The sequence below is a fragment of the Acipenser ruthenus genome, chromosome 47 (genome assembly GCF_902713425.1).
Source record: "Acipenser ruthenus chromosome 47, fAciRut3.2 maternal haplotype, whole genome shotgun sequence".
Classification (NCBI taxonomy): Eukaryota; Metazoa; Chordata; class Actinopteri; order Acipenseriformes; family Acipenseridae; genus Acipenser; species Acipenser ruthenus.
Genome location: NC_081235.1, coordinates 6,643,611 through 6,927,412, shown reverse-complemented (window position 1 = coordinate 6,927,412; position 283,802 = coordinate 6,643,611). Strand labels below are relative to the sequence as shown.

Sequence of the window (283,802 nt, the reverse complement as noted above, 5' to 3'; positions counted from 1 at the left end):
ACCAAGTTTTTTTTTTTTTTGTACAAAAACTGCCTATCCTCATTCTTTCACTATGCTACACTACACTTGGCTTTGCTTTTATTTTTCCAACAGCACAAACATACTGCTACAAAGGCACCTGGAAGTCTGCAAAACTTGATATCATGATCACTGTCATCATCGTAACTGTTTTATATAGTGTGATTAATGAGTGGGACAAAGGGCTGTACAATCCAATCGTTACCAGGTAACTACAAAAAAACATTAATCTAAAGCTTTAAACTGATTGTCTGCCTGAGTTGAAAAAACTCTGTTTCCCTGCAATGTGAGTTTTTGATGGATGTTGTTGGTTCTTTCCCAGCATGCCTTGCGGCTAAGGTCGCAAAAATCAAGGGCAGCTTGGGGTGGCGACAAATGCGGGTCGATTAAATTAACATGGAAACACAGTATCAGGGGCAGCAGGGTTGAGTGGTGCATGGAAACAAGGAACAAGAATGCACACAGGACATCATCCGTTAAAGAGAAAAGAGAGACCAGGATGACAAATCTGTCTGCGTGGCTCACACTGACATGATAACAAGTTCCTTACTCTTGAAACAGCCCATTCAATTGCATCAGACCGCAACCATACCTCTGTCAGCCATTCATTATATTCAGAGCCTGTGATGACAAGCTCACATTATTCTTCTTTAACATTACTGGAAATCCACGGTACGGAATTCTACTACAAAACACATGTGACTCAGAGATAAGACTCCTTATCTTGTTGGTGAATAGTGCCCTTTAATGCAGTTTGTATTGGACGGCTCTCCAGTTAAACTTTATAACATCTGACGCCCTGTCGCTCAATCTGCTGGCTTGTAAAGCTATGCAGAACAATACAATGTGGCTTTTATATTTGAAACAGCTCCAGGCCATTCAAACACTGTTCCGCTGAACACCTATACAAATATTTTAGAGCCTGCAGTGCTTCCATCATCCAAGAAGCCATCAGTTGCTTAGGGGCTGTACAGTGAGTGGGATATGATAAATGTCAATATTTGGAATTGTTTACCAGCACATATATTTGATTACATGGCATGGTCAACTGAACACTGTGGGAAATGCTAACAGAATTCAGCGCTTAACCAACTGAGTGGAGCCACATGTATCCTCAAACAGTCCTGTTTACATTGTTTGGGATGTCCGTATCTGTGTATCTCCTCATTCTCAAGTAACACCAAACCGTTTAGGGGAGAAATCCATTTAAACTGTTTATACGAGGAGGGTTAATAAGTGATTAGGGGTAGCATGTTACAGTATGTGTCTCTAATTATCGTGTATTTACATAGTAGTTCATAAATAGATGTGTACTTGCACATAATTCCAATGTTATTATGCATAGTTACAATGTAATTAATGCCTACTTTTTTGTATTATATAACCCTAACCCTAACCCCACTAACCCTAACCCTAACCCTAACCTCACTAACCTTAACTCTAACCCTAACCCTAACCCTTTTCTCATACAATGGCGTGCTTACATATGTCGTGCAAAAAGATGTACGCGTTAAGTACATTGTAACTATGCATAATAACATTGAAATCATGTGTAAGTGCACATGTATTTACTGTGTAACTACTCTGTAAATACACAGTAATTAGAGACAATGGAAAGTGTTAGTGCATTAGGTTTGAATTCAGATTCACAAGTGAAATAGTTTGGATTGTCTCAATTTAGCCCTTAATGGAAACTTTGTCACATCAGTTCAGAGAAAGTGCCATTCACTTGGCACTTGGGTGTATTTTAATGATCTAAATATTGCAGGGTATAAATATGTATTATATGTATCCCTGTTAATAAGTGGGGGAAATGCTAACAGGATTAATAAAGAGTATTAGAAGTATTGAAAGATCTGCCACTGTTCAGATCATTAAAATAACTCCACAGTCTTAGAAAAGAGAGACCAATGGCAATAGGGATTGATATATACATGAATCTGGCTATAGCACTTCTTTTCACATCTCATTTGACTATTAAATTCATGTAGAATTTTAAAAAGCTGTATCAGTTGAACACAAAAGATGATTTGGAAAGAACGAGGGGCTTGCGTTTCCCTTCCCATTGTCTTTTACACCTGCGCTGTTGAGCTCAGAAAAAAAACAGGTTGATCAGTCTTCTCTGGAAAAGAAGTGTTTGCTTTCTGCTGTGTGCTTGTGCTTTTAGTTTTTCTTTTATCAATCTCTAGAACCTGCAGTCTCATTCAAGCACATTATACCACTCTTGGGAATGTTAGCTTTTCATAATCCCTGCTTCTAAACTGGTTTATAAAAACAATAAATAGCAAACAAACACAGCTTTTAAATATCCAGTACAATGCCTCTCCATTTCCCACGGTGGATCAGATTGTGGTAGAGAGGCGAGAAAGGATTGGTCTGTCTAACGCTAGACTAATACTGTACTACATGCTCCTGTATAAGGTAGTTCAATAGGTCTGTGCACTCCCCTCTTAGCCAGTATATTACAGGCTTGGCACAATTTTTAAAAACATTTTTGCGTAAATAAAAGAGAACTAGCGTTGTACAAAACAAGCGAGAGAAGTTAAAAAGTTAAAAGCCGTTTCCTATCCGTTTTAATGGTAGTGTTTTAGGTAATATTGTATTATTCTGTGATGTTAACAGAATCCTTGTTTAACAGGGTGGAGGCTGGGCGGCGACCCTGCGTACCGCAAGCGAGCATCTAAACCATAATGTGAAAGAGCCTGGCTCGTTTGCATTCGTGGTTTGAGAGCTTTTAACCTCAATCTCATTTCACCGACAGAATCCGTAACGGCAGTGTATCACACAACACGCACACGACCCTGTATCCTGTCGGTGAGATGATGTAAAGTTTGCATATGAAACATGACTGCGGTGGAGACACACCTGGCATCAAGCATGGGTCTCATCTTCAGATTGCTCCAGCCTCTTTTACGGGAGAATGAGCACAAGCAGTTAATGCATGTACGAAATGTGGTTACATAGTCAGGACCACCACATGCTGTCAAAATGCAAGGCTCCATTCAGGTAGGTAGGATTCTCACACTTCTTCAGAGAGACAGGCCGGCTTCTGCAGTTCTGTCTCTTTCAGTGGCCATTATGCTGCTCTGAATGGGCTTTGCAGCTCCGGTCTGTGGGGAACAATGGCAAGCACAGCAGTGGCACAATGCAGTCAGCACCTGAGAATGGAGACCTAATGCCTGTATAGAATGAAAGGACAGTTAAGCATTGCTCCAGGATAAAATAAATGACGTTAGCTGAGATTAATTAGCACACAATTCGCTTACCTGGCACAGGTAATTGCAGTTCGTCTATTAGTAGCTTGCATGAACAAAACATTTTCTTAATTATTCTAGTTTTTTTTTTTCATGCAATATTAAACGGTCCATTGTCAAACACCAGATGCAGATCTCTGTAACCCTACCTGTGCAGCTAAGCACCAATAATCATGTTGTGTGTACAAAAGCATACACAGGACACATATACTAAACCAGGTGTGTCCAATCCTGGTCCTGGAGAGCCGGTGTCCCTCCTGGTTTTTGTTCCAACTGTGTCCTAAATTACTTAATTGGACCAATTATGAACAATTATTGTTATAATTAAATAATTTAGGACACAGTTGGAACAAAAACCAGGAGGGAAACCTAACTTTCCTTAAAAAAAACAAACAGGTAAAACACATATGGGACCCCCCTGGTGTACGTGGTATAAGCTGTTCTTTGCATATGCAATATCTTGTATAAACTGCACACAATTGTAAGGTATCTGTGACTTCCTGTGGGGTAACAATGTAGGAAACGATTGCAATGACTAGCTGGCTATACTGTGTCAGCAGTAGTTTGATTTGCCAAATGTTTTGGTTATAGTCAATAGAATTGCTTAAAACACAATAATTACAATAATGGCTAGCTGCCTGAGACACAGTATTTTGACTCAGCAGTGAATGAAGTAAACAGTTTGGAAAGTCTGCATTGAAGACACTGGTATAACTTTTTGTCTTTCCTAGAGTTTTTTTTTTTTTTTAATTTCAACCTTGGTGGGCTTTGGTAATACAGCCTTTTAAAACGTCAGGTGTGGAGACACGTCTATAATTATGCGCTTAATACTGTATCGAGTTACTGTCCCGGTTCAGTGTGTTTAAAGTGTGTCCAATTTGAGGGGGGAATTGAATTCCAGTGGCTATTGAGTAAAAAAAAAAAAAAAAAAAAAAAAGGATTAAGAGCATGCCTAAAAACCAGAGAAAGAGACCTGGCTAAAGAAAGGTGCATTCTTCATCAATAAACTAAGAAATGACAGCTATGTGAAGGGTTAGGGTTAGGGCTTTATCAAGGCTTCTGATTCATTTTGTTGAGTCTAGCACTGTTCAGTATTATTATTATAGTCTCTGAAGTTTTCCAATGCTGTCTTGTAATAGGGTATGCTAGTGGCACAGTCCACTGCTGTTCTCCTGTATAGCTCTCAAATATGTTGGGATGCTTCTGAAAATGGGTTGGTGCTGCAAGTCATGAGTTTATGGTGGAAGTTTGCTGATTGACTTTCTACACTGGGGAGTGAAATAGTGGCATTGTAAGCTACCCCACAATGAAGCCTGTGACCAAAACTAGGTTTAAATCCAGGCTGAAGGCAAGACATTCTGTTATATTCCTTTAAAAAAGGATTTCATAAACCCCAAAAAAATCTTTGTAAACATATTGCCCAAGAATTACCTTAACATAACACAATGCTAAAATAATACAGATTACATGGTTAGCCTCTGTGGTCTGTAATGTCATTAGAACCCTGGCCAGATAATGGTTTTGGCCAGGGTTCTAATGGTCTGGTGTTATTTATACTATGCTAAAAAAAAAAACAACAACAACAACAACAAATATTGTTTGCTTTTACAGAACGTGTCATTTTATAAGGAAAATGTTATAATATGAGGTGATCTTGAGAAGTATTGCTTCGACAGCAGTTATTTAAAAAGGAACTAGCTGGTTGAATGGCTATAGATTTAACCACAGGTCCTCTGTAATGAACACCTTGGAGACCTTGTAACCTGAGTCATTGACTCTGCTTTGCAACTTACCCAAGTCTTAAAAAACCATGCTGCAAAGTGCATGCATTCAAACTCACTTTCTCTTACAGCGTTTATATTAGCATGAATACGTAGATTCCCCTCTAGCCTTCAAATGTCTACACTGTCCAAATACCTTCTTGTGCATCTCTGACTTTACCAGGGCACCCATTACACAGCTTAGCCTGTGTATGTGTGCCAGGGGAAGGCAGTATTGGCTTTGCTGATCTATTCCAAGCAGATCCCTCAATCAAGATGATAAATCATTAGAGAACTGGTAGAATGCATTGGGAAATCCAGTGTTGCACGACCCCTTGCAGTATTGCACCATGCTCTCCTAAACACCAGCTTTGAGGAATGTGTCCACAGAATGGATTCTGGTTACTGGCTAAATGCTTTTCATCAACAGCATTTCATATTTTCTGCTGATGAATATAAAAGCTGCATGCCGTTACTTTATATATACAGTATCCTTGCTGTTGCTGCCTCCTGTGTGTAATATATTATAAGAAATCTGTAAGTTCAGGTGAGTCAAAATTATATTTCCATAGGTAGGTTAAGGTGAGGGTTACGGTAGGTTTTGTGGATGATGGTTAGGGTTAGGGTTAAGGGTAAGCTAAGGTTAGGGTTAGGGTTAATATTAGTGTTGGTTTGGGGTTTGGGGTAGGGGTAGGGTTTAGCAGTAGGGTTTGGGATAGAGTGGAAGGGGAGTAGATGTTATAAGCTGTTACTGTCAAACATGTCATGACTTCCCCCCGACAGTACGATGAGCAGAGCAGTTCATAAACTTGGAACCTGATGATTTTGTTGTCTTTATTTACAGCTGCTCTCAGTTGTCCCTCTTTTTCACTTCCTGTCTGAAAGGCGGAGTGGCACCACACTGCGGATTGTTTTTATACCAGACTGTTGTCAATAATTATCATAAACCCCCGTTTTAGCTGGATGTGTATATTTGTTGTTCACTTCAAACAGTTTATCTTCTGTTGGTGGTCTCAAGGACTCCTGACAGAGAGAGAGAGCAAACGTTTGAATAAACCAGTTATTAAAGAAAAAAAAACCACACACACATTAAATGATGTTTATAACATGTGTTGTAAAGTATGCAGTGAAATACACTTATTTCTATCAGTTGGTTTACACTGACGCTATAAGCTACTGAATTTACTAAATACAGAAGGAATTCATTTATTTACACAACAAACTGGCCACAGATTTAAATAGGGAAGCTATTATGTCTAAAAGTTAAGTAGGCCAACAGTATTGGATCCACTCATTCACCGACAAAAGGCATTGACCAGAACATTTGTATACTTCTTGAATTCTGGTTTATTATATAAGTTAATATGTACAGTTGATCCTGTCTCTAGGCAACCATTGCCAGGGCCAGCTGTACATATTAACATATTCTAAATCATACTTTAATTCAAATGCTGTTACCCATATGCTTTTTTGGTAACACTTTATATTAAGGTGCTGCTTATTAATGTTCTATAAATATATAATGTATGCTTAATAACTATGTTATAGAGTGTTAGTAAAGCATTGTATATATGATTTATAACCATGCAATAGCCATAGACGGAATTACGTTTAAACAATTATGCCGCAATCCTTAAATTCTAGGTGATGCATAGCTTTTGGCCACAGCTGTATATGCACATATCAAGGGTTCTATCATGGTTAAATAAATACATTTGAATAGCTTTGAGAATCTGGCCTACACTGTGAAACCTGTAAGAGTGTTTGAAGACTGTTGGGATCTGGTTTAAGACGACTTGAGGGATCGCATCCCTTCTTGGTTAAAGTTTCAGACTCCCTGCTGGTCTTTTGCGTCGTGGAATCCGTTATGCAAAAATGTCTTTAATGACCGTCTCATGTTTCAGTGTTTCTCATTGACCTTTCAAGCTCAGCATTTACCCGCACTGTCAACACATTAAAGCCTATATCCCTGGCCACAATGCCTGGCACCTTCAAGTCTGTGACGAAGTTTCTAAAGTGAATCTGCTGCACTAAGGCTAGTGTGGCTGAATACATGGAATCAGGTAGCATGCTTAGATCCACCTAATTATATATGCTCCTGCTCTGTAAAGTCAGAGTAAATCAGGACAGCTATGTAGGAAATGCATTCGTGTTCACGTCTGTCAAATGAAAAATTTAATAAAACAAAATAAAATGCAAATGGGGCAGACAAAGTCAGCAGTTGTGGGTTTTAAGATATCTTTCTTAATCCTTGCAGTAAATAGTAAACAGTGATTTAGCAGTGTCAGGGTGAATCTAATCTGCATATTTAGTCCCATTAAAAAGGTTAATACTCCATAATTAAAGTCCAATTATAGATTGATTTAGTTTTACTCTGTATTTAAATATATATGGAGAGAGAGAGAGAGAGAGAGAGAGAGAGAGAGAGAGAGAGAGAGAGTTTTCCCTCATGTAAGAATCTGTTAGTAGGAAGCATCTACTTCCTCTAGTATCTCTTAAATAGAATAAAGCTAAAATTTACCAAATTGTATTACGTATAGTATTGTACCGATATGTTTTAATGCTGCACAGTGGTGGACATTTTTAATATGATACAAAGCCGGTATATAATTCAGAAAAAAAAAACTAGCTATGAAGATTTATTTGTCAAAAGTATTTAGACACCTAATTTTGGGGGTCTGAAACTCAGCTGCTGAGCCACAGAAGTAGACTCCACAGCGTGTCGCTTCTTTATTATTATTATTTTAGTTTCTTAGTCTGTCTCGTTCCAGGACTAGCAATAGTTAGAATAACGGACAGCTGGGAACACCATCATTCTGAGACAATCTGCCTCGTCAGGTGCAGTCTGACACTCTAAGTGGGGGACTGGTAGTCGTCTAGTTGATAAGGGCAATTATGCGTTTCTGTAAATCTTTTTAAGACAGTATTGACAGGGAAGCCAAGTGTTTTTACTGACCTTAAAAATAAAAGTCGTACTTTTTTTCTTTTTACTGTGTAATAAATGAAACAACAGGATGGTGTATTTAAACTGTCAACCCAGGTGCAAAACAAAAATGTAAAATAAACACATTGACATGAAAAAGGATCTAATATAATCCATAAAATGTGTACAAATAAAGAGTCCATATTCTGGACACTGAGAAAGTAATAAAATGTTACATGCAAGCATTCCAAAGACCGATCTTAGATGAATATGTTTCTGGCTCCTGTTGTCTACAGCACAGAGGTACAAGGTACAAGGTAAATGTTTTATTTTATTAGATTCTCAGACTGCTTGCTCAACACGCATGCTGTTTTTTTTTATATGTTTTCGTGTTTGTCTGTTTCTATGACAGCTTGGGAGACACAGATCTTAACCACGTATGCCCCATTTCTGTATCAATGATACAATGCCTAGCCACACCTCCTTATAATTATTATTCTTTTAAATCCAGCCTCTCAAGCCAGAATTTTTTCATATGCAGTACATTATGTGTTTTGTACCAGAAACCGAATCTAGTTCAATAAAGTAGCTTTTCTCATTTTAAAAACATTACATACAGGGTTAAGAATGGCTTGTTGGATTGATTCAGAAATGTGTGTATGGCTTCACAGCGGTAGGGGAAATGAAACAGACACACTTACAGATTTTATACCAAACCGTTACCCTTAAAACACCCCCAGTACTGGCTGGTTGTTAATACGTCTGAATATTTGCTTGCGGATACTGGTGTGATTTCCAGTGAAAGTTTATTAGCTTCTGTATGTCACTGGTGAGCTGAGCAGTCTATTTTCCCAGATCGGCACTCAAGCTCTAAGGTGATGCATCACTGATGAACCACAGCGCTACACCAACCCCACCGGGATCTCGACGGCTCCTCTTTCATCATTGCTCATGTCTTGTTTTTGTCAGCTTCACAACAGATACAAATCTGGGTCCGGTGACTGGAAGGTGACCTGTAAAAGTCTGCTGGATCACTTGAGTGTGTCTCCAGTGCTGAAGAAGAGGGAACAGTCCACAATCAGGGCAGGGGGCTCGGGGTTACAGGTTCAGGCCTTATCAATAGCATCAGGTCACCTGCTATCCATCACAATGGCTGACCATCAAAGTACTGAGGAGAAGGTTTTAAAAACAACTCTGTGACGGACGGTCCAGGCCACAAAATGTTAATATCCATTTACACCTGGCAAATTGAAGCCTTTATATACCCTTTAGAAAGATTATATAACTTCACGTGACACCCTGAAATCTTATCTGAAACTTGGTCACTACTGAGGTCGATGACCTCTGTGAACCATGAGGTGCTGCCATGCACACAGTGGTGACTCTGTCTGTGCAAATTCACCAGCACTTTAAAAAGCAAGGATGTCAGTGCCGTCAAATAATAATCTCTATAGAGTTCAGATGGCAATGACAGGGCAATGATTTTGATGTACTGTAGTCTATTACACACCTTATATATCAGATATATTCCTTGCTAAAAAAACAACATCTTTTAGTTTTTGTTTTATGTGCATTACAAAACTAAACAAACTGCTGGTACTGCAAGGTGTTGTTATTGTGCCATTATAGTAATGATAGATTGGATAGTATGTGTACTAGAAAATAGGTATATATTTACAGTATGAACATGTAGCAGAGGGAATTAGAGTACCGGTATTTAGTGCCTCAGATTGTAAATTGTGGGTTAACTGGCTATTTTAAAGTCTTATTTACATTCTTTAAGGGGTATACAGTTTTGGATAAGGCTGTATGCTCCTGCCAATGTGTGTATGTTTTGATAGCTCTCATTCTCAGCACAGTACAAAACTGCAAATCTGCATTAGAAATGACTGGACTTAAATGCATGAGTATGTATGGAACAGTCCCATTCAGGCAAGGTGAGGAATGCCACTGGGTTTCCAATTCGTCTGGATTTTAAAAAGCAGTGTGATTAGCAAAAGTAATAACTATGTGTCTATGATAGGTGCATGCACTTTACACTTACAGAGTGGAGGTGGCAGGGATCAGCATACTGACTCTTTACACTATCAGAGTGGAGGCGGCAGGGATCAGCATACTGACTCTTTACACTTACAGAGTGGAGGTGGCAGGGATAGGCATACTGACTCTTTACACTATCAGAGTGGAGGTGGCAGGGATCAGCATACTGACTCTTTACACTTACAGAGTGGAGATGGCAGGGATCAGCATACTGACTCTTTACACTTACAGAGTGGAGATGGCAGGGATCAGCATACTGACTCTTTACTCCTGGAGCAAAGGCCTGATTAGCTGAAGGAATTATCCTCAAGGCATTGGAAAGCCAGAGTTTGGTGTTACTTCAATATATATATATATATATATATATATATATATATATATATATATATATATATATATATATATACTGTATATATCTATATCGATATTTAGGGTTTAGAAACATCATTGTTTATCCTTGATCAGGCACAACTAACATTCATCCACGTGATTATATGCCACCTGTTTTTATTCATTATATTCCTACACTACAAAGTTTCTAAGTAGTTGTTAGACATGGATCCTTTATTGCTGTTTATTGTGGGGGAGACCTGGCGATTGAAGTCCTCTTGGGTTTGAGCCTGTGTGACTTCGTGTCTTATCACCTCCATCTATTAATTCATCCTCTCCGCATCGCTAAATACCTTTTACTGCAACGAGCGAACAAAGGTTAAACTATGACTGGGACTTTAATCCTGAGATGCAGATAAAGTTGGATGAAAACATCCCCAGGCAGAAACTCAGAGTGAGTTCATTAAAGAGACTGCCAGCTTTCTCACCAGCCAGATAGAAACAGGGATTCTAGGGGCACTTAGTGGTTGTTTTTTATTATTTAGGTGGTAATCGTCCTGACTTCCCTGATTATCCATGTAACGTATTTACATTGTGCCAGTCAGACAGGCACTACTTCATTAAAGGGCGTAAGGATCCCTTATTATTCTTATCGGTACTTGAGTTGCGCCCATGGATATTTCATCAGTGTAATGTATTGAGAAACCGTGCAGTAAAGAGCTTGATACACTAACGTTTCAGAGTGTTGTGTTTATTGTCGTAAATGATTCATTCATGACAATCCAGAACTGCAAAACGTTCCCGAATTTAAAGTTAAGGAGCTAAGTCCAGTAGACCTGATTGAGTGTACTAAAGAAGACACTAGTCAAAAGTTTTTGTCTACTTGACTTATTTTCTTACAATTTCCTGAGTGCCTACAGTACATATTCACTGAGGATTAGTTTAAGGACAGCTACTGTTACCATACACAAAAAAAAACTGTAATGACCCTACTTGTATCCCAAAACATGTCAGGAGCATCCCAGCTTTAATTACAGGCCATTTTTTATTTGGATTTCTTGGAGTCGCCTATACACAATTAAAGTGTGCTTGCAGTATGTCATTCTACGTATAATCTAAGGAAAAATACACGTGACATGCACTTTTGCATTTTGCATTTGAGATTATAGTCTTCTAAAAATGATGGTACCTGAGTTTTTAATAAATGCTTTTGTAACCTTTTTTTTTTCAGTGTGAAAATGAATAATTAGGTTGTGGTGTGAAAAATTGGAGCGGCCTGTTTTTGGTACAGCGTTTTTAAATCTAAATCATCAGATAATTTCAGCTCCTGAAGCTGTTAAAGCAGAAGATTAAAGACTTTTTGTTTTTTTAAAAGCATGCGTTCTAAGATAAGTGGTGATATTTGTGAAAAGCGTAATATCTGTTTTCTCATATTCAGATGTAGAAATACTACAAGAAACTTATTCAATGACAAAAGAGTCTTCCATTCAAACAATATACAAAAGACTACTGTATTGCTAAATATCATATTGTGTGCATATACAATATCGTTGCAATTATACCTATTCTATCAATGCTGCATTATATATGAACTAACAAATCTCTGGAGCCAGGCTAATGCTGAGCACAGTCTGCCTCCTGGGGGACTTGATATTGACTCGATAGTTAACATCAATTTATGATGCATCCCGTTCACATTGAAACCTAATGTTAACATGAATCCTTCTCGTTTCATTATTCATGTATTTATTTAATTTATTGTCCTGATCATATCGCTAACATCGCACGCCTGCTTCTTTGCAATCCCATTATTATCATTACTGGGTGCTACCTCCGGGATCAGTTTCCCAAATATCCCAACATTGCTGGCCATCGCTGCAAGATCAAATGTCCATTCTTTATTATTTTATTATTAAAAAAGAACAAAGTTCAAAACACGGCAGCGTTTTGACCACTTGAAACCTGGATGAAGGCCGCCTGGACGAAATGCAGCTTCGTTTTTCTTTAATTTATTCAAAATTGTAATTTTAATGTAAGATCCGTTCCCTTTTCACAGCCTAGGAGTCAGGTCAGCTAGGTTGTGTTACATTCACTTTGTGGGACTGGTATCTGCCTGAAGCAGAGGCTTGGTAAACCGAGACCGCAATGTAAATAAAATACCAGTATTTCTCGATTGTGAAGGTGAATGAAATATGATTCCTGCTTGAGGGCACTGGAACCTGGGAATGAGGGCATCCTGAAATGCACCTGCCTCTCTCTCTCTCTCTCTCTCTCTCTCTCTCTCTCTCTCTCTCTGTTGTATTTGTCTTGGCAGCTGCGTGTTTGTGCGAGTGCCGTGCGGAGGAGTATCGGATTGCTATTGCAAGGAGGTTTGATTTATCGTGACACCTCAGTTTGCAAGAACGTCACAACAGAGCCCAGCAGAGCCAGCTTTGTGAGATGATTTATCATCAGTGTTTTAACCCTTTAACATACCAAGCGCTGGCACTAAACTCTGAATGAGACGGTACCGTGTAGTAAAGGGTTTTTTGAAGTTTGCAAAGATTCCTCCATCTGTAAGTCTCTGTGTCTATAATGAATACAACTTTGCATTGTAAAAGCTTGTGGCTCCAGTTGAGCTAACCGAGCAGCTCCAAATAATAGCTTGGTCTTCACATCCCCCTCCCCTTTAGAAACACATTACAGTCAGTTATATTCTTTTATCTAAATGTGTATAAATAGCCCCTTCACTCACTGCGTGTATAATTGTACTATGTTGTTCAGTTTCCTAGCTATGCTAAACTTTAATACTTTAATGAATATGCATGTTCTGTCAAAGTCTTCTCTTGCACACTATTCATTTATTTGACTTATTTTAGTTTTTCATACTAATATTATAAACAAATAATTCAGTGGCCTCCAGTCTTCAATATCAAGCGGGCCATTTATATACCTGAATCCTGTGAGTCTCAAAAGATTCTCCCCAACTGCCTGTGTACATCATTCCAGGTAGGATGGTACTAAGCATTAAGCAAATGTACATACAGTACAGCCAGCCTGCTTACTTGCATATACTCCTGCTGTGCTACATCTAGTTCCAACAACACAGCCTGGGGCTACAAACCCATCACAGGTACAACAGTCATGTCAGGCTAAACAAACAGATTAGCTGGACCCAAGAGCCTCAATTATGTTCTTTACTCTGCATTCTCTGTGAATGTGGTTGTAAGCAGGCAGACGTGGGCTCTGAGTGCGGATGAAGTCAGAGGCAGGGCTTCATGCCACTGGCTCCTCTGGAAGAGCTGAGAGCAGCTCTGATGATCCCAATCAGTGCCCCTCATGTGCATCACAAAAGACTGCTCAAGGGTTAATTTAATGTCAGTCTGAAATCTTAATATTCTGGGCTCCAGAGACTCTCCCTGTTGAAAGACTGTTACCCCTTTTCCACTGGCACATCCAAGCCGTGAGGGCCCCCCAGTTTTTCCACTGGCTGTTTGTCAAGCCGAGCAAGAATTAAAGTGTGAAACTGTGGCCTCACAGCACTTCTGAATCTGGCTCGGAGCCGAGCCAGGGCCAGGGACAGGGTTAATGATTTTCGTTGCGTCAGTCAGTACGCATCAGGGAAGACAAGTTCTATTCAATAACAATACTACTTTTTATTATTTGTTATTGTAACTATCCTTTTAGTGTATTGCACAAAAATGCAGTTCAATACTGTGCAACATTAAATATATATATATATATAAAATGACTCACCAAAGAGCATAACGGCAAAACAAACTAAATCATTGCAAACCCTTTTGAACTTCCCTTACCCACCCAAGCATGGGAACAGGACGTCTTGTGAAACAAGCTAATGCTTTTCACACAAACACCTGGGCATCCAGAGACCCAGAGGACATGTGGCCTTGTCTGGCCTTCTGTGTTTTACCTGCTAATAACATCACGAAATACAAGGAAACATTTAGCTGATGCTGCGGGAAAAAAAAAAAAAAAGATTCCTTAATGACTTCTGTTGACTCTGGCCATGTGTGATGTAAAAGAAAAAGATATTGAAGGTAGACAAAGAAAAATCTTATTGTAAATGCGCAGGCTAAGACAATAACCACGAGAGAGAGAGAGAGAGAGAGAGAGAGAGAGAGAGAGAGAGAGAGAGAGAGAGAGAGAGATCTCACAACTTAAACTGCTGCTTTCCCACAGCCTGATACTTGGAAACATGCAGTCAAAATATTTGGTTTGGAGGCTCAGATCCTCATAGTTTAGGTCCAAACTAAATCACTCACGGGAAGGCCAAAGCTTCTCGTCTGCCGACACAATGCATGCGTTAGTCTAGCACAGCTCTTTTATTCTCACACGCCACTGGAAAACAAAACAAAAGAACATGTTAGGTTTATTTCATGGATTTCCCGGCTCATGAAAGGAGCTGGCCTGGAGTCCTCTCTATACCCATAAAGCAGGGTTAGCCGTGTGAGCTGCCTGACGATGCATATTATTATACTGTACATATTGATATACTCCATACATTACGTTTTATTATTGAAATGAGAGAAGACACTGAAAAAAGGCTTCTAGTCGAAACGTTTAGTATTTCCGTATGATTGAGTTGTGAGTATCAGATAACGCTTTGTAACAAGTCTCACTGAACGTTCTTTTGTAGTGGTCCTGTATTTCAAAGATGTTGCTAAATCTTCCAGAAGCAGAATTGCCTATAGATTTAAGATGGATTATTGAAGTAATCTTTAAGAGAATGTACAAAGACGAGTCTTAAATGATTTTAGACTGGTGGAGCACAGAGTCTGTCATTTTCAGAGGGTCAGTATTAGTTTACGGGACCTTTGAGATGGAAAGCACTTGTTTCTTTTCAGAACAATAAGAAACTAAGTCAAGCAGATCACGGTTTCGGGTAGTGCCTTCTTCAGAGTCCACTTAACTACAGTATGCAGTACCCCTCACTATCTGAAACATCCTAAATGCATATCCCCTTCAGTCACGGTGTGTATAATTGTCCCATGTTAAGTTTTCTATGTATCTGTTTTATAATGCATAATGTTTTTTTTGTTTTTTGTTTTTTTTCAGTTATGGCAGGGCGACTTCTCAAATAAAAGTTCACACAAACTGTTTTAATATTTCTTAAAATGTTATTAAAAATGAGTGACCGAAGGGGATATATTCTGCATTTATTTTACAAAGAGGGATATTTGTTATCTTACTAGTTACTTTGTAGTTTTTATTGCAAATAATTTTTTTTTAACAGCTTTGTAAACAGAGCCCTCTAATATCGCCAAGGACACTTCAAAGCAATGAAGTTGTATCTGGTGATTATCGGCTCCCCTCTCTGTAATTATGAGTGGGAGCTACTGCAGGTAAATACTCCCCCATCAGACTCCTTTGAGATCTGATCATCAGGATTCAGTTCAGGCCGAAGAATGAGCTTCCATTAAAGCCTTGGGTTTCTGGGTCACAGATAAAGATCAAATCTAAAAAGCGATCTACACTAATACCTGCAGGTTAGTGTTTCAAAGAGAGTTTACCTTAGGATGAGCATTCTTTGAGAAAAATGGATTCAAACATGTATCCTTCTTTATAAACTATTAGACTAGTTATTTTAGGTGTTTGTTCATATTTCTGATTCTAACCCTTTTTTAAATTTCCTTTAAAATAATGCAGTTTGTGGTTTAATGTATGCTTTATGTGAATTTGACGCAATGTAAAGGCACTCCTTCATAAAGGCAACCTGACACTGCAGAATCCCTTTGAACACACACATAAGAAACATGTAACTATTCAAAACACGTTGTCATGATTCAAAATTCTACATTGTGTTTGATTCAAACAAAGCATCGTCTCTCAAAGTATACAGTGTAATCAGCACAGCTGAGCAAAACCAAACTGTAAAGCAATATAGTTTTAGGTAGACAAAGAGGCTGAAACACTACCCATATATATTATGGTCATTTTCTTGTAGCAACACTAATTTTGAACCACATATAATCTCAACACTGTCTCTCTGGATAGCTGTAGGTGGTAGAAATGTGTGCTCCTGTTCTAGTTTGTCAGGGTTTGTCAGGGTTTGTCCTAAAGGTTTAGGGAGAGGATGGGTGAGAATACTTGGCTTGGACACTTGGCATCTTACATGGATGTTCTCTGTTTAGTTTATTGAGCTGCTCAACCCTCACCTTTTTATAAAGCTTTTTAAATCATAGTTGGCTGACAGTTTTTTTTTTACTTCTATATATATGACTTATATATAACCTTTTTTTTTTCTTTACCATGTAATCAGATGTCGATCTTCAAATCTTAAGGCTGCACCCAATTCTAAAGCTGGTGCTAAAGGGCTACTTTTAGCATGGGCTGCTTCATCACACCTAACTGAAGTACGCGGTTGAAATTATACAAATTAAAATAGACAAATGTAACTTGCATTTATAAAGCAGTTTTAAATAGAGCTCTGTCCGAAAGTGCTTTCAGATTGGCACCTATCAGCCCTCGCTTTGGCATCCCGTTCGAAAGACGAAAGGCCTTCTGTTTTTATAGAGTTTCATGCAGGGGAAAGTACTCCCGACAGAGTCATATAGACATCATCATAAATGTTTCAGAAAAACCGCAGAGTGCTGTTTGTAGGTCCCAGTGCATAATGTTTCAGGTTATTTTATATGTATCTGCCGTCAAGAACACTTGATACTTCCTGGTGAACAATAGGGCAAAGCTGAAATCGAGGAGCTGGCAACGAGCTCCGCAGCTGGGTTGCGTGTCTTTAATTTTCCTTTAACCTCTCGCCCCTTACCGCTGGCTGTGGGGAGAAGAGGCTCTCTCTCAGCTGTTTCCACTTTTCGTGACGGCAGAGGAGAACTCTGGTGGGACTTACAGCTCTGTCAGTGCTGGAGGATTTATAACAGCAACAGAATAAAGAGAAAAAGGTGTTAAAATCTTGATGAATATCGGACTGACGGGTGATTAAGATGTAACTGGTTATCGTTGAGCCTAGTGGGAATTTAAAATTAAAACAGGATATCTGTTGCCTGGGGGGGGGGGAGTGGCGGAAAGGATGAAGCGCACTCTCTCTCTCTGTTTGTGTTGTGTGGGGTCGGTACAGAGATCAAATAAAACCATGCAAAGGTCACAGATGAGGTGTTTTCATGCAGAAAACCCCCTTCTGATGGTTTTTTTTTTTTATTATTATCTTTTGTTAGTTTGCGTTGTTCCAAAAACACCTGTTGTCCAAAAGGCTGTGAGCAGGTCACTGTTCTTATTATTTTACAGGATAGTCATGCAGCCAACTCATTGACGTGGCTTCCTTCACTACTACCCTGTAGAGCAATGCGCTGCCAGGTCAGTGAAAAGAATGCTGCTGCAGAGTGTTATACAGTCCCTGCTGGATAGAGCCTCTTATTGCAGGTGGCGAGGGCTGCATGATGGGTCTCTATGGGCAATCTAGAATCCAAGAAAGTTGGCTCCTCCGACCATAGGACTGTAATGATAAGGCATGACTTATTTCTTTCTACAGTCATGCCTGTTTTAGATTTTCCATGTAATCCTAAATCACATTGCACATCCCTTGGCTCTTTAACTTAAGGTGCATTTTCAACACAGCTTTATCCTGTCTCTAGACAGAGCCAGTATCTTCTTGTTCCGAGACTGTGGGTTTGCATTGCAAATGAGGCGAAATGCCAGTTTTGCATTGTTTTATGTCAGATTAGGGCTACAGACCTCAATGTGAACACACTGCCCTCACTCCACTCCCAAAACACTCCCAAACCAAATCACATTTAAAGCTTCAAATGTTGTTCTCTATTGTTCTTAGTTTGAACCCTGCCCCAAATACCAAAAATATGGGTTCAGCTGAGGACAAAGGAATGTATGACTTATGGAAAAGGAAACTGGTTCTGCACGAGTTGTCACACTGTGTCCCATTATCTTCAGTCAATCAGACAAAATCGGAAAAATACAAGGCAGATCTAAGTTGTTCATTATTGTCAATGAAGTAATTCTGCCAATTGGCATCATGGGTTTGATTATTATTTTAATTTGCTTCTGCTCGATCAACGCCATGGAAACATAAAAACAAAACAAGTCGTGACTCTTCCAGTTTCAGCATCGAAAAACCACTAAAGAAAAGAAACCCAGTCCAGTAAACAGCAGCTGGCAGGGTGCAGGTGCCCCAGCCCCTTTCAAGACATTCCAGCAAACACCAGCACTGGTCTGGGCTGCTAGTGGAGCTGGTGGTGGCACTGGTTTCAAACCACAATACTGGTGGAAGAGATGGGTATTCTGGGTCAAGAAAGAAAAGTAAATATATTATTAAATAAGAGTGTGATGGTATTTAATCAGGCTGCAAAACTTGTGTTCATCTTACTGGTGTTGTTTTGTTTTACTGTCTGTCTGTCTGTCTGTCTGTCTGTCTGTCTGTCTGTCTTTTTGGCAGTTCTCTGTATGAACCTCCAAACTAGGACGATTCAAGAAAAAAAAAAAAAAAACTTGACAGTAGCTACCCTAGTTCTAATTCCCACCTAATGATTTACAGAAAGACTGTTGGACAGAAAGACAGAGCCTGACAGTTGAACAAGCTGTTCATATGTAAGTGTGTGTGACATACATACGCAACATATATTGATTTATAGTATGTCTGCCTCCACTATTTCCCCAGATGAGGACATGCGTCCCTTTTGGGGAATAATAAGTGAAAGTTAAACATAATAGTGACAACCAGGAGAGAGAGAGAGAGAGAGAGAGAGAGAGAGGATGGTCAGGCTTGGCCTCTCTCCCTACAAATTCATTAGGATAAAAATTAGGCTGCAATTGATAGAAAATGTTAAGACACCGATTTTAAAGTGCAGGTTTGTTTATTTTGTAGTTTCTTTCGGCAATAGCAGCGGTCAACCATGTTGTGAACAATATACTGGCAGACTGGAATCTGTAAATAGATCACGTTGTGTTTTATTATATAAATGATGAGTAGAAATGTGTTCAGTATTTCTGTGTTTATTGTGCAGTAGCTGACCTAAATGACTCTTAAAGAGGTTTATTTGGGCACGTTAGCAATTAGGTAAATCTTCCCATTAGCAGTTGGTCTGATTACCTATTCAGTGTGTGAACGGTGCCCATTAGAAGCTGCACTGGCTGTGAGGGTCAGGAGACAGTCAAAGTGAATAGAAACAGCAGGGGGGCCATTCCTACAGCACAACTCTGGAGACAGAAAGTCTCACCTCGGACTACCTGAAAATGGATCACACAGTATCGGGTCATTTCAACCACCCCGCCCCCCCCCCCCCTACAAAACAAACTATATGCGTATCGTACCTGGGAAAAAAAACCAGAGCACAGAAACAGACTTGTCTTAATGGGGCGTTAGCACCTGATTGAACCAGATCCTTTAACATGCGTCGAATTAGCATGTGAGACACTAATTTGCTGAAAGATGTGTGATTATGAATATATATCAGAGGGATCAGAAAGACATTGAAACTTTGAAGGTGTTTCCAAGTATTAGTCATGTTTTAAGAAAGTGGTACATTTCTACTAATGAACAACCTGCCACACAGGGACCGTGTGTAAAGGTAAATACTAGTTACAGGGGAAAGGATATCAAAGCTAAATCAATGGCATAATGTATAGGGAAGCATGTAGTGAATTGTGGAGGGCTGTGGAGTAAGCAAAAGTGTCCTGGAAAATGACATAGCTCTGTGTCCTTTCAATACTCTTCAGCCAGTGTTATAAGCACCTATCCCCATGCCCAAGGCTATAGGCTTTATTATCTCCCATTCAAATTCAGTGGGGTACATGCAGTAGCTTGCACTGTACTGTACTGTACTGAGGCGTTTGTTTAATACGTAATTTATTTACATGTCAAACTAGCCACAAATATTGAATCAATCTTCAACCTTGATAAGCTTTTTAAATAATTGTATTTTTTATTTCCGTAAGCCAGCGTGAGCAATGAGTTCCAGATTCCAGTCTGCTTGTTTTTCTGCAGTCAGGAGAAGGCTGATAACTTTATAAGCAGTTACAGGTGATTATGAGATTAAGAGGCTAATAAGTACCTTGAGGATTAGCTATGTCCAAGAACTGTTGTTTGCACAGCGGAGGCAGTAATTAGTGTTAAGGTTATTGTTCCAGAGAATAACAGCGTCACACGCATACAGTGCCACCCCCGGGAGGAGATGAGGAGAGCGTTGTAAATGTTACATTTAGACCTAAATGAAAAGCATGACAGAGTTTAGGAAATAGAGGAAACGCTGTGTACTTTGAGAGACATTCAGCACAGTCATACTTTTCATACAGATTCTCCCAAACATAGATGTTCATGCTGTAATTTTTTTTAAAAGGCTTTGCGGAACAAACTCAACAACGCACACTTTTCAAATCACTGGGGCTCATCTGTTTGTGTTCTTGTAATTATAAGTCACATCCTTACTGAACTCTATTAGGAGCCGCTACACAGAGCTGAGAATGTAGAGCTCTCACTCGGAATGTCAGTGACAAAGCATTCTACCACAGCAGGTTCTATAAAAACACATTGAGTGCATTAATAATATGGGGGTACCATCTGTTTTTTTTATTTTATTTCGATTTTAACGACTTATAATGTTTGTAAGTGTTCGGTGGCCGCCTCTAATCAAGTTGAAAGGATATTTTCTCTTGCACTCTTTGTATTACACAGCGAAGAGTGTGCCAGAAATCCACTCATTTTGCAGTTACACTATGCATTTACCATGGTTTGCAATGCTTTAAAATGTGCTTTATCACACCTCTCTGGGCTTTACAATGCTTACCAATGCTTTATTGTACTTTGCTATGCTTTTACTAGGGTCAGCTTTCATTAGGGCTATTTCACTGTACACCTCTGTAAGAGCCATTTCACAGAACTGACCAAAAAAAGGAACACCTCACAATGAATGGAAACTTTATATGAGCACATAGGTAACAAAAACATCCAGTTTTGTTGTTCATAACGTCAGTTCCCCAGGTGCCGTACACCCTCCACAATAGACAGTAGAGTTGGAATGAGATTTTTTATTCATGTGACAGATGACAAAGGTGTCTTTCTCTTCCCAGGCAGAGTAATGTCAAAAATAATCACGTGAAATGAATACCCTTCTTGAAGCTCCTGGCCTTTTCCAACATGAGAGATGCAAGCGATGGGACGCTCTTGGTTCCTAAATGTTAAATATTTCAAACGTGAGCTGTCATCTTCTGTCTTTTTTTTCATGCAGTCGAAACGTCTCTGCACGCACTCATCAAACCCGACATGGTTTTTCCTCTTTCGTCTGCCAGCCGAGTGCTTGAATCCAGTCCAGACCGCGTGAAGGGCGTGTCTCCGCCATGTTGTGCATTTCATTCCCACTGAGTCAAAACCTTGGGGTGTAAAGCGTCACTACTGACACAGAACCTCAAGCCACCTTCGCAAGGCTTTTGCTCTAGTCTTATTGAAAAAAATAAGTATAAGTATTTCAAAAGCAGTGATAAATGTTAAATGTGTGGTAAGTAATGAATTTTCGAAAACAGTAGCGCACTCTCCTGGGCTATGGCATGTATTTCTGATGTGCGTAGGGGCGACAGTTATAAGCAATTTGGATTGTCTTTGTAAAAACTGTTTAGTGAGCTAAAGCTAGCCATTTTATTTATTTAAATGAAGCCATCTTTTAATTACAGCATATCAGAATATAACTGAATTAATAACTTAAATGAGACAAATACTGTGGACACCCTAACCCTAAGCAAAACTTTATTATGACATACTCCATAGTGGACTTAAACAACACTAATCATACATAGCTGCTAATGCTAAACAGGAATAGATTCCTTTCATTATAGAACAATGATATAAAGATGAATGCTCCCCGCCCTCCTATTCTAGTAAGTTTGAATGTTTGTTTTTTTTGGTTAGTTTTTATGTCTCTTTAAGGGGTCAGAGACAGAGCCGGTCAAATAATCTTACTGAGACGTGTGTTTATTAACATCTCAAGAACCCCCAATCTTACAACCAGTGGAGAGGACTGGATACCTGCCAAGCCTAAAGCACATTGAACATGGTTTTGAGATGAAAACTGGACTAGTGATTGGAGCCCCCTGAGATGACCAAACGCAATGCTCTTGTGAGTGACAAGGCATGCAGTCACAGTGCCCCCGAGCCTGCGTTAGTATATACACATCACTCTAAATGACACTTAACCCTTTAAGGTACAAGGGACATGTGTGTCCCACAAACAAAAAATGATGCTTTCTTATTTTTGCAATGAGGTTCAAGCTATGTGCCTGTGCCTGACTGACTCTGTCCACAAGAGAAGATGCTCTTCAAAGAAACCTGCCTCTTCAAGTTAATGATCTGACTGCAGTTCCATTTGGTAGCATCTTGGTTTATTCAAAACACTCGTAAATCTCTCAACCAAGACAGCAGCCAGGAGTCTCCAGCAATATCAGATCCCTTTTGGGGACGTTCCCGTCACCTGCACCAAAATGCATATTAAAAAACGCCCTTTATTTCTACCACCGAATAAAAAATAAATAAAACACCAAAATAATGGGTCTTCTTGTGGGGTCCCGAGCCCGGGTTACGAGTGTTGTTGTTTTGGGAATATAAAGGTGTCTGGTAAGACATGAATATTAAAAGCCTAAAGAATAACCTGGCAGCCGCGTTGAACCGAGAAACAAAAAAGAAGGAGGGTACGGAACACATCCCATACAATTAAACAGGAATTCACAGCAGCATTCTTTTCTTTAATTGTCAGTTCAAAAGTCGACAGACTATCAACCAAAACTGTACCAGACACTTTATTTTTTAATGCATGCTGCAAATCAACAAAGGGGTCCCGTATGAAACCCGAACCACATAAAAGAGGCCGAAGACAGTTTGCAATTTTCTATCAGGGTAGCTTTTTTTTAATTAAGTAGCACCAGATACAATAAGTTATCCAGAGTTGAAAGTCATTAGATTAGAAATGAATCGATAAAGGATTACTTTCGTTTGTTGTAGTCAGACTGGATTTCAAATGCTAAAAGGGTTCTTTTGACATTCAAAACACATGCCAGGGAAACCAAATACGAAAATGTGCATGCAGATCAGATATGACTGCGGGGTTCAGACCTTTACTGTGAACCCTACATCCCCACACTTAAAATCCCTGTTGTTCTTAGCTAGTATTATAAGCTGGATTTGGGTTTATTGCTGTTCTGTCTCAGTGTGTGCTTTCTTGCTTAAATTTTAAAGTAGAGATTTACATGCTGAAACAATGCCAGAGTGAAGACTGTGTGTATATGTTTGCGCTGTACAGGAGACAGGATTTTAACATACAGTAGCCAGGCTTTTTAAGTGGATATTTCTTGATCCAGCTATTCCTATTCAAATCAGTTCGTGGTTGCAGACATATCCAAGCAGTTTCAGATTGCTGTCCTTTTTTTTGTCTCTGTTTATTTCTCGTATTTAAGGAGATCGTTAGAAATCATTTCCCTGCTGTTCTTGTTTACTGCACCATCATTATAAGGCGATTTGAAGACGCTTTGGATTCTCAGATTATTACATTGTTTTTAGCAACCAGAATTGTCATTATCCGATGAGTTTTGCGAGCAGCATTTAGCGCCTGTCCATGCAAGGGAAGACAAGTGTTTGTAAGCAAACTGTTTGAGTGACTGAACATGGAATTGAATGTGGTCCAAACATCGCCCCTAGCTCACATAATGGCGCTACAACAAACTTACAGATCTGGCTCCAGCTTTGATAGCTGTTTTCATTACATAATATCAATGAGACGCTGTCTCTCTGAGATGCTTTGTAGTACCAACAAGAAAGTCTGAGCTTGGCATTCTAACTTGAAATCTCGTTATTACCCGAGACAGCAGTATTAGATCAAACATTTTTTTTATTTAAAGCGTTCGCCTGCAATGCTAATGCAATTCTCTCTAAATAAATCACATATTTTTCTTATAAAAGAAAAAACACACCTTTAACTTGTGATTTATATAAATATAGCCTCAAACACTCAATCATCATACATGCACTAATACTTAAAATCTATGAGAACTTTTTAGTTGTTTTATTTTAAGCAAAACAATACTGAAAAATAAAAGTATATTAAAAGAAAACCTAAAAGCATCGCTGTGTATATCAGGATTTTCTGCTTAAAGTTATGGAAGATGGTGACACAAGTTTAGGCTAAAGCCATTTCATCTATACATTCATGTCCTTGTCTTTATATTTCAGAACGGTACCTGAGAAATGGGCGAGTATGAGGTACACAGGGTTTTAAATATCAGGGTTTTCCTACAGAGAATTCTGTTTATAGAGATCTTATCAAACGATAAAACAGTCCAAACAAAGTATTTACACTGTATACATGCACTCACTAATGAGTGCCTATTGTCCATGTGGATTATTCCACTAACACAAAGGAGAACTTCTGTAAGACCTTACAGTATATCTGCTGTATGCAAGATCTTATCACAACACAATCAGACGTTAATAAGGATCTCACATAAAAGACATAATTACACCAACTGCTTGTGTGTGACTCTGAATGCATGCAAAGAAGTGATTAACACCCCCTGTGCTAAGACGTGGCCATTTTCACACGAGAATAAGCCCTGTTGTATTGTCAGCAATAGTGTGTGCATTTGTATCCATGAGTGAGAAGTTAATTGCCTTGCAGACGCCAGGGCCCAGCAGGATAACAGCTAGCAAGAGACGTCCATGTCTTACCTGAAACCTACCTGCGCACTGCTATTCAATGCAAGGCTAACCAGGAGAGACATCGCTGCTTAGACCACACTGCAGACTCTCAGCACTCCACACATAACGCAAGCAGGCAATCTCCTGTGGCCTGTTGTGTGGCCTCCATCAGGGGGTCTTTCAGTGCTAACAGGATTGTTTCGTGAGCTGTCATTCCTAATGATGTCTGAAAAGCCGCTCCGGAGCTCCGTTGAATGGCAGAGGGGAAGCCCTGCGGAGTACCTGTCTCAGGTGTTTGCTTAGGGAAAAGTAAACAGCGTTCCTGGGAACAGAATGCGTATCGGAGTTAATCAAAGTGCAGCACATTAGGGATTTGCATGACAATGGGTGTTAGTGTACACTCCAGCGGTTCCAGGGCCATCTGTCTTGGATAAATATTTGGATAGCTAGATGCTCAATGAAAGTTTAATGATGAATATTACGGTAAAAGCATTGCAAAGCGTAGTAAAGCACAGTGAAGTATTGTAATGTATTACAAACATTTAAGTAAAGGGCATATTAGCCCCTGTGTTGACAATTTTTTTTTATTCTTATAATATTTTTTAAAAAAAAACTGTTTATGTGAACTCTGTGGTGCAAGAACTTGCCCTGCCAATACTTTGAAAAAACAGATGCATTGTTAAGTATCATATATCACGCAGCCTGGGAAACGGGACAAAACATTGATTTAATTTTATTGTTTTTCTTAAAACTAAGCTCAAGTCATCCTTTTGTACAACACTGATTCAGTTACATTTCAGGGAGGAGAAGTACTTTATTAATAAAGACCCAGCTGAGTGCATTTATGCTGCCTGTCAAAAAAAATTATGAAACTAGCAAAGTCACAACACTTATGTCAGATAAACACTGCGACATGCAAGTGTCACCTAATTAGCTAATGCTGTGGGCAGGAGATCTTTCAAGTAGTGAGCGAAATTGTGAGCTGACTATCACACCTTACTGAGCATGTGTACTCTTCACTGTATAGAGCATGCAACAGCGCACCACAGGCTCTTCAATGGGATTGTCCTATGCTCTTAATACATACAAATAACACCCACCTGATTAGCTGTGCACACAAACAGACCCCTTTCGGATACCTGATATTAAAAGAACCTTTTAAAACAACCTGCGCTTCAAGATGGGTCAACAGTCAACAATGTCTACCACTTGTACAAATCTGACTTTGCCAAGCCCACAGCCCCTGTGCAAACTGCGTTATACTGTAACAATCTAATGCAGTTTGTTTACGCCAAATTTCAAAAGGGCTTCGACAGTGTACAGTATTTTAACCCACACAAGCCCACGCGTATTGCTTAAGCAATTGCAAGTCTCACTGTATGAATATTTCTGCAAAACATGCGGGTGCCTCTGTCTAGACGCCTCATTCCGCCCATTCCACTGTCTGTACCCACTGTCTGAAGGAGTTTGATCCCTTCACCTGGCTAGAGTGTAGCCCAGCCCCTAAACTCTGCAACCCCACTGCATCCTTCTCAGCTGTGCCAGAAAACCACCTGACACAAGAGCTTTAAAAGAAGCTCTCTTACTTAACAGCAATTACTCTGTACACACGCACACGCACACGCACACGCACACATATATAACCAATTACCTTTTTTATTTATTTATTGTATTTACATACTTTCATTAAACCGTATATACTAATATTATTATGGAAAACTAATACATACATCTTTCCAGCCCTTATAGAAATTGGCCGCAGTATTCTTTGCAGTTCTGCCATGCATTTTGTGTGATTTTATTATACATTAACCATCGTTTTAAATTGCTTTGCCATGTTTATTAAAATATATTTTCATTCCACATGCATTTTATTTAGTTTTTATTTAGTATTTAAAGTGTAACCTTTCAGAGCGATTACCAAGCACCCAGCGGCGAACTAAACAACCCCGTGGAAGTTTTTAACAAAGGTCTGGACTTGTTACAATGGCCAAAAGTTTGGCATCGCCCGATAGAATTAATAAAGTTTTTCCTCATAAAGTCGAATGAAACCTGCTGAATAATGTTCCGTTGACACCTTGAATTACACTTGTAGTTTTCCATATACTTGAAAGAACTGACAAAAATTGAACGACGTGACATTTCTAAATCTAACATGAGGCTTCCGGTAGACTTTTGCGATATCATGTTATAGTTTCTTTGATTACATGATGTTAAATAAAACATCTAAATGATCTCCATATATATTATTTTATTTATTTTTTAAATGATGTCTCAATCCTCAATATCTAGGTGATGCAACACTTTTGCCAGCAGTTGTACTATGTTGGTCCTTTCATGACTTTAGATGAACCGAACCCATACGCTCACACTGTTGCTGAAAGGTTATTACAAGCCTCTGTGAGGTCGCTTTATGCGTTAATTAATACTTTCAGCGGTGTTTAGTGTCCGTATTAAATAAATGGAGTCCCTTATGTTCTGATCGTGCCTGTCCATCTGTCACATGGTGAACACGATACCTGCTTTAAAAATGTTTTATCATACCTACAGCTATGCTCAAAAGTTGAGCATCACCTAGAATTTTAGGATTTAGACATAATTACAAAAAAAAACTATATGAACATACTTTAGATCTTTTACTTAACATCATGTAATCAAATAAATTACAAAATGATATTGCAAAAGTCTACCGGAAGCCATAATAGTAGTACAGTAGTATTTCGTAATGGATTTCGAAATGTCGCATTTTTCAATTTTGTGTCTGTTTTTTGTTAAGCACATGGAAAACTACAAAGCGGTATGTAACTCAATATGTTAACGTAACATTATTCAGCAGGTTTCATTCGACTTCATGAAGCAATATTTGTTCATTCTATAGGTGATGCAAAACTATTCGCTGGAGCTGTACACGCCTAGCTTCTTAGAGACATTTTCAGATTACTATTTTATATAGATCTTTTTTAACCTTTCACATGCGGTGGGAGTTTTACGAGATGATGACTCTCTGGGTCTGGATTCTCTGGCTGGTCTTCAACATAAAGCGGGAAAATCCGGTTTATCTTCCGGAAGTTGTGGGTTTCTGCTCATTCCTATCATACTTCTGTAGTGCATTCAGTAGTAATAAAAAATCTGATAAAACTCAATAAAAGAGATACAAATCCATCAGTACCCTGTCACCTAGCCATCCTGTTTATACCACAGACGCTAAGCAAATCAAACATTAACGTTGTGTGACGTGCATGCTAAGAGAAGCTTCCTGGTTGAGCAATATAGCAGGACTTCAATACCTAATTTGCATTATATGAAGGTCATCAGTTTGGGTGTCATTACTAAACATTATGTGTTTAATGGTTAGCCACATCTTCAGCATTGGAGAATTTGGAGAACTTTCTAGACACATTTTCAGTGTTCGCTTTTTTTAATGCATACACTCTTTGTCAAGTGTGGTTTATAAACAATTCTACATTTAGGCAGCAGTGTGGAGTAGTGGTTAGGGCTCTGGACCTTTGACCGGAGGGTTGTGGGTTCAATCCCAGGTGGCGGACGCTGCTGCTGTACCCTCAAGCAAGGTACTTTACCTAGATTGCTCCAGTAAAAACCCAACTGTATAAATGGGTAATTGTATGTAAAAATAATGTGATATCTTGTAACAATTGTAAGTCGCCCTGGATAAGGGCGTCTGCTAAGAAATAAATAATAATAATTTAAACATTGACTTTTGTTTCCTTGAGAAAGGTTTTTTTTGGGGGGGGCACAGTTTGATGTAAATGTGACAGCGAGGCTCGGAGGCGTTTTTAACACAACGTTCTGCTTTGTTTGTACTATCCCTAGTTTAAAAATATATGATATAAATACATATTTGGAGTCTGTCTGCGTAAAGCGATTCTATACAACCACATTCTTGTCAAGTGTGACACAGGCCCCCATGTTTATTGCCTAGGTTACCAAATTTATTGTCTCATTTATGACATCATCCTTTCTTCACGGGAAGGTGCAGCGGCTTATCTATTGCTATATTATCTATATTAACTACGTCATTTGCTTCCTCTGCCGCCTCCACCTGTGGGATGGACACCAGCAGCTAGAGGGCTGGTTAGCTTGCCTGGACTGGACCTGCACTGCCCTTCCCTTCCTCTCCGGTTCAGCATTACCTCACAGGGGTCCAGCCGCTCCACTCCATGTAATGCAACCCTAACACATGAAGCAATTGCTTCTCCACAATTTACCTTCAGACACAACTCTTTAATGATGCATTCCTTGTGACTGACACAGTGCCTTGTAAGCGGGCTGTAGGTATTTGACTGGAGGAATTGAGCTGATTATTCAAACCCTTTTCAAGTGTTTTTCGCTCGGGCAGGAGTGGATAATAAGCAGAATTATCTTAGTATCTCTGCTTTTGGTTTTATCTCGCCCTTTAGTAGTTAGTTTGCAACCGTTTAGATTGTTAAACACCGGAACATAAACAATCAAGCCTTACTCATTTCAGAGCCGTTTTGATTTGAGGAAAGAAACCACAATGCTTTGAGGGCAGGATTTGCAGCTGTGAATGACGTGGCTGAGTCGAGGGACAGGGGGCTGCATGGAGGGGCCCCCGCTCCCTGGGCTCAATGAGGTCCTTTGATGCAAGAAGCCAGAGTACCCTGATCGTTTACAATCGCTCCGCTGGGACTAAACCACAGTGGCTTAAGGGCCAGTTGCTCAAAAAGGAGCCAATTATAGCAAGCACAGAATGTTGTTTTTTTTTTAAAACAAAGTCCCACTACAGTCGACAATTAGGCAATTTTGTTTCTGTTTGTTTCTGTTTGTAAAAGCAATTTATAGCTTACTGTGCATCCAACTCCATTCCCTGTAATCACGCACCCACAATGCAACTCCCCCAGCAGTCGTAAGCCCCAACCTTAAAGGTGCAAAGCTAGAATATACATAAGAGATGATCAAACTAGTTTACACAATGCAGTGTCAATTAATTGTGATAGAATATAGAGCAGAACCCAGACAATAAGCAGATATCTGTATCCACGATCCAAGAATAACAGTGAATCATGTCAGCGATATTAAAAAAATGTCAGCGCTAGATTCTTTCTGTTGATCAACTGGCATTTGCTCGTTGATATACAGTTGGCACCAGTTTAGTTTACATGAGACTGGGCAAAAATAACATGGCTGTCAATCAACGCTATTCTTTATTTGTTTAGAAGAGCAATGGCATTTTTTAAGCCTTATTATAAGTACTCACATGAACTCATAATTTATGTTTATCATCAGTTTAGTAATGGAATAAACGTCACAGAAATAGTTGCGTAACCTTTCTTATTTTTGCAAAGAGGTGCACGAAACAGGGTTTGAAATGTACTGACAGTTTAGATGTGGTCATCCAAATGGTCAGTTTCCTCCTCATTTTACTCGAGTCTCTCTCAAATATATTTTAAGAAGAAACCGCTCAGTTCCTTGTGTACCTTAAGGAGGTAACTGGCATTTACACTGTGAATACTTGTGCGAAAGAAAATGTAGTTTCCTTTCTTTATCCAGATCCTTTATCCCTTTGTTCACATGAACGTGCTCGGATATGAATCCCAGCTCCGGGTGATGAGATCCCATGCCGACTACCGGAGAGTAAAGAATGTTTTTTAGCCGATGGGCTTTAAAGCTATAAACATATAAAATACTAGCATGCATTTAGATTTCTTGGCTTAAAAAGGGTGGCCTGCTTTTAAAGAGCCTGTTTTTGTTTTTAGCTGAGTTCTGGCAAAACATCCTAGCCACACAAATAAAGTTGAAAGAAATCTAGGTTTGGCTTCTGCAAGTGCGGTGTCAGTGAAATCTATGCAACATTACAATAAGTCCCATCTTCACTTTGAATATAAGATGTTGTCAAGCTCTGAAGACTAATTTAAGAGGCAAGCAGTGTGACCTTTAAGGCGGTATATTGTGGATCGCTGAATGATGGGAGGCTGGTGGGCAGAGATGAGGTACAAAGACCACCTATAGATGGACCACCAGTTTATGATGATCATTGTCAAATCTCTAAATATTTCCCCCTGTTAAATCATATATAAAGATTACTTTTATTTATTCTAGACAAAGCACAATTGGGGAGATTCGATCGAAGTCTTTAAAATAAGCTGACCCCAGCCAATACTTTAAGCACAGCACAGAAACCAGGACCAGAGGATTACAGTTTGAAATTAAGTGGAGACAGACTTAGGACAGAGGAAATGAGACACTTCTTTACACAGAGAGGGGCGATTGTATGGAATGGGTTACCTAGTCATGTTGTTAAACTGAACCAATGGGCACCTTTAAGACCTGACTTGGCAAAGAGATTAACCAGCTGCTGGGAAAACACAAACAAAGATGGTTGAGCAGCCTCCTTTTGTTTGTAAATTCTGCTTATCTTCTAATATCTCTTGAGCAATCGCGATCAGTGGGTTCCTTACGATGTTCAGCATTCTTTTGATCCATTCTGAAAGGAGTCAACAAGCGATGTATCTTGATAAGTGCATGTCAATGCCTGAGGCCCTCTATTGCCAAACCTTCCAACCACTAATTTACAAATGATACCAATTAAAGCACATTCTGTTCCGTTCAGCCCCCTAAAATAGATCCTACAGCCTTGGCTGGTTTTCCTGGCAGAGATGGCACAGGGGGAGAGCAGATTCTCGTGTGAGAACAACTTGCTGTCTGGCTTCGCACCGCCAGGCCGTTTACAGCAACGTGTTATTTATGAATAATAATAATAATAATCAATGTGAACGCGTGGGAGTGATGTGCATGCGATTGACAGGGAATTAAAGATCTGCTGCTAATCTGTAGCTCAGGAACAGAGTGTACTTATCTATGTGTTCTCGAATAATGACTGGGCCCTTTGACGGTGTGGGGATAGAAACACGCAATGACACGTGGTTTGTTTTTTTTAATCATTAAACTGTCTTGTATATTCTTGATATTATTTCAGGTGGGTGGATTCTTAGAAGACTGAAGTAATTGAACTGGTTGACAGTCAGGCTTGCTGTACACTGGGTTGCTTTGCTGTCATGCTAATGCTACGTTGTCTGTCACATATTGATGTCATTTCTAGATCACAGCTCTAGGTCAGACTTAAGAAAGTCAAGTGGATGGTGAGTTTCTTAAAAGATTATCTAATGCTGATTGATGCATATTTAAACGATGCACTCTATCATAAAATCACCTTCTAGTTGTGATTCTTATTTTAAACTTTTTTTTTTTAATTATAGTAGCCTACCACATAACATACACGTTTATCAAATACCTTTCTTTGTGGGATCTTTATTCTGAAGCCAAGGCCTTAAATCAGTTAACTAATAGATAAATTGATCTGCCGATGAAAACTGTGAAGTTGTGCGTCTATATGTGTGTATAATACTGGTAATCCACCAAACCTGTTTTTTTTTGCACTTCCCCTGGATTAAAATACAAAGCCATGTCACCTGCTACCTGCTGTAGCAGTGCAAGGGTGCTGTGTAATGCTCAGATACCCTTTTCACACTATCGTAATGCAAGATTGACGTGCGTTGAAACCATGTGGCTGCCCTTCAATTCATTCACATCAGCGTGTTCTGCATGTGTGTTTAAGTAGTTTAAATACTGCATTAGTACTGTAGCTGCAGTAATAGAGGAGAAGGCGTGTTTCCTCTGTGCCAGATGAAGAATGGATGGCAGTGGAAGTGAAACAGATTAATTTGCAGAATTAATGCTGGTGAGCACATTCATTTTCTCATGCTTTTTGGAACTAACTGGCCTATTAAGAGTTCTTAAGCAACCCAAGCTCGGATGAATAGTTCAGTGTTTCCATAATAGTGGAACGATTCCTGTGCGAGACGAATCTTGCCTAAGCTCTGCCCTTTGAACAGCTAAGTGCCCAGTTTTCAATTGCTGAACTCAAAAGCACGATGCGCTCATCGTGTGGTTACAGTGGCGGTGAGTTTGAAGTAATGTGTAGTGCAAGGAGTCTGTAATTAAATCCCTGAATCAAGTAGGTAATGATGATCTTATTTTTTTTTTCAACATATAAGTTCAGCTGCGCAGAATCGGCTGTGATTCTTTACCTAGCCACTGAGACAGAAGTCCTTTCTGGAGACTAAATAAAATCAAAGTGCAGAATGCCACTGAAAGTAACTGTACTGTGTGTTCCTATTAGCAGTGCGCAGAAAGCATACAGAAATAAATGAGATTGTTGGTTTGAGTTGCAGTGTCTTCAGAAATACCGACAGCGACTCTGATCACAACTGGCTGCATTGAAATAATGAAAAATGTCAATGCATCATCATCAAGACCATCAAGTAACACTGGGCCATCCTTTTACTCATTATCACATCCTGTGAGAAATCTGAGCTTTAACAGTAATGGAACATTTTTATACCTTGATAGTGCTATATATATATGTGTGTGTGTGTGTGTGTTTGTGTGTGTGCGTGTTTGTTTGATGAAAAGGAAGCATTTATTTGATGGTTTCTGACTTTTGAGGTAGCTTTTGAAATTATAGTTTTTAAATATTGGTCACACTTCAGTTCACAGATCCATGTTCTAACAGTTTTTTTTTCTTTTCATTTTACATATACTGTAATGTCCATTCCAATGCCTTAGTTGCATATATTATAACCCTGTTATCATTACTAGTAGATACTGTAGTACTTCAGTACTGTTTTTAAAATGTTTTTCTTTATACAGAACTTCAAAACGCTCATGGAGAACTTGTTTTTACCTTATATCATTCTTGATAACATGTTTACAGGTGTGTTAATATTTATTTGGAACATATCCTACAACAAAATTGTTACTATAGTATTTTCATTAAAAAAATACATCTTTTAAATGACTTGTTAACTTCAGAAACACAGTGTGTTTTTCCTTCTTCAAATTCCATTTCACTAGAAACAAGTTTGTTTCTATTGATTTACACCATAGTAAAAGCACAGCAAATTGGAGTACTATATGGCATATGCTAACATGTCTAAGAATGGCAAAACAAGCCATACTAAGTGCATGAGATTCATAATCTCAGTGCAAGTTTTATATGGGACCCCAGAAGTTAGTTAGTTGCTTTCTATCCATCTGTGCATTTTTCCAGAAGCTCCGTATCTGCCCTCTACGTAGTCATGTTGTGTTTCAGTTCATTTCCCCTCACCACAGTATTTGTGTTTTCTCTCCTGTTCTCTGAAGTCATTTTCCACTCTTTTTTTCCCCCATCGATGCCGCTGATGTTTACATGACAATGATCTGACCTCGATGTCTTTTTCCGTGGATCTGAAGGCTCAGAGTCTGCATGCAAAACTGATTCTCTTATTTTTAGACACCTTCAAGCTGTAGTTTACAAAACAGAAGCAGCACAATGAAAACAATAGGCTGTTATGCATTTACCATAGCATACCCTGGTTTGCCATGGTTTTGTTTTTTAGTATTCTTTACCTACCTCTCTAGGATTTACCAGATTTTTATTACCACATTTACCATGTTTACTTGGTAACACTTTAGTATATAAGTGATTATAAACAATAGCAAAAAACAATGGCAAAAGTGTATAGTAACGGTAATGCAAAAACAAAGCAGCCCCAAACAACTGGTGAGACAGACACATGAAGACAGACAGACAGACAGGCATTGAAAAAGACTATATCCGTTATAACTGATTATAAACAACAGCAAAATAAATGTATTGCAACACTGTATAATAATAGTCTTCTTATATCTAATCATGTTCTATACTTGCTCAAAGCATAACTAATGTCTATAGATGGTTTACAATCACTTATAACAGATGCCTAAACTAAAGTTACCATGCTTTCACTGTGCTTTACCATGCTTTCACTGTGCTTTATTGCATTATGCTATGCTCTAAGTATTTTACTAAACTTTATTAAGGGCTAATACTCTCTCCCTTACTCATGACTCTTTCAGCTCCAGTCTTTTTCTTAGGAATTTCGAATCTTGCCCTGTCCAGGCTTCATTGCGTTTGGAAAGCTGTTGCCAGCGTGTTAATTCGAACCAGGCCTTCTGAACTCAAAGCACCTGCGCTTCATCCTGCACTGGGTGCTGTCGCCTGCAGGATTGCCTTACACAGCCTAGCCAGTGGCATTGTGACCGACACCCCCACACCTGTGCTCTGGCTTAGAGTTGCCATGAATGAACCTTGTAGTCAGGGTGACAGGGCGTCTTTAGCTGATTGTGCACCAAAGCTCTGTAATGCCCTGCCTGCTGCTATGAGGGCTCATCAGGGGTGTGCTGGTATTCCTACTCCTACTCCTAATTGCTTTTAAGAAGTATTTATCGGCAGTTATTAAACAAATAGCAAATAGCATTAAATAAATCAGCGCATTAAAACTCAGAATGATGTCATTGAATCTACAGATGGCATTACACCATGTAGAGTCAATGAGAGTTGATATCATCCAGTCTCTTGACACTGCGGCTGACTCAATGGTACACAATAAACATGATGAAATCTTTCCCCGTGTCTAATGTCTTGTTACACCGTGTAGATACGTTTTGGCCAAATGATCTTCAGTAATGACACAGAGACATATTTATTGTAATGTTATGATTGTGTGCTTAGAAACAGGGATTGCACAAGCTCCAAAGAGATGAGCTATAGGCGGAAAGACTGATACCAGAGAGGGTTATATATGACATACCCAGGGGTTCATTTGTGCCGGATCGCCCCTGATCCCAGATCCGGTACCTTTTTGTCTGACAGGTGATAATTATACAGTTTTCAAATGGTGAACCGTATGAACAAGAAAAAAAAAAAAGCAAAACATTTCTCTCTATATATGTTCAATAAAAAGTGCTTTCCTGTTCCATGAACTTAATGACAGAAGTGTCCTAACGATAAGTTTTAGAACGCACCCTCTATATGAGTAAGAAAACTACCAGTTTTTTTTGTTATACCTCAAACGGCAAACCGCCAAAAAAAAACAGCCTTCTTCATCTCTCCTGTTTAGCAGATTAGTCAGCCCACCACTGATATTGTTCAGACCTGAACATTATGTTAAAACATACCTTTAATCTAACGTTACATTAGTTTGGCTCAAAACCGTTTTTTTTTACTCACTTTCTCTTAGCAAAACTGATACTACTGTACAGGATCTGTGTGGGTGACTCAGTCTGTTGTTACATGAAATGATAAAAGAGGCAATTAAAACACATGAAAGAACATTTCTTAAACAGTCGCAGTTTTACAGAGATGTTGTGGTTTTGTGCCAGCAGGTAGGGGCAGAATTGCAATACTCGCTGCCAACATGCTACTCTCCGCATAGCCAGGCTGCAGCATTACTGTACAGAGCTGGTTCAGCCCTTGAAGAGAGCTGGTGGAGACAGAACAAGGAGCTTGTCTATATGTTGGCCGAATGTCTTTTTTGCTTAATCTAATCTTGTTATTGGATTAGAGGGTTTTTTTGATAATACAGTACTTTATGAACATTATGAAATACTGGGGTGTGCTTAATTTGGTATTAGTCACTTTGTGGTATTGTTAACTAGTTCAGCCTGGGTGTATACATTTTAATATCCCAGTGGGATCAGATCAGGTGATATCAGACACGCTAGAGATTTCTTTGACAGAGTAAAGTACCAGGAAACTAAACGCAGCAACCGCAGATAGGGAGCAGCAGAAAAACTGTACATCTCGGTTTACTCAAAGCTTATCCACACTACCGTATATATATATATATATATATATATATATATATATACACACACACATACATTGACCAGCTTACTTTCTGGAAGAAATAATCAGAAAATTGCATATTGGTTTTGTCTGATCATAACATCTCAAAGCACAAAATAGGTCAAAATGAGTGCCTTCTTTTTCTTCAATGAAAAACACATGGGTCTTGGGTTTATTTTTACTTTCTTTTAAACAGTTATACAGAACAAACCACTTTGGGGTTGTTGTCAGAGGATAGTGGTCTTACGGCTGTACTGTAGGTTATGATTCACGGAAACCATTCTTTTTCCAGTTGTGGAAATCCTACCTTGCTTCGATGACTGAGCGAAATCGTTGAGATGCTTGTCAAGAAAGGCGCTATACAAATGTAAAATTATAAATACAGTGGTATCAGCTTGCATAGCATAGTAATGCTACAACCGAATCAAATGGTCTCATAATCCACCAAGCATTATAAATTGCATACAGCATGGTACTGAAGCCAAGCTGGTAGTGGTTTGAGAATGGGACAGATGCAACCAATTCTGCTGGCTTTCATGAGCGGCTGATCTTACACACATGCAATGCCTTTCAAAACCAAAGCCCTACAGAAATAGCAATGCCTTTTTAAAGGCATGGTTTTCTGCTATTTTCAAGAACTGATGTTTGCAATCTTTTAGCCACAATGGGTTTTAACATGTTCAGCAATTCGAAAGCGGTTTTTAAAAGACTTTCTTTTTTTTTGTTTTTCAAACTCTCTACTTTACCAAACACATGTGCTAAAACATTATTCAGCCATAAAGACATAGGAGAGTTTGGGATTCCTGGAATTATCAAATCAAATACTGGCACACGAAAAAAGTTTTTTGTTTTGATGTCGTAGTTTCCTGCAGTGTTGCCAATAAGTTTTACATAAGCACCCCGCTTATAACAATTTTGGGTGTTGCAATAATACTTTTTTTAGTTTCATTTACATTGAATGTGTAAATGATAAATGCTATGTGGTTAAACAATATCAATGTTTATTTAAAAGCCCCAGGTATTTCATACTGCAAACTATAGATAATGGAACGATCAACGGTGAAATTGAAGAAAACACCAGCAATTAATTTAGCTGCTAGTTCATTCAGGACAAAAAATGAGTTTAAATGATCGTTATTTCATTGTTATACTTGGCCTGCAATTAATCTCCGCTCTGTGTATAATGATAAGATTTCTTTTTCGTAACAATGGATCTGGTTCTGTGTGTGGGAGTATATGTGTGACTTGTGAGAAATTCCTTTTCTCTTATCAGTCCAGCTGAGATCTGATCTTGTTGCGTGCGGTATTGTCAGCACGCCACGCCATCAGATTTGAAATCTCGATTGCAAAACAAACTCCAGGAATAGGGCATTTTAATAATCGTTTAAAAACTGTAAGATAAGTCAATTTAATATGGGTGGACCACTGAAGTTGGGAAAGCAGAGCGAATGTGAAACCGAACTGTTTGACTTACAGTATTTATACAACGCTGCGTTGTCACTTTTCAGAAGCGATAACGTAAATAAACGGTGTGCATGGAAACCAAACAACTATTTGCACGTGTGTTTGAACAAAAAAACGTGTTTGAAAAAAAATGATACTTTCGGTGTTGATTTAGGTATTTGTTTTTATTTAGCGTGTTCAGAGACCCTCAAGACCCCACATGCACTACACTGCACATTGCAAAATACTTTTTGGATTTCAAAACTAGAATTGTTGATGTCCAGAATACATCAAAAATAGAATTCTTGATATCAAACACACAATTTTTTTATATATATATAAAAAAATTCAATGTTTGATATCAAAATTGGTATTACTTATAGCAACAAAACATTAGTGATCTCAGAAATTCAGGATTAAATTTTACAATGGCTTGCCATAGAAGGGCACAGTTTCAGACTCATTCGTAGAGAGCTTACTGAATAGACTGCCAGCACTGCCAGGAAGTGGTTTGAGTCAATCCGTACTTGAGTCTTTTTATTGATTCAGAAAACAAATCATAAACGGTCTTCACACCAAAGTGCATTTTGAGAAATACATATAAAACCAGGTATATATAAACTCGCTACTTAGGAAAATGTGTCATCCTTTTAATAAACCTTCTGGGTTGTATGTTCATACATCTCAGGGGTGGCCAATCCTCAATGGCATCTTAAAAGATCTAGGAGCAATGGCAATGCTTACGCTGTAGGGCAGATCAGTTCAGGGGTTTTGAATACACTGTTTATATCTGTTTTATCAAGACATTATCCAGTGATAGTTAATAGGCATTTTATACATGTTTGCCTTTACCCTGATAGCAGATTGCTCTGCCAAGACTGCCTGCCAGCTGATAAACGGATGGAGTGCCAGCGGGTGCTATAAATAAGCATGACTGCACAGAACTGTAAATAAGAGGGGTTGCTATTTATGCACAGGGGAAATAGGATGTCTGCTAGCCCTGTATCTTATGCACTCACATACATAGATCAGAAATATTTCACCCAGTTTCCTGTAAGAAGAAACCCCTAATAAATCATTTTCCACAATACAAATAACTTTCTGAGCTAAAAGCGCATGGCTACAGGGTGTGCAAAAAGGAAGTACATAGTTATGATTTGCCTTTCAGTTTTACATCGATCCAGTATATGTAAGGTTAAAATATCTGAATAAAGGTCACACTTACTTACACTCAGTCAAACTGTATTAGCACTGTACTGTAGAACTACTTGCCTAATTACAAAATAAGAATCAGTTGCTAATGTCTTTTGCAGTTATGCTGTTTGCACAGGTGGGTGTGTACTGTATTTGCAGCAAAATGACTGTGGGATTGTGCACTGACAATGTGTTTATTTTATAACGCAATAAACAGGGTGGTGGATGTGCAAAATGATGGGAAGACTTAACAAGAAGGCTTTGCATTGTGTCTGGCGATCATTTAAATTTGACAAAGTAGAGCATGAAACACCTCACAGGGTCAGCAGTTACAATAACTTTGGTTCCACTTAGACTAATTGCTTCCAGGTTTGCACACATAGGACCCTATTCATGGAAGAATGTTTTCTTTAAGCCTGTGCAGGTTCTTTAAATAGAATTGCGTATGCGTAAAACAGTTCTAAACTGTAGCTATATATATATATGTGTGTGTGTGTGATAGGATGGCAGAGGATACTGGCGTTCTCAAGACTCAGAGGCAGAGTATTTTAGACATGGGGGTTTATTTTTAATAAACCAAAACATAACTAAAACAAAGATTTAAACAAAACAGAAATATCTTAAACTAAACATACAAAACTCACAGTCATGAAAACAGCAAACACACAGCCCCAGCACTTCAGTGTTACTTCAGTGTTCTCCTCCCCCGTGTGCTGCAGCTTGGCCAGCTTTATATTGGCCAGCTGGGCCAATTAAACAATGATATAATCCCCCAATTTGGTGATTGGGATCATGTGTTTAATTGGCGGCCATTCCAGCTCTGGTCTGTAGCTCCACTCCAGAGCCAGAATGGTCGCCAATCACGTGACCCCTTCCATTAAAGGGGCAGGACAACTTTGCCCTGCCACAATATAGTTGCATGAAGGTTTAAATAGAAAGGAATAGTAGATTGTTACATCATTAACTATGTAGTAAATGACATCACAAGCACATTTAAATAGAAATAAGTGAGTGTAGCAACCATAGCATCAAAAGCGTATAAGTACCTCCACTGTTTGTTTTCCAACACACTTTCCCTTGACAAAAGTATATGTTAAACACACGAAAACGTTGGGAAGTTGGCTCTTTTGAGCCAAAAACTGTTGTACTAAATTAATGGCAAACTATACTCTGATCGACTGAAACGATATATATATCTTATACAAACTTAACACAGCTTTTAAGTTTGCAATGGTATTTACTGATGGACTCAGAAAATAACACACTTGTCCAAGGATGGTTCCCTCACTGTTGCTGGTTGATGATTAATCTTTTTGTGATTACTCTGCTCAAGCGGTGTGGACCTCAACCCAAGACATAGAGGTGAGATGCTAAGCTCATTAAACCCCAAACCATAAACTCCTCCACTGCCATGCAGTCAGTGCATGGATTCAACTCGGTTACACTGAATCTGACCTCTTCCTGGGCTTCTTTAAAATGCTCTTCTCTTATCTTCCAATTAAGCAGGAACAAAAGATCAAATGACACTGCGGCTGCAGTCTCTGAGACTTTTCAAGTTTCATACAGAACAGCAGCTAAAATGTTCAGCAACATTGCGGCCGCTGATCTGTGTGTTGAACATTGTGAGCAAATCTTTTTTTTGTGTGTCTCTAACATAACTTCCTATTCAGGTAACATTGTTACCCTTTGATAAGACCTTTTTAACAGCGTTGTGCCTCAGGGTATATACTCTAATTTCACGATTATATTTCTTAATTATTTGACATGCAATTATACATCGTTATGGTTTCATAATTATTGAAGATGCTGCTCTGTAATAATATCATTATTTTAAGATTCTCTGATTAAGACTTTTTGTAATGCTACAATCGTCCTGCTGTTTGCTTAACTACGTTTCAGTTTCTTTGAGAGTATGACTGACTGTTGACCCTCACGCTACAGTTTGAACTGCACTGGCCGATTCTAAATGACTAGTTTAATGGCTGGACGAGTTAAGATGTATTGTGGCTCCTGGTGTGATGATGTAATTATGAGGTAATAATCCTGACATCAGCATGAGACACATACTTAGCTGATGACTAGAGCTTGCTCTTTAGTTAAACGCTAAGACCTTGTGTGTGGTTCATGTCCAGCCTTTGCCTTTCCATTCAATTCAATGGGCTGAGATGCCAGTTCTTTACACTGACCAGATCAGTTTTTCTTAAGAGAATCTGAACGCACACCTATATCAGAATTTATTTCAAAATCTGCAAAGGGCTGTTTCCTGCAGTGTTCAGCCTCTCTGTGTCACAGTAATTTTGAGGATTAGGGAGTCTATATGGGACAGATAAGACTGAAATACTGCAGAGGATATTAATATCTTCCCAAGTCGAATGTTTTTGTTGATAACAAAACAGGGACTATAATCTGAGAGAGGTGCTAGCCTAAAGTTCCAGCTGGTGCAAAACTCGGAAAGAAAGACTAAGACAGCCATGTAGACCAATTAAAGTACAAAATGATTCCTGGTCAGTTAAGCCATACTATCTACTATCCAGCCAATCCGGACGCTGTATTTCCTGCACCAGAGCATTCCAGGCGTTTTACAGAACACTGTACAAAGCCAGACAGGTCCACACGCCACACCCGGCAAATTCCAACTTTGTATACGCCTAATGGCCATGTTATAATGTGCATGTGCAAAACAGGGGCGGAGCCTGGACTAGAACCAGCGACCCGCACAGCTCAAGCGAGCATCTCAACCGCTATGCAAAAAGAGCCAGGCTCATCTTTAGAGCTGTAGAGCTTTTAACCTCATCTCATCTCACCAACAGGGGGCAGAGTCCGTAACGGTAGAGTGCCACACAACACTGCCTGTTAATTGTGAGTTTAAATAGAGACGTCTTACTGCTGAGCAGTCGAATGTCCATCCACTCTTCAATGCTAAAGATATGCATTCAGTTGCTGTAGTCATAGCAGGATTTACAGGGTCTTATGACTATAGAAAATGAAGGTGTAAACTTCTGTTAACTAATAAAGGTTGGCACCCCTTTACCTCGCCAGTAACGTTGATCAGGGTTCATTTGCACCCTGAGGGCCGGACGTTGGGTACTCCGACTCAGGAGAAAGCTAATAGGCAGGTAAAATCATTTTAGCATGGAGAATTAAGCACAATGAAAACGGTTCTTGTTTTCGGAAGCGTCAAGAGCTACTAGTGTCAGAGGAGATCAAGATCAATGCTTCAGAATATATATATTTTCTGCTGTTAGCTGTCACAATAATATCTGACAAGAGTTTAGATTTGTGGAAATTTGTAATAAACACTCCCTCTAAGCCCATGCACACAGTGTTATGTTTCTCTTATAGAAACATACCTCATTTGGCATCATGGTTTCCACATTACCTGGTCTACCACATGGTATGAAATCCAACAGAGAATATTGGCTGTTGTTGACTCACGCTTATTGCACCCTGGGAAATAAACGACAAGAATTCATCTGATTTCAATGACTCGCGATTTCAACACTATTCATGTTCTCCGATCAGATTGCTGCTCATCTGTACTTAATTTGGGTAACGCTTCAGCAAATGGTTAATTGCATATGAACTAAATACTTATTTATGACACTGAAAATAAACCTTACCTACATTTCTAACAGGCAACACATGGCGCTGTTCTAACTGGAAGACTGCTGCTTACTTTTCAATCAAACCACCAACTTCTGACCCTGCACACATTTTTCAAAGCACAGTTAAATAATTGCCATGTCTTTACATTAAAACTGTACACGCTTTGAGATGTCATTAATCTTGTCAACGGTTCTGCCTAGTTGCCCGTTATAGTTTCACAGGACAGGGTCTGTTGAATGTCAGCTCCTGCATAGTTTAACCAGGTACAGTGGCAGTTACACAACACAGTATTCATACCTCGCTACTCAACCCTGCTTCAGGAAATCTGTCTTGAGTGCGTAAAAAGGGCCTCAGGCATAGTTTGTGCTCCGCAGAGCCTCTAATCTTTTAAGTTTTGTTGCACATACAGTAGTAGTAACCAAGACAACAGTTCTAAAAGTAGCATGTCTCTTGTTGTAAATACTTAGGTAAAGTTATGTGCAGCCCTGTCATATCAGGTCATCTTCACGCATGTTTTTAAAGGTGCACTGCTTGCGTCAGATATGTGTATGTTCATATTCAATACCCGTTCTGAAGTGTGAGACCGGCTTTTTGAAGGAAAAGCTGTATTCTTGTGATTCCATCAACTGACCATGTAGACTGTTTATCGCAGCGGTACAGTGTGAGGTATTATGTCCCCAAGTAAAGTACTATATGTATGTGAAAGTCATTTCTATTTTACAACTGGGAAATTAGTGATTGGCAATCCTTTTCATTGAGGGTAAAGCAGGTGTTTTTCATTTAGGTCCTTCTGAATAATAGATTTAATAGACATTCAACCATAATGAAGCTGTTCTGGGCAACAATACATCTGTTTTTTTGTTTTTTTTTAGTTTGTTTTGCCGACAATACAGGAATATTTACACAATTCGTGGCTTATGTAGGGCAGTTACTAACTTCCTCCATTGAAAAACCTTCTCCAACAAACTATTGCTGTCAACACACTGTTGAAAAACATATCCCACTGAAAACTATTTTGGTTCCTTTTCCATAACACTCTGTCGGTTAATGGGCAGTGAATTTATTTTACTGTCGCAGCATGTTTCGTTTCAAGTTCTGTTATGTTTCCAAACGCAGTCAAAATCTAAAAAAAAAAAAAAAAAAGAATGCTTTGTTCTGCTTTCCGAAGGTGATTCATTGTGTGTTTATCTTTCACATAACTAAGTGAAAGGATTCCCTCTGGCAGGTTCGATAGCCTTGTACCCACTAAGGAAAAGTGACCTGCTCTCAACGTCACCGCAGTGCAGAATTCCTTCTCACGCAAGGGCTTCCCTGAGAGTATGCAGGTTGCTAGGAGACGGCTGTAAGCCACCCAAACAAACAAGGAGGTTCCGTGCTCACCTGTTAGCATGTACACAGGTTGGCTTCTACGCATGAGATAAAGAGGCCGACCCAAAGACAGTCAGAGCTCAACTTACACAACTTACTTTCTAATCAGTCTTCAAATATTCCACCAAACATTCAGTTAATGCCCACATGTAGAGAAGTACAGAAATCATTTAATAATATATTAATTAAATACATATTAGGTACATCTAGATAAATGCATATTTTAATGTATGTGAATAGATATGGAGTTACATAAATCAGTTATTCACACATATATTGTTTCATATATATTTCTTTATATATTTATGCACCCTAAATGGTGTTGTAAAGTATATAACTGTGGCAGGATGGTGTAAATAGGGCTAAGCTCGGCAGGGATGGGGTTAAATCTGCCCCTGCCAACAATCACAGGTGTTGCCATTCCCCAATCAGGTAATTTAGTGCTAATTGGGGAATGGCCACCTGTATGTAGAGGGAGAAAATGCTTTGTTTGGTGGAGGGTTAGGTGTGTTAAACTGGTGAAGGCGAAAGCCCAGCCCAGCCCAGCCCAGCCCAGCCCAGCCCTTCTTGTTTAGTCTGAATCTTTATTTAGGCCCTCATGCTGTTTATTAGTTTGTTCCCATTTGTTTTGTGTATCTTTTGTGTAATAAACGTGTGCAACAGCACTTAAACTGTAGCTTCTGTCTCTAAGACCTGCCGATAACTCCTTGGGCCGTGACGCTATCCTGCCACAGGCCTTTTATTTTAATAAGACCAAAGGCACGAGCTAAAAGTTTGACATACTTTTTTTTACAACTGAGTGTTTCGAAGCTATGGATGAAGCAATGTTTCACCCAGAGAGGTAAAAAAAAAACTGTTAAAAAAAAAAAAAAAAAACATAGCAAATTGTGTTAAACTACAGTACATATAGACTGTAATCACAGAAAAAAACCTGTCAGATCAATTTGCATATTTACTGTGATTTGACATCCCACAGATTGCGGGGCTGCTCTTGGTATTGTCATCTCTCGGCAACAAACTTTTGGATTTCCTGTTGCGGAAATCTGAAACGCAGTTTCAAAGATAACATTTTTAAAAAAGCTTCAAGATATCAGGTTATTAACGTTCCACAAATAGAAACATTTAACAAGCTTGTAAAGAACCTGAAGTTTTAATCTGCTTTGACAGGAAATCCACAGGGGTCAAAGGTCACCAGCCGTCAAACATAATTTGTGTTTTGAAATGTTATAAATAACTCACAAAGGTTGTGGCCTGTAATTAGGCAGGTGCTTGAGATTTTTAAAAATCATTAAATTATAAGGAAAGGGAAAGTGATTGATTGATTTGTGGTTGAGGGTGTGCAGCGTTTACCTATCATGGGAAGATTGGTTTTTAATAGATGCGTGGGTATAGTATTTATTGTATGAATTCAACTTATTTTGACATTATCTTCCTAAGGAATTAGCATAGAGTTTTCAAGGGATTTAATTCTAATTTGCTTTTGGGTGATTCATTTATTCATCAGGTATTTTAAGTACTGTGCAGGACATTGTATTAATTAATATTTATTTAATTGCAAAACGTGAACAATTAGAGCCCTGCTTCGAGATCATTAATACAGGTAAGGGTAAATAACGACAGTGGAAGCTTTTTACGATTTTGGGGGGGGGGTGAAGTTTGGAGTAGCAGTTAGGGCTCTGGACTCTTGACCAGAGGGTCATGGGTTCAATCCCCAATGGGGTACACTGCTGTTGTACCCTTGAGCAAGGTACTTTACCTAGATTTCTCCAGTAAAAAACACAACTGTATAAATGGGTAATTGTATGTAAAAATAATGTGATATCTCATAACAATTGTAAGTCGCCCTGGATAAGGGCGTCTGCTAAGAAATAAATAAATACAGGAAACCTGTTCTTCACTGAAGTTCAGGTACCTCCTACATAAAAGTGAACATGATTTGTTTTTATCTACCTCTTTTAAAAAAAATTGTAAAACATGGAAAAGAATAAAAGTTTTTTATTTGTATTTTTTAATTAGAAGTTGAGTGAACGCTCGTGAAGGTGCGAAAATGTATAAGCGACAGTCGACTGCAGGTGTTAGTGCTGCATCCAGTTGTTTGATTTCTACAACTTGTCATTCAAACCGGAGACTAGTTGCTATTCCGGTTGGACTCTCTGTATTGCCGCTGACAGACAACATTCAGAGGGTGTGTACAGAACGGAGGTTTACTTTCATGAAGCAGAAAAAGAATGTCAAATACATAAAAGAATATTGTATTTATGTATTTTTCAGTTTAAAGGAAATCTCTGATCCATTTTTTTTTTATATAGACAGATAGACCTCTTACAGCCATAAAGAGACTCAGTGTTTGGGGGGGGGGGGCAAAACATATTTCTGCCCCCCCCCACCCCGTTTTCACTGGGGGGCGAGTGCCCCCCCCTCCCTCCCAGTGGTTCCCTCACCAGTGGATATAATTGAGGAAATAATACTCGGTGCAAATGTGAGTATACAAAGAATGTAGAGAGAGGCTGTAACCCATAAAAAACACACAATGAGTAAGATCCAGTAACCTAAATGCTACATGCAAATAACTTTAACAGTTGCGTGTAACCAGCTTTGACTCACCTCGGTGTTCTTTATTTCTTTTATGGTTTTCTTGTTCCTTGTAGAGTCAGTATAGACACACACTGTATAAAAACGCTTATTATCACTGCATTGAAATTCCCAGACGGAACACCATTGTGAGTCAATGGGGGAAAAGCTGCTGATAATTTCCCTTTGGTTGTTTTCTAGTTAATATCAGCTTTTCAATCTTACTGTACCACCTCACTTTGGGAAAAGGAAAGCATACGATTTCAGGGATGGAAATACGACTCCAGTTGCATAGCAGTTTCACCCATTCCAGGATTTACTGCAAGCCTGACTATCCCCAGTGTATCATAAGAACATTCTAGAACAAGAGCAGGCCATTCGGCACACCTACGCTCGCTCGCTATGGTGCCAGCGTCGTCCGTTATCACTGGTAACAAGCACGCGTGTCTTATTATACTCCCAGTAAAACCAGGAATGGATCAAACGTCTATGCAATGGGAGTCTTCCATCTATCCCTGGATTTACATGTAAGTAGGTTAAGTAAAGGGTGTCATGCAAGTAATTATACAATTATTATCAACCAAAGTAAAAAAACAGCAAGTAGTGTGAATCATCTTGGATGGAATTATGAACATATATACGAAATGAATCTTCCAGTGTCACTCATCTGCATGGAATTGGGCTAGTTATAGACTGTTTCAGGGAAGTGTGATTACTCTACGAGGGGAGCAAGCAAGGCTGCCCTCTACCTGCCTGCTGTCTGCACTGACAGGCACAGGCTGCATGCTGCAGCACATTGTAGCACCTGTAATGCAAACTGAACCACTGCTACCCTATCTCTAACTGGGGCAAGGTCAAGTCTGTATTTCTCAGAATGCTTCTTTACACAGCTGAATTTTTTTTTTTTTTTTTTTTTCAGATAACAAATTGGCTAACATTTGAGCTGAAAAGAATTTGATTTTGAAAAGGTTTGATGTATTTGTTAATGAAATAATGAATTTGTGTATTTGTTTTCAGAAGGAATATTGACTTTCTTTTTCATATATAGTATCATTAATTTTATTGTAGCTAATCCAAGTAGCAGTCAATGTAGCCTTTCCAAGGCAGCAACTGTATTACTGAATGCACATAGGATTTCTTGTTACAAAATAACATTATTTAGAAATGTCTTAGTTTAACCAGTTTAACTGCTGGTGAGCTGATGACCAGCTGCGGGTGGAACAGATATTTACTAACCTCTTACTGAGCACCCAGCATGTATATCAAATCCCAGTTTAAAACAATTAGATTACTTTTAAGATTTTTTTTGAACACCTCTCAACCAGTATGACCAGTTGAAAACCAGAAAAAAATAGAGCTGACCAGCACACACCGGCTCTGTCCGTCGCTAAGATTTCCATCAGGGTGTGAATACAGTAGGATCCCATTTAGTTGTGTTCCTGTTTAGACAGATGTAGCAATGAATTACAATGTTGTAATACATTAACCAAAGATCTGAGACTTCACGGATTGTAAAAGGCAGATTAAGGTTTTCTCAACAGCTTTTCTAGTATAATTACACAAGGTGTAAAATATACCCTGGAGAAAGTTAAGCAAGAAAAGGCATTTGGGACGAGGTATTTGTGGTTTTCAAGTCAACAGCACATTTCTAACATCCACAGACCAGCCTGCTCTTGTGTATCTGTATGGAATCCAATGTGATCAGAGCCAAGCAGCTCAGGTAATCCCAATACAGACATGGTCATTCTTCTCAAACTATTTAGTTTTGTGATCCTTAAATACTTTTAAGGAACTAGAGTTCTGATGATAGATGGAAAGTGCTAATTATGACCTGTCATTTTTGTACAGTATATCTTATAGTAATGGCATCTATACCCCATCTAGTAGACTCACACATTACCACATATATAGCTGGATACGAATAAGTATATACACCACAGCCACCTGCTGGACATTTAACATATTACAGTACAAACTAATGGACATCGCCAACAACCATGTGCTAAGACTTCACTTTACAAATGTCTGAGACGCCATCCTTTGCACTTGTACAGTACTTTCCACAAATAAAAGGACGTGTTCTAGCGAAACCATTTAAACTGGGGGTCGTTTCACAGTTCGTGCTTTACTGGGAACCAGATTAAAACATATAGGTCCTCGGAGACTTTTTTTTTTTTTTAATTCACCAAAGTTCACGCCATTCTCAGGTTTTATACACCGCAGTCCTGGCAGGCAAAGCTGAGCACAGATATTTGCAGTAAATGGAAGCTGTGTTTCATGGAATCGAGGGCAATTGAAACACAAATGAACAACAGAAGCTGAAGCTTCAACCAGCACTTCTATTGTTGCGGTAAGGATGGTGTAGTTTACATCTGTCCTGTGAGATTTGTTTTTTGTCATTCGAACCAGGTTCCTGTTTTCTCACCTTCCATTATGATGTTGTTCCTCTGTATGGAATCTTATTTAGGATATGCAGTAACAAGATGCAACACAACGCCCTAGTTCACTAAAACCGATACTAGCTGCTATTTTGTGGTTTTATTATTGGGTCGTTCCGTGTTAGATGGGTGAATGACCCCCACCTCACGCTCTCATATAACTTTAATGTTTAATGAAACTGTCCTCACCCCCTTCAACGCTTTCTTTCCTGTCATAAGCCAACCAGCTGCTTCCCTGTACTGACTGACATGCTTTCAGCCAGTAACACTGCAGAGATGAAATTACTTAAGAGGTGAGGCAGTAACACTTACTGAAAATACGGTGTAAAACCGAGAACTTTCTTTAACCTGAACATACACGACTGCTACAACATGGGTTTCTTTTGAAAGCTGCATAGTACTGAAGAAATGGACGTGCACAGCGCTGTTCAATGAAAAACCGCTTGCAAGTTACTTGTTACTCAGCTGTGCAATACAGCAAACTGTCAGCTCATTTGAGTGCCTTATAACCACCGTCACTGTTGCGGAACATGCTTTTAATCCTCCGTCTGTCAGACGTTTTAACTTGCAACCCACTCCTCTCAATACCACAGGCTAGGCATCAACTGAAAGGTACTGTCGTACTAATAGGCAGCTTTGTTAACACTCAACCTTGTGTGCAGGAGGGGGGGGGGGGGATTTTAAATAAGCTCAGCACTCAGTGAAGAGGTAGACGTTTACAATTACCAAACTGAAAAAACAAATCAATACTGTTTAGTTTTTTTTAACCAAACGTTGCTCCGGGACTTCTTGCAACCCTTTAATCAGTACGTGCTGGAGACAAAACTAACACTGCATTCCGAGTGAGCACAGGTCTCCTCTTTCAAAGCTGTGCCGGGGGGGATGTAATGACAGGTATTTTGCCACTTTCTCCCCTAATCCAGGCCTACTGAGGGAAGCCTGGAATTACTGTGTCTGGATGCCTGTCACTGTAACGCAAGGCCCCTGGTTGGTTGGGCTGACAGTAATAACAGACGGGTATGTCAGCTTGTTTATAGAGAGTGGGTTCAGCAAGCTCTATAAATTAGCAAGTGTTAATTAATGTCTCCTCAGGCCCTCGCCAGCCAGGTGATCAGCCTCTTTTTCTTTACTGGGCATCGTGTAATGGTAGATGCTGCCCGACTGGCGATCAACACCCTTTAATATAGTGGAATCCACTACACTGCACCAGAGGGGCTGAGTAAAAATGGTTTTAAATGGGAGTCCGTGCAACTAGTGCTGGAATACCTACACGGAACACACAGGGAACATATTAAACATCAGAAAAATGGAGAAGAATCCCTTTACATTGACCGTGGAAAGACCTGCTAAAAAAGAAATGCAGTGACTCACTTTCACATACAGAACATCATAGGCTTCAATAGGAGGGAATGTTTGCATGTAGCGTACCACCTTTATTTTCATTATTATTATTCTTTTCATTATGGGAATTCTTCAGCTTTTAAAAATATTGATTGTTATCGCCTCATCTCTTGGTCAACATTGACCTACTTACAGGTACTAGGAACCTTTGAACACCTACTGTATTCAGCCCTTCCTGTCATTTTACAGCTGTGTGAGCACTGGCTTATGCAGGAGGGATCAAGTCTAAGATTAGATAAGAACAGGGCAGAGTTATGGAACGGGAATGGCTGCGAGGGAATATTTAACTGCAAATAAACACACTGTAGGTGGACGGCTTTTGTTCTAGACCTGTAAAACAAACACCTGCTACGTGACTCACTTGCATTGCTATGGCTACTTTTCTGTGAGTTCCGGAACCCCCTCTCTTTATCCCCAGAGCAGGGTTAGCCCCATCAGTGGCAATGCAAACACGTTGCTCAGGAAAGCCTGGATGGGGGCTGGAGGTCAGCTTTTCATTTAGTATGTTTACATGCACTTGGTGTTCACGTTATTGCAGCATTCTGCATACTGTCTTCACACTACATGAAATATTGCATTCCTATAGAATTCCAAAGAGCATGGTATATACCGCAAAGGGCCCATGTAGTATAGCACTAATCTGGCTCAGATTTGGCTGATCATATCCAGAATATTCATTTTATATTGAGGGCTACTGACACCAAGCTCAGATTCAAAACCCAGAGCCCCAGTGAGGTGAAAAGCTTGCCCTAGCCTCCCTGAATCATTTACAAATGTATTTATTCACATTGCCAACATTAGTGAAAATATGAGACAAGCACAACAGCTCTGGTATAGACAACATACCGGATATGATCTATCTAGGACAGTATATTCACCTCAGCACCATAACAGAATGAAGTAATGGTCTACAGAAAAGAAAAAAAGCTCCATTGTTTCAATGCACGATCCTTGTGAACCTAATTAAATCACTGCAAGCACGGCGCACTGAAATAGAAGCCTTACCTAATTAGGGGACGCTTTCGGTAATGCTAAACAATAGCGCTTCTTTGTTGTGCTTTGTGTTAGACACTCAGGAACCTGTTAGAATCAGCAGACTTTTGTCCGAACCGAGTTTCATTCTCTTTGAATCACTTCCTGCCCACATTCCCAGATCATTTCCCAGAGTTTTAGCTTAATGCATGGGAAGTGATGTCACAAGCGCAAATGGCAACATACACACCACATAGGTTTAAAATAGAACTCAAGGACAGGCTGACTGCATGTGAGATCTGTGAATCCAAGACCCCTAAATGGAAAGCCTTGACTAAAATAGGGCAGCAGTGTGGAATAGTAGGGCAGCAGTGTGGAGTAGTGGTTAGGGCTCTGGACTCTTGACCGGAGGGTCGTGGGTTCAATCCCCGGTGGAGGACACTGCTGCTGTACCCTTGAGCAAGGTACTTTACCTAGATTGCTCCAGTAAAAACCCAACTGTATAAATGGGTAATTGTATGTAAAAATAATGTGATATCTTGTAACAATTGTAAGTCGCCCTGGATAAGGGCGTCTGCTAAGAAATAAATAATAATAATAATAATAATAATAAAATAATGCAGGATTAAAAAGTTATTTTATTTGAAAGAAACGTTTTTGTTTTTTTTTTAACCATTTTTCACAATCAACTTCAGTCAAAATGTGTATTTTATACATTAACATGTATCTATGCATTCACACTGCAACTGCAGATCACTTGATTAGCAGCTTGCTAAAAGAACTATGCATATGGAGCATTTAGCACAATCCGCTGCAGTAGCGTAACATTTAGGATGTGAAGACTAACATTAAATACTAAAAGGTTTTATTGAGGTCTATGCCTATTAGGTAGCAATTGGGCTGGCAGGAACTACATCAGAAGGAGAAAAACACAGATAACCAAAAGAACCAAGCTGTTCTAAATCTTGAGCTTTACAAACCAACACTGATCGCGCGACCAAGGCTGAACAAAAATAACCCTTCAGGCACACTGGTCTGACAGGGTAACATGAAAGAGGCAAGGCTGCACCTTTTTATTGACCTAATAACGGATTAACATTGTCGAACCGTAAACAGGGTGAATACTTTCAGATTTGTTTTTTCATCCCAAAAGAGATCAGAAAAACAACCAAAAAAAACACAACTGCAGTTACATACTTTGAACAGCTGTACAGCTTTTTAAATTATTTGTATATGACTTCAATTAAAGAACGTTAAGCTTTGTGCTATACTTCTAGGTTGAATACTAATTCATTGTACTTATCTTTCTTTGATTTCTGCAGCAAGAAACGGTTTAGGTTTTATATATAAATTTAAAATAATGTAACATTGTCAAAAACACTGTTGAACTGATGCTAATGCGGTTGCTAACGGTTACTTCAGTCTGAATCACGGGGAGATCGCACTTCTTCAGTGGTTTACAAATCAGTGAAATGTTAGTAATGATGATACAAAGGTCCAGGACACAAACACAATGCAGTCGACTTTAAAACCAGAGAAGACTGTGGAGGCTTCAGTTCCACAGGCCACAGACGGGTGCTTTTTCTAGCTGGTTCTGAGCTGGTAGTCTGCAAAGAAAAAAAAAAATTAAAATATTTATTTTAATATATACAAGCACAGTATTGAGAAATAATGAGTTGCCTGGTTTGACACTGGTAGTGGATTTAATTTATTGCTTAATTGTTGCTCAATTTCTTGATTTGTGGAAGAAACCAATAAATGGAAATGGAAAGCAAAGCCTCTGTTGATGCCAGCACTTCATGCAGCTGACTCAGCATGTCAACTCCACCTATTACAACACAACCAGGCTGCTGAGCTGAAGTTCATACTGGGTTTACATCACAGTATATTCCCATCCCTCTAGAATCCCACCACTACGGAACACTGCAAAAGGAACATTTAGATATTCCATCCCTCTAGAATCCCACCACTACGGAACATTTAGATATTCCATCCCTCTAGAATCCCACCACTACGGAACATTTAGATATTCCATCCCTCTAGAATCCCACCACTACGGAACATTTAGATATTCCATCCCTCTAGAATCCCACCACTACAGAACATTTAGATATTCCATCCCTCTAGAATCCCACCACTACGGAACACTGCAAAAGGAACATTTAGTATTCTGCATACCGCTAGCGCAATGTTTGACCGATCATATGCAGAATATTTCAATTCCACGAATTACAAAACACAACCAGGCCGCTGAACTGCAGCTGACGATTCAAACCTTCATGCGCGCTGCATAAACATTCCTTCATCACAGGTTTTCAGAAATTGAACAAGCAAGAAATATAATAAATCTGTATTTGCATGTGCCTGCAGAAATGAGGGTTAAATCAGGAGTAACCTTTGCTCCTATGTGGGCTGGATTGGAACCTGGCATTGGTTAAAACTAGTTTGGTGGTCTTAAAACAAGCCCAAGACTGTTTGTCCAGAAATTAATACACAGACCACTTCTACAGAGCCAAGTATGATCATGCTGGCCAGAAATGTTCATGCTGCACAGAACATATTGTTTTCTTATAATGTCTTTCTGGGGAAATCGCATTACTTTCAATGCATTTGCTTTCATAATAAGCTTACGCTCTGGCTTGCAATCCAAATTTCTGCAAGACTAATAGTGTGGGCTTGTCATGCTGTACATTGGAAGACCTTTTTTTTTCTGAATGTGCCCCGAGGTGTAGCTTCCTCTCTCCCTGCAAGGTTTTATGAACACAAACTAAATCAAGGTTTGTTAAAATACTAATACAAATAATATATTTGTGCCAATGTTCAAATAATGAAAATTCTACTAAATATTAAACCATTTGTTTGCATGGCTGGTTATTTCGTAATCCAAATGGTCCTTCCCTGCTAATCCAAGCAAACAAACAAACAAACACTACGGGTTAATAAAACTAAAACAGCATCTATAATGTCAATACCATATGGAAACCTCCGCTGTAACAGAACGGGACAATGGTCTGAAGTTCATGACCTTAACATACTTGCACTGCACTCCAAGGTAGATTATTTTTTAACCCTTTAACGGTAAAAGGGACACCCGTGTCCCACAAACACAAATGATGCTGCCTTTCTTCTTTTTGCAATGAGGTGCACGAAACAGGCATTCAAAATTTACAGGACAGGGTGGATCCGTCCTTTTCTTAAGACTGGATTACAAAACGAAATCCGTAGTAAAGATTAACTGAACATTCAAAAGGACACGCCAGCGAGGGAAACGGGGAGATAGCAGTCTCTAATATGAGCTCTTTAGCTTGAACAAGAGGCCCCTATGGACTACAGCAGAAACACAGCGGAGATAATGAAATAAACTGGAGCTTCAGTTTTAGAGTGCGGCCGTCCTACTGCAGAGACATCGGAGACGACATGTCATGAGATCTGAGCTGTCCACAAGAAAGTCTCTGTGGAGTACACAGAAACCACACTGCCAAGGAGTGGCATTGCTACCCAGCACTTAGACCCCACACTTTCCACATGCACCCCGGGCACTGAACAATGGAGACATCCATGTAATTGCAATGAAGATAAAAAAATAAATTATATATATATATATATATATATATAATCAGCAAATCTGACAATTATTTTCAAGTGGCCAAACAAACCTACACATTAAACAATATTACTACACATTAACAAGCCAAAGAAAGCCAACTAAAGTTGTTGTGTGTATATATATTATATATATACACACACACACACACACACACACACACGTACACACACATATACACACACATTCTGAATCCTGCCAGCGGCTCTCAATGCATAATTAGATGCCTGTTACATTGTTATTTTTAACACATCTTTCGCTTTTAAGAGTTTTTATTAAACCCAGCTTTTTGTAACCAGAACCACATAAAAAATGTGCTTACATTTTTTTGGGTGTATTTATATTTTATTAAAAAAATGCTGCTTCTGTAACTTGCAAGTCCAGATGTGGTTTCCAAGGTTTCAAAAATAACCCAAAGCATTACCCTAACACTTTCAATCGCATGGAGGGCAAATGACAAGCTTGTCCTGTTTGGATATGTATGTCCACACATTACTGAAGATGCCCTCTTAAATTCTGTTCAAAACCATAGTTTAACCATTTTTAAAAACAAGAAGAAGATCTAAGAAAAAAGACTCCCCAAGACCAGTAAACTGGCTTCTGGAATTACCCACATATAACAATATTAAATTCTGTATTGCAACAGGTTTACAAAGAGTTTTATAGCAGTTTCCCACATTTCAGGTGTTAATGCAAGCTTGATTAGCTGCAGTGAATAGGTAACAAGCTCAGGTGTGTCTTATTAAACTTACAGCAAAACCAGGAATGGATCAAACTGCTATGCAATTGCAGTCTTATTTCTATCCCTGCCTAGTACTGAATGGGTTGAACTTCTCAACCACAGAATTCCTCCAGTTACTGTACATCCCATTTTTTGGCCGCCAACTATTTTGACCTGCGTTTAGCTAGAACTCAGCTTGGCGACACAAAATACTTAGCAAAAGCCTTTAAATACAATGAGATATTTGTTTACCTTTTTATTTTTTCTTCCTTGATATATATTTTTAAGCATGTAATCCACAGAATGCATGTGGAAACAAGTGCCATTTACAAATCCCTTTAAAAACAGTGTGCTTTTTCTGCTTGCTGCTTTGTATTCATTGTAATTATTAGTATTACCAGGCTGGTGTTTTTCCGTGCGGGCAGCTGCCAGAAATCCTCCGAGCAGCTCTCTGGTAAACAGCATTCAGCTCTGAAGAGGCAGTGTTTCAGTTTGATCAATCTGCCTTCTCGAGAACAAAACGTACCTCCAAAAACATTGCTTTACTTTACCCCCAGCAGACCAACAGGTGGCTTTGAGCTCCAAAACATAGCTCTTTTAACCCCGTTGAAGATTTTTAACGGGTTTTAAAAGACTGCAAGTGTAACAGGGAGGAGGGCTGCATTGGTTTTTAGAGCTATAAAGTATCTATAAAGATTGAGGTTTAAACGTGCAGCATTTAATGTGCGGAAAACTGGATGTCTTGGTGTAGTTGCTACTGTCTGAACTGGTGATCAGTCGTATGTATGAACTACCAGTGACTAGCAGTGTATTGACGGCCATCTGAACTAAACACTCATACACTCCAGATTTGTTTTACATTTGTATTTTCAGTACAAGTGAGTGATAGAGGCCACCTTCCTTAAGGAGCCACAGAAGTTCAATCCATTCACTGACTGGCTCATTCTTTGTTTCACTGTGCTACCAAGCCTTCACCCCACATGAGAACTAATTATTAAAGTAAATCCCGATTCTTCCAAAGGTCGCTACCGCCTTGTTTATCTGCATTCCGGAGCCTCACCTGCCTTTAAAATGCTTTTTTTTTTTTTTGCCACAGGAATACCGAAGTGTTTTCAATGATGTGCATACTTGCGGTTTCCCTTTAGGCTAACATTAGTCATCTCAACCTGTCTGGAGGTTCAGAGGCACTTGCATGGCATAAACACGGGTTTGATCCACGTGAGAACATTTCTCTGCTGCACGATTAAAGGTGTTTTGTAGGGATGAGACATCACGGCCACATCAGGCTTAATTAACTCGTTCAACACCAAGTATCTTTAAAGATAATCCTAGGATTTCACTGAATAAAACTCCAAATATAAATAAACAGACATGCATGCTTACAAGAAATACTTACGATGGGTTTAGTGGTGTGGTAACTTTCATAAACCACAAGAGTGGTCTGCAGTTCTGAGTGGAAGTTATCTTTAAATTATAATAGACCTATACAGTGTTGAGAGTTCATTATAATTTAAATTAATTGAGTTACTTAATTGATCAGTTGATAGCCCAGTGTATGTTTTTCCTTGTGTAATGTTTTAATTTTCATATTGCTCAGATATATTGGTTGCACAACAAATCCACTCAACATATTTTACAATATTCGGGCTTGCATAACATTGCTTGAGATATTCCAGAAAATGATTAAAATTAAAACCATATTCCAGAATAAGTGAGATATTTGTATTTAATCTTTAGTAAAACAAAACAAAATCAGGTATACCATTTAAATAAATAAACTATCCACTACCTACAGTATGGACAGATCTTGTTTAGAACTGTATAACATGCTAGAACATGCAACTCAAATCTTATTTGTAGGACCTGACATTTATTTCTGCTTTCACGGACAGTGAAATATCCCACCCTGCTATCTTTACTTCAGAATGAGGAAGACCTTTTGTGTGATTAATGTTTTGCTTTAGCCGAGATTAAAAATACATTAAAAACTGCCTCAGAGAAGATTACACAATGATCCAATAGCCGTTCCATACTGGGAGAGACCACAGAATCAAACATGGCCAACAATAACTTTGCCTCCTGAAGTTTCCTTCCTTCTAATCAAGCTCAAGGTGCATTCTAATTGCCATCTAAAAGACCACCACCCAGGCCAGGGATCACAAATTAATATACTCACATTTCAATCAACGTCTGTACGAAGATGCAGGGATGAAAAAGAAAGAGACAGACGGCAAAGAACTTACTGAAAGCAGTAAGGAGGCCCATTGAGGCTTGTCCTTTGCTAACGCACCATTTGCCACATCCAATGGAATCCAACTCCCTAGCACAGCGCTCCGAGGCATTTTAGATGCTATTAATTCTGTTTTGAACTTATAAAAAGGAGTTTGAGCCATTTTAAGTATTTCATGGGCTTAAAATTGACACACCTGAACTTGTGACCTTAAAAGGTTTTTCTAAAGCTTTGACATAATGTGACATAATGATGAGCTAAAAACACCTGGAGCGGCTCAAACTACTAAATCAAAAGAAGTCATGTCTGGAGTGGAAGCTTCAGAGGGGGGATTGACAGTTAAGACAACACAAGACACAGCAAGGCAGTGTTGTGCCCAACGCCACTCAGCCAGAAGGATCTCGGTGCAAGACCACTGAATGCGTTTCCGTTGGTCCTGGGACACTTAAAAAAAAAAAAAAGAGACACATAGGAAAAATCCAATGTCTTTACCTCCATTCTGGGTGATGTATCGTACCCACGGCAAGGCCTGGTACCCACTCTTCTCAATGATCTTCAGATAACGAACCTGGCAAAACAAGAAGACAACAGCTTACTTCATCTGCTTACAACTAGCTTTAGTACCTTAGGAGATTAAAGCAGTTCACAGGTGACGTTGTGGATGTGTGTTAATTACTTGAGATTTGTACCAATAACCGTATAAATGTAAGTAAATTAAAAGTAATTCCTACTAATAAAGTCGTAGTCCACTTTTAGAGATTTTCAAGTCCTTCTTTATATGTTCAACAATGGTAGCAGGAGTCTAGAATAATATTTTAAAACAGAAATCTGAATACCGTAAAACTCAAACATAAGCTCTATCACAGACATCCACTATTGTATTTATTTTATTGCAAATCTTAGGGTACCCCCCCCCCGCACAAATGTTTTACACTCTGTCAATACATATTTGAGCTCATATTTTAGATAGGGTGCTAGCTATCCTAAGTGTCATGCAGTCTAAGACAAAACGTGCAAGATGCACTTTCTGCAGGCTTCTACTCAAAACCGCAGCTGGTACCCAGAAAAACCTGCACCATGAGAACTTTTCACATACTTACAATAAAAACAAGGCACTATAAGGAAGCGGTTAAGAAACGTGAGATATTAATACAAATAGGGGAAATAGTACCCACCGCTGCTGGGTAACATTTCACAGTTTCACAGTTTTCTAGGTTGCGAAACTATAAAACACTGGCATCGATACCTTACAGCGTATTGTGTAACCCAAATCGGACAGTTTTTCTTCTGTTATTTTAGCCAGCAAGCCATCACCATAAGTCTAAATAGTAAACAAATACCATGCACCAATTCTATTAGAATAGCTGATGCAATACACTGTATTAAACCCGTCATCGTTGCCCCTTTAAGACCTGATTGGGGCATATACCTTTAATAAATGTTACTTATTAAGCCCTTGCCCTTTAGATTCTTCTGGACTGGCTGGCACAGTTTGGCTCAGTCTGGGAGAGCGAGGGATTAGTGAAGCATTGCAATGATACTGCTCCCTGGCAAGGACCGCGGAGGAGTGGAAAATGACTGTTGTACTGTAACAAGCATTGTTAGGTTTAGATGCAACATGCATGTTGCACAAAACTGGAAAATATGCCAGACTGTGGGTCATTTGTAAGCAGTAACATAAGTGTTACCTGCAGTCCTGTGTGTGAAAGAGGAATGTTTACACTGGGGATCGCTGTACAGTCAGGCCTACCTTTGCATCTCCACCCACGAAAAAGACTCCTTACATGGTCCATCTTAAATGTGACACACAGAGCTACAGTAGAACGGCAAGATGAATTTTTCAAACCTCCTGTGAGATGGAGGGACACCGGCCCTCGAGGACCGAGCTGTGCACCACTGCTATAGAACGAACACATTTTGCTTCATAAAGTCGAATGAAACCTGCTGAATTATTTAACATATAGAATTACATACTGCTTTGTAGTTTTACCATATAATTAAAACGGAAAACTGACAAATTGAAAAAGTGTGATAGTTTGAGAATCTAACATGAAATACTGTACTACTATTATGGCTTCCGGTAGAGTTTTGTAGTTTTGTAGTTTCTTTGATTACATGATGTTAATAAAATATATATTTTATTAATGTCTCAATCCTAAAATTCTAGGTGATGCAAAACGTTTGGTCATAGCTAGAGACTTCGGGTAAACGTATGATAAAATACTGGAAACTGGTTAGCTCACATAACCATTGCAACCTTTTAATGAACTCTCCTGTTGCCATATTTCAAAATTCCTCCTTAAATGAAGAGTGGCAATCTGGTTGTGAGGGTGCAATGTGAAGAGCGACACCATCATGATCCTTCTCAGATACTGAATCATGCACTGTGCAGCTGCAACCTTTACATTAGGGTTTGTTTTGTTTTGTTTGCAAAAAGCAAGTTGGTAAAGATTTTTTGCCATGCATGATCAGTTACAAATGGATGGAAAGTAGAAGTTACAAGATACTTCATGCAAATAAGAACAGAACAGCGTGTAAACCACAAAGCATCCCCTGACCTCAAGGGCACACACAGTATCCTTGTTGCACAACATTTCTTACTCTTTTTGTGTGTGCGTTTCCCAGAATTACACATTTGTATTTGTTTTATTTATACTTGTGTGTGAGAGCGGCAGAGCGCGGCATCGTTTGAAATAACAGACGCACAAAACTCAAAAGATAAAAAAAGGAAAGTCTTCAACGTCTCTCTAAATGAAGCAGTAACTTGAATGCACTTTTTGCAGCTGGCATGCTGGTACAAAATGTAGTTTGAAAGGGACTGTCCTACAAGACCTTCAGAAAAGGGTACTGAAACTAGGCAGGACAACCTACTAACTCTTTCAGTACTGAGATCTTGACAGAAAGACCCATATACTGTGTTATACATATATAGATACCTACATACATACATACAAGTAACGTAACTAAATTAGTGTACAGTTCTGTTTCAAGTAGAGTTATCTTTCCTAGACTACTAGAGCATCTGGAGTTTTGTTTAATCTTTTAGAATTTATGTTTATTATATGAGAGTAGCTGCACTGTAGCAAACACTGCACTCGGCTTTCGCCAAGATAAAATTAGATAGTAGTGTTGGGGACCAATCAAGACGTAGCTTTGCTGTAATATATGAGCCTTCAGTGCTTTTCCTCCACCAGGTAACATGGATTTCCTATTGGCCCGGTGTTGATGGCTGAAGTGTAATGCTGGCTATTTGCCACCTCCTTGGCGCATCAGCACACACAACGGTAGCAACGCTGGCTCCAGGGATCAACCGAATCTAGGTTATGTCATTGCCGACCGTGACCGGGGGTTCCTAGAGGGCAGCGCACAATTGGCCGAGCGCCGCCCGGGTAGGGAGGGGTTAGGTCGGCAGGGCAATGCCGACAGATGGACACCATCAGTGCATACAAGTCTTTTTTAAATGATATGCCCTGCATATCAAGGGTGGGGCCTCCTTAAGATCACCACACACCATGTTGGCTTGTCCATACAGTAAAAACAGAACAGAAAGCATGTCTAGAGTTTTTTTTGTTATATATATATATATATATATATGTATATATTGAGCACAGTAGTTTATGGAGACACCTTAAACACTCCCTGCAAAGAAACGTATTTTAAAATAACAACTTGAGCTCCTTCAACAGTCTAGACATTCCTGCTAAAAGAAGCAGCCTTGCTTGAGAAGCTAATTTCATGTTCCAGCTGAAAGGACGGACAGCCAATCAATCATCTGCAGTCCCTCCTCTGCTGGCTCTCCCTTTATCTGGCATTGCCGGGCCACTCATTACTGACCAGAAAACCAGGATTTTCTATGTGGGTTAGCCGGCTTCAAGGCTGGCACGGTTCTTTAAAGATCTGAGTTCAGATCGCATGCAGACCAGCTTCAAAAAAAAAAAAAAAAAAAAGGCCGATTTAAATTTGGATGCCCGCCTGCTAAGTGAACCAGCCCTAGTAAGATGTCATCATTTAAAATCACTTTTTTTTTTTTTTGTGGTTGCAATTGATCTGATGCTGCAAATGTTTCTCTCAAATACGTTTAAGCCCCTCATGCTGTACTGGGAATACATTGCTTGCAAGTTTTAATATTCCCTATGTGAACCACTTCTGAATAGACAATAGATACTTATGGAGTGTATTAAGGAAATTTAACTAGGACCTGTGCTTTAGCCCATGTTTTGTCTGTTAAATGCTCACGTTATAGGTACAGGTAGGGGTACGAGTGCAGGTACGGGTACGGGCACAGGTACTTGAAGGAGTCAGTACACCACCAGGACAGTCGTGGATGGGTCGGATGTTGGACACGCCCTTGTGCAGCCCACGGCCACTTAAAAACACATCAGTGTTGCATTACAATCTGAATAGGACAGAACGAATTCAATACAGAACAAAGATTGTTTCCCCAACAGCAAGATGTGTAATGCATGTCCTTGTATGTGTTCATAGCAGATGTGTATATAAAAACACAAGAAAACCACTTACACCACACATACAAACATTACACAGAAGCAGTCCGTGGAAAACCCTGGTGTTTCAGTTTCCATGGGCTGTACAAATCTGTAGAGTCAAACTGACCAGGAAAAGTGAAAGTGACAAGAGAAGGGGGAGAGAAGACATGTGAAAGAAGCACTGGCAAGCATATGGAGAGCTACAGTTATCAGAACAAAAATGGAGCTGGGGCAGCTGGCTCATTTCTACCTCATGACGAACCGCACGTATTCCAATTAAATCATGTTAAATTACAAATATAACAAATAAAAACAGCTAAAAGTATAGCTCTCAATGTGAAATTGGAGTGGAAAGGGAGGTTATGCTCTGCACGTGTAGGTCTTTTTTTAAAGAAACAAGGAGGGAGAAAAATACACGTATATATTTAATATAAACGCGGCTGTAAAGAAATAACCATCGTCCTAAAAACGACCTCTAAAATTAAAAACCTACATTTGGAAGCTGCTAGTTTTTTCACTCAAATTGTATCTTTTGATTTTTTTTTTTTTTTGGAAGTGGCAACACAGCGTCTCGCAGAACGTCTAGACGGAATTAAAAATACTGTATACTGTATCAATCGGACAATCACACAGAAACAGATTTCACTCTTAATGTACAAATCTCTCTCGCTGTGGTTTGCATCTCTTTCATTAAAGCGCAGCATCACAGTTCGATCCTATAAAAAAAAAAAAAATACTGTATTTAAGTCGTGTGATGTTCCAACGCAGTTGGCTGGGGATGCAAGGCTCCGTCCTAAATGCAGTAATGATGCTCTACCGATAGTCTCTATTTAAACACTGCTTTCATCCTTTCATTAGAGCCAAGACGCTCCTGGACTGCAGCATAAGCATACTGAGGTGATCCTACACACACACACACACACTCTGCCACAACCAGCTGGCACAAACTACTGGCAGCAGTAAATAAGGGTCTGTGAAAAGCAGGAGTCCCTGGGTACAGCATGAACAAATCAAGATGGGGGGGGGGGGGGGGAGGGGGGGTGCATTTGTGTTGTAGATAAAACTCTAGGAAGCTAAGTCAGGCTCAGCCCTGTACTCAATGACTAACAGGCAGTGACAGTGCACAGAAACGCAAGAGGCGTTCGAGAGACGATGTTCTGCCGTCTATTAATCATAAGCGCTCAGTTTGAACCATTCAAGGTCTATGGATGATCTGAAGACAGTGCATGTGGCATGTGGTTTCTGACAAGCCTTCAAGCTGCCACAGGCATTTACTAATACCCAACACATGGCAACAAAGGTCCCTCACCCCCTAAAACACATGCTTTTTTATTATTTTAAAAATGAAGCTGGTCATCTCCTTGAATTCTGCTTCAATGGCCCTCCATACGAGTTACCATTATATCGAGTACAAATATTAGTTTTTTTTCTATAAAGACGGACTATAAGCACCCTTCTGGTTCATTTTAAAACTACTAATACGCCTAACGTTTCCTGTTGAAAAAGCAATCAAACAGTCGCCAGGATCAAGCGATCAAGGATCACTTTGTTATTTGTGCCCTCTTTATTTCTGCACAAAAGCAATCTCTGTTTACTGCATTGCACTGATGGCTAAAATGATCAGCCTTATTACATTTGATAGTACTTGCTGCACTGACACACTTTTAGCGTAGACATAAGAAGCACAATTCTCCGGATCACGTCAACTAAGCTGTGAAATCCCAATAATGGGTTAAGATGGAATATTGCAAAGACAAGATGACTTGAATCAGTCCCTGGAGGGCAGATGGAACCGCTGGATTTGGTGCAGTGCCCATCTGACCTCAAAAATAGTCTTCTGGCATCGAGCCACACGGAAGATGACCGCCGTGCAAGAGCGCAAATGGTCCATGGATTGCGTGGGTGGTTTTCCTAACCCCCAAATGTCACCATCATCCTCTGAAAAATGCTGATGCGTTTCCATACAGCCTTTTCCTAAATCGACCCTCAAATTATAATGATTGCTTTTCTCTTTTTTTTTTAAGAGGATTCGTTCTCGAGGCCCTGGGGGGTTAGGGAAGTGGGTTTTAACACATCTGTTTAAAAGGGTACAAATCCAAGCTTTTTAAAAAAGCATTTTCTTACATAAACAGCAGAGCAATCTCTAGCTGCCGATCTTTAGGTATTAATGGAAGTACCCATTCCCTCCCTTTCATGCATCTGCTCCCACAACGTTTCCAGTAAAGAACATGACTGTAAGGCTCTGGTATGTTCTGCAGTATTACCTGCACTAGTGCCACACAGCCCAACAGACGTAAAGCAACAGAAATTCTGATAAACACAAACTAGCTTTATGAGCCTGCTTTCAGGAAAATAAATAAAATGCAGTCTTCTGCAAAATACAGGACCTGATTACATGTATAAAAGAGAAAAATGGCCTGATGTGGCTTTCTACCCCTTTTCATAAGAAGTATAAACCCCTAAACTGCAGAGTAATTGTCCTGAGCAACTTCCCTTTATACCAACGCGATTGAGGCTGCAGGCTGTGTTTTACAACCCAAATATGCACCATAACATGCATTTAGTGGTACAGCATATGCTTTGATATATAGCATATCTAATTAAGACTCTGATTACGCGGGGCCGAGCTTTTCATCTATAATATAAATATGATGCTGCGGTGACGCTGCACAGCATTTGGTCAGAACAGAGCAGGTTCTCTGTAATAAGAAAAGGCCTGCATGTTTTAAAGCACTGGTAATGCTAACTGCAGCTCCAATATGTACAGTGAAGGCTATAAAGAAAGCCACAGAACCACTTGTACTTTTTAGCCCTGTACAGATTCTAGAAGGCTGATGAGAGGGGCTAGGCGCTGTTGCTACCACTGGCAGTGGTAGCTGAAATTCTGATCTGATATAAAAGCAAACCCAATTAAAATGATTTGCACCTTTAACATGGGGTGTTGGACCCATAGCTAGAAAAACTAATTCCAGGTTCCAGCACAGAGCTGCTGCTCAACACACAGATCCAATACTGGAACTTGAACCAGATACGTGTACATGGTACAGCTTTGATTGCATTGGACTGGCTTAACTAAAAGAACTTGCTGTCTGAAGTTGAAACAACAAGATCAGATTGCATTTCAAAACTGAAAGAATGCATCACTAATACATACTTGTGGTCGAATCCCCAGAGGTGGACGCTATAATTAATCATGTTTCTCTCTACTGTAATTACAGCTAATTTTACTCCAGGGCATTGCATAACTTTAATTTAATTTTATAAGTTCAGGGGAAGCACTGTTCCCATGATGAAGGTTTTGTTGAAATAAAAGGAAAAATTGATACAGGTAACTTTACACTAATCAGAAACAATTCACCACAGCCATGCAATGCAACGATACAGACTGCAAACAGAGATTCGGCAGACGTAGCCTGCTGGCAAGCTAATCTGAAGTACACCTAGCTATCGAAGGTTTAAAAACTGCAGCGCTACTGCGAACGGTAGCCTGTTTAAACGGTTACCTCTGAATTTCATCTTTTGTGCTTTCCGCCCTCTTACTGATACAGTGCAAGTGTTTAGTCCTGGCATCTGTTTCAAAAGCAGCTGACAAACCACATCAGGGCACTATTGTATTCCCATCTGAACCACACTTCGGAGCCTGGCAAATTCTGTACGCCTACCTGTCCACAGACAAGCGATGTGCCATTTTGAGGTTCACTAGCTCATTACCACTTCCCTCACTTCCTTAAAAGGGAAATAAAGATTTTGATTTATTTAAACTGCCTTTTAGATGTGTTTTTTTTTTACACGTTGTGACCTGCAAAGCTAACTTTATAAGTACATATTCAAGAGACAAAAACTGCCTTTAGCCAATGCGATGGTGTATTTTGTGTTTTACTGTATTTGAACAGCATAAAAGGCAAGGCTCTAGCACCACCAAGAGGCAAAAAATATATACAATTCAGGACTCAATTTTGTCTTTTTTATCTACCTTACTCAAACTGCTACAAGCGAATGACATTTTATGTACACCAGAGTTCACCGCATTGGTAGATTTCACTTCCTATTCTGGTTGTTGAAAAGTAGCATTGTAATTCATCAACCTATTAAAACAATCCATGTGTTTGTAGTTACTGGACAAAGTGTACAACTGTGAAGCACAGCAGCTTTCATTGAAATGCTGTTGCTTTTGTCAATGGCAGAACAGCGCCATCTTGTGGTCATACGTGTGCATTACCGCAACGAGAGGTCCACAGCAGTATTAATACTAACTTGGATTCCTGATGTTGTGAAATAGGGAATTTCAAACTTCACACTTATGGGCGGCTTTCCTTCTTTATCCTCAGCCTCCACGCTCGGCAAGCCAAAGTGGGCTCTCATCAGGTACTCCTTCCCTCCCTTTAAAGCCCAAATAAATACAGATTAGCATGGTGGAACAGGGCAATGCATTATATGCAAAAATGAACAGGGTTACTGCATAGGACAATAGCTGTGCTTCCACCAATAGACCCAAAGCAATGGCATCAGATGTGAACACACTTTACATTAAACACACTATTATTAAAAGACATTAGCAATCAACTATAACACATTGGTCGGCATGCATTGAAAAATAACACCACAGACGAACAGAGAGCAACCAATAAAAATAAAGAAATGTTCTAGTTCCAGGTAAAAGGATTTCATTGGAGGAGAGAGACTCTTTCTACATATCAAAGGCTGCCATCCATGTCTACGTCCTTACCGGGAATGATTTCACAGACCAGACTATCTCGCTGTTCTCGGGAATCCATTTCACGTTGCCCACTGTGGTTTTAAACTTGGGCGAGTCAGCGTCGGTTGGAACAGGAATGTGGATTTCAACGTTGTTGGCTGTGGATCTGCGTTTAAACTGACTTTTAGCCTGTTGTAAAAGAAGAAAGGCAGAAGCGGTGTGTTAGCATCTATAGCAAACTTTTTTTTCTTTTGTTTTGAGCCGACAGGGATTAAATGACATCATATTGTTATCTTAAAAAAATTAAAAAAAAGCTAGTTACAGAACTAAACTGAAGCTAAATCATTTTAGTTCCAGCACCCTCATAACAAATCTGTACATGAACCTCTGGCCCTGGCCCACAATGCATCTGGGTGTTTCGGTTATCATTGTAGCATCAGCCTGACAGACTTGTCCGAAGGGTTAATGAATCATCCGTGTAGTCATGGCTTAGCAGTTTAGTGCGTTTCCACCAGATCAGCTTCACTCTTTAGATCAATTTCTAAAGTCTTTTATTAGGCATGACAGAACAGGCATGGCGGCTCCCTGCAGCATCTGCAATGAGCTCTGTGCCTCCCAAACAGAGGAGTGCCCGGACAGAGCAGCATAATCACTCCATTGCACGATCAGGGGGAGGAAAAATCCAATCTCAACAAACGGGAAAATCACGACAGAGGCATAACGTAGCGCGCCGAGTGCAAACAGCACTGCTCACAAAATCACAGAACAGAAGAAAAGTTTGGGAACGAGAAAAGGCCATTTGGCCCATGGAGGCCCTGTGCATACCTTTCTCCCCTACTGATTTTAAAAACACAGTATGTAAGCATGCCTTTGCTATAAAGAAGAGAATGCACAACTCCCAACGTGAAAGGGTGTCTGCACTGCTTTGTTAGAGATCTGCAGGATTTCTGATCGCTCACCTTGATCATGTACTCGATGCGGCTGTGCGAGTGCTTCTCAATCACTGATTCAATCCAGATCAACGGCTTCACCTGCCAATGACAAAACGCTGCAATAAATATCCTGAACTCTGCTTGGAGGAGTAATGCTTTAAAATCTATTTAACTGTGTTAACATTACTGCGTGCCCCTCTGCTCTGTGTGCTACAAAGTGTTCGATGCTTCTCTTTTCTTATTACTGCATCTGCAAATATTTAAAATACAACACTGTACTCCAGGGATGGTAATGAGACTCCCATTGCATAGCGGTTTGATCCATTCCTGGTTTTACTATAGTTTAATAAAACACACGAGCTTATCTGAACACTGTGACTAATTGAGCTTGTATTAAAAGCCTGGAGTGGGTGAAACTGCTATGCAATAGGAGTCTTATTTCCATCCTAATAGATGAGCACAGTGAGAGGGTTACATTAACTCAGCAGCAGTGTGGAGTAGTGGTTAGAGCTCTGGACTCTTGACCGGAGGGTCGTGGGTTCAATCCCAGGTGGGGGACACTGCTGTTGTACCCTTGAGCAAGGTACTTTACCTACATTGCTCCAGTAAAAACCCAACTGTATAAATGGGTAATTGTATATAAAATAATGTAGTATCTGTATAATGTGAAATAATGTGTAATTTGATATCTTGTAACAATTGTAAGTCGCTCTGGATAAGGGCGTCTGCTAAGAAATAAATAATAATAATAATAATAACTCCACTATAAATCAGGAATCATTGGTATATCACTTTGCAATGACTTTACACCACGGCAAACAGAGACGCAGTCAGGGAGGTTCTTACATGGGTGTTGAGACGGTAGGACATGAGCTCAAACTCGCCATCTGGTGGAATGAATGAGATGGTGCGGTCGTTCTCAAAGCGAGACAGACGCACACACTGGTGGAACTTCACGTCTTCCAGCTCCACAGACTTGCTCTTTCCTCCTGATCACAGGGGCAGAAACAGAGGTTAGAAGAGTTATCAGAGACACGGCTAAATGGCAAAGGGATTCATGCAAAGTGCTCTCTGAAATCAGCCTATCCTAAAACTATTGTATTAGCCTAGATATTGCTCATTTTCATAATGAATATAGTTGGAATCTTCGCTAGAACTATAAAGCGTAACCATGCGGTTTATTGAAAGGTGAACTCACGGCCAGTATTGTCAAACAGGACTTTGTCGTTGAGTCCCAGCCTGAGCTCAGGCATGCCCGAGAGGAACACTCGCATTTTGATAGAGCCCACGATCTCACTGCGCAGCACATTCCCATTGGCACTGACCTGCAGCAAACAAGAGAAAAAAATAAAAACAGAGTTCCTATACCGGTCTGAAGTGTTGAAAAGAGCTGAACACTCAATCATGTGGTTCTACAGAAAACATAAGGGAGCTTATTTGATCACCCGATAGTATACTGTGCTGCAGGCACACCTGCATTTCACAGCACTGTGGGAATCCATCTGAAATGCATCAACTGCCTATCCGTAGCGACACTAAAAAGACGTGGATGATGCGATTCTGGTTTAACAAGCAGGATCATGCGGACACTGTACCGAATTCACCTGATATAGTTAATGCATTTAAATTCAAGACAGCTCAAGTTTAAACATGTTTCAGATTGACTTTACGTTTAGATCCAGCCAAGCAATAGTCACAATAAGCAATGCTCTCACAGTACTCCGTATGTAATTAGTTACCGTGAAGGTTAATCTTATTAAACATCCTCCCCCAGAAAGTACAAAGAAGGCCCATGACTAACTGGGTTTCTGAAAGCACTGCATACCAGGAGATTAACAGATTCGATCACGTCCAGGAACACCTCGTTTTTCCTGTATTTGATGCCCTCCGATCTCCAGGAAACGGCGTTGGTGACTGTGGCTGGAGGACGAGGGGCCCCTGTGTCCAGTTTGTGTCCCTCCTGGGTGATGTACCTGAAACACAAACGCACGTTCAACAAAATCAAATGAAAAAAAAAAAAAAAAAAAAAAACACAACACATTGCCCTGAATCCTATCACATCAAACTAAATCTTTAGACTTTACACAACCTACACTGGCAAATACAAGTTACTTACTCCTGAAGGATTTTACTGTCGGTCGTTTGAGGGTATCCAAAATCCATCAACTCGTCCATCAGCTCATAGACGATAACAAAATTATCCCGAATGCTCTCTTCCTCCAGCTCCTTGAAATACTCCGAGAACACCTGCAACAGAACGAGAAGTCCGGGTCAGAAATGTGATACAGAGCAATACTCCTGCAATAAGATGCTTCCACTGAGTTAACACTCAAACCTCAACAAACCTCCGTTCTGTCCGTTACCTCATGCGGTCCTTGGAGGTGAATGCTACTAACAAGAATCTGAGATGATGGGTTTCTCCCTACAGTATACAGAAGCAAGCTACTGAAGTGGATACGCACTGCAAATAAATGTGTTGTCCTTCATCAAACACAGATGCATGTCTGATTAAAGGCAGTGGAGTCTGTAATAAAAATGAAAGGGAATGCTGACCTGAGAGAAATAGTGAATAGTAATAAAGCTCACCGTGACAATCTTGTAGAGAAAGGAAAACACCAAGGACACACACGCGTTCTTCTTTGAGGTAGCAACAACTGATAAGCAACTTGTTAAGAGAATCAAAAGGAATCAGACAGGATATTTGATTTCAATGCAGGGAGCAGCAAACCATTAGGATTGGTGCAAGTCATTTAGTACTTAACAAACCCAATAAATAAAATATCCACTGTGGCTGTATATACTGGCCTCCTTGTCCCGCCCCACATCAGAACGAAAGCTTGACCTACCCTTAACATGTTAAGCAAAATCTTAAATGCAACATCCTGAACTGGCTGCTCAAGACAAGTGAAGTAAATCATATTTTCTACAGTTTGTGGTTGTTGTACGTTGTGGATTTTGTATGTTTTTATAGCTAAGATCCCACACGTATGAAGCATCGTGTTCAGGAAAGCAGCCTTAAAAGGATACGGTACAGATTGTTGTGTTTGATCCACATGAACCGGACCCCTCCATGCGCCAGAATAGGGGAAAGCGTTCCTTCTTCCTCCTTGTCCATTAAAATGGGCATGAAGTGCTCGATCTCCGACATGTCCACATCACCACGGTAATTGCGACAGATCAGGACCTGAAAAAAGAAAGCGTTGCACGGAAGCTCAGCCCGAATTAAGGGTGTCGAGACACGAAGTAAAAATGCACAGAAACGGAAGTGCTTGCTGTAAAATGCTAGAGGTATATATGAGGTCTGTACACTTTCTTGAAATACCGCCAGAGCTTAAACAATCACAGAATGGGCATTTGTTTTAGATCAGTGGTTTTCAACCCCGGTCCTCGAGGACCCCGTGTCTTCTGGTTTTCATTCCAACTGAGCTCTCAATCACTTAACTAAGAACTGAACTGATAATTAGCTTAATTAGACCTTTTGAATTGTTCTCAGTGTCTAAAAAGTTGCAGATTTCAAGTTATTTATAACTTATTTATAGTTAAGTTGAAATCTCCAATTGCTTAAGCGATGAAAACAATTAAAAAGGTCTAATCAAGCTAACTAGTAGTTCAATTAAGGGTTTAGTTAAGTAATTGAGAGCTCACTTGGAATGAAACGTAGGCTATTTGTGCCACGATATGTTGAGTGGTTTACTAATTAAAATGTAAAAAAATGTAAATTAAATTTAAACAAATGTTTTGTACCTAGTTACTGTTCAAACGCCTAAGACCCTAAATACTGTATTCAGCAAACTGCCTATTTGTCCTGTATAAGTCTGCACATATCTGATGTCCTGGGCTTGGGTTTGTATTGCCTGAACTGGTTACTGCACAAGAAAAGCTACTGCGTGCCACGTGGGACTGTGATCAGCTGACCCTCTGGTGCTCAGCCTTCTACTGCAGAAAGACCACAGGAGTCCAGTGTTACCACAGCAACCAAAACCACAAAGCACTTAGCTACTTTAGATGGCCATTAAAAAAAAACCAAATGATATATTGATCCAGATTATTCATGGACAATTAGGTTGTGACTTTCCCCATCACGGGACCTAAATACTGTTTAATTTACCAGATGTAGGCAACTGTTCTTTTGTAGGGTTCCCATTACAATGGGCTTTAAGACAATACAGTCTTTACAATAAGACTAATATAAAATGATCTCTAAACCTGGTGTAATTTCCAGGAAACTGATTGCTTAATAACTTAACTGATGCAAATAAGACTAGGTGCGGCTGTTTCCCCAGTCTGTAAACTCGCTCGTCCTGTCAGCAGCGTTTAACCTGGAGGCGCAGTAAACGCTCATCCGGTTCCACGTGTTTTTTCCACAGCATGAAATTATCCAGTTACAGGCACAGCAACAGTACGCTCATCTTTCAAGAACCAGTGCAGCTTTCTTAAAACCCACTGCTTCACCACTTTTTGGGTTTTCAATAAAACAGAAGAAATGGGCGTTTTATTGTGTCATTTTCGACTCAAGACTCTTTCACGGACTAATAGTACTATGTTTATTAAGGTATCTCAATATACTAACAAAACATTAAAATAATAAAATAAAATAAACTAACGTGTGTGTGTTTTAATGCGCTTTTGTTTACCGACAACCGCCGGGGCCCCGTTAACAGCTGTTTTCTTTTCTCAATGTACTGTTTCCTAAATTGATTCCTGTTGAGTTTTTGTTGTAGGTTAAAATTGACATGTTTTCAGTGTGTCGTACGTCCGTGTTATTTAATCATCCTAACCCGTTATTTAACTGCTGTCTGACCAATCACTGCATAACATATTTAATAAGATGACGTGCCCCATTTTTTTTTTTACAATGGGCAGTGGCAGGCTAATTAAAATAATACATGCAACTATCATACAATTATAAACTAACGAACCTTTTGCAGAGGATAACGTCGATCTTAAAGGCTTTCTAGGCGTTTAGTGCAACGTATGAGACAGATGCAAGACACTTGATTGTTTAACAATAAACATTATCATGTATGTCAAATCCGACCACCCCATCTCTCGCTGCCTCATTATCTTACCTTCCCTTTCAGGTCCAGTACATACACCGCACTGGCCGACATCCTGCTTCGAGTGATTGCTAATTAATTCAGATGTAAGATCGGATAACTGTTTTTAACGAATAAAACGGTTCCATGTATTCCGATATCTATCAACAAGAGCCGCTGCTTGGCGCACTGTCGCATACCGGAAACAGAAAGGCTCCGCTTCCTGTTCTACCCTGCCGGTAAAGATTATTTTTGTCTCTATGGTGATGCCGCTGCACAAGCAGTCAAGTTGGATTTTCAGCAGCGTGGCACTGTTCTCCTGTCTTGTCGAGGTGTTGTTTTTTACTGTAACTATAATAGACGAATTCATAAAATTGCATCAAGATTTTGAAAACAAATAACGGTCTGGTGTTTATAGCAAATTATATTGCGTTTCTATGGGTCAAAATGCATGTAACATGTTTTTTTATTGAATTTGAAATAACCTATGTTTGCAACTCCCGTAACCCCTTAAGCGTTAAGGTACACAAGCGATTCAGCGGTTGTAAAAATATATTTAAAAAACAAACAAACAAAAAAAACAGTTTCTTGTTCAAATACATTTGAGTGACTCAGTAATCATCAGAAGGAAACTGACAATTTTGACCGGATCAACCCTGTGTCTCATTGTAAAAATAATTAAGTTGGCATCTGTTTTGTGAGTGGTGCATCTGTCCCCTTTACCTTAAATGGTTAAGGCTTGCAACTATGGGCAGGTCTCGTACCAAGCAGTTCTTGAAAGCTCAGGTTGGTGTACAGACGTAACACAGCAGAGGAAATTCAGACCAAACCTGATCCTTAACAAGTATTGTCTAGATGTAGAGTGAACGACCCCTTGCCCAGGTTATGTGTTATCCTTTCAGAAGTGTATAATGTGTTGCATTGTTAACCTGTCAGTGTGTGTTGTGTGTTACTCCATCACTGAATCCTACCACGTTACACAACACATATCTCTTGTACACAATAGTGGCAATCGTAATTCTGGTTAATATAACTTGACCAACCTGTTCTTTAAATGGGTATCAATTACTAATCAGCCCGAGATTGGTTTATAGTAGAAAGCAAGGGTAGTTAACTTCAGGCTTTATATTAGTTTGATTAAAAAATAAATCTGAAAAAATACACAAGGAAGTAGCTTTATTTAGTTATACATTTATTATTGGTTTCATTAAATATTCTGGTAAAAAAGAATTTTTCCTAATTGGACTCTAAACAACATGAGTTATTTTTTAAATAGCCAGAAAAGGTTTTCAAACATTTTAATAAGACACCATAACAATAAAACAACTGGGACGTTTATTTCAAATGTACAATAACATAATCCCCAAATAACTGAAAAAGTATTACAATGATATTTCAGTTTCAAAGTATTTCCATCACTTGCTTCTAGTTTTCAGCACTTTATTTTTGATGTATTCTTTACTGTAATCTTTTACAAAATGATTACATGTGGTTGAAAGAAAAAGCTTGCGAGGTAAAAGAAAACAGGTCAAAGCACAAATGTTCATGTTTATTTGGTCCAGCTGACTTTAGGAATGTCGTAATGCTCAGTCAGGTTGTCCAGATGCCTGTTAAAGTCCTACAAAAAAACAATTACAGGTAACATTCAGTACTTTATGTATTAATCATCTGATAGATAAATAATTTGCATCATGATAAAACACACACAGGGATTCCTGCCTCCTCTAAAAGGGGTCGGGAGGGGATTTAGCCATGATTAAGATGTCCCTGCTGTTCATCTAATGATCATCATAAGATCAATAACAGCTAAACTATTAACCCCAAATTAAAGTCTAATACAAATGCAGGCGCATTGGAAAGTCTCCCCACCCAGACATCAGCACTTCAGAAACTGCAGTTCCGGTGACTAGAAATGTCTGTGCATCAGCAATCTTACTCTTAGTAAAATGCCATGTATTTAACTCTGCATCAGTGCCAAAGACATTGAGGCCTGAAAATATAAAATTATGTTTTTCTCTTACCTCAACTCTCTGTTTATGGGTCTTCGATGCTTTGTTTAATATTCTTTCCATTTGCTGCAGGATTAGAGCATAGAAAAAAAAATATTTTTCATTCTTTTTTTTTTTTTTTTAATCTAGTTACAGACAAAAATGTTTATTGCATTAAACTTCATGTGTACAAAAACTCCCTGTTTTCATAAATGTGTCTGTAAGGTCAACTCCTACAATAACAATGAGAACCATTTAATATAATCTGATAGCATGCACGGTTCAGCACAATGAATGGGCAGTGGTGAAATGTGACTGTTTTTTTTGGGGGGGGGGACTACATTTAAACACACATGTGAAAGAAAAGAATGTCCATACTTTATTAGCATTAGGTTGCACGGAAATGAACATTGTGTGAGGTTTTTAATTGCAGAGCTTGGACGAAGACCACAGCACGTAACACCTTACCCGTTTTTCTTGCGTTTTATCAAATGCAATCTGGGCAGGAGTCCTTTTGTCACGGTTTGTTTTCTCGGACTCCTTTTCATCATCCTGGTTGTTCATTATCTGTTCCATACGCTTCTTGCTTTCCTTGTCCTTCTTCTTTTTCCTGTTAAGCAAAGAAATAAACAGAAAGTCACCAAATACGCTGAGATCAATTAAATGCGCACGTTAGCTTGATCTGTGCGGTATGAGTGACCTACACGCTACTCGTTTATTTGCACTTAATTACATAAATGTATTTGTTTTTTAAGATAAAAGGCTGTCACATTTGTGTCCAGCGGATCAAGTTACAGAATTTGAGTTACCAGCCTATTTAATATTTATCTTCATTGGTAGTGCTGTAGGTGGACTCTCTTTATGTACTTATTTGGTTAAGGAACCGCATGTGTGCCTTTCTTTCTAAACCTACTAACATTATTATACATCTTAACGGAATTACGGTATCCTTACTTTTTTCCCGAAGACAGACCGTCCACGCCTTTCAATTTTAAGCTTCCCTTCTGAACGCTCCCGTACTCCGCCGCCATCTTGCCCGTGTTGTTATTGTTCTTCCCAGATGTAAAAGGAAACGGAACTCCGTCACGGGTCTGCGTGCGCACCCCTTCTGACGTAGCTCGGCATCAAGCAGCTGCATTTTTGAAATTACTCCATTTAAAACGATGCTACTGAATGTTTTTGTATATGATGGACTTTAGTTATACTTTCGTTTGTGCAAGACACGTTTTGATTTCATTTGCCATTGAATCCGTGTTTCACAGAAAGCACAATTATGAATTGTAATTCCCTTAATAAACCTGCACAATGTATTTTGTAGTTCATGACAAAATACAGCGAAGTGTGTTCTTCATGCATCAGCCTCCAGCTGTTAGTTTGAATGTTTCATACCCAACAACAACCGTGCAAACGGCGTCTGCAGCTGCTCGGGTTTCCATGGAGATAGTGGAGCGCGGGGTTTGTATTGAGTTGGCACCCTTGATGTTGTTGATATTGCTAGGTGTGTTTTTATGCTACAGCTCTGGCCAATTTTAACATCAAATTGTCATTTATAAACCTCAATCTTCTGGAATACTTGGTCATAAAATACACCAGGGAAAAAAAGAATAGCAGAACTTAATGCCCTGTTATTAAGGAGAGAAACACAACACTCAGGTCTTCAACTTGCACAAATGGAAAATGGAAGACGAACCAAAAGCGTGGGAAGAGCTTCCGTGCAAGGTATGCTAAAAAACTATCTGTTCGTTTGTTTTGCAGGGATGAAAATAAACTCCTCTTGCATAGCAGTCTCGTCCAACCCAGGTTTTAATACAAGCTTGATTAGTCACAGTGTATAGGTAACAAGCTCAGGTGTGTCTTATTAAACTCCTTGTAAAACCAGATCAAACTTCTGTGAAATGGGAGTCTTATTTCCATCCCCGTTTATTATTTACATTTTGATGCAGTTACTTTGCAAAGCTACCACAATACGCATTTATAAAGCATGTGATATTGATGTCAGTCAGAATTATCAGATTATTTTAAAAACAGATTACATTCTTATTAATTATAAGACCCTTTCTTTAACCACTGATTGGGCAGTGTGAATGGCAGTGTGATGTTCTGATTGGGCAGTGTGATGTTCTGATTGGGCAGTGTGGATGGCTGTGTGATGTTCTGATTGGGCAGTGTGGATGGCTGCGTGATGTTCTGATTGGGCAGTGTGAATGGCAGTGTGATGTTCTGATTGGGCAGTGTGGATGGCTGTGTGATGTTCTGATTGGGCAGTGTGAATGGCAGTGTGATGTTCTGATTGGGCAGTGTGAATGGCAGTGTGATGTTCTGATTGGGCAGTGTGAATGGCAGTGTGATGTTCTGATTGGGCAGTGTGGATGGCTGTGTGATGTTCTGATTGGGCAGTGTGAATGGCAGTGTGATGTTCTGATTGGGCAGTGTGAATGGCAGTGTGATGTTCTGATTGGGCAGTGTGAATGGCAGTGTGATGTTCTGATTGGGCAGTGTGAATGGCAGTGTGATGTTCTGATTGGGCAGTGTGAATGGCAGTGTGATGTTCTGATTGGGCAGTGTGAATGGCAGTGTGATAATGCATCATTTTACACAGAGCATCATGAAGACAACTATTTTTTGTATCTATTGAGTGACAGGACCCTATCAAGGTGGATGTTGTCTGTGCGGAGGATCCTGAAAATAACATAGAGGAGACCACTGCTGCCTCAACATCCGAGGATAGTGAGCAGGTTAGTTAATGCACCCCTAACTGATTCGCTTTTCGAATGCTCCTGGGACTAAAGTGACAGACTGGCAGGACTTCTGTTGCAGTTAATACGATGTGCATTATATAGCATTATACTGCAAGTGGCTGACATTACCTCTCTGTTAAGATTTGTGGAGTCAAGCAGACTTTTCTTGCCAAGTAGAATATCTGTCCCTTTGGATTCAGAATTACATCCTGCATAACATATGTATATGTACAGCAGATATAACACTCTTTTTTTTTTTTGCTTTGGGAAGGATTTTGAATGCATCGATCTAGCCCCATCTCCCCAAGAGCAACTCAGCGATGAAACTGGTGAGGACCCCGTCTGAATATTTGACAACAGTTCTTTTAGTTTCTGTTTTATGAACATTTGGATTCCCAAGCTGAATGATTTTTATTTTATTTTTTTAAGACACGTGGTCCCAGGTGTACCTGGAGATCGAGAGAGCAGAACACTCGGATTGCTTCCACCAGCTTGGCATGCCAACACCTGCACAATTAGAGAGTGCTGCGCATCATAACATGCTCCCTCCAAAGCTACAGGTGTACTGCAGTTTACATACAGTGCATGTTTAGGGATATGTTGTCAGAAGCCGATTATGATGATCAGATTTGCTTTATCACTTCAGAGATCTCTGTAAACTATACCACATGCAGTTATATATAATCCCAAGGCATTCTGGGGGATGTAGTCCTGCACCCAACTAGCTCCAGGACTACATTTTCATTATCCACCCCATACTCTGTTTGGTGGTATAATTTAGTTAGGTAAAGTTAGCATTAAGGTGAAAATGTGCAAGTTGGAATTCATTTGTCATTTTAATCTTGTATCTCCCACTAGGTTTTATTGAAGAACATTTCAGAAGAGCTGTACCGGATACTTCATCTTTCCAAGCGCCCGGTCCCTCCTCCCTCACATCACACACAATCTCTGTCCAGTGAAGAGATCTGGCAGCAGGACAGACAGGCACTCCTGACTACAATACACTCACTGCAAGATCTGGTTTCCAGACTGACTGCTGATAGAGACATGGTATATAATGGCAGGGTGACATAGTATCTACTTACAGATAAAATTCTACATTAAATACAGATTCAAATATTCTACTATTTGTCTCATTCCCATTAAAAATAATTTTATTAAGAACTGGAAAACCAAATCATTTACAGTCTAATTAATTTTTTTACCACCTATTTTTTTTTTTTCTTTAAATCAATCTCACAATACTTTTGTGTTTACTTATGTGTCTCTTATTCCAAGGCAGAGCTGGAGAAGGATCTGATCTCGACAGACAGGAACAGCCTGCTGGCTGAGATAGACAGCCTAAAGGCTAAGCTGAGGGACTTCCAGCAGCAGAGCCAGGAGGAACTGCTGCAGCTGCAGGAGACCCTGAGGGGGGCTCAGGCACAGGGCAACGAGCAGGGGCTCCAGCTCCACAGCCAAGGTGAGAAACTGGGAGACACTTTGCAGCCTGGTCTTCCAGAACTGATGAGAGTGCATTCTCGTTCTCATATCCTGTGCTGTGCTGCTGTCTTTTATTTTCCCCTCCAGTGCATTTGATGACAGCAGTGAAATAGCCTGAAGATGTATTCCATGTCAGATAAATGTAAAGATCTTTATATAGCACCAGTGTCCTTTTTTTCTAGTCGAGTTCCTGGAATATAACCTACACCAGGGTCAGGCCAGAGCAAATGAAGATCTAGAGAGATTACAGAGGTCTAACCGAGAGCTGCAGAAAGAACTCAGAGACCTGAAGTACTGCTTTATTTATATTTTTGCATTCTGTTTCTGTTATGCAAGTGGACATAATGCCAGCTCTTGTAAATCAGTAAAATGATATGGATTAAACTCATTGCTAGCCCGACAGTGTTCTAAGTTTTTACTGCCCAGTGCTGATCAGCATCATTTAAGAGTTACAACAACAAGAACAATCTGACTGTGTGCCCTTTAAAAGGCACTCTAAAGGGCTGTAAATAAGACTCCTATTGCATAGCAGTTTTACCCATTCTAGTTTATACTACGATTTTTGATTAGACACAATGCACAGGTAACAAGCTCAGGTGTGTCTTATTACACTCATAGTAAAACCAGGGATGGATCAAACTGCTATGCAATGGGAGTCTTATTTCCACCCGTGCTATGAAATGGGTAGTAATTAGATTTTTTTTTTTTAAGTTAATATTTCTGTGTGTATTCATTAATAATTTGATCTATTTGTTTCTCACTTCCGCAGATTAGTCCTGGAGATTCAGAAGACAGACCTGCACTTAGTTGTTGAGAGCCTTGAAGATACGCAACAGAACATGAAAGAGATCCAGTTCAGCCTAGAGGCCAAAACTAAGAAGTGCAGGCTGGGGACTCAGAGAGAGCGGGAGCTGGCAGCTGCCTTGAAGACCCTGCAAGACCAGAAGCAGGAGCTGAAGAGAGCCCTGAAAACAGAGAGGCAGCAGAGAGCCAAGCTGAGGGCAGAGTGTCTGCAGCTGCAGGTGAACCTCCAGACAGTCAATGCAAGGGAGAGGAAGAGAGAGGAGCAGAGGAGGCAGGATTGGAAGACTCTGCTAAAGAAAGTGGGGGAGGCATTGAGAAACCAGAACAAATCAGTGAGTAAAACAGCAAGCCGAGCTAAATCCTCGCCAGCCTTCATTTGATCATGCATGGGATATTGTTCCTACAGTTTATATTGCTCCACACAGTGCTCCACCCTATATATTTCTTTCAGACCCAAAGCCTTGACCCAGTAGAGACAGTTCAGACTTTAGGAACAGCATCCTGTGAGAAGCAGAAATCCAGCAGAGAAGAGTCATGCCTGTCCTCTAAGTCCTCTCCCTGTGTAGACAGTGAAGTGTCCCACACCACCAGCCTGGAAGAGCCAATGCACCAGGAACCGCAGTCCCAGCTTGCCAACAGGTGAAGGTGAAAGTTCAAACCTGAGCAGGATAAGCCGAGCTAATATAAAACGAGCCCCCAGCGATCCTGTCGAACTTTGTGTGCATTTTTTAGTGCATTTTATGTGCAGTTCCAGTGTATAGTATGTTTATCCAATTCCGTAAGATGGTTTTGTTTTCTAGATCCTCACAGTCTCCTGGCAGCACTGAAGACAGAACAACAACCCACTGTGAGGACAATGAGCCCTTACTGACCGAATACATCAAACATTTACAGATCGTCCAGCAAAGAATAAAGGGGCTACAATCAGGTAACACCAGGGAGCAAAACAACAAAACAGCTTCTTATCCAGATATACGTGCGCTTACTGAGCTTCACTGTGAGTTATACACCACCCAGTTTAATTCCTTCGAAAATAACTTATCCCCAGATTCCGAAGTTCCACTGGGCAGGCAGAGTAGATTACTGTAGATAAACTAGCAATCAACTCTCAGAACTGTTTCTTCATATAAGTATTCTTGTTTCAGGAATTCTTTTTGCACCCTTGTTCTGTGCTTTTGATGATTAACAAATGACTTTCTTTGACATGTTTTTATTTAGTTCAGTTTCAGAACAACGTCGAGGACTTTCTGGGAGTGGACGTGTCAAAAGAAAAATGAATCTGCTGAATTGTTCTGCCAACATAACATCTGTGCGATTGTTATATATATATATAATGTAGCAGTTAAACAATGTACACGTTTTTCATATAAGACTTATCAGTGTCCAGACTACTCTCTCTTTCATCGATACTATAGGAGAGAATGAGCTCTGTGTTCTAGTTTTGATATTAAAACATCAGTGAGAGTTTTCGGTTTCAGTTTATCAGCTGTGACTTGGTGGCAGCATTGTGTGATTCTTAGACAGTTTTGAAAAAGAAAAATGAAACCGAGCTTTGACTCGTCTGTCCTTAAAGCCCCACCACTAGATCATGGCATGTTTTTTAACAATAAGCAAAGCCCATCACATATACTGTACATGAACAATTATGAAGGATAAAGATCATACATTGTCAAACTCCTGGCTTCATTTCTTTGCTATGAAATGCTTTTTTAACCGTCTGAACATAAGCGTTCCACTGCGTACTGTATCTGTGAAGTCTACAGTAGGCCAGTGCGGTATTATTCATATATATTAGGCACAATGTCACAGGTTCCTGTTTGAACCCATTCAGTCCTCTCTTTGCACCGTATGTCAACACCTGGTGTCCAAAACCACGTTGGAACCTCACGGGACTCCTTGGTCCCAGTCTGAGTATAAAAATATAAAAAATAAAAACGCTTTGTCCTGCTTTCATGTATGCTCAATAAAGAAGTTTATTTTTTTTTTAATGATATTTTTACAAAAATAATTCAGGACTGAAAAGGTTAAAAGGGAACCTAGTACCACATGTGAATGTACTAATAAAAGATTTAAAATAAATAAATAAATAAACAGTCTGCCTGTCTGTATCGTGTCATTTGAAGTGCAGTACATACAGCAATAATGAACTTCAACTCCACAGTGATTAGAGAAGACGTGAAACAGTGCCAACAGTAATGTAATGGAAATACAAGAATCCATCATTTGAAACTCTCCCTTTGGATACACTATGCGTTTAACATACCAGGCACATCCTCGTCTCATTGTATTAATGTGGTGGTCAGGTTGCGTAGATCAAATTATTTTGCACAAGTCTGTACATTTAGGAATGTAATATTGGACCTGACAGTTGTGTGACCGCGTGCTGTTTAATTAAATATTGTAAACTTAGCGTGCGCGTCAACTGTTTATTGATTGTTGATAATAATAATTATAATAAAATATTTATTAAAATATTGGCTTGATATCTTGATGATGAATGGTTATACAGTACTGCTATTGACTGACTCTTCTTAATACATGAAATAAGTCAATAAAATTGTGCACATGTTCCAGGTAAAGAAAATAGTTTGAATGAATACACCTAGTCAGTGGGGTTACTCCATTGCTTCTTTCGCAAAGAAAATAAAACACACTCCCCGGAAAAGAAATGCAGACCACACTCTGTAGTGAGCAGACAGTGCTTTATTTTGCAACATTATGTGGGCTGCTATTACAACGCAGTAAACCCGTCATGCTAGCAATCAGTTACTGTATCTGCTCGCCTCCAGGAAAAAAAAAAAAAAAAAATGCAAAACTACACAGGAATTTGCGAGTTTTCTAGGACTAGAAGACCAGTCCGATATATATATATATATATATATATATATATATATATATATATATATATATATATATATATATAGATAGATAGATAGATAGATAGATAGATAGATAGATAGATAGATAAATGAAAAAAGAGAAAAGGATATTTCAGGTACTAAAAAGGTAGAGCATTATTTTTTAACATTATTTTTTTTTTGTTTTGCTTAACCCCGTTAACAAAGTTAATTTTCAGTTTTGCACGGGTGCGTTGTGCTGTCATCACTCTAAATGTAATTGGGCGGAGCGTGTGTCACTCACCCCGCTGCCCGTATCTGATATGCCAGCTGGGCAGTGACTCGGATCACGTGCTTGCGCACCCTGTCTGTCAGGAGCGGGTGAAGCTCTTGGTTTGCTAGCGGAGCTTCGGTCTGTTTCTGGCTGGGGGAAAAATAAATAAGTAAGTAATCGAGAGCAAGAAAAATGGGAACCAGAGACGACGAGTACGATTATTTATTCAAAGGTAAGACGTAACCCCGTTTTAAATATATATATATTTCAAATGCTAGTTCCAAAGGAGGACGGCGGGGTCAAAACAACGCTTATTTCTGCAGCCTTCCAGGTAGGGCCCTCAAAAGCCTCGGATTATCCCGAGAGAGACAGCCTGGAATGCGAGTGCGTAGTGGGAGTGTTGTGCCTCGCTGATTGTAAATGCCAGTTTTTTCTCCGTGTAATCTGAGATGGTATCAGTAGGAAGCTGGTTTGTGTATGTTACGTATATCATTGGTATGTGGGGAAAATGTAAACTTATAAATAAATAATTGCGCATACGGTTAATTAAAAAAATCAAATACAATAGACTAATTACTACACAGTTTCTAAAGAACACAATAAACGGTAATTACATAATAAATAAAAAAAGGATATAACGATAATCTACTATGGATAGTATTATAAACATGGAAAAGCTGTCTAAATGATATAGATATGAATCAAACGACGCTGCCCTGGTTCAGGAATACAGGGCCACTGCAAGTTTACCAGGTGCTGGAGCCGAGGTTTTAATTTATACACGCCTGCCATGATAATGTTTGTCAGCCTTTGCTCGATATTAAGGGTGGTTAAAACTGTGAGCAATAACCATACATCATTTCCCATAATCATCAACCGCTTTTTTTTTTTTTTTTTATAACGGGTGCTGAAAATATTTCCCGTAGTGTTAAAAGTTCACGTAAATATTCTTCGTGATACGAAACCCACACCCCTCTCAAGAATGTGTCTTAAGTTTTAGCTGCGTTTGAGATGTTTACAGTTAAATAATCGGTGTATGTTATTTGTATCTGACTGCGAATCGCATATACCGTTATCATGAAACGAATTAAACAATCTGCAAAAACCGTAGTAGTAAAATAAACTTTTTTTTTTTTTGCTGGTGCCTTAGTTGTTTTAATTTTCTGACAATGCTTACCGACTTTTTTGTTAACTCCATTTATTGGTATAGTTGGATAGATATTTTGTCGTCGCATAAAAATCCATAAGATATTAATGAGCCGTTTTGTCTTGCATGGCATCAGTATACTGCGTTAAGTGTGTTCTATAAAAATTAAACAGTATGACTGAGAAAGAGACCATAAGAAACAAAGGATTGCATGTACAATGATTACCCAGTATAACACTGGTTTTACTGTTCTAGCACTAAACGGCTTTTAGTGGTTACTGTCTGTGCGTTTTATTAGTATGCGTTTAATTCCTCATGTAAGCAGTTCTTGACTCCTGGGGATAAAAGTGTTTTCTTTTTGAATTGCTGAAAACGAAGTGGACAGAAAGCAGTAAAATACTGAGTGGAGCTCAAAGGTCAAGTCTGCAGCTGCCTTTGCTTGCGTGTTTTACTATCCTGCTTTTTGTCTTGTGAAATGTCTTCCATGACACTGTTACTGGCCTGAGTTTTGATCAAGTCATTCCCATACCGACTGTTGTTTTTTTTGGCCAGTGGTTATTTTGCATAAAAGCAACACAGCACAAGAGATTGGAGAGGGAGAAACTTTTCACAGTGTTGATGGTAGTCAAAATAGTAAACGGTTTTTGCTGTTTTGGCATTCCACACTGTTTGTCTGACAGCTACAGTTTTTAAATAAAACGTGGGCTTAAAGTACATAAAGTAAATGTGTTTATGTTGTGTTCCAGTGGAGACCTAACTTATTCTTAAAGTAATCCTGCTTGATAAAAGGTTATGAACTCTGGGGAGTAAGTTTGAACCCGTTTTCAGGTGTTACTGTGAGCTTAATTAGTCCCACTAATTAGGTCAGATGTGTCCTAAAACTATATCCTAAACACAAGAAAAAGCTAATATGAGTTCAGTTTCCTTCCTTCTCAACTGCCAAAATATTTGATGATCCATTTCTGACCAAAAAAAGGAAACAGCTGGAGAGGTGAGGATGAGAGTAGAGAAATGAGGGGGTAGGTTTCTATAACAACATATGCAGGACAGTTGAGAATGACCAAAGCGAGGGGAAGATGGTTTCGTTCCATCATCCCCTGGCACTACATAGACATCCACGCACACCCTGTTCAGAAGTTGGTTCAGAGTCACACTGAGCTTGTCAGTTTTGTCTTGGTCAGGACAGGTGCGGTAGTTTTTGACTCCTGTATATTTTGGTTGCAGTGGTGCTGATCGGTGACTCCGGGGTGGGAAAGAGTAACCTGCTTTCCCGATTCACACGCAACGAGTTCAACCTGGAGAGTAAGAGCACCATCGGGGTGGAGTTCGCCACCCGCAGCATCCAGGTGGATGGCAAGACGATAAAGGCTCAGATCTGGGACACAGCCGGGCAGGAGCGCTACCGAGCCATCACATCGGCGTGAGTGTGGCAGGGCTGCAAGGAGAGGGGCATTGAGCGCCTCATGGCATGTGTGTCAAAAAGAGCTGCTTTTTATTTTAGGAGCCACTTACTGAATAAATTGCAGCATCAAGTTATACTTTTTAAGTTTTAAAGATCTGCATTTTTTAAAAACGAGAATTTAGTTTAGTTTTGTTACACACAATTAGCTGTTGAATGTTTGTTTAAGGACGCTACCTAAGTGCACATGTAACAAAGCCAGAACTGATTTTTTCGGGTTGTGTGTCACTAGTTTCAGCACGATTTCCTGTCGTGTTGTTGTTGGCAGACGGTGAGCTCGGAATACCCCGAGTGTGTCTCACCCACCCTTTCTCTGTCAGGTACTACCGGGGTGCGGTGGGCGCTCTGCTGGTCTATGACATCGCCAAACACCTGACCTACGAGAACGTGGAGCGCTGGCTGAAGGAGCTGCGGGACCACGCGGACAACAACATCGTCATCATGCTGGTGGGCAACAAGAGCGACCTGCGGCACCTGAGGGCTGTGCCCACCGACGAGGCCCGCGCCTTTGCAGGTACGGGCACCAGGGCTAGAGGCGTTTCCCTGGAGGTACATGGGTGCCTGTTGGGAACAGACATTTGGGGGGGGGGGGCATGGAGGATAAGGTTACTGAGAAGCTGGTCAGGTTTCATGTTCATTTACAATGCTTTCTCTATCTCTCTCTATACAGAAAAGAATACTTTATCATTTATTGAAACCTCTGCCCTGGACTCGACCAATGTGGAGGAGGCGTTCAAAAATATCCTGACAGGTAAGCGTTCTGAATTAATACAACCGGCTGCTGTTCACTTTCACCCAAAAAACAGTGTCAGCTTCCACCGAACTAACAAAACCAGTGACTTTGTTGATCAGATTGCAAGCTTAAGTTCTGATCCCCACAGCGTTCTTGTGTCACAGCCCAGTTCTACTGGTACTGACTCGCTGGGCCCCACAGCCAGTGAATCTCAAACGCTCTGCTCTCCTCCACAGAGATTTACCGGATTGTATCACAGAAGCAGATCACTGACCGATCGGCACACGACGAGTCTCCTGGCAACAACGTGGTGGACATCAGCGTTCCGCCCACCACAGACGGCCAGAGACCCAACAAACTGCAGTGCTGCCAAAACCTGTGACCCCCGAGCCCTTCCCTCCCCTCCCCTCCCCTCCGCTTCGACTCTGTGTTCGTGCTGCTGTCCCGTATTCCCTGTGATTTCCCTGGAATTCTTTCCCTGTCTCTGAAGCTGTAACCTTTGAGCCGACATTCCTTTATGATGTTTCTTTTGTTTTCAATCCTTTTTTTATTTTTTGGCCAATGAATTTTCCTCCTTATGTGACACAGTTTTTCAGCACCGAGGAATTCAGCACTGATCATGTGACCCTCTCCTCCTGGGGCTGGTGAGAGATCAGTCAGTAGGATGTGCCTGTCTCTGGGGCAGTTACTAGGTTGCCTAAGCCAGGCTTTCCCAATCCTGGTCCTGGGGGACGCCTGTGTCTAAATTACTTAATTGAGCTATTCATTAGCTTAATTAGACCTTTTTAATTGTTTTCAGATTTTAAACAGTTGGATATTTCAAGTTAACTATACCATTTTATAAGTAACTTCAAATCTGCAACTTTTTAGGAGCTGAGAACAATTAAAAAGGTTAAGCTAATTAAGCTAATGAATAGTTAAATTAAGGGGTGAATTAAGTAGCTGAGCTCAGCTGGAATGAAAACCAGCAGACACAGGGGTCCCCAGGACCAGGACTGGGAAACCCTGACCTGTACCACACAGGGCATAAATAACCTGATGCATAATTTCATGAAAATGTGTGTGGATGGAGTTTGCCCCTTGGTAGAGGGATTGCCCTTAGACTGGTTTACCAACGCTACACTAGCTCGTTTCACTATAGCTGTGTTAACTGAACAATGGCAACATGATTAGTACATTTTATTAGTACCAATGAACATGGGCAAACCAGCTATATAAACAATACGCTGTTAAAAAGGGGACCTTTTTTTAAACAAACAAATGAATCAATGAATAAATGAATCCTGTTTTTTTTTTTAAATAGTATTAATAAAAAATGACTACAACTTTCTAGTTTAGTCTAGTCTCCTCACTCAATATCCCAATATTTATACCTACTTTTTTTTTTTGAAGGTTTTCTTCTGCTGTCATGGCAGTGTGTGTCCTGCCAGCGTAATTTATTATAAGCCAGTAAGAGTAAAAGAAAACAAAAATAGATGCCAAAGATTGGCTGTAATAGCCAGTCAAGAAATCTAAGTATCTGGGTTGACTCCTGTAGTGAAAGTATGGAAGAAAACAGGTTTAAAAACCTCTCTTAAGATTAAAGATTATCTTACAAGAATTACTAGTGATGATTAGCACCAAACAGTCCTTTCCAGATTTTCTACACTTGCAAATCCCACCTGTTCAGTTATTCTCACTGTTCATTGCCGCGTGTCTTCCATAAATTTGAATGTAGAATATGTGCCCAAGGACTGAGCAATGTAAAGACAAATACACACAAAACTGCCACTGAGCAGTGAGTACACCCAGGTACTTGATACGTGTTTCTGTTCGCAAGCCTGAGCTTTGCAGAAAAGGATGTGAAGTGTTATGCTCTGCATTGCTAGTCCTAGGAAGTCAGTCCACAGTGAAAGACTGTATTTTAAATAATGCCTTCTGGTCAGTGTAATGTGGAGTGGTTATCTGGCCCTTTTGTTTTGCATGCTAACACTCTTAGATGTGAAGTATATTCTTAGGCACACTAGAGATGAATAGCAAAGCAATACCTACCATGTTACGTATAGAACTGCACTTGCAGAAGGCTTTTTTTGCATTCTTCAGTACACAAACACACTGTCTCTTAAATGACTGAGGACTGAGTTTGCAACAGCTTCATATGCCGTGTTGGGGGCGGGGTTGTTGGGTGTTGGGTCAGTTACAGAAATCAGGGGCTTGCAAAGATCTTCCTGGAAGTTCCCTCAAGTTTACATGTTTATCCTTTATCTTGAAATGGTTTGAGAAAGCAGTTTTCCTAACTAGTAGCTATTCAGTGATGAAAGCCCATTCAATACTGATAACAGAATACTGTGTGGCTTTTGCACTCCAGAGAGGAAACGTTTTTGTTATGGGAATACATTTCCTTATTATTCGGTTATCATAATCCTCTTTATGTGAAGCGTCATAGTAAATGACAGAGAACAGCAGTTTAATGTTTAAAGTAATTATATTAGTCTGAGAACTCCAAGCTTTTCCTCTGAAGTGGCTCCCAGTATTTAGAGGATAAAATGGAACCCCTCCACGCATTTTGTAGTTTTGAATGTGGTTTTTATTTGCATGGTGTGGGGCCCTCTAGTCTTTGTCAGGCCTGGCAATCTTCGTCACTTTTATCAACATGAAGCATACCTGGCATCCAGAGAAAACATGAAATCCGCAGCACTCTAGCTGCTAACCTTTTTATTTATTTGTATTTGTTCCTCATGATACTAGGTGATTTATAAATAAATCTTAAGTTTTGAAGTTTAGTTTAGAAAAGATTTGACGCCTAACACTGTTTTTCTCTCTCTTGCTTATTTTGTCTCTCTCTTCTTGGCGATTGTTCCTGTATTTATGTTGAGTGCAATCCACTGTGTAAATATATATATATATACGTGTCACTTGATTTGTGCATGATTAATATGTGTGGTGGATAAATAAGTTGCCAAACCTAAATAACAGTGCTGTGTCTGTGTGGTTATTGCTGCTCTAAACAGTTTTCCCTTACAATCAACAACTTATTTGATTATAGAGACTTGCTCAGCCCTTTAAAACACACATTTCTTTATATTTTGGTCTTTTGTCATACATAAAATAATAATTAACTGACCTAAAATGGGAACAAATTTTTACAAAAGAGGGTTGGCATAACAAAAAAGATGTACATATTCATGATACTTGATGTCAATATATATTTGATCCTTCTTGCATTGGGTGATGTTTAACTTTCCACCAAGCATGTTAAATATTAGGCTTGGCAGTCTGGTGGTTAAAGAAAAGGGCTTGCTCCCAGGAGGCTTCCAGTTCAACTCCCAGCTTAGCCACTGACTCAGTGTGTTAACCTGAGCAAACCGCTTAACCTCCTTGTGCTCCGTCTTAGTTCACGCCTTAGTCTCTGTAAGTTGCTTTGGTTAAAAGTGTCTGCTAAATGACTAATTCATAATTAATACCTGTTACTGAAACAACAGCATCCCTCTGAGCATGCTAGGTAAGGCAATAGAGACAATGTAAACTACAGTATGATTACATGCTGTGTCAAAATTGTCCAGTAGGGTGCGTTGTTTTTACCAGGTTCCAAATGCAGACGCGGACCCAGAGGCAGCTGCTGACTTGTTCTGCTGCTGTGGAAAACGCACCCATACACAAACACACAGAGTTCAGTTCATAGTCTGTTTGTTCCGTTGTTTCAAGGGAGTACAATGTCTTTATGCACCGAGACTTACACGTCGACTGAAGTCAACACTGCACATCCAAAACAACCCTAGCAAAGCGAGGACCACACCTGCCAGCGTGCTTAAAAAACAGAACTGTTTTTAACAATCACAGTTGACTCAGCCCAGTCCCCCTGTGTGTTGCTTGTTAATGTGGCATATTAATGGGTCCTGGCGTGTTACTGTTGTATTTTGTGTGTGTGTGTGTGAATTGATTAGCTAGTTTGATCCCAAACCTACAGCTGCACTGTCACCTGTTATAACCTTGGCACTACAGCGACTCCCCGCCCAACACATTTTCCGTCACCCTGTTGCACTTTAATGACAACGAATAACATACAAGTCCCATAATAACGACGGTAAATCAGGACATGTTAGACTGTCCGTCGTCATCATGGGACCCTTAAAGAGAACTACCGTACAATATACAAAATGCAGCGTCACAGCTGCAAACCGGGTCGTAGACAGTGTAAGAGCGGGGCTCAGGTGGGCGGGACTCCTGCGTCCTTTCCTCCAATCTGCTGGGCTGGGTGACGCGTCAGTTCTGCCTTTCCTGGTTTTTTATTGGTCGTTTCAACTCCAAAGCTCCGCGGACCTCTTAAATTCAGCAAGTCAAATACTAGCACTGCCTAACGTATCTAGCGTCAAATCAAGCGGCAGTTTACGGAGATTGCGTATCATGTTTCACTGTTGAAAAAAAAAAAGGCAGAAGGAGGTTGTTGTTGTTTGGTGACAGGGAGAAGAAAAACGAGAAAGAGACACGATGCTGGTGAAACGGAAATAATATATTTATCTGTACACCTATTGGAGAACCTGTACAGAGTGGTTATAAATGTGCTTTTAATCTGCTGGAGATGGAAAAGGGGACAGCGTAAGTATCCTATGCCATTTAAAAAAAAAAAAAATCGTTTCGCCTGGCTGTGTAGCTATTTGTTATAGCCATTAGATGTGTGTGGTTGTGATATACATACAAACAAGTATTCTGACATTGCAACGCATTGACGACAAATCTAGTGACGCTTTAAGGATGGATAATTTATAATATTGCGTGACGCGGTGTACTTCGCTGTTGGCCTGCTTTTGTGTTTTGCTCTGTTCTGTTCCATGTCGATGGGAAATGATAGCTGGCGGTCAGTTTCTTGTCGGGTCTACAGTTTTTTGGGGTTTTTTTTTTTATTTCTCCGCCTTCCCCTGATACATTTCAAGTCACCCCGAATTCAGGCAGGTTGGCACACCCGACACTAGCCCGTGCCAGCTCCTCTGGCTTGGTACTCCTTATACCCACCAAGTCTCCATCATTTTGGGGGAAATTTCTGATCTCGATTTTTTTTTTTGTATGTTTGTTTGTTTTCTCGAGATTCACAATGTTTTGTAATTACATTATTTGAAATAAACACCTATTATTATTGTTTTATATTTTTCAAACTTAATCTTTATATAATATATATATATATATATATATATATATGCACTGCCCTGCCCTTGGCATCAGTGTGATTTTTCGTTTAGACGTTTTGTTTTAGTTTTGTTTTTTCAGTCTTTTTCCAGTATAAAGACAAATTCAAAGTACCCGTGCCAAATGCTTACGTTTATCTAGCAAATTACAATAGGCAGCAGTGCTCTGTAATGTTTTGAACAGTCGGTTGGCAGCAAGTGGGCTATATTTGATAATAACCGACCGTCCCCACAGATTTCAACATGCTATTTGTGCAGTTATACGTTATCACTTTAGTTCTCTATTTCTTTGGCCAGGAATGCTGTAATTTGTGGCTACCATTGAGAATGTGGTGTTTACATTTCAACCCATCAGATCGGTTTAATGTCTTTACCATGTCAAAAAGGAACTGGGCATGCCCAAGGGCAAGGCATCTGGATCAGGGATGGAAATAAGACTCCCATTGCATAGCGGTTTGAGCCATTCCTGGTTTTACTAGGAGTCCAATCAGAAACACCTGAGCTTGTTACCCATACACCTATACACTGGGATGAAGCAAGCTCGTACTAAAACCTAAAATGGGTCTAACTGCTATGCATTAGGAGTCTTATTCCACCCACCCCCTCCTGGGTGCATGGAAACGTGCCATGGTATTAAGGCATTTTGACTGTTTGTGGCAGTTTGTCAAAGACACCCCATTACGGAAAGTGTGCCTTCAGATTACAAGCTTAGTTTTCAACCTCATAAATATCATTTCTATAGGTCTTCCCTGTAAATTACAGTATAACAAATGCTTATTTTATTGTGGGAGGTTGTGGCTTGCTGGTATTTTAAGCCTTCTACAGATAGCACCAGTACAGCAGCAAGCAGGTTGTTACAGTGTTGGAGAATATTGTTAACGGCTTCATTTCCAGATTAATGCGACATTGCATCTTTACTGTGTGAAGTTTGAATGATGTCTCTGTTAGCTTGCTATGTGTTGCCTGATGAATGGTGTTCAAGACCACAGGAGTTCTGTCAAGACCAGCAGGACTCCTGGAGCTGTATCCAGGTGATGCTGGGTTTGGAAGACGCCCGGGTGCTAGCGTGCTCTGTGGAGCTCCAGCCTTTCTCCTGCCCCTGCGCTTCCTAATGAAGTTTTCCACTCGGATGAAGCTCTACTCATCAGTGCTGTTTGAGAGTAACAGTGCGTGAAAAGGGATATGTTGACGTGGATATTTATGCACCACATGGCTGCAGTTAAACTGCTTGGTGACGCATGTTGCTTGGTTTTCACTTTCTGCCTTGCCTGGTTGAGATATTGTGAACCTCACCCTGCACCTTCGGGTGCATTTAAAACCACACGTTGGGTGAGCACCAATTACAACTTTACTACATGAAATTAAGGAGTCTAGTTTTTATAGGCTTTCTAATTATGTTGAATGGCTGCTTCACAGGCTAAGGTGTTGGGTTTTTTTTTTTTTAATGGTCTCAAATATTTTCCCTTTAACTGTTGCCCGGTCTCAAGACTAAAACATGTTCAATCATGTTTTTGCTATATCTTGAGATCCACTAATGGAATTGTGAAGAAACTCTGGAGACAGACTTTGCCTCAAGTACATGGTGTCCTGCACTGGCTGTTTTTGCCTGCCCAACGATGGGGCCACAGTGTCGGCCAGTGGCTTCGCTGGTATTTTAAAACCACAGACTTGCTCCAAACCCTTGGCTTTCAGCACTGGATCATGTGGCTTAACTTCCTGCTGGTTGAGAAACAGCCTGCAGTTTGCCAATACTGTGTGTTCATGCTACTTGGATAAATACTCATGTAGGTGTTTCCTACAAATGTGTCATAATCTGCTGGCAGTTGTACAGATGATGCTGTTACTCAAGAGCCAAATGTCTGTGGATTGCTGACAGATGTTGTAGTTGGAAATTACTGTGTGTGTGTGCCAGCTTCAAATGCAATCAAAAGTGATTGATTTTATATATAAATGTAAAGAAATTCACGATGAATTTATTTTCATGTATTAGTTTTAAATGGACACCCATTGTCGACCGCAGAGTTTTAAATCCATTTGATATTAATTTTAGCATGCCTTTTGACCTCCATTATTACCCTTTCCAAGACCGTGACGTACTGTAAGGAATTCTCTACAAAGTACCAGGAAACAGAGCTAGGGCCCTTTCCCGGATCTCTAAGCAGAACCAGCCCATCCTTTTTCCTTCAGGGTCATGTGTGTGTTTAGAAGGCACTGGCAGCTCTTTCGGAATCTGGTTTTGATTTAAACAAGTCTTAAAAAAACACACAACCACAGTGGGATTTTTCTTTAACTGCTGTTAAGCGTGCACGCATTTACTGTACAAGCGGCGGACTCTCTGACTGTTCGTGTTTTGAATGACAGGACCTGCCTGACCAGTGGAGCCTGTCTCTAGAGGGAACACTGCTACCTCCTCGGAGTGCCATGACCACAGGAGAGTGCTGCCATCTGCCCGGCTCGCTGTGTGACTGCACTGGCAACGCGGCACTGTCCAAAACCGTGGAGGAGTCCGACATCCGAAGGGCGCAGTACGTCACACAGGTCACTGCCAAGGACGGCAGGCTCCTGTCCACAGTCATCAAAGCGCTGGGGACACAAAGGTCAGCCACTTCAATATGCTTTAAGAACGTAAAATACAACATACTGAATAAAAAAGCAAGCAAACTGCTAACTTTACTATTTTTGCATCAAGGTGCACGAAACAGGGTTTAAAATGCACTGAGAGGTTGGATCAGGTCATCCAAATGGTCCGTTTCCTCCTCGTGATTCTTGAGTCGCTCTCAAATGTATTTTAAGAAGAAATCGTTTCGACAGCCGCTCGATTCCTTGTGTCTCCTAAAGGGTTAAGGTCACTACGTTAGCTTCCTGTGAAGCCGAGCAGTGATTTCAAAACACTGCTCCTCGCTTAGACATCTAGTCATGGTTATGCCTGTTTGTGCGAGTTCCTTATTCCCTGTAAACCGGCTCGCACGTCAAGCAGATGATGATCTCTTGGTAATTCCAAGAACTCTATTTACAAACCCACAGTGCCAGGGCTTTTAGGGTTCAAGCTCCTTCACTCTGTGTTCTTGCATACAGCAATCTGTCTTTTCTCTTGCCTGTTTCCTGAACTGCACTCTCAACCTGTTCTGTCCCTGCAGCGACGGGCCCATTTGCCGAATCTGCCATGAGGGGGGCAGTGGGGAAGGGCTGCTCTCCCCATGCGATTGCACTGGGACCCTGGGCACTGTCCACAAGAGCTGCCTGGAGAAGTGGCTCTCCTCCTCCAACACCAGCTACTGTGAGCTGTGCCACACAGAGTTCACTGTGGAGAGGAGGCCCAGGCCCCTGACCGAGGTAACAAAGGTCAATGCTCACTTTTAGCTGTGTGTGTCCCAAGTTCTCTGATGATGATGATGATGATTTTTTTTCCATTTTTTTTGTCTAATTCTTTCTGATTTAAATGTCAATAGAAGTTATACAGAAGGTGTGTGTTATATAATATATATATATATATATATATATATATATATATATATATATATATATATATATATATAATATATATATATAAAATAAATATAAAAATATGTAAATATGACGCGTATAAAAGTCTGGGCAATTATCGCCGCCCTGACCGCTCTGTCTCCTTGCTCTCACAGTGGCTACGAGACCCCGGCCCACGCAACGAGAAGAGGACGCTGTTCTGTGACATGGTGTGCTTCCTCTTCATCACCCCGCTGGCTGCCATCTCGGGCTGGCTGTGTCTGCGGGGCGCCCAGGACCACCTCCAGTTCAACAGCCGGCTGGAGGCCGTGGGGCTCATCGCGCTCACCATTGCACTTTTCACCATCTACGTCCTGTGGACACTGGTGAGTGTAGCGGTGTGGTAACGTTGCGTTCAAGCGGCGGGAATAGCAGAGGCGGACGACTGCAGTTCAGAGCTTTTCGCATGCTTTTATTAAATCACAAAAGATTTTAACAGACAAAATACAAATCAAAAAAGGCACCCAAGCAAAGCTGTCACAACCTGCTGCTCCCAGTCTTCTCACTGAACTAAACACTCCACAACAAAGGAGCTGGCTCTTTAGAAGCATGTGGCTCAGCTTGATTGAGCTTCATTTAAGCTCCAGACGCATTCTGCACATGGATTTGGCAGGGATGGGATTGTAACCCCATCCCTGCCAAACTTAAATTTGAAATGTATATAGGCAAAAAGAAACAAACATTTACTTTTTTTATTACTAACCGGAACGGCTCTAAATAAAATAAAGTCCCTTTTCATAATCTGAATATACTAAAATAGTTAATCTGCCGCCTGGAAATAACCAAGAAGTTTGAAGACTAACTTGTGTTGTGACTGCATCCTAGGTTCAATGCAAACTTGATTAGCCATCAGAAATGGATCAAACTGCTGTGCAATCGAAATCTTATTTCTATACCCGTGACTGCTGTAGTAAATCTGAGAGAGAAGGATCACATCAGCTTTAACTTTGTCTGTTTTCCTTGTAGTTGCTGTATACTGTATTCTTCAGTTTTATCGTCTTCCCCAGGTTTCATTCCGCTATCACTGTCAGCTGTATACGGAATGGAGGCGAACCAATCAGAAGGTCTGCCTGATGATTCCTGACGCCAAGGGCGCACACTCTACCCAGCAGTCCTTGCTCTCTGCCAAGCTGATGAAGAAGACAGCTGACGAGACCATCGTATGAAGCCCCCCGGGTGGGAGTGGGGAAGAGGAGGCGTTGGGCTGAGCAGAATGGACTTGATCCTCATCATGCCTCACACGCCAACTCAAGTTTAAAAAAAAAAAAAAAAAAAAAAAAATTTAACTATAAACACTAACCTTCCTCCAAAATTGCATTTCCCTTTGAACAAAGCCAACAAAATCTGAAGTGTTTTCATGACCCCTTCCTGTTGGTCGGCACAGATCTTCCAAACATTGGGTTAATCCCGCCTACAGGCTTCCCAGTAAAGATGGGGTCGGATCGCTTTGATGGCATCTACCAGTATAGATGGCATACGTAATCTTTACCTAAAATATATATATAGTTTTTGTTTTGTTCAACGCAGCCTGCTTCATGTAACGTTCTTTTTTGATAACCAATTGCAACAAATGACTCTTTACATGCGTTCAAGGCCTTCCATTTGGGTGGCAACAGTTGGCACTGGATCTCCTGCCCAGTCTTGGGAGGCTTGGCTGTTCTCCTCCAGGTCTGCTGGATGAACAGGGTAAAGTGACACGAGATGGAGAACGTTGTCCGGGCAGCCTGAGTCGGTGGTGGCTTTTACATGATCGAAGTGGAGGACGGAGGTTTGTGACGAGTCTGACCTGTTTGAAGTGTAAAAGTGATTTCTCCTTTCTCCTACACCTCCATGGTTGCCGGGAGTGACTTATCGTCCCGTGGAGGGTGCAATAAACATTTAGAGCACTGTCCTTCTCGTTCTTGTGGTGTGAAATGGACACACAAACCCACGGTTTTGCATGCATGCACATAAGATTGTTTGTTTGTTTGTTTGTTTGTAGGGAAGAAAACATGTTTCTTAAATCCAATTTAAAAAAAAAAAAAAAATTATAATTTAAAGACCCAAGCCTTGCAACTTACAAAAAAAAAAAAAACTGTGCTATATTTGGAAGGAGAGGCTCTGGAGACCAGGTTCCTGTGCTTTCAGTGCAACAGGGTCAGTGTGACTGGACACTTGGGAAGAATTATTTTTAACCAACACTAAGGTGCTACAGTTATGTATACTTAATCTTTTTTGAAGAAAAACCATGCAGAAATGCACTTGCATAAGATTAGGTCAATTTTTATTTCAGTATAGTATGTATGTGTAAATTGCTCGTCTGTGCATCCTATAATTTGTGATTTTTAAGTGTACTTTAAATCCATGTTGATGTTCAGCAGGTATCTTCTAATCCACATCGGTTCGCATGTGAAGGTGTGCCACAGACGCGAGTCGGGGACAGTGTGGCATTAATGCTCTCTGTGGATCTGAGTGCAAGTAGCCCAGTGGGTACTGGGCTGCAGTGCAGCTGTGCTGTGTGGCACTGGAACACATGTTCTGTCAGGGGTACGGATCCTTCTAATGCCACCTGCACTGGTCACCAATAGAATTGCATTCTTACCACAGGGAATTAAATCAAAAGCATTAGGATAGATCCAGCACGGTTTTGTAGTATCTTTTTTCATTACAATAATTGGAGCAGCATGGAGGTTTGAACTATGTTGCATAGCCTACCTTGCAACCTATAGACAGTAAATGTGGACTGAACAAAAATACTAATTGGGGACTGTTTGTAAAGAACTAGTTTTTTTTGTAATGCTCCATATCTCTCATTTCATCATTTTTATAATTTGACAATGATGCACTTAATTGATGAAGGCTAAATGATTCCATTAATCTTGCCTGTTGTGCTCTGTCATTCGCTATAGAGGTCTCTTGTGCAATTTTCATTAGCTTCCTTACCTATAGCCCCCTTTAGGTATATGAAATTAGATTGTTACAACTCTTTGTACAGACATGCACACTGTTAGCGAATACCCTTAAGATGAAACCCAGCGAACTACCTTCAAAATTGAAAACTACCAAAGCTTTAATTCCGGGGCAATAGGAGGGATCGGAAAAAATCTTACTCCCTAAAAGTGATTTGAATCACGAGCTCCAATCTGGGAAACTAGGGGATAAAAGAACTCTTGCTTACAATCATGTGTTTTTTTAGTGTTACTTTTCATTTGTTTTTGTTTTGTTGTGGAGATGTCAAGCCCCTAGTGTAAGCTGGTGTTGCGTACCCTTTTGTATTAATAGACCTCATCTTGAAGTTTATTTTGTGTAGTAGAATAGAAATGGCCTTGTAGCACTTTGCCTTTGTCTCCCGTCCTTTACCAAAATGTTGTGGTCACCAGCAAGCTAGCTGAAACTGCTATGCAAGCAAAAAAAAATATATATATATATATGTTTGTAGCAAAGAAATTCCTATTCCCTCCCCAATTCCTCCATGCTCCCAAACACCTGCGTGTATCTTTACTGGTGTCAGCAGCCTCAAGCCTGCGGATGATTGTGCAATCGTACTGACTGAGAAATGCTGCCTGAAATTATTTTTATTGTTTAAAGGCCTGTTTTTAGTAATGGCACCCAAAGCAAAGAGCAGGGTGTGATAGATCTGCACTGTTAAAGAGGTGGTTTTGGTACTATTTTAATGATCTGTGGAAAATAAAGAAGGAAACCATGCACATGGATTTGAAAGGTTGTGTACGATGCAGTCGTTGGAGACGGTCATTTTCAGGGGTCGGCACCGTGTCGCGGCATAATCTTGGCTACGGACAAACAAAACTGAGTTCTACACAATTCCGTGCGTGTTGGACTGCCATGGACATGGATAACTCTTGCCACCGTCATGCGTGTCCATGTACGGACAAGTTGCCGACCCCTGGTCTTTTAAGGCATTTCTTTAAGCACTTGTTTTGTATAGATATTTTTCCGAGTCGGTTAAATATCGTGCCAAAGCCTGAACCCCAGTGAAATAAAAATATATTTATGTGGCACTTTGAACAAAAAAATGTTAAAACCTCTATATACCATAGATAGTGTTTTAATTGTATTGTAAGAAATGGTTCTCTCCTTGAATGGATCACGTCCATAGTAATCGTTCTACCAGCTGGCATAGAGTTAACTGCTCCAGTGCCAACTGATTTTAAAACTGCCTCCTATTGCTACCCGGGGGTGGATGCTTATAGGCAATTATACTACTAGTGTTTGTAAAATAAATAAATTAATTAATAAATACATGCATTTAAAAAATCTCATTTCTGGTTTTAATTTGTTTAATCATTTCTACATATTCTACAGAATATTTAAAGCATTCTATGTTTTTTGGTTTTGTCTTTGTTTTTTTTTGTTTTTTTTTCTTTATTCATATGCTTGAATTTCAATGCCTTTTCATAGATGGCTCTCTATTACAACCACTAAAGGGGCTTCGTGGAGAGCTGGTCCCTCGCAGAGCAGAATCTTCAATAAAACTCTGCTCTTCTAATCCCTTCCATCTTTGTGTTTTGAAAATGCTGATGGAGATGATTAGCCCATGTTGGTTCCTTTCTGAACATGTTTAAATTGCAGAGCTTTTCACTGCAATGTGATAGTCAATTTGTAATCTGTAACCAGACACAGACGACCCCCTCTATTAATCTTCTTATGAGTGGATAGGGTGGGGGCAAGGGTGCGTATTAGTACCAAAACAGTCCCGCACCCCTCTGTTTTTTGCTGCCCTACTGTACAGTTCTTGCTGGGCTCCAGGTTTGGGGATGCCTGAGGGTACTCGGTCCTGTATGCCAGCAGGAGTGCGGTGGAGCGAGATCGCCTGATCCACGTCCCTGTCTTGACTAGTTAATAAACCCCTCTGTGTTTTACATGCATGTTACCAGTTTCTGCTTCAAGTTCCTTGTAGAAGGATGAGGAGTGGAGAGACTGTAGAATTATTTACTGTGCATCTGTTCCTGTTTGGCACAGGTTTTTTTTTTTTTTTTCTAATCTTTTTGAGGCACATCTTCATTGGAAAGGGATATGCCAAGTTGTATTAGTGTACACAGGTATAAAAGCAGGTTGGTGTAGTATGTTTGAAGCAGCTGTTTTGGCTGTTGCACTAATTGGATGGTTTTCAGACCCTGTTGCCGCTATAACCTTCTGCACTTGTAATCTTTCTAAAGTAGAGAAAGTGAAACCTGGCTGATAATTGCCCTCGTGAGCTCTGACTGACGAAGGAATGCACGATTATAGTTTCCTTGCCTCTGCTGCACGAGTGGTTTTCTCTCCAGCACGCGCCGGCCCCCGGGGGTGGGTTTGCTCAGCTGCATCACGCTGTAAATACATTGTTTGTGCCGTGTGGTTTTATTTACAGTGAAATAAATGGCGTCTGTAAGAAGCTGTGTCATTGTCTTTGTTTTTTTTGTTCTCTCTTTTGAATTATTTTCTCAACCATACATTCCGTTTTAATAAATGTGTCATCTTACTCGCTGCCTAGAAAGTGGGTGTAACAAATTCATGATATTTTACCTTTCAGAAGAAACTTAATAAAAAAATTAAAAAAATGCTGTACGATATATTTCTGTACGATGCATTGTAAAAGCCTGGCAAGGACGATGCGTATTGCACATAGCATCTTTACACATGCAAAGCCAGGCAGGATTATTTGTGACAGAAACACAGCAGCCAGGTAAGTTTTTAAACAATGTTTATTACTGGCTTTGTTTGTTCACCTCTATCAGGAGAGAGCAGTGCTCGTTTGAGTAGATCTAGACGCTTCGTTAAACCGGGATTCCCTCCGATGGAGTAAGAGTGCTTCTTCGTTAGTTTCAATTAGTGCTGGGTTCAGAGCGCTCTTAACACCAGGTCCCAGCAGTTCACTGTGATTACCCACTAGTGTGTGCTAACGCACCATCAACAGAATGTACTCTATTAAAATAGTCTAAACAGTTCTAAATAGGGACGCCATTAGAATCTTGATTTTAGAAGTTATATTGATTTCAAGAAGACTTTTTCAATTTTACCACCATACTATGCTGCTTGTAAGTTTGCTGTTTATTGCTTAGCTGGAGTCGGTATTAAAGCCCATTTTATACCCAGTTTTGAACCGGGGGTTCGTGTCTGCATTCCAGTCCTTTAAGAGAACCAGAGCATGCAAGAAAAAACAGATAAGAGTAAATATGCATTTTAAATGTAAAAACTTACAAATACTTGCAGACTTTTAACCTAAAAGGTTGAGCATGTTGGTTTTGGTTATGTTATGTGACTAGTCTTGCTGTGTTCACCGCGTACATCCAACTGTAAAAAAACAATAACGTGTACAGGTTTTCTACACCTGAATATTGATCAAATAGTGCTTAATAAGGGGGTCAACAAATTGCCCATTACTAAACTAATATGGCGTCTATATTGAACTGTATTAAAATCTGTTTAGATCAATAAAATAGACCCCGCTATGTCTTTCTGAGCATCTCGGAGCTCAGGTGGCACAACTTTTTTTCTATATTTGTTTCACTTGACAAAGCCCTAAACTGTCTCCTTACCTTACTGTGCACTGGTTAATAATAACATGCTGCCTATAATAAATTCTTAGCAGTGGCTGGGAGGAGCACTACCATTTTCACTAGGGGGCGAAAAGAGGGAATCAATTTAAAATGCAAACCTACACAGCAAGAGACGCAAGCCATCCATGCTTTCCTAACCCTCTTTGTGGTTACAGAACACCACAACAGTTCAGTCAAATCGCCCTTCTTGCTTCACTGCAGTGCTGCACCCCTATCTTCGTGCCTTGGCATCACAGGAATTGCGTGTAGCCTAAGCGGTCTCAGCTTGTCACAGTCTGGGCTACTCTAGATGATGTTACAAGGAGTGCCTACTAGTGGGGGTTCAGAGAAACTGCAGGTGTCGTTTCACACGTGTGGTGGACCTCACAGCTGCTCTAGGCACTGTAGACTGTATTAACTTCCCCCAAGTGTAGATATAGGGGCTAACAACAGAAGGCAGAACATAGATCTATAAAATGAAGTAACGGGACAACATTGAAAAAGTACATGAACAGAAAAACTCCAGTGAAATCACAGGGAATACGGGACAGCAGCACGAACAGCACGAAGCGGAGGGGGAGGGGGAGGGGGAGGGGGAGGGGGTCACAGGTTCTGGCAGCACTGCAGTTTGTTGGGTCTCTGGCTGTCTGTGGTGGGTGGAACGCTGATGTCCACCACGTTGTTGCCAGGAGACTCGTCGTGCGCCGATCGGTCAGTGATCTGCTTCTGCGATACAATCCGGTAAATCTCTGTGGAGGAGAGCAGAGCGTTTGAGATTCACTGGCTGTGGGGCCCAGCGAGTCAGTACCAGTAGAACTGGGCTGTGACACAAGAACGCTGTGGGGATCAGAACTTAAGCTTGCAATCTGATCAACAAAGTCACTGGTTTTGTTAGTTCGGTGGAAGCTGACACTGTTTTTTGGGTGAAAGTGAACAGCAGCCGGTTGCATTAATTCAGAACGCTTACCTGTCAGGATATTTTTGAACGCCTCCTCCACATTGGTCGAGTCCAGGGCAGAGGTTTCAATAAATGATAAAGTATTCTTTTCTGTAGGGAGATATAGAGAAAGCATTGTAAATGAACATGAAACCTGACCAGCTTCTCAGTAACCTTATCCTCCATGCCCCCCCCACCCAAATGTCTGTTCCCCACAGGCACCCATGTACCTCCAGGGAAACGCCTCTAGCCCTGGTGCCCGTACCTGCAAAGGCGCGGGCCTCGTCGGTGGGCACAGCCCTCAGGTGCCGCAGGTCGCTCTTGTTGCCCACCAGCATGATGACGATGTTGTTGTCTGCGTGGTCCCGCAGCTCTTTCAGCCAGCGCTCCACGTTCTCGTAGGTCAGGTGTTTGGCGATGTCATAGACCAGCAGAGCGCCCACCGCACCCCGGTAGTACCTGACAGAGAAAGGGTGGGTGAGACACACTCGGGGTATTCCGAGCTCACCGTCTGCCAACAACAACACGACAGGAAATCGTGCTGAAACTAGTGACACACAACCCGAAAAAATCAGTTCTGGCTTTGTTACATGTGCACTTAGGTAGCGTCCTTAAACAAACATTCAACAGCTAATTGTGTGTAACAAAACTAAACTAAATTCTCGTTTTTAAAAAATGCAGATCTTTAAAACTTAAAAAGTATAACTTGATGCTGCAATTTATTCAGTAAGTGGCTCCTAAAATAAAAAGCAGCTCTTTTTGACACACATGCCATGAAGCGCTCAATGCCCCTCTCCTTGCAGCCCTGCCACACTCACGCCGATGTGATGGCTCGGTAGCGCTCCTGCCCGGCTGTGTCCCAGATCTGAGCCTTTATCGTCTTGCCATCCACCTGGATGCTGCGGGTGGCGAACTCCACCCCGATGGTGCTCTTACTCTCCAGGTTGAACTCGTTGCGTGTGAATCGGGAAAGCAGGTTACTCTTTCCAACCCCGGAGTCACCGATCAGGACCACTGCAACCAAAACATACAGGAGTCAAAAACCACCGCATGAGAAGCACCCGTCCTGACCAAGACAAAACTGACAAGCTCAGTGTGACTCTGAACCAACCTCTGAACAGGGCGTGCGTGGATGTCTATGTAGTGCCAGGGGATGATGGAAAGAAACCATCTTCCCCTCGCTTTGGTCATTCTCAACTGTCCTGCATATGTTGTTATAGAAACCTACCCCCTCATTTCTCTACTCTCATCCTCACCTCTCCAGCTGTTTCCTTTTTAATCTCTGAACAAAGAAAAGTTTTTTGGTCAGAAAAGGATCATCAAATGTTTTGTCAGTTGAGAAGAGGAAAGGAAACTTAACTCATATTAGCTTTTTCTTTTCTGTTTAGGATCGTCTCAGGACACATCTGACCTAATTAGTGGGACTAATTAAGCTGACAGTAACACAATTAAGCTGAAATGATTCATCAGTGCATGAGGACTGTCTGTGATTCAGACCACCAGCACTAAACAATGGACTAATTCATTACAGAGCATTCAGGACCAGATCCATGTGTCTGGTGTCTAACTGGTGATGCTATAAGGTGGGTAAAAATCAACATTTTGTGGTGGTTTATTTCAACTTATCTTATGTGTAAAATATCAAAGTCAGAAATAATCGATGCCTGGTTTATTATGATCAATATTCATTTGTTAAAACAATCAATAGTTTCCAGAATACCTTTCCACCCTAAAAGCCACTCACAGAAACCAGAATTTCAGTCTTTGCTGCACAATACACATACTACGAGTTAGCCTATTTACAACTACAGGGTAGGAAATAAGACTCCTGTTGCATAGCAGGTTGTCCCATTCCAGGCTTGATTAGCCCCAGTGTAGAGGTAACAAGCTCAGGTGTGTCTTATTAAACTCAAAGTAAAACCAGGAATGGATCAAACTGCTCTGCAGTCGGAGTCATAGTTCCATCCCTGCACGAGTAAAAAATATGCTTAATTATAGTATTTATAAACTACAGCTGTGGCCGAAAATTTTGTATCACCTAGAATTTTAGGATTGAGACTTAATTAAAAAAAAAACTACATGAACATAATTTAGATCTTTTATTTAACATCATGTAATCAAAGAAACTACAAGATGATATCTCCCAGAAGCAATAATAGTAGTAGAGTATTTCACATTTCACTTAGACATGTCCCATTTTCCATTAAGTATATGGATAACTATGAAGCGATATGTAATTCAATATGTTAACGTAACATTATTCAGCAGGTTTCATTTCGCCTTTATGAAGCAAAATAATACTATAGGGCGATGCTAAACTTTTGGCCAGAGCTGTAGACTGCCCCGCTCGGAGCCTGTAACGTACAGTAAAGCAAGCTGCTGTAGCTTTAAGTGGGGTTTTGGAGGAAGTGGGGTTGTGTTCTGGGCGGCCCGGTGTCACACTGCAGGGAGCAGATAGCCGGGTCAGCAGGAAATCTGAATCAGCAGCTTCGGGTCTCTTTCCTTCCCTGCTCTCTGGGGGCTTCAATAAACACACTGCTGGACTCAGCAGGCTGGGCAGTTTTAAAAGGAATGCAGGCTGGTGTGTGATCCTGACAGCAATACCTTTTATATAGCTGTGTTGTAGCATTCAGGAGCACTCAATATGCCCCCTGCAGTGTACAGCGCCCTGAGCACTTCATTACTTGTAGTCTGGGAAGGACTCTATTGCACATGTGTATTTATTTCCACACTGTACAACTAAAGCACCAGTCTACTACAGTATATTCCTGGCCACATTGAGTACACCTACTTATACAGCATCAACGACATGCACCATATGTTTAAACAGCATCCTGTCATAATAGGTCTTGCTAGTAGTGTTTAGAAGGGACTGCTTGCAAACAAATACACTTCATCACATTGGCTACTGCCAACATATTTGTGTGTGTGTGGTCAGCGCCAAAGTAACCATTACAATATTGCGCTGGTTGTCTCTCTGCGGTCCAAACTGACCATAAACACGCCGGGGAATTCATGTGGATGGGAGTGCATTTTATTCGCTGCTAACATCGACGGTGAAATACACATTCATCGCCGCTCGCACGGTTTTCCAGGCGGGGAAAGGAGCGGACTGCGCCCCATCTAGTCGTGTCTGTCCAGTTAATTGGTCAGTCATTGTGAACAATATCACGCTGTCTGTACATATTACAGTCCCAGCTCATCACTGATTTAAATAGGACGGAGCTTTATTCGGACTGGTGTGTATCTGAATATTAATCAAATACCACCGACACAGAGAAAAATGCAATTATTTAAACAGTACGGAGTGTTACTGTTAAAAAAAATACTGTATTATTAATATATATATATATATATCTATATTACTGTACAGTACTGCCGTTAGCAAAACTATTACCTATTTTTTCGACGACGACAGTTAACACAGAAAACGATGACAAGGTCCAGGATTTTTTTTTTTTTTTTTATATATTTTTTTATTAAATACGTACAGAAAGCAAATCTAAAATAAATATTTCACGATAACGAAAAGCTTTAAAAACCACAATTCCTTTAAAGCAGGCAGGCCTCGGCGTGCATTGATAATGAACAATGCCACCAGGAATAACTGAGTGGCACCAGTCAGCAAATAAAGAAAAATGTAAATATATAAAATAAAAGACGGCTTACCTTTGAACAAGAAATCGTATTCATCGTCTCGGTTACCCATATTTCCAACCGTGGCTTCCCCTCTGTGCAGAGAACAAAGGCCGATTGATTACTTGTTTTGGTCTGGCGTTGTGTCGTGTTCCTACTGTGCAATATATGTATATATTTTTTTCGGAGCAAGGGTCTGTCAAATTGGACCGCTGTAAGATACACAGCCACCTTCCTGAGTCTGCAGCGAGGGGAGGAGCCCGCTACCGTGCACGCTCTGCGCGGCCAGCTCTTCACCGTACCAAATGCAAAGGGTCGGGTGCTGCAGTCACCACACACTGAGATCAGGCGCTTCCACGTTTAACCAGTTTAGGAATTGCATTTGCAAAACATATATATACATCCTTGGGAGAAACGGTGACAACGTGCGTTAGCGGCCGGGGTTACCACCTTTGCGGTATTTTTGGTTATACTCGTGTGGTATGTGTGATGTCAGGATTGGGGTGGATCCCTTACATCCATGCATCCAAAATAAAGAAATTAAGAAATGAACAGCCGATCTGGTTGAGATCATTAACCTGCAGACATCATTGTGTTTGTTGTAACAAGGGTGGGTCAATGACTAATAACCACAGAGTATCATTATTATTATTTATTTCTTAGCAGCCGCCCGTATCCAGGGCGACTTACAATTGTTACAAGATATCATATTATTTTTACATTCAATTATATTATTTGTTACATACAATTCCCCATTTATACAGGTGGGTTTTTATTTGAGGTAAAGTACCTTGCTCAGGGGTACAGCAGCAGTGTCCCCCCACCTGGGATTGAACCCACGCCCCTCCGGTCAAGAGTCCAGAGCCCTAACCGCTACTCCACACTGCTAGCAGAATCAAATTCAGAACTGCAATAAAGGCTCCGAGAATTCTATTACTGTGCAATAATTCTCTGAACCCCCCACAGTAACCAGTGGACTGCTTCTGGACAGAGTGGGGTTCTGCATAGCGGTCGTTCTTCAAAGTGAAAATGTCCCATGTTCTCCCGAGATTGCCCTAAGCGGGTGGTGATACAAGGGCATCCCAAAGCATTTGATTAACACGGGGCGGGGGCCGATCACAGAGGTGCTAACAACATGCCAGACTATCTGCCAGGGGCGGCTCCAGAAATAATTCCTAGAGAGGGGACTGAGCCTGTGGGGAGTTGAGCCAAGGAGAACATTTTGCGGTTAATAAGCTCTGACAACCCAGAGTAACCTTGTGTTTGCTTTTGTAGCAGCTGTAACACATGCAAGTAAACTGATGTATATTAATTCTGACTGTCGTGTCTGATTCACGGATTTATCCCGAAGACGCAAACTCTCTGGACTCCGTCGCGCTTAATTTGAACCTTTTCAAACCGGTGTCACACCGTGAATTTACGGGGGTGAGAATTAGCCTAGGCAACAAATCTCTTCAATTTTTTTTTTTTAAATAATTCATACAGAGACTATAATATTTAGTAAATTAACTGGAAATAACAGTTGGAGTTAAAAAGCATTTTTCTGAAAAAATGCAACATTGTGAAAGACAGCATTTTTGCTACCGTAGTATTTGTTTATGCTGCCAATTTCTTAGATTGCCAGAGGCTTTTCCAGTCGTGTTTTGTTGTGTTTTTATTCACTGACAACATAACTTCAACTGTTGTCTGACTAGACCGCGCAAGTAAATCAAAGCTCATGAAAAATGTGCTTTAAAACAAAAGCAGGCATTTTGCAGGAGAAGCTGGATGCAGACAACTCCGCCTTCGTCATGCCGACGGGGACGCGGATTACCCAGCATGCTCTCTTCACTATATAATCCTTGCATCTGCGTTGAATGCCGCCATTTCACCTGGAGTGGAGTTGTTGTGTTTTTTTGTAAACAGAGGCAGCTTGTAAAAAGGCGTTACTGAGTTAAAACCTAACCAGAATACTTTGAACAAGAAACTTACTAGAATCGTGTTACTCTGTTAGGAAAGAGACGAACGAGAAAACCGCGTCAACATGTCAGCAGAAGCGCCGATTGAAAATATGATGGAGAAGCCAGGCCTGGGGTAAGTGTCTCTGCAACAAACCATTTTTTTTTTTCAACCATGTGTATTAAAAAAAAAAAAAAAGACTTGCCTGCAATTGACGAAGAAAATCGACACGATATGAACACGCAAGCATGAATGTACATAAACGAAACCCATTTTAAGTATTTATTCATTGTGAAGTGATACAAATCCAAATGGTATTTGCATAAATTAGATTTGTGTGGATGATAGTCCCGAGTCAAAAACCTAAAAAGTGTATCGTAGTTTTTTTTTTCCATTCTATGCAGTAGCTTGATATTATTATTATTAAGGTTTTTCCAATATGCGTAGTTTTAAAATGGAAGTAACACGTTTTTAGAGGAGGGGGTGGGCTACTTAAAATGTAGGCCTATCCTTTGTCTAGGCCGTTTAGTGGATGCGGGTGATACAAAAAAAGCGAGATTAATGTGAGAAATGATACAGATGAGGGTATACATTATTGAGCATGGAAGATTTGTCGCCTTTAGTAACGTTTTGTTAAGTTTACAAGGAATTAGCGACAGCATTTAGATGATTTTAATACGCGTGTAAACCCGCGGTTGTTTTCTTTGTTCACCGGCTGCTGGAACTCGCATGAGACTTTTTTAATTTCTTTCTACAATAATTTAATTTAAAAACGCCGAAATGCGGTCAGTGTATTAACATGCGGACTTGGGTTTATATTAAAAATAAAAATAAAGTCGTCCGCAAGCTGTCTTTTGTAATCGAGCTCCAGTTAATATATTACTGTTTCTTTGACAACGAAAAATGGCGTAAGTCGTAGTTGTGTGGCATTGTATTGAGAGGATCAACCAATGAAAGTTGGTATTGGACGAGTCACCGCCCCCCTCCCGTGTTCAGTAAACTACGGGCGTCCTATCTGTCGTGTGGTTTTGTTTAACGACGCAACGTTTTTGTTTTTTTTCCTCCCACACAGTGAAGTGAACGGTAAGCCAAACCACGATGCAAGTCGAAAAGAAAGGCCCCTGAAGCGAGCAGGCGTCAGTCGTTTTGAACCCTACGGGGGGAACCCATCCAACAGGAGATTCCGAGTGTTTGTCAGCAACATCCCTTTCGATGTGAAATGGCAGGCTCTGAAAGACCTGATGAAGGAGAAAGGTAATTGCCATTGTCTCGGTGGGTGGAGGGTGAGGCAGTGTGTTTCTTTTGAACCAGGTTACGTGCAGCGGAACAGCAAGGGACACTGCTGGAAAAGGAGATGCCGCTTCTCAGCCTCCAGGCCCGCAGTTTGTTGGCTTTAGTGGACTTGTAGGAGGCTGCTGCTGCGTGCGATTCTTTTGTTTTTACAAGAAGTGAACTATACCAGCAACTAAATGACCGAATCCCTGGTTGTTGGCAGATTGTGCTGTGCCTATGGTGTATCTAGACCAGTGTGGTGGAGCATGTGTTTCTTGTGAACTGCAGTCCTCTCCCCCTGTTCTGTGTTCATAATCCCTCAATTGTGCATATTCCTGGTTATTCAGAACTTAAGGAGCTTTTTGGATTTACGTTGTTGTAAAGAGATGCAGTGTTCTCCTGTATTAAACTATTGACTCAAAGGGACCGAAATGCCTGAACATTGTTTGCATGGCCTCTCACTCCAGAAAAAGGCATAAAACCAAGTTTTTTGGTTAGGAGAACACTCCATCTCCATCAGCTTGATTGTCTGTTATACATGTTACCAAGGGAGGCAAGTGGTGGAAAGTAACGTTTTGTGAAGTTGAAATGCTGCAATACAGAGATTTGTTCTTTTGAAGTAAAACGTTTTAGTCCTCTTGGCAAAGTTTGATATTTGTCTACTGTACATTTTATAATGCAATTGCTTCTTCAGAATGAGAGTATCCTCTCTCCCCACTTTGTGGTGGTCAGCTGTCTTTGCATCAGTGAGGCCGTGAGACATGTTCATGACTATGTAGCCAACAGGAGAAACTCTGAAGCCACTGAAATGTCAATAATGTGTGTTTCCTCTAGTGGCAAGAAGGGGGCGAGTGGAGAAGGGTTTTTTATTTTTTGGGGCGGCGGTGGCATCGGACAAAGCCATTAAGACGGAGCTTTTAAACCTGGGATTGGGTTTGATATGAGCTACACCAGTTCTGTTGGTTGATATGCATTTTAATAACCTGCAATGAGGTTTGTTGGGTGGGGGGGGACACGTTAACAGGAATGTGAAATGTGTGAAACTGGTTTACTGGTACTTTGTCACCTGATTTGAGGATTTGGCATCCCTCTGTCTATACTGAACTGGTTTCCAACCACTTTTACAGCTTGACGTTCTTTTATGTAGTCTTTAAAAGTGGAACTCGGGTGTAGAGTGAAATTTAAATTTTGTAAAGGGAGGGGAAGGGGTCTGTTTTTTAGGAGGTGACAGATGAGAGCCCTTGGAACTCTGACCTAAAGAATGTGGTGTTTTTTGATCAATGTAATATGTACTAGGCTTTTTGTATTTTGTATATATAAAAAAAAAAGCTTTAACGGCTGTCAGGTTTGTTTTATGACACTTGGCTTAACCAGCAGTCCTATGAGGGTGGTGCCTTTTGACATAACATTTAAGATCAAAATAAAAGGTTGTGTTTTTTTGCGCCAGTGAGTAAGTTCCATTGGTCTTTCTAGCACAGTACTTGTCACCTTTACTGGAACTTGTGTTCTAGTTTGCTGTTCATGGACCCCATATCCCCTGATGCACATTTTTACCCGAGTTTGTCTACCTGTGTAGCTTGGAATAAAACCAGCTTTGTACGATAAATCTTGAGTGCTCAGTGGAGATATTAATTGGTCCAATCCCCTCCCCCTTAAAGTATCTGATTTTACTTCTAGCTACACTTGCATAAATGCCGTGTGGCCTTAATTGCAATATCTTTTTTTTTTTAGGTTTAACATGGGCAGTGTTGTGCCTGCTTGAAATCACATTGCAAAGCCATATGACAAACATTATAAAATGACCAGTTGATATCAAGGGCTGCTGCCCTGTGTATAGCAGGAATTTGTGGGGGGTACAGGTCTACAAAGAAATGGTGCTTCTTAAACTTGTCCTTGTTTCAGGTCTGGGTAATTGCTTAATTGGCTGTTAAGGCTGTTCTGGAATCCTAAAGGACGTGTTCACCTAGTTGATTGTTGGTCAAGCTATTTGCTCCTATTCTCTCCCCCCCCCCCCCCCCCCCCCCCCCCCCCAAACATAATTTGGGTCTCTTTCCTTAAATTGGCATATTAAGGTTAGGTCCTTGTTCATTTTGTATTGACAGGCTGATCCTGTAGCTGGCTGCTGGGGATTGCAGCACAATCCATACATTGATAGTTTTTAAACTAGTATTGGTAGTGGTCAGCTGTACATCATGTAATCATGACTGCCCATACAGACCACCCCCATGCTGACATGTGTTTTGTGACTGAGTCTTCATTTATTTAAGTAATCTGGATTGATCTTGTGAAATTACAATTTTGGCTGTGATCTGTAGTCTGTAAAACCCCCCTCTTTCCTTAAATCTCTTTTGAAAATGGCTTTTAAAGGGTTTAGTCTAGGTAATCCTTTTTTGCCATTAGCAGGTGGTTGCTACCTTTTTGAATTGGTATTTCATTCCTTTTAATTGAGCAGTAGTGCAGGTGGCTTCTTGGGACTTTTTCAACAAGGACAAGATAAGAAGTTTGTTTCTTTTATTTATTTTTGTCCTTAATGTACACAAGTTCTTTGTAAACCTGTACCAGAAGTGTTTGGGTAGCTGAGGTACTGTAGAAATCACTGGCCTTGCTGACTGAGCCCATGCTCACCACAACGTAAGGTTGTCGATGTTTGTTCTAAACCCCCATTGTTTTCTTGGCTTCTCTCCCTTGGTGTGTGTGTCGTCTGGATTCTGATTTGTAGTGGGTGAGGTAACATACGTGGAACACTTAATGGACGCGGAAGGCAAATCGAGGGTAAGTGAAAGAGTCGAACCTCCGTTCGAAAAGTTTGAGTTTCTCTTTTTGTTCTGTCAATGTTTGGGCTTTTCAGTAAGCTGAAACTCTTGAGGTATACTGTCCACACTTCTCTGAAATTCAACCTGAAAGGTTACGTGCCTGTTTGGGGAAACATAAAAACCTGTCCCATTTTGCAACTTGGGGGCCCCATACTCAATTGAAGATGTCCCTTAAGAACTTGGAGGCTACAGATTGTGACCATGTTGGATGCTAAATGCCCAGGATCGTTTTAGCTTTCTATAAATTGTGTCCTTGACTTGGGATTGTTAAATGGTTTCATCGTAACGTGATTTGTAAGTAGTATTCGCATACATGGCTGGTGTAGTAGTTCTGAAACTCGATTTGAAAACTTGGATTCAGTTGGAAAGTCCTATTTCATATTTAGCTTGCATGTCTTGAAGTGTGGCTGGCTTAGTACAGTTCAGAATGTGAAGACGGGTGGAGTTTGTTTGCCATAAAATGGTAGACTTATTTTTTTTGGAGAAATTGACATTAAGTCGTCCTGTTTTGTGAAATTGTTTGAAGAATTAGAGTATTCTGAAATATACATAGCATTGCACCCAGGTATGTATTTAAAAAAAAAAAAAAAATTCCAAAAAATAGATTGTTTTAACAATGCAGGATGTTAACTTTTCTTTTTTTTTTTTTATTCCCTAATGGATTCCTCTGCTAACAAAGGGTTGTGCGTAAGTATACTTTTAAATGCATCTGACCCCCACCCCAATTTGTTCTGGTGCTTTGACAGTAGTGATAACACTGATTTTGTTCTACAGGGTTGTAGAGTTTAGAACTGAAGAGCTAATGAAAAAGGCGGTGGAGAAGGTCAATAAACACAACCTGAACGGACGGCCTCTTAAAGTGAAAGAGGTAAGACTTGAAAGGAGACTGTAGCTACCTGTGGCTAATTAAACTACCATGCGTCTTAATGAAGCAAGGTGACATGGAAGTAAACGAGAAATCCTAACGTGTCGGAAGGATGTTTACGTCTTGCTCGGAGGCATAAATATAAATACAAGCTTAGGTGATACCAGTTATCCAGGAGACCATGGATGCAGTTTGAGTTGTGTAGTCCAAATAAATACAATTTTATTTAATTTTTTGTTTTGTCCTGCATGAATATCCCTATGGACATTTTGTGAAGTGCTCTGTGTTTGCACCAAGTTGTTGCCAAATAACTGTTTTAACCTCTTTCCATCCCCAGGACTTGGATGGAGAGTTTGCTCGCCGGGCTGTGCAGCGAGCTCCTGGTGGCCCCCCTGGTGGTATGGGGATGGGAATGGGCCCTGGTCCTGGTCCTGGTGGGCCCCCAATGGTCAACATTCCCCCTAGCCTCATGAACAACCCCAACATCCCCAGTGAGCTGCTCCATGGGCTTCAGGCTGGCAGGATTGGGAGCACCATCTTTGTTGCCAATGTAAGTAAGGGAGAAGGGGGGGGGGGGCTGCATTTCTCTGATTCCTGAAGTGATACAATATGACCATGGCCCGTGGGGCTTTACTGCAAGATGTGCATTGTACTGACCTGTCTCCTCTCTTCACAGTTGGACTACAAGGTGGGCTGGAAGAAGCTGAAAGAGGTGTTTGGCATGGCAGGAATTGTGGTGCGTGCGGATATCTTGGAGGACAAGGATGGGAAGAGCAGAGGGATGGGCACAGTCACCTTTGAGATGCCCATCGAAGCTGTGCAGGCAATCTGTATCCTTCATAAGAATATATTTCTGAGGGGGGGGGGCAGGGTCATGGCAGGTGTGTATCAAGCGGGGTCAGTATTTTAAGTTCTACAGAAATAATATGAAGCATTTTCTAGTGCAAGTCTAGAGATGTAATGGCAAATTCACCCCATGTAAGAGCTTGATTTGTCAGTGAAATTGTTGCTGTGAGGCTGCAGTCAATATGGTGGAGTAAGCAATCTAGTTGTGCAGTAAATGAAATCTCCTCTTAAACAGCTTGAACTTTCCTTAACTATCTCTCAGCCATGTTCAATGGCCAGCAGCTCTTCAACAGACCCATGCATGTTAAACTGGTAAGTAGGAGTTTTTCATTCTAAACATTATAGAAAATTTAAAATACAGTAGTGTGCACTGAATCATTACAATACATTCCTTTCTCCTGTACAGGATGAAAAGTCCTTGCCAAAGGGAGGTGACTTTCCACCTCAGGAAAGAGCTCCACAGCTTCCTCGTAAGTATTGATAAATTGCATTCAGTTTCGGAAGGTATTTCTTACTTGAAACGGGATGCTGGTTTCAGCCTTTGCTAGTTTTTTTTTTTCTTCCTGCTCTTATTTCATCAGTGCTCTCTTGTAAGCTAATGACTTATCCTGACTCTTCATGTAGGTGGCCTCAGTGGAATTGGGTTGGGTCTTGGACCTGGTGGACAGCCCATTGGCTCTAACCAGATGAACAGAGGAGGTGGAGGAGGTGGAATGGGCAACATGGGACCAGGGCCGGGACCTGGAGGTGAGGGCATTTGTGCTTTAAGATTGTGTTGTGGTGGTAAGGGAATACACTCCATGCAAATGTCATGGCCAGTCTATTGTGGTTTGGAAAACATGTGAAGACTTCTTTTTTTTTTTTTTTTTTTTTTTAATTTTTTTTTTTTTGAAGTTTTAAATTCTCAACATCTGCAGTAGCTTTTGTTTTGTAGGCTTTTTTTTTTTTTTGTAAAGGAGTGTCATTTCAATGAACAAACAAATCTGATGTGGTCTCTCTTCCCCAGGTATGGATGGAATGGGCTATGGAAACATGGGCAGAATGGGAGGTAGGTGCATTTTTGATAACTTGTTCTTCTGAGGCATAGTCTGACTAGATTCAGTGAGACACAATCTGTGAAACTGCAGGAAACTTCTGGACCAAACTGTTAGTCTTCTATTGAGCTGAATGGAAGATGATCCTGTTCTATTGGTTAACTCCTGTGTGTTTGTTCTACTGTCACAACATTTTAAATAAGTGGATTGTTTAACCCTATTAATAGCCTAATCCTCATTAGTGGGCAGGTAGTGTTCCTTTTTTACTACATGTAACATTTGATAAAATAAATATAGAATATATATTTTGCTAGACTTGTATGTCTGTGACAACACTAAACTGGTTGTCTGTTTTGAATTCCAGGCATGGACAGCTCCTATGGCGGTGGTGGCATGAGTGGTATGGATCGTTTTGGACCATCTGGAATGGGGAGGATGAGTGGTAGGTGCCATATTGAATCATGTTATGAGCAATCTCTTTCAATTAACTTAATTGCTTTCTGGAATCATTTCCCTGACTGCTGTTCTTTATTTCAGAAATGGACCGTGGAATGGGAGGAGGCTTTGATAGAGAATTTGGCAGGACTGATATGGGCATGTCTCGTGGTTACGGAGATTCTTTTGACCGAGGAATGGGTTAGTACTGTGTGGTATCTCCACAAAATCAACTTTTCTTGATGTGCTAGTCAGAGTACCATCCTTTTTAAAATATATATTTCTCTTCCCCTACCTCCCCTTATTTTCCCAGGAGGCTCTCTGGGTATGGATCGCATGGGCTCAAGTCTGGATCGTCTGGGCTCGGGAATGGACCGGATGCCAGGGCTAGACAGAGTTGGAATGGGCATGGACAGGATGGACCGTGTCTCTGATCTGGACAGGCTTGGTTCTGGGTTAGACCGGCTGGGGCCCAGTATGGACCGCCTTGGATCTGGCCTGGACCGTATGAGCTCCAGTGCGGACCGTCTGGGCCCTGCTGGGTATGACCGTCTGGGCCCGTCCAGTTTAGAGCGAATGGGTTCTGGAATGGATTACATGGCCCCCCTGGGCATGGATAGAATGAGCTCCAGTCTTGACCGCATGGGCTCCAGCTTTGACCGTCTGGGGGCCACAGGCTTGGATCGCTACCCCAGCACTGGGCTTGACCGCATGGGTTCAAGCCTGGACCGCATGGGCTCTGCAGGTGTGGGAGCTGGGTTTGATAGGCCTGTAGAACTAGACCGCGGTGGCTTCGGCAATGCCTATACTGGTGCAGGAGTTGGAGGACCTGGGGTAGGGCCAGGAGCCAATCCCAGAAAGGGTTGCCAGATCTTTGTCCGAAATGTGAGTATAACCCTGGGTCTTGTGTGTGTTGGTTTATTTTTTTTTTTTATAATTTTCTTCATGATTTTATCCCCTGCCACATAGTATTAGAAAATTTGAGGTGGTCTTACCCTGAACTGTAATGGTTATAATAAACACTTCTGATGGATTTGAGTTTGGTGTCATTGGCTAACCCTTATATTAATTTTATTATTATTTTTTTCCCCATGCAGCTTCCTTTTGACTTTACCTGGAAAATGCTGAAGGACACCTTTAGCTCATGTGGTAAGTTTGTAGCACATTAAGCATTTATATATATATATATATATATATATATATATATATATATATATATATATATATATATATATATATATATATATATATATATAAAAAAATATAACAATTTTTATAGTGGACCACAATAAATAAGCATTTGGTTATGACAGTGGGTTGAGTTGTGATATGAGATGTTAATTCATTTCACCCAGATTGCCTTTAAAATGCGTACAGGTTTGTTTAATTCTACCTGATTGTACTGTTCCTGTTCAGCGGTTAGCTTGACTTCACAGTGTTTTATGTTGCAGGCCACGTGCAGTATGCCGATATTAAAATGGAGAATGGGAAGTCGAAGGGATGTGGGGTGGTTCGCTTCGAGAATCCGGAGACCGCAGACCGGGCCTGCAGGCTGATGAACGGCACGCGGCTGAGCGGGAGGGAGATTGACGTCAGGATCGACAGGAATGCATAAACCCATATCCCTGGCAACCGGCTACCCTTCTCTCCTCGCCCCCTCCCCCCCATATTTTGGTGATTTGTGTCAGTTTAAAATATATTTTTATTTTAAACTTTATGCTTGCTTCACAATTTGTGACCAAATTATTATTTTTTTTAAACTGGTATTTTAATTGCTTTTTTTTTTTTTAATTTTCCAAAATGGATAAATTGATGCATTTGACATCTTTGTTTCTGTAAGCAGTGGTTTGTTTTGATAATAAAATTCCCAGTCTGTCATTTTGGTGTGGATTTCTTTTAAAATGTTCAATAATTTTAAAACCACTGTTGTGCTATGGCATATGATTGGATGCAACAGTGTCATTTTAGGGTAAGAAATTTGAAAAAAAATGTGTGCACAGATTTGGATTCTAGACCTGAAGCTTTGCCCACAGCTCTCTCTTGGTTACGGAGTCTCAAGTCAATAAAGTTCCTGTTTCAATGATGGAGCTACAACTGCTGGTTCTTTACACCTAACTCTACCTGCATATCCCACAGTTAATAATGTGGTGCATAGATGTGGCAAACTTACTTTCTCATAACCCTGTATATATCATGGAGACCTCTTAAATATGCCTTGCTTATGACTTGAGCATGGTACAATGCTTATGTCCTGGTATGACACTCCACATTTAGCATACATTATATACAAGACCCTCTCTTTGGGGATGGACAGAAAATTGGCTTCAATTAGCAGTGAATTCTATTCTAGAATGGTAAGTGCCTTGTTTTATATGAACAATCCAATTGGATTCAAAATGCCTGTTTGAGGAATCAATTACCAAATCCTCTAATTACCCTGTTTTGTAAACCAGTGTTGAGCTGGAATCGGCTTTGAGGGTTTAATCCGATTCAATTGCACAGGTTCGGAAGCATGGATTGTTTCAACCCTGATTGAGTTGAGCATGTTGGTAAAGCTTTAAAGATGGGGATGTTGACCTGTACTGGGAATAGAGTACATTAAACTAACAGCTTCTTGTCACACAAATACTACTCATTATTTATAATAATTCATCTACACAATATAAAGCTGTGGGCTTCTTGCTATAAATGTGGAGGAAAAAAAAAAGCAGCTTGTATTTTTTGTAAAACCTAGTAAGTTTAAGACAAAGGGCAGTTCTATAAATACATCTGATTTTATTAAGGCAGAGAGCCTGCTCTAGAAACAACCACAACACCTCCTGTTAGTTTTCATTATCCTTATTTTAGTCTGAAAAAAGGTAGATTAGCTATAGAATTTGAACACAATGTTTTTTCAACTGGCATATAGAACCGCAGTGCAGGTTTACTGGAATTATATTCAATTAGACAGCAATCACCTGGCTTTAGTATTATAGCACTTTCTGTATCCAGCAGGGATTTAATTCCATCTGTTGTAGAAGATGTGCATTTATTTAAGCCTCGATGTAATTTTTTTTACATAATTCATACTGCCCGCTGAGCCAGGTAACCGCTGGGACGGGGCTTCTGCGCATGAGAAAGGAAAGTGGGTAGGGCGCGTAAAGAGGGCGTGGCTCGCTCGGTTGTGTAATAGCCCCGCCCCGCCCTGCAGTGACGTGAAGGTCAGCTGCTGAAAGGTCAGACACATTGTATCCAAGATGGCGGCCTCCTTGTGTCAGTGCTACCAGGTGAGATTTAAAAAAAAAACGAATACAAAACGCTGCTGTTATGTTTTTAAACCATTTTTGTAATATGAAAAAACGATCACATGTAGGAATGAGTGTCACACGAGTGGTTATGTGAATGTTGATCTAGACGATACACTGCAGCCTGTGCTTAGAGTGGGCCAGCAGTGTAAGGTAGTGCAGATTATGATATATATATTTAATGCCATCAACTAAGAGACAATTTTACAATGAAACACTATGCCGATTAGTTTGGGATGCGTTCTGCGCCTTTTGTCCGAAGCCTATATACACAGAGTAGCTTTGTTCAGTTAGCAGCTTAGTAATCATGGTTTAGTGAGATTGCGAACGACCTGCCGGTATGTCGCCCTGTTAGATGACAACGAGTTCTTGATCAGCATGCAGTGGAATTTACATTCTCACCACAGACACACACACACATCACACGCGAATGTTTACCTAAATGATCCGCAACGGTATCCAGAATGTAAAAATGACCAATCTCTTATGTTTGTAAACAACTTAAAATAGAAGTTCACCGCAACCAGATGCTCGAGTTTTGAATGTATTTTTTTAAAGCTGTTACCCTTTTCCGGTTATTGTGGCGCACAGCGCAGTAGAGGGAGGGTCTGTCTGCGTGTTGCTGTCTTGATGAGTTCAGTCATTTTAGAGAAAACTAACTAATTCTGTAGGTGACGCAAGCTTTGGAAATCCAGCAGATCTATCCTCGCACAACTGTTTTGCATTCTCTAAACTTTGTGCGCGTGTGTGTATATATGATTGTATATAGTGCTGGATTCACATGCTGTTTGTCTTTGTGTTTCAGCTCTGTGTTGCACGGAGTGTCCGTGTCCTATCTGCACGATCCTACCTGTCCTCCTTCAACAGAGCCCACGTGTACAGGATATGCAGGCCCCCCACAGCACTGCCACAGGTAGCCGGGAAAGCAGAGTGCAAAATAACATGCAAAGAGAAACACCGTGCATTCACTGTGTGTGCTGGTGATGTTTAGCAGGTCTGTTAATATAAACGTGAAATATATAATGGAGTCCAAAAAAAAAAAGAAAATAGCAACAATGTCTCCTGTGTGCTGAAACTAAGAAATGCTTGTTCTGATTGTAGGATGAATTTAGACTTTGGGGGCTGCTGTGGTGGTTTAGCTGAGCTCTTGCAGGTTTAGGAGTTCTGATTGCCCCCCTCCCTCCAGGTGCAGTACTCTTCGCGCGGCGGGGGGCGGAAGGGCTTCCTGTCCGAGTTCGTGGACAGCCTCAAGCAGGAGCTCAACAAGAACAAGGAGATGAAGGAGAACATCAAGAAGTTCAGGGAGGAGGCCCAGAGACTGGAGGATTCGGATGCACTGAAGCAAGCCCGGCGGAAATACGTGAGTCCCGACACGCCGCTGTGGTTCTGTGTGTGAGGGGAGGAGGGTGCGAGTCGCTGTTTGGAGCCCTGCGCACCGCAGTATTTAATGTTGCTTTATTAGAAATCGTGAAACGTATAGAATTAAACTCCCGTCTTGTTCAAGAAGGGTGCTTTATCGCTTTGTGTAGAAATATTGACTTTTTTTTTTTTTCAAGAAAACGATTGAATCAGAAACTGTGAAAACGTCAGAGGTGCTGAAGAAGAAATTGGGAGAGCTGTCGGAAACTGTGAAGGAGGTGAGGTGGTTGCGTCTTTGTGTGTGGTTGTCCTGTCTGATCAGCTGTGCCATTGTCAAAGTCTGTGTGGGCTCTCTGCAAGTCCAATCAGGAACCTCATCATTACCTTGCTTTTTGTATAGCACTGCATGCAATGGTGAGGGGGCATTACTGTTGATCAGGCTAACTTTCTATCCCAAGTGAATAAACTGCTCCTTGGATTTTTCTCAGGACCAGTGGCTTGAAGCAGCAGTTATCACAAATCCAAGTAGCTGTTTTCTCACTTGTTGGTAAAGTAACCCGATCACCACCACCAAATGACCCTGGTCTGTGGAGAGCTTCTCTACATAATCAGATAATCACTACCCTGAGCTCCGTACTGTCCATTCCTGGTTAATGAGAATTGCAGGTCCACTTCTTGTCAGTGGAAAGCATATTTCAGCCCCTTACACTTCTAGTAAAGCACTTCCCCGTCCTTGTTCACTGAAGTAAGGTGTGTTTGATCTCTCTGGTGTTTTGCTCATGGCTCTCCTGTGGAAATTCTGGTGCTCCACAGCTTGGCTGCAACCCTGTTTGTGTTCTCAGGGTCTGGAGGAGGTGGGTCGCTCGGACCTCGGGAAGAAGATCAAAGAGGGGGTGGAGGAGGCGGCCAAAACAGCCAAACACTCAGCCGAGTCTGTGAGCAAGAGCGGAGAGAAACTGGGCAAGACCGGAGCCTTCCGAGCCATCTCTCAGGTGACAGCCAGAGCAGACCTGGAGCGTTTAATACCAGCACTCGCAAACCCTAATGTAGCCCTGAACCACAGAGCTGCAGCATTCTACTACCCCTAATGTAGCCCTGAACCACAGAGCGCCAGCATTCTACTACCCCTAATGTAGCCCTGAACCACAGAGCTGCAGCATTCTACTACCCCTAATGTAGCCCTGAACCACAGAGAGCCAGCATTCTACTACCCCTAATGTAGCCCTGAACCACAGAGCTGCAGCATTCTACTACCCCTAATGTAGCCCTGAACCACAGAGCGCCAGCATTCTACTACCCCTAATGTAGCCCTGAACCACAGAGCGCCAGCATTCTACTACCCCTAATGTAGCCCTGAACCACAGAGCACCAGCATTCTACTACCCCTAATGTAGCCCTGAACCACAGAGCACCAGCATTCTACTACCCCTAATGTAGCCCTGAACCACAGAGCGCCAGCATTCTACTACCCCTAATGTAGCCCTGAACCACAGAGCGCCAGCATTCTACTACCCCTAATGTAGCCCTGAACCACAGAGCTGCAGCATTCTACTACCCCTAATGTAGCCCTGAACCACAGAGCGCCAGCATTCTACTACCCCTAATGTAGCCCTGAACCACAGAGCTGCAGCATTCTACTACCCCTAATGTAGCCCTGAACCACAGAGCGCCAGCATTCTACTACCCCTAATGTAGCCCTGAACCACAGAGCTGCAGCATTCTACTAACCCAATGCAATGCACAAGATCTCAACACAAAGTGGGTTATTTTCAAAATCTTGCAGGTGTAATTTGAGAGCATGTCCTCAATGTAATCATTTTCCAAAATCAATTTTGCTTTTGTGTTTTGACTTGAATGCAGGCATTGCATGCTATGAAATAGGAGTCTTATTCCCTTCCCTGCATTCTTGAATTTCCTACGAGTTTAATTACACACTTCAGCTTGTTTATCGATACACCATGGCTGATCAAGCTTGTGGGTTAAGTCAACGTGCATCGGCAGATATTTCTCTCATTGTTTATTAAGCTTTGAAATGAACCCCCAAAGCCTATGAAACATGAGAGGACTCGTTATAAGGGACTTTTTCAAGCAATTTATGCATATATGAGAGTTCAAGCCAGACAGCGTCAAACAACTTCAATCTGAGCTGTGAGATTGCCTCCCTGCAGGGATGGATATAACACAGCAGTTTCACCCATTCCAGGTTTTACTACAGGCTTGATTAGCGTATAGTTAACAAGCTCAGGTGTCTTATAAACTCATAGTAAAACCAGGTATGGATCAAACTGCTGTGCAATGGGAGTCTTATTGCCCTCCCTGTACTGCATTCAGTGGGATGTTTAGCTGCAATCACTGTGCAGAACATTGTCTGCCTTATTGAACACCAGCTGCCTGCATGCCCATCCTTACTGAACACTGTCTGTCTGTGTCTGCAGGGAGTGGAGACTGTGAAGAAGGAGATTGACGTCCTGGGACAGACAGGCTCGTACCGCCCCCCTTCCCGGCTGAGGAAGAGGACCGACTTTTCGGGGAAGTCCGGAGATGCAGAGGACAAGGTCTTCGAACCCAATGAGTAGGTCCCTCCACTCCATCAAGCACGATGAATGCCGGATCATCCTGCAGAATGATACCTGCTGGGAATCCAATAGCATTGCGCAGGCACGCCTCCTAGTGTATACCAGAAGGGTCTTTCTAGAGTGCAGCAAGTCATGTGCAAGCTTGTGTAGCGAGAAGGAATCGCATGTGAAACTAGGAAGAATGAATCGGGGAGTTCAACTGCAACTAGATGCAGATTGTTGTTCATGTAGTCATTGATGCTGCATTAAATTCTGTATGCCAGTACGTCATCTGTTTTCTTGTTTTTAAACATTAAAATAAGGGTACTCGATTGCAAAGGGTTGCATGCTCTGCAGTTGAATTAAAATCTGCTTAGTAACGTCCTGAGACTGGGCATGGCTAATCCTGTGCTCTCTCTTTTCTAGAGAAGCCATGGGGGTCGTACTGCACAAGGACTCCAAGTGGTACCAGCAGTGGAAGGACTTCAAAGACAACAATGTGGTTTTCAATAGTAAGGCTCTTCCTGCTTCCTGAGTCTTTCTCTGTGCTGACAGCAGAGGGCGCCCTTCTGGCATCCTACCTCCACTGACAGAACAGATAGCCAGTTCTTATACTGCACAATGTCTGTGGCTGTGTTCATGCAATGTCAGTGGACCTCTCTGTCTTGCACACTAGGTATCTAGTACACTGAAACGTTTGTCTACTTCACAGCTTCATTTTGTTTAGTTTTTTTACATTCCCCGCTGAATGTCGTCTGTCTTGGTCTGTTTCTAACCCGAAATTAGCTGAATTCGTAAGCAACTAATTCTCAAAGCATGTCTCTTATGGTCTTGTTAAACAACGCTGTCTGTTGCTTGAAAAGTTACATTCTGACCTGCAAGAAGCTGCAATGCCATGTGAGCCCACTAGGTGGGGCTAAAAGCACTTCCTATTAAACTGTCCCTGTCAAGAATATAATAGTGATGCTATTGCTTCTCTAAGAAGCAGGGATCGAAATCAGACTCCCATTGCATAGCAGTTTGATCCATTGCTGGTTTTTAATAAGACACACCTGAGCTTGTTGCCTACACACTGGCTAATCAAGGTCGTATTAAAAACTGGGTGAAACTGCTATGCAATAGGAGTCTTATTTCCATCCCTGCCCTGGTATAGCTTTTTAGACCTGGGGTGTAGTATTACTGTTTATTGAAATTCAAAATACATTATTATGTGCTGTAGCTGTGAAGAACCTTGTGAGTGATACACAGAGTCTCCAGTCTCAGTTTATTCCCCATTAACCTTGCGGCTAATGAGCCCGTCTAACGAGCTCGGGGGGGGGAGATTGGAGCGCAGAGCAAGGCAGAGAGTCTCCAGGGCCGGAAAACGTAATGTTTTTGACGGGCTCGTAAATCTAACATCATATGCCTCCTTCCGGGCTCCCAGGGGCTCTCCTGAGCCAGTGTGTCAGTGTCACAGCATCAACAGCACTGTTAGGAATGTCCTTACTGCACCTGACCAGTGTCTTCTAAGAAAACTACCTGTTTACTGTGTGAACCTCTACAACGGTCAGGAGAGTCGCAGGTTACCAAAGACTCCTGCCGGCGGCATTAACGAACAGAAGCAGATTCTGTTTGTCTTTTTTTTTTTATCGTTGCTTCAAAACCCGGTCATAAACTATAAGAAGGTACCTGCTTGACTGATTCCTTCTTCGTCGTTCGTCCCGTGTTCTTAAGCTGAGAAACTTTTTTTGTCGGGAGCAGAAGTCTTCTAGAATGGATTTGTCCCAGTGCTTTCTCATTTCTTTTTCTCCCTCCTCCTCCTCTTTCCTCAGGGTTCTTCGAGATGAAGATGAAGTACGATGAGAGTGACAACGCTTTCATCCGCGCCTCCCGGGCAGTCACGGACAAAGTCACAGACATGATCGGTAACCCTCCCTCTCAGCAGCCTCAGTCAGAGCTGTGATAATACAGGAAAATCCAATGGCAAACGTTTAGACTTTGGATTTATGGGGCGGTTTGATCTTGTGCACATATGCTGCTGTTCACGTCCATTCTTGCTGGACTGCGAGACAAATGCTTTTATAGCAGTAAGACACGTCGCTGATGTGTTTGTTTCGTCTTCTAACTTGGTTTGACTTCCTGATTGTCGTCTATAGTCAGGACTGTGAACGAAGTCATATCAAGGATAGAACGCTTCAGTGATTTTCAGGGGAGAAAAGGTTAATAAACAACCCTGAAGTAAAATAGAACTCACGACTTATACAAGATCAGAGTGTTTCTGATTTACTGAAAGATATACCAATACCTCCCTACTGACTCACTTAATACGTTGATTGTTTTTTCATGGTATTTTTTTTTTTTTCTGTAACAGGCGGGTTATTTTCCAAAACGGAAATGTCCGAGGTTCTGACGGAGATCCTCAAAGTGGATCCCACGTTCGATAAAGACGCGTTCCTGAAGCAGTGCGAGCAGGACATTATTCCCAATATCCTGGAGGTAGGGACCCTGGCTATTCTGTAACAGTCGCCAGCGTGGGGCCTGTGTGTGTGTGCATGCATCGGATCACGCACAGACGAAAGAGAACGAAGGCATTCAATTAGTCAAGACATCTTGTTCTGCTTTCACACTGCACTCTTCAGCTGTATGGGCTGCATAAGGAGTGCAGTCTTGCTTCTCGCCCCAAGGCTCTTGCCATTGAGATGAATAGGACGCTGCATTCAGGTCACCCTGTTAAGTCTGCAGTTCTACTCAGGAACTCAGACCTGTTGTTAAGAGACAGAGAGAGAGATAGAGGGCAAAGGAAGGTCATCTCATCTGGCTGGGGAGGACTTTGTAAAGCAATCAAAAAACTTACAAAACAGAAGCAGTAATTAACGTAGATGTATACCCATGGGTTCTGTAATAATAAAGGAAAGAAGCGCAGGAATGTAATCTGGATGGCTTTTTAATTGAGCCCTTTTTCTTTCTGTGATTTTATAACATTTGCTGTAGGTCGTTTGCAGGATATGTTAAGCTGCAGGTTCACAGTGGAAAGCTGTGAGCTAAAATGATAGGGTGCTGTTTATTTTAGGCTGTATAGAGTTAAACGGTAAACGAAAAACAAACGGCATAGCATTTTACTAACCCTTTAACCCAAAATATACAGTATTATCTTGTATTTATTTATTGATTTAAGATGTTTCACTGCTTTTTTATGTTATTTTGAAACTTTGCACACCACTGTATACAGTACCTATCAGGGATGGAAATAAGACTCCTATTGCATAGCAGTTTCCCCCATTCCAGGGTTCACTACGAGCTTGATTAGCCACAGTTACAGGTAACAAGCTCAGGTGTGTCTTCCTAAACTCCTAATAAAACCAGGAATGGATCAAACAGCTATGCAGCGGGAGTCTGCCTCTAAATACTTAACAAAGTCTACTTTTTCCTTGAAAATGTGCATGCCAGTTTAAATGGCAAGCAGCTTTCAACATGTAATCAGTCTATAGCCTTAGTTTATTTGACGGGGGTTTGATCTGGTGCAGAACTAGTGCATGTGACAATTAAAAGACCTGTGAAGCACTAAGGAGGTGTAATACTAGTAAGCAAGCAGCTCCTCCCTTCTCTGTCTCCAGGCTATGATCCGAGGAGAGCTGGATGTTCTGAAGGACTGGTGTTACGAAGCTGTGAGTTGAAACTTCAGATATAATTCCTGGACCTGTAGTGTAGCTAGAAACAACCAGACACACTGTGTGGCACCCATGTGTGGAGAAACCAATGAGGGGGTCCCCTGGCTCTGCCTAATACAGTAGAATACATTTGAAGAAAACTAAGCAGGTATGCAGAATGCATACGCCTTTTATTTGTAAGTAAAAAAAATTAAATAGAGAAAGATAATGCATATTCCATTCATGTTGGGTCATTGTCAGTATATACATTTTTTTTTTTTTTTTTTTTTACAGTATTTTTTCAGTGTCCTTTGGATTGGTGAATCTGTTATTAATGGACCAATAGTAATTAAGAGGTTACACGCTTAGGCCTGCAGGGGGCAGTGTGTGAGGCGCTTCACGTCCAGGAGATGATATTTGTGATTCTCTGTCTTCTTTGTCAGACTTTCAGCCAGCTGGCTCACCCGATCCAGCAAGCCCGGGCCATGGGACTGATGTTCCACTCCAAGGTCCTGGACATTGACAACATTGACGTGAGTGTCTCACCATTCAGAAGAGTTTTGTGCACACTGTGCCCAGGCGTTTGTCACAAGACGTTATCCAGCATCCATGTACTGTAGAAATGGCTGCTTACCTAAACCCAACCTTTATTTTCAGTGTTGAGTCATCAGAAACGTTCCTGAAAGGTCAACGCTGGTAGTTGGAGAATGCTTTGTTGAAAGAAGGTGGACTATTAAGATTTTAAATGAATACAAAATGACTGTGATTAATTCAAAGGAATTGGAATTTGATATTTTAGAGACATTAAGCGCTGTGATTGTTCAACTGCTTTGAAACCAATTTAATTGACTAGCAGTGACTTCAATTTCAGCAATTTGTTGCCACTGCGAGAAGCTCACTTTAACAGAATACTGGTAATTGTAATTGTGATCAATGGAGCGTGCGTGCATGCGTGCGTGGATTGTTAACCCCGCGCTCCCTCTCTCTCAGCTGGCCCTGGGGAAGATGATGGAGCAGGGCCCGGTGCTGATCATCACGTTTCAGGCTCAGCTGGTCATGGTGATCCGCGGACCCAAGGGAGAGGTGGTGGAGGGAGACCCGGTGAGTGCTGTGGGGTTTGGGATTTGGGGGTTTGGGGGTGGGAGAGGGGTTTGGGGTTTGGGGGTGGGAGAGGGGTTTGGGGTTGGGGGTTGGGGGTTGGGGTTGGGGTTGGGGTTGGGGTTGGGGTTGGGGATGGGAGAGGGGGTTGGGGTTGGGTGGATGATTTGTTCAGGGCTGCCCATTTTGATTAATTAACAGTTCATGAAACCTTTTCTCAACTGTTTGAGGTAGGCTTAGAAGTTTTCCTTTTCAAATAACTCTGGAATCGTCTTTAAAAATCCACTTATATAAAACCGAGCTTAAAAAATAAATAAATAAAATGTAAAAATGAGAATGAACCTCTAACCCTCAAACATTATTATTATTATTATTATTTATTTCTTAGCAGACGCCCTTATCCAGGGCGACTTACAATCGCAAGCAAATACAAATACATTCAAGTGTTACAATACAAGTCATACAATAAGAGCAAGAAATACAATAATTTTTTTATTTTTTCAAGTGTGACAAACCACAATTCAATAATACAGCAGATAATAGTGAAAGTTACATCAGGATATGATTAAAAACAGTTGAATAAAGGTCCCTACACTGCACAACTTAATTTAAAATATCACAGTGGACTTAAAAAACTGTGCCAAAAACATGAATTAAGAGTCCTTTAAGTTGCGTGAATAGTGCCCCAAGTCCCTTAATTAATTGGCACTGCCTCTCAAGTTCCTGATGAGAAGAGGCAGTCCACATCTGTGGCAAATGAAGTGGATATCTGCAGAGTGTTCTGTGGCAGCATCTGTATTTGTATTAATAATGGCTTCTAAAAATGTAAATCAAGCAAACAAAATCATATCAAACAATTTGTGAGTTAGCTATTTCCAATGTTATATATCAAGCATTTTTCTCAGTAAAATCCGTTATCTGCAGATTCGGACTGCCTCTGCTAATGAGTAAGCCACACTGCCTGCCCCCCAGCACCCTCGGCCCTGGGCTGTGAGATTGCTCTTCAGAAGCTTATGATGTGACGCAAGCCTTAATCCTGACCCATGCTGGATTGAATTGTTTCCTCTCTGAAAAGTGAGTGATCCAAGCTGTGGATTACTCACCCCTCAGCAGACAGGCAGACTGACCAGCGAGCTGTGAGAGCACGGGGATGTCAGTGCGTTGGCGCTGGGGGATTAGCAGACAGGCAGACAGGCAGGCTGGCAGGGCTGGGATTGCTGGCTCTCTGGCCCATTACAATTTATAGCCATGTTCTGTAGCTGTCGGCTGATCTGATCTGCCAGATACTGCAAGGAATGGAAAAAAAAATCTGACAGCGGCAGGATTTAATAAAACTCTTTTAACGAATACAAATTTAAAAAGTGCGCATCACATGCTTATCTCAAACTACCCTGTGTAGTCTGTGTTGAAAAGATCCATGTACACCGGAGAGGCATGGCAGAGGTAAGCTGTGTGGCCCAGTGAAACTGAGGGGGTGGGGGGGTGAGCAGTGTGACAGCGAGGCAGGCGTTCTGTGTAGGGTTGGAGGGAGCTGTGTGGGTATAAACCTGGCTGGGAAGGGGAGGAGGGTAGAGAGAGTTGAAGCAGGGGTTTCAGCGGCTGGGTTAATTATTTTCTTACTTTTACACGACATGGCAGCGGCAGAGCCAGCTTAAAATCGTTCCTGCTCTCTCCTTATTCATGAGATAATGATCAGGTAGTGAAGTGCAGTTACTGTCTGTCTTCCTTCACGGGGGAATAAATCTGCTCGCTCTGCGCTGAATGTGCACCGCAGTGAGCTGCGGGATGTTGGTCATTTAAGGACAAAATTCTGCACTCAGCAGGAACGCTGGTTCAGTGTCAGGGTTTGTTGCCCAGTCTGCCTCCTTCCCAAGTCCCTTGGCTTTCTCTGTCTTGGCTTTCTCTATCTCAATCCTTGACCACCAAGTCCACAAACTGTAAGCAGTGCTGTAAACTAGGGGTGTTTTAATAGCATAACGTTCTCCAGACATTTCTGCCAGCGTTTCATCAGAAATATGCCTGTGAAAGCTAGATCTTAGCCTTGGGGTTTATATAGTAGCAACTATACAACGTGAGGTCATTTCTCTTAATATTCAGTTTCAATTCATGGTCTATATACACACTGTTTGTTGTGTCGGGTCTGTCATTCAAGGAGTCCAAGAGTTAACTTGATTAGATGTAGCTATTGAGATTTAAGTCAATAAATCTGAATCTAAAAAAAAAAGACAAAACGCTGATATTGTATTCAATCTGTTCATAATAGGCCCTGTTGTGGTTTGAACGTTTTGAGTGTGAGATCTACACATTATAAGTGTAGTTGCTGCGAATGGGTTCCAATGGGGACGTGACTCGTAATACACGATAATACTGTAGTCAGGTATTTTGAACTGAAGGATGGCTTCTTATTCCCTGTTACCCGATTGGTTACCAACATTCTCACTATGTTAACATCCAAAAAACAATTAAAACTAAACGGAATCCAGCATGCCTAGTATGACCCTGCCTGCCTGCATGTCTGCCTGCCTGCCTCCCTCCCTGCCTGTCTCTCTAACTGCTCTCCCTGTGCTTGTGCCCCCAGGAGAAGGTGTTGCGGATGATGTACGTGTGGGCGCTGTGCCGCGATCAGGACGAGCTGAACCCCTCCGCAGCCTGGAGACTGCTGGACATCTCCGCCTCCAGTCAGGAGCAGGTCCTCTGAGCAGGGGCCCCTCGCACCCAGGGCCAGTGGGGCTGACGGCTCCTCTACTCCCCGCGGCGGCCCCACAAACACTGCCCCCGACTGCCACTCAGTTCCACTACCTTGGATACCTTCAGTGCCCGCGACTCGCCCTCGGGACACAGTAGTGGTCTGTCTGACCACGGGATTGCAAAGTCATTGAGGGGCACTGGAGCAGTTTACATCCAGATGGAGGCTCGCTGGCCACTGGCCTTGCCATTGTATCATAGTGCCCAACACGGCTACCACGCACGTCAAATCAAATAGGACTTTTTTTTGGGGGGGGGGGGGTTGATGGTGCCATAATTTAAGGAGGTTTTAAATAAGGTTGGATTTTGAAACTCAAACACACACAGAGAGTTTGCCAGTTTCCAGGATGATGAGAGTCGGACAGAATCCAGCATCTGGAGGCTTGGGTTACATGCGAGATGAATTTTGTCGACTGCGCACACTTTGGCACAATCGTTGGGTTCTGTTGGGTGTGGTGGAACTCTTGTGTATTTTTGTCAACACTGTGCCTGGTGCAAACTGACAACCGTTTGCCTCTCTTCCCTGGGGAGAGATTTTCCAGCAGAACGTTGCCCCTGTATGTTGGTAGCCTGCCCCTTGTGTTGAATACGGGTATTGCAGCACCAGTTCTGTTACATGGGAGCGCGCAGTCTCTGTGTATTGTTTGTATTAAATAAACGTCCGTGCTGGTGTTTTTAACCAGTGTAAACTCATTTGACCAAAAAACATGTGGAGTCTTGTCTCTGTAGCTTGGGCCCAGAAAAGTAGCCCTGTTTTGTTTTTACAGGGATGGAAATAAGACTCCCATTGCATAGCAGTTTGATCCATTCTTGGTTTTACTGTATACATGGTGGATAACCAAGCTTGTAGTAAAACCTGGAATGAGTGAAACTGCCATGCCATAGGAGTCTTATTGCCAGCCCTGTTTTTATACTGTAACATCTCTAAAAAACAAAACAACTTCAGAATTAATATGTAAAGCGTAGTTCTGAATGACAGGGTGATGAGACGTAAAACCGAGGTCCTATTGCAAGTGACTCTGCAGCAGCAGTTGTGATGCACAGTTCACCCCCAAGTCTCTGTAAGTCGCTTTGGATAAAAGCGTATGCTAAATGACTAAGTAATAATAATATAAGTTTTACTGTATCATCAAATACCAAAAGCCATTCCTGTGTTTTGCAGAAACTTAAAAAAAAACAAAACTGTGGGGGTCGGTTGGTTCCAAGCTGGTTATGTTTAAATATGTGGTTTTCTGGTCTTTTAATGACAGCCCTGCCTCTGGTTTTAACCGCTAGGCCACTTTACCTCCCAGTCCTCCTCTCTAACCGTCATTGACTCCGCCAGTCACAGGGCCACTTGCCTCTGACCCTTGTCCGAGTGGCTAGTTCTAGTTCCAGGCCAGCCTCCCTGCAGGATCCCTATTCAGCGGATGACAGGGCGTCTGTCCCACAGATTGATGGCAGGCAGCGCTGGCCTTGAAGCTGGGGGTGGGATGTAATAAATGGGTGTAACACACACGCATTGATTCATATTCTTCTTAACTAGCCAGGTTATTTCACGGCTGTCCCGCGTGATAAATCCCCCCCAGCTTCTATCTGCTGACGCTGCAGCGCTCGGGCAGCAGCCCCATTGCTCACACCGATCCTACGGACAACAAACAAAGGGCTGGCGTTTGAGGGGGGGGCGGGGGGGGAGCGCACACACACTCGCTCACACACATAATGATTCACTGACGTGCATTCTGACGAAGATACATGTACAGACACGCTCTGACAAACTAAAACAAACGCTGGGTGGGTTATAAATTCAATAGGCTGCTTTGCAAAGCTGCTGTGCAAGGTGGGGGGAGGAGCATTCTTACTCTGTGAAAATGCTGTGTTCTCTTGTGTTTTTGTTTTACAGGTCTAAAATTGGAAGGTAAATGCTGTCTAGTGTTCAGCCGTAGCCGCCTGGCCTCCTTTTTATTATTCGCTCTTTTCTTGGGACGTGCAGATTTCTTTCAGACGTTATTGATTTCATTGTTTCAAACCACTGCGTCCTGGAGCCTTATCAAACCCACAGCCTTGGTCTCCCCAGGCCATGCATTTCCCTCTGTCCTTCGATCCACTGCAGTTTTTGTACAGACGTCTTATCAGATTTTAACCTTTTTTTTTACTGTGGTCTATCCATCCATCAGTCTTCCAATCGATCATGTATTGGTGTGGTCCCTGCCACCCATCTGTCCACCTTTCTGCCCTATTAATGTATCTGTCCTCCAGACACTAGCGCTGGATATCCATTATCTTGTCTGGCTTTGTTTCTGAGTGCTGTTGCTCAGATTTCTTTTATTTATTTTTTGCATGTAAACTTTTCGACCTGGTAAATATTAAACACATGCGTTCAAAATAACTTCCCTGGTTGGTGGAGGGTGACCAAATCTATAGAATGTGTATTCAGCATGGTACATCTTTAAAAGAATTTTATTTTTAGCTCAGGTTTCTAAGTACTCATAATTGCGTAAGAGAGCTCAGGTTGCATGAAGACACGCTGTGAACATGCTATGTTCGATAAACTAGTGCAGTTCATCCTTGATGCAAGTTACTTTGTGAAAGCTAAGAGGCTTTTTATAAAAGGTTAGGTAGGAGCAGGACAAAACAAACCAGCTGGACAGAGAAGGCGCCCTGTCTGCTCCATTATGCACAGAGACAGGCTTTTAATATCTCTCTTCTCCAGAAAAGCCTTTTCCAAGGTTCACGGAGAGGGCTGTATTCAGACCGCTAGTGTGCAAATAAAATGCAATAGAATTAGAATTAATGCAGTTTCAAGATCTAGCTGAATAAAGAGATCTATCATGCTTCAGTTGGTTTTTCTCTTCGGCGAGGGTCGACGCGCACTCCTATTTATCAGATTCATGTAATTGTAACTCAATCCCAATATTAAAATGTATCTTGTTAAAAAAAAATAAGTTCAATTGTATCAGACTGTCTCTTTGTATCCTATGCAAGTGTAAAATTTCTGACCAATCGCAGGGCTCTGTGGAGTGCCACACTACACTGTTGCTTTTGATTTCAGTAGTGTATGAATTTGAATTGGTCAAAGCTTAAAAAAAAAAAATACTCCAGCAACCATGGAAGCTACAAAGCAAAAAAAAAAAAAGATGCACTCAAATATCAGAGAAAAAGAACAAAAGATGCTTAATGTTCCGTAAAACAATGCAGTGCAAATTAACGAGGATTTGTTCTTAAGAGCAGCAGACTGTGCAAGCCTGTCCTTTGCAGTTCTGAATGTTAATGTACCCCTTCACAACACTTAATGAATTGTCTGTTCAGTATAGGATCATATCCTCGCTCCCACTTTGCCATCCTGTTACCTTTTTAAATGTTGCGTTTCTCTATATCGATGACCAGTTGCTTTCAGCCACATGTAGACTGTTCAGTAATGGTCTCACTGGGAGGTTTAAAGTACATTTTGAGAGTAGCAGCCTCAAAATATCGAACCCTTTGTTCTGTCTGAATTGTGTGATTGGCCCTACGTGCACGTTATTGTCAATAAATCATTATGTGTTTGTTCTATTTCCTAGCAGTTCCCTCTATTGGAACATGTGCTAACAGATGCATTAAATGTGCCTCTGCATAGGCTGTTTAAAAAAAAAACATGCTAACTCGCGTTCTGTATTCCGTGAGACTGACCGCAGTAATGTTCCAATCATCTCTGTGTAATATAATCAGCCCCAAGCCTTGGCATGGACGTGTTACCGCACACACTGATCCCTCTAATTGTGGAGGCAGATTCCTCGCCAGACACCCATCTTTACTCCAGAAAAGAACAAACGCCTTTCTATTGATTTCAATAACGCCATGTTCCGCCTTCCTTCCCCTGTTAATGCTGTTTAGGGAAACTGTTAATTTCAAGATTTAGTGCAAAGTCATTTCGGAAGCTGTCGGCACAAAGGAGAACGAAGGAGAGGGCGATTGTAATATACCAGGCTGGGCAAAAAAATTGAAACTCCTTCCGTATTCCTGTCAATAGGATGTAAATTACAGTACTTTTATTACCGTCTCTGCTACTTTGATGGCTCTACTATATACACAGCCCATATATTTTGCAATGGCTTGTCTGTGAAATGTCATCGTAACTGTGTGTGTAAGCTGCATTATTCAAACAGACTGCATTGGTAGAAAGGCCAGTTCCGTAGGGAAGGCTTCAAACCCAAGAGCGGAAGAGGGGAGCAAGTTGAGGAAGCGTGGGACTGACTGCCACGCTGACCGCAGGGGAGGGCAGCGTGGGGCGTGGCTCACGTGGCAGGACAAGCGGCCGTGAAAGAGACGGAAATCATTCAATTCAACCGGATTGCTAATCTGAAGACGTTTTACCAGTGGGTGTGTGGCAGCGGCCTTGGTCTGTGGGACGGTTTCCTAGAACGCTGTGGCTTCGGGTTCAAACTGCGGGCAATGGGGCGGCCTGGAGGAGACGCCCCACCCTGCTCAAACAGTATTTTAGATTTTGTTAGAAGTTTAGTCATGTTGGTTACTTGCACTGTTCCAGGTTCCCCATATGCACTAAAAGATACAAGCTATGTAGGTTCCATGTGCTCTTCTGTATATTGCTTGTAACACAGCACTAGTGTGTATTGCACTGGTGTACAGCAGTGCTGTGGAATTGCACAGAGATTGTACAGTGGTTAAAGCTGGAGTGCCTGTTTGGGGATGTGAAGGTTAATTAGTCCGGTGCTGTTTTCTGCTTCATCGATTGTCTAAAGCCAGACCCTGAGCTTCAAGCCACTCATTCTCCTTGTGTGATCCCCAGTGGCCAAGTAGCTTAACCTAAGCCTGTCCCAGCTGTGCAATCTTGTCCAAACTCACTGTAAAAACGTGCTGCTTCAGCTGTAAATAAGCTGCAGTGGCTTGACTTGTTCTTTGAAAACTGACTGTGAAAAGGTTATAGACTCTTCTGTTGAGTATTATTTTCTCTTTCTCCATTCTCCTCGTCCGTCCACCTGCTATGCATAATGACAAACACACAAATGAATTTAAATAGGAATCAGTGAGTGTGGTTACCATGGTATCAAAAGCCTATCGGTACCTCCACTGTTTGTTTTCAAACACACTTTCCCTCCACAGAGGCATGTTAAACACACTGAAACGAAGGGACGTTGGCTCTTTTGAGCAATGTTGCATGTTATGTATGTTACTGATTTATTAAATGTTTAAGTAAAGTAAATAATACTTTTCGGCACAGGTTTCTAATAAATTTTTAAAAAGTCTAAGTCGTACTCGTAGTGGAAATGATAACCAGTCTCAAGAGTGCCTGGGAGAGACCCCGAAGCACACTTGTGATCCAAGGCTAAGCTGGGTTTCAACTTCAGCCTCCAGAAGTGAAGCTGTAATTTACTAGTCTTCTGTGGTCTTGCTGTGGTTTTAATCAAACGGGTTGCTCTACTTATCTTTTAAGTTTAACTGAGCTGTTTGACTTCAAATAGCTTTTTGGTCCATTTACGTGGTTAAGGGCTCTAGATGCAGAAATCATTAATCTTGTGGGATTTTGTTCCCCCTCTATAGTTTACCATGCTTGGCTGGCAACTGAGTACAGATAAAACGAAATGAATTGTAAATGATTCATACCTCGGTGTGTCTCTTGAGCTTGCGCAGCTGTTAAAACGCACATGAAAATGAGGTAAAGACGCGAGGAGCAGGGCAGAGTGTTGGTTTATTTATTCAGGGGAGGTTGCGCGGGGTTAAGTGTGCTGGAAATTCATTACAGAAATAAAATAATAATGCTAAAAAAAAAATGTTCCGTTTAAAATAAACTCCAGCTGAGAAATCTCTGTGGGGATACTTCAAGATCGGGTCGGGAGGTATACATCCTGTCTCTCCCTCGCAGTGAGGCTGGCTCGCTCCTGCTGTGATAATTGATGGGTCGCTGCGGCAGCTTGAAAGTTAATTTTAATGGGAACTCAATCATCATTACAGTTATTGATAAGACTTTGAGAACGTAGCCCGTCTTCAGGAAGCCATCACCTCCGTCCCTTCACCTCCTTCTCAGCCGCGCCGTCATTTACATTTATAGATTACCCGTCGCTTCTCACATTAAACGAGCGCTTATGGAAAGATCCCTGTCACAGGTTGCCAGCGATTTATTGCACACTACCATACTGTACAGACAGGAGCACGCACTGGGGAGGTGAAACACAGGCACAGGGGCAGCGAGGAGAGGAGAAAACACATCTGCAGCGTGACCGAGGCGCGCGTAAACTGTGTTTCAGGGAGTTCCAGCAAAAATCAGCGGCCTGGATTTTTTTTATTTTTTTTTTACTTTCCCCACGTTAAATTGTGTAGAAATTGCACACTTTAGTTCTACATCCCAATAAGACACGCAGAAGTGATCGTGCGTAATTTCTGAACTCTGGGAATAAGCCGCACATCAACACAGCGCAGTGGAACACAGTGCCCCTGTCTGTGACGTCACTGTTCTGTTGATCTATGGAAGACAGGCTGTGCTTTAACGGGACGACTCCTCCGCATGCTTAGCAGTGGGGTGAAAATCGAAGAAAATGTAGAAAAAAAAGCCAAAAAAATAGCAAGACAAACGAGTTCACTTCTGACAGAGGGCTGATGTACTTCCTCTCGGGTAATTTTAAAATCGTTCTTGTAATAGCCCTATAGGAGTGACAGACACACTGTAAATGGCACCGCTGTGATCTATATTAATGGAGGTCAGGCTAATAGCGGTAAGGCGAATATATTATCCAGTGACTAGTAATTAGGAGTTTAAAATATGTACGGGGGAGGTGGGAGATGTCTCTGTCGGCTTTCCGTGCTGTGCAAGGTGGCCGAGGGGAGGCTGTCAGCCGGAGAGAGAGCGATAGTGGGGAGAGAGCGGGGGTGGGTCAACAAAACACGAGCCAGGGTCCGAGAGAGGCATGGCAGAGCGCACTTTATTGCAGAGTGAATCGGCAGTCGTTGCGCACACCAGACAGATTGGTTTGGCTTTCTCTGTTCTTGCTACCCGCAGCTCTGTAGGCAGGCCCCTTTGGGTAACTTACAGCCGGCAACATAGCCCTGGCGACTCATTCCCCACACTAGCATAGCAGTCCATATAGATACTGGATACACTCCATGCAAAGTGCAATAATGCACAGTTCTGTGAATGGGAGTTTAATCAAGTTTTAGAAATGCATGCTGCGCTAACAACATATGATTTGGCAGGGCTGGGCAAATTCGTGAGTCGCCCCCCCGCCCATATTAATATTTAGTATATCACATACCATTTAATTTAGTTCTGTATTAAAATAGTACAGTGCCTCAAATGCCAACACAAAGTCCATTAATGTATTGAAATCCAATCCCTCTGGCTAATGGTGTTGATTTGTGATATCGAACTAAACCATATCATGTCATATTTCTCTCTGTGCAGGGGCGATTTTAATTAATCTCATACATCATATTCATTTGCCAGTCATTTTTGCTTTTGTTGTTTCCAGTTTTCATCACGTGTTTTCACTCCGGCTGCCCCGGTTGGTGTTTTCATTTCGTTTTCTAAAAGCAGTGGCGAAACTATTTTTAAAAGTTTGACAAATAGGCCTACTTTATGATATGCCACAGCATTCACTGTTCCCCGAATCCACACTACTTTGCCATTTTTTGGAGAATTTTTTAACTGGAATCCACCTGTTGGCATAATTTTCTCTTTATACTGTATATTGTTATGACAACTTTAATTTTATTAGCGCAAAAGTCTAAATGCAATGTATCAAATTCCATACAGCATGCGTTCTGGTTTTTTTTCAAAGAAAAATGTATAATGCGTTAAACTGTGATGCAGGCAAACTACTCGAGTATTTCACCGTGTATTGAATACTGAGGACTAAAAAAAGCTACTGGCTTAAAAAAACACTAATACTTCACTTGTAACTACTAAACTTTATAATAGAGCTAAATTGTAGAAACACTAAAGGAAATGTAAAATAAATTAAACGAGAATGTTTTAACTAAAGTCCTTTTGAATGCCTTCAACGGTGAAATGAGTTTTGATTCCTATAATTATATCAGTCGGTGAAGTCGACTCACTCTCCCACATGCTAAAGTGTGACGGATCTCTTAATGGTCCCATTAGAGGACTGTGAGTCTTGCTGATTCGTCATGTATTAGACATTAACTAAGCTTGGTGTTTGTTAATGGCGCTAGTTACAGCCGGTCACAAGGAAAAAAAGACAAAAGTGGAAAGGTATAGCCTAAAAAAAAAGATTTTAAAAAAGCAGAGAAGAGATTTAGTGGTTCCTGAAGTGGGAAATAATTTGTTATTTTGTGAATTGCGATTTTGCTCCCTTTGTATTTAGTTCTTGTGGCGTTTTAGTCGCATATAAAACTGATATAGTTTAGAGAGGAGCGACTTCTCCACACCTGAGCTGTAACCTGGCACGAAACAGTTTTATAACGTCACCAAAAAACCCATATTCCTGGCAACTTGCAAGAGCCTCACTGTTAATGATGGTATAGTTACACTGTCATTGGATACCGTGTTATGCTGCTCGCAGGGGGATTTCCCTGTCAAAAATAAATACATACACGACCTACCTGTAATAACACGATTAATCTGCTGTACATAGCATCGCTCTTTTTTCTATAATGTTTTTTATTAAATAACAAATTTTATATAACCATCCGCGTAAAATTTTCCAGCAGAGAGCTATCTGGTTCTTGACAAACCACAGATCCGGGCTGGAAGAATTAATCGGGGTATCAGAGCGATTGCAGCTGGGTTTGTGAGCTGGGTACTGGGCTGTGAAAGATGCAGCTTGGTGGCGGGCTGGTCGCGGTCTGTGATGAATGCGTTCTGTTCCTCAGAGAAGCATATTAAAGTCAGGCCGGAAGATGGATAGCACAGGCGGGGGGAGCTGGGGGAGATGACAGCGGCAGTGAGCTCCTGATAAAATATGAAAGAGAGGAAATTAAATTCTCAACAAAATCCCCAAATCATTTTTTTTTTATTATTATTATTTGATTTCATCTGCGGTTCATTTAGACGGCAGTGCATATTTATATCATTAAAGGGTGTGCGACACTTTGCTCGCTACAGATGGGATAGTTACAGAGTTTGCGCTTCTTAATTACGCCTAGTTTAAGAAGCTGTTGCTGGCTTTGTGAATTATGAAATCCATTAGGTTGCATGAAACTAACAGTTGCATTTCGAGTCCCTGTTCTTTCCTTGATGGTATTTTGAGTGGGTATTTGAAAGGCTGCATTTATTAGGTGTATCCAAATACAAGAAAAAAAATAGCATTTTTTACCTCTTCCACTATCTCTCTCTCTGAAAGATATTAAACAACTGTGAAGACCAAAAGACACGTGTGTGGTTGGCAATTTCCTTTCATCCTCTCCGACAGTGATAATAGATACACAGTGGCTCATTTGTGGTCTCAGATCCGATAACTTTTTGTCAGACAGGCGAGAATTATAGATTGCAAATGATGAACCGTATTAATTGTTATTTTGTTCTTTTGTTTTCGTTGCAAAACTCTACATACGTGACATGTAGGCCCCTATAACAACAACAACAACAACAATAATAATAATAATAATAATAATAATAATAATAATAATAATAATAATAATAATAATAATAATAATAATAATAATAATATCCCTGTTTTGTTTTTTTTTGACATCCCAAATTGTGAAACGCCCAAAAACTAGAGCGTTTCCTGTCCTCACTATTAGTCGGCCCACCGGTATTATTCAAACCTGAAGATTATGTTAAAAACACGCGCAAAGGGCGGCATAAGCTACTGACACCAACAGTAAAGCACACAACCCTGATCCACCGCAGAACATGAAGTATATATGGGAGCTGCTGTAAATCAAGTCTGGTATATTAGGTCTATAAACAGAAATGCCATCACGCTTCCTTTTGTATTTGAATGTTTTGTATTTTTATTACAGATTTACCCCCTGGATAAAATAAAGTCTGGTAAGAATTTGCAGTGGAAATCCAAGGGTAAACTTGCGAGCAGGTGACTCCGGGAAAACGTTATCCTACAAAACGTGGCCGCAGGAATTCTGTGTGACCCTGCAACGTCCTGTCTCGGGATGGATGCGCACACGCCTGGACTGCTGCCCGGGACTGGGTCTCGCTAGCTGCGTCAATCACACAGGGGCACGGACAAGCGCTACCCTCCTAAATTGAAAATATTTCTTGAATCTCAGAAGCGTTCGGTAGCTGTATATTTCACTCGCTTGATCAAGCAATAAATAAAAAATACGACCGGCGTAGAGAAAACCAACACATCTTTATTTAAAGAGGCTGCAGCCCAGTCTTTCAAACATAACATAACAAAAGTTTTTGCATATATATTTTTTTTTGGGGGGGGGGGTGAAATAAAAACCTGAACTAAATGATCTGCCTCTGAAAAGAACTAATGAGTATTTACATAGTTACTTACTGGGCAGCAGTGTGGAGTAGTGGTTAGGGCTCTGGATTCTTGATCGGGGGGTTGTGGGTTCAATCCCAGGTGGGGGACACTGCTGCTGTACCCTTAAGCAAGGTACTTTACAGAGATTGCTCCAGTAAAAACCCAACTGTATAAATGGGTAATTGTATGTACAAAATAATGTGATATCTTGTAACAATTGTAAGTCGCCCTGGATAAGGGCGTCTAATAAATACATGTGTACTTTGTGTTAGGGTTAGGGGTTATATCATGCAAATATATTTACACATTAAGTACATTGTAACTATGCTTAGTGACATTGTAATTGTGTGTAAGTACCCATGTATTTACTATGTCACTACTACATGAACACACAGTAATTAAAGACACATAATGTAAAGAGTGACCTTCATTTTGACTGCAGGTTAAGGTATCCGTTTCTGATCAGGTAATGGGGCAGGCTGAGCTCTCCTATCCTCCCCCCTCTTGGATGGATTCTTCCCTGGGACTAAAGCATCCATCGCCGTCACTCAAGAAATGATCCATTACTGGCTCAAGCGAACCGTTGCTCTCCTCGTTCCTTTTTTTGCTGAAGTAAGTAGATCAATCATTTTAAAACCTACAAGATAATATTCAGATTATAACTACTGAATATAATTAAACATTCTATCACCATAAATCAGCGCTGTTGCGAAGCAAGTTGAATTCACACACCCACATTAACCGATGCAGTTAGAGGGCTTGTTCATTCTAAGAATTTTTCTAAAAAGAGTTTCAATATTTCCCTAGGAAAAAAAAAAGAAGTCAACTCCAGTACAGATATGGAAACCCCAATAGTATCAATGCAATTAATCAATTAAATCGTTCTTCCACAGAGCTGAAGAAGCAGCTTCTCTAACTCTTTTCATTGGTACAGAGCGTCTTTCCGAGGGGCCTCTGCTGGTGACCGTAGTTGAGTGTGTCTGTAAATGAAGAGTCCAGAGATTAACACACACCTTCCTGTAGGCAAATTCCACTGTCTCCCACTGGCATGCAGTCCTCACTTGAACGGGTTGGTTGGTGGGACAAACTGCAAACCATCACTGAGTGAAAATGTGCTGCATGCAGCAGCATCCCTTATAACTTTACCACTTATTTTTGCATGCTATTTCTGCAGTTTTCCCCATGGTTATACTATGCATTTACCATAGCCTACCCTGGTTTGCCATGTTTATTAATATGCTTTACTATGACTCCCTCTTCTTTACAATGCTTACCTATGCTTTACCATGCTTTCACTGGCCTTTATTATACTTTGCTATGCTTTTGCTATGGTCAACCTTAATAAGGGATAGTTCTCTAACCCACTGGAGTACATGCATGTACAGTATGAAGATACTTCAATCAGAGACCAATATTAACGTATTGAACATATTTTTTAGATTCCTCTGTTCGCAGGCATTCCAATCTGTTTTCGGGGTTTTATTGATGCTTATCGGAAACCTGCCCTGTGCTGTGAGCGATGTAGACACTGATTACTATTCCTATTGATCCCTCAATGACCAGCCTGTCGTTGTGCTTTTGTTAATTAGTATTGTAATCTAGTTTGTCAAACCCACCGCCTTCCACCCTGCAGCCTGGCACTCTAACCACTGAAATACTCAAACACACTGCAGCCCATAACTCTAACACTAATGAAGAAAAAAAATAAGATTTCAATGTAAAAAGAACAGGTTTATTTACAGTGTTACAGGTTTACAAATATTTTTAATTTGTCATTTTTCTTAAGTGTTAATAATGGCCCAAAGTGCTTAATATAGCTGAGCAGGTGGGTCTCAGTTAAAAAAGAAAAAATAAGTTTGGGAACCCCTGTTGTAAGCTAGCGAGCTGCTCAAAAGCAAAACTCTTCACCCACAGTCTGGCACTCACAAATGAGTTGTTTTTCTGTTCTTGCAAGAACCCTTTGGAAAAGGTTGCCTTCCAGCATCAGAGGAACTCATGAGTCAGACGACATAAAAGACCCACATACGTCTCCCAGTAAATGAGATGCTGTGTGAAGCTGGGATAAACAGAGGCGGCGTTCTGGGAGCAGGAAGCTGAAGACAACCCCATCCGTCTTCTCGATTAGTGCTAATCTTACAGCGGGCTGCACTCTGCGTTTCTCTAAACAAGCTGCCATTTGTGACGGGTGGACTGGAGCTCAGGAGTCCCATACCCATCAGGGTAATTAAAGAAAAACGAAAATGTCATGGAGAGGGTGTGAGGGAGCCGGCTTTGTTGGTGTAATTCGATTAAAATGGAATTCCTAATGGCGTGTGAATGACAGGCCAGCCGAAATTGGAAAGGACTTGATGCATCGTCTCCAGATTGTGTAGGTCGCAGGAGTAGGAAATGAGATCTTTTCGGACCAGCCTGGCTCTTTTGCAAAGTGGTTAAGGTGCTCGCTTGTTGGCAATCAGCCTCCCCCTTGTTACACAAGCTGTCTGAAATAGGCTATAGAAATTGCCGAGTGGCCTAATCACAGTGCAAATGATGCACAGAGGTGGAAAAACAAAATGTTAATGCTTAAAATAGTCAGGCTACCGAAATATGCACCCACATCCCAGTTATCTTCATTTCTTTACATATACCAGTTTCCAGCCTAGGTGCAGATTACATTACGGACTGTAGATAAAACCTGCATCTGTCACAATTTGATATTGGACACAGATTAGATCATACAGACAGGTTTCATACTGAAGGTAAAGGCAAAGCATTAATCACCCATGCACATTGTCTGCAAGAGCATATGGGGTGTAGCGGGGAATTCCACTAACAAGTTGTGCTCTGGAGTCAGTAATCAAACCTGCAACCCTCTGCTGACAACCAGGCTCCCTGTCAGCAGACAATGCTGCTTTAATCCTTATGAAGAGTTCTCCCGTGTCGCCCCTGACTAGCAAAGCAACAGTGACTGAAATCTCCTTCAGGGAAATGTTCGACATCCCAGCAGTTGTTTTCTCCATGAACAAGAGTCTTACATTGAAAGCCTTGCAGACGACTACAGAGGTTAATTAGCTGTGTTTGCTGTTGAAACCAATGCAGAGCTCTTTCCAGAAGACGTGCTAACCAGTGCCAGGTAACGATGCCCTCAAGACCTCATTATCATTGCAATTGATTCGAATGAGCCACCTGCGTTCCATGACTCCACTAATGATGCTGCCATCACCAACCCTCTCCAGGCAACGAGGTTTACTAGCACAGGGCTGGTAGTGCGTGTCTGTGAGCTGCCTTGTACAGGACAGGAGCTCAAATATTTTCTTGCCTTAGGCTTTGAAATCCATTTTTGCACCCTTTTCATTCCCAATGAAACTTGCTTTAGCACAGGTGATTTATTTTTAGTGCAGTCTGGGGGTGTATGGAGGCTCTGGCTGATTGCATGGTAAGTGACACTTAAATTTTTCAATTCCAGAGAATCGCTTGCCCAATTCTAATGACACTTGCTAAGGAAATTCTTGCCTCTGTGTCTGGTATTTATACTCCAGTAGGCTCACATACTACATGATTACAGTTTGTTTCAGCTATCTTACTGATTACAATAGAAATTAGTTATTCAGCTGCAACCAACCACTAACTACCCTATTTTACAGTGTTATTGTGATTTACCATATTTCTCCTTTCCCATATATTTCTGCACATGCCTTATCATTCTACATCTAATGCCAAGTTGCCTTAGCAACTCTACTTAGTCACCTCCAGCAAACTGGTTTACTGTTTCCCCACAAAGCTATTGAGAGTCATAATCTGGGTGTGTGTGTAAATCTTACATTTTTACATAGTGATCTGTCTCCTATGCATGTAGTGGTCATTAAATGATTTTATTACATGCTGCACAATCACATTATTTATATTAACGCTACCGATACTGTAAATCACTACAGCTGGGCACCACATGCCCTCTTCGTCCAATCGGAGCACATTCGGCGTCACCTCTCTCCTGGACCAGCAACAAGGCAGACGGCAGGAGAGATGGTCCAGCAGCAGCCCCCCCGCCCCCCCCCCTCCCCTCCCCTCCCCTCCCCTCCCCTCCCCTCCCCTCCCCTCCGGATAAGACCTGCTGCAAGCGGGAGGCAGTGCGGTGGCGGGCCGGTCGATGATACAACAATTTGGTGCGATGATCAGTGAACGTTTTAATGTTAAAAAGACTGCTGTACATCACACAGGCATGAGGGCGCACACGCACACTGTTCACAAACATGTACTATATCGCATCTTTCATCACTTTCTCTCTTGTGTTAATCAGTAACTCTCTCTGTGTCAAGGGGCAGAAGCACCAGAACGCACTGGTTCTGTAATAGGCTGGCAGATGGGCGAAGCGCTGTTTAACAGATGGGAAGCCCGGTCTAATTAAGGGGGGCAGCGGCTAATGAAACGTGTCAGTGATTTGCAGCCGGTGCTAACTCTCTCCTCCCGGGGAACCCCGCAACACCGCCCCTGCACGCACACGTGCATGACACCAGCACCCGCACACGCGTGTGTGCACACGTAACCGAGCACCTTCACACACACACACACACACACACACACACACACACACACAGTCACGCACTTGTATTCACATACACCATGCCACTGTACCCTGATGGAAGTTTACTACAGTAAGGTCGCACTGTAATTTTGCAATTTTCTTTGCTGTTACAATACAGATTTACCACGGTTAAATGTGATTTGCCATGATCTCTGTATTCATTGGGTAAGCGTTTACCTTGATAAAGATACACGCATGCACATTAGGAAGGCAAATGCAAACATATGCAATACCTTGAGGTAAGCATTGGGCCACATGAAAACATGCAGAATTTGGGTGTGGCATATTATTATTATTATTATTATTATTATTATTATTATTATTATTATTATTATTAGCATTGCAAGTTTATTTTATATTCACAAAATAAAACTATGCACATTGTAATATTGAGCTAAAATGAGCGATTATGTGTTTAAAAATATGTGTTCATAACAAATATTTAAAATAAACAATTTGACCGTACTGTAAAGAGGATATATGTGCATGTATGATTAATGCATGACCAAAGACCGTATAATAAAATACGGCCTTTTTAATGTTCTAAAATAATACGTTTATTCTGATTTTGTATTGGGCACTGTGTTGTAACAGAAATGTAGCGGTTTCTTTAAGGGGCTGGCGTTTGGGCTGCTCTTGCTGAACAGATGACCCCCCCCCCCCCCCCCCCCCCGTGCAGCACTGTTTGCACAGAGCTCGTATTAAAGCGCTGCCCTGCACACTGAGGCTGGAAAGTTTGGAGACTTCTGGATACCTAACCTGCCCAGCGAAGTTCTGCACGTCCCAAGACAGTTTTACCAGTACTGAACCCACGCCTGATCCAAGGTAGGTACCGATGAAAATTGCGGATGATAAATACTAGAATTTTTTTTTTTTAATTTTTTTTTTTTTTTTGGGGGGGGGGGGGGGTCTGTTATTAAGTAAGCAAGTGCAGGTAAACAGCGAAGTTTATATGATTATACAGCTGTTTCTAAGGACTTCAGGTTTCGGAAAAGACGCTGTTTGGGACACAAATGACAAGCGTGTTTGTGTCTGATTTAAAGCGCATGCTTGGCGAGTTACCTTTGCATGTGCGACATTCGGTTTTATAACTAGACTGCAAATGTTATTTATTTCATATTGTAATAGTAACAATTGTAAACATGCTGGTCCAAAAACATATGTCTGTTTATTAGTTTAACTTAAGAATTCGGGTTCATTACGGATATGTGTGCTGTCAGAATTCTATTTCAGCAGAATACCGTGCTTATAAATCCGATCCAACCGCACACCAGACTAATGCAGATCAGTATTTGACTTCTTAATATCCTCGATGAAGGTTTTATTGAGTTAATATTAAGTGCATAATCATATGTATATATTTTTTGTACAACAGCTAATAAAAACCCCTTGTGTATGTGTAACTAAAGCCTTGTTTTTGTAACGCAGCACAATCGACTTGAAAAGCTGGAAAACATTTAGCTCATCCCCGCCAGCTCCCTCCAGTATAAAATACGTTATGGAACACTATTTTCTACTTGTACTGCTAAGAATGTATTTTTGAATAAATCTGCTGGCTCACCAATGATAGTAAATCTCTTCTGTTTTGAATGGGCGGGCTCTGAGTACTTCGTTGTCTTATGATGCATTGGCTTTGCTTGATCTCAGATCCCTAGCAATACCGAGTTTCCAATGTATTGACTTTTGCAAAGTTTCAGATCCCTGCTGTCTCTAATGTATTGCATTTTCGCTCTCCTATCAGATCTCCAATACCGAGTTCTCTGTAATATAGTGTGTCTGCTGGCTCTCAGATACCTAATACAGTTTTCAATGTACAGTATTGAATTTGCTGGCTCTCAGATCCCCAATAACGTTTTCAATGTACAGTATTGAATTTGCTAGCTCTCAGATCCCTGGTACTGACATTTTTTCTATACTGTATCACATGTGCTGCTGTGATGTATTTATAAATATCACACTCCTGTGTCTTAACATACAGTGTATTCATACACTCTTACCTTGCTACACTGCGAGTTACCAGACATTTAGCTTGCTTCTCTACACTGCACAGGGCACGGGTATCCTGCAGTAAAGTTTAATAAGGGCATGGTTGTGAACAATGCTGAACAATGCCACACACGCGATCCCTCAGAGACAGAGGCACAATGAGATGCAGTCGCCGTTTCAATACAGTGTAGCTAACACAGTTCCAGAACAGAGTTCTTGTCTTGTTTTTGATCCCTGGTGGCTGGCAGTCAATCACTGCAGGCTGAAAATGAGTTATATTTGTTCTATTATCCCCTAATGCTGAATTTTTAATGCTGTGGGAGCAGGCGGACGCTGAACAACAGATGTGAGTGAGAAGCTATAGAGAGGGCTTCTACAAAGTGTTCATTAAAATGCACTGAATGAGCTGGAAGTATCATCCTTGGTTGTAAAACAGCTGGTTTGCAGAAGGCTTATGTTGTTGTTGTTGTTGTTATTATTATTGGAAGACATGAGATCATCAGATGCAGGTCTCACATTGACCTAAATGTGTTGCCATGGGCGACCACTTTTTATTTGATTTTTTTATAGCTGTTACCACCCACTCAGAGTTGAAAGGTCACGTTGTCACATGATTTGAATGGACTGAAGAAGGCTGTTCAGTCCCCGGCACTTAGGATTCCCCAGGCAAGCCCAAAGCTGGGTAAAGAACAGTTGGACAAAAATCATGGAAGGAAAAAAAGACTCATTGCGTACCAGATTTACCCATTCTAGGTTTTAATACGAGCTTAATTATAGGTAACAAGCTCAGGTGTGTCTTATTTATGCCTAGTACAATCAGGAATGGATCAAACTGCTATGGGAGTCTTGTTGCCATCCCTGAAAATGATAATAGTTAGATATGAAAGCAACAGATTACAGAACTAGCATTTCACTGTTCATTTCCATGCAGGAGTTCAGTAAGTTCTTGCTCATTTTTTTAATGCTAAAGTAGAATCTTTTCACGTTCCTCAGTATTCCATTGAACTCCATTTGGGTGTGGTAGGGGAATTTTTCTCTAGTAGTGTCAAATTGTTACTAGACAGATACTGTACTTGCATTGAAGGCCACTCGTTTGTGTATTGATCAAGTCTAGAAAAACCGAGTCCTCTAAACCGTAATGCATGATCATGTAAAGATGGTAAGCCAGAAGAAAGAAGTGATTTTGTTTATGTAGCTTTATCAGTAAGCATGCAATTCAATCTTAATTACTGTTCTGTGCTTAGCTGGATCAGCACAATGCTGCTGGATCTCGGATAGCAAACGCACTCAGTCAGTGTGTCGCTGGAAGTTGATCTGTCACGTGAACCCCTGTTGTATATTTTCACTAGTCTGTGCAATGTGCACATTCCCCCTCCTCCCTGCTACTGTGGTCTCTGCACTGTATTGAATCTGTAGATATAAAAATGAATGGAAGTTCAGGGCCAGGCTGTCGGCTTACAGCAGATGCCTTGTATTGAGCAGCCATCCCTGCTCTCTCAAGACCAGATGTCTTTATTTATTCACAATAATTGCTTTTATGATGCCGCTTATGAGAAGCCATGCAAGCTGTAAATCATAGCTTATCCCTGCTGCCTTCGTAGTGCTGTTGTTTAGAACAGCTCCCATATATAAAAGATAAGACTGGATACCTGCTTAATACCTTTTTTTTCCTAAATGAAAACAAAACAGCGATGCTTCAAATGAATAGTCCATTAAACAAGGAGCTTTGCAGGGATGGGAATAAGACTCCTATTTCAGAGCAGGTTCACCCGTTCCAGGTTTTATTACAAGCTTGATTAGCCGCAGTGTCTTATTAAACTCCTCGTAGAACCAGGAATGGATCAAACAGCTACGCAATGGGAGTCTTATTTCCATCCCTGCTTTGGCATTCTCCTTGCCTTGGCAGTTCTGTATCATTAGCATTTGCTTCATAAAAAAATGCTTTGTGAATGCGGCCCTTTTGTGTGGCCAGTCTGTCCAGGAGTTTAGTGAAAAGGTAAAGAGATTGGGAGGGGTTCTGGGTTTGAATCCCATCTCAGCTACTGACTGGCTTCAGGGGAAACTGAAGGCACGCATTTACCGCAGTGCTTAACTTTGCAGCAAAAAAACAAAATGCTAATGTTTTACTAGCAAGAAACCACAACCGAAGAGATACAGGCTCTCTTAAACGAACCTCTGGTGTAAACTTAGCACTGGGGCAAATGCTTTCAGAGATGGAAATAAGACTCCCATTGCATAGCTGTTTGATCCATTTCTGGTTTCAGAACATATGAATATAATTCAACCTCTTTAGTCTAGAATTGAAGTTTATACAATCTTAAAGGGGACAGAGAAAATGAAACAGAGTCAAAATTTAGCACAGGAAGTATACGATTTTAGAAGGCTCTAGTTGATTTTAAAAAGTGTATTGTTTATGCAGATAGCAACAAACACACAGAATAGCTTCTTGGGTGAAGTTGTGCTGTAATAGCTAAAACCATAACCACAACAATTAAACCAAGAAACATATTATTATTAAAGTGATTCTGGCCAGACGTACTGTATGCATCAAGGAAGACTGCAATTCATTTAGTAGACCGTGTTCATTTCATTTGGATTAGAATTGACTTTTCCACACTCCTTGGCACTCCTTGCTGATAAGACAAGACTTTGACAGGCCTGACTGGGATCCTATTTTTAGGAGGCTCCTGATGTCCGGGCTTGGGAACCCCATAGCGATGAAACCAGAATTAATCAACACTTGCTTGCTGCACTATATTGAGTTCCTCTGTAATAAGCCAGGCTGGGGAGGGTCTGGAGAATGTGTGGCTGCTGCACCAGCTCATAGAAACGTTACTGTTAAACAGAAGCATTCAGAAAACATTTACCTCCAGTTAGCATAACCACATGCTTCACCCAGAATGCAAAAAAAAATAAAATGTATTTAAAAAAAATAAAAGAAAGTTAGGACTTCCAGCCTGCTTTTGCTTGTTTGGCATTTCCATTTTCTAACACTAAAAATATGAACCAATAAGCACTAAAAAAGCTGAGCTGCATTTTTTTCCCCTCAAATTGATTTACTGACTGGTGTAAAATATTGTGCTTTCAGTACTTTACAGTGTGTCAGTATATTAACAGAGTCTTGGCAATGCCAGCTACAGCCCGTGGGCACAAAGCTTTTCTCTGAGCACACTGGCACAGAAATCGTTGACGTGCTGCAGGAGTCGTACCGATCTGTGTGATATTCATTGGCTTCGGGTACTGCTGCTCCCTGGAGGTGGGGAGAGGCAGTGGGATTTACTGTTATCTTTAAATAGAACACTGTCCGAGGGGTAAGACTGCTACACCAGCTCAGGTAGGGGTGCAATTGGGAGCCAGTGTCTAAATTGAATAGCAAAGAGATAAATATGAACCATCGTCAATGCATTATAAAACACTTTAATATAGGAAGAAGCAGGATAGCCTTCAAATACAACTGAAAATGTTAGGGGTGGAATGGGTGAAACTACAATGCAACAGGAGTCCTAATTTCATCCCTGATTTCATTTTAGACTCCAGCCACCACACTACAAGTTAAACTTTCTTGTCCAGATCCACTTCCTGTGGGACACCGTTTTCTTCCTTATCTCCATGTGATACCTGCAGCGCAGGAAGTAAACATCCTCACATTTAGCATTTGGGGGAAAAAAAATAAGCGACCTGCACTAGTATTGACTGATGTTATGCTTGGAAGAAGATGTCTTTTTAAAGAATGCTTTTAAAGTTTGAATACTAAATGACAGATCTGCGGAAATAACTGTGTTCAGGACTATTATCCTGAACAATTAAGACTGGGTGTCGTATCCGAGTGGATGTTGTTGCACATTAATAAACATGCTTGCTGACACGCAGCCATTGTACTTTGCTGTTTTCTTAATATCTGAAATAGCTGGGCTGGGAATTTCAGAACACAGTGCTGTGCCAGGGCCATTATTGAGGTGTCAATGTCATCATTATTGTTGTTCAGATTTAAATCAATCCCTGCACCTCCCTTCCTAGGGAAATGAGACGGAACCCAGCGGTCTGCTAGACTTTTCTCTGCTTACTGAGAACCTGGGGCTGGCTTCCAAAGGCATTTTATAGGACAAAATACATTGAAAGAACATGCAATGGGGATCTTTTTAATTATGTGGAATAGCTGAGCAGGTTTTATTTAAACGTTTTCTGGCCTGAAACCTGGGTTTGTGAAGCCGGTAGAAAGCTGACAGAGAAGATATTTTTGTGAGCTAGAAGCCGACATGGCTTGCAAAACTTGGCCCCCTGAGATAAGCCTTTTGCTATGTTGGCAGAAAATATCTATACCAAAAAAAAATGAAATGGATATGTACAGCAAAATAAGCATAGTCTATTAAGTAAAAATAATAAATTCAATTAATTCATTGATTTAATATATATAAAAAGTACACATTCTATTGCTGTTTATTTAATAAAATCTACTTGTGGTATGAAAAGGTCTCTGTTATTAGATTAAGAAGCACGGAGTGGAAATAAACAGGTTGAATTTACTGCCTGAAGTGTCTCTTTCTGGGAACGGCAGCCGAGGAAGGCAGCGAGGCCCGGCCTGTTAGGTGACTGCCCAGTCTGGCTGAGTTATTACGAGAGACTCTTAATAAGAAGCTGGCAGCTTCACAGCTCTGCGCTGTACGACGTGCAACTCTGAGCTCGTAAATCCAGTCTCGCACAACGCCTACAGCGCAAAAACTTATTGATGTAGTCATTTATTTAGAACAAACACTATTTTTTGTTTTTATTTATTTCTTTAAATTTTCCTTACACTCTGCTTTATACATTATGCAGCACATTTTTTTACTGGTGTCCTAATATGAGTAATTAGGTTTTGGATCATGGCACAGCTGTATTACCAAAGCCATTGACTTTACTGCAAGCGTGCGGATGCATTTCCAAGAAATTGTCACAGCAATGCAGTGAACGTCTGTTTTTTTTGTTTTGTTTTGCTTTATTTTCAGTGTGCATCAGTGTTCGTCCGAGGAGTTCTCTCTACATTAAAAATCAAGGAACTGAAGCAGGAGTACAGCATCCCATCGGAGGATCCTCGGAGCAGCCTTCTCAATCTATCTGCAGGACGAGTGGGGATTGGGCAGGGAAGCAAGCCTGACCGCTACAGGAGATGACCGGACCTGGGGTCAGCTTGTAAACGGACTGCAAAATATACCTTCACAGTCAGGAAGTTAAAAGCACAGACCTTGAACAATCAGAACGGTCCTTGCATATATGAAGTGTAAATATATGTAGTAAATGGAATAAGAAATTTCACACATGCATAGTCAATCGATACATGAATACCAAACAAACAGTCCATACAGTCTCTACACACCCAGCCAAGGAGGAGCTTGCAACTGTAAGGCCGCTCCCTACACAGAGGCAAGCTGTATACACACAGCAGAGCGCGAGACTTCTGTAAGTTCTGCCGCCTGGCCCCCTGGACGATGAGCGATGCCCCCACCCTGGACTACGACCTCCTGTCCCCAGGGCCCTCGGACGGGGCCCCCACGGCCGGGCCCAGCCTCCCGGGGGACGCCGAGCAGAGGACCGCCTTCGCTTTCGTAGGCCTCCTGCTGGTTTTCCTGGTGGTTCTAGTGGTGCGCTGCTTTCGTGTGCTTCTGGACCCCTACAGCCGCATGCCCTCATCCTCTTGGGGCGAACGCAAGGATGGGCTGGAGAGGGGTCAGTTTGACTACGCGCTCGTGTAGCCCTTCCCCCCTCCCCCCTACATCCGCTCTGAAACCATATCTGCAATGCCTTGTTCTAATGCTGCGTAGCCTTCAGTTTCCTAGGTTGGCACAAGGGGGAGAAGGTGGGGTCTGTTGTACCTGCATTTCCAGGACTGGCCACCAGGTGGTGCAATCCCTGCTAAATGCTTCTGAAATGTAGTCGAGTCTCCTTTTCTGTCTTGTTTTCGCACTGTCCAGTTTGAGACACACCATATTACTAATATACCATCTAATCTGCAACCGACGTTAACATGAAGGTAAAGGGACGCCAGTAAGTACCTGTTCGCAAGTTCTTTCACCTGCATTAAGTAATTCCCTGAATCAGCATTCTGCATTCTGCACTTTGTTGTTGAATACCCGCCTCTAGTGTCCATTGCATTGAATACTTATTGGATAATTTATTCATCAGAGCGAGCTGGGGAGATGTTTTAGTTGCTGGCTGTTTCCACCAAAGCAGTTAGGATTGGGACTTGAGTGGCATGGATCTCTGATCTCTCCTTTCCAATGGAAACGTGGCATTGGAGTCCCATTTCACCAGTTTATAACGAGGGCTCTCTGTTTTTGGTTTTTATTTTTGGTCCCTTTTTAAGTTAAATTGAGCCGACTCGGTTTCTTAATTCAACTCTTGGAAAAGCGTTGATTGTGAATCAAGGTCTCCCTTGTTTTTTCTCCCATAACTTGAACGAGACTCAAAATTAATTTTTTTTTTTTTTTTTTTTTTTGCATTATCATTGAAACAGAATCATAGTGTCAATCAAGTTACAGGAGAAAAAACTAAAGCGAACTTGTTTCCCAATCAACGATTTTCCAAGAGTTTACTTGAACAGAGTCGGCTCAAAAAAAAAGGGACATCACGTGATCAAAAATAAAAACCGAAAAACAAAGAGCCCTAAGTATCAGATACTTGCGTTGCAAGAAATGCAGGGGCTAGAAATATGGTTTGAAATGCAGACAGTTTATTCTGTTAAGCAGCGTGGCTCAGTGGTTAGAGATGATGGCTGGGAGCTTGTGGATTCTGTTTCCAAGCTCTTTTCCAAGCTTTTGGACCCCTCTAGGGCCCTCTGAGTGTGTGGGGCCCCTGTGCAGTTGCCCTGGCTGCACGGACTATTCCTCCGCTGCAGCAGAGTATACTAATTATAAATCATAATGCAGATTGTGAATGGGAAGGAAAATTGCATAGAATTGAATTGGGACATGGAATGGCATGCCTTAGGTGACCCTGATGGCTATTGTAACACTGTGAGTTTCCCTACTGTACAGCTTGATCAGACGTGTGTGTGTATGTAATATATATATATATATATATATATATATATATATATATATATATAATAAAATGTCTGTTTTTTGTCTCTGTAATGGAAAGCCATATGTTGAGAACCTTTTTTGTATAGGTGTTGTCTTCTGTCTGATGAGCTTTACACTGACTTGAAGCCTATTTGAGGAGACGTTTGTTCTTGTGGGGGTGGGGGTGGGGAGATTTGTAAGTAGTATTTTTTTTACTCTGCCTTTTGTTAAGTTGGTTCAATACTATGAAATAAAGGGAAACGATATTTCTTCATCACCATCTGCCTGGGTTTCTAGTTCATGCAGTCCTGCTTGCATTGCTTTAAAATATCATTCAGAAAGAAGGCGGACCGTCGCTTTAAAATCCGGCTTTTTTTATGAGCAGCAGCAACATTATCACCGGACTTTTTCTTATTTTGAAGATGATTTTCTTTCATTTCAAATGTGCAGATATCTGAAATATGCCGGATTAAAGGCTTCCTGATACTTCCTGTTTTGTAGGTCACTTTCACTTCATTTGACACAATGCAATCAGATCAGTAAAGCAGTGTTTACGACTCCTGCAGGCTGAAACATAAGTAGGTGGCAGGAGGTGACATCACCGACTAGAAAAGGGATGGTCAATCTCAGAGTTAACATTTTCTTAAAAGTGGCGACTACTTTTTTTTTTTAACTCGGCTAGTATGTTTTACCACTATTAGGAAAAGCGTGAAGATATCCTGTTTTATTAAGCAAAAGTTTGTCATGTGTTCTTGTAATAAATTACAACTCAGACCACGATGTTTAAAAATATAACCCACAATCCTTTTATTGCCAAAGATGTTTCCGATACAAAATGTAAAAAGAAAAATATGATGGGCAATAAAAGAGGCAGTACAGTTTCAAATGTATGTGCCCAAACTTAACGAAATCGCAGTAATCTCTTCATTTTCCCAAGAAATACACGATTGTTTATTTCCCGAATAAAAAGGACGCGCGCTGAAGGAAAAGCCTCAGTATGACTTGTACAGCTCAACCCAGGCGAGTTTTTACCTTTTAAAAAACGAATAACAATAATTATTAAAATAAAATATAAATTGGCCAATTCACAGGTCTGGAGGCCTTCGTTCAGGTGCTTCCTGAATTTGATTCATAATTCTCAAAAATTCCGTTGGTGTCTTTTTTTATTTTTTAAAGAGACAGTGTTTTCAAGTCTGACACTGAAGCTGAGATACAGTACACACATTCTTTACTTACTAGTTAGTGGCAAGTAAAAAAAAAAGCTACAAGCATACAAGTTCACAAAATATATATATAAAAAATACAGTTTACAAAAATTGGTTATACATAAATATAGCCAAGGCTGTTTACAGTGCAGAAACCACTGTGTTCAAATACCATTAGCACTGTAGGTTACTGAGCACAACAGAGTTAGCAACCCACTCTACTTTGCTGAATAGGCTTTCTCTGGGCAGGGGGTGGGGTTTGCATTACCACTGGGGTGTAGGTGTAGAAAGACAGGCTAGGCTTTTCAGCGAAGGGCCAGCTGAGAGAATTTGAATACTGCGTTTAAAGCTGAGAGAGCAGAAAACCGCTTGGGGTTTGATACAGCAAAGTGGTCTCAAACTAGGTCTCCTGGAAGCAGGTTTCAAGCCGCTGTTCCTGAAAGTGGCTTCATGTTCCCTCAGGTTAAGAATAAACCCAATCCTTAATCTTAATTCAGGCTGATAATAAAAACTTAGATTTTCACAGCTTCATAATATTACAAAACTAGTACAAAACACAACTTACAGAATTAGATTTTTGAACCATTTTTTAAAAAAAAAACAGTTTAATGCTAAAAAATATAATTTTCTGAGCAAAACTGCAGAATAAACACAAACGGTACCCCCCTCCCTAAAAAAAAAAGAAAGAAAGACTACTTCTCAGGCTAGTGCTGTATGATTCAGCAACCATGTTGACAACAACAGAGATCTACAGTTCATTAAAAAATATACAGTTTTATTAATTTTTTTATAAAGCAGGTTTTAATTGGCCGTTGGCATAAAAACACAGTTAAAAAAAAAAACAAAAAAAAGTTAAAAATATAACAACAAACATTAAAAAACAAACAAAACAAGCCCTAATAGAAAATGTCACTCTTAGCTGCAATCAAAATGAAACTGTGAGGCTGCATTTCCAATCCCAGTGCTCAGTGGAGCTTCGAGTTATTTAGCACCATTGTTCTTTTATATAAAGAAACACACCTGATACAATACTATTCAGTGAGGTTGGACGTTTTAGTGCAGTTTCTGCATGCGTGCGTGTTTATCTGAATGGGTGTGTGAGAGAACTAGAGGAATAAATATGACTGAATGTTAATGGACACGTACGTGCGTGCATATTAAAATTAAAATAAATTAAAGCTGTTTGTAATAAAACTAAATGGGCCTTGTGGATCTTCTGTAAATTACTGTTGGACTGCATAGTAACCCAATAGCACCCTCTGCTGCACGAAAGCAGCGTTACAGCGGGTTTACAGTAGCAGTTTCGGAGCGTTTGAGCTTATACAGTGAAATGGGGTGAGGTAAAGATACACCACACGCAAACACAAAAAAAGGTGCACTAAAACTGTGGTTTGACAAGAGATGATGTGTAACAGTACGAGCCAGTTATTGCACATGTTAGGAACATTTGCATTTTAAAACCTGAAATGTAGTTTTCGCATTGCAGTCCTTCGTGTGAACATTTTTTTTTTTTTTTTTTTTTTTTTTTTTTTTTTTTTTTATAATACATTTTTAGATTACACAGAATACTGAATGGAGCAGAGAAACCTTTGACATTGCACCTTGAACCCCAGGGTCTGAACCCGCCCCCCGCAGCCCCCATCATTACAGTAAAGAGGGCAAAAATCTGGGCCACATATACACAGCATGAAATGGGAACAATGCACGTTTTCAAGAAATCAACAGAGGTAATCTGTTTTTCTGGCATTGCTCCTGTGAAATAGAGGACTTCCATTCATACAGCGCCCTTCATCCACAAAAGCAATGTAAGAATTGTACAACCGCATCATGAATTGAGAACATGCACCCCAACCCCCAGCCCCCTTAGATATTCCAGTGGGAACCACAGAAAGGCGACTGGGGGGTCATTGTAGCAGTAATCCCATTTTAACTAAACGGGTTGCCACTAGAAAGTGTGAATATTACAGTTAAAACTGAGGATTTGTGGCCCAAACCAAGCTGCCCTCCTATTATTCAACTGGAGTACTGAGATCCGAGTTGTAAAAATCTGATTTCTTTTTTTAAATTTCAGCTTCTCCGACGTGTTTCTTTATTCTAACACTTGTGTGTCTAACGAGCGGGGAGAGGCATGGCGGGGAGGGCGGCTGCGTCCTGGATCTCTAATGCAGGTGGATGTGCAGTTTGATTCGGAGCGCGTCCCCGATCTCTCCCAGCAGGTAGTCTGCGTCGTGCTCGTCCTCCAGCTCACGCAGCTCCCGAGGCCCGAACAGGGGCACGCTGGCGATCTCCAGGCGGTACGTCCCGGGGCTGGGGGTCTTGCGTCCCAGTCGCAGCACGCTCTTGCCGTCGCGCCGCTGCAGGATGCGGAAGTGGGCGCCCTGGTTGCCGTGGGAGATGACGTAGCGCACGTGGTGCTCCAGGGGTTCGATGGCGGGCAGCAGTTCCAGGATGGGCTCCTTGTTCTGCAGCGCGGCCAGGCTCAGGTTCAACGGGATCGAAGACTCTGTGTCCACGCTGGCCAGGCTCAGCCGGGGCTCCTGGGAAAGGAACACCGAGAACGCCCAATCAAAAAGCTGCCCATGTTTCCGTTGAACGGCAACGCCCAATCAAAACCGCTGCCCACATTCCCACAGAACAGCAAAGCCCAATAAAAACACTGCCCGCATTCCCACAGAACAGCAACACCCCAATCAAAACCCTGCCCTCGCACCAGCCAGGCGCAGCAGGGCGGGCTGGTTCAGTTACCTGCTCGATGCCGTTGTCGTCCAGGCTGCGTCTCTGCCGGCCCTTCTTGTTGTAGTTGCCGTTGATCTTGCACTCGTAGCAGCCCTCGGTGGACAGGGTACTCTCGTCATCCTCCTCGGGCTGGGGGGAGAGGTACTGACCCTGGCCCTGGCCCTGACCCTGACCCTGGCCGAACCCAAAGCCGGCGATGCAGTGTCTGTGACAGCAGAGAGGGTGAGGGGGTCAGCACTGAGAAACTTTGATACGGCCCAATCGCAAAGACAGAACATCGATTATGATTCTCTCCAAAACAGCACTGTTGAGTTTCAGGACTCTGCAGATTCAACTATGAATGACACTTTATCTCTGATCTCCGTCTCTAGGGATGCACATTCCCTGTGAAGGTCAACAATGAACCGTCTGTGACGTTTTCTATCTGGGCAAAAGGTCTGCTTAATGAGAGGCGCCCTACACACAATGCATTAACTTACAAATCCCCAAACTGATACTGCAGCTCGGAACTACTGTTAAACACTACTGGACTGTCAGATGTAGCTGTCAGTTGCATGCACAGGACCTGCACACAGGATAATTAGTGACGAGTATTAACTGTTATAATGCTAATGTGGCCCCCGCTCTCCGCGGCACTCACCCCTGCCCTGCTCTGAAGAATCCGCCAGGGCAGCCACACAGGTAGCCCCCGTCAGTGTTGGAGCAGCCGTAGCTGCAGGGGTTGCCCCCCATTGAGCACTCGTTCACGTCCTGGCAGCTCGCCATGCCCTGGTCAAAGTCGAAGCCAGACGGGCACACACACTTATAGCTGCCCAGCGTGTTGTAGCAGGAGGCAGAGCCACAGGACTGCTGGTTTGAGCACTCGTTCTCATCTGGGGGAGAGAGGGAGAGGCAGCTGTTAAGCGAGGATTTGCACAGCTAGCTTTGTATAGTCTTTGTGTAGCAGGTAGGTCGGCCCCACTCACCCACGCACTGGTTCCACTGGTAGTGCTGCATGTAGCCCTGGGGGCAGCCGCAGCGGAAGCCCCCCATCATGTTCTGGCAGCCGTGCTGGCAGCGGTGATTACCGCCACACTCGTCCACATCTAGAGGGGCAGGGGAGACGGGTCAGGAATAGCCTGACAATCAATACAATTTCTATCGCCGTAAGATCTTCACAACATTCCATAGAAATAAATATTATGTATTGCCACGTGTAAAGATTTAAAACACTATCCGATAGGGAGGACATGCAACACTGTGCATTACGATCCTCGAAAGATCTGGTTACTGAATTCTAACAATTCCGAACGGAATTTTACAGTTTTAGAAATATTACAGTTAACTCTATGGAGTTCGAGAAGTTGCCCTGAAAAAAAAAACCCAAAACATATATGCATTATAAAATAGATACATAGATCGGAAACCTAACATGGTGCACACAGCGACTGGACGGGTTATATTACCTTACTGTAGTAAAGCAGTTGGGTTAAGCTTCAGCAAAACAAACAGTGGAGCTATGAAGTAGGAAGTGGCTGTACCTTCACATTCATGTCCAGTCCCGTCCAGTGAGAAGCCCTTCTCACACTCACAGCTGTAGCTGCCCGGTGAGTTCTGGCAGCTCCCCTTAGAGCCACACACGCTGGACTTGCCATTGCACTCGTTGTTATCTGGAGAAGAAGGAAGACACAGCAGCCTTTAAAGCCTCTGTTTGACCTGCAGGGTCTCTCTAATCGCTAAATCAAGATTAAGGCTTCCAGCAGCTCTGTCCTAAAGATGATCTACAATACGCTGCAATCTTGTCTGGAAAATAACTGCCTTCTCATCGTGCACAAATCAAGTTCCGACGCCAAACAAAATGGCCTGCGAGTCAACTCAAAGCATTGCATATGAACTGCGTGCTTTTCCATTTTGGCACAGGATTGCAGCAGCACTTGTGTGTGTGTCTGTGTGTGTGGCTCTCTGTGCTCACCGATGCAGGCAGTCTGGTGCTGGGTGAAGCCGGGGGGGCACTTGCAGTTGAAGCCCCCGATGGTGTTCACGCAGAGGAACTGGCAGTTGTGCTGTTTGGTGGAGCACTCATCCAGATCTGTGAGGGGTCAGGACCGATGTCAACGTCAGGGGATAGGCAATAACATACAAAGCATGGCGTTGAAGCTCAGATCTGAAAACTGCACGCTATACCAGGGTATTATAACTTGTCGTGCTGGCGCAGGGCTCTTTACCTTTGCAGGTCTTGCCATCGGGCTGCATGATGTACCCTCTTGGGCAGGAGCACTGGTAGCTGCCCTCGCTGTTCTTACAGATGAAATTGCAAGGCTTCGGAGACTGGGCACACTCGTCCAAGTCTGAAATGAAGAGAGCCAGTGAATGAAACGTGGACCTGGAGCTGTGTAAGAGAGAGAAGCCTGTGAGCCCGCCTTACTTACCCACACAGGAGGTACTGGTGAGGTCGGTAGTGTAGCCCAGGTTGCAGTGGCAGCGGAAGGAGCCAATGGTGTTGATGCACTGGCCGTTCTTGCAGAGATTGGGAAGCACACGGCACTCGTCAATATCTGAAACAAAAGCGACAGGGATAGTCGGAGCAAGCTCACTTGGATTGGAGCATGCTTCTAGAAAATCTGAAATTGAAATTGAACCGCACTGCATAGGAAGCCTGTCCTTGATTTCCGTTTATTGGCACAGACTTGTTTTTAGCTCGGAGATCCTGGTGGCTGGAGTTACAAAGCAAGCAACAGTTGTGTCTCCTAAAAATCAGACCACTGCAAGATTCCAGCAAGCAGAATAACTAGAGTTAAAAAAAAAAAAAAATCTGTGGTTCTTACCTCTGCCATCGGTGGTGTAGCCTGGCCCCAGAGGGCACAGCTTCTTGTACTGGGTAGTGCCAGGCAGAGGGCAGATCTCGCAGTGCGACCCCCAGCCGCGGCCCCCGTTGCAGCAGCACTCGGACTTGGTGACAGCGTTGCGGTTGGTGGAGGACTGCTGGCACATGACCTGGAGAATCTCGGTGAAGCAGAAACCCTGACGGTTATCTGGGGAGGCAATTGCATTAGTTATTTAACATGACGAACGGGAGACGGCGAAGCGCTGGCCAGGAGCGTTCCAGTGTCTGCAGATGGGGAGTGGTACTCACCGATGCACTCGGTGGCCGTGGAGCTGGGCTGGAAGCCGTCGTTGCAGTCGCACCGGTAGCTGCCGACCGTGTTGATGCAGCGCCCGTTCTTACAGATGCCCGGTTTTGTGCGGCACTCGTTCTCGTCTGCCAGGAAAACAAGCTCGGGTTAGATTTCTGGAAGGGTTCACAAAGCTTAGCCCTCCTCCAATGTAGTGGACTGACCGCCAATCTCTTGACTTCAAAGCATGGTTTTCAGCACTCCATCTTGTCACACCAGGGCATCTCCCACCCTGTCTAACCACTGTAGCTACTGCCGTCGTACGGATCATTGACTGTTTAAGACGCGTAACCATTCGAGACGAGCACTACAAAGCTTAATGACTCTCCTTGCTTTCTCAATGCAAAAAATGTACAAACAAGAAACCTTATGCACACTATCTTACACTATCTGGAGAAAACTGAGACACACACACAGGCCAATTCCCAGGATGACCCAGGAAGGCGTGTCCTTTTTGAACCTCCCGTAATGCCTCCTCTACCGTGACCCCTCCCTAGAGCCCCCAACTCACCCATACAGCCCTCTCCATCTGGTCGGCGCTGCATGCCTGGGGGGCAGATGCACATGAAGGTGCCGATGAGGTTCTTGCACATCATCCCCTGAGACACGCAGTCATCGAGTCCATCCGAGCACTCGTCCTGGTCTGAGGAGAGACGGAGAGAGGGACTGAGTTCCATGCAGCGAGGCTGGGATAACCGACAGGCCTCCAGAGCGCCCCTCTTACCTCGGCACATCCGGTTGTCGTCGCGCAGCACGTACCCGGCCGGGCAGGTGCACTCGTAGCCTCCGAAGGTGTTGATGCAGCGGAACGCGCACAGCAGAGGGTTCTGGGAGCACTCGTTGATGTCTGCGGACAGAGAGACAGGCAGGGTCAGGAGGACAGCGGGACGGCTCAGCAGCTCCTCCAGAAGAGGCGCAGGACTGCACCCTGCGGATCTCTGAACACACTCACCCTCGCAGGTCATCATGGGCCCGGGTTCGAAGCCCTCGTCGCAGGCACACTCGAAGCCGCCCACCACGTTGCTGCAGGTCCCGTTTCCGCACGGGTTACCGATAGAGCACTCGTCGGTGTCTGGTGGCAGAGGAGGGGGTCAGACAAGCTCCGATGCAACACACACACACACACACGCGCGCACGTTCAAATCAGTAACGCACTAGAAAAGAAAGATCAACAACCAGGAGCTGTGTTTTTCTGTCCTAGTCACCGTTGTTGCTGCCTGTGCAATTACAAGGAGCTTGTCGGTGGACCGTTTGGATGTGATATCTGAGCCAGTGGCAGGCTGGCCCAGATCAATCTCCAAATTGAACAGCTCTCAGATATAAGTAGCTTTGACCTGGAAAGCCCCTCAAAGCGGAAGCCCTCTCGCTTCCAATAGTGCCGGCACAAGCAGAACTGGGATAATCAAAATCTTTCTCTCCAGTAGAGATCCCTGTTCCTATTCCAGTCTAAGCTATTCTGTTTCCACTTTGCAGACGGGAAGCCTCACCGACGCAGTTGACCCCAGTGTAGTCCAGGCTGTATCCGAAGGGACACTCGCAGCGGAAGGATCCGTCCGTGTTGATGCAGATCCCGTTCACGCAGATCCCGGGGTTATCCAGGCACTCGTTCACGTCTGGAAGGGAGGGCAAAAACAAGTACCTCCGTCAGGGGGAAACTCACCCCAATAAACCCGCACCAGCCCCTGGGTAGTGTGTAACTGAGCAGTGCTAGATCACCATACCCAAGGCTGCTATAAACATTCCAAGGTTCTATCACTGTCTCAAGGCTACTGCCACCTTCACACTAACTGCTCTGATATACCTAATACAAAGTCTACTGCGCTGTCATTCTGCAGCAGGGGTGTCCAATCCCAGTCCTGGAAGACAATTCCACTCCAGGTTTTACAGGTAAAATGATATCATTCACTATTTCAGGGTCTGGACGGAGGTTTAATTGGTTCAATTAAACAATTTAGAACAGGGTTGGAACAAAGACCAGGAGTGGAAGGGACCACTTTGGCCAATCTACAGCCTCTGTCTTTCTTGCGTACGAGGTTGCTGTCCTCTCCTGCAGGGATGTCATTTTAATTTCCTCCTCCCTTACAGAAATAATAAATAGGAACGGATACATGTGTTCAATTTTAGCCCAGTTAAAATGCACGCCTCTGGTCTCCAGTGTGTAAGGCTGCTGCCCGCTGTTCTTGTGTATTAAGGCTCTCTGCTGTAAAGTCAGGGTGCCCAAGGGTACCCACCTTCACGGGTGTTTCCTTTGCCAATGATTGTTCCATGACCGTATGGGCAAAGGGCATGGAACGCAACTGAAAGAAAGAAAAAAAAAACAGAAAGGAAACTTTATTAGAAAAAGGAACAACGCTGCAGTCTGGGAGAGCTAAAATCCACTAAAACGTTTTTATTAAACAAAGCCAGCAAGACTATCTTCTCATTGCCTTACTCCTTTTTTTTGTCCATCCTCTCTTTCCCGTTAATAGGGGGGAGTATTGTACTGTTATTTCTGTTTTTGGAAAAAAAAATGAACCGAATAAAAAAAAAAAATAAAAGGACAGGTATCTGGCTAGCAGGTGGTTTGACTGTGGGGGTCCCTGGATGGGCACTCACCTCCTTCCTGTGGGCACAGGTCGCAGGGGTCTCCCCAGCCCTCGCCCGGCATCGTGCTGCAGCAACACTTGTCCTTGGTGGTGTTGAAAGCTTTCGGCACCGAGCACTTGCCAGCGTCAAATCGAGTGAAGCAGAAGCTCTGCCGGGTGTCTGCAGGGGGAAGAGTGTGGAAAACAAACAGAGGAAGGATTAGCAAACTCGCTGTGCAGTCCCACGCGGTGGACTGAAATTTAGCCTGTAGAACATTCTGCATGTGAAATTCTGCACTCTGTAATAATTAGGAATGTGGGATCATGTTTAGCAGTAACATGTTTTATCTCCGTGTGATTTACAATATCAGGATGCTCGCAGCTCGGGTACTAATTGCAGCTGGAGTGTTGCAGGACTCACCGAAGCAGCGGCGGCCGTTGTCGGACAGCACGAAGCCGGGCTGGCAGATGCACTGGAAGCTGCCGGGTGTGTTGGTGCAGGACCCAAACAGGCAGATATTGGGCTCTTCTTCACACTCGTCGATGTCTGCCAAGAAAAACAGCACTGTTAGCAGGCAACCCAGCCTGTCACACCAGGGTATCTCACACCCAGTCTAATCACTGTAGCTACTGCCGTCGTACGGATCACTGACGGTCTCAGATGTGTAACGAGCACGCTTAATTGATTAAGAGTTACAAGCAACTTGCATGCAAGGAGAGCACTAATATATCTGAGAAGGCTACAAAATATAAAAACGTTATTAAGACTATTATTATTATTATTATTAGTGAGGTTTCTAATCCCACTCGATGTTCTGACCTCACTATGTCTAAGCCTTGTGTAGCCCAAAAAAAACTAATGCAATGCTAAGACTCCAGTGTTTTGGATGCAGTAACTCTGCAATGAAAAAAAAAAACCTTTCATTAAAAGACTAGCTCCACAGCGCGCACAGCGAGACTGTGTGCGCCTGCGTGTCTGGCGGCGCGCTCACCGTTGCAGTTGTCGTTCTGCACCTCGTACCCGGGGGGGCAGATACAGCGAAACGAGCCGTCCAGGTTCTGACAGGTCCCGGGGGAGCAGGTCCCAGGGAAGCTGACGCACTCGTTGATATCTGCAGAGGGAACCAGGAGAAGATCTCTGATTAGAAAAACAGGCATGGAACTTCACGAGCGTTCCAGTTGAGAGCAGCCCGTGTGACGCGTTCGTCTTCAAAAGGAGTGCCGTACCGACGCAGTTCTTGCCGTCCGCGGTCAGCTCGTAGCCCTCTTGGCACAGACACTGGAAGGAGCCCAGGTTGTTGATGCACTGCCCGTTCCGACACACCTGCCCAATGAGAGCGGTGCACTCGTCCACATCTGCAAGAGACAGGACAGCAGCCAGCGGTTATTCAGAGTGCATATCTACAGCATACACCAGTGCCATTTAAATAGCTTGCAAAACAAAATAAATGACGCGGATCTGCTGTGCCTGGTCACACATATCGATGCCTTTCATTCACATTTAGGATTGGAACTCTACTTCAGAACTGTCTGTGTCTCAGTGTTCTTAGAACATTCATCTGCAAGTCAGCTTTCAAACTTAAACAGCGACATTGTTTCTAGCATGCCATCTGAAGAAAGCGGAAGATGAAACATTGTAGCTAATTATTAAAACAGTTGATCAATTGCTTTTCTTCTTCGTAAAGTCTTTCTAGCGATGCATGAGTATCCTGTTGGATCCTTGGACAGAGAGCCGTGCGCTGGGTTTCAATGCTCTGTATCGATGGATACATGTATATACTGTATATATTGTTTAAAGATTCTTCAGCGATAACAAGGCGCATCTGTTATCCACAGTGTTACTAGAGGCTAGTGCTCTCCGTACCCATGCAGTCGTTGTTGTGAGTCAGCTCGAAGCCAGGGAAGCACAGGCAGTTGTAGGAGCCCACTGTGTTCTTACAGGTACCGTTTCCACAGTGCTGCCTGTCACACTCGTCAATATCTGCGGAGGGAGAGAGAAACACAATCAGTATAAAACCTCCCTTATTGAGACCCTGCAGCCTATATCTACCTCCCCTTCTCAAACCCCTCAGCTTAAACCAGCCCCAGCCCGGCTCCACTGCCCTATCACTCCTCCTAACCGCCAGCTGCTGGTGTACAGAGCTGTGTGGCGGCTGGGCTGTGTTCTTACCCATGCACATGGTCTGGTCCGCAGTGGCCTTGAAGCCATTGTGGCAGAGACACCTGTAGCTGCCCTGCGTGTCGATGCACTCGCCGTGGCTGCATGCGTTGGGGATCTCCTGACACTCGTTGCGATCTGCGGGGAGAGAGAGAGCGAACGGGAGAGGTAAAGACAGAGACCCGGAGACCCGGAGAGGAATGGGTTTGATTTGGGGTCCAGCCCCTGGCACTCACCCACGCAGGCACCGCTGGGGGACAGTTTGAAGCCAGGAGAGCACTCGCAGCGGTAGCTCCCGGGGATGTTAATGCAGTTGGCGTTTCGCTGGCACAAGTTGTCCCCATTGTTACACTCGTCAATATCTGCAGAGGGAAAGAGCAGGTCAAGACAGGCAGCTCCTCTCTCGATAGCCTCATTGAACCCTTTCAGTCCTTATCTTAACACCGAAAGAAGCGTTGACAAGCGACCAAGGTTTCTGTATCGTAGTGACAAAAGCCAAGTAAGAATTATATCAGCTGTGACTACAAACATGTTTTGACATTCCTTGACTGCAATCATACAAGTTATTTTTCAGTATGTGGAGTTCTTAAAGTACTGACGGGACATCTGTATTTCTCCTGTCCTATTCTCAAAAAAGGAGTTTTTTTAATTATATTACTTAATTTCGCATTCTTCAGCTCGACAGAAACAATTCAGGCCTGACTGAGGTTTTAAGCAGAGGTCCTGGTTAAATGTTAAAGCTCGACGGCTCCAATCCGACCCCGTGATCCAGACGCCCAGCCTCACCTTCGCAGACGAGCAGGATGTTGTTGTAGCTGAATCCCATGGGACACTCACAGCGGAAGCTGCCGATCTGATTGATGCACACGCCGTTGGCACAGATTCCAGGGATCTCACGGCACTCGTCGATATCTGCAGCGGCAGCCGTGAAAACAACATCAGTCACGATTAAAAAAAAAAAAAAAAAAAAAAAGTTTAATTTTTTTTTTAGGAATACCACTGTGACTTACCAATTGGTTTTCCAGTATGGATGTCAATGATAAAGCCTGGAGCCTGGTTCCCACAGAGAAGCTGATACTCAGCTGCAAATGAACAGAGACAGGGTTAGAGAAGAGGCAGAGAATACCTGTATACCGATCCCATACCAGGGATAGACTTAACACAATAACGGTGGCAGGACAGTAAAAAAAATAAATAAATACATGAGCGATTCTTTCAATAGATTAGCAAGTCAGGTTTCAGCTCCTTGAAAAAGCAGTACCTTTATACGGTATGCGTAATGACTTCTTTTAACAGTTTCATGAAACGCAAAAAGGGGTCACCATGACCTAGAATCTTAAGCGTTGACCTCGATGTCCAGGCCAAGTTGTGTATTGTTTGCTGACAGGGACCGCGATAGGCTGGAACTTGGAAGGAGGGTCGGTGGCTAGCTAGCGTGACTCTCGTGGCTCGTGTCACTTACTGGTGGCGGGGGTGGGGCAGGACTCGCAGGGCTTGTTCCACGCTTTGCCCACGTTGTAGGAGCAGCAGCACATCTTCTTGGTCATATTGAAGGAGAGCTCGTTCTCACACGTGTCGTTGAAGTTACGGTAGCACACGCTCTTCCTCATGTCTGCAACACAAGACACGAAGACAGGAGGGAGAGGGAGACAGAGAGAGACCTCCGTCAGGGACCACTAGACACACGGGCTTACAGACACACCGATGGCTCTGACAGGGTTCCAGTCGCGAGTGGACAGTTTTATAATAATGATCTTTACTTTACTTCTACAACTTCCCCTTGTAAATGACGCCTTGGTCTCAATATGTAAATCTCCTGGTTAAATAAATGATTAAATAAATGGTTCTCTCCCCCTCCCGCCTGTACCCACACAATAGTTCTGTCTTCCTAATGCAATGGTCCTTTCCAATACACCCTTATAAATCCGCTTCCCACTGTACTCCCCAACAGCCCTTTGCAGTAGTTGCAATAGTGGATGCTATCTCCCAATACTGCCCACCCCTTTGTCCAGGGCCCCTATGGCCTTACGTACCCATGCAGTTGTTGCCCCCGTTGACCTGCATGTACTCCGGAGGGCAGACGCAGGTGTAGTTGCCCAGCGTGTTGTAACAGGTGCCAGGGCCACAGATCCCAATGTGGACTGTGCACTCGTCAATATCTGCAAAAACAGAACGTCCCCAATGCATTGACACCATATTCAGCTAGAAAAGTACCAGTGTGTCTGTAGCTACTGTTTTACAAGCTGTTAAACACTCCCAGTGAGTCCCAGTATCTACATACTAGTGTCAGTCTCTTCCAGGGTACAGAATCATATTCAAATATGCATGATGAACAGCATAGCATATTATGCCCTGCAATAGAGATTATACATACAACTGCGTAAATCAGGGTCTAAAAGAATATCATTCTGCAATCAGCCAGTCCCCCTAGTCTCTCCAGTTTCTTCTAAATCCTCAGGCCCCCCTCTCTCCCCAGTTCCCCTCTCTCCAGCCCCCCTACAGCCTCCCTTTCCCTAGCCACCCCCCTCTCTCCAGCCCCCCTACAGCCTCCCTTTCCCTAGCCCCCCCCCCCTCTCTCCAGCCCCCCTACAGCCTCCCTTTCCATAGCCCCCCCCTCTCTCCAGCCCCCCTACAACCTCCCTTTCCCTAGCCCCTCTCCCCCCAGCCCCTCACCCTCGCAGATGCGGGTCTCCTCGTTGAGGTGGTAGCCGGCCGGGCACTCGCACTGGAAGCTGCCGAAGGTGTTGACGCAGTTCCCTCCCTGGCACAGGCCTGGCAGCTCCTGGCACTCGTCAATGTCTGCGGCACAAATGCAGGGTCAGCTGTGACATCACCAGGACTGGAGAGGACTCTCCCTCCCAGTCACAACTCACCCTCTACTCATAACCAGGGCTGCTGTGCTTGGTTAATCCCAATGGGAGCAGGCAGGGGAATGCATTGTCCATATACTGGTATGTGTTGTAAGGCTACTTATATTCATTTTCATAGCGTAGCCCTAAGCATTTGATCTATTTAAGACACACAGTGTAAACAGGAGTATGTCTAACTGTGTACATGCATTTCTTTCTTTCAAGTGAACACCCCTGTGGAGGCTTGATGGTCTATTCCACTAATAGCATTCGATATGAAGGTGACTAGTAAAACTGCAAGATCTGGGGGAGTATCCGTGAAGTCAACAACCCGTAATACTATTTTACAGACATATGAAATATTTAGTTTAAATATATTACTGCTTTCTTTTCTATTACTGTAGTAAAATACTCATGGCAGTCAGAGCGATAAGCTGTGCTGCTGAATCCCAATGACACGAGCCTTGCCTGAGCTGCGCACTCACCCTCCAAGATGACAGTGATGGGGTTGGGACGGAATCCCTCTCCTCCGGGGCACAGCGTCTTGTACTCCGCTGGAAGGGAGAGGAATGGGTTGAATCGGGACACTTTTTAATGAGGTTTTTTTTAAATGTGTGCTGTACAAGATTCTGCAGCACAGAAACAGATCATGTCAAGTATTCTGTTGCATTCTGTTATATATTTTTTCTGTGTGAAGGGCTTTGGGATGCTTGTGATGAAAGGCACTATAGAAATGTGAATGGTATTGTATTTGATATTGGAGAGTATATCACACATGAGGCAGTGCAGTCGGAGTGAGTCAGGTATTCTATTGCATACGGTGTAATAGATCCGATATGTAATAGTGGAGGGTATGTCACACATGTGGGTACGTACTGGAGTTGACGAGGGGGCACAGTTCACAGGGGTTTCCCCAGGCACCCCCGAGGGAGCAGCAGCAGGATGCCCGGGTGACCCCAACACCAATCTCCGCGCTGCAGGAAAGACCGCCGTCACCGCGTGTCAGTGTGTCCAGGAAGCAGTTCCCAACACGCGTGTCTGAGAGAGAGAGAGAGGGAGGAAGAGGGAGGGAGGAAGAGGGAGAGGGAGAAGAGAGAGAGAGAGAGAGGATTAGCATTTAGACTCTCATTCAAACAAAACCCCTGCAGGATTGGACACTTTTAACAGCTAGCAGCTTCACTACAGAAGTAGTGAAGACCTTCACAGGCGAAATACTGTAACAGCATATCTTAATGTTCAATTCAGCCTCACTGCTACTTTTCTGATTAACGTGTGCAAAACAATGAACTGCACTTCTGTGACTTCTAGGCAGGTATTATAATAAGCTTCTGGGTAATAGGAAAGACAATCTAACAATACTATTTCGAAATGTATGTTTAATTCTAATGATTGGAAAGTCCAGAGTTTCTCTGAACTCATCCCCCCCTTCCTCTCTTAGATAGCACTGTAAGGATGTATCAGTGCTGCACTACCAAACCCCTCCAGCGAGAGGCGCTCTTACCAACACAGCCCACCCCGGTGGGGTTGAGCTCGAAGTCTGGGGGGCAGTTGCACAGGTAGCTGCCCGGGGTGTTCACACACAGACCGTTGATGCAGTTCACAGGGTCGGCACATTCATTGACATCTGAAACAGAGCGAGAGAGAGACAGCCAGGAACACGGTTAGGGTACCAGTGTCGCCCATGCAGTATGTTATAGCCTATATAGCCTAAAACAAATCTGAATGTTATGCACAATGTATTCTGCTGAAGTTCAAGCATAACACCTGAAAGGTAAGAGCATGTCAATTCAAACATGGTCAGTAAGTAGCATACATATACACTGAAAAAGCTAAGTATAGAGATAGACTTGGCGGTCCAGTGGTTAAAGAAAAGGGCTGGATACCAGGAGGTCGCCGGTTCTAATCCCGGCTCAGCCGCTGACTCACTGTGTGTGACCCTGAGGAAGTCACTTAACCTCCTTGTGCTCTGATGAGACGTAAAACCAAGGTCCTATTGTAAGTGACTCTGCAGCAGGTGTTGATGCATAGTTCACCCCCCTAGTCTCTTTGGATAAAAGCGTCTGCTAAATGACTCATTATTAATAATAATAATAATAATAATAATAATAATAATAATAATAATAATAATAATAATAATAATAATAATAATAATAGGGAAAGACAGGAATAATGCATGAGGGTGAATGGCATAGCATTACTAATCTGTTAACATTGCCACTGGGCTTAATGTTCTGTGAGCAGCTGGATGTAGAACAGGGTAATGATTCATGTGGGAAAACCTTCTCATTAGACCTGAGACATCTGGGATCAATTGCACAGATACAGAGGTCCCACGGAAGGATGCTCAATGTAAAGGGTAACCATTGTACAGGCAGTTAAACCAGTAACAGGTGAGAGGTGTCCCCCGGCAAATAGGAATCCTGTTCTTACATTCATGTCGCATTCTTTTGGAATGCAATATGAATGGCAAGTTCTGGATTGCTCTTCTAAACAAAACGGCTTAGTCAACAAGAATGGCTAAAGTAGATGTTTTTTGCATTCTTTTTCAGTGTGTTGAATAGTGAAGGGTACAGGTGGTCTGGACTCACCTGTGCAGTTTCCTCCGCTGCGGTCCAGCTCATACCCGTCGTCACAGATACACCTGAACATGGCCGGCAGGTTCTGACAGGTGCCGAACACACAGATGTTCTGGAAGGTGCACTCGTCGATGTCTGGGGGAGGGGGGGAGAGAGAGAAAGCACATGCAGGAATTCACTTAGCAGGTGAGCTCGACTGAAGGGCAACATCTGTTAGCATGCAGCCCTCATGTTGCACAGCTAAGCATTGAGGCCATCACTTTCAAGATATACACCATAGGAGGCTTGAAGAGTTTACAGCTTCTCAGGTGTCTCGGTGCACAGGCAGCTGGTGTGATTGCAGCACGCTCTGCTCTGTTTCGGAAAAGCAAACTTGAAAAGGGCTTGCAAGAGACTCACCCTGGCAGGCCTTGCTGTCCTCGGTCGGGGTGAAGCCCATCTCACACTCGCAGCGGTACCCCCCGGGCGCGTTCAGGCACTGCCCGTTCTCACACAGGTTCACATTGTCCGCACACTCGTCCACGTCTGGGGGAGGGGGAGAGGGGTGGGAGTAAGCAAAGGCGGGTTTGAGGAAAGAAGCAATTTGTTGGTGCCGGGAGATTTTTACTAGTAAAAATAACGAAGTATTCCCACTTTTACGCTTTTGTTAAAAAGCTTACCTACAGAACTATTAGAAAACTCAACTCTTTAATTACCCTGTAATTACAAATGTGTTGCTATTTAGCTACGTGTATAATTACAACAGGAAAGATATAAGGTACTAAAACTGGACTCCAATTTCATTTGCACGTGTGCAGTTCAGAAATGGACTCCTATTGCGTAGCAGTTTCATCTATTCCAGGTTTTGCTACTAGCTTGATTAGCCACAGTGTATCGTTTACAAGCTCAGGTGTGTCTTACTAAACTCATAGTAAATCCAGGAATGGATCACACTGCTATGCAGTGGGAGTCTTATTTCCATCCCTGCAATAATTGTAATTACATTTCCTAAAGCTGTCCCACCCTTGCCCCCCCCAGTAAGGGGCGCTCCTTACCTGAGCAGAAGAAGCCGTCCCCGCTGAAGCCGTCCTTGCAGGCACAGCGGTAGGAGCCTGGGGTGTTGTGGCAGTTGGCATTGGCATTGCAGTTGTGCTCTTCAGTGGAGCATTCATCCACGTCTGCAAAACAACACAAGAAAGATCAGCACAGTGCTAAAGAATTCCTTCACCCCAATGCAACAAATAAGTGTTGCAGAGAATGCATGCTTTTGCTAATGAAATAATCATTTTCCTACCTTATTGCATACGTAAGGCTATGGCCAAAAGTTTAGCATCACCCTATAGAATTAACTAATTTTCATAAAGGTCGAATGAATCCTGCTGAATAATGTTACGTTAACATACTGAATTACATACCGCTTTATAGTTTTGCATATAAAAAGTGACACATTTTACATTTCAAAATCTATCATGAAACACTGTACTGCTATTATAGCTTCTGGCAGACTTTTGCGATATCATTTTGTAGTTTCTTTGATGATGTCTATGTCTCAATCCTAAAATTCTTGGTGATGCAAATCTTTTGGCCATAGCTGTATATTTCCACGCCATTGCTTCCCCATTCAGGTATTTTGATCTCCATGCTGCCCAAATCTAGCCCTCCCCATGCCCACCTCACTTACCCACACACTTGAGCCCGTCCCCTACCCAGCCATCGCGGCACCGACACTTGAAGCTCCCTGGCACGTTCACACACGCGGCGTGCATGTCGCAATTGTGCGCCCCGATCTCACACTCATCGATATCTGAAACGGAAACACAGACGACGCAATCAGTTTCGCTATTTTATTTTTCCAGCCAGCACACAGCAGAAAGAGGCTGTTATAATAAATCCAGCATAGCCTAGGCTGAGGCAAAACTTAAAACTACTTCAAGCAGACAATCATTCTAGCACCTTCATCAGTCCAGCATTACAGTAGGTATTGCCTACCTTGTGACTTTTACCCTGCTTTATCTGATGTTAATGTGCAAGGGTAATGCAGCAGCTGGTGCCTGCTTCTGCTAGCTGCAATGCCTTGAACCCATGATAGTGCAGCAGTCATTGAAAGGCAGTGTGCCCATGCATGCCCTGTACCTGTGCACCCTGTGGTTCCTTTTTTCACAAAGTAGCCCAGCTGGCAGTGACAGATGAAGGAGCCCTTGGTGTTCTCGCAGTCGCCATGGAGACAGATGTTGGGGTTCAGGTCGCACTCGTTCACATCTGGGGAAGCCCATTGAAAAGTCAGTGAGTTCAGCCCTATTCTGGCCATTTTGGAAGAGATTCGCATTCTAGATACAAACGTTACATTGTTACAGAGAAGTATAGATGGGTTGGCTGGGGGATCTGTTGAAGGCAGGTATATAGGGGAACAGGTGGCGGTCTCTGTCACGATGAGGTATGGAGAGATAGAGATCGTGGAAGAATTGGAGACTCTGCTATAGTAAGATACAGGTGAGTTTATATTATAGTAAGGTACACAGCAGTGTACAGTAAGGTACAGAGGGGATCTGTGGCATTGCTGTGCAGCAGAGTGGACAGGGCAATGCTTACCGATACAGGTCCGCATGTCCATGGACGACATGAACCCATCGAAGCAGAGGCAGCGGTACTCCCCGGGGATGTTGGTGCACTGGCCCCCGTCACAGATGTCAGGGTTATCCTCGCACTCGTCGATGTCTGCGGCACAAAGTAACGACGCGTTAGAGACAGCAGGGGGCGCACTGGAGCGAGAGCTGGAGGTCAGGTCAGCGGAACAGCGATAGGGAGGTCTACTTTCCAACCATCATGTAGAACACACTGTCAAACTTCTTCCACCCCTTCTCAGGTACTAAAATACTGTATACAATACAGTGAATAACTTAATTCAAGGGGAAAAAAACACAGTTTATAGTTTGGGTAACTGTTATTGTTTTGCTTGCCTTACAGGCATATTCCCAATAATCAAACACAGGCACTACAGTCCAATGCTGCAGCCGTGGATGACCGCTGTCAAACAACCGCACCAAATCATACGCTTGCAGGGAGGCAAGGTGAAGTCTGTCTTGCATCTCCGTACATGTAGAATTTCTCGTCTCCCAACTAATAACATCAAAAGTGTTTGACTTACAAACCCATCTATTTCTCATCTGCGAATCAGTGGGAGGTACGCTGTTGAATCTGCAATGCAGATGAGCGCTGTTTAAGTGTAGGGGGTCTCACCTGCACACGTCCTCTTATCAGGCATCAGCGCGTAGCCCCCCGCACAGCTGCACTCATAACTGCCCTCCGAGTTGGTGCAGTGGGTGTCACAGCCTCCGTTCATGATGGTACACTCGTCGATATCTGAAACAACACAGAGACGATCAGGACTGGGGCACTGGGTTTACTGAACTTTAAAAAGAGATGGTTCTGCTGGGATGGGGGGTGCTTACCGACGCAGCCCTGCCTGTCTGGGGTGGCCTGGTACCCGGGTTCACAGGAGCACTGGTAGGTGCCAATCATGTTGACACAGCGGCCGTTTCTGCACAGGTTGTCACTCAGCTCGCACTCGTTCACATCTGAAAAAACGGCCAACGCAGCGTTAGGAGGGAAAGCAACACTATGTACAACACTAGGGCTTTTCATCAGCAGTTAAAGATCTACATTTGGAAAGTGATCCATCAGATCTTTAAATATTCTAAACATAAAACCCTAAACACACACAAAATAATAGTAAAATGCTATTAATGGACCGTATAGTGTTGCCATTGACCCTGCAATAGTTTTTGATTGAACCCAGGTTTACAGAGGGAGATATTGTTGTTGACGAGCCTTACCCACGCAGGACGTCCCGTCTGGGGTGAGCTCGTGGCCGGGGGGGCAGGTGCACTCGTAGCTGCCGTCGGTGTTGATGCACGTCCCGCCACGGCACAGCAGGGGGTCCCTCTCACACTCGTCGATGTCTGCCCAGAGAGAGAGAGAGAGAGAGCATGTTAGAAAGATATTTGACATATTCATTAAAATGCAGCCAGACTTTCTGCCTGTGCAAGGTCCTTTCAAAGCTTTCAGCTGCGCAGCGATAACATTCCAGATGAAAATCCATAAAGAGATTAGCCTGACCTGACAGGTTATTTATCTATCGCTTTACACACTCACTTGTAAGGTCTTCAGTCACGCTGAAAGAAAGTTAAGGTAGATAAGCATTTCAGCACAGTGTATTTTTCAATGACTCTCAAAAAGAGCCCTGAGAGAGTGTTAGATCTGCCAGCTCCAGAGCCATATGAATCTCTGTGTGTTATATGCTCTGATCTGCGTGTGTTATACGCTCTGATCTGTGTGTGTTATACGCTCTGATCTGCGTGTGTTATATGCTCTGATCTGCGTGTGTTATATGCTCTGATCTGCGTGTGTTATACGCTCTGATCTGCGTGTGTTATACGCTCTGATCTGCGTGTGTTATACGCTCTGATCTGTGTGTGTTATACGCTCTGATCTGCGTGTGTTATACGCTCTGATCTGCGTGTGTTATATGCTCTGATCTGCGTGTGTTATACGCTCTGATCTGTGTGTGTTATACGCTCTGATCTGCGTGTGTTATATGCTCTGATCTGTGTGTGTTATACACTCTGATCTGTGTGTGTTATACGCTCTGATCTGCGTGTTATACACTCTGATCTGTGTGTGTTATACGCTCTGATCTGCGTGTTATACACTCTGATCTGTGTGTGTTATACACTCTGATCTGTGTGTGTTATACGCTCTGATCTGCGTGTTATACGCTCTGATCTGCATGTGTGTTATATGCTCTGATCTGCGTGTGTTATATGCTCTGATCTTACCCATGCAGTTCTTCATCATCATGAAGCCGCTCTCGTAGCCCTCAAAGCACTCGCACTCGAAGCTGCCGGGCGTGTTCACACAGGTGCCGTGTCCACACAGGTCCGGGGAGATACGGCACTCATCAATATCTGTACACAGAGGCAGAGAGGAGGGGAGAGATGTCACTGTGCCAATCATTGTGTTTCCATAAGCACGAAGGGCTAACTTTCATTTAGCTGCTAAGCCCACAATCATCAAATTATACAATACAATTCAGAACAGGGTTCATGTGAGTGGTCACTGTAGACAGGCGGTCAGCACTGCAGACCAGCATAGTTCCAGAACAGTTAAGTCCCAGTTGGTGCAGTAAAAAAGCTCCTTGTCGCCTCCTACCTGTGCAGTTCCTCTCCTCCATGTTGAGGGCGAAGCCGCTGCTGCAGCGACACCGGAAGCTTCCGATGGTGTTCCGGCACGTTCCGTGAGAGCACAGCCCGGAGAACACCTTACACTCGTTCACATCTGCGGAAAGAGAGAGGGGTGGTGAGACTCATACCGATAATAGTTGATGCTTTCCTGGTAACTTCTACTGTAGGTCTTGTCCAGTGATTTGGTTTACAATGAGGTAGATCAGCCTGTATTTCGCTGTTTATAATACATAAACTTGAGGATAAGATGGGCTTACTTCAAATCAAGCAATAGAGCCCTGTATGAAAGGCTTACCGCCTGTTAGTTGACGGAATAGGAAGGTAAGAGTACAGACAAGCTCAACCCCCCCAAGTTAATGTCAGGTAATCAGGGTTTCATTACGATTAGAAACCATTGGCTTTACTGTTATTTCCATTTCGCTTTTTATAAATCGCTACAGCTAGTCCTATCTGAAAGTTCCGTGCTCGACTACCAATCGGTATGGGCCCTGCAATGCAGCTTCCTAATTGGCTGATGAAAATTCCAGAGCATTCTAATAGCCATGACATCAGTCCTCACTGATAGATGTAAAAATAAAAGTTCCTGTTAAGATGGACTGTGTACCCTGTATAGCAGCCGGATCCTTCCCTCCCCCCGGTACCTTTATAAAAGGCTCGTCCCGAGAGCACATCTCCGCGGTTGGCGAAGCCCGGTCCTCGTGGGCAGATGGTCTCGTACTCCTGGGTCCCGGGATTGGGGCACGCCTCACAGTCGATACCCCAGGCAGCCCCCACGGAGCAGCAACACATGTCCACCCGGAACTTCCCAGGCAGGGGCTCTACGCATTCATCCTCCTCCCACTTCATATAGCACTGCTCCACCCGCACGTCTGCACAGAACACAGCCGTCATTCACAGCGCAAGGAGGAACTATACAGAGCATTTTAGAGGGAGTCTGTAGTCATTTTTTTTATGATGTTTACTACTAAAATGATACTCAGTAGCATGCATTTTCAACTTTATTGTGTTAAAATGTATTTAAGTTAAATACCCTGGCATATAGGGGCATGCAATGTGAAAAATAAACATTATTTAATCTGAAACAGCTACAGATTATCAAATGGTCGACTGAATCTAGAATACAAATTTCAAACATTATTTAACCAGGATTGAACAGTAATACAAAATGGAAGCATAAAAAACAAAACAATTGACAGGATTTGTAACTCTGGTCAGATTGAAAATACATATTTATGAGTGATTTAAAAGGTATTGTGAAGAGGCTGTTCAAAGGCAATCAGTTCCAAAGATGGGATGCCTGATATACAAAGGCACGCTGGCCCATACTAGATCTCAATGTAGGGATTTTAAAAGTAGGCGCATCACTTGATCTTAGCGCAAAGACAGAGTTACATGTAACAGATCATTCCCACCTTCTAAACATCTGTACATCTACAACCAGCAAAGACAGCCTCCCCCTACCCAATGCCATGGAAAGGGAGAGCTTTCTGCTGTTTCTACAGGATGCACCGAAATCCCAGCGCCTCGCTTACCAACACAGGTGCGTCCCGTCCCGTCCAGGGTGAGCCCCTCGGGACAGACGCACATGAAGGACCCCTGGTTGTTCACGCAGCGCCCGTTAGTGCACACGCCCGGAAACACCTCACACTCGTTCACATCTGGGCAGGCAGGGGGAGGGAAAACAGCTGGGTTAGAGCGGGGTGTTCCGGTAAACCAAACTCCAGATTGTTGAAAAGCAGCTCCACACTGTATATAGTAGATACCCTGCAGGACTTACCTTCACAGACGACGCCCTTCATTCTAGCAAAGCCTCTTGGGCAGGCTGTGTCTGCAGAGAGACACAGAGAGAGAGACGATCAGCCCAGAGCTAAGCATACCTCAAACACACTAGTAGTACACTGCGGTGACATATATTGGTGTTGCAATTGAAATTCCTGCAGCGCATCCTTTAATATGCTTGTGCTCTTGTTTTTCATCTGTTAATGTGATATAGTAATGAAAATTCAAGACAAAAATATTTAAATGAAATGCATTGGAAACAAAGCTTCAGTACATTTTGGTCTTTTAATAACACATTTCCTTTTTTTTGTATGTGATGCATTGATGGTTTTGTAAATGTACATACAGATGTAATCATGGCTTTGTTATATTCTGAAACTGGAAAAATCAATAAACCGAGTTTAATATATGCTTATGCTGGTTTCGCCAGTTTTTTTTTATTAAGGATTTATGAAGGTTTCCTATCGCTGGGTTTGATTATTGGTAAAAAGCCTCCTCACCGATCTCACAGCGGTCACAGGGGCTCCCCCAGGCCGCCCCCAGAGTGGAGCAGCACTCCGACTTCAACGTGGCTCCGTTGATGTTCACCTCGCAGCGGCCATCATTGATGTTCAGCCAGCAGGTACCCTTCATGCTGTCTGCAGAGCGAGAGAAACACAGGCGGGTTACACACCACACACAGGCAGTGCTGGCCTGTGATACAAGGAAACCCTAGAAACAGGCAGGCAGTTTTACAGACGGCTCTTACCCACGCAGATGGTGTTGGTCGAGTCCAGCTTGCTGCCGTGAGAGCACTCGCAGTTGAAGGACCCGGCCGTGTTGCGACACACCCCGTTCACACAAGGACTCGACTCACACTCGTTGACGTCTGAAACGCAGGTAAGAGTGAGGGGGTGGGGGGAGAGTGTAAGAGGACAAAACCACATGTTGACACAAAAGAAATGGACAGTCATTTTAAAAGAATCCAGCCATACAAAATGATTTAAAGACTCTTGGCACACAGCAGACTGAGACAGGGCTGGCTGTAGCTAGTGCAGACTCACCCTCGCAGGTCTCGGAGTCAGGTCTGAACACGTAGCCCTTGGGGCAGGTGCAGGTGTAGCTGCCAGGGGTGTTACGGCACAGGCCGTTATCACACAGCAGCCTGTTCACAGCACACTCGTCGATGTCTAGAGGAACAGGGGTGGATTAAACCGACAATATACAATACAAAACAATATATCTATTCTATATCTCTCTCTATATATATACAGTAGTGTGCACATGTATCAGAACACCCCATTGCTTCTGTTGTAGGAAATAAGTAGACCGCCTGGAGTGAATATATCGGAAAACCTTTCAAGCAGATCAATACCCTGCAAAGTGCCGAAGTCCTACCCTGCATTCACGGGACAGAGGAATTCAGCACAATATGCAAACACGTGCTTGAGGCTGGTCTGAGCTGCTGTTACAAAGGGGTGCCCGCGGGGGGCGCTGTGACTCACCGATGCAGTTCTTGCCGCTTGGGTCTGACTCGTAGCCCGTGTTGCAGATGCAGCGGTAACTTCCTCTCAGGTTCTCACACATCCCGTTCTGACAGATATCTGGGTCCAAGGCGCACTCGTTAATATCTGAGGGACACACACACACTGAGTTCAAGAGGCCGGTCTGACAGCACACTCAGATTAGATTAACAGCACGCACAATGCTGGTTTCAGTGGCATTTAACCATTGGTGCTTTACTCCATATACATTGCAATCCAACTTAGACTTATATAGCGGCTTTCAACGAATAAACCATCTCATTAAAATGCATTAATAAAAAGCAATGATAAAATAAGTATGCGCCATAATTTAAGAAAATACTTTATGATTCGTGTTTCAAATGTAACCGATCTACTCTTTTCTACTTGATTCCAATCCCGTTTGCGATGCATTCCGCACATATTCATGTGGAAAGCCCTTTTCTTGGCAAAGCATAAACCCACCTCTCCCGTCAGCTGTGATTCCAATGCCACTGCTGCAGAGTGCCTGGAATTCGGCTGGAGAGACAGAACAGGACAGTCAGGGTTAGAGACAGACAGTGTCACAGGCAGGGGAGCAACACAACACTGCAGTGAAACGCAGGTCATCTTAAACACGGCACAATACACATGACGGTCCTGACGAGCTGCATTGCCTTATAATTATAAAACATTTAGTACACTTTGATGAGCATCACATTTGACCTGCACTCTAAGATCCAGATTCTCCAAGCTGTTTTACTCCAATACTTACAGTACAGTTACAGTTCCAAAAAGAATAAGACACAAGACTATTCTCCACAATGATACTCCAGGAGAAGCTTTGCAATGCAGTGTATTGAAAGGGTGGCGCTGGTTACCGGAGTTCCTGGCAGGGCAGGGTTGGCAGGGCTCCCCGAAGCCGTGCTCTTGGCTGGCGCAGCAGCATTCGGACTTGGTGACGGCGCCAGGGAACGGCCGGTTGCAGGTGCCCTTCTTGATGCCCCCGTAGCAGGTGCTGCGCATGTGGGTGTCCACGCAGACACGGCCGTCCACGTCGATGGCCAGCCCGGGCAGACACTCGCAGCGGAACGAGCCCTCCGAGTTGATACAGCGGCCGTTCATGCAGATCCCCGGGGTCTGGCACTCATCGATATCTGAGGAGGAGCAGGGAGGGAGAGAGAAAGCAGAAAGGCAGCCCATGAAATCAGGCCAGTCCCACGCAAGGCGCTTTTTATCACATTGCAAGGACAATCTGTACTCGAAATGCTTAGAAGTAGAACAAATACTGAAGCTGTGCTACTCTTTAATCGGTCAGTGATATTTTTTTTTTTTTGTGTGTGTGTTTTTAGATTAGAAATCACTGATAATTAGAATTGAACAACTCTACATTCAATGAATAGGCAAACCTCAATTCATCATCATCTGTCTACAAGTGTAACTTTCCTCACACGTCACCAAGTGTCCTCCTGCATCTTGACTGTGTAGCCCTTTAGCACCATCTGGTGGTAAGTAGAGTTATGGCAGCAGAGCTCCTCCAATATCGCACGCTCGTTCCCAAGTCCACCCCTGTCGTTCTCCCCCACCGCCCTGGTCCAGCCCCGCTCCCCCTCCCAGTCATACCCGTGCAGTAGCGGCCATTGGGAGCCAGGACGAAGCCGGGTTTGCAGATACACTTGAAGCTGCCGTCCTCGTTGATGCACATCCCGTTGAGACACATGTTGGTGGTAGCGCACTCGTCATGATCTGAAACAGAGAGGGGAGGGGGTCAGCGAGCGAGCGAGCAGCTGACCGCTGCAAGTCTGATTCTGTATTAAAAGGTACAGCAGTAAACCGTCATTGATCAACTGGTAAGGCACCAGTGACCAGTGGGGCAGCAGTGTGGTATAGTGGTTAGGGCTCTGAACTCTTGACCGGAGGGTCGTGGGTTCAATCCCAGGTGGGGGACACTGCTGTTGTACTGCTGCGACAATGTATGCAATTTAAAAAGTCAAGGTGTATTCTGATCGATTTTATCATGCCCTATTGTTTTCCATGGTGCAGACTGCAGGTCTGCATGTCTGTAAAGGAGTCAAGGGACAGCGTGCCCTCCATCGCCCCCTCTAGGAGAGGCGCGGTACTGCGGGCGCACTCACCCACGCAGTTCTTGCCGTCGGGTGTGAGCTCAAAGCCAGCGTTGCAGATGCACTGGAAGCTGCCGTCCGTGTTGACACAGCGGCCGTTCCTGCACATCACTCCGTTCATGATGCACTCGTCGATATCTGTGAGGAGGAACAGCGAGAGTCAGGCTACACCGGGAGCGTCTCTTCAAAACCTTGCAGGTTGCAACCTTTGAATAAAACCAGCTGCATATGTATTTAGCTTCTGAGACTTCATTTGGTGCGTTTTTTCTTAGGAAATAGTGCTACTGACGATATATTAAGGAGATGCAGTGGCAGTGTAACAGCGAGGATGATAAAGGATGGTATTTATTATTGGTCATTTCTAGTCATGTGATTTGTGACATGAAATCGTGATTATAGCACGATTCTGTTAACTTTTTTTTTTTTTTTTTAATATCTAAAAATGCATTTTACCATAAAATAAATATTTCGCATTTTTGCATGACGGTTTTAGAAACCCCTGTTGCTGAGAGACGGGACATACCAATGCAGGCCTGCTTGGTGGGGGTGCTCTGGTATCCCTCGTGGCACTTGCAGTGGTACGACCCGGGGTTGTTCACACAGTCTCCGTTCACGCAGGGGTTGCTGGTGCACTCGTCCACATCTGAGCAGCGAACAAACAAGAAAAAACAAAATCGGTGAAACGGCAGGCTGTGATAGGCTGGCAGGAGGGCTGCTCTGACCCCTGAGTAAACAACCAGCTCCAGCTGAAACAATCTCCCACTCTGAGCCCTCGATGGGAGCCGGGGGGCCTGCTTGCCTGCCTGCCTGCCTGGCGAGGGGAGCTCAGAGCTGGGAGTTTATCTTGGCTCTATCCCAGCCAGGATAAACAGCCCCTTCCTCCAGAGACTTCGCCTTGGCATTGGGGCAGGGAGAAGATCCAAACCAGCTTCCCCAATTAACTCCTTGTGGTGTGCTGGCTGGCTGGCTGGGAGCCATAATTAACAGAAATCTACCCCTCTGACTATGTATTTAAATATTGTTTTGGACGGTAACCTTGTATTGCCCTGTAACACCTGTAAGTCGCCTTGGATAAAGGCGTCTGCCAAATAAATTAATAATAATAATAATAATCCAATGATTTAGTAGTGCAGCTGCTGTGTGTACGGGCTGGAGTATGAAGTGGGAAACGTCTTGCTCAGAGGAGTTGCGATGCTCATAGGTGTGCAGTGCGGAGAGTCCTCTACCTACCCACACACTCTCCACGCACGTCCTGTCTGAAGCCCATGTTGCACTCGCAGCGGTAGCTGGATGGGGTGGGAATGCAGCGTCCGTTCAGACACAGGTTCGTGAAGTGCTTGCAGATATCAATGGTCTGGTTCAGGGTGGCTGTGCCTGCAGACACGACACACGCAAACCAACAGGAGGTCAGTTCACACAACTTCAGTTCCATAATCAGAAATGCATTTGTTATTTGTGAAAGACAAACATACACAACAAGACAAAAAACTACATAGCTATAGGGGCGTATTCACAAACCTTTATCTTGATTAATAAAAAAGCTTTATTACTCTTTGCTGTGCTTTTACTATGGCAGGGGTGGCCAACCCTGGTCCATGAGCCGCAGGGTCTTCTGGTTTTCGTTCCACCCGAGATACCTAATTGCACCAGTTTTTTTTTCCATCGGTCAACACTAACATTTTCTTTCCAGGTGTTTAGCCATTGAGGATTTAAAGACACCCAGAAAACCTGCAGGATTGTGGCTCTCCAGGGCCAGGGTTGGCCAGCCCCGTACTATGGTAAACTTTTATAAGGGTAGAGATGGCTAAATAATAAATCGTGATTCTGCTTACCGATGCTGGAGCTGGGAAGACCGTTGCCCCTGTTACCCCCGATGCCTCCGTTTCCCCCGTTGCCTCCGTTGCCCCTCTGGTCGATGTAGCCCCCGTTCCCGCCTCTGCCCGGCCCGTTGTTGTAGTTGAAGTTAGGAATTTGTGGGAACCCCCCATTGCTCCCCCCACCATGGGGAACCCCCGCAATACACAACCGGTGAAACTCATCTGGAAGAGAGAGGGAGACGGGTTTGAGATGGAAACTTACCTATTGGGTTGCAATTGCTCTAAGTTACAGTTCTTTATGAAGCGGTAAAGAATGTCTAAAGCTGAAGGAACACAAAGCCACTTTCCAGGAGAACGGGAGACCTAGTTTGAGGTTGCTGTATCAAACTCCAAGTCTCCCCTGGTGTGCCAAGCAGTGTCCTGAAACATAGTCTCCTAAAACCAAGTTCCAAGCCTTCATGTTCCCTCAGTTTAATGCCTTCAGTTGTGGTTTTAGATACCATGTAAGCAAGCCCTTTGTGTGTGTGTGTGTGAGAGAGAGACGAGTTCTCAAGCCCAGCTCTCAGCAGGCAGCGGCCTGGAAAATGTCACTAAAGAAAGGGAGGCTGCCGTTAGCTCTCCCCCAAAACAGGCCTCCTTTCCTGACAGGGGGGAAAGAAATCAGGGGACTATTAGAGGCCATCGACTCTGATTTCATCTCGGGGGAGTCTAAAGCATTAGCGAAAATTACCCTCGTCTTTTTGTCAGGAAAATGACCGCTAAGCATTTTAATAGTGTCACGCAGGCTCTTGTAATCGCTCCCTGTTTGATAAGCAAGCTGCTACAGGATTCAGCTCCCCACTCTCTTCCTGGTGATAGCTTAAACAAGCCCAGTGCAGGAAATGACCTCATTTTTAACACATTTCTCATTGTGAAAAAAATTGTACTTTATTCTGCAACACATCACCAAATCAACAGGTGAGCATTGTGTATTACGTCAAAGAGTGGGCTTAACTGTCCAGACAAGGTTTCTTAATTCTACTAACCTAGACCACTAGCTTTTGTCAATAGAGATATCTGCTGTTGAGTGTATTTTTCTGCATTGAAATACACATATGCAGTTCTCCTCCTGTGTTAAAAGACTGCACACTGTGCTCTGCAGTCGCAATGCCTAGGGGCCCTCGCTGTGGTCAGTATCAGAGCTCTACTCACCGGAGCCTCTCACTGGACACATCTCAGGGATCTGGACAGCTGCCCAGCAGCGGCCTGTTTCACAACAGCATTGCATCTTGGTGTACTGTCCACTCTGCTCCCCCGCACAACGGCCATTGGCCAGAGAAGAGAAACAAGTTCCTACGCGTTGATCTGCAGAGAGAGAAGGGCGAGGGCACAGGCTCAATAAGAAAGCCACATCAACAAAACAGCGCTCTCAAACTTGAATGCTACTGTAAGTCAAGCAGACACATCGTTCAGCAGCTGGGGTTCCAAAATACGGATGCTAGTTTCCGTTTTATTCCCTGAACTTTAGGATTGAATGCATTTAAACAGTCAAGCTTTATTCAGATTTTTTTGTAACCGAGCAAAAAAAGCTGTCACTTAGAGGGCTGGTCCTTTTTTATTATGTACAACATACAACATAAATATGTGCGAGAGCTTGTGCACAAGTGTGTGTAAATGGGAAAGGCTTGGAAGAAATATCGAACAAATCCTTTAAAACTGCACAATATAATGAATCTCCTCCCAGCGGCTGATGAGTTAATAATACTGACATCAGCATAAGACCCGTACTTACCTCTCGGCTAGAGAGCTTGCTGTTTAGTTGAATGGTAAGTCGTTTGTCTTTGAACCTTGCGGTTCGTGGTTCACGTCCAGCCCTTGTATTTCCAATTCAGTGGGCTGACATGCCAATTCATTACCGTGGCGCCCAAACAGGGTCTCAAGGGCTGGATGCGAACCGCAAACTGTACGGTTCAAAGACAAATGACTTAGCATTCAACAGCGGGCTCTCAGTCAAGAGGTGTGTCTTATGCGGATGTCAGTATTATTAAGTGATCAGCCGCTGGGAGGAGATTCATTAAAACACATCGGACTGCATGTACACTGATTATCTTCACTCTAACGAGCCAGCAGTCTGGAATGAATCAGTTTCATGTGGATTCATTGAAAGCTAATTACATGTAACATGGAAAGCTATCTGTCTGGCTCAGACACAGTGCGTTTTAACTGCTCTAGACTCCTGTGTCTACAGCACAAGAGACAGAGAGAGAGAGAGAGAGAGAGAGAGAGAGAGAGAGAGAGAGAGAGAGAGAGAGAGAGAGAAGGAAGGCTGAAATTGGAACCAGATCTTCCACACAAATACATGCTTTCAATTTGAAAACATTTTTATTGAGTGGGGTTTTTTACAGCGCGCCGCGGCAGTGTTGCTGAACGGCTCCCCCAGGCTGCGTTCCGGACTGAAAGTCACACGTTCCCGAGCCAGTGCTCCAAACACTTCCAGACACATTCCGAGATTCCAGGCTGGGAATGCGGGTCTGAACCCCAGGAAGAGGTGTACAAAGCGTTTGGGGAATCTTAAACTTTCAAGCCATAATATCCCTCAAGAAAAAAAAAACCTGTATCTCAAATATAATTGATAATATTTTGCATGTTTTTGCTTTGAAAAATAGAGATGTTTGGAATAGATTCCTGACACATTTTAGGTTCAGGAACTGCGATTGCACTGTGGGACGGTGTGCTTCAGTCCCAGTCTTAGATTCTTTCCTTCTCCCTGATTTCCCTTCAGTATTTTTAAAGAGGTTTTTTGTCGGATTTTCATTTAAGGGGTATTGGCACTCATTTTAAAACACCTTATTTGCTTTTGAGTTTTAAAGGAGCATTAATAACAAACAATAAACTGCCCCCCAATTCAGAGCGACACCAGAGCTTTGGAGAAGGAAGTGAGTTGGGGAGGGCAAAGGCATGAGAGAGTTTGACAGGACCTGCTAGAGGGAGAGAGAGAGCAAGAGAGGAGAAAGGAGAAGAGAGAGAGAGAAAGAGAGAGAGAGCGAGAGAGGCGAAAGGAGAGAGAGTGGGGCCAGAAACAATATTGTGTGTCCTGGACTTGGCAGTGCACTCTGCGTGGAATGTTAGCTCTGGGAAATAGCTGCTGCATGATGCATTGGGACCAGGTTCCGTCTCAGTCTGCTAGTGGGGCCTGTAACACTGGAGTTATACAGACGGCATGCCGGCTCTCTGCTACAGCACCAAACCTGCCCAGTAACTGCACAGACTGACTCTCTCGGGCTTAACCCTGCGTGTGCCGGAGGCAACAAAGAGGGCCATTGTGTTAGCCCAGTCCAGGTGTCAGCTGTGCAAGCTCGCTTGGCTTTTATCAATGTGTCCCTCGCTTTCCTCTGCGGTAATTCAATGCAAACACTGCTCACACACACACACACACACACATATGTTTGCATTCCTATATTTGTGGGGACTTCTCATTGACTCTCACTATATTTTTATTTACTATTTCTAACTCCTTTTTTTAAGGCATGGTTAGATCTTAAAAAGGTGTTTCACAAAGTGGGGACATCCCCACAATGTCGTTTTTTCAGGAGTTACTATCTTTGTGGGGACATTGATAGTAATATCTGCCCACACATACACACACACACACACAGACACTGTCACAGCGCATCATTACACCACATCAAGCCAAGTTGAATTAATGGGTGCCGTGCCTAGTCTCAACATAGCCACAGTATAAAGGCATTTCCAGGTACACTGCCTCAAGGTTGCAGGGCGTCTGTCCCACTTACCCATACAGCGCGTCCCATCAGAGCTGGTGATGTAGCCCCGTGGGCATGTGCACACATAGCTGCCGGCCGTGTTAGTGCACTCTCCCCCGTCACACACTCCTGAGATAGTACTGCACTCATCGATATCTGAAACAGACAGGAGAGCACCATCAACCACAAACCCAACTCTCTCTCATACTGCAACAGAGCCGACTCTCCCTCAATCTGTACCCCTCTATACTGCAACAGAGCCCCCCAGCTCTCCCTCAATCTGTACCCCTCTATACTGTAACAGAGCCCCCCAACTCTCCCTCAATCTGCAGCGCTCCAGACCTCACAGTGACGGGTGCCTCTGCCGTAATGTACTCTGCAATGTGTATTCTGCAGTAAGACTTTAAAGGGCAGTTCTGTGGTAGAGACCTCATTGCATGCAGTGACCCATTCTCCCAGGCACTGCTGCCGCTCAGGGGAGGTGAGAGAGGTCACCACGCAGCTAGACAAACCCAGAGTCAGCATTCTCAGTGAATGGGACCAGACTTTACCCACTGCGGACAGACAGCTGTATAGAAAAGGAAACATCTGGCATGTGGATATATGGCCACTTAACTTGTGAGTTTCTGTGTGTGTGTGCTTCTGCATGTGTGTACTATATGTCTGTGTGGCGGGGGGGGGGGGGGTAGTCTGATTTATAATAAGCAAACCGTTCTTGCTCACTAGCATTTGACTGTAAATGTACCCATTCTTTTTTGTCTTTTTTTAGTGTCAAAACCATAAAAAACTTCCCCTGTCTTTCCGAACCTCGCCTATCTGCCTCTTTTCCTCTCTCTCTCCCTCCTTTCTTTCTCTTCCCCATCTCTCTCATTTCTCTCTCCTCTTTTTCCCCTCTCTTTCCTTTTTCCCTCTCCTCTCCCCCCTCTCTCTGCCACTCCCCTCTCTCCTCTCAGCTGAATGGTGTCAGTCCAGGCCAGAACGAACAGTAACACTAAACAGCCTTCCAGCTGGTAGTCTGGGGCCGCTGCATCACAGTCTCCCTTTGTCCTGTAATTACACCTCCCTCGCTCCTGGACAGCTTCAAAGACCAAAGCGCACCTTTCCACAGCGCGGTTACAACAATCCGGCCTTTTACAAGAATGACCAGCTGTTCAGGAGTCTATGACTGCCTTCTTTCTTAATTAAAGGACTGGTCCTGAATGCGTTTCTGCTGACTAAACCGTGACCCTAGACATTCCTAACCTATAAAGGTTTAACCCAGGCCCCTATACGGACTGATCCCCTATAGGGACTGATCCCCATACAGACTGATATCAAGCAGCGTGTGATTTGGACCACATGGATAGACGGGCAACCCCCTCTTGTACAAGTGCACCTCCTACAGCGAGCAAAGGAGACCCTATAGAGAACGAAAGCATCCCAGCTAGAGGCCGACGCTCTGCTCCCAAGGGCCCCTTATAGGAAAATCATCCACAACTGTAAGAAAGTAAATCAACTAGAAAACAATTTGGCTAGTGCCTTCTTCAGTGTACTGCTGCACTACACTGCACTGCCAATTAGCACACTGAAGAAGGCACTTGCCAAAACCTTGTGGTTACTTGAATTTTTGTTTTTATAGTTTATTCCCTATAGGTACGGGCTAGCTCCATGAAGCTGTTTCCAGAGCACGCACACGCACACGCGCACACGCAGACACACACGCGCACACACAGCAGGAGAGAGGGGCACCATGAGAACCATCTCGTCAGGCAGCTAATTAGAAGCTACAATTCTGTCAAATACAATAATTAAGGAGACCTTGTGTAACTATTCCCCTCCACACACACACGCACACACACACACACACACACATGCACACACACACACACATATTGAGGGACTTCTGCAATACAAACTCATTTAATTATACCTCAAAGAAACTATTGTCTTCATACTAAACCCTCCCTGAAAAACCATGTAAACCTAATGAAATGCACTTTCCCAAAAAGACTATTCAAGCCCTGAAAAACAAACCCTGTGGTCTAAATATGTAAGTGAGGCATATGGACGGACAGACAGACAGACATGTTTTGTTTAAATATATTTTTATATATTTGGTCACTTTCCTTTCATGGGCCATGGGAATTTGCTCCTCACTCCCTGTCTTTTTGCCTAGCCTTCGTAGCCTTCGTGAAGATTGGTCAGTCTCCTCGAATAAGTGTCTTTTACCCTCAGAATGTACAGCTGGATGTTAGAAGTCATGGATGTTGCCCCATGTTAAGGGCGTGTGGTATCCTGCCCACAGCTGGCATCACGGCTTGACTCACCCTCGCACTTCTGGTTAGTCTCACTCTGCTTGTGCCCCGCGGGACACTTGCACTCATAGGAGCCCACAGTGTTGATGCAGTTCCCTCCCTGGCACAGTCCTGGGATGGCCTGGCACTCGTCCACATCTGAAACAAGAGACGGGGGACCCTGTTACAGCGGGCATGGCAGAAAGAGCCCCTTGGGCCAACAAGCATGTGGAGAGAAGCCCGAGCAGAATTGCTAGACGCCGACCAAACGACAAGGCAGTTTGGAGCTGACTGCATGAGTCTGAGGCCAATCCTCCACGGGCTCTTGTCTCCTGCTTGTTCAGTTTTTTAATTGGTGCGCCATTACATCACTTCCAACCAATCCGGTGGCTCCGTTCCCGGAGATTACCCCATGCGTTTTGGATGAATTGTTTAATTTGATTCTGAACGAAAACAGGCTAATAGCAACATTGCACCCCGTCCAGTATCGTAATTACCTAACTGGGGATGCAGAACCGCTCCTGCCCCCACAGAAACACAGGCAGCATGATCCAGCAAAGTTAAAAGTGTTTCTTACTCAAATGTCATTTTCAATGGCGTAATGGTGCATGTAATCAAGGTTGTTTTGTGTTTAAGGCGGGTAAACTTGGAATTGATGGCCCTGGCTAAGCGAGACTAGACAAGGCTTAGTCATTGCTTGTTAAAGCTGAAAAGTCTTATAACTAAAACATGTTACTGAAGTGAAAGGCAATTACTGTTGTCCATTCGACAATAGCCTTGCCAGCCCTTATAAAAGTCTTCTGCAGTAAAAGCATAGCATGATGTAATAAAGCACAGGAAAAACATGGTAAAGCATAGGAAGGCACTGTAAAGAATAACAACATGGCAAATCAGGATGAACTATGCATAGGGAAAAGCATGGTAGAGTTGCAAAAATACAGTGGTAAACTTTTACAAAGGAGGTACCAGCAATGCCTGTGTGGACTAAGCCCACCCGCTCTCTTACCCTGGCATGCTCCGGTGCGGATGTTGGGGATGAAGCCGCGACGGCAGGGGTGAGGCTGGGCCGGGCACATCTCACAGGGGTGGCCCCATGCCCGTCCGATGGTGGCACAGCACAGGGTCTTGGTGCACACAATGCCGCTCAGCTGCCCCTGGCACATCTGGTTATTGACCTGAGTGAAGCAGGGGCCAGTCCGGTAATCTGGAGGAGAGAGAGAGAGAGAGAGAGAGAGAGAGAGAGAGGGAGAGAGAGAGAGAGAGAGAGAGAGAGAGGAGAGAGATAGAGAGAGAGAGAGAGAGAGGGAGAGAGAGAGAGAGAGAGAGCTGTCAAGAATGCAGGGTAAATACTACATGAAAGTGTCGTTGTACGTTGTGGCCTAGAGTGTTGTAGCGTTACGGACGCACGCATCATGTCTGCTTTTTGTTCTGTTTGCTCCAAAGTTTGTCTCCATTATAACTTTTTTTTTTTTGACAAGGAAAGTTAAATAACTAGCCAAAGAGACTTGGGTTTCGGTAAAAGCAGCAAACAGAAAGCCCATTGTTTAAAATAAAATGACTGCTGCAGTCCCTATAATTATAATATAAAAATATTTAATAGTTAGTGCTATAGCAACTATTACCCAACTGTATACACAATCAGTGAAAGCCAGACCCCCCCCCTCTTTCCAGCCCCTCCCCTACTGACACCTGTGACCTCACAGCGCAAATCTTTTCTTGGACAATTTGAGGAGAGGAATGTTTGAGAGTTTGAGACCTATCAAAGGGGGGGGTCAGAAGGGAGGGGGGGGGGTGAGAAGGGGGGGGGGGGGGGGGGGGGGGTGACGACACACATCTGGGATTGATCAGGGAGCGTGGCCTCTCACTGCCTCCACTCCAGATGTGACTCAATCTACCCCACCCCCAACCCCAACCCCAACCCCAACCCCAGCCCCATCCCACTCCAAGGAACTCAAACTTCTTGTTTGAAAATGTAACCTCCCTGAAGTTTGACAAGAATATCGATTAGTTCCATCCAGGTCCTGGCGGAATGCTGCAGTGTTTCAGCAATTTATTCCATTTCTATCGATGTGCCTTCTGCTAGGCCTGGAAATTAGACACCCGTCTGCTCAGTCGTTTACTAGAAACGCAATTAGCCACACCTGAGCTTGAGACCTTTAGAGCGATGGTAATTAAACGTGCATTTACTCAAACGACTCTGCTGCAGTCATCTCATATCCAGCTCTGCTTACACAACTCCTCTCGAAAGCGCTTTTATTTTTTAATTATGTGCGTGCGTCTGTGTTTGTGAAAGTCTAGAGGATGCAGTCTGAATTTGCCTGTGGATTTACTCCAACCTGGTTTCCTTTCGCAGCTTGCATTCCAACGCATCACCTTGATTTTAAAGCATTCACTGTGCAACCTCTTCCAAAGACTAGGGAGAGCATTCCTGCATTAACAAAGCATCATTCCGTGCCTACAGTAATTAGGAGCCCATGATCATTAGCGAGAGAGATACCAGATACCTGGGCAATAATGCGTTGTGTTCAGTGCCGCTTACTTTTAAAGGAATTGTGCACAGATTGACATCGCACACAGTAAACAGTACTGACAAAAAACTTTGCAATCAGCAGAACTACAGTCATTTTGGTTGATATTATTGCATTTTTGATACGGGGAAAATGTATATGGGTACATGGGTAATTGCTAAATTATTGTGCACCCAGTAACGCAAATTTAAGGAGCTTTTTTTTTTATTTTGAATACTGGTATTACCTTTTGCTTGATTGCTAGCGTTTAGCATGAATCATGGATCCATAGTCTAAAAGCATGAAGCCTGTATGAGACACAGACGCCATGCCTGGGTAGAACAGGACTCTGTGGACACAGCTGGCCAAACGTCTGCCTGCGATACATTTCACAGAGCGCTGGGAACACTCTGAAGCCATTTCCACTGGTTGGTTTGATTGCAGTGCTTTTCACATCAAACCATTACGGTTTCACTTCAAGGTTTAGTTTAGTTTCATCCAGACAGCCATCATTTCCACCCCTCGCTTTATCCCCAAATTCAAATTTTTTTTGACATTTAAAACGCATTCAAACTTTCAAGCAGAACGGAACGAATCTACAGTGCTTTGAATACAACCATGTGTTGCTTGTTGAATCCTTAAAAAAGAATGCATTTCCATTCTAAAACGAATCCTGAAATGAAGATAAAAAGAATGCAATATGAATGCAGCTACACAGGAGTACTGTTCCTGCCTCCATATACCATGCCCCTCTCTCTTTCCCTCTTCTTTCTACAGGGCCCCATTACAAGCTATAAAATCTGGTTCGGGGTCAAAGATGTGTTCCCGATCCCTGAATGTCTCCCAAAAAAAATACCAGCGCCCCACTCCCCACCAACCTCTTTTTTCCAGGCTCCATCTGAGCGCGACCCCCTCCCGTCCAATCCCCAATTAAAAAGGGAAAAACAGACTTGCTGGACAGAGAGGTCAAGGCTCCCAGTAAAGAAGGAAACATTAGGAATTCAGGTTTTCCTGTTGGGATTTTAATGTTTCCGGGATTAAAGGAAGCCAGTCTCTGAAAGCGCAGTTGAACACCACATTGAAGTCCCTGCAACTAGAAATTATTTTCATTAAACCAGCAAGAACATTTTGGATTTCCCAGCTATTTCTTGTCACCGTGCCCCCGTAGTTCCTGGGATACCCAGCAGGGGGCAGCCCACCTCTCTTTCCTGAGATCCCTGTCAGAACCAGTAGAGCCTGCTCAAAGCTTGCCTCACGCACCAATCGCATTCCGGTGTTTAACTGCTGCTTGGGAGTCTTCAGCAGGTCTGCTTTCTTAATAAACGTAAAGGGAGATGAATCTGGTGGAACATACGACCCTCCTGTGCACTGAGGTAAAAGACTTGGCAGAAGCGAGGCTTGCATAAATCTCAGCTTCCCCTTTTCTCAAGCACACCCCAGGGATGGCAACTGCCTCTACCGTGGTGGAAGACCAATAAAAACCTTCCACTTGTCATTTCACATGTCATTGAAGACTTCATCAACTTATTTTTTTCCCTCTTTTCCCTTCCTGGAATTGACTACTTTTTCAGGGAGATTACACCACTTGTCTTCAATTAAATTAAAAAAAAAACACTAACAGCAAATTGATAATTCATTGATGAAGAGAGGATTCTGTTTATATAAAAAGCTTCTGGGATCTCAAAAGCATTCGTTTTAATTAAAGCTGTCACGCAATCTTGTTCCGTTTTAAAATACAGTTCCTCGGGCGTCTGTGCTTAATTTGAGTCCTTACGTAAAACTCTACCTAATCTTTCAAGTAGGACGGTTTATGTAGATACAAAGATTTATCTCCCCCTCATACCTACCAGCCACTGTGTCACTCTAGCAGCCTGACAGCACCCCACTTCATACAGACAGGGTTGTAAAAGGCCTCTACTGTACGCCAAGTTCTGCTAAAACTCAGGAAGCAAGCCCAGAAACCGGAGATTCTGTGACACTGATAACATTTTACAGGAAGCACTTAAGAGAGACAGAGCGGGCATTTTCAACACGGGCTTATAAGGTGTTCTGAAGTCCACCAGCACAGAGCACCACTCACCCATAATAGCGAGAAGGAAGAGGGCTCTGATTAGAAGAACAGCCAAACCTAATACCCAGGTTTTCAGTCCACCCTGAACTGAATCAAATGCCTCTCAACCTGTTCCAGACAGTCCTTAAATATGCAGCCTAGACTGGCCTGCCCCCCCTCCGTCTCCCAACCTTCAGCCTGTTCCTTTTACACCAGCCTAATTACAGAGCGAGGAGTTTGTTAGCAGGGTGCATGGCTTATTAGAGTGTGTCTTTGTTCTCGTTTCGCTGTGAGTGTGTGTGTGTGTGTGTGTGTGTGTGTGTGTGTGTGTGTGTGTGTGTGTGTGTGTGTGTGCACTTTAATCCAGTTTGATCCAGTACAGCAAACTCTTTTTTTGTAGCTTGATGTACATTTTTGCACACATCTGGTTTGGTTTTTTGATTGTATATATTTCTCAACATGCATCAGATTGCAAATTAGTATTAGTTTTGCTACAGTGCCAAATTACAATCCGAAGAATTTTAATATGGGTGTGTGTGTGTGTGGAGTGTGATGCAGGAAGGCTGCAGACCCACTAGAAACTCTAATTACTGCCAAATGTTCCTAGTTAGGCGCTTTAGGTAAAAGCCAGGGGCTGGAGAATTCTCACGCCAAGGTGGACTTTCTTAAAGGAACAGCGGCCCATTTTTCTCCAGAGGATTATTCTTTTAGTTGTTTCGTTCCAGTCTTTATGGCGGAATTCAGAAAACTTAATTGCAACTTTATAAGAGACTGCAGAGGATATACACAGCATGGTTTTAGTTAAATGCTAACTAAATATATATCTGTCCATTTTGTTCAATGATTGCAAGTGACAAAAATGCATGCATAGGGCTCCTTCTGTCTTTACAAGGGAGCCCAGCTGCAATGCAATGCAGCACTTCTGTGTCCTTGATAAAGTGAAGGACATCGTCTCAAATACAAAAGCAACAGCCCTGGCCACCCACATTGGCTCCAGGAGAATGGAGTGTGGGTTACTGTACCTCCCATTGCTTGCAGGGTCAAACACACTCTGGAGCATTTCAATGTTTACTCAAGGGCTTGCTAACAAAAGAGACTTTAACTGTTCAGCTAATTTACTGTAGTCCTGCCTCTGTTTGATAGTTTCATTTGTGAGTGGTGATGAATCCATTCAGATAAAACGTCTCCTTTGCAAGGATGAGTGGATTGCTTTAGGTCATCTAAAGTTCAGTGACTTGATAAAGTAGGATCAAATATCCAGGCATTTACAGTAGTGTGAGCTGGGTTATCAAAGACATTTGATAATGTATTTATAGTGTAGTTTTCTGGGGTAACAGCATTGGAGATTTAAACAATACTTAATATTTTAAAAATATATATATTTCTATATGTAATTAAAAATGGTACATTCGTATATCAGAGAAACTGGAGAGGAGCGGGAAATTAAAACAAGGTAAAGGCAATCATCCAAATAAAACTGAAGCACTAGCGGAGAACATCTGTACAGCACTGAAACACTACGTTTAAAAAAAAAACAACTGTACTGCTGAACCTCGTCTTCTTTAATATTAGCATCACAAGGGTATCCATGTATTATAAAAAATAATAGATGGGCCTCTTCAGTGAGTTACAGGAAAACAATTCCATCTCGGGTTTCTGTGACCTTCTGTGACCTTCGGTCTCGTAGTTTATGACGTCACAGAAACCCTTGATGGAATTATTTTCCTGTAACTCACTGAAGCACATCTATTATTCTATATATATATATATATATATATATATATATATATATATATATATATATATATATATATATATATATATACATATATATATTTTTTAAAACTCTTATATTCCCCATGCAATTTCAACCAGGAATCGGACACACAACCTTCCGTCTATACACAGGTAAAACACCAGCCCGTTGTTGTCGGCTTCAAAATGGATGATGCCGCAAACCACCCCGTAGGAAACACTCAAATGGTACAGTCTTGATTTGAACACTGAACCCCCCACTGACTGAACCAAATAATAGGGTAGTAGAGGGGGGTGGGCGGCAGCTCCCCAGGTTTGGTGCGGCTCTGCGTGGTGACTAGACTGTTTGTGCTGGCCTAGCCCAGGCCTTGTGTACACAGCTGGGGAGGTTATTTTGTCTCCTCCTATCAGGAAATGTCCACGGCTACACAAAGAAATGCTCTCTGTCATTACAAGGCCTTTATTTATTGCCAGATGTCTGTTAGTTTCTCCCGAAGCGTTTGTGTTTTTCTAGAAAACAAGCCGGGAGGTGAATGGAAAGGCTAGAGGGGGGTTCAGTCTCCTCTTTGCTAAAAGGGCCCGGGGGTGCTTTTAAAAACACAAAGTAATCTCAAGACATTCTTCTCCTGTTTGCTAGTTTACTTTATAAAAAACCCTCTCTAGAAGCGAAGTTTGCTTGTACGTTATTCACGTGTTTAATAACAGCTTTTAATGTCTTCTCTTTGCACAAATCTAGAAAGTTTCTGCAATACTGTAATTGCTGTGCAAGGACTGAAGCAGAGACTTCCGTGAGCAGACATAAATCAGATCACATGAAAAAAAACCAAAATGAAACGATTATTAGGGGAGAAGTTAAAGGAGTCCTTTCCGCAGAGCGAAGGCACAGTCAACAGCTGGGTTTGAACAACACAAAAAGCAAAGCCAGCCACAAGCAAACAAACACCGAGAAACCGTGTCTGTAAAGCGCACCCATAAAGACGATGATGGTTTTAGGTCAGACATGTAAAGTGCAAATGTCCATAAATGGCAATAAATAACACAATGCACACCGATGAAACCGAACGTTTTACTGAACATACATTACAGCAGACCTACACTGTTTATCCACAAACACATTTTCAACGCCACAGAGTAGCGGCTGCACTTCAAAGCATGTCGTGTTAAAGAGCTGCGGTCCTACCTCTCTCGCACTGGGGGCCAGTGAAGCCGTAGACACAGGCACAGCGGTTGGGTCCAATACAGCGGCCTCCGTTCTGACAGCCATTTTCACAGACCGCTGCCAAGGGAACACAGCAAGAGAGAGGTTCAGCTGCCATTCACAAACCCAAAACCGCATGTTACAGTACGGCATGCTAATTTACAACCTGTGAAACTTGTTAAAACAGGCCTAGACCTTAAACAATGCAGACCTCAAATTGATATTATCACCAATACAATTAACTGGATGGGTGTACAGTGTTCAAATTAGCCTTCAATATCATTTAACATCCATCTTTAACATCTCGGCAACACTATTGGCTCACATCTCCAATTAAGTTCCTATTACTAAGGTTGTATTATTTTCAGTTATCACGGATTTTTTACCATGAAAAAAATACAGCCCTAATCATAGCACAGTTGTCAGTAGGTGATGCTACATACCGTGTATAAAATGATATTGAAAGCTAGGACCAATGAAAAGAATTGACTCACGCTGTCCACAGTGGGTGCCGCTGTATCCCTTCTGACAGACACAGGAGTCATCATTGCAGCTGCCTCCGTTCATACACCTCACATTACAGGACTGCACTGTGGAAACAGAGACACTGGGGTCAGAGATAAACTGCAGCAAAGGCATCCCAGCTCAGGGGGTTTCGAAATAACTGAGGTTAAAGGAGCGATTTAAAATGCTGTGGCAACATTATCACCTCCTGTGCCGTAGCTCATCCAATCGTCTCACAGCAATCAGGCCATGTGACCCAACATACCGGCAGTGATTACACACCAGGAAAAAACAGTTTCCTATTTTTATCAAGAAGAACCTAGAAAACTGATTAAAGCCTTGGTTTGCATTCTAATTACTTTACATACATTTGATACAAGCAACATGATCTTTTACGCAACAATTCCATGAATTTCCATTCCCACAGCACCATGGTACCATATCCAGTGTCTGCGCTAAACCAGACCATTGTGAAATATTTTTTTGCCATTGCTGGCAAGGCTGTAAATGCTTTTGCAGTGTGTTACACTGGTATACAGTCATTTCTCAAACTGCTCCGTAAGGGTGATGTCTTTATCATGTCCAGTGTATTCGGTGATAAGCGGATGGGTAGACACTGTAAGTACTGTCAAATATGCAAGCTGTTGCTTGCAGTGGGAGGTCCTGCTTCAGACTGTAGTCTAGGAATGTCAAGCTCTTGGAAGCGCAGAGAAGGTGGTGGACCAAAGGAATGCAACCCTTTCATTCTTGAAGCCATAAAATACCCCCTGCAAACACACAGCTTGTAAATGTGTCTGGTCTGTGCGCTGGGGTTCACTGCAACCTGACTACACTTGGAAGTAGTTGCGTGTGTGTGTGTGTGTGTGTGTGTGTGTGTGTGTGTGCGTCTGGGGGAGATACTTTAAATAGTTAAACCAGCGAAGGAAACCAATTCACCACATATACTACATGGGTTCTAAGTTTCATCCACAGGAATGCAGATCCAGACAATTTTCGGATGGGGATGGGGGGTATCCCTCTTCCTCGAGAACATTTTGTACAATGATAATCTGGCCTCAATTATTAAAATAAAATTTGGAATCAATAAAAGAAAAAAAAGAAAACCACAACATTGGTTCATTTAAAATGATTTGCAACTTGAATTAAGAATCCATCAATGACTGGAGTGTGCATACAATCATATGTTGATAATGACACATTTCTGTTTTTTTTTTTTTTTTACATCACCCAAATCTTACATCTAAGTTTTATTTTGCAGGTTGTACAATGACTGTCGTGGGTCTGCGGGTTTTAATGTCAATTAAAGGTCATAAGGAGGATCTGCTCAAACGTTTAAAGCAGCCATTGCTGAACAACGACACTACTAAATGAAACACCTCCAGCAATACCCCGTAAATCACGTAATAAACACCCCAGGAAACACATTCACTGTTACCGGGGGCAGCATGCCAACGTTTTACACAATCTTACAAAAGTGGGATTTGAATTGCATTACATTGCAAGAAAAACAGTATGTATAAACTCAAAACGCAGAGCATAATGACAAGAAAACAGTCGTGGTTTCTGAGAACATGGGAGCTGGCAAGAGAGCCAATTGTTCCAGGAAGCAGGACCCTTTGTGCTGAGTTGACATCGCGCCCGAGTGCCTCACACGGAGACCCGCAGGTTCAGCGGGCGTCCTCCGATCCCACGACGAACCCAGGATCTCGACAGCGGATGTCAGCGAGCTTCCTGTCTCTGGAGGGCAAAATAAGCCAACCCTACAGGTGTCTGCCTGAGCTCAATAGGCGCCTAGCCAGCAAGGTCTGCTGAAGCACGATGAGAAGAAACAGTGCCTGTTGGTTTTGCTTCCCTAACCCCCTTACAACCATGCTGTTGATTTTCAGTTTGCCATCCAGGCGTGCTCAGCATGGCAGTAAGTCTATTGGGGATATGAAGTTGTTTGCTCAGAGCTTCCATGAATAAGGAGCATGGAAAGCGTTTGGCTGCATCTCCCAGCTAATTAATGACGCAGAAGAAGGAAATGTAGAGAGCAGGAGACGGCAAACCGTCAGCAGTGTGTGTGCGGTGTTCTGTGAGGCTTTAGTGACCTGATGTTCCAGAGTACATCTCATCACTGTATCATAAACCCAAAGCATGAATCTGCTCAGCTGCACGTACCACAGCCTCTCCATGGACAAGCGCTGGGCCTCCGAGCTGGAATTAGTCACCCAGTCCAAAGATTACGAAATATGAATCTTGCTATAGTTCATCGAGTTAAATGTAACCCCATACTGCTTTTGCAATTACAATGTGATTATTGTCCAAAGGAAAAAGGTAACACTTTACATTAAGTGTCTCTAATTACTGTGTATATACAGAGTAGTTACTTAGCAAATGCATGTGTACTTACCTATAATAACAATGTTATTATGCATAGTTACAATGTATTTAATTTTTTGCATGATATAATCCTAACCCTAACTCTAAACCTAACCTTTAACCCTAACTCTTTTCTGATACAAATGTGTACTTACATATATCATGTACATGTTAAGTACATTGTAACTATGCATAACAGCATTTTCATTCTGTGTATATATACACGTGTATTTACTATGTAACTACTGTGTAGAGACAATTCATGTCAAGTGTTACCAAGAAATAGTTAAAGATGTACTTATCAGTGTAAAACACCCATATTATAAAGGATGGCTTCACGTCACATTGGTGTAGTTTTACTGTCCTGTTACCTTTTTATTAAGCTTCTGAATGGAATTGCTCAAATGCTGTGTTTTTGGACAATGGCAGACAGCTGCTCCTGTACTAAAAAATGATGAAAATGCCATTTGAATCTAATTAAAAGTACCAGCGCTTGTGAAGTAGGCACATTTTTGTTCCCATGTTGGTTGCAGTGTCACGGTGTGGGTTGGGTTTAGACCAAAATGGGAGTGTGGGGATCCTGAAACCCAGGACACTGATCTCACAAGCCTGTGTCCGGCCAGAAAGACACAGGAAGTTGCTGGAGGGAAATCCTGCTCTTTGGCTGATGCTGGTTCACTGATGTCAGCAGGAAAGCATTCACAAGGCTGACTGTGATTTAGAAACACATACAGTACTGTAACCTGCAGCGTCCCCTGTGTGGCTGGGGCTCGTTTTATAGCGCTGCACTGGGGTCAACCAGGCAAGACACTTTGGAAGGGGAGAGGAGTCTGTTCCTGTGGAGTAGACAGCAGCTTTAAGTGATCAGAGGGTTAGTAAGATCTAAACAATTCAAACTGGTCTCGTGGGGAATTGGTATGAAGTACACTGATAATATGAAAAAAAGAATACTATAGCGTACAGCTGCTAACACAAAGTGCGCAATCGGAATTCATTGTGTAGGGTATTGTACAGCAAGTACAACATGATTCATTATATATATGATCGGACGTCTGCTGCTGTTAAATTGAAGGGGTCCCTATCGGATATTTTCCATATTGTTGCAGATAAAAAATACACTAATGAGACTCATATGCACAGTTAAGAGATATTGGTACACTTTGAATTAACTAAACCGCCACTGATTAGATCAATACTGCACTATTCTGATCCACCCTGTTGGAATTTGTTCAGAGTACTGATCGGAACTGGAACTAAAAAAGACGCCTCGTCTGTTTTTGATACTTCCATTCCATCAATTAATGAGTAATAACGCTTTGTAAAGCAGTCAGCAGCCTGGGTGGATTGGCAAGAGTCTGCTGTATAAAGAGCCCAGTGTGTGAGTATTAATAACTCCCCAGTCTTCATATATGAGGTATCACATTTGCACACCACTGACTGCCTGTTTCCAATCCGACAGACTGAACTGTTTAAGTTCAGCTACGGGGGCTGCAGTTGCGTCACTGTTTTCAGTCCTCCCCCGTGCAACGGAGTCTCACAAAGCATTACTGTTCACCAGCCCGGCCCAGAACAGGGAGTTAGAAAAAGTGCCCAGGGAAATCCACAGTGCAGAGATTCAAAGCATTCTTTTTTGTGTGTGTGTGTGTGTTGCCAAATCTCTCTCTCTCTCTCTCTCTCTCTCTCTCTCTCTCTCTCTCTCTCTCTTCTCTCTCTCTCTCTCTCTCTCTCTCTCTCTGACTCTCTCAGCCAGCTGGCCCTGGCCTGCTTTACTTATTGAACATACACGGCTGCTGTTTATTTGTTTGTTCATCGCTGTTTTTAAGTAACCGAGAAAGAATGCGAAGAGCAATTAAACGAGAAAGCGGGCTGATCTGTGCAGCTTTTATTCAACTCCACAGGATGCCTGCAGCGAGCCAGCCAGCAACGCTGCCTTTTTGTTTGGTATACAGCTTTGTTACTGGGTTATAAACATGTACCTCCGCTGGATGTGGGCTAAATGCCTATAAAAGTGCCTAATAATAGCCCACACGGCTAACAGTAGAATATTAATAGACACCTTGAGTATTGTAAGCAAGCTGTGGCATTTCCTAGAAGGGCAAATCAATTTGTCTTTATTGCATACAGCAGGGTAATGAATAAGGGAGCATTTGGAACTAGTTTTAAATGTGTATACGTTATTAAGTGCTGGGGGAGTTAAGGGCAATACAATGTGACTGAATATTAGGCGACACTACCTCAACCACATATTTAATGAGGCCAAAGCTGCTAATTGTACCAAAATCCAAACCGTATCGTAGGGATCATAGTCCAAATGAGGCATTTCTACCTGTACTGTTATGAAGAACAGGTCCATTCTATTCTCACACTTATTAAAGCTATCTTGACTGGGCTCTGGTCCCAGGGTATCTCTGTTGTTTATTGGTAACATACTAAGTAGTCCGCCCCCGCCCACCCGCCCCCCCCCCCCCCTTCCCCACCAAACAACCATTACAACTCGCAGTGCTGAGCGGGAGCCCCGGGGAGAGCAGGATCTTTCAATTAGCCGAGGGTTTGGACAGCGCTGTGCAATGGAAAATGACTTCATGGGGATTCGGAGCTGGTTGCCAGAGGGAGGTCTCTTTTCCAGGGAGAGATCCGCGCTGTTCTGGGATGAGGAGGAGAGGCAGTGTTTCCCAGCACGTAAATCCAGCCCGAGCTTCCCCTGGAGCTTCGGAGCATTACAAGAAGTTCCTCTTTACACCTCCAGGTCAAGCGGACCAGAGCTGGGAATGTGTGTGTGTGTGTGTGTGGGTGTGTGAGTGTGTGTGTGTGTGTGTGGGTGAGTGTGTGTGTGTCTGTCTGTCTGTGTGTGAGTGTGTGTGTGTGTGGGTGAGTGTGTGTCTGTCTGTCTGTCTGTGTGTGAGTGTGTGTGTGTGTGGGTGAGTGTGTGTCTGTCTGTCTGTCTGTGTGTGAGTGTGTGTGTGTGTGGGTGTGTGTCTGTCTGTCTGTCTGTGTGTGAGTGTGTGTGTGTGTGGGTGAGTGTGTGTGTGTCTGTCTGTCTGTGAGTGTGTGTGTGTGTGTGAGTGTATGCGTGTGTGTGTGTGAGTGTGAATTTTACCCAAATTTGGGCACCAGGAGAAGTAGAGTTCCATTGAGTTCATGTAACCCTCTCAACACTTAACCTCAAAGGTCGCACAGCAATGGAGCAGGTAATCTAACTCTTACCAGCACACACAAAGTGTTTGGACAGCACTGTCTGAGCCACAGGGAGTTTAGCGTATTTCCTTTTTTTATTTGAGATTCAGAGACGCTCCCTTCGATCGTGTTGTTTCCTGTTTTTCTCTATCCATCTTTTAACAAGTTGATAAATAATCAAATCCCTATTTTTGCAGTGGCAGTACATCCCCCTAATTCGCATTTAGCGCTTTTTTGGTAACAGCACGGAGCGTTGCATTTGTTTACTGCTAAAAACCAATCCTTAACACAACATGCCTAGAACATAACTGATCATTTGGCTTCAGCTTAGAAACGGATGTGCACACTGTGCTTCTGCACTCCAGACATCACTGCAACACAAACCCAGAGCACTGAACAGCGATTAGGCGAAGAGGAGCAAGAAACTTAACACGCAAGCTTTGCTGGACGCTCCCTTTGAGTTTCCCTCTCCGTGCATCTCTAATCATAAGCTCCAGTTCAACCATGGCTCTCTAGCGCTGATTTAACCCTTTCAGTCCTTCTCTTAACTGTTTCAAAGAACACTGTGGCCTGTGAGAAGGAAAGAAACGTTGAGAAGCCCCACTCCCTTGGCTGCAGTTGTGTAAAACTCTACAGTCTACAGCCTTACCTCCTTGAGATCCGCAGCCTGGAGAGAGCTGGCCATTAGAGCAGGTGCACATGTTGGGCCGAGAGCAGAAGCCTTCCCCACAGGTGCTCCTGCAGATCGCTGTGACAGAGACAGACAGACAGACAGACAGACACTGAGATACAGTCGTGTGCACATTTATTACAACACCTCATGTATATCCTTTATATACCTGCATGAAAACCCCGGCCAGTTATCAGTAGCAACAACAGGCCATCATGTGTGAAAATGTTAGACCACTTTGTGCTTTAAATAGACATCTTAAACAACTTCTTAAAAGTCTTTTACCACGTGTGGCTCTGTGTTCCTTTTCTCTTACTATTTTAAATTAATTGCATGTGTGGCCTATTAAAGTCATCAATTACTAATCAAATACTAATTTGCCTATTTTGATAATCTTCTAGGATTTTCACTTCCAGTGGCTTGAATTCACACGCACTACAAACAAACACAGCAGAAGCAATAGGGTGTTCTAATAGATTTGCACACTCCTGTATATATAGATATAGATATATAGATATATGCACTGCAGAACATCGTACTAGGGGTGGAGAAGGAGGCTGTGCATCAAGTGTTGAGTGTGATTAAATAAAATCAAATGCTGTCAAATAATGCCCTTGTCACTATCTTATTGCAATCGTAAGCACTGGTATGTATGCCTGACACGTGTTTGGTTGATTTTGAAGATACTAAGCTACAATATAAAACGGCTCACAGAGTCTGGAGGGCACTTACGGACGATACACTGGTTCCCTGCAGGAAGCGTTTTCCACCCGGGACAGCAGTACGAGTGGAAACGGGAACCGCACACATTGGGTCTGCAACAGAGAAACAGTCAGGGCATTAGAGTTTCACTGAGTCCTGAGAGCGAAGACCGAAGCACCCAGCACTGTGCTTACTGAGCAGCCTGGCTTCCACAGGCAGCGATTATGAAGTCCTTAACAAACATGGTCAATTATTTTTTTTTTATTATTTATTTCTTAGCAGACGCCCTTATCCAGGGCGACTTACAATTGTTACAAGATATCACATTATTTTTACATACAATTACCCATTTACACAGTTTTTACTGGAGCAATCTAGGTAAAGTACCTTGCTCAAGGGTAGAGCAGCAGTGTCCCCCACCTGGGACTGAACCCATGACCCTCCGGTCAACCATTCCTGGTTCCGGCTCGACTACACCAGTACTGCCTATAGAAAAAAGTCCAGTCTGTTCCTGCGGGTTCCATCTCTACTGCACCACTGCCAAAGACCCCCCAGTGTTCATTTAAGTGATCCCATTTTAAAATGTATTTGTACAGTTTATCCTGTGGAACCCATTCCACTAGCACTAGGCTATAAGGAAAAACACAACCTCTAAACTATGCCTCCTAACTCCAGCGCTCTATATAAAAAACACCAAATCGTGTCACCAAAGCTGCTTGCTTGTTTTATCGTGTCAAAACACCATGTGCCATTTATATAGCTTTGCTGGGATGAAAGACACAATTTCAGTCAAAGAATGGTTTCAAGCCACTTCCTGAAAATGTGTCTTTGTGTTCCCTTGGCTCAAGCCAAGCACACAAAGGTTTGGGTGCGTGCCTTCATCGTTGGACACTGATGAAACACTTATTTGTTTTTCCACTTCAGACTTCCAGCACACTGCTAACATCCTGATCCCCATTCACCCTGGCAAGACTTAAGATACTTAGAATCTGACTGAGACCAGTAACTGCAGTCTAATAGGAAAACCAGGCCAGAGGGAACAAGGAACTAACCCAGAGGGACCCACTCCAGACTTAAGAGGTCCTCAACACTCCATACCCACGATGCTCATGGTTCTTGTCTGCATTCACATACCCTCCAACATTTGACAGATGAAAATAGGTACACTATATTGCTGATATTAGTAGTAGTAGTAGTAGTAGTAGTAGTAGTAGTAGTAGTATAAGGTTAGAGCGCATTTAAGGTAGTAGTTTTGTTTTTTTAAACTATAAAAACTCAACTTTAAAAAATACAGCTACAGGCAGCAATGCAGTGTTATATTTTTCAGAATTGATCACTGTTTATTTCATGGAGGGGGTTTAGTGGAATGAAATGATCACGTCATGTAGAGACGGCCCTAACCACTTTGAGCAATTAACAGGTTTCTTTACCTTTTCATTAAGAATCTCGTTTGGCTCAAAAGTAATCAAATACACCTCGAAGGACCTTTGACCCACCTTTAGTGCAGTCCCTTAACTGCAGAATTAAAACTGTTGGAAGCAACAAATGGGGGTTATACACAGCAGACACACCGATATTTTGGGTCACAATGTATTTGACTACGTCTTCAACCAAGAAAGTGATCATGTTGAGCTCTCTTGCCAGCAGTCTGCAATCCCTGCTCGCTCGCGGATTTATCTCAGTATTGGAACGGCACTCAATTTAAAAGGGATTAGCCCCTCCTCCTCCTGTCTCTTAACATTCCGCAGGCCCTTTGATGTAACCACTGAGTCGCTGGCTCTCCAGCTCGTTAACTTTAATAGAATCCTTTGTCACATATTTAAAAAAAGAAAAAAGAAAACATCATATCCAAACACAGCCACCTCATCAAAAACCCAGAGGACTGGGAGAGAACATGCTGCACAGTACACAGCTGAGGTAGCCAGGCAGGGGTTCAAATCGATTGGAAAATTGTTGCTAAACTGTTTGGAAAGTTTAGCACCAGAGAGCTTACTGGTGTTAAATTATCAAACCCCTCCCTAATCAAGCCCCCTCCCCCACTCCGCAATGAGCTTTTAGTGTTTTGTGGATGAGTGGGGGGAGGGGGGGGTCATGTGACATTCTGGATCAAACGTCAATGTGCATGGAAGTGGATGTCGTTCATTATTGGAGTGCGGGAAAGCTACACAGAGAGCTGACAAACACAAACATGTCAAGCAACATTCAATATATAAATATGCCCTGACCACAGACTGTCAAGGATGGGAGAGCGCTTGCAAAAGACTTGTCAGTGAAACCACAGTAAAACAAAACCACATTCACCCCCCTCTACCAAACTGCAAGTAACTGAAAACACCTGATTTTATTATTATCAGGGATAACCAATGAGTCTCACCTCCTTATTCACACAGCCTATATCATTTCGAAAACGCAACTGTTAATGAATGGCAAGCCAAGACGGTTCAACATGTGTTGATCGAATTGTTGACAAAATACATTTCACAGACTAAACAAATGCAACTGTTTATCCACGTAATGCTTTATTTTAAGGCAAGTAGACAAACATGCCTTGAAACAGGCTTTCATCAGTGCTGGATCTCAATTCTAAGGGACCATAAACACAGGGGCTACAAGGCCAGAGGCTGGACATCAAAGACTTTGGAACTGCTGCCCTAAGAGCCATGGCAACGATGACCCGTTACCAACCACGGCTAAAGGTTGAAGGTCACCTCATTGACAGCTCACTCACACAGTTAATGGTGAGTCTGATGCTTAATTCCATGTGGCACATTCAGCCCCCCTGGGTCATGGTGCCTCAGTCATGTGAGACTCTTAAAGGCTTAAAGACCATGAGGCCTCTTTGTGTCACCTTTCTGGTCTACACGGTTCATATTCGATCCTTTCCGTCTAGACGAAAGCTGGGGCCACGGCCTTTCTCCTTCAACACAAGGAGGTCTCAGTGACTTCTCAATATCTGTGGGATTTATCTTTCCAGCTTTTTACATTATCAGACGCTGCGCCCTTAATGGAGTTTGTACGAAGCAATCCAGCATGGTACGTTACACAAATTATTCACGTTAAACGCTTAAGCTGTTTCCTCCAATACCATTTCCGTCAGCTTTTTAATGCTTTACAAGCTCTGACGTTTAGTATATAATGTAAAACAGTCAGTTCAGACTGTCAGGTCGAGTCACCAGGTACATAGTAAAATTACAATCGAAAGTTATTAACAGCTATTACAACAGGATAGATTTCCTGTTTACTGCTCATGTGTTCTCAATGCAGCTGCCTGTCCCATACTAGACTACACCTCTACCAAACTCCTACTGTGTATCAGTTTGACACATTACAGGTTTTATGGTGGGCTTTATCAGCCAGTGTCTGGGTAACAAGCTTGACTGGAATGGCTCAAACTGCTATCTATGCAATGGGAGTCTGATTCCCATCCCTGCCGATTAGTGGTAAGAAAACAGAACTGGCGGCAGAAAACGCTGAACAAAATCTTCTACCTTCATTAATATCGCCAAGCAGGGCAGGCAACATCCAAAACATCTCCCCAGTGAAGAGTGCTGGCTCCCTCAACCCGAGAGCCTGGAGCTCATTCAAGCATAAAGCCTTAAAAGAACAGTACACATTCTGAACCATGCTAGCTGGCATGGTAAGCATTATAAATGAATTATCATAATCCAATGAGCTCATGGTTTGGAGGGCTTGATTATTACAGGGTTGTGAGCTTAACCAAATCCCTTCGATTATTGACACTGCCAACTTCAACAGCTCTTGATGTAATTTACTTTTTCCTAGAGAGAGAGAGAGAGAGATAATGGTTCCCTCTCTATAAATTACAATATCCTCTAAACCATTGTTATTTAACATTTTACAATTTCCCCTAAAGTGCATGTAGGCCACCAGGCCCAACAAGACATCTTGTTTTCTCAAACTTTTTTTGCCTACAAACCCCTCACCCCCCCCCCCCCCCCCCGCCCCCTCTCTCCTCCACCCAGTCCCAGGAGGGCTGAGGTTTTCCTGCTGGTGTGAACTCCTGCCCCCACCCCCATACCTACCCCTCCCTCGCAGTTACCTCAGCCTGAAACCATTGCAACATTACATCACTCCTTCACACTGGCCTTAAAGGGCCACGGGCTTGCTCTGAAAGCATAGCTCAGCAAAACTGGCTGGGGGGTTGAGAATGACATGGACGCAAGGAAAGGTGGGCAACTAATAATGAATGCTACTAGCTGGGAGAGTGACGTGTGCGTTAGGGGCCGTCTGCCATTTGATAGCCAGTAACACATTAATATACAATACAAAAAAATTAACATCATTAACATTTCTTCTCCTTTTAGTAAAAAATAAATAAATAAAGGCAAAATGATCGTGATAAAAAACATGAAAGCCCCTGCATGAGCCTGCTGTGATATATTACAACCGGAGATACGCTGTGCTCAGGATTATGTGGTTATAAATCATGAATCATCTACAGCTATGACCAAAAGCTTTCCACCACCCTAGAGAATGAACTCATTTTGCTTCATAATGTCGAATGAAACCTGCTGAATAATGTTACGTTAACATATTGAATTACACACCGCTTTGTAGTTTTCCATCTACTTTGAAATGAAAACTTGAACATAGCTTTGTTTTTTTAATGATGTCTCAATCCTAAAATTCTAGGTGATGCAAACTGTTGGCCACATCTGTATACAATGTTGTTTCTTTTCCCATCTGTTGTGTATTGACTCATTACCCAGCATTCAATCCTTCCTACAGCCAAGGAATATGACCTTCCCTCCCCCAGCTTCATGTTTCCTCACTTACTCAAACACAATCTGGAACCACCCGAGGGTCAAAGCAGCTCTAGGTAACAGCCAACAGGCTCAATGTTTTGATTGGTTTATCAGTCAATCACTTTCAGAGCCCCAAAATTTTCAAATCCATTACAAACACTAGCAATACTCGGCCCTATTCAAATTAAGCTTCAACTCATGAATGTTTTTTTTATTGTTTTTTTTTTGTCTGTTTTTATTAATAAACTGCAGCTTGATATTTGCTGTTCTAGACACAGACCACTTGACCTACACCAAAGGAAAATAGCAAGTCAATAACCAAAAGGTTCTCGGTGCAATAAAAGTAATGCGGATGTAAGATTTTTTCTTTTTTTAAAGAACTGGTTGGAGATCCTAACTGGGTTTACAGAGCTCGCTCCAATTTGGTGGCCCTACCTCCACGTTTCAAAACCAGAGAGCTGTGGATACGAGAGACATTAAGACATGTGTTGTGCCTTTAATGCAGGCCCGCTTGCAGTTGTGAGGGTAGCTGACATTGCCAGTGCTTCTGCTCTCCCTGCTTGGTGTAAAAACAGAGCTCCCAGTGTAAATTAAAAAATATCTAACAGTCCGCTTACCCCCTGAGAGACTCCTGCCCCCTCCGCCGCACCCTGTTAGCGATTTCTCTCTCGTCTGGCCCTGATGAGAACCTGCTGGCCTGGAAAGGGTCTTGGCCGTACACCGACGGGCTGGAGGCCCAAAACACGGCCGTCCATCCCAGCAGTAGGTTGCTGAGCCACCACGCCCCCATAGCCGCTCCTGTGCTTGCCGGGGGTCTCCTGAAACACACTGGGAGAAGGGGTTCACTCTCGAGGGACAGTCACACCGCTCCGCTCTGCTCTCCTCTGCCCTGGTCTCCTACAAACAGTGAGTCCCTGTGTTAATAAGCTCCAGTCCTGATGAAATCCAGTTTGGTGCCTGAAACATAAATTAGGGGGGCGGGGGGGGGGGGGGGGGGTAGGACTACAGTTAGTATGAGGAGCTTCCAAAAGTATTTAATATCCCCCTTGGGGAAAATGTTCCAGGAAAAAGAACATGCATATCCCCTAGTAAAACATGACGTGCCTGGATAACCGTTAAATTCAGGTACATGTTTCCCAAAATATAGGCTTCTTTAGCCCCATTGAAAAGTGGGGCACCTTACCTATTGACAAACTAAACTAGAAACATCAATTATAGGAATACTCCCTCTAATTAAATAATGAAGTAATCAATCAATCAATCAATCGTGGACTGATACTGGTAGTAGAAATATGATTTTCCTACTGGCCTTTTTTTGGTGTAATTGACTCTTTAAAATTAAAATAAAAAATGTCACACACACACACACACACACCCATATAGCACTGCGAGTTCAGTGTCTATTATCTTCCCCCGTTACACCCTGTCTACAGTGGCTACGGTTTGTAACAATCAATAATGAATTATTTGCAGTATAATATTATTGCGCCAGTCTCTCAATGTGTAAAAGTACTGATTTAGTTTGACAATTAAAAAAAAAAGAGACAAGCGCCTTCAAAATTCTGTCAAACATGTTAACGGGAAAAAAAAAAGTTTTTTTGACTTAATAACACAAAGGTTCCACGTGATGTGCAAGTTATAAAGCACCGTGTTGCAAAAACGATAAAATACAGCATACTTTATGTCTGTGTGTGTTTTATTATTATTATTATTATTATTATTATTATTATTATTATTATTATTATTATTATTATTATTATAAAGCAAATTAATTTTGGAAGGGTACGATTTCGTTGACAAGAGTCTTCAGTAGAGGCTACAGGAGATTGGGTGAGTGGGACAGAACAAATTAGCCGACTGAACAAAGGACTGTGGGCGGGTTGACGGAACGGTTTTGTACTCGGCTCAGGTATCAAAAATTGTGTCACCGAGGTGTAGTTTCAGACAGCAACTTTATCCCGTTTTCAAAACTAAATCCGCCTTCCAGATTTATTGTGCATGTGTCACTATGGTTTTAACATTAAATAAATGAGACCAGAGTTAGATTATATATCTCTGGAACAAAGCGAATACGCGTTGTAACTTTAAAAGACTTTTTTTGTGCAGCATCTCCGAACCACAAGCCGTGGTTTATTTAAAACATAAAGTACATTTAAATGAATAAAACGACGAGAAAAATCGTCCACTTGATTTGAAAAAAAAAAATGTATTCATTTTTCCGCCATACATGAAAAAAAACACAAAAACTGTAACAAGTTGTTTGAAAAGAGACACGGCGATTTTCTTTTTTTTTTTTTTTTAAGCAGGAACTTACATCTGGGATGTATTGTCCAAGTAGGTCTACCGGACTGGAAAGCACAGTACCGTACATAACTTATCATTTCATGATTACACAATATGAATTAATTAAAATAAGTTGTAAGTAACAAAAGATCACACTGAAACAGAAATTGTACAGAAAAAGGTTACACCCACGTATACGTTCGATCTTCATTGAACAAATCGGTGTACAGTAAGTTTAAAACATTAGCCTGTATACACTAATAATAATAATAATAATAATAATAATAATAATAATAATAATAATAATAATAATAATAATAATAATAATAATAATAATAACAATAATAATAATAATAATAATATAAAAACGTATTTTCCTTGTTTGTTTCAGTCAAGCTGATCAGACAGCTATAGGGGAAAAAACTTTTAAGTTTTGCAAGCACAAAAAAATCCCTTTGCAATTAAAAGTTTAGGATAACTTATGTTGTTGTTGTTGTTCTGTCATTCATTTGCATAGAAAGAATCGAAGAGAATGAATGCGGTACCTTCAGATCCTCGGGGCGCCTTTTCCAGCAAGCAGTTGTGTCCGGCGTCGCTTTTTGGAATGGGGATGCGGGGTGTAGAGAGGGGAATTAAGCTGTCCCAGTGTGAGAAAGGGGAAAAAAAACGTAACGATTTACCCAAATTGGGAGGAGGGAGGACCTTCTCTCTGCACGAGAGCACAGGAGACGGACTTCAGGGCAAACCCACCGCATTCCTCAAACTAAAAAAAGTTTTAATTCTGTAGGGGGGTGGGGTAGGACGAGAGGTTAATTTTGGGAACAGGGATAGAGTGAGACAATAGACATTATTACTAGTTTATATACAGTAAGTGTTTTTTTTTTTTTTTTTTCAAATTGTGTGGTCGATGGACTCCTTTTTCCATATGTTCTTACAAAGGTTGTTGCACTGCATATATTTCTGAATTGGGGGGCATGTGAAGAAGTGCATTAGTTACACTGCAAGCCGCTGGCGTTTGCTCTGCTAGCATATTGCATCAGGACCCAGTTCAGTAGGGATCACTGTGCTCAGAGATTGCTGTCACTGCAATCAGTGGTCTGTCAGAGGGAAATGATGACATTGCAAAGGTATGAACATTGACAGCCGTTCATGTTCGCCCTTGGAAAGCTGTGATGACTTTACTCTGTTAAACCGGCTGTACATAGAGTCGTGAGAACTATAGAGCGTTACCGTAGCGATCATCCCAGTCCACTTGGACCGGTTCTGGTTGTAGATTCACAAGGGGGTCTGGATCGCTTAACGATGAGCCAGACATCCTTATACACCCCCATTCTATTACCTTTTTGCAACTGATAGTCTCTGCTTTTTATCAGGACAGCAAAAGAGCATGCAAACCTGGATTCTTATAACATCTCAAAAGATAAGCAAAGCTGGGCTTGATCAATACTTGCAAGAGTGACTTCCTCAGAATACTAGTTGCTGCAGTTTACAGCTATGGCCAAAAGTTTAGCATCAGCTTTAGGATTGAGACATAGAAAAAGAAAAACTATATAAACATCATTTAGATCTTTTATTTAACGTCGTGTAATCAAAGAAACTACAAAATGATATCCCAAAAGTCTCCCGGAAGCCATGGTAGTGGTACTGTATTTCACGGTAGATTTTGAACTGTCACAATATTTTGTCAGTTTTTCGTTAAGTATATGGGAAACTACAAAGCGGTATGTAATTCAATATGTTAACGTAACATTATTCAGCAGGTTTTATTGGACTTTATGAAGCGATATGAGTTAATTCTGTAGGGTGATGCAAAACTTTTGGCCATGGCTGTAGAGTAGTTTTGTTTGTGGTTCAGTAGGGGGCGCTCTCCCCACTGGGCCAGAGCTTGGCTAATGCTCCAGCATGGTGTAGGGGGCGCTGTGGTGTCATTGGGATGAGACCTAAACCAAGGTCCTGCCTGCTCTGTAGACAATAAGCTTCCAGTGGCACTATTAGAAGGTAGATAAGGTGGTGTTCTGGGAACTATCAGCTTTTATCCCCAGTACCGAAGCTGGTGGAGCCACCCTGTGCTACCGGGAGGCACATCCTTCCAGAATGTTAAAGGTCAGCCAGACAGACAGAGAGTCATGTCTTCATGACTCAAAGCAATGTGGGCTTTGCATGCAAGTCAAACCCTGCTGAAAAGACCAGAATGACAAGTCGTGTTTGGTTTGCATTAAATTCAGACTGCAATCCAAAAATGTAAAAAAAAAAAAAAAAAAAAATCCCTAAACCCTAAACAATAGCTGGATGGAATTCATTATGATTTGCTGACATCTGTATGTTGAAAAGACAAAAGCAATGTACTGCATATATATATTAAAAAAAAGAAAGAATTCAGACATGATGGAACAAAGAAGTTTTCAGCCAAACCAAACCAATCCTGGGCCTCTCTCAAGCTGAGTCTGCCAATTATGCTGAATTGTCTAGTGGTCTTGTGATAGACTAATGTCCACTGGGGGCTAACCCTTATAAAATATTATCGCGGTATTTTTGCAGTTTCCTCATGCTTTTCCTATGGTTATATTAAGTATTTACCTTACTCTAGCATGGTTTGTCATGTTTTTAATGCAGTGCTTCCCTCTGCTTTACCATGCTTTTACTGTGCTTTATCACACTTTGCTGTGCTATTACTACGGGAAACTTTTATAAGGGAAGTTAAGAGCACAAAACTAATTTCACTTGTGACCTGACCCCAGGCCTCCAGAGACATATCAAGTACATGAGAGTCCTGTGGATTAGCTGCTGCACCACACAGCCCAGGCTGATTCATTTTGAATTATTGTATTTAACTTAATAAAGTGAACCAGGATGATTACTCATCAACACCAAAACCTCATTTTCATAGAGATCACAGGGGAAACACAAGCAGCAGGTTACATCAGTCCCACAAATACACCCTTAAAACTCAGAAACCTCTACAAATCCTGCAGGAAGAGAATGAGATCAGCTTATATGAGATGTTTCTGATGCACTCTTCTTCACAATGCTTTAGATCTGCTTTGGGATCTGAAATCCTAATAAGGAAACGATTTAGTTTTCGTCTTTGAAAATGTCTGATACATTTACTGAAGGAATTCGAAGTGCCTGTGCATACACTTTAGTTTATTCTTCTAGTTCTGTATCATTGGGCCCTATTGCATTCACAAAACTTTAAGAATTGTTTTTTAAGAGCATTCTCTTAGGTGAAAGCCGATGTCTGAGAACTGAGAGTGAACTAACCATCTCTCAAAGAGTTAAAAAGGGTTATGAAGGGGCTCCCGAGTGGCGCATCCGGTAAAGGTGCTCTGCGTGGAGTGCAGGATGCGTCCTATAGCCTGGACGTCGCCGGTTCAAGTCCAGGCTATTCCACTGTCGACCGTGGATGGGAGCTCCCAGGGGGCGGGGCACAATTGTCAGAGCGCTGCCCAGGGGGGGTGGAGGGCTTTGGTCGGCCGGGGTATCCTTGGCTCATTGCGCACAAGCTGCCCAGAGCTGCGTTGTCTTCGCCGCTCCCGAGTCAGCCCAGGGGTGGGTAGTGGTGAGCTGAGCCTAAATACAATTGGACATTTCAAATTGGGAGAAAAACAGGTTATTTGGCGACTACTAAATAAAAAAAAAAAAAGATTTTGTGAACAGCAAACTTGACTTAATGAATTGAAATGTGTTTTAAAACATAACCAGCCTTGAATAAAGCATATAAAACAAAACAAAAAAAAAAACTTCTCCTAGAATGCAGACTTAAAACAGCTTTTTGTAACTTAAGAAATAAGGAATGTTGAAGCATCATAATAAACTCCAGAGAGTCGAGAAAAGCAGGCTTTTAAAAAGCAGCTCTTAAACAAAGCAGGAGTTAAAGGTTTTATGAATAGGGGCCTGTGCAACTAAATTAAAACCGTTACTCATATGAGCACTCGCCTAATCAACCTTCATACAGTAATTGGTCCTGCCGTGTTTATAGTCTCTGTTGTGTGTTTCTGACTGCGAGGAGAATGTGCCATTCTTTTACTGTACTGAGGGATTCAAACTCAAAGAAGGTACCTCACTCCCCTTATAAACTATCCCCACAGTAAAAGCATAGCAAGCTGTAATAAAGCACAGCGAAAGCATGGTAAGTATTGTAAAGCACAAAGAAGTATGGTAAAGCATATTAAAAAAAAGACATGGCAAACCAGGGTAAAAGCATGATAAAGCTGCAAAAATACTGTGCGAAAATGCTTCTATAAGGGTCTTGCAAGTTTAAGTTAGTTCTCTCCGGCTTGCTGGTCATTTACTGGAAACCAGCACAGAAATATTAATAAAAGGGTCTCTGGTGGCTCAAAAGAGAGTCAGAGAGTCTGTTTTTAAAATCTGCGTTGAAACCGGGCTTTTATCAATAATTTGTATGCAAATTTTAATTAGCTCTGTGTATGTGATATTACACTTTTTTATGAAAAAAAGGCATTTAATTTACAAAACTAATAGCACTCAAAAGTGTGCCCGCATTGTTTGTTGCTAGTTTTTTTTTTTTTTGTTTCTTTCATTTAAAATGGTGCGAAGACTTTGGTCAGTCCCTGTGTATCACAGCAGCTGTTCACTCCTGGGTGCAATTTGCACGATATTCTGTGAAAGAAAAACACACCAGGATCGTCCCAAAGCTGGGAAGAAACAAGCGTCATGAACTCATGAACTTCAGAGTCTCTGAATCAATCTTCTGGGGTTGTTTTTAGCACATGGTACAAATAGCACACAAGTGAAAATCTTTGGTGAACGTGTGCCCTCGTGGCATCCGGTTCTTACAACTTTCCCCTCGGATTCGACGGATTTGAACTTGCTCACTGCAACATTTACAGCACACATCTTTCTAAATGAAATGCAAAACACTGGTGAACACGACACGTTTTATTTTTTAAAGATGCAGCATTCTTGATATGTTTTATTTATTTGCAATGCCAGCTCTGGAGCGACTAAAAGCTCTGTATGTGTCCTGCAACCGTCGTCTTCAAACCAGTACACCCTTCCATAAAAAGATACTTTTCACAGGCTGATGCCATTTTGATTTGCTTCACTTGGCCCAACAGAAATGAATGCAAACGTTGCTACAATTGTTCATCTTTACCCCCACCTTTAAACAGAAACACATTTTCTGCAGACCTCCAGCATACCAACGCACTGCTGTTAACACACTGCTGTGTCCCGCTGGGACCCGCGAGGGGGATGAATTCTCTCTCTCTCTCTCTCTCTCTCTCTCTCTCTCTCTCTCTCTCTCTCTCTCTCTCTCTCTCTCTCTCTCTCTCTCTCTGCTCTTTGTACTGGCCTGTGAAGATTTCATAAAAAGGTGAAGTAACAGGTAAGGATGCGCATTTACAAACTACTCGATTACAGTGAAGTCTCTCACTATCAGGACCTTTCTAGTGTCCCCTGCAGTTAAACGGATGATGCGCCAAGCCCTTATCACCAGAGAACAATGGCCCCCTCATCTCCAGATTGAAATCTCTTGGTTACTGGAAAGAGTAAGCAAGATTTCAAGAACAGTGGCTGTGGAAAAAGCCTTTGTCCAGTTTTTAAGTCTTCTGATTAAGAACATACGAAAATGTAGGAATGAGAGAAGGCCATTCGGGCCATCAGTTCCAGAACTCCAATCAACTTTCAATCACAGCCAATCAAGTACCTTATTCACTCGGAGTGATGCTCCAGTTTATAATGGCAATAATACCCAGTACAGCAGTCATAGCTCGGGTATCCTGCTGGTGATGCCTGCTGCTGGAGCTGTCTTGGATTCTATTATCAGTGGGCAATAAAAGACAAGGCAAGGAGACTACAAGGTTGTGCAGTTTTACACATCTGACACACTGAGTTTTTTTTTTTTATTATTATTTTTTATTATTCACTCAATAAAAGACAACTAAAGTCATCTGTTATTATTTGTTATAAATATATAGTTTTTTTTTTCAAAATCAGAACAGAGAAATGGTTGTTCTCTGCTGACTGAAAACATGTGGCGTTATAAAATCCCAGCATCGTAGCGATTTTCTGGAAGCAATGAGATCTTTTGATATGACAGGTGAGGGAAAGAGAGAGAGGGAGAGAGAGAGAGAGAGAGAGAGAGAGAGAGAGAGAGAGAGAGAGAGGGAGAGAGAGAGAGAGGGAGAGAGAGAGAGAGAGAGGGAGAGAGAGAGGGAGAGAGAGAGAGAGAGAGAGAGAGGGAGAGGGAGGGAGAGAGAGAGAGAGAGAGAGAGAGAGAGAGAGGGAGAGAGAGGGAGAGAGAGGGAGAGGGAGGGAGGGGGAGAGAGAGGGGGGGTCTTTAACAATACTTAGCATTCTCCAATAGTAACATTATACACTCCTGGTTTAAAGTTATTAGGAAATTATACAAGGTACTTAAAATGGGAACCCAGCAGTAAGTGTGTATTATAAAACAGGAATACACATCCAGTGAAGTTTTCCCATCTGTTGTAAAATAACTGATCCACCATTTGGTGACTGACATATGCTTCTCCAGTTGTTATGAGCCCCACAGGCTAAACTGGGTTCCCAAAACGCTTTCCTTGCAAATTGAACTTCATTCCTTCAAGGAATTTCCCTGAGTACATCCACTCCTCATCTAATTATCTGAAAGTACAGTATCTTGGGGAGCTTTCTCTAATAAAGATGGCTCAGCGAGAGCATTCTAACAGCGTTGGTAGCCACAGGAAAGCGTGTTTAGACATGATGAAAGCACTCCCTGAAATGGGATTTGCAAGGCGACAAAGTGCAAAATATAATTCAATCAGGAATCGCTTTGGGGAGAGCATGAAACCCATAATCAGCTGTGTAAGATAGTAACCATCACTGACACACTTTGCTTCTGCTCAGACAGCGTGACGTCCTGGTTAGAGCAGAGGGACTGAGGTCCAGGGTGGCTTAGTCGTGAAAGCTGAGGGACTGGGAAGTGGGGTGACATTGTGATTAGAGCTGATGCACTAGGGAAACAGTTTGGTCCTCTTGTTAGAGCAAAGGAAATACAGAAAAAGGATATATCTCTCAACAGCAGCACGACTCTGTTCAAAGCAGTTCAAAGATGAGCATACAGTAACTATAAATCACAGTGAAAGTTTATAATTCCCTTTGTGGAGTCGGGACAGAAGGAAGTTTTCAGATAATCACTCTTAGAAAACTCCCTTAGTCATGAAAGCTGAGCTCCCTTCTTCCTACCCTTATCCCAGACGCCCTGAAGGCTTTCATTACAGTTCAAGGCACTCGGTGCAGGGATTATTATAACCACAGATTAAGCACTCTGCTTTTCCAAAGGCCAGTTCCCTATCTTTAATAACAGTGTCTCCTGTAATGTATTGAATTTGCCAGCTGGCTAAAAGTAAGCTGTGACAACTAAATACAAACTTTCAAGACCACATTGAAATAGGTGGCATTGTAAGGCAAACACCATTTCAAAACTGAATATTTAGCAAAATCCTCACCAAAAAAACTCTCACTAACAGTGTTCCAATAGAAAGTCCAGTGGCTTGCACATTAACCTACATGCAAATAAACTTGAAGCTTTGGTAGTTGTCAGTGCGCTTGTTCTTAAAGCAAAATGGAAAGTGTATCAAAGTTCATGTGACATCACTTCAGTGGAAGGAATGGCCAAAGGAAATGTGCTAATGACTCCTCTGTGCTTCTCAATCAGTAAGAGACATCTTAAATCCACAGTTTTACTTTTATTTAGGGTACAACATAGACCCTCTTATCTATTGCTCTGGGACTGGGACTGGAGTGCATTGAGCAGAGAAAACATGGAAACATTTAGAAATACGACAACGATTGTCCAATTACTGCTGCACAATACCAACTAAAAACAGACGTCCTTTGTGTAGTCAGAAGAATATGAATGGTTATTTAAATCTTTACAGAACGCTAGCAGAAAAACAAGAGAATACTGTGCATTTAAAGAGTCTGAAAGAACACAGTTATCTTAGCTAATGCATTCTTTGTATATCCTTTTCTGTTTAAGGCACCCCTGCAGCCTCTATAGATTATTATTTTTATCTTTAAGTACTGCCAGTACACCCGAGTGTAACCATTAAGTTGTCCCCCTGCAACACTCCGCCCCCACATTTGTTCCATGTTGTATTTCTTTATCATTTACAGTGACAATCTGGTGTACCAGCTGAACTCAGAGAGAAGACATGCTTGACAGTTCTATATAGGCCACATGAGTGCTTTAAACTTTGAAAAGAGTTTTTAGAAGTAACAAGGATGTGAAACAAAGTGACTCTAAACAACAATATATTAGTTGAGATGCCTCTGTTGTTTCAGACCCCTACCCCTATCTTTAATGTGTATAACCATACCATATGTAGTTTTATTACATGTGACAGTGCCATGCTTTTATCATATGGTAAACCAATGCAGAACTAAGATGCATGGAGGGGAAATGCTTTCGTGCTTCTATTTATTCAGTGATTGAGTGTTTTATGGATGAACGGAAATCAACATTAAGCAAACGCTAAGGAAAGCTAGCGCTGCAAAGCAAGCTGCACTCTAAATCGGAGGTGTTGGGGGAAGGCTCTGGAACACTGGAACATGCAATTGTACTGAATGGTTTCCTGGAATAGGATTCAGAAATTCCAGAGTCCTTGTAACTGTTAGAAAAAAAATTACAAAAAAAAAAAAACAACGAGCTAATGTAATCGGATTCCAAGAAAGCTGGAAGAATGTCCCACTGACTAACAGCCCGCCTTCGCTGATGGCTTTCAGATGTGCTGTGCCTTTCATTTTAAAAAACTACATCAAACATTGCGTCCCGGGGGATTCCTAGAAACGACAGGAATTTAATACATACAGTCAGATCGGAGCCTAACAAGAAGATGTAGCGCTTGCCTAAACTGTAGCAAAGCCGTCTGCTTGTTTTAGAAATCAAATGAGGCACCCCCGTCCCATCTCTAGTACTGTACATGTGTATGGGGGAGGGGGAGGGGGATGGAGAGGGGGGGCGTCCGGCTTAGAAATGCACCCTCCCCAATATTGGTGAGCATGCCTTAACTTTGCAGTTTATGACAATGGACCATATGCAGACACTTTGGGTGACAGAAGGAGTACCCACCCAAAGTGCTAACAAGAAGACAGACTTCCCATGAGAATCAGCCACACTTGTATTGTATATTCTTTTAATGTAAATATCGTATTTGTCATTGTTGTATGCATCCGGGCTAGCTGCCAGTATTTTATAATTATATTTGCATCCACATCCAGCAACAGCCGGTTATGATTTAGATAGGTCTTATTTTTGGTAAAGGCTTGGCACTGGAATACACGAATAAAGATTTAGCTTGTTCCGTGAATAGAGCTCCCAATACAAACATCTTTAATACAATAGTCTGTCTGCCGGTGGAGATCAAAATGTGTGTCTGCTCATGCCGTGTGTGCGTGTACGTCTGTGTACAGTATGACAGTGCAGATAAGTGAGAGTTATCGTTTGTATTCGTAGCAAGGCTCTAGTCTTGCATGGAGCGCTGTCTGATGCATTCTTAGCGTGTCAGGTATGTGAAACACAGCTGTATAAAGAATGCGTGAGACAGAATTCTGTAGACATCCATCGATGTTGCCTTCTACACAGTAGGGCTCCATCAAGCATAGGGACCGAGGAAAATAAACACAGGGGAAAAGGGGAGGGGGCGTGGAATGAGAAATGCTTAGTATTTTAAAATGCCTTTTGATTCAATGCGCATCCTTTATCATCTTCAATGGCAATGCTGACAGTGGCAGTGGCAAAGCAATGGTTTGGTACTAAGAGGCAATGCTATCGCAAGGGCAGCTAATGGTATGAACTATACTTAATGGGAGCTCAAATGTGTGTGTTTGTGCGAGGAGTCATTTCGGGGTCTGGAGTTTACTTGTGAGAAGCTGTTAGAAAGTGTTTTACAACAGCTGTGACTGACCAGCTGGTTTGCACACAAAAAAACACTCAAAGCCAGGCCCTTTTCATCTGTTAAAGGGTCAATATAAACTTTAGGAGTGCTTTTGAGGGATCAGACTTGGGAAAGGACCGTCAAAAGGTGTCGGGCCAAGTTTATAAAACATTTGGTCCAGTGCTCCTCTGTTTCTTCAGAAGGTTAATCTAAAGATGGATTTCTGTTTGGATTATGGGTGAGATCATTGATACCATGCTGGACTTCGAAGCCACCATACAGAAAATCAGGAAATTAAAACTTAAGTAGTATATATATGTATTTATTTATTTATTTACATTTTTACAGCGCCTTTAACCAAATTTACCTTTACAAATTTAAACAAAATGATACAATCAAGAAAAATGAGTGAAGAAAGAATGTAAGTTATTGGGCTAGATACAAATGAGTTGCTAATATGAAAGCAGAGGGCCAGAGGCTAGGTCAGGGTCAGGCAAGCAGGGTCATAGCAGGAGGTCAGGGGCCAGGAGTATTAGTAGTATGGGCTAGGGAGAACAGATGTGTTTTGAGGGAGGTGCGGAAACTACGTCGTGTGGGTGACTGTTTTATGATCAGTGGGAGTCTATTCCAATGAAGGGTAAGGAATTTGAACAGGCAATGATAATAGACAGGGAGCCAGTGAGGAGGAGAGGGGAGGTGTGGAAGGAGCAGGGGAGGTTCAATATGATACGGGCAGAGGCGTTTGAATTTGTTGTAATGGTGTAAAAGCGTAGGAGGGGAGGCCAAGGAGGAGGGAATTAAGGGTGTATAAGTTTTATAAATCACACACCAGAAATGATCCAATCACAGTGCCAAAATTCCAGTACATCTTATCCTGCGTACAGATGTCATCTCCTGCACAGAACACCACGGCAAATTCCAAAGTTCAAAAATCAAAACGAAACAAACAAATATAAAAACATACCCGGTACCAACTTGACTCTTTCTTAAAATTGTTATGAAATCGACACAAGAAAATATTACAGAAATTGCAAATACAAAAGCAATTTTGTTTTAGTAAACCAACAACACAGGGCCTATAGGCCTACACAAATTCAGGGCCTATAGGCAGTAGGTTCTGGACTGAACCATTTCATGACCGGGTGAAGGGGGTGTGAAAGTTTTACAAAAATAAATATACTATATACTTCCTTATCTACTTGGGCATAACTGAGTGGCCACTATACTGGCGTACTGCAGTGCCTTTCTAGTACCTTTCTGGACGTGGGTAACTCTTAGGGGTTAACAGCACGGACGGAGTGACTCATAACGGCAGAGCAGAGGTATCCACGCATGGCTTGCTGAAGTGAAGATCATGTTTCAGAGGGGGGCATTGCTTCATGGAGAATGTCAGTCAGACCCTGAATGGTTTTCACTGTGCCGTCGCAGTACCAGCTCCAGCACACTCTCTGAAATGGAACTCCAGGTGTTTCCGTCTGACAGACACCAGAGAGGGCCCAGACGATGCCTGGAATTAATTCGTTTGGGGTAAAATTCTACAGCAGGACTGTCCAATCGCAGTCCTGGAGGGCCATTCCAATTCAGATTTAACAGGTAAAATTATCTAATTAACCATTTCAGGGTTGGAGGTTTAATTAGTTCAATTAAATCCTTTAGAACAGGATTGGAATAAAGACCAGAGTGGAAGTGATGGTGTCATCTTAAATCTGAAGCTACCGGAAACGTTTCTAAAATATAGATTTTCTTAAACGAGAACCGTTATACAAATTTTATTTGTATACAGGACTTCTAGTAACACATATACAGTAATAGGTAATGCATGTATCTAATTTCTACAAGTATTTCCACAAAGTGTCTTTCTCCATCTTGTCAGAATGTTTTACTTTATTGACCTGTCTGTGTGTCTGTGGCTTCGTTTGTGTTTGTGTCCACAGTCGTAGTCGATGCGATGTTGCTCGTCTTCGTCAGCATTTTTACCCTTCTTAAAGAAGTAGTTTGTAATAGACGTTCCTAATGCTCTTTTCATTGCATCAAGAGGACTACTGACCGAATCAGACAGTCATGTGACTTGCCTTTTATGCGACTCGACTACTCCACTGCTTCCTATATAAAATAGTACTGGAAAGGCTCTCCGGCGTATCCCAGCTCGATTACACCACTGAGTGGAACGACCCGCTTTGAACACCCCTGTTTTACAGGACTGGTACGCAACATCTCCTTTCCTGTGATGTCCACATTAATGGAAAGCTTTATGAATGAATTTCTCCAAGGAAGTGGCAGACTCGAGCAGGTCTGAATTTTCTCCGTTCATCATTCATCCAGGAGATCAGGTGAAACGGTAACAAGGGGGTCTTTTTTCATGTCCATAATTATTTCATGCAAAAGCACCAGGTTGAGCTATTAAGTCATTAAAGAAGAGTGTGTCACGGAACTCTATTCCAATCGCTGTGTCTCCCATGATTCCAAACAAGGTTTAGAAAGCCTGCTTGTTCAATGCTTTAGCTGAGTTTTATTTTTACATGGAAATGATTTAACATCTATAACAACCAGGCCTGCCATGTGTAAATTAATTTGCCTGAGCTGTTGGCACTTTGCCATGTACTAACGAGGTCAACAGATTCTGCACAGTGGAGGGTAAAGCTGTTCTTGTTGGGGGAATAAAAAGCCATTTTGCGACCTCATAAATTTAAATTGCATATAATTTTATTTCCCTGTCAAATTAGCCATAGAAATTATATATAAAGTAGAAATGCTATATATGGGTATGAGCCTATATGTATTTACATCATTACACTATATAACTGGGGGAGTGTTATTATTCATGTTATTGTTCATATTCCTATTTATAGTCATATCCATATTATCCATAGTATGATTATTATGATTATTATTATGTATAGGAATTTGTTGTACAAACTGAATGATATGCTTTTACATACAATACAGTAGTGCTAAGCTAAAACTATAAGGAACTAACTGAAGTATATTGAGGCTAGTGCCTTCGTCTACTGTACTGTACAGTGCAGGAGTTCAACTATCTTCCATTTTAACTTTACAAAGTAGATTTTATTTTCAGATAATAAATCACTGAAGGGGAAAATTGAAACAAGCTTGACGTACTTGGCCTCCTGTAGCCACGGAATGAAAGGCTGTTTTGTGGTGACTAAACCACCTCCCTCCCTGGACTGGACACCTTGATCCTGACAGCAGCTCATAAACATGGCCAAGCTTTCATTGGCTGCCCAGCTCTCTCCTGCATGTCCAAGACCCTCCAACAGGCTGTGAACTGCGACCTTACGACCTTTGCCCCACTTGCCCTTGCCAAACCTGCATCAGATTACAGGCTCCAAAGGGAAGGCCTGCATCAAAATTAAGAGAGGAAACCCAACACCCCTGCTGTAAACACAGCCCCCCTGTGAACAGGGCCCAGCCTCTCTCCCAGAGGAAGAGAATTCTAAAACTGCTCCCATGCAGAAACTGGGCTGTGACCTCATCACAACTCCTGAGGTAGGCGGAGCTGGGCCTGGTTGGTGGTTCAATGCTGCAGAGTACGGTGGTGTTGGGACACACTGTATCTCATACAGACACACACACACTGTACCTCATACAGACACACACACACTGTACCTCGTACAGACACACACGCTGTACCTCATACAGACACACACACTGTACCTCACAGCTGCTTCTGGGTGGCCAGCAGACCCTCAGCTGTCATTGCAGCTCCTCCTGAAAGAAACAGGGAACAAGACCTGGGTCCAGTCCCTCTCTGTGTATGATGGTATACCTTCACACATAAAACCCTTGATTTCATAAAGTAGCATTGGTTTAAGAGCCGTGAGATTCAACTGACCAGTGAACTGATTTATGGGTTATTATATTAGATTATGTGCAGACCTAGTATTTTTTTAAAACAGGTATTGGTATAGATAAACATCTAGAATCATCTGCCAAAAAGACAATGATTGTCAAAATATCTCATCTCCATGGGTGTCCCATAAGTCAGGCATCGTAAGCCATATCGCACATTATACTGATCAGGATGTTCTCTGTTAAATCGGACGGCCACACCCTCTAGACTATCTGCACCACACATTAAAATGATCTCTTTGCTTAAAGACATTTCACACCTGAAACAGAGAGAACAGGGCCAATATCAACAGTTATGCCTGTGATTCCTGGCTTATGGGACTCTCTGTAGAAAGAAAGAAAGAAAGAAAGAACAGATGAGCTCTTGTGCACTCCCTCTCGGCTCCCTGTTTGTTTTAGATTAACAGGTGTGATCTTGTCGGTTCCTTGCTGCAGCTGGGTGTCCCTCCTGGCCTCTTTGAAGTGTCTCCTGTGATGTGTGTGGAGCAGAGCGCTCCCTCGGTAAACGAGAGGGGCTCCTGGTGTCTGAGATGGCCAGGTTTGTCGCAGCTGTGGGTCAGAGAGGCAGAGGTGTCACCTGGACCCCATGTGAACAGGATACACTTGTGTCAATATTTGTCATGGCACCCCTGTCTGTGTGGGCCCCTCCGGGGCTCTCGCAGTCCATCACAAGCCTCTATTAACATTCAAACAAAAGATGTTCACTGGAACATAAAAGAAACTTAGTCATATACAAGTTAATATGCTAGTTAATTCACTCTGTGTTTGGCTTGCTCAAGGTCTTCCCAGTCTCGTGGACATTGATTTAAGACCCCTGGGCTTACTGCTCCAACACTACCTCTATTATATTTCAAAGGCCCCTTCATGTATAAAGCTCTATTTGAAATGTTTCCACATTCCAAAAACATTTGGTATTAATCAACAGGTCATTAGACTATGACATCAGAAAGGTCTGCAGTTACTGTGGTCGGCATGTGTGGAGTGTGACAGGTAGACTGACAGGCAGGCAGGCAGACGCGATCAGCGCAATATCTCTGTCTATTAATTACTAAGCAAGCGCTCAGCCAGCATCATTCTCATCACGCTTGGACTGAAGGACCACACAACGCTCAACCCCATTGTGTGAAAACAAGAGCTCCGTTTGGTTTAAACAAACACAGATCCTGAAGAATGGGTGCATGAGGATTGCAAGGCCAGGGAGCCAGGGATTGCACTGCAGAAGCAAATGGAGGGCTCCCAAAATCCGTTGGCACTTTTGGGAGAAAGCTGACTTTTATCCCCAAGCTTTCACTCTGTTTTAGCAGAGCCCTAGAAAAACGGTCAAACATGATGCAGACTGTGGATCGGATTCTTAAAACAGTGACAACTTAAAAATTAATAAAGTGATAGCATAAAAAAAAAAATAAGATGTCATTTGAAGCAGCTTTAAGTTTTTCAATTGCCCAGTTTAGACACCAAACACAAATCTGTTGCGGGAAAGGGCCGTGTAAAATATTACTGTTCCTGACCCAATGTGTTAAATTTAGAAAGTTTTTGTATGGTTGGTAAAAAAAAAAAAAACAACAGCTAATAAAACATTATTTGGTTTGTGTTTTTCCACTTGGGGAATTACTATAACATTTTATAACAGCAGGTTAAGAAAATATTGTTCTTGTTACACACATTATATGACACTACAAAGATAACATACGGCTATATATCATTTCTAAAGTCTAGGCGCAAAAAGTGAGTTCCCGATTTCTACTGGCTCTAAAGTGCGCCCTGTCAAATACACTGCAATCCATTATGTTATTAACAATGACAATTCAACGAGATTTAGGACAGATCAAGGCTAAAGCCCAGCTGTTCAAATCAGCATTTTATAAATAAAATTCCAAACACAGCGTCAACCCAGAATGCTTTATTACTTCTTGATATTCATTGATGCTGTTTTTTTTATATGTGCAATAAAACACATGCTCTAGGTATTGTTCTGCCTTTGCAGATCCCAGGTGGCACATGTTGTAAACGCTGCTGTCCGGAGTTTGCAGGCTCACAATGTGCATTGATGATACCTATGTGTTGATCAACAGTGAGGCACAATACCGTTTACAGTGTTTGCTGTGCTGCAAACACTTTGAATAAGGTTTGCAAATGTTTACAGACGGCGAGTAAACCGTAACGCAAACAGGCAGTAGAGAATCACACACTTGAGTAAACTCGACACCTTGGGCTGTGTGGTCGGAAAGATGCGTTGGGCTTGAATCTCGTTAATCATCGCTTCATTTAAAAACCTGCGGAGCGTCAGCCTTTACCAAGCTTGGTACCTTGCTTTTCTGTGCTTTCCCTGTGCTTTCCTTCCCTTTGCTACGATTTTACTGCTGGCATGTACTGCTATGGCCAAAAGTTTTGAAATTGAATTGTCTAAATCAATTTCAAAACTTCCCAGCCTCCTACACATTGATTTAAGACCCCTGGGCTTACTGTTCCAACACTACCTCCATCACATTTCAAAGGCCCCTCTCCCCTCCTTCCTTATTTTAAGGCTACAGGATGGCTTTATTATAACCAGGTCCCTGTTTCTGACAGGCTGGGCTGGCCCTCATGTTTCTCATAAACTCGGGCTTGACTTGTTTTCACAGTTCCTTCAAAGAGAAAAGAGAATCTCGTGAGGAACGCGCTTGTTTGATGATGTCAGTATCCAATCACTCGTATTGCCCAGTGCCTGTAAACTGGGTGTCTAGTAAAAGCTAGTTTTTGTACTGGTGGAATAGTGAAATCTGTAACAGCAATACCAAGAAGCATCCTTTGTGAGTATTTTACTAATGCTTCATAGACTATGTAAAATCTATGAATATTAATAAAGCATTATATATACAGAAAAGACCATGTATTTGGCTACATTTAATGCAGGGTTCAAAATTTTACTGCGGGATAATTGAACCATGCAACCCTACCCTAATACAAAAATGAATGGACAATATACTAGTTATGTAAAACAAAAACAGCGAATATCCATTGAGAATGACCTAGTCCTTAATTGTATATTCAATGTGTATAAATCAGTTAACACTTTCAACTATTCAGATGTGCTGTAATTGAAACTAACAGATGATCCACTTCACACTTACCACACACAGTATTAAACCTTTATTAATTCACAGCAGGCACTTATTTGAAAGTGTGACTGAAGAAACAACACACTAAACTTAACTCACTGTAGCCTGGGAATAAACATACAGTAATTGACATTATAGCTGATGTAAAGCAAGGATACATTTGGCTTTGCAAGTGTCTGTTAATTAACATTTTTTGAATGGGGAGCTGCGAGAGAAGGAGCGTGTTAACAATACACAGATATCAGCTGTCCCAGTGCTCTCTGTAGACCTCCGTTACCTTCTAATCACCCCTCCCACACACACACACCTTGCTGCCTGCAAGAGTTGCTCCCCCTGCAGCGTGAGAACCACAAGGCCAACAGCTGGACCAGCTGCTACCTCCGAGAAAGGCTCTACAACCCAGGCAGGGAGTCTGCCATTACAGGGGTCTCCTTTCCTTCTTAAAACATTTTTCATTTTAAAACGCAAATTAAAGAAAGCTCTCAGTTGTCTATCTTTCCAGGAAATCTGTCATTGCTTCACTTCCTAGGTCAGTATCTTCAGGGTCAAAGTGTCTTTAATGGCTGAAAAGATTGCATGGTTTTTGGAGCTGGAGGATTGTGAGTTAAAATGTTGTCGAGATCCACTGTGCGTGCAGTAGACCTCTGTTCAGTCTCAGTGTTTAATGAATTGAAAAGACACACACAACCAAGTATGTAACAGTATATTGCATGCCACCACCAAATACAAGCAAATATTACATCTTTAAATGCACTTACTTATATTTTTCTTCTTTTTTAATCACTCCAGTATAATAGAGGTGAACCATGGAGGATCTATATCATGGAAAAGTCCAAAAGTATTTACAGCAATTGATGCCTCCCTACCAATCTGGGGTTATACACAGCAATGCCAGAACGTAGTTACTGTATGACCTAAACATTCCAGGGAAAAAAAGGTTAGCTTCCACACAAAGAAACACAGAATTCAGGCTGAGCTGTATAAGACAGGGGCTCTCCCTGCTGGCTGAAAATGGTATTGCTTACTGTCAGTTTATTTGTTTGATAGAAGGTCAAGGGATGTAAAGGAAGACATACGTTTGATCTGTATACCTTTTATGGACCAGGTGGAAGTGGATTTTACAGTTTCTCAAATCTTGCGTCAGGTTTTTTTTATATATATATTGGTGTCTGTGAGATGAGGGACTGCGAGGGAGGCAGTTTGTCTTAGTGGTTAGAGCTGAGAGACAGGGAGGGAAGCAGTGTGGCCTAGTGATTATAGCTGAGTGACAGGGAGGGAGGCAGTGTGTCCTTGGTGCAAAAACATATTATTAGTTAACAGTTAACTCTCCTTCAATGATTTCGTTTTGCATTTCTAACATCTAACGCTGGATGCCAGATGATGTCATCGCTTTGAACCAGAACTCTCAGAATAACGAGCTAATCAGCTTCATACAATAACCAGGGACATGAATGGACCCGCTTAGCTGCCCCCAGGCCTGCTCCGGCTTTGACCGGACCTCGATGCTCTCACCCAGGGATCGACTGGGAGCTCAGCGGGGGCCCGGGGATCCCGTGAGAACGGGCCTGCGATATCCGGAGCCCTCAGCATAAACGTGCCTGTGCCGTGGTTGAAGGAGACCGCAGCACGATGTGAAAGACTGGTTTCCTGTCCGCATTCCCTACCTCCACGGCTCTGTTATTGTTGGCTGTAAGAGCACTACCAGGCTGTGAGACTGCAGCCAGACAGGCTCCCCTGGGACCCAGCAGACACACTGGGATATAGCTTAGCCCAGAGATACAGTGCACTCTTAAAAAGGCAGGAATCCACCAGCCTGCTGTAAGCTTGCAAATATGGGAATGCTGCACTGGAAGCCAAATAACTCCAAAACAAAATAAACCAGACGATTGATTAAAGGCAGGTCAGACCAATTTAATAGTAGCAACACAAAAACGTTTCGTGCATTGAAGACACTAAGACACTTTCTAATTGAGAAATTGAGAAATGTGCAAAAGGCATTTACTCCAAATAAGCTAACACAAACAAATATGGCTTTAAAAGTGATTTAAAAGATACGGCCGTGCCAGCACTCCACTTGGGACGGAGCAGAGTGGTCTCACAAGGGCTGAAAGGGATGCAGTGTCAAACGGGCTTACCTTTGCGTCTTTAACAGCTTCCACTCACCTGATCCAAGAGCGCTTTTGTAACATCAGACATGAATAATGAATCAAACCGTATCGAAGCAGGGATGGTTGTAAATTCTTCTTGTCTGTCAAGGCCGCAGCAGTCTTTTAGCTTCGGCAGATCGCACCCCCAGTGGCCGATTCAGTAATTGCACTTTCCAGTTCTTGGTTTGCAGACGTGTTTGTTTGTTTTGTTTTGGAAGTGGACCAATTCAGAAACAAATAAGAAAACTAAACTCAAAATCAAGAAATAGTATCCACCACATTTTATCTATTCAATAAGCCAAGAAAAATAATTTAAACTTTGAAAACAGTGAATCACGATAGTATAGTACAATCTACAATTCACAACGTAGCCTTAATTATCCCTGTCCACGAATCTGGAAAAGTGAAACACTGGCGGCAGCACTGCGTCTATATAAACCTGTGCACAGTATTAGCACATGGGTCTTCAACAAGCGACCCCTGCTGCAGGAGCTGTTCAGTGCTGCCCAACACAGTTGCCGTCCGCTTATAATAAGCGGGATTGGGCTTGTTTTGTCCTTGACTTCAACAGTTAAAAATGGCTGTAGGAGTGGTTTGGGTGATTGACTGGTGTCACTGTATGCACGTCATTTGAAAAAAAAAAAAAAGGAATTTGTATAAACACCTTCACCCCTGCCTCTGAAATGGGTTGGGCTTGTTTTGGGCTTGTATTGAAAGGCAGTTCCGTTGTTTGTTTTCTCGTGAGAGTTGGCAACCCTGCTGCCCAGTTAATGGCATGGTATTTGTTTTCCTTTATTCATCTCTCCCTACAAATTGGTTTCAGTTACACGGTTCGCGCCAGAAGCAGGTGAGGAATACAGAACCCCCCAGGTAATGCATCTCAGAAGCCCAGACGCGGCCGTGTCGAATAGCAGTCTGTAAACCACACACATCTCATTGCCGAGCTGCAAACTCCGAACCACATGGAAGAAGATAATGTGCCCCGTGCATTACTGAGTGTAGGACACGTCCTGAGATACAGTGTTTCTATAACCGTTACTGGAGGGGTGCCAAAGAAGGGAGGGGCATTCTGTACAGGTAAAAGCTGGTACTTGATACGCGATATGCAATTCAGCAGTCTGTTTTGCAAACTGTAATCATGTCCATGCTGGATAACTGGATAAGTTCAATCGCCATGCTCTGAGTCTTTTGGAATACACGTCGAATTGTCTGAGAGGTGAGCTGCTGGTTCGGCGCCGTAGATACTGGCCATTGTTTGCGGATTTGCTCAACATTATACCCCAGGTGTACTTAAAAATATCCACCAGGGGCGGGCGTTACTCTGGAAGGAACGAAATTGTTCCTGGTTGTTTTAAACTCGACCTTTACTTTAAGGAAGATGGTATACTAAAAGCAACAAATCCAGGATTGGTAAATTCGATTAAATAATAATAATAATAATAATAATAATAATAATAATAATAATAATAATAATATAGCATAAAAAGAATTTACAAAGCAGCTTGTATTGAGCTTTAAAAATGACCGAGTTCTGCGTTTTTAAGTGAAGCCCTCATACTAATCGATAGAGAAATCCACACTGACCTCACACTTTCAAAGTAAACAAGCGATTTCCATTATTTAGTCTGTGATGTAAATTACAGGCTAAAGACACACACACACACACACACACACACACACACACACACACATAATCGGTATTGCGTGTGTCCTCATAAACTGAAAACAAACGTGAGAGGCTGTTTCGCAATATCAGGGTTTGATTTCCATATATTTAAAATATTGCAAATTATGGTGGTGGTGTTAAAAACAAAAAAAAAAACCCTTTCCATTTGGATGGCAGTGCAGAAAACGTGTATTAAAATGGTTAACACGTTACAAGGAGAACCTAAGAGATGCACATGGTCCTCGCTACGCTACCGTAAGATTCCTGGTTTTTTGCACCAGGAAGTTGTCAACGTTTTGACTTCATAATCTCAGAATTGAACTGTGCTCCAATAAATGTCTATTAGCTATGGCAAGCCGTTTGAACAATAACATCTGCATTTTTTATATCAACAATTCTATTTTAGCATCAGAAATTCTATTTTTGATATCAAAATATATATATATTTTATATATATATATCAAAAATAATGTTTAGAATTGATATCGGTAATATAATTGCTGATACCAGAAACTGAGCATTCAATGTTAAAAAGGCTTGCCGTAATTAACCGTGCGGGGAGCAGAGAGGTGTGTCTGAATGAATAAATAATTACAGTACCAGGGGCAGCAGACCGTGGTAAATTCGCAGGTGAAGGCGGCGCTTGGCGGTTCAGCTGTTTGTTTAAACAGCTGAACTGAGCGTTTGGTCGAGAAGCGCCCTGCGTCACCTTAGTTCCACGTCCGTGTCTCTCCAGTGTTTGGTGCAGGACAGGTACGTGCGCACGTAAGCAGACCTTAACATTATTTTCAATAGTTTCACTTTTTGTTTGTTTTATTCTCTTTATAACATATGAACACATTTGCGTTTTAGTAGGCGAAACTTTTGTGTTTTGTTTGGTTTTGCAAAGAAAATGAATTCACTGAAGCCTCGGAAGAGCGATGTTGTTTACCTGTACTGGTCGTAGTGTTGTAGAACTAACTTCATCTGATGGAAACGAAGGAGATAGCTGTAGTATAAAAAAACACGCAAACGCTAGACTTGGGACTTTAACAACGGTTTAGCCTTTAAAGCAAGTAGCATACCGTTTTTCTATACGGTTACAACTAAGATATTGTTGACGCAATATCAATATGTAAATACAATAACGACGTTGTGTAAGGACAGCATGCATTCGTGTAAAATATACACCGTAAGTTTTTATAAACATATTTAAGTTTGGGCTTGACAGATGAATTTTATCTACATTTTAAATTTGAAAACAACATGTATTGGTTTTCTAACAAAACAGTGTTTATTATTATTATTATTATTATTATTATTATTATTATTATTATTATTATTATTATTATTATTATTATAATAATAATAATAATATTTTTTTTTTTTTTTTTTTTTTTTGGGCATACAAAGGTAATACGTTTTTAAGTCCGTTTGAGACAGGTCTGATATTGGGGTGTATGACTTTGGAATCCCCTTCGTCCAGCCAGGAAATAATTGACTAGTTTTATTGTTTTGTTTACTCATCCTTCGTGGTGACCCAATTGAGATGCCACAGGCTGGTAACCGTTCCGTGCTGTTACTTTTTCAGTTTCTCACAAAAGGTGATTTTAAGGTGGAATATGATTTTAAGGTAGTATTTCTGTTGTATGTAATTCCGTTAACTTCATGCAGCAGCTAGCAATGCTGCACTTCTGTACTGAACGCCGGTATGATTTCAAGAAGCAGTATAATGATCATATGCAATCGTATTAAACTTTAGACTGGTCAATGGAAAAATAAAATGTTTTCTTTCTTTTACCAGTATGTGCCAAAGTGCACTTTTTATAAGGGGTTTTAGAAAATTGAATTCAGAACCGTGTCTTTTCAGGTATTTATTCAGGGTGGAGGTGTGTGTATGCTCTATGGTTTTAAAACAACTTGTTCTGATTTGTTAGTGAAATGATCAGGTGCCTTGCCAGGAATCTGAGGGATTGGGAAATCCAGCTAAATCTGCTTGGGACAGATCCCACTTAACCATGTTTAATACAGTGCTCCCTAACCAGAAATTTCTTTCACCTGTACAGTAGGTCTATAATGTCTGTGTGGGCCAGCCGTTGGGAGTTTACATTTATAATGCACAATCCATTTAAATAGATGTCTTTCCTTCTGATGCACTTAAGTGGTCCTTGAACCTTGAATCTGGACTTTTCGTAGGGATGGTAACAAGACTCCCATTGCAGAGCAGTTTCACCCATTGCAGGTTTTACTACGAGTTTGATTAGCACAGTGTCTAGGTAATCAGGTGTGTCAAACTGCTGCACAAGCCTTATTTCCATCCCTGTTTTAGTGTTTGTTCAGGGTAGAGCAGAGAGCTGCCGCTCACAGATGGAGTCTCTGTTGAACCGCTGGCTGTGGCGTCACGAGTACTGGCTCCCACCGGGTGTCACGTGGGCCGATATGGTAGAGACAGAGAGTGTCCAGTACCCGCAGCCTCGTGACCTGCTCCTCACCCTCCCTCTCTCCCTGGTCTTCATCGCTGCTCGCTACGCCTTTGAGAGGTAAGGACCTGCTGGACATGGTCACCTTCCTCTGTGCTTGAGAGGTACCGCAGCCGAGGTCAAAAGCATTCGACCCACAGGGATGGGAATAAGACTCCTGTTGCATAGCAGCTTGATCCGTTCCTGGTTTTGCTCCGAGTTTGAAAGGACACACCTGAGCTTGTTGCCCATACACCTGGGGCTAATCGGGCACGTATTAAAACCTGGAATGGGTGAAACTGCTATGCAGTAGGAGTCGCATTTCCGTCCCTGATCCCTCAAGCCATCTTTATTGCATTGGTGTACTGTAGAAGCATTGCAGAGTGTAGAACAGAATGTGTGTTATACAGGAAGGATGCAGGTCAGGTGTATGTAGATGTGTTTCCATCTGTCTGTCTTGAAAGCGGACTAGTTAATTTCCATCTGCACCAGATCGTGATCAAATAGTTTTCATTTGGGCCACAGCTACGATTACTGGCTGGCAGAACACAATCTCATTAAGTCGCCAGAAGGAAAGAGGCAGGTAGACTGAACATGAGGGCTGTGAATATATTCTAACGTCAGGGAACTATACTGTAGGCAGGGGAATTCCTTTATAAGTGACAGTTGTACTGTGCATACAGGTGACTTTGTCTGGTTGCGTAGTGGACTGTTGACTGTAGGGTGCAGCCTTAGTTTGATTTTGGAGCAGAGGTTGTTTTGCAGATTTCGTGGCGCAGAACCAACCCCTTTCTTTTTTTTTTTTTTTCTTCAAACCGCTCCGTGTGTCACCAGGAATCAGAAGAGTTTGAGCTGATGCTAGAAACAGGATGCCATAAACGATCACAGCAGTAACAAACATGGGCATAGTGAATTACACAGATACAACCTGTGTGGTGGTACTGAGAGAGTGATTTGATTACAAGCAATCTGTTTGCTGTTCTGACTCATTGTAAGTGCCTTTGTCAGACTCCTCTCTAGCAAAGAGCTGTTCAGTGTCACACCTATTCATGCAGGACAGTTTGTTTTAATGTCTTCACATTATACCAGTGCTCTAAAATAGCAGTGCTTCTGGTTTTTAAAATAAAATCCTATGATTGTCTGCACCTTTTCCCAAAGGCACTGAACTCCGTCTTTTATTCAGATATTATTATTATTATTATTATTATTATTATTATTATTATTATTATTATTATTATTATTATATCTGTGTTAAGTGAGAGCTAACAGGTTTTAAAATCACATTTCTGATCTCTCATTAGCATCAACAACATTGTCACAGGTCTGTCTGTTGAGGAGATTTGATTTTATACTTTTAATTTAGGACATGCAGATATTAACAAAAAAGGTAATGCACTATAAGAAATAAAAGTTGCTGCTACTTCCTGGTGCCGGATCACTTCCTTTGCAGTAGGTCAGCTTCACTTCAGTGGTCGAGCTGGCCTGGGGACCGGGGTTTTTTTTTAAATTTATTTTGATAACATCTTCAGCCAAAGAAAGTACAATTGTGGTAATGATGCCAATGGCTGATCTTTTCCAAACCTGTGTTGGCGCTCCATTCTGCTGCAGGAGCCGTGGATGCAGGAGTGCTCAGCTCCGGGCTATGCGGTAAAGAGAAAAACAGAAACAAATAATACAGGAAGTTTTAAAATGGGGGGATTTGCATGGGGAAATATCCTGGGCACTGCATTGTTTTGATTTCAATCTACCTCTAGTACACAAGAAAAAAAAAAAAAGTTGAAAGTGTTTTCAAACATGAAAAACACATGTTCGTCCCAGCACTGTCACCTCCAAAGGTTCTCCTGCAGTGTGTGCTGACAGATATTCAGATCGCATGGTTTGCTGCTATTGTTTACTTCTGGTGGGCTCAGGTGTTTGTGTGCTGGAGATAGTGGAGTCCGCTGGGAGTGGAGGAGCGGTCGGTGGAAACCACGAGCAGACAGGCAGACCCAGCCAGCTGTAACCTGTAGCCAGAACCCCTGTTTGAGACTGCTTTGGTCCACACAGTCCCTCTGATCTCCTGTTTACACAGGCAGGGCTGATTAGTGCACTCGGCAGCTTTGGGATTGAGTTACACCAGCTCTCCTCTCTCTCTCTCTCTCTCTCTTTCTTTCTCTCTCTCTCTCGCTTTCTCTCTCTCTCTCTCTCTCTCTCACACAGTTGTGCCCTGCTGCTGCATCCCCTTTAGGCAACAGTGTGCGCAGCACAGCACAGTCTTTGGAACAAATGTTGTGTACCATTGCAGGTTTTACTACAAGCTTGATTAGCCCCAGTGTACAGGTAACAAGCTCAGGTGTCTTGTCTTATTAAACTTGTAGTAAACTGCTATGCAACTGGAGTCTATTTCCATCCCTGAGTAACACTGTGTCCCTCCCTTCTCCCGCAGGCTGGTGGCGCTGCCCCTGAGCCGGAAACTGGGAGTGAGGGACACCACCCGGCGGGTTCTGGCGGTCCAGAATGTGACCCTGGAGGTGTTTTACAAGCAGCAGACCCGGAGCCCATCACAGGTCAGCATCGAATCAAGCCTGGGTCCCAGGCAGTGCTTCATCTCCCCAATGCACTGTTGTTCAGGCTGGTGTCTGCTGCAAGAGCCTGGATGGGTGTGGATGTGGTGTGCTGACAGGCATTCTAGGAATCTGTGCTCTAGGGTTAAAGTGAACAGGTGTGATCCGCTTCATTAAGCCGTTGCAGAGTACAGCAGAAGATCCCTTATAAAAGTTTGCTACAGTAGAAGCATAGCAGAGTGTGATTTTAAAGCATAGTGAAACCAGGATAAACTATGTATTGCATTGTAGAACAGTGGGGAAAGCATGTTTAGAACTGCAAAAATACAGTGGTAAAGTTTTAGAAGTAACAAAGAATAGTGTGTCAGAGTTTACTTCCACAACATGGAATTGCATGCCTACTGGAAATAGAGGCCTGTCTCTCGCTCTGTCACTCGCTCTCGCTCTTGCTCTCTCTCTCGCTCGCTCTGTAACTAATGCCTTTTCTACATAGTTGCTGATTAGTCCCTAAGAGATTTTTGTAATCGCTCAGCTAACCAGTGCTAGCCCTTGCTGGATTTTTCAAACTTGTTTTGGTCCCTGAGCATGAAGGTGTTGTTTGACAGGGCTGTTTAAGATCAAGCCTGACTGCAGCCCATTTTGCAGGTCAGTATTGGCTTTGTGGTGCACAGACCGAGGGCATTTGCTTTAGTAGGACAGTTTAAACACCTGGGATCTCGTCACTGTGAATCTGTGCTGCCCATGGTGGTCCTACACCCATTTGAGATTCAATGTGCTGATTGGAGAAGCAGGGAGAGAGGAATAATAACAAACGTTGTCTTTTAATCTGCCTTGCATCTCATCCAGAATTAAACAGTGGCACCACATTGCCTAGCATTCCAAGTCAGGCATCTAACAATGATCTACTGACATCAGATACAACTCGTGCCTGCTGATCTCCAAAGAGTAATGAATCATGACAAAATGCAAAAGTGCTCTAAAGTAATGTGAAGAACTCCTTTGAAAAACTATATCAAAGGGTGATACCAGCTTTTGTTTATCAAGGACAGCTGGTTAAGTGTGAGGTCGTGAATCAAATATAGGACAAAAGCGATACAGCGAGTTAGAGAAGATCAAGCAATTCGAGAAAGGAGTTCACGGCACTCCAGTGTGTCCGTTAAGACGTACATTTTGAATTGCTTTCTTGATTTGAAGAATGTATTTAGTGTGTACTTGAACAGAACCTATGTGTAGTTTTTTGTACAGTATTTTTACTGTAGCTCAAGATTTGATACTTTGTGTGCACTCTTCACCTGTGTGTCTTTTCCCAAACCCAAGTTTGTTTTGCCACAACTGAGTCTCTAAGTGAAGTTTGTGTCTCCCATTCAGAATCAGTTCCACAGCCTATCTAAACAGTGTGACCTCTCCCAGAGACAAATCGAGAGGTGGTTCCGACTCCGTAGAAACCAAGACAGGCCCAGCAACAGCAAGAAGTTCTGTGAGGCCTGGTGAGTCGCCTAAGAGTTTCTGAAATGACTCCAACATGGCAGGCCTGTACGTTAACCCTCATCAAACTGGGAGATAAATCAGTCTTCACAACCGTTCCTACAGTTTTATAATTGATATTTTTATTTCTTCCAACGTGATGAAAACTGCATATCAGGTATAGTGTGGACTTCTTGCCTTCACATACATAACAGTTGTAACTCATTGAAGTGCCAGTACATTGAATCAGGGATGGAAATAAGGTGTGTCTTACTAAATTCATAGTTCAACCAAGAATGGATCAAACTGCTATGCAATGGGAGTCATATTTCCATCCCTGTTGAAGTGCAGGAAAAAAAAAAGCATTGGCTTTAGACTTCAGTAGAACAGAAAGCAATACACTGGTTAGCTGAGGCCTTTCTTATCGGAACTAGGGCTCTGCAGTTCAGTTACTGCAGGGCAGTTTCAGTGCAGGCTGAAGTGTTCTATTAAAAAAAACGAGCTGCTTTAGAATCTGGAGGGAGGTTCAATTGTTGTAGGTTAAAGTTCAAACAAACACCTGGGCTGCTTTGTGTGCCAGTCTCTGTATTCTGCCTGACCTTGTCACTTTGTTTCCAGCTGGAGATTTACCTTCTATATGATAGCCTTCCTTGCTGGCCTAGCTGTTTTGGTTGATGTGAGTATATAAAAACGTTATCGGCGCCGTACCGAAGGAATCAGTTCAGTTTCTAATTCTTTGTATTCACATGTTCTAGTCAGATATTCAGTTAATGCAGACATGTAGAGAATGAGGTTCTGAGTACGTTCACATGTTATGATTTACAGAGGCTTATTGTGTTGATACAGACACAGGGGTATCGGAGCTTACAGGCTCGCTTCCAATCGGCTTTTGAAACGCTCAAGGCGGAATTGCCACTGAGTGATGCGCAGTTGTAAAGGTGAGGGAAGGACGCTGTATCTTGTTTTGAAATCAGCACATTAATGAATGGCTTTATTTAATACCTGCTGATAAATACTGCTTAAAGGCAGTTACAAGTATCAGCACAACCCCTGCTGTTTAACTAGAGAATGCTTTCAGCATCGTGAATTAGGCCCTGTATCCCATTACCTATAACAGTGGCGTTCCAGACCATTGCACACTGTGCCGCAAGTGTCAACTACACTAATGAAGCTGATGCATTGAGTCTCATTTCACATGTGCAAATCCTTTGGAACCAGAGGACTCATTTTGCATAATTCATGTGAAGTTAAATATCCCTCTATTGAAGTGTTTACTTAGGCAAGCACTCTGCTACTGTTTTATATACAGTACAGTCTCATTGCTTTGTATGTATGCCAAGGATCGCATTCAGAACAAACGCATCATGCTTTTGCCTTGCAGAAACCCTGGTTTTGGGACCCAAGTGAATGCTGGGTTGGCTATCCTCAGCAAGTGAGTATTTGGATTTATATTTAAATTATTCCGTTTTTAAAATTACAAAAATATATATATATATATATATAATCTGTACGTTGGCTGAATGGTGCAAGTATCAATTGGCAAGGCTTTCTAATTTGTTGTGTTGGGTTGTCGCTTGAGAACCAAGTTTTTTTTTGTCCTGTAGGAATGATCATTAACACGGTTCCTTAAGCATCTCCCGTTTGTAGCAGGTGTGTGTGTGTTTTTATTTTTATTTTTTATATATATATAAAGGGCCCCCCCCCCGGGGGCACATCTTGTTGTTTTACTCTGAGGGATGATGCCTCCACTGGTACAGAATAACTGGTCAGTGTCTTTCATCGCCCATGTTCGCTGAACTCAAATCAAAGGAACCTCATGATGAACCTCAAATGTAAAGCCAGACTTCACACAGCCAGACAGGATGTGGCATTCCATAGCAGTGCTGTCCTCACACAATGCAAAAGCACTACAAACTGGAGAAACCTTTATCGTCCTGAGACAGCATCACTGGCCCAAACAGCCAAGACGTGAAACCTGCCAGCAGATGGTTAATGTTGCATTCTCAGTGCCTGCTATATAAAGTTTTGCTCATATTTGATGTCTTTTATAGAGGCGTAGTTCAAATCTGAGGCAAAACCAGACGATGCATAAGAGTAGAAAACTGGTACTAGTTTCCCAAAGTGCTTTTAGCCCTATCGGGCTGCCCGCTACCACGCTGTGATCTGTCTGCTTGTTTCTAGACACAACGGTATAGCTTTGTAGAAATCGGCTGTGCTCCTCCAAACGGTTTAAAGATAAATGCATTTTCCATTCCTTGAATATATATTTTGTTCTGCAGAATTAATCTGGATTTAGCTAGACTGCTACCAAGAAGTATAATGTGATTTATCGTATCATTTCTGCAGCCCCTACAGACCTCCCAGTACTGGTACTACATGACTGAACTGGCCTTTTACTGGTCTCTGCTGCTCAGAGTCTCGTTCGATGTCAAACGAAAGGTAAGTCCACATTTCCGTCACCCTCCAAAAAAAATCTGAAAGCAGGGAGATTTAAAGGCAGCCGCAGGAGGGAAGGGGAGGTTCGTCTCTGAGCTGTCGCGGGACCGGGCGAGCCGAGCGAGCCTTGCTAAATTGGCCGCTCTGGGATCGCTGTCTGTTCAATTCCATGCCCCCAAGGGGAACCCCAGCTTTTAATTGTTAAACATTTCATACCTGTGGCATCTCGTATGGGAGGGAAATAAATACTGTTCTATTGTACTGGCAAACGATCTACAGAGAAGATTAATGCGTGCCATAAAAAAAAAGAAATGTAACCCTGGTTTATCGCAGCTACTGCAGTGTGAATTATTGGTTTGTTTTACTCGGTCTGGAGTAAATGGAAGTGATGAATCAGAGCCATGCTGTATTCGGCTGAACCCTGCACGGCCAGCTTTGGTCACTTTTACTGTTTTAGTGCAGTAACTTTTTTTTCGCAGGATTTTAAGGAGCAGGTCATCCATCACATCGCCACCATTTTCCTGATGGGATTCTCATACTGCGCTAATTACATCAGAGTGGGAACACTGGTGCTGCTGGTGCACGATGCCTCCGACTATCTCCTGGAGGTGAGTTGATATTTATGCTGGGTGAATTGGCCTATACAGCAAGTATGAGGGTTGGGAAGCAAAGGGTTTAAGAGAGGTTTTTGGGACCTGATTTATACAGTAACTGGCTCCTGTTCAGCTCATTTTACCACGCGGTCCGCCTGATCTTTAGTTTTCATGGATTCCAGCCCCCACTATTAAGAGAAGTTTTAAAACAATGCATCTCCCTCACAGGCACAGTTTGATCTTATTGTACGGTTTGCATTGTCTTGTTTTGGTAGCAGCCGAATGAAAAATTCATAGCAACATCTGTGACAATTTCTTAACGTCAGACGTTCCAATCCCCAGGCACCACCAAAACAGACTCCATACTGTGTGCATGCATCGACTCCTTTTGAAACTAATCCAGAAATAACAAAGAACTACCTGCAAAACGAATGCATTGTGAATGCAAATTAAATACATATATTATTAAAATGCCTCTGTGTGCTTTAACTCAGTCAGCCAAGATGTTTAACTACGCCGGCTGGAGGAGGGTGTGTGACTCCCTGTTTTTCGTTTTCACTGCTGTCTTTCTGGTGACCCGGCTTGTGGTGTTTCCAAGCAAGTGAGTATCCTACCCCCACCGCCCCCACCTTGCTCGCAGTTGTGTGTATATCTGGTGCTAGCCGACCATCACCACTTCCTTACCCTTTCCCCCCCTCTGTCTCTCTCTCTCAGAGTGCTCTACACCACTTGGTATCTCTCCATGGAGAGCTTCCAGCCCTTCTTTGGCTATTACTTCTTCAACGCCCTGCTGCTGGTCCTGCAGCTCCTCCATGTTTTCTGGGCCTTGCTCATCCTGCGCATGGTCTGGAAGTTTGTCGTCCAGGGCAGGGTGAGTACCGGTAGCACCCACCAGGGGGCAGTCCCCTACCTAGCATGGAGGCAACCGCTGGGGACGGGAGGGCTGTGGGTCGTAGAAAGTTTGTGCATTTATTTTTTGTCTCCATCGTGTGCTGCCCTGCCTGATTTCAGACAGGAGGGGTCAGTGTTTGTTTTTGCCCTGCCTGATTCATGCAGCAGGGGGCAGTGCTTATTCTTGCCCTGCTGTCTGAGGGTCTGCTCCATGCCCCTGCAGGTTGAGCGAGATGAGAGGAGCGATGAGGAGGAGAATCACACAGAGGAGGAGGAGGAGGAGGAGACTTGCTGGGAGAGGAGGAAGTGCGCCTTCGACTCCAAACTCCCTTCGCTGACCAACAACTGCGTGCTCAACAACTTGACCAACCAGAGGAACGGCGCACCCAGCAGGCAGCCCAAAGCCCGGTAGCGCTAGAGCCCTCTTCTGGTGGGAGGCTGAATTGCTCCCATTTTTTTGTATTCATACATTTATTTTTTTTGGCTTTTTACAGATTTCAAGGTTTTTTGCTTTTTGTGGCTAAGTGCTGCAAAGGTATTAGATTTGCACAAGATATTTTAGTCTATTGTATAATTATTATTATTATCATTATTATTATTGCTATTGTTTACGTTTGTCTTAGGTAAGGGGGTCCAAGATTATCGCTGATCAAGATCTGTGAAATCAGCTACCAAAAGTGCTAGAACTAAAGAGTAAGATACCTGTTTATCATTTTGCAGCACTTTATTTTATTATGCATACTCGCCAATGTCGGTCGTTTTGTTAAATAAACATCTAAAAGGTTTTAGTGCCATGCTTAATTGCAGATTTTTACAACACAACTTTATAGCCCCCTGTACACTGCTGTATTGCCTATCCTGGTGCCTCAAGAGTGAGAATAGTGCGCCCCCTTGTGTAAATTCTGAGGAATTACAAGCACAGCCACACAGGTCATGATGACCTGTTTCACAATGACTGGGTTTCGTTTAATGAGGTAATCGTGAGCTCCACAGTTTCATGTAGACTTGGCTTTCCCATTAAATGGAGGAAGTGATTACTAAATATGGCAATACAGTAAGATGAGAAGTGGCAGTCGGTTATAATTGTAAGCAGCAGCCAACAGGAACTGGGCTGGAAGCATGAAACAGCTTGCATGTGGTACTGATTTTAAGTGCTTTTTTTGTTATGATGTGTTTCTTTCTTTATTTTTTTTAAAGCAAACATATCATGAAAATCCACCAATGGAAAAATACAACATATGAACTGTATATGTAGTACGTCACTGAAACCTTTTTCTGCAATGCCTCCCAGATCCTCTTGCTGATAGTAAAGCCGACGCTTGGCAATTTGTCTCCGTAGAGAGATGATCACAACAGAGCCAGGGAGATCTGTGGTCTCCAACCCCAACCGTGGAATTACTGTGGTATAGGAGTGGGGCAGGAGTGAAATTGACTGACCTTTCTGAGTGTGTGACTCACAACTTTTAGAATAATAATAGTAATAGTAATAATAATAATTTTATGTTTCGGATAACTTTTGCATTGTTTTCTAATGAGCCCAAAAAGGGGAGTCTGCAACGAACGAGTTCTATGTAATGTATTTAACTTCTAGCACATGCTTGTGTCTGAACAACGCTGAACTTTCTCCTGTTGCCCTCCCACATGCACGCTAATACAGCCCCATGGGTTTATTGAGACTGAATGACTGTGTTGTAACGGGGGCCATGATATTCCTGTGATGGTACTCCCAATTGTACAAGCCTCTCTTTCCTACCCCAAAGTTAAGTGTAAAGACGCACGGTCACAGCTACAGTACCCCTAACCCGCCTGTAGTTGCTGGAGCTGTCTGTGTCGAGGCAGACTGATGGGGGTCGTGTCTGCCATACCTCTGGTTAAATGGAGGCCCTGGTTGTAACATGATGATGGTCCAGTCAGAAGCGGGGCTGTTATCAGTACGGTACATGTCAGGAGGTGGAGTGGTTCGGTGTTTAGGTTTGTTCTCAAGATAACCAGTCCCAATCAAGTTGTTGTTTTTTTTTAATTTTAATAAAATATATTTTATTGCACAGTTTTGTTTTGTTTTTTTTCTTTTTTTATTGTGTCTCTGATTTCATGTCCGTGATTTTAGGGCTGTGTGTTCGAGGAAATAACAAACGGTAAAATCACCGGCTTTAAAAAACGCGGGACTCATTTCTTACCTGGCTCCTGACCTATTATTATTATTTTTTGCTACTTTTTAGTTTAAGATTGCACAGGCAGATAAGAAAAAATATCAGTCTCCGTTTGCATGCTGGTCATGTCATGCGCCAACCTTTATGTGTCATGACTCTGGAGTCGGAGGCAGTGCGGACTGAGACACAGCCCCGGATGGGCAGGGGGCAGGGCAGGGCGTCCTCGATCTCCATGCAGGTGTCGGTGTAGGGGTCCAGCAGCAGCATGTTGGGCAGGGCCTGGTTCCCCCGCCGCTCAGCCAGCAGGTATATCTGCCCGTTGACCGCTGTACAGCCCAGGAAAAACTTCCCAACCAGACACCCTTCCTCCAACAACGTCCACTCGTCAGTCTCCACGTCCAGCCGCAGCGCCTGCCCTCCCACCAGATAGAGGGCGCCGTTGAGCACAGTGGCACAGAGGTCGTACCTGCGGAGGTGAGAAAGCCTGTTAGACCTACTCTTGGGATATGAGATTTCTAAAAAGGGAGGGGTTTGGGGTTGTGAGATCCACGTACCGCGGGAAAGGGGAGTAGGAGATCACGTCCCATTGGTCAAGCTCCACATCGAATCGCTGGATACCGCTGTACACGTCTCCGTTCTCGTCCAGGCCACAGGCCACGTAGATCTTGAAGCCCAGGCTGGCCACGGCGGCCCTCTCCACTGCCCGGATGAGAGGGCTGGCACTCTTCCAGCTCTCTGCACCTGCTCCCAACCTCTCCACGTCCACGATGGGCCCCGTGTCCATGCTGCCCCCCAGCACAAACAGCTCGCCCCCCACTCCCACCGCACAGTGGCTGTGCCGGGACTTCTGCAAGGGGGGGGCCTCCACCCAGCGGCTCTCCCCACACATGTACATCAGGACCCAGTCCACGCTGTACCACACCACTTCGTCACGGAAATACCCACCTGTCACTGCGACAGCATTCCCTGGGGGGAGAGAAATCACACACACACATACACACACACGGATTACGGACAGGGGACTTCCTGATGGGAATGCTTCGGGAAACCCCTGCAATTACTAATGCCAAGCTTCCACTAATAGAACTACATTTTCAAATTCAAATGGTTTAAAAGCTCTTGCAAGCCCAGCTAAGCTCAGTCCTGGGTTTCAGAACTACCTTCAATTTAATTATTAAAATTATCAGGAGCCAAGGGTTTGAGTATTTTTCATAAATGGTTCCTCCCTTAAAGATGCATTAACAACTCCTTTTAATAAACTTGCAGACATATCTGATTCTTTTTAAAACTTTGCTAGAAAGATGCAACACTATAGCGCACCCTTTCTCATTGAGATAGCAAAGGTATGTGTTAAGTTAGAGGTGAGTCCCAAATGCATAGAAGGTGTTTCAAAGGGAAGGCATTATCAACAGCTGCCACGGCGTACTGTGTGAGGTTCCTGCGTTGGAAGGGAGCACAGGGCTGCCACATGCCACTGCGCGGGTAGAACTGGGACAGACTCTGCTTCTCACGGTCGTGACGGCCTCCCAGCGCGTACAGCGTCTCGTGGGTCCGGGTCCGGGGTTGCCGGGACCTGAGCATGGTCCAGCTGGGAGGGGGGTCGGCGTCTAGCTTGCAGATGAGCCTGGCACGGGGGTCTGAGCCCCGCACGCTGCTCAGAAGCTCTCCCACGTAGGTGAGGCTCAAGCACTCGGCCCGCACCAGCCCGGCCAGCTTCAGGAAGTCTTGCTCGCGTCGGCTGGGGTCGTGGGCCACCCAGCGCAGGATCACCTCTAAGGCCAGGTCCTCCCGTGGCAGGAAGAGGTCGTCGCTCGACAGCAGGTCCGCCACGTTCTCCTTGGGGAGGTACAGGAAGTCCTCCTCGCAGGCCAGGGCAGGGAGGTGCGTGAGGGCCACCCAGCGGGCCGCCTGGTACAGCTCCAGACAGCCCAGCTGCCAGGAGTAGGCCATCATCCCCAGGCAGTTACTGAGGTGCAGCTCCCTCTCCAGGAACTTGCAGCAACGCAGCCGGGCCTGCTCTAGCTGTAAGAAATTGGCAGCTTCCAGAATCGACGTTACGTTCTGCTGATCCAGCACCAGCCTGGAAGTCTCGGCAAACTCCATCAGCGTCCGGAATTCCTCCACTCCGACCCCTCGGATCTGGATTCGGCGTTCCATGCTCTCCCGGCCGCCCCCGAAGAACAGGGCACGGAAGTAAGGGCTCATGCCGGCCAGCCTTTGCCGGCTGACCTGGAAACACTCCGAGCCCACCTGCAGAATTGTGCTGGGCACCTCCTCCCTGTCCAGCTGCTCAGAGGAAGCTCCGTCTGGGCTGCTGCTTGGGGAATCTATGCACAGAGGGTGCAATTCAGTAAATCCAGGTGATCTGAGGCCGTACACCCCAGGCTCTTGTCTGTGGTCCATCTTCTCAGCCCCCTCTACATGTAAACACGCACTCTCCCGGATATATATAAACTCACCTCTGTTTGACCTCTCGGGCTGGCTGTTTCTGTTGGCTGGGGAAGTAGTCTATTGGGTAACCTGGAACTAAAAATAACCCCCTGAAACCCCTGCCTCAGAGACACATCTCTCTGATTGGGGAACAGCCTGCAGTGTTATTTCGCATATGACTTTTGCGATATCATTGTGTAGTTTCTTTGATTACATGATGCTAAATAATTTTCATAAAGTTTTTTGTTTTAATTATGTCAATCCTAAAAATTCTAGGTGATGCAAAACTTTTGACCATAGCTGTTGGTTTAGACCTCTCGTTAAGCATTCAGACTGGGTTTCAAATGAACCTTGGGCTTAAAAACAGTTAAACAGTTTGTAAAACTTCTAATTTCGCACTAAGGTGCTGAGAATGCATTTGTCTGAGCATCCTGCTTTCCTAATTGAAATCCAAGGATGAACAATACGGGAGGGCAAACGACCACATCCTCCTTCTAATAGAGCTTTATTCCAGATTCATCAGATGGCCAACACATGGAAATGGATTTACAGTATTCCTGGGCTCTGGCCTCAGGGCTCAGTTTGCCCAGGCCATTATAAATGGTTAACGTCTGTGTGTATATTTAGGTGTTTCATTATTATCACCTTTGGTACACAAAGAAAGAAACAACGAAAAACAGAAAATGTATTTATTTATTTTATTGAAGAGTCCAGTTTCTTTACAAAATATTGAAACAACTAAAATAGTTCAAAAAAAAATTCTCACTGGGCTCAAGCAGACTGTGCAAACGATAACCCTTTTCAATTTTGCTTCCGTCAGCAATCACAAACTAAACACACGGTCTGCCAGCCGAGCCTGCCCACACATAACTGAAGCCTTGTATTCAAATATTTATACCACGCTTAACGAGTTCTCTTGTAAACCCAACGTAACTGCACGCGTATCTACATGGTTATTCGCCAGCTCACCTCCACATCATCAAGCAAAAATCACCAGGGGTGTAAACTACAAAAAATACAATTCTTTACAGGTATTGCTATAGGATTTTGCTCCCACCATCCAAGAGATCCCTTGGGGTATGTAGATCTAAATGCACAAATATCTGATGAGAAAAAACTAAAAAACAAATAACAAAAGGTTGATGGAAAGGGCAGCGTTTTAAGTCTATTTTACTTGGGTTTAAAGATGGGAGATTTAAAGCAGTTTAGACTCGAACTGGAAAACTGGACATAATTTCCCCAGGACCGCTTTACGCATGTCTATTGGATATCCGGTTTTAGCACACTGAAGAGCAGGTCTCCCTTTGGGACTGAAATCCAGGGAACACTGTGTTTACCAGGATGGAATACAATAAGGGATTTTGTGAAGGAACACTAGGTGTTCATTGGATTTGGTTGGTTGATATCCCTGGATGATAACTAGTGAGAAAAGAGGGAGATGTTTTTTGCCGGAATGTTACACTCTGCCGTGATCGCTGGGACAGGGGTGGCTCCACACACCCGCTAACCGTCCTGCTGCTGAACGAAGGGGTTAGGAATTGCCTCCATGCCATCGTGAGGGCTGATGAGCACCACAGAGGTCCCTCTGCACACCACCAGCCCCAGCTGCCTGGTGTCCTCGGTCAGCTTGAACTGATCATCAGGGTCTGAAAAGGAGATGCGGCCGCTGAATGTTATTTTATTTGAAGTCAATTTGGCATAAGAATCACTGCAACCCGTTCTTGTAAAGTGTTCAATTGTCATTAAACTACGCACAAGAAACTTGCACAAGTACAGCTTAAGTTGTTTCTGACAAGTTTTGTGGTGCTAATTGCCCGATTTCATACAGCCCAGTTAGCCCTAATCTTGGACTACCTAATGTTACCTTAGGCAACGTATATAATCTGGGTATAAGGAATCAGAAGCAATACTTTCATTTTCCTATAGCATAAAATATCCTGATACATGTGGTCCAATCAGAGGTTGTAGATTGAAAAAAAAATAAAAAAATTCTAGTGACATGTATTCAGGATATTTTCACCTCTCTGACATCTTTATAGAAAAAATATAAATGGCTGGTTTCACAGACCCTGATCAGTACTAGTCCTGGACTACCCAATTTTAATTTAGGTAAACCAAGATTAGTGCTAATCTGGGTCTGTGAAACCAGCCAATATAAATTTAACTGTGTGGACAGACATGTAATAAGGCTGGGATGGAAATAAGACTCTTTCATAGAAGTTTCACTGATTCCAGGTTTCAATACAAGCTTGATTAGCCCCAGTGTGTATGCAACAAGCTCAGGTGCGTTATTGAAAACGCACAGTATAAACGAGGAATAGATCCATCTGCTATGCAATGGGAGTCTCATTTCCATCCCTGTAAGGTTAACTGATCTGTCTAGTGGATTATCGATCTCTGTATTGATGTGTACATCTGCTACACTTCCTTCCACTGACAGCACTCACCTCTCATGTACTCAATAGTGCCATCCAGCACCAGGTTCAACAGGGGGTCAAAACCTTTCAGGATCCCACTGGCTGTGGAAGAGAAGAGAGAAAACCGGAGGTGTTAGTCAAGTATAACTAAAAACAGGTTGGAAAGATGAGGATAGAGCTCTCATCAGAAGCAGCCCCTTGCCAACCCAGCCGAGTAAGACTGCAGTGCAGAAACTGGGGGAGCCTGTGCAGACAGGTGCTACAATGGCCACGTTATCTGTTGCATAAAAACAGGCAACTCTAAACCATGTTTGTGATGATCAGGGGCGGAGTGGGAGGGGAGGTCACCCCCCACCCCAATTACTTTTTAAAAATCGATTCCAAATTCCAATTCCCATTTAATCAATTCCCATTCTCTTTTAATGAATCCTTGAAGGAATTGCAACTGATTCAAAGGGAATGGGAATTGATTTTAAAAAGGCATTGGAATTGAAAAAAAGGGGGATTTGACCCCGAACCTTGTGATTATTTGATTTCACCCTCCCCCTGTATAGCTGGTTAGATACATGCAAGCGTGGAAAGCACATTTAACTGGAGAGGGTGCTGCGGCTCAGTGATTTCAGATAAACGCACCTTCTCGCCCACCCTGAAACTTCACTCGAATGGTCTTATCGATGTATTTCGACAAGTCAAATATACTCTCCTTCTTCTTCTTCTCTTTGTCCTGAAATACAGATAACAAAAAAACAGGATTAGAATCAAATCTAGTAATATATCATTTGGAATCAGACAAACAGCATCATCATTATCAAAGCAAGCAGAAGGATGGGTACTAAGTGACAGTTTTGGTTTGAATGCTGTACTGTACAGATTTACTACAAGCTTAGTAAATTGTTTAAATCATAAAAAAAATCAGACCGCGTGCTTTTTTCAGATCAGGTTTATTTACTTAATAAAAAGACAAATATAAATATTGTTTGTATGCAATTGTGCGAGTCATGCACGAGTGCTGCTATAGGTATCAGATTTGAGCTTCTTTGCCAATAATATATTTTTCATACTCCAGATATATCAATACACCTTCAGTAACACTTAATAATAACCCGCCCACAGAAAATAAATGCGGCATTTTCATTGTAAATGTTCCCATCGGAGCCCACACGCCACACTCACCGCCATGTTTCAACCCTCTAAACTCCTCCCTTCAGCCTCACAACTTTGACCTCAGGCAAGGGAAATCTTGTTTATAACTACTGTAAACATACTTTTTAAAAAAAAAATAGAAAAATGTGTCAGAGGTAATTAAAATACAATACATAATAATATTCATTTTTATAAAACTTGTTATGGTGAAATCAATTGAATTTCACGATATAATTATTATTTTATTTTTTTTAATTCTACTGAACACCCCTATACCTGATATTGAATGACCCAACACCATGCGCCCGTCTACATTTGATTGACGTGAAAATAGTCCAATCACTGAGGGAGGAAAACACTCCCCTGAGAGGGTGGATCTGTAATGGCTGATTGATTAGAAATGGACAAATCAAAAGGCGGGCTGGCGAGGCGCCCTGCCGAGTTAAGCCAATGTGGAGCGCTGCAGCGCCACGTAGGCGGGGTTACAAACAGCTGATGGTGGACGGAGTCTTGCTGAGGGTACAATAACACAAATTGCAGGAAGCATGAGAGACGCAGTAACACTGGTGCTGGGGGCAATTTTCTTTGAACAGGTGAGCAGTTTCAGCGTTTTGTTTTCGTAACAAACGCCTAACCGCTGTGGGGGGGGGGACGGTGTATCATGGCCGGGGTTGTGTTTTAAAAACGATCCGAGGGGGGCCCGTAAAGAACCGAACGGTGTTCGGGCCTAAGAAAAGTCATGGTTGTAAACACGACTTTAATTGTCAGAACAAAGCGGTACATTTTTTTTGTATGCCGATACGATTCAACTGTTGTACACAACGTGGTGTAATTAATGTCATGGCGTCTTTATTTGCACTTTACCGCATTTTAAGTGCACGCATATCGGTCCGGATGTCAGTGAGATAGGGGGGGGCAATGCGACTGTCGTAAAACAATTAAAAAAAATAAAAATCCGTCTGTTGGAATAACGGTGACAATTGAAATGTGATGATTGTGAGCCACTAGCCAGCAAAGTCAAAGCTGCTTGGTTGTTGTACATACGTCATATTATTATTAATACATATTCGGCTCCAGATTAACAATTTTTTTTTTATTCAATTTGCTGCTTTAGCAAGACCATTTTTACGTAGCTGTCACAAGCTAGCATTTGTTTCAAGAGTTGCAGCTGTACTAACGTCATTTTTGATAATAAAAGGCGATCTTATTAATTGTTGTTGACTATCGTAGGCATGTTATAACGCCAGCATATTTACTGGTGTACATACTGTACAGTGAAACCTGACACCAAATAGGTGTTACTGCACACACAAGGCGCCTCTGTCGATTTCATTGAGTGAACAGCAACATTAGTAACATCCTAGGCTTTGCTGAGTGAAAAGGGCAAGCGACGGTAAATACAGGTTCCACAGCAGTGTAATCACGTTTTCAGCTTTCCGTGTGAAATTCTGCATTTCACCAACCCCATTTAGCACCTGCCTTGGGACTGCCTCTTGTTACCTTAATACTAGTAAGATATTATTATTATTATTGTTATTATTATTTATTTCTTAGCAGACGCCCTTATCCAGGGCGACTTACAATTGTTTCAAGATATCACATTATACATTATACATTATTTCACATTATACAGATATCACATTATTTTTACATACAATTACCCATTTATACAGTTGGGTTTTTACTGGAGCAATCTAGGTAAAGTACCTTGCTCAAGGGTACAACAGCAGTGCCCCCCACTGGGGATTGAAGATAGTCTAATCGAAACCAGACATACTTCTATTAAAATGTTAATAAAGTTTACTACCAGATTGGACCATGTGTAACTGAATAGCTGACCCCAAATTAGACTGCTGAAACCAGATTTATCAACGTTTTTACACGTTCTTATCTTTTGCCTCAGTGAAGGTATGTGCCTACTGGCTGCAGTGGTGGGGCTTCCCAGCTTTCCAAGGTGTCAGTACAGCTTGACAGCTGGGTTTGGTTTAAATAGTGCAATGAAGATGTAAAGAAGATTACGTTGTTGTTTTAGGTGCTGGGGGAGTATGGGATGGCACATGTCAGCAACCAGGGGAAGAACAAGGGGAAGGATTACTGCATTCTCTTCAACTCCCAGTGGGCTCACCTACCTCAGGATCTAGGCAAAGCGGTGAGTTCACTGCTAAATCACAAGGAAACACATCCGATTTATTCTGAATACATCCACTGAGCTTCCACATCTCTTTTCCAGGGACCCCCAGTTCTGTCCCCCTTTTTATATGTTGTATCAGTAGGTCTACTTTTAGGCATTTAGAGTCTCCATGTAAGAGGATACTTGCGCATAACTCTCTTATAAACCTGGAATGGCACTGAAGAGTCCCACTTGTAAAGGAGAGATGTGGTCTCAAATGTTGTTTTTTTGTTTGTTTGTTTTTCCTAGTTAAATAATTAAATGAAATAAAGTAATGCAGAATAATTCTAATTCCGAGAAGGCAGGAGGCTGAGACTTGTCTCATTCATCGGTTCCATGTGCACAGAATCGTTTGCAGCCCAGCTAGCACCTGCCATGGTAAAGTGAGGTGAGCCGGAAGGGGTAAAGCTGCTGAATGAAATGCCATCGGCACAGTGTCAGGAAAGACCAGAGAGATGTGCTGTTAAATGGGATGCAATGGAAGAATGTTTAAACGGAGATCAGTTTTGGCAGCTTCAGAAGCATGCACTACCATTGACCTGGACATGTTTTAAATAAATAAATAAATAAATAAATAAGAGTTGCTGCTGTAACAGTTAGTAACTTTCTAGGATTGTTTTGCTTGATGAAAAGTTAACAGACTTTCTAGCATACTGCTATAGTGAAATCCCAGAAGGCACTGAACTGAAGGCAGCTAAGCACTGCCGCTCTCAAAAGCATGCAGAGGCCCCAGCTATCAAAAGTGTTTTTGTTTTTGTGTATCGTCAGTCAAAGCAAAGCATGCATTATGCAGATCGCACTTTACGCAACAGCCACAACACGGCTCAATGCTTGCTTATAGCCTGGAAAAATACCATCTACTTATTAAAAAAATAAATAAACTCAGTGTCAAGAAGAGGTATTTCTTGTACACTGTCCGCATATCCTCACTCCCTGACCCCTTTAACAGTTTTCCCCCTATCACTATTTCCACAGTCCCGGCTCCAGATCCATGACCTGACTGCGTCAGTTCTCTGCTCCCCCTCCGAGGTCCCTGCAGGCGGATTCACGAACCGCATTCCTATGGTGCTGCGCGGAAACTGCACTTTCTACGAGAAAGTGAGGCTCGCGCAGATCAATGGGGCCAAGGGGCTACTCATCGTGAGCAGAGATAGACTGGTAAGTGAGCCTCACATGCCAGAGATGATTCTCATCCTTTGCTTAAAATAATTACATATATGTGTGTATTCTTCTGCTATTAAATGGTTTTAATAAAGTCATTTTTGGGAGTCTTAATAGTAGGCTGTTATCTGCCTTGGCTATGTCCCTCTTTTTATTAGTTCTCAGTTTTATCGCAGGTTGGAGGACGCAAGGTGGTAAATAACTTGCCTCCGCCATCATTGATTTAACTGCATTGAACAGCTACCTCCCTGTCCTAAGCTTTACATGTGTGTGGGGAAAGTATTTCATGAGCCTTGGTGGTCATATATTTTTGTCTGACAGACCCCCCCTGCAGGAAACAGGAGTCAGTATGAGGAGATCGACATCCCTGTTGCCCTGCTCAGCTACACAGACATGTTGGACATAAGCAAGGTAACCCTATCTTTTATTGCTACTACTTACAACCTTGTGCACCTGAAGGATCTTTTTCCTAGTTTATTATTTCCAATCACAGTAACAAAACCGAGAAATTAGAGTCCTTTCTTGTTTCTTGTTGCAGACCTTCGGGAAGGGGAGAGAAGTAGCTATGTACGCGCCACATGAACCTGTCCTCGACTACAACATGGTCATCATTTTCCTGATGGCGGTGGGGACCGTGGCTGTCGGGGGATACTGGGCTGGGAGCCGGGACGTCAAGAAGTAAGTGGTGGACAGGGTAGCAGGAGGGTTCAGTACTGGGGGGTGCAGTTGGTACCGATGAGCCCAGGTCGGGTCCTGACTTTGTGTTATCGTCTGCAGGAGATACATGAAGCACAAGAGGGACGACGGAGCAGAGACACAGGACGAGGAAACCGTCGACGTGACGCCCATCATGATCTGCGTGTTTGTCGTCATGTGCTGTTCCATGCTGGTGCTGCTGTACTACTTTTACGACCACCTCGGTAAGTAAGAGGCAGTGTCTGGAGCAAAAAAACATGGCTTTGAGTTTCGAACATAGTGGTAGATTTAGATTAAAGTCTAACCCTCCCTTCGTACTGTCCCACCAGTGTACATGATCATCGGAATATTCTGCCTGGCGGCATCTATAGGACTCTACAGCTGCCTGTCTCCCTTTGTGCGAAGAATCCCTTTTGGGAAGTGCAGGTTAGTCTGACTGCCTAAAAAAAATGCTGTCTGGATTAACCCCATTATTTTATGAACTCGTCCAGAAAGCAAACACCTTTTCTCTCCTTGGTGTGCATTGCAGAATCCCAGAAAATAACCTGCCTTACTGCCACAAGCGGCCACAGGTGCGAATGCTGTTGCTGTCTGTGTTCTGCGTGTCGGTCAGTGTCATCTGGGGAGTCTTCCGAAACGAGGATCAGTAAGTACAGCAGGTGGATGGGTTTGGAAACATAGGGATCCACATTAACAGCATCCTGCTGACGTGCTGAGACCCGCGCACAATGAACTGATGCGTTTTTAACCCTCTGTAGATGGGCATGGGTGCTGCAGGACGCGCTGGGAATCGCATTCTGCCTCTACATGCTAAAGACAATCAGGCTGCCCACTTTCAAGGTAGAGACCGTCCCAAGGAGATTCTGCCTTTGCTGTGTAATTGCCATGGTTGATGAAGTGAGCCAAGTGCCTAGTCTGCTAACCCTCGTTCTGTATTTGTCTTTGTTTGCAGGCCTGCACGTTACTGCTGGCCGTCCTGTTTGTGTATGATGTTTTCTTTGTATTTATTACTCCACTCCTCACAAAGGTGAGTGGAAATTACCTACAGTACTTGTGGTAGCTGGTCTGATGATAACCTGTATGTAGGTAGACTGCAGGCCATATTAAATACTAGAAACAGAGCAGGACATGCCTGTACCCTTGTTTTAACAGCCTTGCTGTCGTGTCTGTCTATTTGCAGAGTGGGGAGAGTATCATGGTGGAAGTGGCTGCTGGTCCCTCTGATTCATCCACCCATGAAAAGGTAAGTGATGGAAAACTGAAAATGTCTTCAAAAACACTGTCATTTGCCCATGCTTACAGACTCACTGGGCTTTGAGGGCCATGCATACAGCGTCAAGACACCTAGTGAAAACGTGTGTCTACGGGATGAAACTGTTTAGTATTACCCGGATTCAGATTCAGCCCTTCATCGCCAGCAGACGGTTGATTTTATATGTTGTGCTGCAGCTCCCGATGGTGCTAAAGGTCCCTCGTCTGAACTTCTCTCCGTTGGCCTTGTGTGATCGTCCCTTCTCTCTGTTGGGTTTTGGAGACATCCTGGTACCAGGTAAGAACTACTTCATGATGAACCCTTTCTTAATTCTGTGTACCTGCTAGGGGAAATCCTTTTGTGTGCTTTTAGTTTATATGACTCCAAGCTTGCTGTTGGGATTTCAGAGTGGCACAGTGACACTAATCATCACGCTCTTCTCCCCTCCAAGGCCTGCTGGTTGCCTATTGTCACAGGTTTGACATCCAGGTGCAGTCGTCACAGATCTACTTTGTCGCCTGTACAGTAGGTACGCAAACACCTGTCTACTGGATGATAAATAACACGTTCATCGCACTGCAGAATCTGTTTCCACATTTTAAAACATGTATTAGGAAAGCCTATACTGCAACATATAAAAATTAAACATGATTTTTTTTAAAAAAACTACGGTATTTTTTAGAAGAATTGGCTTTACTAATTTTATATTTAACTAGTTATGACAGTAACCTTAAACTGTATTACAGCATAAAGTCATTAGGCCTCTTATTTTACTTCCCCCTTGTCTCCCCTACAGCATATGGAATCGGCTTGCTCATCACTTTCGTTGCTCTAGCCCTAATGCAGATGGGGCAGCCAGCCCTGCTGTACCTGGTGCCCTGCACTCTCCTCACCAGCCTAGGGGTGGCGCTGTGGCGCAGGGAGCTAGCCATGTTCTGGACTGGCAGTGGCTTTGCGGTGAATACCAGTTTGATATGAGTGCCTTCGGAAAATGCTAATAATTTTAACAGTAACTAAAATTAAAGTTGAGTAAAACCAATAAAAAAAAACTTTGCTGTGTTTTCTAGGCTTTTCTGTCTGTTGTGCTTGAGCTGAAGGACTGGAAACTGGTCAGTACTGGTTTCAAGTCCCAGCTCAGTTACTGCTTAAGTCTTCTCCATAATTATGTTGAGTACCATATATCATACAGCTTCGCATTTCTGATTTTTGTTTACCTTTGAATATAAAACATGGAGAAATGTTAAACTGGATAGAATGTACTGTATCTCCCGTTCTGTCACTATGGGTATAATTGCACCATGTTAAGTTTCCCAAGCTGATGATGTGTACGGAATAGGTTATAAAATCTTAAGAGAAATCTTAAGCCTAGACTGGTCCTACTCCTGATGTTCACCTTGAGTTCCCAGATACAGAACACTGTGGGTCTCATTCAGACTTAGCTGTGAAACTGTGCACCCTCCAGTGGATGTGTTATTTGGGCTATCAGAGGGGAATGATCAAAGCAGGTATTCACTGTGTACAGAGTTGCAGCCCGGCAGTATTTATATTTCTGTATGGCATGGGAAACCTGTAGTGTGTGTTTTTGAGTGCAGCATTTCCAGTCTTGATATTCCGTCTTCCTTGTGTTGCAGTGAAATGTCTTGCTAGCTGGCGACGCTAGTGTTCATTCCCTCAATTTGACCATTCCATAAATTTATATAAAAGTGCTCTGTAAACCTAGCCAGCAAATCAGAATGGACAGTGTCCCTGTAGGGCATAGGCGAATGTATTATTAGATTTAGTAATCTGTTAACTTTATACTAAATTGCGTTTCTCACATTCACAGAAAGAGATGCCCCAGCCCCCACTCGTCATGACACCAATCAACTGCACGCAGTCACCCGACCCACCTACCAAGGAACAGCTGACCAGTCCTGCGCTGCAAGCTGCTGAAGAAGCCACCAATCCGAGCGAAGAAAAGTCTCCCCGGGAGGCGAAGAAGCAATCGGATTAGTGGAAGATGAATCAGGATGCCCCTTTTTTTTTTTAAAATGTTATTTTTGTCTTTTCTTTATTTTTATATACAGCTTTGGTTCATGTAAAGGACTTGTCTGGTTGCGAGCAGTACCATGGGGTGTAATCATGAGAACTCTGCTCTTGTTAGAAAGAAGAGAGGGAGGTATGGAAGGGCACCCAACTGAACCACTGAAATCACTCCATTAAAATTGTTAATCGGTAAGCTATTTCACCCGGAAGGCTTGGGCATTAACACTAAAGGAAGCACAAGGACCATTCCAAATCAACTGTGTGTGTTGCGCAGACACCATTTCCAGCTTACTTTCCCAGTGGCATGGATATTAATAAACATAAGGCACACTAATGCTTGTAAACAAGTGCTTTGGTCAACAGCCAGGCGATCCTTGGTTTCAATTCAGTTGTAATCTGTCTACTGCAATATACCTTCAGATATCCGCGCCAGCTGTGGAGTATGTTACCGTTTTCAGTTGTGCAAAAGAAATATGAATCTTGGTAGACGTAAACCAGTGTGTAAAAAAAAAAATGTCCAGGCTCCTGGGATTAAACACAGGTAGTTCTGAATGTCTGTACTGTATACTAGTGTACAGAATTCAGCCATATTTAGATTGTGTATTTGTTGTTGTGTAGGCTAGGAGTTACAGATGTTCAGTGTCACACAACAACAGCTATCAAGAAATAGATTTTTTTTTTTAATTTTGAGGTCAACTGTTTTGTTGATCCTTAGAGCAGAATAGATGGGAGGGTTAACTGTTAAATTGCCACACATTTTCTTTACTGTGACAGCTGCTACTGCACTGTGCCTTCCACGTGAACTAGCCTGTAGGTGACACAAACTAAGACTGGGTTCACTTTAACTCAGATGCCATTTACAATACAATTCATGTAATAACTCTGCGTACCCAGTGCCATGACCATTACCTGCACGAAAACCGGGTGTTTACCCCAATACTGCCTTGACGTTAGTAGATGAAACTGACTGGTTAGCGTTCACTTAACACCAATTTAATGGGTATCTGGTGATACGAATCAGAAATCCAGAAGCTAGCCTTGGAACAAGAAGCAGCATGCCTTGTGTTAGGAGTGCTCTGCTGTGTGACCCTAGGGACATGAGGCACTCGCTGGTACTGCTGCAGTTGTAAGTAAAACAGAGACGGAGACAGCTGGGTTTTTATACCTCAAATGAGGACTGAGTAAAATAAATAAATAAACTACAATGCGTAGAGTGTTTTTTTTTTAATTTTTTTACTTCACATTGCTTTTATTTTTTAATTTCAAGTTTCAGTCCTAGTTCTAGAAGTAAGGACAACGTGCTGTGCCACAACAGAAAGGTAAGAGATTGTGCTTTTGTTCAAGCATACGGCTTTAAATTCTGTTTGGTTCTCTTCACTGACCTGTGCGCAGGTGTTGCTCACGAAAGCCTTGGTCACTGGCAAGCTGCTGTACAGGAGGTCATTGTATTGCAGATGGTGTAGTGTGTGACCTCTACTGGTCATGGAATTTTTTTTTTTTTTCAAACTACATGCAAGCTTTCAAGACTGGAAGTGTTTGAGAAGAAACAAAGAACATCAAATAAGTTTTTTTTCTCCATCCTGTTTTGAAAACTGCCGTGGCAGTGTAGCTGTAGATGAGCCATTTGATCTCAAGAGTACAACATTTTCATAAATGTTTGAAGTGAGCTGTGTGGAGTAAACATGACTATCCTTGCTTTACTTTGTGTTTCTAAGCACGTTTTATTGGTGCGTCTCTGCCCTGGGTAAATACTGTGCTCAGATAGCAGAGCTAACGATTTGAATGTTTAACAGTGAATCTCCGGCACTGCTAGATGTCTGCTAGGATCTCCAAGAACACAAACTATGAAATAGTTCCTAATGTTTTATGAAGACCTTCGGCCTCAGAACAGCCATTAGCAGATTATCCTGGCTCTAGGGAGATTTCTAACTGGGTGGGATCTACAGCAGTGGAGTTAAAGGGATCAGGGTGTGTAATCTGCAAGCAGGCGTTTTTAAAGTTCAGTGCACACTCCAAACTTAAACAATATCTAACCCTTGAGTTCTTTGTTATTCTGAATGTTTTACTCACACTTTGAAGTGCCCAGGTATTTAGTTGTTATGCCCCCTGTGCGATGGAATTTTGTTCATGGTATTAAATGTGTTTTTTTTTTAATTTGTTTTTGAACCAGTATAACCACCTCTTTAACCATTCTGACCAGGCTAAGTAGCTGGGATTCTGATACTGGTCACCTTTCTTTATGAAGTCAACAGGAAGGAAGCACTGTCCTTTCAATACCTGTAGCTTTAATCATGCCTTCATTTATTACTGGTATATTCCATTGCATAAAGATAAATGACTTCTCAAATTACTCAATAAACTGTATATATGAACAGTCTGCTGTACTTGTTGTAAGACTAGATAAGCATTTTAGTAGATTTTGTCTTTAAGACCAACAGGCGCTCCCCTCTTTGTACTGCGCTCTGCTACCACCGTCTTGATTAGGATCTTGAAACCTGCCTCTGCTCACACTGGCAAGTAATGCAGCGATTACGGGTTCAAAGCGCCTCCCCAGCACCCAAACAAAGAAGGGCTTGTCATTCTAACTGCCTCCACTCTGAGCCTGCCACTGGGGACGGACCTCTGAAAAGCAGCTTTGTCCCTCCAGCCTCAGGTTAAGCAAATACCATCACAATCCCTCACAACCAGACTGAGTTTGGAGATGCAGCTGCAGTGCATCGGGTTTCCTTTAAAGCATTCCAGTGCAGAAATACACTATAGCTATTAGCTATGCATTAGATGGCAATGGTTCTGACCGATATATAGACAGTTCCACAGCTTCCCAGTATATTCAATACTGAAATGGAACCTTAGAATGGAATACCTACATCCTTTTATGTTCCTTTTTTTGGTGAGAATTCCATTAGACGGCTTGTGTTTTAGCAATGAAGGACAATCTGTAGCACTGTTGCACTGCATACCATAAAGTACAGTGGACAGTTAGCAAACACTCCAGTGTCCAAGCTTCAAATTAAAGGGTCACTGCAAAATCAAGTTAAAAAAAAAAAAACCAAACAAAAAACAATTGCAAGTTAATTAAGGATGATCGCAGTATAAAGATGTATAGTTGAGTTGCACAGAAGCTCTTGTAACGAACATGTGTGCAGGCTGTTCATTCCAACCTTGATCTTAATTGTTTAATTGAATCAATGAAACCTCCATCTCCAGGTCCTGAAGCAGTGGATTCATTTTACCTGTTTAACCTGGAATGGACCTCCAGGACTCCCTGCCTGCAAACAGAGCGTGACATTACTGTAGTTTTTCTCTTGAAACCTATTGGGCGTCACCACGAAAACAGGGCTGAGTCCGCTAAAGCCGGGAAAAAGCCTTTTTGAGGGAGTTGGGCCACCTTTCGCCACAATTAGCAGACGATTTGGCCAACCACAACATTTCCTTCCTGGAAAGTGTCACAAATAGCTTTTAATTTGAGCCCCTGTTCATGCTGTGGCGGTTCCTTTATCATGCACTTGTAGCAGTTAAACGCTGGTGCATCGGTGAGACCACCTTGTTTGCACAGCTGTCTTGGGGGCTGTAGACAAGCAATGATCAAAAACTAGTTGTTCCAGTCCCCCAGTGTGACCCCCTCTGTGTGGCTTTCTAATTGAAAATGTGACAGTCACGCATTGAGCTGAATCCCTCCCACCACTCCAACGGGCTGTGTGCTTTAGGGGTGTGTTTGATCCTTGGATTCTGAGAAGACACAATACCAGGGCACTCTACTGGGGTTCGATAATGATAACACCTGTTGATTTTGTTTATTTAGGTTGAGTTTGTTAGTTTAGGTGCAATTGATTAACACAGAGATGCAAGACAGCTCTTCTGAATATCAGTGACCAGTGACCAAGGGATTATCCTTTCATCTGCAGTGAAGGGTGTCGAGTTGTTCTGGCTAAATGTTACTGTTACATAAGTAATGAAAGATTCTTTGCCATGTAATGCCATGCTGGTACAGTATTCCATGTTTCATTTCCTTTGTCAAGCTTTCTGTGTTCCGGATGCATAGTATTTCTACACTATGACGTTGTGAAGACTTTCATATTGAAAATAACTGGGAGAAAAAAAGTAATTTTGGACACATAATAAATATTTTTTTCCATTGCTTTATATGGGAAAAAAACAGCATTTTTTTTTTGCATCTGTCCCCATATGAGGTCGCTATGCATGAAAGGATTCAAATGCCTTCACCATGATGATCCCCCCATGTTCTATCATAGTTCTTGTGCTTTCCTCTGACTTGTCAATATGGACACTTCCTCGAGAGGTGCCCATATTGAGGAGCAATATGACTAGGCATCAGCTATAGAGCCCTGTATGACCTGTGGGGACAGCCTGTAGTGCTGGATCCGTGTTACCCCTCATTAGATTCCAATTGCTACCTGGGTTTGCTTGAATGGTTGTTGAAAAGGTTTAACTATGCTGTCCCAGTGCATATAGGAAGTACTTATTTTAGTTTCTTTTGTTTGCTTGAGGACGCCTTTTTTAATCAGCTGAAGATGTATAAAACGGTCTCCAAAGCTGGTGTATTATATATACGCCTTCATCTGGTCCTGTTAAAAGATATGATTGAAAAAAAAAGACGTTCTTGTTCGAATTTGTGTGAAATGTTATAGGCTAGGCTTTTTTTTTTTTATGACAAAATCGATTTTTCTAGTAGATTATTTCTGGTGCAGTTGGAATTGGTAACTAATGTGACCTGGAGTGGGGGGCGTGGGGTCTTTCAGTATTTTGGAGAGGCCGGTTCAACACTACCTGACATTCCTGCTGCTGTAACAGTATGCACGCCCACTTACAGGTAGAACAAAAGTAACTGTCTGGAAACTTTAACAGTCAGTCGGTAAGACTTTCCCCAGGAGGGCGATTCTCACATACTGTTTCTTATGAAGAGAAGGCATTCCTCTTGACGCTATCTCACCTTCGTTTCGACACTCAGCAACAACAGGTAAACTGTTATGGCCTATAGCCAATTGCATTAAATTGACACAATGCACGTCTGTGATTGATGGGCCTAATTATTAATACTTTAACGCAGGTGCATTGCAATGTAATTTGCTATTATTATTATTATTATTATTATTATTATTATTATTAATAATAATCTATTTATTTCTTAGCCAGGGCGACTTACAATTGTGATAAAAACAACAGCAGCACCACGACTTTTGTTAATATTGTTGTTCTCAACCAAGCGTCATGCACGTAAGTCTTCTCTCCAGTCTAAATGGGTCATTTCTACGGGCGATGCAGTATCGTCTCGTGTTAGAGAACTGCCCCAATGCTTTGAAATTGCAAGTGTCTTATTTAATCCCACAACTGCCGTCGCTTTATTTATTTATTTATTTATTTATTTATTTATTTATTTATTTATTTATTTTAAGAATCTTTTAGTTAGCAGTTTTGGGGGCCATTATTATTCATTGCAATGCCTTGAGACGAATCGATTTTAAGGGGGTCCTGTTACCACAGCGACATCAGTAATCATACCCCTTTTAAAAAATAAAAAAAATTAATCGATCCACAAACGCAGTTGGAAAATGAAGTCCCACGATACAAACAGTATTTGGCTGTTGTATTTTCCTAAACCAAAAGTTTCGCATGGGAAATAGGCACTGTAATAATTTAGCATTTTATTTTGTCATTATCCTTTTAAACCTTGCGTTTTGCAGTGCTGTCACCAATGTTTACACTGGTTTTATATCGTCTAGTTTGATTGTTCTCTTCTTTTACTATAGTTTACAAAAGTTTTCTAAGCTTTTACCATGGTAGACCACAGTAAAACTTAAAATTTTGCATGAAACACCTACTCGTACTGGCGTTCTCAACATGTAATGTATAACAACCCCAAATTAAAAGGTTTACAGTTTGTATGACTGTATGGAACATTACACTGTTAAGATGTAGTTTACTGCAGCTAACTTGCCATTCATGGTTGGCCTGAGCCTCCAATAATAGGATCCTTGTTAGAGATAAGGCCTCTATTGTTAAGACAGGGGGGCTAAAGATAGGCATTGTCCTTCAGCAGCAAGCTTGAAATCATCCTATTTGCCAGAGCTCACGAAAGACCTTACTGTGTGTAGCTGAATTGTCACTATGTAAACACACTGGATTTTTCAATAGAGGGAGGGACAGGAACTTGCCTGATCCATAGGTGGTTAACGATGTGTGCAGCGCTGGGAGACGAGTGATGCAGGAAAGCACTGTATAAATGAAGACCTGTCTTCTGTAATCAGTTTAACTGTGGCCACTGTTCCTGGATCGTTTACTCTTCATCCCAGAAGGAATTGCCCTTTCACAGACAATTAAACCCTAGTTAAATCTCATTTTCTAGAGCAGGCTGGGAGAAAATAAGACTTGCTGGTAATATTATAACACTGGAACGAAACAGCTTGGTGTATTGTTACTTTAACCAGTTTTTCCTATGCAGCTCAGGGAGTCAAAATTCTACATTGTGAGAATAGGACGTTTGGTCACGGGGGTCCAGATTTTTGCTACAAAGCCCATATTCACACTTCTAGGAATACAGCATCCAGGGTGGCTACGTCCAGGGGTTTATTTGTAAACACAAAGGTGTCGGATCTTATAATTAAGGAAGAGGGATAGCATTTTGTATTCTAGACCTGATGTAGTGACTTTGATTTACAGCAGCTCCCATTTGTGTTTCCAGTTCTCCTCTGCTTGTGGATCAGGGATTCATGCTTTATTGTTGTTGTCAGTACCTCCATTCCCACCTTTGCCTTAACATAATCTTATGATGATCTTTTTTTTTTATTATTATTCATACAGTTCATCATTCTCAGTTTTTAAAAGATACCAGATTTGGGATCTGGTTGATCCGGTGCACATATGAACCCATTCTAGTCCTGGAATCCACCTGTCTGATTTCAGTTTGGGACCCATCGATGTTGAAAAGCAGATAACGAACTCCATGTCATTTTCTGGAGCAGGCAATGGAGTACATTCCTCCCCAGAGCGCGATGGATCCCAAGAAGGACAAGGAGCCAAGGAGCTTCAGAGACACACTCTGCTGCAAGGTCATGACGGCAGCCATCATCCTGGTCATCATAGCCATCGCCACCTTCATCGGCATTGTGATTGGTGAGTAGACCGCATCCTGGCAAGCTTTCAAATCAAAGGAGTGGTCTGTGGCGCACTGATGAAGGCCCATAGCCGCAACACGTTTTCTTTTCTAAGTAAATTGTTCTTTGGAAATAAAATACAAATTTACAGAGCTCTCCATCGTTTCCTTTTCTTGCAGCGTACGTGGTTAAACAGGAGTGCAGTTACTCTGAGACCATGGAGCTTAGAGGCATCGCATACGCTCCCAGTTTACAGGACGAGACGTCAACGTATTCTGTTGTTCTTTCATCAGCGCTGAGGAGAAAGGTGAGGGGTGGGTTCTGATAGGGTGTGGATACAGTGTAGAGCAGGGAGAGGGTGAAGAAGCCCATTCCAGGTCAAGTCTTTGTGTCGAAATTGTAGCCAATGAAACCTCTATCCAGGTACTGACTTATTCTACATTGACTCATGTGGTCCTGCTATTAAGGACATTTTTTTTTTTCCCTGTTCCAGATAAGAAACATCTTCTTGGCTTCATCAGTGGCAGAGTACTATGTTGATACGGACATGCTACAGTATGGGTAAGTCGTAAGCAAAGGGAGTTTTACAAAAAATTAAATTAACAGTAAGCCGAAAGAGCTCCAAACTGCTCGACGGTGAAAAGCCAAATCAGAGAGTTTTGATGTGAGATTTAAAAATACTGACGGGCTTCTCAGCTTTCTGAATTCAATTTGGAAGCAAGTTCCAAAGTGAAGGCGCTCAAAAACTAAAAGCCCTCACACCATAGGCTTTTAAACAAGTTTTTAATGTGATGGATAAAAAAAACAGGTTAGCGTAACTGTGTAATCAAAGAAACTACAAAATGATAATTCATAAGTCAACCGGAAGCCATAACACTAGTACAGTATTTCATGTTAGATTTCGAAATGTCACAGTTTTTCATTTAAGTATATGGAAAACTACAAAGCGGTATGTAATTCAATATGTTAACGTAACATTATTCAGCAGGTCTAATTCAACTTTATGAAGCGAAATTCATTCTATAGGGTGATGCAAAACTGTTGGCCATAACTGTAGTTCAAGTACACATGCCTTTCAGGGAATGCCCTCCTCAGTGATGTTGCACTCTCCTTGCAGCAACAATAACGGCAGTGTGGTGGCTTCCTTCCGGCTAACCTTCAGCGTGAACAGGATACACGCTTTCTCCAGGCACTTTGCCCAGGATACCCTGCGACTGGGGCTGGACTCCTTTCTCCGGGAGCAGCCCTTGGGGGTCTTACAATTTGGGGAGATCACCTCTGTCATCCTGCTGGGTAAGCAGATCTCGGATCACCCCTGCAATGCAATAAGAAAAAGGAACCTCCCTGGATTGTGACAGGCTTGCACTGTTATTATTAGAGTGACATAACCTTTTGTATGTAAAATTGTACTCGCTAACCACATTGAAATGTAACATGTCCACAGCTGCTTAGATTATTAGATTCTGATGGCTTTGTGGGGCACGAGTAAAAATATTTGCAGTTACTGCACCTTCAAAATGCTTCTTCTAATGGTAATAACAGTCTTCTTTTTATTTCACAGGACCGAGCGGAAAGTCTTTCTTTAATATAGGGAGCGCAGGTGAGTCGCACATATGGGGTTATAAGCAATTACCAGGCTTCTCCCAAGTGTGTTTTTTTTGTTATGAATTGTAACAGATCAGTAAACCTATCAAGTCTGTTGAGCTGTGTGTGTGTTTTACTGTCTGTGTGTGTTCACTGTGTCTTTTATACTGTGTGTGTCATACTGTGTGTGTGTTCACTGTGTCTGTTATACTGTGTGTGTGTGTTTCAGTGTCTGATTGTGTTTAACTGTATGTATGTTTCACAGTGTGCTTATGTGTGTTTAACTGTGGGTGTGTGTCTCATCATGTGTGTCTGCGTCCACAGAAACCTGCCCTGTCAACACCTTCACCTGCCAGAACAGCGAGTGTGTCCTAAAGACGAACCCTGAGTGTGATAACAAAGCCGACTGTGCTGATGGGTCTGATGAGTCCTACTGCAGTAAGTGTCCCTCTCTGCCTGGAGCGAGTCTAGCAAGCAGCATCAGGAGCTATCTGTCTGTCATTTTCACCACAGATTCATCTTCCCTGCTAAAGAATAGTAAAATAACAAATGAATGATGCTCCCAAGAGTTTTCCAGACACTGTAGTGCCTGCCTGAGCTGATCTCCTTTGTGATGGTTCTTTCCAGAGTGTGGTACCAGGCCCGCCATGTCCAGCCGGATTGTGGGGGGCATCGACGCTGAGCGAGGGGAGTTCCCCTGGCAAGTGAGTCTGAGGCAGAAAGGATACCACATGTGCGGGGCCTCTGTCCTCAACCGGAGGTGGATCGTCACCGCGGCTCACTGCTTCGAAAGGTGAGGGACCAATCCACACTGCTGGAGATCTCTACTAATGAGGGCACAGATTTGATTTCCCCAAGCACAAAAACAAGCCAGACTAACTCACCCCCAACTAGGTCACACTGCATCCCAATCTCTCAGCTCTAACCAGTAGATCACACAGCATCCCAGTCACTCGGCTCTAACCAGTAGGTCACACTGCATCCCAGTCTCTATTTGCTCTCATCACTGAAAGGTGTCTTGCTTTCCTTTCCTGTTCTGTAGGTTTGACGACCCCAAGGGCTGGAAGGCCCTATTTGGGACGAACCTGGCCACGGGCACAGAGCCCGGCGCTGTGGAGCTGAGCATCAAAACCATCATCAGCCACCCCCAGTACAACAGCCAGACCTCGGACTACGACGTCGCAGTGCTGGAACTGGAGACCCCCCTGAACATGGGGACCCGCATCCAGCCTGTGTGCCTGCCCTCCTCCTCACACAGCTTCCCCCCCGGCAAGCGCTGCACTGTGAGCGGCTGGGGACAGCTCAGCCAGGACAACAGTGAGTCAGAGGGCTTGCTGCATGTTTACACAATACCAAATCAAAGTTATGCAATTCTTCAACCATGGTTTCAACCAGGTGTCTTTCTCAATGGTTTCTGCTTGTTGAAGTCTGTGACGTGGGTCATCGCACATCAGCTGCAGGAGAATTGTGTCTCTTTGGCTGCACCTATACGATCCAAATTAATTATTAAACTTCTATACAAATATATATATATATATAATCACTTTTATCCGTACAGTAAATTATACAAAATGTCCTTATAAGCATGGTATTATACACCCTCTTACAAAGAGAGTCTAGTTGTTGCAGGTCACTGTGGTTGACACCAAGAGCCATGGACAAAGAGTTGCCCACCAAATCCTGCGTGCCGAGTCTTCATTTTATTTTGCTGTGCTTGAAAACCATTGAAGTTAAGCCGCTCCTCTCCTGTGCGTGTTTACAGACAACTTGCCCAACTCTCTCCAGAAGGCGGTCGTAGCCATCATCGACACAGCGCTCTGCAACGCTCCCTCTGCTTACAACGGCTCCATCACTGACCGCATGCTGTGCGCAGGCTTCATGGAGGGCAAGATCGACTCCTGCCAGGTACGCCCAGCCCTTACCAGTGCAGGGATGGAAATGAGACTCCCGTTGCATAGCTGTTTGATCCATTTCTGGTTTTACTATAACTTTAATAAGACACACCTGAGCTTGTTGCCTATGCACTGCGGCTAATCAAGTTCGTAGTAAAACCTGGAATGGGTGAAGCTGCAATGCAATAGGAGTCTTATTTCCATCTCTACAGGGTAATGGATTGGTTTCTGGAACCAGTGAATTAATGGAGAAGCAGAGGCTGGATGCGAAATGTGGTGCAGCGCCGCCTTTATTTCGTTATCTAACAGTGCCTCGTACAGAAACTATAGTCATGGACTAATTGTGAATTAACCAAATTCTTCAATAATCAAATCAGGAAATATCGAGGCAGCACTGTACATGCTAGAACAAATGCTGGTTAGTATGATGATCATGAAGAAAGCTTTAGCATTGGTTCATTTACTGATGTTTCTTTAGAAAACAGAATGCATTCTTACATACTGAGTATTCACTATGTGAGAAAAAGCTGCGCTATAGGACAAGGAATGATGTGTAAGAGAATTACATATACAGCTACATTGTGTTTGATGAGTTTTGCAGAGAGCAGGTGCATGCCGCCCCGTGACTGACGCCGCTGTGCTCTGGGTCTGCGTGTGTTGCAGGGTGATTCGGGCGGCCCCCTGGTTTGTGAAGAGGCTCCGGGTCGTTTCTTCCTGGCTGGGATTGTGAGCTGGGGAGAGGGCTGTGCCGAGGTCAACAACCCAGGGATCTACTCCAGAGTAACAAATTTGAGAAGCTGGATACTCAGCAATAGCAACCAAACAGAAACCAATCTGAGGCCAACATCTACTGCAACTACTACTACTACTGCCATTACTACCACTACTGCCATTGCTACCACTACCACTCCAACCACCAAGACACCCTCTACCATACCAGGTAACACAGCGCCCCCTGGCCACCACTGATCATAGTGCATTTTACAAATGGTGCAGACAACAAACATGGTCATTTCAGATCACTTAATAATGTATTCTTGTTTATTTCTATTCCGTAACCTTTTTAAAACGCTGTATTAGAGAGGATGTAATAGTACAGAAGTGAATGTAGTATTTACCTTTGGAAGGGAGGAAGAAGGATTTGGGGGTAACACAAATGTAAGGCATATGCGTAACTAATAGGGGAAATGGTTGCTTGAAGAGAGGAGCAATTCTGATTGAAAAAAGGGGTCTTTCCAAATGAGCAGACAGTAAATGAAAAAGAAATACCCTAATGCAGTCCAAAACCACTGTCGCTTCCTATAATAAACCATAATGTGCACTGCAGAACACGACCGGAAACCGTTTTGGGTAGATCAAGAGTATATCGTATATGATATACCCCTGAAACCTGCAGCTCAGTCAACATCAACACCCTGCAAGGAAAGGATGTTTGAAAAGATTATCAGTGCAAAACTGTGATTGAGGGTGCGTGCTGTGCAAACATGCTTTTGTGTGGGCAGTGTGTGCTGATAGAATGTTTTGTTGCCTGAGAAGGAGGCAATAAAATTTGCTGAACTGACCTCAACCTGACCTGGTGCAAGCAAGATCAAAGATAAGCCAGCAATTAGCTTTGCACACAAGGAGTGTAGAGACTGTATAAAACAGCAGCACGCGGAGGTGCATTCGAGAAGCATCAAGACCCTCCGTGAACACACCAGCACCGTGTCCGAGGCTTTCTCCCAGAAATCACTAACCGATATCATTGCTTCATTTCTGCTTATAACTTGTGGTCTTGTGATTGTAATGATAATGATTAAGGTGTAAAAGTGTGACTTAGAGTGATTACTGGAATCAATAAAGGAAGCATGTTGAATTCTGTTTAAATCCTTGTTGTGTGTGCTCCTTCACACACAAATGCATGCATTATTGTAATTGAGTTACAGATCTGTAATGAGTGCTCTCTCTCTCTTGGCAGCGGTAAACTGCACCAGCAACTTCCTGTGTGAGAAGGATGTATGCATCAGTAAAGTGAACCCAGAGTGCGACGGATTCATCGACTGTGGCAGCGAGGCTGATGAGGAGAACTGCGGTGAGCAGACTGGCACTTTTCACAAAGAACTGATGACAGCAGCAGCATACCGGTTATATACAGAGCAAGGGTCTTTACTGCAGTGCATGACACTCCCAGGTCTCAATGCAAAACTGATCGTGCCGTGTAGTTCATTACCATCACAAGCAGAGGCTGACTGAGCTCATCTAACACCTGAGTGAGATCTTAGTGTACAGGTATAGGATGTTAGGGTGACTGTTGAAGGAATCAAGAAACTATATTTAGTTTCTAATGTTCTTATCTTTGAAAGTTCCCTTCTAAAAGCTTCCCATTGTAAAAGCCTAGCAAAGTGTAATAAAGCACAGTGAAAGCATGGTAAAGCATTGTTAAGAATAGCGAAGTGTGGTAAAGCATTTTAAGAAACATGGCAAACAATGGCAAATGCATGGTATATGGGAAAAGCATGGCAAAACAGTGGTAATCTTTTTTTAAGGGTGTGGTCTGCTGTTTACCAGCTCAGCTGTCCTTCTCCCTGTTGCAGACTGCGGGGACAGGCCTGTGATTGGCTTCCAGAAGATTGTGGGCGGGGTCAACGCGCAGCGAGGGGAGTGGCCGTGGCAGGTCAGCTTGCAGTTCCAGCGCATGCACCTCTGCGGGGCCACGCTGATCCACAAGAAGTGGCTGCTCACTGCCGCACACTGCTTCGCAAAGTACGCTAGAGAGCTGGGAATGGAGGGTGTAGCTTTATTTTTCATGTCATCCAGCTGCTCAGCTGTGTCTGTGTTGTATTGCTCTACAGTAAACTGGCCCCGAGAAGCTGGGCGGCCAGCCTGGGCTCCCTCTCCTCCTCTGGGAAGGGCGGGGTCCGGGTCACCCTGCGGAGGATCATCCTGCACCCCCGATACAACAGCACCAGCATGGACCTGGATGTGGCGCTGGTGGAGCTCTCAGTGCCAGCCCCGCTTGACAGCACCATCCTGCCTGTCTGCCTGCCCTCGCCCTGGCACCGCTTCCCAGAGAGGACCGAGTGCTTCATCAGCGGCTGGGGCACCACGGAGGAGGGAGGTGAGGCAGCACTCACACAGGGGGAAGCAGCGGGGAGGGAGAGGAGAGAGGACAAGGGGGGAGGGAGGAGAGGCAGCACTCACACAGGGGGAAGGTGCGGGGAGGGAGAGGAGAGGCAGCACTCACACACACAGGGAAGCAGTGGGGAGGGAGAGGAGAGGGGAGAGAAGGGGGCACCACACACACACAAACAAACATGGAAGCAGAGGGAGGGGGGGGGGGCTGGCCAACACACACGAAGGACATCCGCAGCAAAGGGAGAGGGAGGGAGAAGGTAGTGGAGAAAGGTACTCTGAGGAAACTTAGCAGAAGTGTTTCACAAGAAGTGTTTATCTATGCTTTGCTGATCCAGAAGTTTGTCTGAATTGCTACTAAAATTTATTTTTAAGTACTTATCTATCTATCTATCTATAGGAGTGCTTTAGATTTATTTGAGTTAGATTTGGTTTGCTGTTGTTAATGTCTTGAAGACAGGATGCAGCACAAGCAAACTGAAGGCTGACGGAAGCCCTGATTAACCCTTTCCTCTCTGCTCTCCCTCAGGCTCGCCAGCCAAGTTATTACAGACGGCTTCGATCGATATCATCAGCCAGTCAGAGTGCCAGCAATCCTACGCCAACGGGCTCACCAGCAACATGATCTGCGCTGGCTTCATGGAGGGGGGCACAGACTCCTGCACGGTAAGGGAGGGGCACAGGCTTCAATCTGGAGCAAATCAGTCTCAGGGTACAAAAAAATGTAAATATAGTGTTTTAAAGTATTAAGATAAGTTTCAACAAATATTAAACATTTAGAAAAAGGTTATTTCCAATGGTGTCCTTTAAAGAACAGGTGGTTTACCTTCCGTCAAGTCTACGTTTTACAGCGCATCATTGAATTGTATATGTTTCTTTAGGTGTCAATACACACGCCCCCATTGAGTGTTGCTTAGTTATGGACGATTGCATGCATTTGCTTTGTTTCTTTGCCTGTGTGCCATGTCTTTATGTGCTGTCCCCCCGTCCTCACTGCCCTGCGTGTTTGTCTCTTGACTCAGGGTGATTCTGGGGGCCCCCTGTCCTGCCGGGAGCCCTCGGGTCGCTGGTTCGTGGCTGGGATCACCAGCTGGGGCCACGGCTGTGCCAGGAACTCCTTCCCTGGGGTGTACGTGCGTGTGACGGAGGTGCGAGAGTGGATTCAGAAGTACCTGCTCTACTAGAGTCGTCAGCTTTACAACCAGACAGAACATCACAGATAGAATTGGGAGGTAAAGCTCCGCTGGAAATGTCTTGAAAGGCCATCTCTCCCTGTGCTGTACCCTCAGCACAGCGCCCCCCTGTGCTGTACCTTCAGCACAGCACCCCTGCTTTTCATTCTTGTGTTGTTTAAAGGACTCTGTTAAGCAGCACCAGAATGACATGAGGGCAGGAGAGCACAGACAAGCAGTTAGTGTGAAACACACAGGGGGTTGGGGTAGCGAGAGGGAATCAGTTGGTGAATTGGCTGGTATGCCACTCAGAAGTGGTAATTTCTATAACCCAGACTTGAATCTTGTTTTATGTATAGGTCAGTTGTACAGAGGAACAAACTTAAGACAAGGGGAAAAAATCACCCCGTAATTAAGTGTATTTTACTCTTAAATGAATTATTTGGTGAACTTCTTTCTCCAAGATTATAATCATTTGATTTAATGAAGAATGCTTTTTAAATACCACAGCCCTCGATACAATCTTTTGCATACTTGAAGACTTGTCTTACCTAGGCAGGAAATCAAAACATTTATCTATTCAGGAAACTGTGGTAGACAAGGTCTGCGTGGCTGTAATTATGTTTTTTTACTATGCTTATTTCCATGGCTATACTGTGCATTTACCTCAGTGTACCCTGGCTTGCCATGTTTATTAGAATGCTTTAGCATACCTTGCTATACTTTAAAATGCTTGTATTGGGCTTTATTACACTTTGCTATGCGTTTACTGTGGGAAACTTTTATAAGGGCATTGTATTGGATCCAGTATCTCTGAACCAGTTTGATCAAAATGATTGTTCACATTACCCTTGCTGAAACTGGTTTCACATCCAAAGCAAGGTTCAGTAACATCCCTAGACCAGCAGATTCAGAGACCCGTTTGAAAACTAGAAAATCAACCCAGTGTAAATATTTCAATTGAAATGAACTATGAATAGGATAAAAGATTAAAAAAAAAGTAAAATATCAACTCAATCAGATTGTGGTGCAACCAATTAATTTAAAATAAAATAAAAAATCACGTTACTATTCTCACTTTTTGTTTGTGTTTTTTTTTCCTCATTTATTACACATTTCAGTTCACTGTAACTTCACAGTAAAACAATAACAGAGAGAATGAACCAGTTTCTTTATTAATAGTACCAGCAGCGACACAGAAATGCACAGTAGAGCAATTTCAATCTGGTCCACCAAGTAAACCAGTGTCAGGACAGCCAGACCATTGGACCAATAGGATAAGCAGGCTTTAACTGTAGCTCAGTGGCAGTGAAACAGCTGAAGCCCCAATGGGAATGCCTCGAAGGACAGAACGTGCAGATGAGTTTGTAAGAGCTGTTCTTGTACCTGCAATACGGATCATTTTCATTCATGTCTCATCTGCCCTTCGCTGTCATTCAGTGTGTGGGTCTCCTCTGCCCGTGGCCGTCAAGCCCACAGTTTAACATTCCCACATGAAATGAGGCACGGGTTAAGAGAAGCCACACAGAGAGCTCACTCTACAAACCTTCCTCCTTCTGAAACCTGAATGATCCTGCATGGAGAAGGAGGGGAACAGTGAGCTCAGACTGGTGTAATGAACAGGTTTGGGGCAGTGGAAACAGTTTCTCTTTTCTCATTCAAATGGTCTTGCCGTCCAGACACTAGCTTTTAATGATCTTTACACCTTAACAACCCTTTACGTTATGTGAACCCCCATCGGTTCACCGGATTTGTTAAATGCAAGGAGAACAAGTAAAAATAGGTCTTTCCTAGACTAGGCTTATTAATTTTGGAGTGGATCCCCCCACTGTTCAGATCAATAAAACAGAACCCCATTACAGTACTGCCAACCCAACCCACCCCTGATTTTATTCTACAGACAAAGCAGGCAGAGACCCAAGAGGGGTGAGGGTGGGAGATACATAACAAGGTAGATCCCATGACTTTCATTTATATAAAGCAAATTTGAGAAACCAAAACCATTTCCCCTTTTCATTGTTTGTGAACGTCATTTAAAACCAAACAAACAAACACACCGACTGCGTTTTCACTCCACCTGCTTTATAAATGGAAAGTCAGGACCTCCATGCATTCCTACAAATACACAGGGAGGGAGAATAAGAGCCACAGAGACAATCCAATAAAAGAACAAGCTTGAAAATAACACACAGAAAGGTGGCAGCACATTTTGCCCTGCTGGTCAATGGGTGTACATTCCCTAACACAGATCTGAAGCAGCTCAAGGGGTACACCAATCCTCTTCACTGCTGGAAGCTACACTGCCACAGATGGAAAGGCACAGCTGGATGCGGGTGGCCAGCAAGTTAACACCAAGGGCTCCCTAGTCCAGGCTGATGTCCTAGTTCACTGCCAGGTGGCCCCTTGCTTGGTACACCTTGCTCCAAAGTGTTTTCCTCCGGTTTTCGGGAGGCACAGGGAGGGCTGCGGACGGCTGCGTGGTTAAATGCGCGCTCTCTCCCGCTGCAGTCTGGAGTTGTACGCCCGCGAGACGGTGTTCCATGCGTCCATGTAGCGATCCATACACATGGCGATGCATTTCTGCAACAGAGCGACACAGACGCATCGTTACTGGAACATCACAGCATTGTCTACATTGTGAGTCGGTGCAACAACCTTAGTCATACTGCGGGGGTGGACAAAAAGGCTCCCACTGCATAGCGGTTTGATCCATTCCTGGTTTTACTCCGAGTTGAATAAGACACAGCTAGGCTTGCTAGAATGAACACATTTTGCTTCATAATCTGCAGAGTAATGTTATGTAACATTGCATTCCATACCACTTTTTAAAAATGTGACATTTCAAAATCTAACATGAAATACTGCACTATTATTCGACAATATCATTTTGTAGATCTGCTGATTACATGATGTTAAATAAAATTTTAAAATGATGTCTCAATCCTAAAATTCTAGGTGACGCAAAACTTTTGGCCAGAGCTGTATACTGTGGCTTATCAAGCTGGGTGTAAAACCTGGAATGGGTGACCCTGCTATGCAATAGGAGTCTTATTACCATCCCTGTGCAGTAGAGGTGGGGATTTCACAAGAGTAGCTTTGTAGTAAGGTATCTATATTTCACATATACTAGTGCTCTCAATAGCCGACACAAGATTGATAGCTTTTCAGCATGAGCCAAATGCAATTTGATTGCGCATGTAGTTCAGAGGAGAGTATTCCAATGCTAGTTACTGGTTTGTAAAGACACACGGATACACTACCTGCTCGGAATTGTCCAGTGAACCACCTGGTTTGCCGACGCACTTCTTAAAGCACTTGTCTGTCATCCGCTGTAACAGGGAGGGGAGACATGAAAAAATCGCATTAATATGACTTCCTACGTCATGTGTAGAACACAGGAGGTTAAGCTTAGTGAACAAGTTAGGTTTTAGGGCAGGGGGTGGTTAGGGTTAGGGACAGGGTGGCTCGATTGCGTACAGTTGCCGAACTGTGGAAGTGAAAGATGGGAGTAAATGGCAAATGCACTCGCATCATCTGATGCCCTCAGGACACTTTCTATCGGATATTCCTTTATGCTCAAGCGTTAGAGAATGTTTTACATCCCAGTGACGTATACTGATACCACAGCAGAATGTCACATACAGCACTCTTTAGAGTGTCTATTTCAGATGTTGGCAAAACGGTTATGTAGTGTACCACCACGTTGATAAAATATCAAGTTCTTAATATTTTGTAGTACTTTGGCAGACATAAAATGACAACCATTGATCGCAGATAACAGCTAGAGTACTCAACGTGTTTGAAAATGTAACTTCTGAAAGAATAAAAAATACTCTATCTGATTAGCGCCGCAGCCTCTGACACTTCGACCCCAGACAGACAGACCACGGTGCGGAGCGGAGCGGCCCGTGACTGTAGGTACACTGCGCGACCCCACCATTTCCACGAACCTGCAACAGCTCCTGCGCGTTCGCCACGGCAATCTGCACCTTCACTTGCTCCATTATCGTGCCCGGGTCCATCTTTCCGGACCCAGCGGCTCCCGAGGAGAAATCAGAACCAAAACTGTCCATAATCGTTCACTTTGGTAGCTAAAACGAGATTACTGCAGGGATCAGAGAGACTGTGAAAGTCACACGTGAAAACTGCACCGGTTAACCAAGCGCCCCTTGTCCTTGAAACACACAGGACGTCCGCCACTGCCAACTTCCTGCCGTGATGGGATCTGGGAGTTGTAGTTCTACAGACGACGTGGCAGAAAAAAATATCCGTCACCTAGTACGACACTGTAAAACCTCGTCCCAAACAATGTTGAATGTAAGCTCTGACTGGTTGCTTCGCTGCCCGCCTAAGCACACTTTACATTTAAAAGAGGTATCAGTCAAACACATAAAAGAAGACGCAATTCAATACTGAAGTTAGGACACAGCTCTAGCAAATATACCTTGTAGAACTTAGGTGTAGGCGAGGACGATGCGTTGCGCATTTATTTGACCGTAATTTGTTTCTAAATTCATTCAAACACGACACTGCGCACGTGTCCCCCCTCAAGTTTGCAGGACTGACGGCACGCGCAAACAAACTTTATTTGAACTGTGTCGAAATGAGTTCATTTTTCAACGTCTCGCCGTTTTAGCTTAAATCGTGGGTTACATGATTACGCGGCACAGATACAGACATTAACTTGCGCACGACTTTAAACCCCAATATGCTCTGTTTATGGCTTGTGGCGTATAGATACAATGAATGGTAAGATGGCTAATAAGGTATAATTGATTCTGGTGCAGACTTGAGGTGAATATAATGGGTTTTTTTTTAAAGTAACTGCGCCACGACAACAAGGGCTCCCTCGCTGTCTGGGGCCCCATGCAATTGCATGGGCTGAGTGTGTCCAATACTGACTGCGGGCTGGTTGGTTCTCACCGCACAGCCTCTATCCTATTGCATATACATGTGTAAAGTGCACTATATGACAGATGGTAGTACAATACACACTGTTAAATATTTTTGTAACTTATTTTGTTTGCCACGCTTTTCCCGTGGATATACTAATGCATTTATCACAGTTTACCATGGTGTGCTGTGTTCTGTAATACTCGCTTTACAAAGCATACCCCTGGTGCTTTACAATGCTTTCACTGTGCTTATTACAGTTTCCTATGCTTTTACTATGGGGCGTTTTTATAAGGGGTATTGACAATGTCGACCCAGGGGACTTTTTCGACCTGAAAAAAGAAACAAGGACCAGGGGTCACAAATGGAGATTAGATACAGGGGCATTCAGAAAAGAAAATAGGAGGACATTTGTTTTTTACACAGAAAATTGTGAGGGTCTGGAACCAACTCCCCAGTAATGTTTTTGAAGCTGACACCCTGGGATCCTTCAAGAAGCTGCATGATGAGATTCTGGGATCAATAAGCTACTAACAACCAAACGAGCAAGTCTGTAAACTTTCTTATGTTCTTATGTTCTTAAGGATCATTTCTATAGGCTATGAAGGTCCACATAGTGGTGTAGGTATTCCACCACTGAGTGAAACTAACACAGAACCAATGGAGTATTCTGTTTATCTCACAAGTACTAAAATGAGAACAGAATTCACTCTATAGAAATGAATACAAAAACAGTTATACTGTATACTAGAATCCGCAACACTTTTAATGCTATCTGCATTGAAAAGTTACTGCATAGTACTACTGCATATATATATATATATATATATATATATATATATATATATATATATATTGTAAAGAAACTATCAATACTGAATATGGTACACATATAGGCACATCAGATATCAGGTCTTGGGCTATCAGCAAACGCTGCATGGCTTGTAACCACTATATCTTATATGGGAAATCTAAGAGCTGTGGTATGAATAGCAGACTCATTCAAAACAGAACTGCAGAGCATGTTGATTTTAAAAGAAGATCATTCACCACATGACGAAGTAAACAAGAACGTCAGTGACCACCACCACCTCTGAAATAAACGAACCCACCGAACATGAAAGTGTGTGAAAAAAAGGTTTGACTTACAGACAGATCAGTCGATCTAATTACCCCCAGATTGTGATAGACAGCCATGTAGGCTGACACAGACAGCAAGATTTTCAGGTTGCAAAAAGGATTCTAAAAGCCTGATTAATGTAACCACATCACTTGATTTATATTTTTAAAGTGTCAACCAGTGAAGACATGACTCATTTCATCTCAACTCTTTGAAAGCCATATACTTAGTGACCCAAATCAGGTTTTTAGAAATTTTGCTGTATGACTCTGATGCTGTCTCTAACCTCTGCTGAATGAAGTCTTTTTGCAAGGGGCATCGCAGTGTTTCTCTAGATATATGTAAAGTAAAAGAAAGATGTTTCTGTGATATATCTTTTAATAGGAAAGCAGAGTATATAAAGATGAAGTTGGCTCTTTTGAGCAAAAACTTTTCACTGAAGCTTTTTCTTTGACTGTTTGATCTCATTGATTTTATCTGCAGCAGCAATGAACTCAACTAGCCCATCACTACGCAGGCAAATTACTACCTTTAGGGCCGATTCCACCAATCTGGATTAACCACTAACCCAGATTCAATCAAGGGTTATATTTGAATCATGTTGCACAAAACTTTCACCCCAGGTTTTATATTTAATCCTTGTGTAAAATGAATCCAAGATGAAACATTTCTTAATCCAAGATTTACTCATCCTGGTTTACATTTTTGTGATACAATGTAACTGTGATTAAAGCATAATCCCAGATGAACTAATCCTAGTTTAGCAATAAACAGAGTTTTAATTTAATCCAGGTTGGTGCAATGAACCAGAAGTGATGAAAAAATACCTTATGGGGAAGTAACTTGAAGCATGTTTGAATGGTCTTCAGTAGAGAAAGTATTGCTATGAGCCATGCTGAACTTAACCTAAGAAAAAGTGTCTGGGGTATAATGAAAAATGGAAGCAACATAAGAATTGGAAACCAAATCACATGTTTGATACAGGGATGGAAATAAGACTCCTGTTGTGTAGCAGTTTGATCCATTCCTTGTTTTACTAGAAGTCTAATAAGAAACATGTGAGCTTGTTGCCTGCACACTGGAGCGAATCCCTGTCGTATTTCCACCCCTGTGATACATGGGTAAGAAAATAATTTAATTTGTACTCCCTATTTAATCCACATTCAAAATTAAAAGATATACATTGTTCCACACTTACCAGACACAGTGGGTATTAATAACCTTGATGTGAACAAATATGGAAACTGTTTCTGAGAATTGACTAGCCTACATATCAGCATATCAGAGCACTGCATGATTGTTATCAAACACCAAGAGTGATAAAAGATACAAGATACGTGACTCGGACTGTTTTCAAACCACACAAGTTAAAGATAAAACGCATGCTGGTAATTCTTTAAACGACAAGGACCTATGAATTACATTTTCAACTTTTCTTTTTATTTGCCCTTCTTTTGTATTGCTTGCATTCATTCTTCATGAATTTTTTAGCAATCGTATCAAATACTATGTTTGTTATTTTTTTACTTTGTATAGAAGCTGCTTTCATATTCTAGTTGTCTGCTTGAGATGCATGTAACCCAGGACAGATCAGCCAGGGTCTTTATAGACGTTATTGCTCATCAAGTTGCTGGCAGTACACAACTGAGCCACTTTATAGGCCCAAGGAGGCTTGGTGGTCCAGTGATTAGAGAAAGGGGCTCGTTACCAGGAGGTTCCCAGTTCAATCCCAACTCAGCCACTGGCTCACTGTCACTTAACCTCCTTGTCCTCCGTCCTTCGGATGAGATGTTAAATCGAGGTCCTATTGTAAGTGACTCTGCAGCATGTGTTGATGTATAGTTTACTCTGTAAGTCGCTTTGGATAAAAACGTCTGTTAAATGACATAAAAAAATAACATGCCGTGTTGAACATACTGTATTACAATTGTTATGTATTGATGCTATACTGATAAAAGGCAAATTTATATAGATAAAAAATAAAGACATGAGGTTACTTTAAAAAATAATAAGTCAATTCAAATTGCGTTTTCATAGTTATTAAGGTTTCTGCAACCATTTGAGTGAGCTCATCACTAGATCATGCTGACTCTTACTATTATAAAGACATGATGGCTGATCTAGGCAACTACTACAGTATGAAGATTCAAAGTAAACTTTTTATTTGTGATAAGCATATACAGACGTGCTCAAATTTGTTGGTACCCCTCCACAAAAAACGAAGAATGCACAATTTTCTCTGAAATAACTTGAAACTGACAAAAGTAATTGGCATCCACCATTGTTTATTCCATATTTAATAGAAATCAGACTTTGCTTTTGATTTTTTATTCACCATAATATTATAAATAATAAAACAAATGAAAATGGCATGGACAAAAATGATGGGACCGCTAACCTAATATTTTGTTGCACAACCTTTAGAGGCAATCACTGCAATCAAACGTTTTCTGTAGCTTTCAATGAGATTTCTGCACCTTTTAACAGGTAGTTTGGCCCACTCTTCCTGAGCAAACTGCTCCAGCTGTCTCAGGTTTGATGGGTGCCTTCTCCAGACTGCAAGTTTCAGCTCTTTCCATAGATGTTTGATAGGATTCAGATCAGGACTCATAGAAGGCCACTTCAGAATAGTCCAATGTTTTGTTCTTATCCATTCTTGGGTGCTTTTAGTTGTGTGTTTTGGGTCATTATCCTGTTGGGGACCCATGACCTGCGACTGAGACAGAGCTTTCTGACACTGGGCAGTACGTTTCGCTCCAGAATGCCTTGATAGTCTTGAGATTTCATTGTGCTCTGCACAGATTCAAGGCACCCTGTGCCAGGCGCAGCAAAGCAGCCCCAAAACATAACCGAGCCTCCTCCATGTTTCACTGTAGGTATGGTGTTCTTTTCTTTGAAAGCTTCATTTTTTCGTCTGTGAACATAGAGCTGATGTGACTTGCCAAAAAGCTCCAGTTTTGACTCATCTGTCCAAAGGACATTCTCCCAGAAGGATTGTGGCTTGTCAATATGCATTTTAGCAAATTCCAGTCTGGCTTTTTTTATGTTTTTCTTTCAAAAGTGGAGTCCTCCTGGGTCTTCTTCCATGGAGCCCACTTTCACTCAAAAAGCGACGGATGGTGCGATCAGAAACAGACGTACCTTCACCTTGGAGTTCAGCTTGTATCTCTTTGGCAGTTATCCTTGGTTCTTTTTCTACCATTCACACTATCCTTCTGTTCAATCTGGGGTCGATTTTCCTCTTGCGGCCGCGCCCAGGGAGGTTGGCTACAGTTCCATGGACCTTAAACTTCTTAATAATATTTGCAACTGTTGTCACAGGAACATCAAGCTGCTTGGAGATGGTCTTGTAGCCTTTACCTTTACCATGCTTGTCTATTATTTTCTTTCTGATCTCCTCAGACAACTCTCTCCTTTGCTTTCTCTGGTCCATGTTCAGTGTGGTGCACACAATGATACCAAACAGCACAGTGACTACTTTTCTCCATTTAAATAGGCTGAATGACTGATTACAAGACTGGAGACATGTGTGATACTAATTAAAGAAACTAATTAGTTTGAAATATCACTATAATCCAATTATTTATTATCTTTTCTAAGGGGTACCAACAAATGTGTCCAGGCCATTTTAGAATATCTTTGTAGAATAAGCAATAATTCATCTCTTTTCACAGCTTCTTTGCTTTATTCTATGACATACCAAAGGCATGCAAGTATACATGATAAAATAGTTTTTAATTTCATCACTTTTCAGGAGGAATGAAGCATTATTTCAATGAGCTGTAAGGGTACCAACAAATTTGACCACGTCTGTATTAAGCTCTCTGTTGTTTGAGCCTCACTACATAAAACTGATACTGAAAAAAAAAAAAATGTTTCTGAGAATTGTCTTTACAACCCGAATTAGCTGAACTAACTACATGTAGCTAAGTTGCATGTTGTTACACCTGCATAAAAACCCATACCGAAAATTGTCTTTACAAAGAAGAGAACTGTGACCACATCCCAAGGCATGAACAGCCTCTTAAAATTGTGATAGAGGTCATTGCTTTGTTTAAGTTCTTTGGGCTTTCTCTGGAACACATATCCGTAAATTGATAACGTATGTTACATTATAGTTTGATATCTAGAGAACCACTAGTCCAATTGTACTGAAACTTGGCTAAGGACTTGTGACTTTTGAATTCAATAGGAATTTCATTTGAAATCCGGAGGAAATCATGTGTTAGTTACATTGGAATTACAGACACTTATTTTAAAGTGTTACTGACTTTGTTTAGTATGAGATATTGAGTGTATAATATAGGATTTCATTCTGAACTATCAAACCCTAAATGGTGCTATATGATAGTAAGAATGTATGAGTGTATAGCATGTTCTTATGGGGGAACAACTCTTT

General features: G+C 42.4%; 16 protein-coding genes and 1 long non-coding RNA gene across 23 annotated transcripts; 10 read left to right on the top strand and 7 right to left on the bottom strand.

Moving 5' to 3' along the window:
* Window positions 1-52,262: 52,262 nt before the first annotated feature.
* On the bottom strand, window positions 52,263-73,590 carry LOC117966387 (AP-1 complex subunit mu-1). The gene is made up of 12 exons (XM_034912359.2): window positions 73,382-73,590; window positions 71,340-71,496; window positions 70,899-70,966; window positions 70,429-70,559; window positions 70,138-70,285; window positions 69,511-69,637; window positions 69,159-69,301; window positions 68,340-68,411; window positions 67,411-67,569; window positions 66,939-67,064; window positions 58,690-58,765; window positions 52,263-53,249 (listed from the first exon to the last, which is right to left on the bottom strand). The coding sequence occupies exons 1-12, from the start codon at window positions 73,421-73,423 to the stop codon at window positions 53,227-53,229; spliced, it is 1,272 nt and encodes a 423-aa protein (XP_034768250.1). The 5' UTR covers window positions 73,424-73,590; the 3' UTR covers window positions 52,263-53,226.
* Window positions 73,591-74,660: 1,070 nt separating this feature from the next.
* Window positions 74,661-76,424, bottom strand: LOC131721073 (protein FAM32A-like). The gene is made up of 4 exons (XM_059014219.1): window positions 76,291-76,424; window positions 75,805-75,946; window positions 75,370-75,423; window positions 74,661-74,966 (listed from the first exon to the last, which is right to left on the bottom strand). The coding sequence occupies exons 1-4, from the start codon at window positions 76,365-76,367 to the stop codon at window positions 74,898-74,900; spliced, it is 342 nt and encodes a 113-aa protein (XP_058870202.1). The 5' UTR covers window positions 76,368-76,424; the 3' UTR covers window positions 74,661-74,897.
* Window positions 76,425-76,491: 67 nt separating this feature from the next.
* LOC131721072 (pericentrin-like) lies at window positions 76,492-82,678 on the top strand. The gene is made up of 11 exons (XM_059014218.1): window positions 76,492-77,055; window positions 77,979-78,071; window positions 78,346-78,403; window positions 78,504-78,634; window positions 78,933-79,124; window positions 79,353-79,536; window positions 79,739-79,847; window positions 80,326-80,692; window positions 80,812-80,999; window positions 81,161-81,288; window positions 81,579-82,678. Exons 1-11 carry the CDS (start codon window positions 77,014-77,016, stop codon window positions 81,635-81,637), a joined length of 1,551 nt encoding a protein of 516 aa, XP_058870201.1. The 5' UTR covers window positions 76,492-77,013; the 3' UTR covers window positions 81,638-82,678.
* An 863-nt stretch (window positions 82,679-83,541) lies between these two features.
* LOC117401457 (ras-related protein Rab-11B) lies at window positions 83,542-89,762 on the top strand. The gene is made up of 5 exons (XM_034002178.3): window positions 83,542-83,703; window positions 85,843-86,038; window positions 86,398-86,591; window positions 86,748-86,828; window positions 87,047-89,762. Exons 1-5 carry the CDS (start codon window positions 83,664-83,666, stop codon window positions 87,190-87,192), a joined length of 657 nt encoding a protein of 218 aa, XP_033858069.2. The 5' UTR covers window positions 83,542-83,663; the 3' UTR covers window positions 87,193-89,762.
* Window positions 89,763-91,129: 1,367 nt separating this feature from the next.
* Window positions 91,130-99,750, top strand: LOC117401408 (E3 ubiquitin-protein ligase MARCHF2). The gene is made up of 5 exons (XM_034002080.3): window positions 91,130-91,385; window positions 94,331-94,566; window positions 95,107-95,302; window positions 95,608-95,817; window positions 96,499-99,750. The coding sequence occupies exons 2-5, from the start codon at window positions 94,391-94,393 to the stop codon at window positions 96,655-96,657; spliced, it is 741 nt and encodes a 246-aa protein (XP_033857971.2). The 5' UTR covers window positions 91,130-91,385; window positions 94,331-94,390; the 3' UTR covers window positions 96,658-99,750.
* A 1,404-nt stretch (window positions 99,751-101,154) lies between these two features.
* On the bottom strand, window positions 101,155-106,954 carry LOC117401409 (ras-related protein Rab-11B). The gene is made up of 5 exons (XM_034002081.3): window positions 106,613-106,954; window positions 103,762-103,957; window positions 103,209-103,402; window positions 102,974-103,054; window positions 101,155-102,755 (listed from the first exon to the last, which is right to left on the bottom strand). The coding sequence occupies exons 1-5, from the start codon at window positions 106,650-106,652 to the stop codon at window positions 102,610-102,612; spliced, it is 657 nt and encodes a 218-aa protein (XP_033857972.3). The 5' UTR covers window positions 106,653-106,954; the 3' UTR covers window positions 101,155-102,609.
* A 1,471-nt stretch (window positions 106,955-108,425) lies between these two features.
* On the top strand, window positions 108,426-117,660 carry LOC117401407 (heterogeneous nuclear ribonucleoprotein M-like). The gene is made up of 15 exons (XM_059014162.1): window positions 108,426-108,652; window positions 109,590-109,771; window positions 112,509-113,289; window positions 113,377-113,470; window positions 113,805-114,017; window positions 114,144-114,297; window positions 114,576-114,625; window positions 114,720-114,783; window positions 114,938-115,060; window positions 115,320-115,361; window positions 115,712-115,789; window positions 115,885-115,983; window positions 116,096-116,667; window positions 116,880-116,931; window positions 117,234-117,660. Exons 4-15 carry the CDS (start codon window positions 113,405-113,407, stop codon window positions 117,395-117,397), a joined length of 1,677 nt encoding a protein of 558 aa, XP_058870145.1. The 5' UTR covers window positions 108,426-108,652; window positions 109,590-109,771; window positions 112,509-113,289; window positions 113,377-113,404; the 3' UTR covers window positions 117,398-117,660.
* A 1,284-nt stretch (window positions 117,661-118,944) lies between these two features.
* Window positions 118,945-133,980, top strand: LOC117401357 (mitochondrial import inner membrane translocase subunit TIM44-like). 2 transcript variants are annotated; one of them, XM_059014101.1, is made up of 13 exons: window positions 118,945-119,048; window positions 119,872-119,979; window positions 120,253-120,426; window positions 120,623-120,703; window positions 121,268-121,417; window positions 122,861-122,997; window positions 123,407-123,492; window positions 124,792-124,884; window positions 125,331-125,455; window positions 126,574-126,624; window positions 127,050-127,139; window positions 127,597-127,707; window positions 130,283-133,980. In XM_059014101.1, exons 1-13 carry the CDS (start codon window positions 119,019-119,021, stop codon window positions 130,400-130,402), a joined length of 1,356 nt encoding a protein of 451 aa, XP_058870084.1. In that variant the 5' UTR covers window positions 118,945-119,018; the 3' UTR covers window positions 130,403-133,980. The 2 variants fall into 2 exon arrangements, with proteins under 2 accessions (XP_058870084.1, XP_058870085.1); XM_059014102.1 differs by lacking the exon at window positions 118,945-119,048 and adding an exon at window positions 119,709-119,733.
* A 12,056-nt stretch (window positions 133,981-146,036) lies between these two features.
* Window positions 146,037-154,677, top strand: LOC117401414 (cortexin-1-like). Its single transcript, XM_059014316.1, has 2 exons — window positions 146,037-146,202; window positions 152,349-154,677. The coding sequence occupies exon 2, from the start codon at window positions 152,829-152,831 to the stop codon at window positions 153,090-153,092; it is 264 nt and encodes an 87-aa protein (XP_058870299.1). The 5' UTR covers window positions 146,037-146,202; window positions 152,349-152,828; the 3' UTR covers window positions 153,093-154,677.
* A 505-nt stretch (window positions 154,678-155,182) lies between these two features.
* On the bottom strand, window positions 155,183-212,714 carry LOC117428948 (fibrillin-2-like). 3 transcript variants are annotated; one of them, XM_059014313.1, is made up of 65 exons: window positions 212,591-212,714; window positions 210,380-210,719; window positions 205,027-205,109; window positions 204,274-204,372; window positions 198,080-198,175; window positions 197,568-197,663; window positions 191,082-191,279; window positions 190,109-190,234; window positions 187,833-187,958; window positions 185,251-185,403; window positions 184,075-184,281; window positions 183,473-183,616; window positions 182,766-182,885; window positions 182,255-182,380; window positions 181,743-181,865; window positions 181,001-181,276; window positions 180,606-180,659; window positions 180,123-180,248; window positions 179,682-179,807; window positions 179,387-179,506; window positions 179,139-179,276; window positions 178,637-178,687; window positions 178,392-178,517; window positions 177,501-177,728; window positions 176,828-176,953; window positions 176,455-176,583; window positions 175,453-175,578; window positions 175,069-175,194; window positions 174,857-174,979; window positions 174,209-174,334; window positions 173,753-173,878; window positions 173,301-173,423; window positions 172,675-172,797; window positions 172,040-172,165; window positions 171,653-171,775; window positions 170,566-170,688; window positions 169,941-170,102; window positions 169,550-169,618; window positions 168,889-169,014; window positions 168,249-168,374; window positions 167,678-167,827; window positions 167,226-167,297; window positions 167,002-167,127; window positions 166,452-166,577; window positions 166,228-166,353; window positions 165,922-166,038; window positions 165,285-165,413; window positions 165,050-165,169; window positions 164,479-164,604; window positions 164,089-164,238; window positions 163,725-163,790; window positions 162,981-163,106; window positions 162,446-162,565; window positions 162,218-162,340; window positions 162,005-162,136; window positions 161,454-161,579; window positions 161,146-161,352; window positions 160,750-160,875; window positions 160,546-160,668; window positions 160,293-160,409; window positions 159,862-159,990; window positions 159,307-159,426; window positions 158,982-159,213; window positions 158,351-158,546; window positions 155,183-158,142 (listed from the first exon to the last, which is right to left on the bottom strand). In XM_059014313.1, the coding sequence occupies exons 2-65, from the start codon at window positions 210,550-210,552 to the stop codon at window positions 157,765-157,767; spliced, it is 8,661 nt and encodes a 2,886-aa protein (XP_058870296.1). In that variant the 5' UTR covers window positions 210,553-210,719; window positions 212,591-212,714; the 3' UTR covers window positions 155,183-157,764. The 3 variants fall into 3 exon arrangements, with proteins under 3 accessions (XP_058870296.1, XP_058870298.1, XP_058870297.1); XM_059014315.1 differs by having other exon boundaries at window positions 210,380-210,590; window positions 212,591-212,687; XM_059014314.1 differs by having other exon boundaries at window positions 210,380-210,659; window positions 212,591-212,676.
* Window positions 212,715-223,291: 10,577 nt separating this feature from the next.
* LOC131721088 (uncharacterized) lies at window positions 223,292-228,575 on the top strand. The gene is made up of 3 exons (XR_009319856.1): window positions 223,292-223,522; window positions 224,128-224,267; window positions 225,006-228,575. It is a non-coding gene; the product is annotated as an uncharacterized LOC131721088 (long non-coding RNA).
* A 4,743-nt stretch (window positions 228,576-233,318) lies between these two features.
* Window positions 233,319-245,120, top strand: LOC117962556 (ceramide synthase 2-like). 2 transcript variants are annotated; one of them, XM_034911767.2, is made up of 11 exons: window positions 233,319-233,463; window positions 235,019-235,229; window positions 237,574-237,694; window positions 239,060-239,178; window positions 239,774-239,831; window positions 240,537-240,587; window positions 241,502-241,594; window positions 242,071-242,199; window positions 242,679-242,785; window positions 242,899-243,055; window positions 243,299-245,120. In XM_034911767.2, exons 2-11 carry the CDS (start codon window positions 235,057-235,059, stop codon window positions 243,485-243,487), a joined length of 1,197 nt encoding a protein of 398 aa, XP_034767658.2. In that variant the 5' UTR covers window positions 233,319-233,463; window positions 235,019-235,056; the 3' UTR covers window positions 243,488-245,120. The 2 variants fall into 2 exon arrangements, with proteins under 2 accessions (XP_034767658.2, XP_034767660.2); XM_034911769.2 differs by having other exon boundaries at window positions 233,319-233,475.
* Window positions 245,121-245,337: 217 nt separating this feature from the next.
* On the bottom strand, window positions 245,338-247,628 carry LOC131721032 (kelch-like protein 5). Its single transcript, XM_059013934.1, has 3 exons — window positions 246,634-247,628; window positions 245,780-246,193; window positions 245,338-245,691 (listed from the first exon to the last, which is right to left on the bottom strand). The coding sequence occupies exons 1-3, from the start codon at window positions 247,626-247,628 to the stop codon at window positions 245,349-245,351; spliced, it is 1,752 nt and encodes a 583-aa protein (XP_058869917.1). The 3' UTR covers window positions 245,338-245,348.
* Window positions 247,629-248,339: 711 nt separating this feature from the next.
* LOC131721074 (U6 snRNA-associated Sm-like protein LSm7) lies at window positions 248,340-251,336 on the bottom strand. The gene is made up of 4 exons (XM_059014232.1): window positions 251,246-251,336; window positions 250,706-250,796; window positions 250,103-250,174; window positions 248,340-249,301 (listed from the first exon to the last, which is right to left on the bottom strand). The coding sequence occupies exons 1-4, from the start codon at window positions 251,249-251,251 to the stop codon at window positions 249,159-249,161; spliced, it is 312 nt and encodes a 103-aa protein (XP_058870215.1). The 5' UTR covers window positions 251,252-251,336; the 3' UTR covers window positions 248,340-249,158.
* A 337-nt stretch (window positions 251,337-251,673) lies between these two features.
* Window positions 251,674-259,724, top strand: LOC131721023 (signal peptide peptidase-like 2B). Of its 2 annotated transcripts, none has more exons than XM_059013852.1 (15): window positions 251,674-251,808; window positions 253,248-253,364; window positions 254,361-254,543; window positions 254,868-254,957; window positions 255,085-255,224; window positions 255,324-255,466; window positions 255,572-255,668; window positions 255,772-255,888; window positions 256,001-256,082; window positions 256,195-256,269; window positions 256,423-256,485; window positions 256,692-256,791; window positions 256,946-257,023; window positions 257,291-257,451; window positions 258,320-259,724. In XM_059013852.1, the coding sequence occupies exons 1-15, from the start codon at window positions 251,761-251,763 to the stop codon at window positions 258,485-258,487; spliced, it is 1,662 nt and encodes a 553-aa protein (XP_058869835.1). In that variant the 5' UTR covers window positions 251,674-251,760; the 3' UTR covers window positions 258,488-259,724. The 2 variants fall into 2 exon arrangements, with proteins under 2 accessions (XP_058869835.1, XP_058869836.1); XM_059013853.1 differs by having other exon boundaries at window positions 257,291-257,518; window positions 258,320-258,458.
* Window positions 259,725-263,212: 3,488 nt separating this feature from the next.
* LOC117428824 (transmembrane protease serine 9-like) lies at window positions 263,213-274,467 on the top strand. 2 transcript variants are annotated; one of them, XM_059013851.1, is made up of 16 exons: window positions 263,213-263,497; window positions 265,500-265,650; window positions 265,811-265,938; window positions 266,125-266,192; window positions 266,749-266,924; window positions 267,193-267,231; window positions 267,540-267,653; window positions 267,843-268,008; window positions 268,258-268,532; window positions 268,978-269,120; window positions 269,771-270,047; window positions 271,065-271,178; window positions 271,681-271,849; window positions 271,939-272,204; window positions 272,748-272,884; window positions 273,241-274,467. In XM_059013851.1, exons 2-16 carry the CDS (start codon window positions 265,503-265,505, stop codon window positions 273,400-273,402), a joined length of 2,382 nt encoding a protein of 793 aa, XP_058869834.1. In that variant the 5' UTR covers window positions 263,213-263,497; window positions 265,500-265,502; the 3' UTR covers window positions 273,403-274,467. The 2 variants fall into 2 exon arrangements, with proteins under 2 accessions (XP_058869834.1, XP_058869833.1); XM_059013850.1 differs by lacking the exon at window positions 263,213-263,497 and adding an exon at window positions 263,527-263,754.
* A 77-nt stretch (window positions 274,468-274,544) lies between these two features.
* On the bottom strand, window positions 274,545-277,654 carry LOC117966383 (mitochondrial import inner membrane translocase subunit Tim13). Its single transcript, XM_034912349.2, has 3 exons — window positions 277,341-277,654; window positions 276,651-276,719; window positions 274,545-275,970 (listed from the first exon to the last, which is right to left on the bottom strand). Exons 1-3 carry the CDS (start codon window positions 277,461-277,463, stop codon window positions 275,872-275,874), a joined length of 291 nt encoding a protein of 96 aa, XP_034768240.1. The 5' UTR covers window positions 277,464-277,654; the 3' UTR covers window positions 274,545-275,871.
* Window positions 277,655-283,802: the final 6,148 nt, after the last annotated feature.

What these genes read in the sequence shown, in the direction of transcription:
- LOC131721073 (XM_059014219.1), bottom strand. Translation starts at nt 76,367, where the DNA reads ATGGCGGCGGAGTACGGGAGCGTTCAGAAGGGAAGCTTAAAATTGAAA. An exon ending in ATAAAACGCAAGAAAAACGG is followed by an intron (nt 75,424 to 75,804) that starts GTAAGGTGTTAC and finishes CTAATCCTGCAG; the next exon opens with CAAATGGAAAGAATATTAAA. An exon ending in CCCATAAACAGAGAGTTGAG is followed by an intron (nt 74,967 to 75,369) that starts GTAAGAGAAAAA and finishes GTTTTTTTGTAG; the next exon opens with GACTTTAACAGGCATCTGGA.
- LOC117428824 (XM_059013850.1), top strand. An exon ending in CTTCATCGGCATTGTGATTG is followed by an intron (nt 265,651 to 265,810) that starts GTGAGTAGACCG and finishes CTTTTCTTGCAG; the next exon opens with CGTACGTGGTTAAACAGGAG. An exon ending in CTTTAATATAGGGAGCGCAG is followed by an intron (nt 267,232 to 267,539) that starts GTGAGTCGCACA and finishes CTGCGTCCACAG; the next exon opens with AAACCTGCCCTGTCAACACC.
- LOC117401409 (XM_034002081.3), bottom strand. Translation starts at nt 106,652, where the DNA reads ATGGGTAACCGAGACGATGAATACGATTTCTTGTTCAAAG. An exon ending in ATACGATTTCTTGTTCAAAG is followed by an intron (nt 103,958 to 106,612) that starts GTAAGCCGTCTT and finishes TTTTGGTTGCAG; the next exon opens with TGGTCCTGATCGGTGACTCC. An exon ending in CGAGGCCCGCGCCTTTGCAG is followed by an intron (nt 103,055 to 103,208) that starts GTACGGGCACCA and finishes ATCTCCCTACAG; the next exon opens with AAAAGAATACTTTATCATTT.
- LOC131721072 (XM_059014218.1), top strand. Translation starts at nt 77,014, where the DNA reads ATGGAAGACGAACCAAAAGCGTGGGAAGAGCTTCCGTGCAAG. An exon ending in GCAACTCAGCGATGAAACTG is followed by an intron (nt 78,404 to 78,503) that starts GTGAGGACCCCG and finishes TATTTTTTTAAG; the next exon opens with ACACGTGGTCCCAGGTGTAC. An exon ending in TGAGAAACCAGAACAAATCA is followed by an intron (nt 80,693 to 80,811) that starts GTGAGTAAAACA and finishes TATTTCTTTCAG; the next exon opens with ACCCAAAGCCTTGACCCAGT.
- LOC131721074 (XM_059014232.1), bottom strand. An exon ending in GTTTCAGGGTGGGCGAGAAG is followed by an intron (nt 250,175 to 250,705) that starts GTGCGTTTATCT and finishes TCTCTTCCACAG; the next exon opens with CCAGTGGGATCCTGAAAGGT. An exon ending in CACTATTGAGTACATGAGAG is followed by an intron (nt 249,302 to 250,102) that starts GTGAGTGCTGTC and finishes TCTCCTTTTCAG; the next exon opens with ACCCTGATGATCAGTTCAAG.
- LOC117962556 (XM_034911767.2), top strand. Translation starts at nt 235,057, where the DNA reads ATGGAGTCTCTGTTGAACCGCTGGCTGTGGCGTCACGAGTACTGGCTC. An exon ending in CGTTCGATGTCAAACGAAAG is followed by an intron (nt 241,595 to 242,070) that starts GTAAGTCCACAT and finishes TTTTTTTCGCAG; the next exon opens with GATTTTAAGGAGCAGGTCAT. An exon ending in CCTCCGACTATCTCCTGGAG is followed by an intron (nt 242,200 to 242,678) that starts GTGAGTTGATAT and finishes GCTTTAACTCAG; the next exon opens with TCAGCCAAGATGTTTAACTA.
- LOC117401407 (XM_059014162.1), top strand. Translation starts at nt 113,405, where the DNA reads ATGAAAAAGGCGGTGGAGAAGGTCAATAAACACAACCTGAACGGACGG. An exon ending in GGCCTCTTAAAGTGAAAGAG is followed by an intron (nt 113,471 to 113,804) that starts GTAAGACTTGAA and finishes TTCCATCCCCAG; the next exon opens with GACTTGGATGGAGAGTTTGC. An exon ending in GACCCATGCATGTTAAACTG is followed by an intron (nt 114,626 to 114,719) that starts GTAAGTAGGAGT and finishes TCTCCTGTACAG; the next exon opens with GATGAAAAGTCCTTGCCAAA.
- LOC117966383 (XM_034912349.2), bottom strand. Translation starts at nt 277,463, where the DNA reads ATGGACAGTTTTGGTTCTGATTTCTCCTCGGGAGCCGCTGGGTCCGGA. An exon ending in ACGCGCAGGAGCTGTTGCAG is followed by an intron (nt 276,720 to 277,340) that starts GTTCGTGGAAAT and finishes TCCCTGTTACAG; the next exon opens with CGGATGACAGACAAGTGCTT. An exon ending in CACTGGACAATTCCGAGCAG is followed by an intron (nt 275,971 to 276,650) that starts GTAGTGTATCCG and finishes GCTCTGTTGCAG; the next exon opens with AAATGCATCGCCATGTGTAT.
- LOC117428948 (XM_059014313.1), bottom strand. Translation starts at nt 210,552, where the DNA reads ATGGGGGCGTGGTGGCTCAGCAACCTACTGCTGGGATGGACGGCCGTG. An exon ending in CGTGCGTGGAGAGTGTGTGG is followed by an intron (nt 182,886 to 183,472) that starts GTAGGTAGAGGA and finishes TTCGCTGCTCAG; the next exon opens with ATGTGGACGAGTGCACCAGC. An exon ending in AGACAGGCAGGGCTGCGTCG is followed by an intron (nt 174,980 to 175,068) that starts GTAAGCACCCCC and finishes GTGTTGTTTCAG; the next exon opens with ATATCGACGAGTGTACCATC.
- LOC117401357 (XM_059014101.1), top strand. Translation starts at nt 119,019, where the DNA reads ATGGCGGCCTCCTTGTGTCAGTGCTACCAG. An exon ending in CCTTCCGAGCCATCTCTCAG is followed by an intron (nt 121,418 to 122,860) that starts GTGACAGCCAGA and finishes CTGTGTCTGCAG; the next exon opens with GGAGTGGAGACTGTGAAGAA. An exon ending in TGGACATTGACAACATTGAC is followed by an intron (nt 127,140 to 127,596) that starts GTGAGTGTCTCA and finishes CCTCTCTCTCAG; the next exon opens with CTGGCCCTGGGGAAGATGAT.
- LOC131721023 (XM_059013852.1), top strand. Translation starts at nt 251,761, where the DNA reads ATGAGAGACGCAGTAACACTGGTGCTGGGGGCAATTTTCTTTGAACAG. An exon ending in TCAGGCTGCCCACTTTCAAG is followed by an intron (nt 256,083 to 256,194) that starts GTAGAGACCGTC and finishes CTTTGTTTGCAG; the next exon opens with GCCTGCACGTTACTGCTGGC. An exon ending in ATTCATCCACCCATGAAAAG is followed by an intron (nt 256,486 to 256,691) that starts GTAAGTGATGGA and finishes GTTGTGCTGCAG; the next exon opens with CTCCCGATGGTGCTAAAGGT.
- LOC117401408 (XM_034002080.3), top strand. Translation starts at nt 94,391, where the DNA reads ATGACCACAGGAGAGTGCTGCCATCTGCCCGGCTCGCTGTGTGACTGC. An exon ending in AAAGCGCTGGGGACACAAAG is followed by an intron (nt 94,567 to 95,106) that starts GTCAGCCACTTC and finishes CTGTCCCTGCAG; the next exon opens with CGACGGGCCCATTTGCCGAA. An exon ending in TCTACGTCCTGTGGACACTG is followed by an intron (nt 95,818 to 96,498) that starts GTGAGTGTAGCG and finishes CGTCTTCCCCAG; the next exon opens with GTTTCATTCCGCTATCACTG.
- LOC117966387 (XM_034912359.2), bottom strand. Translation starts at nt 73,423, where the DNA reads ATGTCGGCCAGTGCGGTGTATGTACTGGACCTGAAAGGGAAG. An exon ending in TCGAATCTGTTAATCTCCTG is followed by an intron (nt 69,638 to 70,137) that starts GTATGCAGTGCT and finishes TGTTTGCTGCAG; the next exon opens with GTCAGTGCCAATGGGAATGT. An exon ending in ATACATCACCCAGAATGGAG is followed by an intron (nt 53,250 to 58,689) that starts GTAAAGACATTG and finishes TTTTCTTTGCAG; the next exon opens with ACTACCAGCTCAGAACCAGC.
- LOC131721032 (XM_059013934.1), bottom strand. Translation starts at nt 247,628, where the DNA reads ATGGACCACAGACAAGAGCCTGGGGTGTACGGCCTCAGATCACCTGGA. An exon ending in CAGTACGCCGTGGCAGCTGT is followed by an intron (nt 246,194 to 246,633) that starts TGATAATGCCTT and finishes TTCTCTCCCCCC; the next exon opens with AGGGAATGCTGTCGCAGTGA. An exon ending in TCCTACTCCCCTTTCCCGCG is followed by an intron (nt 245,692 to 245,779) that starts GTACGTGGATCT and finishes TCACCTCCGCAG; the next exon opens with GTACGACCTCTGTGCCACTG.
- LOC117401457 (XM_034002178.3), top strand. Translation starts at nt 83,664, where the DNA reads ATGGGAACCAGAGACGACGAGTACGATTATTTATTCAAAG. An exon ending in TACCGAGCCATCACATCGGC is followed by an intron (nt 86,039 to 86,397) that starts GTGAGTGTGGCA and finishes TTTCTCTGTCAG; the next exon opens with GTACTACCGGGGTGCGGTGG. An exon ending in GTTCAAAAATATCCTGACAG is followed by an intron (nt 86,829 to 87,046) that starts GTAAGCGTTCTG and finishes TCTCCTCCACAG; the next exon opens with AGATTTACCGGATTGTATCA.
- LOC117401414 (XM_059014316.1), top strand. Translation starts at nt 152,829, where the DNA reads ATGAGCGATGCCCCCACCCTGGACTACGACCTCCTGTCCCCAGGGCCC.